A 253,894-nucleotide genomic window follows, 5' to 3' on the forward strand; every position below is an offset into this window, starting at 1 on the left:
CATTTTCCCCATTTATTATTTAAAAGACAATTGCATCTAAAAACAGAGCACCAAAGCACATAAAGCAACAATTGACAGAAATAGACAATTCCACAACAATCACTGGGGTCTTTAATACTCCACTTTTGATAGCAGAACAACTAGACAAAAGATCAACAATTACACTGAGGCTTAAGTAGCATTATAAGCCAACTATCCATAACAGAGGTCCGTGAAACACCCTCCCCATCCGCAGGAGAATGCACATTCTTCTCGACTGTACATGAGACACTCCCCAGGTTAGATCATATGTTAGAACATGAAACAAGTGCCGATGCACTTAAAAGGACTGGAGTCACACAAAGCACGTTTTCTAACTGCAAGAGAATGAAGTTACAAAACAATAACAAAAGGAAATTTAAAAAATTCACAAATACATGACAATTAACAACACATTCTTTAAAAATAAAACAATGTTTCAAAAAAGAAATCACAAGACAATTAGAAAATGCTTTGAGATGAATGGACCTAAAATAGAACACACCAAAATTTATGGATGCAGTTAAAGCAATGTTTAGTGCGCAATTTATAGCTATAAATGCCTCTAGTAAGAAAAAAGAAAGACCTCAAATCAGTAGCCCTTCTACCTTAAGAGAAGACTTCCACCTTAAAGAAGTTTTCTTTTTTGAGGAAATTAACAGACTAATCCTAAAATTCAGATGGACTTCCAAAGGACTCAAAATAGCCACAAAAATCTTACAAAAGAACAAAGTTAGGGGACACACTCTTCCTAATTTCAAATTTACAAAAAAAGACAGCAATTGAGACTGTATAGTATTAGCATAAGGACAGACGTGCAGATCAATGGTACAGGACTGAGGCTACAGAAATAAACCCACACATCTACCGCGAGTGAATTTAGACTAGGGTGCCAAGGCCATTCAATGGTAAAACAAAACAAAACAAAACAAAAAAACAGTCTTTTCAACAAATGGTATCCAGAGTTCTTAGAGAACTCACAACTAAACAATAAAAAGACAAGTAGCTCCATTTAAAAATGGGCAAAGGGTTCTTAACATAACTATCACTAAGTCTCCACTTATTTCAGCTCACAGAAATGATGCATGCTTCCTGCTGAAATAAATATCTCATTTGCTTTTTTGTAAATCTCCTAATATAAAACCTAATAAAAACAGAGAAGTTGGTATAAAACAAACTTAAAATGTGAGATATAGTTTTATGCGGTTTTTGAAAACTTCAGGAGCAAAGAAATTACAAATCTAAATTTTATAGACTTACTCTATTGTGAGTTTCCAACAAAAATAATAGTGTTCACTTTTAAATATTTTTATTAATTTTAAAATTGGATATGATAATCATTATATATATGGTTTGGTACCATAAAATGATTTGCTAAAATAATTTTATAATTGAAGAACACTAATCTTTTATAATGAAATGTTTGAGTAAACTACAAAAGCCTCAGAAAAATAAATAAAATTCTCTGAAGATGACCTTGTTCAAGGACAACTAAGAAGCCTTAAATGCAGAAACCAGCATTTGTCAAATAGGTTTGCAGAGAGAGAAATTTATTTAGGACAAAATTAAAATATATACACATTTTAAAAGCACACAAAAAAGCAACCCGCGTATACTGTGGGTGGGTATGTAAAATGGGGCAGCCTCCATGGAAAACAGTTCGGGAGTTTGTCAAAAAATTAAACATGGTTAACATATGACCCAGCAATTCTGCTCTTAGATATATACCCAAGAGATCTATGTTCAACCAAAAACATGTCCACACATGTTCGAAGTTTCCGATACCCTGGATTGGCCTCCAGAAGGAAAGGGACGCTGGAACATCGTCCATCTCACCGCTGCTCCCGCCCTCTTTTCTGCCGATGCCTCTCTCCGCTCACAGGTACAGCTTCCAGGCACTAATGAATGGATGTGGTGGGTACATACTCCACCCAGCTCACCCTTCCAAAGCCGCAGCTCAGAGGCCTGCTCTACACCCTCCCCCAGAGCGCTCTGTGGGATTAAGCCCCAGTTACTTACAACGGTAGCCTGTTTTTAAACTAAGTTTTCCACGTCACTTCACTGCTCCCTGATCTTCCTTTCCTTGAGTCACTCCCCAAATAACCTACATACACTCCAGCTCCGTCTGTGAATCTGATTCTATGGGAAGTCAAATTAAGACAACAAGTATATCATGGTAGATGAATTCACACTCTTGTCGGTCCATTTTTAGTGAAGAAAATTTGTAGGGGCTATTTGGTCTGATCTCCTGGTTTTCTTTACAACACTCAGTATTTGTCTAATGCTCCATTTAAACTTGGAGAAAATATTTATCTATCCAGCAAGATACATCAAGGTGTACGTGGGTGTATTCATTGTTGCTGGGGCTGACATAACAAAGTACCACAGACTGGGTGGTTTAAAGAACAGACATGATCTCACAGTTCTAAATGCTAGAAGTCCAAGATCGAGGTGTTGGCAGGTTGTTTTCATCTGAGGCGTCTCTCCTGGGCCTGTAGATGGTTGCTTGCCTTCTCCCTGTATCTTTAGATGGTCTTTTTGTGTATCTGTGCCCTGATCTTGTCTTCTTATCAGAGATCAGTCATATTGTATCCGGGCCCACCTTAACAGCCTCCTTTTAACTTAAGTACGGCTTTAAAGGCCCTGTTTTCAAAAACAGTCACATTCTATGATTCGGGGGTTTAGGACTTCAATTATGAATTTGAGGGTAGGGGAGATTCAACTCATAACAATGGTATCTGCGTATTGTGTTACTTTTGTCTTTGGAGGCAAAATGTCTTACGAAGAGAAGGTTAGCACAATACGGACTACAAAATACAGTAAGTCCTCATTAGTGTTGTTGCTAGGCTGTGTGACTTCAAGAGAAATGGTATATAATGAAACCAATGTCACCACAGGCTAACTGATAGAAACAAGAGTTAAGTCCCTACATATCTCGTCAACCTTATTACAAAACGACATTGAATGAAACGGTGTTACTCAAGCTCCCGTCCTTTATTTAAACCTCAACGCTCAGCCTGATAGAGCAGACCAAGGTTCCTCTCCCAAGAGAACTAAAGGAAAGAGGTATTGAAACAAAGAATGAACATACTCGAACAGGAAGAGACCTGTGAGTGTCCTGAGTAGCATGAGCAGGTTTCTGACAAATAGTCCCACCACAGCTCTCAGAGTGAGAGCTATTCTGTCCTAGTTTTGAGTCTCCCCAAGAACCACCAGCCAGCGGCTCTGGTGGTCTTCACCCCATCACCCCTGGAGATTGGATATGACAGCTTCACTTTGTATCTTAAGACTATATTACACAGCCATTCCTCCTTGACTTCGATGTGGACACTGATGGCCAGTGACTAATGCTAGAGCCTCTTCATCCTGTAGGTGGGTAGAGAGAATTATGATTGGCTCTGCACGATTGCAGTGTGATGATAGCATGATTTACGACCAGCGGTGCTGATGTGGCTTTTATTCAGTGTTATGTTATAAAACATACTGAGAAAAACACTTAGGCCACATCACAAGCTAATGTCATCTGAGCATTTTGATGATATTGCGATTCAAGACTCAGGAAAATATTTCATTATGGAGGTGGGTGGAATGTGAAGGCATGAATACTGTGATCAAATGACCCTGGCTCATTTCTGCCTAACGAATGACCTGTCAGTTACAGAAACCGTCTCCATTCACCTCTGTACCATTTTGAATGTTGCCAAAGTAAGTGCTACCTGTCCTTACCGTGGGAATTTCTGGCTCTTCTGGGCTTTCTTCCTGCCCATGTTCCACTGCTAGGAAAGCAGGCTGAAACACAGGTGGAGACTGCTGGGTCAGGAAGCCAGGCCAAATTCTTCTGCTTCCTGCTGCGCGTCTCCAGGCCACAGGGTTCTTTTCTTCTCTTCCCTTTTCTTTTTTTTTTTTTTAACAGAACTTTGTCTAGGCTCCTGATCTTTCCAGATCTGTGGCAATCTGGGTCCTGTTTTCTCTTCCCCAGATGCACTTTCAGTTGTTGCCTTTTTTCAATCAACTTCCAGATGTTGTTGCTTATTTGCTTTATTTCCAGCACACTTTATCCTTTCCTGACCTCCTGCATCATTGCCTTCAATGCCACCTTCCCTCCCCTCCTCCTCATGCAGATGAATTCCAGAGACCTGCCCCATGACTCCGAATTTAGGTGGCCCTTCCCCGCCCCAGCTGAGTGTGCCCGGGCCCTGAAAGTGAAAGGGACGACGGGTCTGCAGGAGACGTGCCTTCTGCACGCGCTCCCAGCTGATAGCCAGATGCCGCGGAGGTCCAGGCCTGTTACTGTGTAAAAATCTCTATAGAGAGGACAAATGCTCACTGAGGCCCTGGAGTACAAACCGCAGTTTGTTTTAGAACTTTAAAAAAAATAATAATCTCTTTGTGCAAATATCAAACCAGGAAGCCAGAAATGTTTTTTTAATTATCACTGAATAATATAAAAATTGTAAAGAGGAATTCCCTTCTGTAATTCTTCACGCATTTGGCACTATTTGGAAATGAGATCGTCCACATAATTTTTCAGACAACTGAAACATGTCTCAAATCATTGCAAATATTAACCCTATTAAGATAAATCTTTCTAGAATTCCTAGTATTTTAGAATGTGCTGATCATTATCTAATGTTTTCCTAATGATTCAGGGTCAAGGCTATGAATATCATCGTGCCCTAAGGTTTAGGAGATGTTAGTCCACCTTCCCTTACAGCGGGGTTTCTCAGCTCCGCACTGCTGACCCTGGCACTGCATAACCCTTGGCTGTGGGAATACGGCCCATGCATTGTAGGATGTTTAGCAGCTCCCGGGCCTTTACCCACTAGGTACCAGTAGCACCTCAGCTGTGAAACCAATAATGTCTTCAGTACAAGAATGTGTACTATCATCACATATTCTCAACACTGCTCTGGAGGCCCTAGTCAGTGCAGGCCCTAGTCAGTGCAGGCCCTAGTCAGTGCGATAGAAAAGCAAAGGGGAAAAAGTTATAAATATTGGAAAGAAGAAAAAACTGTCTTTACTTGTAGAACACATGGCCATCTATGGGGTTGGCCAAAAGTCCATTTAGTTTTTCCATAAAATAAAAGACACAGTTTTCATTTTCACCAGTAAGTTTATTGATTTGGATATTTTGAGTATGCTGGGTATCTCCCGCTATTGACTTCCAGTGGGTAGAGGCCAGGGGTGCTGCTGAACATCTTCCAATGCATAAGACAACCTCACAGCACATAGTTATTTGGCCAAAATGGCAACAGTACCAAGAAACTTCGCAAACCATTTCTGACACTTCCCATCAGTCACAGCACCTTCTTCATATACCACATGAATCTGTTTTTGCACTTCTACCTTTCTTGAAATAATAAAACATAATATGCCAAAAATGTTGCATATCTTCTTCCATCTTCAATATTAAAATGACTGCACAAAAATTCACCAATTTTGATATGATAACTGTCACAATACAATCTAACAAAATTATTGCAAATGAACTTAAAGACTACTAAGCACTACTAGAGCCATCATATGGAAAAAACTAAACAAACTTTTATGGCCAACCTTATCTAATATGGAAAGGTATCTAATATTGGAATGGAAATTAATTGTATTTCTATAACTTTTACAAAAAACAACTAGAAAATGAAATTTAAAAAAATAATTCATACAATTTTATAAAGAAATCTAATAACCAGGAAAGAATCTAACAAGAGATATATATGATGGTAAATAAAATATTAGAGAGAAATTCAGGAAGACCAAACTTAAAGAAAGACACAACGTGTTAATAGATTGAAAGAACTCCAGATTATTAAGATTTCAATTCTCCCCAAATTTATCTATGGATTCAATAAAAGCCAAAACCAAATCCCAGCAGTGATTTTTAAATTGACAAATAAATCTAAAATTTATATGGAAACTTGAAGGACTTGGAAAAACAATCTTGAAATAGAGCTAATTTGGAGGAATAATACTATCAGATTGCAAGACCTATACTAAGGCTACAGAAATTAAGATCATATGATATTGGAGCAATGGAACCAAAAAAAGAATTATATTTAAACCTACCCAAATGCAATAAAATAATTTACAAAAGAATACCAGTGAAATTCTGTAGGAAAAAGGTAATAACTTTAGCACATAATACTGGAGCAATTAGATATCTATATGAAAAAAAGTGAAACTTTATGCCTACTTCATATTATAAGCAAAAATTAATTTGAGTTTATCATAGACATAAATATAAAAGGTAAAAGGAGCTACTACCCTTTGCAACAACATGGATGGAACTGGAAATCATTATGCTGAGTGAAATAGGCCAGGTGCTGAAAGACAAATACCATATGATCTCACCTTTAACAGGAAGCTAAACAACAAAACAAACAAGTAAGCAGAAAAAAAAAACCCCAAAAAACAAAGACACTGAAATAGAGAACAAGGGGATAGTGACCAGAGGGGAGAAGGAAGGGAAGTTAAGGGGAAAAAGGGGGAGGGATTTGGAGGAACAAATAGGAAGGACACAGGGACGAGAACTAAGGGGGGGAGAGGAAATGGGAGGGAGGTGGGGAGCAAGGGGCAGGGGATGCTGGGATGGGAAAAATAGACAAAAAACTGTACTTGAAAAATAACTAAATAAAATTTTTAAAAAAAATTTAAAAAAAAAAAAGCATTAAAAAGTTTTGAATAAATATAAAAGAATATCTTCCTGACTTGGGAGCAGCCATTAAACAAGATGTAAAAGGCACTAACCATAAAAGAAAAAAAATCGTTAGATTGGATTTAGCTAACCTTAATTTATGTTCATTTAATGATACCATTAAGAGGTAAAAAGACTAGTCAGACAGTCTAGTCTGGGAAAAGAGATCTACAATACAAAAATCCAGCAAAAAACGTATATATAAAATATGCCTTTAAAAATAATTTAAGTTGAGCACAAGAAATGACCAGATGTATTATAAAACAAGACATACAAATGACCAATGAATATATGAAAAAAATACAATGCAGTCAGCAGAAAATAAAAATATCATGGAAGGGCTGTGAGGCTATGAGAATTACCCTTTCACTGTAGATAACGAAAAAAGTCGACCAAATATATGAAACAACTCCTTTCAGACACTGGACGACAGGCAGCCTTGGCCTGTGATCCCTGAGAAAAGGGAAGCCAATAAGATGAGCCCCATGAATCCTAGGTGGCAGTCTCTAGACAGCTCCAGGAAGGGGTTATACATGGCCTAGCATCCTCACAGGGGTCAGGAAGGTCAAGGTGAGTAGAATTTATGGAGCAGAATGCCAGCGATGAGGAAACTCTAAAGAGAGCTGCAAAGATCTGCAAAGGAATTCTGTGGACTGTTTGGCAGAGTACCCATCCCCACGACCATGGAAAAAAACTCCTTCAGCCTGAGAGTAGACAAGCAGTAGTCCAAAGCACACCTGGCATGGGGCTAGGAATGCCTGTAGTTCAACATTCTAAGTGGAGAGAGCTCATAACACACAGAGCATTCAGTAGAGGCCTCATATAGGTCAGGCTTCGTATAGGGGATAAACTAGCACTACAGCGAAGACAGCTCCAAACTCACCCCAGCAAGAACCAAAAGGATCAAACTGGTCTGTATGACTTAACAACAAAGCACACACTCTTTAAAGGAACGCAACAAAATCAGGAGCTGGACAACGTCAAATTCAGCATGTGGAATCCAATAGGAATGAGGCATGCAGAGATAAAAACAGAACAAGAAATGACCATTATGATAAAACTATCAGATATTGACTAGGCAAAAAGCAGGCTGGTGATTGCAAGGTCACTGTCCTTTAGAGGATCCCAAGGGTCTATCAGGCACATGACCTAACTAGTGCTGATCAGGTGATTCCTGCTTGACTGGTTTATGATTCTATTCCTGGAAAAGTTCAAACTGTAATTGAGCTAGTGACATGGGGCTTAACATAAGTGACTCCATTTTGGACCTGTGTTCTTATAGTTTTTTTAAAGATCCATGACAGATAAGAATATTACAATAAGAGTACAAACACAATGCAAAGAAAGCCCATCGTTTCATTCTGACATTAGTATAACATCAACATCACAAACAACCAGATATTAATCTGTACTATAAAAGATGAGTAGAATTTGAAACAACTGAGGTTAAGTAAAAACATGGAATTATACAAGTCATTTTTTGAAATGGCAAGAATTTCTGTGGCTGCAGAGAGTGAACAGAGTGGAGTGATTCTCTTTAGGAGACCAGATAACTGTAAACAATAGGAATCTGATAGGGGACTCAGAGTGAAAGATTTTAACTTCAGTCATAGTAACTGTAAACAATAGGAATCTGACAGGGGACTCAGAGTGAAAGATTTTAACTTCATAGTTCCTAGGCTTACGTGATTGCATGTGAAAAGCTGTTTTTCCAGGAACTGGAATGCATGACCACATAACTCCAAGAGGCCCACAAGCAATTCAGCTTTGTGCCCCAGGGCTTCTGCAAGCCAGGAGCATGGCATCTGAGCCATTGTGTTCCAGGGAGTGAACATCCATGACACAGATAAAGAATTATTGATCCACAGATAAAGACGTACTGTACCGCTTATCTGATTAACCCTTTTTCCAAATCCCTTACCTACCCTTTTCTTCTCCCTATAAAAGGGCCAGCTTGGGATGAGATGTTAAGATGTTAAGACCTTTTTTGACGGTACGTAACCCACTATTTTCTCAGATCACTGGCATCTAAATAAATCACCCATAGAGATTCAATCCTTGTCTCTACTTATTGGTTCTGGTAGTGACGGGCAGCATGGACACTAAGTTCTCTGGTTTCAAATCCACATCAGTTTTTGCTATCTTTCTATTTTTCCTCTGCTCAGAAAGAAGGATGAGAGGCACACTGCCTACGTGAAGTACTATTGGTCAGGATCTGTGCGGGAGGAAAAAGATGTGTGTGTTGTGGGGGGAATTAGGTACTGGAGGTCTAGAATGGAAATTTATACCAAAGTAAAGAGCAGACAGAACAAGCAGGGGAAGCAGAGAGATAAACCAGTAAAGCTGGAAACAGATTAGAGAAAAATCACAGGAGGCCCCGTTTAACCCTAATTTTTTGTGGTTTCTCCGATGAAGATGTGGTGTTAATGGTTTCAGAGTTAATCAGAGAGCCGTGTGTCTTAAATCTCACATATAATCCCGATGAAAAGAGACTCACTTCAGTGGTAATTCAGTGGCACAAAGGTTGGAAGGGAAAAAAGATTTGTAGAGTAATGACTATCATTGCTTTAAGGCTGCTTAAAGCACCTTAAAGCATGGTGCTTTCAGAGACCACCAGATCAGGAATTCAAACCACACCCTGGGAAGGCCGGGCTTCCTTTTGTTAAAAAGAAAAACTGAGGATCTCCGAGGTCAGTTACCCAGGCAGTGAAATGCAAAGTCCTGGCTCCCCTCTTACCACTGGAATATTTGCTGTGAGGACCCACACCCACGTGGGGCGTTGCCAGAACCCCAAGAAAGTACCGTGGCGAAGATCCTTGTCTTCCTCTGGGTACTATTTCCACAAGGTTCTGATGTCTCTTCCTTGATATTTCACAACACAGAGAAAAAGGAAACAAAAAACATGCCTGAGAAAAGGCCGAGTGTGAAGAATTTGATTTTGGCATCCTCTTTAGAAGGTTCTACCTGCTTCCTCAACCCCTGGAAGGCTTGTTGTTGAACCAACACCACAGGAAGAATACAGCTTCAGCTTCTATAAAAGACTGCACCATAAGCAAAAGCATTGACTGGATGGATAAATAACAATAACAACTGATAATTGTGAAACCCCTACCATGTGTTAGGCATGATACAAAGAATTTTACACATCAAACTTGTAAGATTCTGCCCTGGCTGGTGTGGCTCAGTGGATTGAGCACTGGCCTGCAAATCAAAACATTGCCAGTTGGATCCTCAGTCAGGGCACACACCTGGGTTGCAGCCAGGTCCCCAGTTGCAGGTGCGTGAGAGGCAACCAATTGCATGTTAAAGTTTCTCTCCGTTTCTTTCTCCCTCCCTTCTTTTCTCTCTAAATAAAATAAAGTAAAATCTTAGAAAAAAAAACTTATAAGACCCTGACAAGGATTTTACGAATGAGGTACTTTTATTAGACAGAAGTCAATCTGCTTTAAAATTTAGGCCATCAACAATCAAGAGTATCGAGAATTCAGTTTCAGATGGTAAAATTATTGTGCGTTTTCTTTCAAAGAAGATACAATCAAAAGAAATAGTACATGTAGCACATATAAAGACACTGAAAAATGCTAAGTATTTTCTGAGGACACGATTATGATTCTTTCGGTATTTCATACCTCAGCACCCTCGGCAGTCCTGGGGGCTTTCTCTTACTTCAACACGGTTTGGGTGGAGCAGCCCCTTCTTTCCAAGGACCCTCCAACCTCTTTTCCAGTCACCACCTCTGGACCCACTCCAGCCATCCTCAGCCTCCAAGACCAGCCAACACCTATTTTTGACCTTAATCCCTCACTGCCAAACAACCATGAACTCCTAAATTCGTCAGTTATTCCACCGAGGCAGCGGCTGCTTTCAACCCCGGCCACCCTGCATTCGTGGGCCTCCTGCACCTACCTCTCTTCGGGCTTCTATTTCGACCGTGATGATGGGGCTCTGCAGGGAGTGGGCCACTTCCAAGAGCTGGCCGAGGAGAAGCGTGAGGACACTAAGAGTCTCTTAAAGCTGCAAAACCAGTGCAGTGGCCACGCCCTCTTCCAGGACATGGTAAGGCCTTCCCATAATGAATAGGGTCAAACTCAGGATGCCAGGGAAGCCGCCTTGGCCTTGAAGAAGCACCTGAACCAGGCCCTTCTGGGTCCGCAGGCCCTGCGTTCTGCCCACACAGACCCTCAGCTCTGTGACTTCCTGGAGAACCATTTCCTGGGTGAGGAGGTGAAACTCATCAAGCAGATGGGAGACCAGCTGACCCTCCTATACAGTCTGGCAACCCTAGGCTGGGCGGGGCAAGTATCTCTTCAAAAGGCTCACCCTCGTGGATGGCTAGGAGCCTTTGGGGCCTGGAGACCACTGAGGGGCTCCTCTGCATTCCCCTGGTATCGGGCTTGTGCCTCTCCCTGAAACCACTAGACACCCCTTTAACCACCCTGAATTTGGACCATCCCATGGTCCCTTTTAACCATCCCACGCATTTGGACCAGATGGAATCAATCAAGCTTTTTGCAGCAAAATGATTAAATAAATATTTGAGACCAGGTCACTGTCCACTTTTTGAGCAGAGAGGCGGAGGTGTGGAGAGTCAACAATAAGATCAGAGTTGCAGCACTTCTGTCTGGAGGCCAGAAGACTTCCAGACTGGAGCTCCAAGAATAAGGAAGCATAAGCTCTGCCCTGGCTGCTGGACCCACCAGGGCAGGAAGGAAAGATACAACTGGGGCAGCTAAAATTAAAGGGAATGTTTTAAAATCCCTTTTTTAAAGGTAGGCTTTGAAAAACTTCATTTTGTGAGGTATTCATGGGGACCTGGAAAACTGCTCTTAGCATTTTAACATAAATTAAAAATCGTTTAAGCAGCCCTCTATTCAGCTCTTGCCAACTGCACATTTATTTTTCTGGTCAAGGAGGCTTTGCCGTTGTAAATGAAGGGGAAATGAAGGCATTAGAGCCTGGGCATATCAGTAAAAACGAAGACATGAATGTGGATGTTGGATTAAGATCTCTCGTAGCCTCAATTCCATTGATCTGGGCAAGGAATGGGCCCCCCAACAGGGTACCCTTGAAAACATTCTCTGAAAACGTAGGTGGCTGTGGACAATCTGGAGTTGCTGCAGGTGTTCCTTAAAAGCTCATTAGTCCTCCAGAGACCTATGAAAACGCAACAGCCCGGCCCTGACGAGAGCCCGGGGAGTGAGCTGGTCTGTTGGGAGAGCTCCGCTGGGAGGGAGGTGCTTCCACCTCACCGGTACTGAGTAGGGAGACTGGCACCGAGTTCCATTTCGGACCAGCGACATCCTGGGCGGGGGATGGGAAACGGGGAAACGAAGGATAAAACATTACCCGCTAATTCTAAACATATGTAGCTTGCACACTGGTGAGTTGAGTTTGGCAAAGAGTGAAACGAAATCTCGCTGAACTGCTTTCCTCAGTGACAGCTATATTTGTTGATTTTTCCACTGGCACCCAGCTTTTGGAGTCTCCATTTTCCTAATTCGGCAACAACAGAGGGCAGTCATCGCACAAGTCTGAATGCAGCACTTGATGTCCGCGTTTTCCTGCGGAGAAGACCATCCTCCGCGGGCCTGCAAAACATCAGTCTCACTCAGGCGTTGGGGGGAGAAATTTATATCCCCACAGTCCGGTGCGTTCAGGCACCGCGGACTGTGCCTCTCCCTTTCCTTCTTGGCTTTGTCCGTTCCCCAAAGGGCAGCGAGCAGCCGAATAGAATATGGCACAAGAGGTTTCTTCTCCACCCGTTTCCACCTAGTAATAGAACATGGCAGGGGAAAAAACATGTGAAGGTCAAGTTAACAGCTAACTCAATTAACAATGGCCCGTCTGGAGTCGAAACCAATCAGGACTCTCTGCCTTCAGAATAAGGAAGAGGAGCTAGGAAGGCTGTCACAGTGGCCTGTGTTGGAACTTGAGAATGCCGGGCACCAGGAATCCGCATGTGGGGCAGGAACGGAGAAGGCAGAGTACATCCCATCATGGCTAATGTTGCCAGAAGCTTCTTTTTCCCTGCGCATACGCTAGGACTGGCTGGGAAGTAAAGCAAACTGGTGAATATTTATTAACTCTCTCTTATGGTTCAAGTACTTCCTACAGCAAAACCTTATTCATTAAAAATGAGCAAAAGGGAGTAAGTTTCATGATTTCTCCCCATACTTCTGTTGAATCTTGCCCCAGTAGGTTGTAAGAGAGTGTACCCCACCAATTATAGCCCCACTTAAGATAAACTTTGTCTTCTCTGAAGGTATAGAGCTGAGATATTGTTCAATTTGAGCAGTCCGTGAGCTTCTTGCAGAATACATCTGTATTTATCTCGATATTTAGCACAATATCTTCAAGAGTGTTTGTGGACATAGTTCAGTTGGCATCAACGAATACTTACTGAGCATGTGCATTGTCTCAGTAGTGTCCTAGTATTACATGGGACATAAAGGTCACTAGGAAATGATCCTTATTCCCAAGGTCTTGGTATGGCAGGGGAAAATAATCAGAGATTACAAGTACTACAATAATGCCAGGTGAAGTAAGAGGAGCATGGTGAGAGAAGTACAAGACATGAAGGAATTTTAAAGGAAGGGGACAGCGTCTCTTGCTGGAGGTGTGCAGGAAGCTAACCAGAGCGTGGGGCTCCCAACAGCCCTGACACATCAGAGGAGAGGAAACAGCTCAGTGTGATGAGCACAAAATAGGAATGGTCACAGACTCCCTGATTGTCTGTTCGGCAGGGGGAACCTGGATATTAAGGCTGGAAAGATAAATTCAGGCTAGCAGCATTTGCTCAAAATACAGGTTATGAATGAATTAAACGTTTTCTACTGGTACTTGGTATCTACCCGCCGCCCTTTTATTCTATGCCCTGCTCTCACATGTCAACTTCTGGAGAGCTGAATATCATGTTTGCAGGACCCCTTTGCAACTAAGGACTTACATATGATGTGGATGCCGGCAATGAGAGGTACTCTCGTGGCATTTGGAAGGCAGAAAGGAGACAGCTTTGCACAGCAGTGCCAGCTAACAAGATTAAAAACTTCAGCGAAGCTTTCAGGAAGCTAGTTTCTGAAGTCCTGTAGGGACATCTCACTCAGAGTGAAAGATAAGGCACGGTACCTTAACCCCTGACTGCTGTGAAAAAAGGCAGTGTGTGCTGGCCTCTTTCGATTTTGGAGTCATTGTGCCCAGGTGCCACATTTGCCAGGAGCATCAATTATTTACAGCCTCAATAATGCAGCAAAACAAGCCGCTTGAAAATTCAGTGGCTGAAAACACAAGTCATTTCTTCTTTCTTGTGAATCAGTTGGGAACTGTCTGTTCTAGGACGGTCTCAGCTGGGAAGACTCAGCTCTTCTCCCCATGGCCTCTCATTCCCCAGCAGCCAAGCACAGCATCCAGGAGAGGAAGCAGAAATACACAGGCACCTTTTCTAACCTCTTCTTGAATCACCTTCTCTATTATCCCGTTGACCCAAGCGAGTCTCATGGCCAACCCCAGAGTTAGGATAGGAAGGGACCACAAAGTTATAAGTTAAAGAATACGGACAGATGTAGGCCATTGATTGGAGCCTCCAATGCAGTATTCTACCAAAGTGAGTACATTTTGAAGCTGCCAGTTTGGAGCAAGGCCCAGAGGGAGAGAAGAGCCTTCAGCTAGTTCAGACTGCAGTCAAGCTTTCTGTCATTTACATTCGGAGATGTTTAAAGTGCCTGTTGCTGATGCAGATGCTAGTGGTCCTCCGCAGCTTTAATAGAAAATCTTAAAGTTTTTGAAGCAAGCTGTACCCTCTTTGGTAAATAAGGGAGTAAGTATTTCAAGGAACAGTTTCTGGCATAGGCCCAAGCACTGACTAAGTGTGTGCTCAAGAGCAATGACCATGAGACCTGATCTGCCAATCAAAAATAGTGTCATCTGATATCAAGACCATAAAGTTGCCAAGTGGAAATGTTGGATGCAAGACTGAGTATAAGCAGATCCTGAAATTACATAAGCAAGTGGCTCCCCCAATCCTGCTACATTGCAGCAGCTCCCCAAACTAATATCTGTGGCTTCCTAAGGAGTTTCCTGTAACCAACTGACTACAGAGGGAAAAAACGTCAGGCTAGTTGACAGTTTTGCAAGATACACTGACAGCAGGCAAAACTGAGCTACTGTCTATATATAAAAGCCACAGCCAGAAGTTGCCCAATTGAAGGACGATGGAAAAAGAAATACACGATGGGCAAGACTTCAAAATGTGTATCTAGTTCTCCGCGCTGCCTGAAAGGAGAGACAGAGATGTGGCTCTAAAGTAGTTCACAGGCGACAGCTGATGGTTTGTCCAGATGGGCGTGGATGCAGACAGAACGACAGTAGGGAACTGGTTATGAGACAGTCTGGAGAAGAGACAGGCCTCTGGGTGGAGTCTCCGAAATGGCAGAGAGTGGGGAATACTTGCTGTTGAACGAATGCTCCACAGTGGACCTCACTGAGAGAAGCCCACCTAGTCAGGAGGACAAAACCTGTCCTGGGAATTTCAGCCAGCCCTTCTCCCCGGCCACCCCAGGGCTTTCATCTCGGCTCTCGGGGCCGGTGGGCATAGAAACCACCGGCCCCGAGAGCAGAGATGGAAGTGATACAAGGCTCAGCAATGTGGACTTTGACTAGGGAAGAGGCAGAAGGCGCTCCTGCTGAATGCCTGCTTGCCTCCAGGGGACCTCGGAAAACTCCAGGAAAAAAATTCTCAGAGAGATTTGAAACAATGGCATTCATCAAGTAAAACTGGCATGGTATGAATAACATAAAATTATTTTAGAAAGAATTAAAAATTTAACACGTAACTATTGATTTACATGTAGACTGCATAGGACATTGGACATAGATGAGTATCAAGTATTTTAGCAGGAAGGTTGAAATGAGAGCCTATCCTACAGCACAGTCCCTACAGCACAGAGGCACGTGTGGAAAAGGAGACCTGGAGTTCTGATAGGTGTCTCCTAGGAATTCCAGAAGAAACAGAAAATGAAAGTGATTATTTAAAAATAGAAGAGGAAAAGGACCCAAGGTAATGAATCCATAGATTTAAGAGTTTCAGAGTTAATAAAGAAAAAAATACCTAAACACATCACAGTGAAATCTGAGAGCTGCAGGCATAAAGGACAAACCCTAAACATGCCGAGTAGAATGAGGAACTGCTCACAAAGGAAGGAGACTCAGACTGGCAACTGGGTGCTGGAGGACAATGGCAGGAAATGAGGAATGAAAACAAGCACACTAAATGTAATGGCACAGCTAATGCGAACACATCATCAACCATAACATTACAGGCAGCAAGGCTTGGAGTGTGGAGACGGGAGGCAGGCAGCAGCTATATGATGACAATAGATATGCGGGAAAGAAAGGGACACAGAGAGATTTACTGTAAAGAACTAGACAGGCATACTAAAAAAGCAATGCTGAAGTGCAAATCTTAATACCAGAAAAATATAGAACATAAATAGTATTAACGAGAACCTTTATATTAATATTGGCATAAATTATGTTGATGCGCTTGGAGAGTCTACCAATGATGCCACTACAAAGGAAAACCAAAGTATCAGCTCAAGAAGCTAAAGAGAAAGTTGAGTGAGGTGGAGGGTGAAGGGAAGAGAATAATTATATAAGCTACAAAATGTAGTAATAAAGACGAAAGTAAAACCCAAAATTAAGTAGCTGATTAATCAAATGGAAAAGTTCTTTGATAAGAGTTCGTTTAAAAGAGCAATTAAGCACAGCAAAGAAAACCATCAACAAGATAGAAAGATAACCCACTGAATGAGAGAACGTATTTGCCAATGATACATCTGAAAATATCCAAAATTTAAAAAGAACTTGTAAAACTCAACACCAAAAACAAACAAAAATTAAATTTAACCATGCTCAAATATAACCATGGTAAAATAAAGAAGACTTAAACAGTCAGCATTAGAACTGGAAAAAATGTTAAAAATTTTTTAACTGTAAGCAAATCAAGTACAAATTTATACCAAATTGAAAAATTAGCTGAAATAAATTATTTTGTAGGAAAAACTGAGTTACCAAAATTGTCTCAAAAAGGAATTGAAATCCTACGAAGACCAATAACCATAAAAGAAATTTAAGAGGAAATAAAAACCCTAAAAGGGCCCGATGCCCAGAAAGTCTTCTGGGCACATTGTACTAAACCTGCAAAGAGTAGATAATTCCTGTTAAAGAACACAACAAAAAATGGAAGGTTTTCAGTTCATTCTACAAGTGTAGCACAACACTGAACCATACCCAGATAAAAAAAAATAGAGGGGGAAAATCCACACACACGCAAAATAAGAAACCCAAAGACAAAGAGAGGCAAAAATTTCAAATAATATATTAGAAAATCTAACCCAGCACTGCATTATGAGAACTGCATCATACACTAGTAGTCTTTTTCACAGAAATGCTAGGATAGTTTAACCGTAGTCTTTTAGTGTAATTCACTACACTCAGAGCTTAAAAGAATAAAAAATTATATCACTTCTACAGGACTCATGAAAAAGCATTTTCTAAAATTAGCAATTACTCCTGATAGGAAAAGTTTTTCTTACACAATTGGATAGAACACACTGCCAGAATCCTACAAGATGCTTTTGATGAATAATAAAAAAGCATCTTCGTTAAAGTACCGGGTTTCCCCACTCTCATAACTCTTCTGTAGGGCCTGCTCCACCTCAGCAAGGTGGCAAATCAGGACCTAGAAAGACGTGTGATCCAGAAAACATGTGACCCGACCTAGGAAAGAGGCAAAGGGAAGCCCCAGAATAATGGGGAACAAAGATCCAGGCTGAGACGTCAGCCTGGGGAGATCTAGAGAATGGGGAGCAGGAGGATGGGTAAATGGCTGCAGGAAGGAGAATTCCAAGGGGGAAGCACTGATAGAACTATGCTGAAGTGTATTGAAAAGAGATGGAGAGACTTCAGGCAGAGTTTTGATATGTGATAGGTACCTAGAATATTAAGCAAAGAAAAAAAGTTAATTATTAACTCTTGGGAGGGAGACTTATTTAAGCAAAATAATTGAATTATAGGACACTGTATGATTCAATCACAAATAACATATAAAAAGTCATAATAATGTAAAATGTAAACTCTGAATATTGATTGAACCGAAGTTGTGATATAACCTGTTTGGGAGAATGGGCTGATGGTTGTACATATAAGAGACTTAATTCCTTACCTCCATAATAGGAAGTCAGTAGATAATACCTAAAATTAAAAAAAAACATAGTGGCATAAGCCTCTTATTTAGAAATATAAATTCGAAAACTGGGGGAGAGACGGCCGTGGGAGGGAAAGCGGCCGAGAGGAGTGGCAGGCAGGGAGGCACGTGGCTGGGTTTCGCTATGAGTCTTGTAAAACTCATTCAGTATTTGCATACCTGCATGTATAACTTTGATAAAAATTACATTTGGATTTAAAAAGGAAAGAATGACAATACCCAGTAAGAATGTGGAGAAATGTGTATGTACTCTGATACTACAGGTGAGAGAATAAATCAGTATGAGCTTTCTAGAGAGCATGTTGGCAGTAAGTTGCAAAATTTCAAATGTTCCTATCACTTAGCCCAACCATTCCTCCTCTGGCAAATTATTTTAGGGACAACCACAGGGGCAACAAGCAAAGGTTTACCTAAGAGGATGTTCATGGCATCATTCTTTAAAATATGGGGATACTCTCACCATTCATGTACACTATTAATAAGGGGATGATTGAGTAGATTTTATACTTCCATATAAAACAATACTTGTGGGCCTTAAAAATAAGAGTATTAAGTAGTAGTCTTCAAATCACACTTTTGGAATTCGGTATTAGTTTCCCGAGGCTGTCGTAGCAAAGTACCAAAACCTGGGTGGCTTAAAACAACAGAAATTGACTGTCTCACAGTTCCGCAGGCTGGAAAGCCTAGATCGAGGTCTCCAAAGGGTTGGTTCTTTCCGCGGGTGTTGAGGGCACATCTCTCCCAGGCCTCTCTCCCAGCTTCTCCTGTTTGCTGGCACCTCTGGCTTCCCTTGGCCTGTAGGTGCATCACCCCGTTCTCCGTCTTCATCCTCGAGTGGAGCTCTCCCTGTGTGCGCATCTGTCTCTGCAGCCAAATTTTCGTCTTTTACGAGGACACCAGTCATACTGGATCAGAGCCCGCCCTAAGGACCTCATTCCGACTTGATCATGAGAAAAGTCCATTTCCAAATAAGGTTCCAGCCACGGGTACTGGGGGGTCAGAACTTCAACAACACCTTACTGGGGACACAGGTCAGCCCACAAACTCTGAGGAGGGCCACAAAAGCCGCCACAGAGAAATCGTTGTTCTTGAGCTGATGAGTTCTAGCCTTCTCTCGCCAACTTGAATTAGAAAATTTCTTTGTTCTATAAATTAGTATTCTGAGAGTTCATCTAAAGGAAGAATCCACTACTTTAAAATATTTAAAAGCTACCAAAATAAAGCTAACTATATTTATTTATGTTCCCATTATATAGCTAATTTTAAAAAGTGGTTGCGAGCACGTGGACAGGTTCTCAGTTCTGTAACAATACAACAAGCCCTATCTATATTTACATCTATGATGCTTACATTTAGTGACATCATTTTTGATATAATGTGCCCCTGAAATATTCGCAGTGCTAACAAGGCTACAGTTTTACAAGAACCCTTTATATTTGTCTTCATATTTTTCCGTAATGTCTAATTTCTTTACAATGACATACATTTATGAAAATGACTATACCTATATTTTTAATTGTATTTTTTCCATTATCATTTATCCACCCTCCACCCCATATTTTAAAGAGAAGAGGTCACTTGTGACATTTTGTAAAAACATGTTGGTAACTGATTGATGTAGTTTATCCATCTGGCTTGGCTTATGAGAGTTTCATACCAAGATCATCTGGATGACAATCGAGTTCTGTCCGAAACATTAGTTCCTGCCGTGGAAACTCCCCTGATAAACCTGAGCTCACAAACCCAAGTGTCTGTCAATGGATGAATAGAGAAACAAAATATGGTATTTACATACGACGGAATATTATTCAGCCTTTAAAAGGAAGCAAATCCTGAGTCATGCTGCAAAATGGACGAACATTGAAGACATTACGCTAAATGAAATAAGTCACTCACAAAAGTACAAATACTGCCTGATTCCACTTATACGAGGTACTCAGAACAGTCAGGTTCGTGGAGACAGACAACAGAATGGCAGGGGCCAAAGGCCGAGGAGAGGGGAGAATGAGCAGTTACTATTTAACAGGTATAGAGTTTCAGTTTGGGACGATGAAAAAAGTTCTGAAAGTGGACGGCGGTGATGGGTGCACAGTCGTATGAATGTATTCAATTCCACTGAACTGTACACGTAAAAATGGTTAAAATGGTAAATTTTATGTTATGTATATTTTACTACAATTAAAAAAATAAAAAAATCTGAACATAAAAAAATGAATCTTCAAATACCTCATGTACCTATCCGACATCCATTTTTAACTTCAAAAGCTCATGTATTTGTTATTTTTCATTAATGAATCACTATAATCATAATCATCATTTTCATCATTACTAGCATCAGACTCTTTAGGAAACCAGCTGTATACTTTACTTGAAAGATAGTTTTCCATTTCACTATACAAGCAGCATAAGTATTTTTTGGTGAAGAACACCCCAAAATAAAAAAAAAACATTGAGAAAGTCCTTCTTTGTAATACTTAGAGGGACTTACCTCAACTCAACACTCCCTCCCTTGCTTAGAGGCAACCTCTCCCCAGCGCACCCCCTCCACCTCCCACGCCAGGAAAAGATGGACCGAGATAATCAGAAAAACCACCCAAGAAAAGAAAGAGGGAGAATCAGTTACAAATTCAACAAGCCAGGGCACAAGAAAATCCGAATCTGTTCCAGTTCTCTGGTTTCCCCTCCAAGGCGCAGAACTGGAGAAGCCGGCGAGGAACCGTCCGCCGCCAGACCCGCAGCCCCTCTCCACGCGGGAGGTTACCAGCACCTGAAGAAAAACAGCCACTACCAGAAACGCTCCGCTCTGTTTTCATTCTTTGCAGTCCTTCAGGAAACTCTTGATAATGTGAAATGTTATTACTGCAAACGTTGGCCCAGGCAAGTTTACTCTAGAGTCTGACTATCACCGACTGTTCACAAAATAAAATCATTTTTAAAGGCTGCGAGGAGAGCCAAGTGCAAACCACAAGTCAGAAAACCACCAAGGCGGGCTGGCCTCGCTGCCAGAGTTTAATGCGATCTAATGGGAGGACAACAAGACGTGAGAATTTGATTTTACGACGCTCCGCGAAACATTTGGCAATACGAAGAGGCTGGGCCCAGATTCCCCGGCTTTAAGCAAATATTTGAAGTAATGTTTTACTTTCTCATCAGTTTTAATTCTATCAACCAGGGCCTAGAGTTCCAGCCTGCTCTGCTCATTTCAAAAGCACCGTCTGCTTTGGGTGGTTAGAGTCGTCTGATACTGATCCCTCTAGGAGGAAGAGGGCAGGTGGGGAAGGGGCCAGGAAAATCGGATGAAGCCATTCAGTGGCAGAGTATCAGCTGGACTGTAGTTCTCTTCTGCGCTGGTGATCGATTCCGTGGCTGGGAGGGCAGCAGGACCGCGCTTGCTGCAGCAACATTCTTTCACAAGCACAAACTTAGCCCAGGGAGAGTCCGATCTGGGCTGGATCGGGCTGCCCAGTCTAACACCAAATGGGCCTGGAACTCAAGGGCAGCTCTATTCCCCATCTCCGCTCCCCACCCTGGCCCCCACCAAACAAGGAAGAGAGAAAAGGAAATGAAATGGAATGGTAGCAACATCGAAACTGGTTCCACAAGTCAAATTAACAACTGCTAGCCCTATGGAATAAAGAGGGTCAGTCAGGAAGTCCCAAACAAGGGCCCGTGAACGAGGGGAAAATCAATGAAAGTTATATTCCATGCTGCTTTTATTTCTGTTGTCAGGACAAGGGGATGTGAAACACATCTCTTTTCCTCTTCTTATGGAATTGTGCATTCCTAACAATGAAACTGACTTACCTTGTCATTTTACAGCAGTGGCCCAATAAAGAGACGGGAAACATACAGAGCAAAGCTTCTTAAAGCGATAGTTCACTAAGTGAAATGCAACAGATCCCAGGATGCAGGAAGAAATATTAGAACTTCTATTTCTCTTGACTTTTCCTCAAAACAATAAGAAGGTTTTGCCAACCATTAAAATAAAGAATGACACTGGGCAGCATCCCTGGATGTGGACAGGGACGGTCACATCTCCCCTGTGGCCAGTGAGCCTTCCTGCGGGAAGGCTGAGGGGTCAACAACCCTGAGGGTGTGCCAGGGGCTGCCAAGGGCCAGCTAGGTGGGGCTGCCTGACCCAAGTATAACAGCTCAGCACCACGGCGTTTTCTTTTTCACTCGGGCAACAGTCTGGGGATGAGGTCAGCAGGACAGCTCCAGTCATTCAGGAACTCCTACTAATGAAGCTCGGCCGCCTTCTTTCTGCTCCTGGTCACCATGGCCGCCAGCATCTCTTTCTTAGGATAGGGCATGGGGAGGCAGAACCGGGAGTTCTTCCACGGGCCCCACCTACGAGAGGCATCATTTCAGCTCACCTTCCACGGGGCTAGAACGTAGTCCCAGAGCCACACCAGGCAGGCCAGGAAATGTGGCCTGGTTAGAGGCCCAAGGAGAGGGCAATGGACCTCGGTGAAGAGCCAGTGGCCTCCACGTCAGAGGCCCGGAGCCATGCAGTGTATGGCAGTGCGTCATGGTCTGTGGATTCCCTTACACAGGTCAACTGTGTTTGATGGGATCTAATCTCACAAAATGAATGAGTGGCTTAACAATACTCTTACCGAGGACTCACGAACTAAAGATCATACCAATTATCCAAGCACAGGTCGATAACGAAGAGAGGTGAGAGCTAAAGCTTCTTAAATTTTTACCGCTGGAAAGAAGCAAGTTTAAAATTTTTCCCAAAATTAAGTTTATTTTTAAAATGTATATGTATACCCACTTTCATAATAATGAACCTCTTTCTCTCCATACATAACCTTGACATGTATGGAGATCCAATTAGTTTGCAAGAACAATTGGTTGAAATTAGGGAAGATTAAATTGTCTTACCCAGAGTTCAACAAAATCTCTACATAATTGAAAAATAGGATAGATCACAGCAAAGAAAAAAATAAACAAGCAAAAAAAATAGGATAGCAAAATAAATGTCATGATTTAGTCAACCTAGCTGATTGGTGAGCTCTTTCCATTTGGATCTAGAGATATATATGAAGCATCTTTTTAAGATAAGATAGTCAAAAATTGAGCCAGATTTTGGGTTCACTGTATTACAAAGTTTTAAACCATAATTTAGAAAAAATAATGAAGCATTTTAAATTACACAATTCTCACTAATGAAGACAAAAGAGTTTTGAGCATCATAAAGAAAGCAAAGTAAATAAAATATATTAAAAATTTTTTCTCATCTTCCTTAAACCTACAATAATTTCTATTCTACATGTTTTATAAAGTACATAATATGTCAGTAAGTAGTATATGTATATAACATGAGTAAATTAATTTTGTTCATACATAAATATATTTAGTAATATGGATATAAAATTTAGAGAATATTCTTCTAAAAAATTCTTGGGAACCAGGTAGGAAAAAGTCTATTAATCTTTGTTTAATATGCAAATGCTCTAAATCTGTATAAAATGGAAGATAAAGAATGATTATGACAGAGGCTTTTCTTTATAGTGAAAGCAAGAAAACAAGACATATTCTCATCATCAGAAATAGTTAGGGCCCTGGCTGGGGCAGGCCAGTGGACTGAGTGCCAGCTTGCCCCGAAAGGTTGATGGTTCGAATCCCAGTCAGGGTACCTGTCTGGGTTTCAGGCCGGGGCCCCAGATGACAACTGATGCTTCTCTCCTCTCTCTCTTCCTCCCGTCCCCTGTCTCTAAAAATATGTAAACAACTGTAGTTAAATAACAATAGTGATTTAAGAAATAAAATAAAATAAATAAACAAAACCTTTTTAAAAAGAATTATTTAGATACAGTTCTTCCTTAGAGTAGAGAGATCAGCTCGCTTTCATAGGAATACTATGTAGCTCTTCTGTTCTTTGCATTCATGTTACCCATGAGAGAATTTGAGGTATATATCTGCAGTCAAGAATAGCATCTTGGTAGTAAAATAATGCAGGTTTTCCTTTATAATATTGAACATATTTCTGCTTACATTAGACTTCTCAAATCTGTTTTAGAATGTGATGGGCCATATTTTAGTAAATAAACAATTACACAAATGAACATTATATTACTCTCTTTTTATCTTAGCTTTCCCTCATGCAAACCCACCTATGTGGATGCAATTTTATCACTTTTTTTCTGCTAACTTTAAGCAAGACTTGAGCTCATTATAGAAATAAGATAGAGCAAGTCTGATATGAAAAGAGGTCAATTATACAACTCACAGTCAAAAGTTCCTTCTTACTTTCAATAGTTCCCCCTAATCAAAGGTAATAAATTAATTTTATTTTATTACATTAGCCCATTAATCACATAAAGACTTGGCTGTTAACCTTTCACCTTTCTCAATGGGCCTGAGAAAATCAATAAACTGATAAAATAAAGTAAAATCTGTCAGATTATTTTAAAAAAACATTATTCATAATAAAGAATAATGTATACTTGAGATTCAAATCAATTTCTAAAACTTTTCATTGAAATAAAAGAATTGGAAATGTTAGCTGTACCAAACAGCTGGGATTTTTTGCAATCTCTTTTTAAAAGTAAGCAAGAAAGACATTTTAATGAGCTTCCCTGTTCACCTTGATGAAATCAGAATTTTAGAGAAAGTAACCTAGCAGAACTTCAGAAATGTGAAGTTCAAGTTCAACTAATGAAGGGACAAAGACTTTAATTTTAGCTGAATGGCCCTCCCAGTTGCAGGTCAGCTTCACACTCCATTAGACCCCTCGGAACAAAAGGCTCGGACCCTCCCACTGGGAATCTTTAGCTGGAGCCCTGGGCACTATTGTTGATTTTATCCTAAAGGGCTTGGGAACACATTTTATAAACATGAAAACAGAGAGCAAATAAGTGTGAGAAACATTTGGAGAAAGAAGGTCAATGGCAAGAGCTCACACAGTGTCAGAGTCCCACCGGATTTCTTTTACAATGATGTAGGTAGATGCATTTCGGGTTGGTGTGTTCAGTCAGAGAGAGGTTTGAAAACGATATTCATTTGTCTCTTTCCTTACATGTGAGAATAATCACAGTTTCTCAGGGAAGAAGATCCTGCAGGGTGGCCAACTGCTGGGCTCTGCCTCCCATACCACCACAGGCCTGATTTTCAGCCCGAGACTCAGGGATGCTTTCTTCAGACGAATCAACACTGGCTTCATGTATGGAAAATCCTGCTCCCTCGGGTTACCAGTGTGAGTGAAACACTGGGATTCCATGGAACCCGCAAACCGTTTCTCCTCTTCTGGCTGGATTTGGCACATTGAAGCATCGAATTAAAACTACAAAGCCAGGGACCCATCTGCCACATGAATGCTATTTCGAGATATCTTCAATATTGTGTTTTCCTCTTAAATAAAAGTGAAATAATAAATCACATGATCTAATACCACAAAGAATTTGGCACATGCTAAAATATAAAAGAGAGGACATTACTTCTCGGCCTTCCAGTATATGTGAAACCCATCTTGAACTGAAACAAACAATTTGAAAATATATGATATTCACAATGGCATCTGAATGGAGCAGTTGCTTATGTGACTGTGAAAGAGGAGAAACTCCATAAAAAACCCAAAGGTTTCTCAGTTTAAGTTAAGAAATAAAATTAGTTTCCTACAAACCATACCCCTAAAGCAAAAGATGAAAACCCTCCAGCTCACGTATGCAGACCTTTCCAATTAACCATGGGAATAAGTCAGCCTATAAACGGCACTATGATCCCGTACAGAATCTCTAGTACGCAGGAGAAAGTTTTCTCAGGATCTCAGAGGGGTTCCAAGATTGCATTTTCTCATGACAGTTGACTAACTAAAACTCTACCACGAAATATAAAGCTGACAGTAGCTTAGAAATCAATTCAGTCAGTGAGCATTTGGTAACTATGAGCCAGCTGGAAAAGATACACCCGGTACCAATCTCTATCTGTTCCTTCATCTACTCTTACATATTTATGGGGGGCCTACCACCTGCTGGGTGCAGGGCTGTGAGCCAGGCAGATGGGCGGTGCTCTTCTCGTGGGCGTGCCAAGCTGTGACTGGTAATGACACCTCAGATGGACGAAAGTGCTATTAGCACTGGTGTAGAATGAGAGAACTCTTAGTTCTGACTTTCTCAAGGCCAAACTATTAACGGGGTTGCAAAGAAAAAAAATATGCTGAACTCACTTTTATTAATGTAAACATATATACATGGAGTTTGCTATAAACTGAGTGTTTCTGCCCACCCCCCAAATCCATAGGTTGAAGCCCTATCTCCCAATAAGGTGGTACAGGAGGGGGGCCTTTGGGAGGCAATCAGGACTCGGTGAGGTCCTGAGTGTGGAGCCTTTGTGAATGGGATGAGTGTCCTTACAAGACCCAGCAGAGAGCTTCCTTCCCCTTTCCGCACTGCACCATGGGATGATACGACGAGAAACCAGCCGTCTGCAGCCCCGAAGAGGGCTCTCACCAGAACCATTCTGGCACCTTGACCTGTGACTTTGGCCTCCAGAACCTTGAGAAATAAATGTCCCTTGTTTATAAGCCATGCAGTCTGTGACATTTTTGTTAACAGTAGCCTGAACTAAGGCAAAGCTGGTGTGAACTGCTTTTATTTTGCTTTGTTTTTGTTGCTGCGGCTGCTGTTGTTTTCCTTCTGTCTTCTCCCCTTGTAGATCAAGTTATGAATGGAGTAGACTTGGTGCTAACAGCCACCAAACCCAAACTCTCATTTAGAACCTTTGACACTGAGCTGATCCAGATAGACATCACTATCATCATCATCATCATCAAGAGCCCTGCATCGCCTGCCCCATGCGTCCTATTCATTCTATCCATAAAACTTGTGTTAGTATCCCCCACGAGGCACCCGGGACTTAACTTGGTTAGAGCACATACCTCAATATATATTTGGTAAATTTGGTATTTCAGAAATTGCACCCAGGCTGGCAAATGCAGATGGCCTGAAGCCGTATGGGAGTGTAATAAAACTCTAATAAAACATTTGAGCAAACTCACACATCTGTGGACAGATGGGAAGCATTATGAAATACAGGTCATTGCTACGGCAACCTCTGACCCCCTGGCTACTGCTGCTGGGCCGGCACTGAGCGTAAAGGGCCCCTGTGAGTTTTCCTTCTCTGTCAGCATTCAGAGAAATCATTCGTAATCTCTCTAAAATGAGCTATTAAAATAGACAGCCTTTGATCCACACCCATGAAAACAATGCACAAAACACTCCAGATCTTTGACCTGGGACCCAAGGCCTCACTGCTTGCATTTGTTTGGTTTTTGAAAACATAATATTTCCACGAATACACTTTGCTCCTTGCCAGAAGTGCTTCTCTCTGACAAATGCACTAGATGGGAACATTTGAGGGGGGCTCCTCAGGAGCTTCAGAGAGTGATTTCAGAAGTGATCAATCAGTGGTACAAACCGCAAAACAGAATGAGAGAGAGGTTTGGAATTTTTAAAAGGCTGTGTTCACCAGACTATGTGAATAACATGAACTTAATACTCAGAAATCCTTATTTGAAAGAGAATTTAATATATGTGTGGGTGCCAGTATGTATAAATCTCACTGAATTCCAGAGAAACATCAGAATTTCCTCTCTCCACCTAGTGACTAATCTTCAACTTGATATTCGAGAACAAGTTTCTCCCCTGGTTGGAAGAAATCTACAGTATTAAACATTTAAAGTGTTTAAGTCTAGAAGGTGGGATTTAAGGAGTAGAGGGGGTTTTACTTAGGAAGCATCTGAGGGAAAAGCTCTCACAGACAAATCAGAGGATGCGTCAGAGATGGGACATTTACACAAGCTTTTGGGCCACCTGTACCTGGACCCATCCCTATTACTTTCTTGGCCATGTGAGTCAGTTTCCTTATCTGTAAAATGAAGACAATAATAGTACCTACCTCCCAAAGTTGCTGTGAGGCTCAGATGCATTACTGTACAATATTAAGCACTTAGAACAGTGCCTACCTTGTAGTAAGTACTCAGTAAAACATAGTAATGATTACTATGACTGTATTTCAGACCAAGGTGGAAAAAAAATCCAACTAAAAATATTATTGTTCAACTCTCAGAATCCTAAGTCAAAACAGTTATGACAGTGAAAAATCAATGACCTCAAAGTGCTTAGTCAATGTGTCAGTTCTTAAAGTTTTTCATTAGAAGGTGGGTCTTTATCACACACTTATGATGACCTGTCTTAGCCTCTTTTGGCTAATCAATGCCAGCAAACAGCTAAAAAGAAAACCATCACCGAAAAGGTGCATGTCTAGACTTTGTGTAAAATCCTAAGAACATAAGCTGCAAACCGGGCCTGACTTGCAGACTCACAGGCTTGAAAGACAGTGCTTCCCCGATCAGGATGCATAGAATTTCATATCTGAAATTTGAACTCTATATTGGATTCATAGAAGAGTTATTATAAGACCTTTCTTATATGTGCACACTTGTGGAAGATATTATAAGGAACACTGATATGCCCATCTTAGAAAAAAATTAAGCCTTTTGATCACACGCAGGAATGCCATGCTCAGCAGTGTCAGAAGACCCTGGGAGTGATTCCTCGGGAGGGCCACGCTCTGTATTCTGTGTGGACGGTGTCCCCTGGGGCGGAGCTACACACAGCAGTAAACCTGGACACAATCAAATCCAGAGAATTCAGGAGCCACCATTCTGAACTTGGTGTTGATTATTCCCGAGCCCATTTCTGCTGCTGCAGTTGACAATAGGCTTCCTCAAAGGAGCTTGTTGGCATCTGCTAGTATAACTGCCCTGGGAAAAGGGCACTATACCCAGATCTATGTTTAAAGAAGTATTGGATGCTGGCTCTGAGTAAATGCTAGTCCCTGGAGTCCAGTGTAGATACTGTGGCCAGCTACTAAAAAGGGGACTTATTGGGGTTAAGTCATACATGATGTGTTCTTGAACACATCTGTGGTTATTTCTCTACTCCTGTATGCAGACTTTAAAAAATGACAGCTAAACTAACCCTCACTGTAGCTTCCTGATCTATAATAGCAGTGATGGCTATTATTTCTGATAGGAAAGCCAAGAAGAAATTTCTGGAACTCCTTTCCACAACAGCAACCCGAAGGCACCAGGACATCTCCAGGAGGGACCGCAGAGACTAGCGCCACCATCAAAGATCTGAAGGCTGCAGGAGAACGACCCTCGCCACGCCAGCCTCCTGTCCGGGCCCTGCGCCGCGTTCTGGGAGAACGACAGTGGGTTACCACAGCCTCACCGCTCAGCTCAGGCTGCTGTGACAAGGTGCCCTGGACTGGTGGTTTCACAAGGGACAGTTACTTCCAGAGACTGGAAATTCGGAGGTCAAGGTGACTACAGATTCAGTGGCTGGTGAGGGGCTTCTTCCCGGTTTATAGACAGCTGCCCTCTTGCCGCGACCTCCCCTGGGGGTGGGAGGTGGAGTGACCTCAGGTCTCTTCCTCTTCTTACAAGGGCACGACTTCCATCACGGGGCTCCACCCTCATGACTTCATTTCAACCTAGCTACCTCCCCAAAGCCCCACTTCCTAAAACCACCACACTGAGGGTTAGAGATTCAACACAGGAATTTGGGGGTTCACATGCAATCAGTCCGTAAGACAAGCTTAATTAGGGAATGGCTCTGATAAATTCCTGATTAAGTGGCTATTGGTCTAGCTCTCTCTCCCTCACCAATAAGCAGTAAATTACCATGTTGCCTCAGGCTAACTATCTGGGTCCCGGCACATTAGTCTCCCCTTCCTCAGACCATCAAGCTGGCGATCACATCGCCGACGTCATTCTGATGGGGCCTGGAGAGCAGGAGTAGCAGTTACCCCACATTTCTTCGTAAGAGATGTTTGCTAGAAGGTGGAAGATGCACCCGTAAAAATCCGAAGGCCTGACATCCTGGCATCAAGATAGATTGCAATGCAAGAAAAAGGGAATACATAACTCCCAGAATTAGATGCCCAGATAGATGGGACTTTAGTTCTCCTCCGTCAGGGTGGAGATAAGTGAGTCATTTGTTTGAATGATAGAGATGATAAGTTGAGCTCCGAATTGCTGTTGTTGTTACTGTTTGGACACCCCAGGGGGCGGGGCAGGGGGCGGGGCCTGTGCGTGTGTGGAGGAGCCACAGAGGTGCCCTGTGCTGTACTGCCCACTGAGATGCACACGTACACAGGCTGGAAGCTAAGAACCATTCCCCTTCCTCACAGGGAGGTTCTGGAAGCAATTTAGATTCTGCCAATCAGAAGAGCTCAACAAGATTTGGGAGGCAGAAGGGGGCAGAGCCTGCGTTTCCGCTGCTTCTGTGCTCCCAGCTGGCAAGCACGGTGGTGAGCGCGGGTGGCCGAGTCCTGGGCCCCGGCTGTGAGCCGTGTAGGTGTCAAGAGCCACCGCAGAATGCCTGCCTGGTGGGTGTGGGTCGTGGCAGGCTCAGCCCTGATCTGGTTCCAGCAGCCATAGCAGCCACAGCTTTCTGATCATGGCCATTCTCTGAATGTGACAGTTACCTGCTGTGACAGCTTACTGACGCTGGCGGCAGCCACATGGTTCTGGAGCCAGCAGCTTCCTGATGGTAAGGGCAGCAGGGGCTCCTTTGCTGACCCAGTTCTGTGATGGGGGAGAGGTCACTCCTGAGAGGACAACTTAGAGTGGTCCTGTTCCAGGATTCCACAGAGTGTCCACCAGAGAACTGACTCGCATTAGTATGGGGGAAAACCGACAAACCCGCACATCTGGGGCCAGAGGCGCTCTGCATGAGAGTAGAGAAAGGGTGATTCCCCAGAAGTAGGTGCTCTCATACCATGTCCGCTATACAGAACAGTAAAATAAGACACGCGGATCTTAAGGAACCGGGCCACGCCCTCCCTGGTAGTGAACTGCAGCGCTGAGGCTTGAACCCAGACAGTGTGGCCTCATGACACTCCGGTGTAACCACTACAGCCCCACAGCCTGTCATTAAACGGTCACAGAGATTTATAGTCCCTGCCACAGACAAGTACTTATGAAGGACGAAGACAAAGAGCTGTGAGAGCATGGGACCAGCGGGCATGACTTAATGTGGAGGGAGTGGGCAGCTCACTAGGAAAGGCAACCTCAGAGGAGGAATATTCAAACTGAAATTTGAAAGTTGAGTAGGGTTTAGTTCCATGAAAGCACTTTTTTCTTTTTTGACAAGGGGGTGGGGACAGTGGGAAGAACCTTCTAGGAAAATGGTAAATGCAGGAGTACAGTGGTGCCTTGGAAGAAGCAGGTGCAGCTGGAATTCAGAGGCAGAGCGTGGTGTGAGCTGAAATGGGAGCGGGGTGGGGGTGGGGCCAGGTCAGCTGGGCATGGGCACCTGGGCGAGGAATTTAGACTTGATCCTTCCCCTCCACGGGGGTTTAAGCCAGAAGCCACATAAACAATTTACAGTCTTAAAAAAAGATGTGCTGAACATATTAAAGAAGGCACGATGCTAGGATTTCATTAATAAAACAAATTAATTAAAGATGTCCGTAAATAATTGCCTTTACTAAAATTTTTCTGAGAGTGTGCACATTTACCGCCAACATTCAAATGTAGCATGGAACCAGAATGACAGTGCAAGTGCATAGACTTCGGAGAATTCACGCCAGACTCATCCCAGCTGTTCAAATCCCTCGCTGCCTGACTCAAGGCAAGTTCTGTCATTGCTATGGGTCTCAAGTCCCTCATCAGTGAAATGGGAACAATATTTACTTGTAGGCTGTTGTTAATATAATTTATCTTTCATCAGGACCCCTCTAAGACTTAGACATCTGACTGATCTTGGTGCAACTCTCCAACCTGTGACAATGAAAAGCCCTGCCCACGACTTCCTGTAACTTCCAGTGGCTCGTGGCCACAGTTGTTCCTGCGTCTACATTTCTGCACCCACCAGGCGACCTTAGCATATCATCTGGAGGGATGCCCAGTACCCTTGTAGGCTCGCCAGGTTTCCTGACTGGAAGTTGCAGAAAGTTCACAAACATACTTGAGATTTGGAAGGAAGGGCTCGTGGGAAGATCTGTGGGGAGCACTGTGGACTCCACCCCCTCGCTGGCTCTACTGTTGGTCTGCCTGCGATTTCCCCAGTCCCCTTTTCTCTCAGGTCAAGAACAACACACCTCCCTCCAGTTAGTAAGACTTCTGCCCACACCTCCATCTGCTCACTGTCTTGTCCGCTCAGTCATCACAGTACTTTTCTGGCAAAGACAGCTCTCCTTTTTTTTAGGAGGAATTCTGGAAAATGGCATTTTCTTCATATTATTACAAGAAAGAGTTCAACATCACTAAGTACAGATAGCAGCTACTATTACCAATATTATTATTCACTGGTGCAGAGGTTCTCTTTCTTGCTCTATAGAGTAACATGCCTTTTGCCCCTTATTTAGGTTTTCCCTAAAGCAAAACCATTCTTGTACCAGCCTCTCTCTGATTCGAGCCAGAGGTGGCTGCATGAGCTAGCTTGGCTGCATAAACAACAAACCTGAATTGATAATGGTTCACAAAACAAAGGTTAGGTTTTTTTCACTGACTTTTCACATGGGCTCCAGGTCGTCTGCCCTGTGTTCTGGCAGTGGGTAGGCTGGGGATATGTCTTCCCATTCTGGAACCCACGCTGAAGAAGCAGCCCCTCTGTGGGACATGCCTTTCTCGGGGAAAGAGGGCCAGAGTTAAACACACGACGGCTCTGACACCTCCTGCCCAAACAGTGCACACATACCCCATGCGCGCTCACATTTTATTGGCCAAAGAAGTCCCACGGCTGAGCTTGATGTCAGCGAGGTGGGGAAGTGGGGAGACTGAGTATGTAGGCAGACCGGCCAGACCTGAGCGACGGAACCTGGACCCTCAGCCTGGGCACACCGCCCAGGGAGCCATGCCACAGGCTCCTCAGCGAGGGGCCCCAAGTGGGCAGGACTTGGTCAGTGACTGCCCTATACATATACACATACACATTTTTGCCCCTGCTTCAAACTCAGGATCAACTGGAGAAAGTGAAATGTGCTCCGACCAATCGCGCAGCAGTCCCCACCTCCAGGCGCCCGCCTCCAGCTTCCCCAGGCCGAGGACCTCGAATCAGCATACCTGAAGGCTGCCTGCCTGCCTTTCACTACGAACCAGCTCTCCCGCTCCCTGCTGCCTTTGACTCTCTGCCAAGTGCACGTGACGGAGGCTGGCTGCCTTGCTACATGGTGCACTCTGAATGAACAGCCTCTGTTCTCATTTGGGTGGTCTGCTTATTCCACAATATACACGCCTCCTGGGGCAGCAGCGCGGGGTGGGGAGGGTCGCTGCACATCCCGCCACGGTGCATGAGGATGAATAATCTTCTCTGAGTGCAGGGGAGAATAAAAGAAGGGGGGACAATGACACAATCTGCCACAGTTCACCCCCTGGATCAGGAAGAGCTGCTTTCCTCCTCCCCACATGCAAAATTCTGTTCAACCAGGAATGTACACTTGGCGTTCCCTATTTCACCTCTGGATCTCCGTCCCCTTCTTCAGAGACATGTGGACTAAAATGCAAGCTGTGTATATAAGATATAATAATAGTAGCTCAGGAACAAGGCAACAGCAACCAACACTCTTCAGAAAGGAGCAGAATGGGAGGGGACTGCTGGTGGCAGTCACTTGTCATCGGCAGGTCTAAACGCCCCTGGGCCAGGGCATTGCAAAGCCTCCTCCTCCTCCTCCTCTCTGAAGAGGACACCTTCCTAGACTGGGCTCAGGTTCTGCCTACCTCCAGGAAGCAATGCTCTGGCCCGCTCTTCTCCAGGACTCCTGGCTGTACCCTCTGAGAGGCTCTACCTGTTTCATTTTCTTCCTCTGATACATCAGAAGAGGTCACTGGACAACCTGCCCTGCTCTGTGGCTGAGCATCGTTCAAGAAAAATGGCTCATTAAAAGGCTAAGGAAGGCTTTCTTCAGGACTGTTTGCAGTAGGTGCCCTGGCTGTGTTGGGGAGAAACTGGGCTGGACTCCAAACACATCGAGGGCAAGTGGGGGTTACAGTCGAGGAGCAGAAGGAGGGGTCTGCGGATGGAGAGTCACTGAGAGAAGGGCTTCAAGGGACAACAGATTCTCGCTGAAGGCAAGCCAGGGAGGTCAGACAGCAGGGGTGGGAGGTGAAGAATTATTCGATCGGATGTTGAAGGTGATTGGACATCAAGGGAGGGAGGCGGAGAGTGGGGAGCTGGTCTAAAAGAGTGCTCCGAAGGGTTTGTCTCGGCATCTTTATCAGTCTCTCTTTTGCCTGCAGACATTCAGGGACCCAAGGGTTTACTTTTATGACTTCAAGAGTTGTGGCCTTTTTAACTCAGGCTGGTGGCTGAACACCTGCCTCCCAGGCTTGCACACACACACACACACTCTCTCTCTCTCTCTCTCTCACACACACACACACACACACACACACACACAACCCCCGAAAAAACAAAACACAAAAAACGCTGTTGGCTTTATATCTGTTGGATTTCAGTGAGATCCGTGTGTCAATAGGCACAGCTACAACTTCTTTCAAGACCTGCCCCTCTCCCCTGACAAGCTGTTTGAGCTTTACTGGATTTTATTAGACAGATGTGCCCTTATCTCTTTTCTTTGAGCCATGCTGTCCAGCTGACAGGATTTATCTGTGGGGGAGGATTATATGTTTAGAGGTTTAAGCAAGGGGTATGTGGTAGCTACACCTCTTGATATATCTTTTCACCCCAAGATTTGTTTTTTTTAAAGATAGATTTATTTATTTATTTATTTATTTATTTATTTATTTATTTATAGAGAGAGGGGAAAAGAGGGAGAAAAAGAGAGAGAAAAACCCATTGAGGACCTGGTCCCAAACCCAGCATGTGCCCCGACTGGGAATCAAGCCAGCAGCCTTTTCATCCATGGGCCAGGGCTCAGTCCACTGAGCCACACCAGCCAAGGCAACCCAAGATTATGTTTTAATTAGCCTTTGTTGCTCAGTGCCTTTCCGAATTTTATCTTTTGCTGGTAGATAAGAGAAACAATAACATATATCAGCCCTGCAAGTTTCAACACTTCTAAATTATCTTTTTCCTCTCATCCCTGCTTGGCCAATTCTTTTCTGAGCTTATTTCTTCTTTATAGTTACTTGTCCAAGGCACCTGAAAACACGCACGGCACAATAGTGGCATTCTATGACCACATCTTAACCGAGAGCCACAAGTATATTACCTGCCTTCGAATTGTTGGGAACAGCATTAAACCAAATATTAACCCCTCCACATCAAAGATTGCCATTTCCCCCCTGTCCTTGCTCAAGGTTTCCTTGTTACGTGCTAGCCAGAAGCCGATGCCACACCTTTTAGGACTTTTGTTATGCAGCACTTCATTCTCTGGTACCTAGTCAGCTTTGCCGTGGTATCAGACCACCCCCCAAATCTCTGTGGCTGATAAAATACAGGCTTACCGAGCACCCATGTTACCTGCAGACTGCAGGTATGTTTGATTCTACTGCACGTGGCTTCTCACACTCAGACCCAGGTGCACAGAAGACAGCATTGCAGCCGTTTGATGGCATTTATCTCATTGGCTCAAATATCACTGGCCAAGCCCCATACCAACAGGACAGGGAAGACCACCCTCCGAGGGTGGGAGCTGCAGGGTAAAAACGCACAACCTTCCCACAAGGAAAGAGGAGCAAATGAATGGAGAAATAATAAAATCAACCACGTCTGTGAAGAAATAGACTTACTTGAAGAACATGTTTTTCTCTCTTAACATTGACAAAGCAAGACTATTAACACATGAATTTAAAATCCGTGATAAAAAATATAAATAAAGTCTGTGATAAAACTTTGATAAGAAGAAGAAAAAGGAAAAAGAAAAGTCTCTGTGTGTGATTTCCTTTTCCTAGTCACACTCCTTCCCTAGTCACGCTCAAAGCGGAATGTCACGTGGACTGGGAGAAAAGGCACTGCGCATTAACTCTGCTGGCCCTGCGTTCCCACGACCAAGACCAGGGAACACCTGGGTGGCAGTGAAAGGCGAGGACTCTGGTTCCGCCTTGCGGGGACGTGGGCCCCTCCTCCCTCTGAAGTTTATTAACGTGCACCCTCAAACCGAGCCAGCTCCTGGAATACCAAGCAGATAATAAGACCACATGGATCCTTCATTAACAAAAGTTCTCAAATTATAAGACTAATCTGCCTGCAGATAGGCAGCTAAACGCCCAGTTTGCCTCTAGGGTTGTCTTTTTCTGTGGCCCAACTTTGGGAGCAGAGACTCAATCCTGGGTCCCGGACAGGGCAGCTGCTAGCTTATGTCATGTGTGCCTTTCTGCCAAAGAGGAGAAAGGGTGTCCTCTCCAGGTAGACAGATTACAAAAACAACCATTAAAAAAAGAAAAGGTGCCTCTCTCTTTCATTTAGTGAATTAGTAAAAGATGGTAGCACATGGCTTAACCAAAGAAAGCACCTTTGTGGGATTAAACAGAAAAAAAAAAAAGCTCCCCAACCCCAGCTCCCAGCAAAGGGAGCCCTTCGCCCGGGCTTCAGCTCGGCGAGCGCCATGTGGCTTTGACTGCAGCCCCCACTCACCTCCTGGACCACATGCCTTTGTTCAGTGCACAGAAACACAATTATGAGTGACAGCCCTGCATTTGACATTAAGCATGGGATGCAAAAAAATCTCATGTAAAACTTGTCGAAATGAATATTTTCCCCCAATAAATTTCATTCTCAGCTTCTGCAGACTGGCGTTGAGTGGTTTAATTAAACTCCACGCTGACGTGAGCCAGTCACTTGTATTCATTCTCTATTGAGAAAGGAGCCTTAGGTAACTCGGCGGTTTGAGCACAATAAGACCTTTCTCTCCGGTGTAGGTACTATGTCATGTGTAGTGCCCTCTGATGCAGTTATTTATTCACTTCCTTAATGCGGAAACAGGCTGGTGAGCTGGGGTTTTAGGGATTTTCCTCCCTCTCTTTCTCTTTCATTGTCATTTTGCATTTTATTCTCCTTTGTGGTTCAGTCCTCCACATTCAGATCTTTACCTTTTCTCGCCAACCACCAGTAACCGTACACTTGAAAATGTTTGCCGGATTTTCTCCAGACACCTGCTACCGAGGACCACATGTAGGAGACCGGGGCAGTAATGGCCCCTCATTAGAGAGGTTTGCCATATGCCATTATAAAGAGGCCATTCTTCAACCCCTTCGCTTCACACAGCATCATACCCGGCAGTGCAAATGTACAGATTGTTTAATGTTTCACAACACTCACAAGTGGAGTTTTCACAAAAAGTGATCAACGAACTACAACTATTTGCCTTTGGGAGAAGCCAGTGTCCAAGCTCCGAGCGGCCTCCCCTGTAACGCGAGCTGTGAGTTTGCACGTCAGTGCGGCACCCACTCCAGCGACGTGTGTGTTCGACGTGCAGAAAGAGTGGCTGGTGACTTGTTTTTCTTAGAATATACTGACCCATAATAGAAGCAGTCATGAATAGTCTAGGACCACTCATCGGAAGCCACCCAGAGTACAGAGAATGCAAAATAAAAATAAATAAATCCATGTCCAGAACTCACTCAGTTCTAAGATTAAGCAGTGTCATTTGAAAATGGACTTTTTCAATAATATCTTTTTGGAAAAAAAATGGTAAGATTAAAGAAATTCATCTACTCACTTAGCAGAGGAAAATCCATGTGGCTGGTCATTTCCTTGTGACCAAATTGAGTCTGTGAGGCTTTAATAAGACGGTTATGAACGTTCTCTGCGTTGTGGTCCTCCCGAGGCTTCTGCCTGCTGCCGTCCACACACGGGCGCTCTCCAGGGCTTGCCCTTTTCCATTTTATTTGGTGTGAAGATAAATAGAAGGATCCTTTCAGTTACAAGCAACAGAGATCCCAAATCAAACTGGCCAGGATACTAAAAAAAAAAATCATTTCACATCATCAAGGGTCCAGAAGGAGGGAGGGCTGCGGGCTTGCTTATATCAGTGACCAGTGATGTTCAGTCTCAACTGCTCTGCACTTTCTTCCCAGGCCAGTTACAAGATGACTCCAGCAACTGTAGACCGCGTGGCCTGACAGGATGCAGGTAGTAAGGTTTTCTCATCTGTGGAACTGTCTTAGGAGCAGGAAAATTTGTTCCGGAGGCTTCCAAATCTCAATCCTAAACCACCTCTGGCAGAAGAAATGGGACTGGCCTTTAAATAGACCAGACTCTGTTGGAGATGGGGAGGTCATTTATCCCGGGGCACGTGGCTGCCTGGTGTTGGGGGACAGGACAGGGGATAATCTCACAAAATTGGGTTTCTGATTTTTTAAAAAAAGGAGAAACAAAATGGATGCAAAGTGAGGAACCAAAGTGACCCTCTCTGAGAGCTAAACATGCAATTAGGTTAGTAAATCTTAGCCAGAGTGTCTCTACAACTACTAAAATAGTGCGTACAAAACCCAAAGCTCTTCCTTCTTAAAAGATTAGCCAGTTCCACCCCCCCCCAACAAGATTAATATAAAAAAGAACAGAAAAAGAAAAGCCCTACATAACTTAGGGATGTGCTTACTCACTGGGCCCATTGAACCTCAAAACTAAGACATTTCTCACCATCTTTAGAGTAGAAATTTTGGCTCCTTTTGACTGCTGGACCCTCACGACAGAAGATGCCAAGTGGATTGATGGTCAGTATGAAGACTTACTGGGAAGCTAAATAAACATGGATTTTCTCAGAAGATAAGGAAAACATTTTTAGCTGTCATCTATGATTTTTTTCTGATGTTACAGCTACCAAACCACATATTTTTGGATCATGTAAGTATTCTGCAAGCTTTTTAAACAGTCTACTATCTTGCTAAACAAAATATATTCCTTGGACCAGTAGCCTCAGCATCGTCTGGGAGCCTGTTTGAAATGCAAAATCCTAGGCCCAACCCAAACTTACAGAATCTGTATTTTGACGAGATTCCTAAGAGATTCATATGCACAGCTAACATTTGAGAAACTACTAGAAGGTATATTAGGTCACTCCCTTGGCCGCTGGCACCGGCAGGATCCATACACGTAATGTGAAATCTTGCAACTACAGTATACTATAACTTGAGGAACTAGGAAACTAATATCATGGACTCAGAAAACAAAATTTGCGCCCATCTCTTACCTCTGTTCATCAATCTAAACATCATATTCCATTTAAACTCGCTGACTTTTATGTGGAGGGTGCCAGGAAAATGTCTGACCCCTTCCTCTGACCCCATTAAAACTGCCCCGACACTCGGACACGGGTGTGGCAGTTCACGGTGGGAAGACCAAAAGTCAGGACTTGCCCGGAGTCATTTCGATAAACTGGCTCCGTGGCACTGTCCGCCCCCAGGATGGAGTCAGGACAGTGTGGAGGCAGGCGCCTGGTCAGTGCCTGGCAAATACCCCCTGTCCAATTTTTTAAGTGATAATAAGGCTAAAGTTACAGGCTGAAGTCTGTTCCTGTGATTCGGCCGTTCGGACAAGCACAGTATGTTCAGGCTTATCTACCCCACATTCAGCACACTCCCCTTCTTGGCATTTTTCTCTCATTTCCTCGAAAAGCCTTTTCTGGAGAAACTTCAGATCAGAAGCCAAAGAAAATTCAGCTCAATTTGCCCTGCTCCCCATGGAGCCCCCAGTGACTGAAGGCTTTCATTCCCTGCTCCCCCACGTTACTTCTGGCCGCGCGTTAGCCGCTCGCCGCACCTCCCTGGCTTTCATGGTGGGAAAGCAGCAAATTTGCTGGGCCGGTCTGGACTAAGTGAGCAGGCTGAACTGTATTTTCCTGGGCATTTGTTTTACTGTGCTTTATTTGTTGTTGTAGCTGTTTTGTTTGAGTACAGTTTATATATCTATTGATATATCTACATATATCTATATATATCTATATCTATGGTTTTATATATATATACCATAGATATATTATATATATAGATACATTATATATATATATAACCATAGAGGTATAAAGGTATGGTCAAATCTACAAAGGTAAGATCGAGAAATACACAGTCACCCACACCTCAGCTCCCCCGACCTTGCCCTTCACATGTTCTTGGTCACCTTCTCCCTCCACACCCTGGCTCTATAATATTTCGCGTTTCTCCCACATCGGGTCTATGCCTTTCCTCTGAACTGAGGGCCCCGCCCCTGCTTCAGAGACTCTGAGGCTTCGGACCCACCCACGCCCAGGGCTACACACCCCAGCCTTCACTCCTTCCCCCATCCCCTCATACCCTGTCTCCAGTTCCAGACCCCTCCCTTCACCCCGACTCTGGATCCCTTCGGTGGCAGGATCCGTGGTGGTCCCTAAAAAGATATGGCCACGTCCTGACTGCCGTGACCGGGAATGTTACCCTATTTGGAAAAAGGGTCTTCAAAGATGTGATTAAGTTAAGGATCTCGAGATCCTTCTGGATTGTCCACGTGGGCCCTAAATTCAATAACAAGTGCCCTCGTAAGAAAAAGGCAGAGGAGGACCTAAAACAGGCAGAAGAGAAGTCACAGACACACAGAGGACACGGCAACGTGAAGGCGGTGACAAAAGAGGGGACGGGGCCTCGCGTCAAGGAGCGCCGGGAAAAGCCAGCAACCACCAGAAGAGAGAACTGTGAAAGCAGGACTGTCCCCCCACCCAGGCTCCAGAGAGAGGCAACCCCGCCAACACCTTGATTTCAGACCTCTGGCTTCCAGAACTGCGAGAGGGTACCTTTCTGGGGTTCTAAGCCACAAAGTATTTGAGAGGACATTTTTTCATTGCTTTTTAAGAGAGAGAGGAAGGGAGAGAGAGAGAAATATCAACATGAGAGAAGCATCAACTGGTTGCCCCCTACGTGCACCCAGACTGGGGATCAAGCCCACAGTGCAGATCTGTGCCCTGGCTGGCAATCGAACTCACAACCTTTCCTTTACGGGACAGCACTCCAACCAACTGAGCCACACTGGCCAGGGCCCTTTCATTTTTAAATATATTTTAAAAAACATTTAAAAACTAAAAAAAAAAAAAAAAACCCAAACACATGCTAAATATATTAACAAATGAACATGAATCCTGTTTGCTGCCTCGGGGTCACACTGGGTGTGCTGTGGTGGAGCAGAAGGACCACAGCACCCCTTCCTATTGCACCCATTTTATAGAATGGCAAATAATTTAAAACATTTTACAATAAAACAAGCAAGTGTTCTAAGTTATAGCGTAAATCTTGCATTATTGGTGAGGGTGAAGTGTTCAAGGAAAATGCAAACATTTGGACCACTCTGAGCTGAAGTGTAGACTTCCCAAGGCAGACACAGTTTCAGAAGTCATGTGAGGGAGCTGATTTATTGTAACTAATGAAACAGAACTCACCATATAGATGTTACCAGCTGGAAGGCAGGGAGTCTACATAAAAGTTGTGTATCACCTAAGCCAAGGAAACAGGGGGCTCTGGCTCACACCCAAAATGCATCCATTCCCTGGTCATTCTCTACAAAAAAGCAAGAGAGAGATTCACCACAGAGCTCTTTTAAATACCAAATCCTGTGGATTTAAAACACAGCTCACATTATCAACGTGATCCCCCAGCTGTTCATCAATGTGGACATTTTTACATCCCTCGATTTCAGATCAAGCCTAAGTCATGTTGAGAATTCTGAGACCCGAGTGTGTGCTGGGAGCTTGGACCTTGCCGGCACGCCTGCTTGCACGCTTGTTTGCACGCTGTAGTGAATTGTCGTGTGCACTGGGGAAGAAGTGGAGCCCTGAGGTTTCATAAATCCTGAGTTGAATAAAGATTAGGTAAATTTTAAAACTAGTTATCCCTGTTTGCACAGCACACACACTTTAAAAAAATTATCAAGTTCATCTACTACAGAAGCTTTTTGAAAGTTCTTTTTGCTAATGGAAGAAACTGTCAAAACAAGTTTAGCCACATGAGACCAACTGTCGACTGTGTTCCTGTCCTGTTAGAATCCAAATGGAGATGAAGCCGTGTGCGAGTGTGCGCCTGGGCTTTACTCCTTCGTCGGTTATCAGGTACGTCTTCCGGATAACTTTGCTGATTTATGGCACTTCTTGAACCACTAGTAAATGACTAAGCAGCTGCAAGAGTTAGAAAACAAAAACAACCCCAAAACAGAGGGTAGACGCTGCTGAAAAAATTTAAGTTGCTCAAAAGTCTATATCTTGGGTCTACACAAGAGGAAAGTCTGGGAACCTTTTCTTAAAAAGAAAAAGTAAACAAGAAACAGAACATGCAGCTCCGGAGCTCAACTCCTGCCTAATCTCTTTTGTGGGGTTTTCTCATTCCTGCACGTAGCTCCCAGGACCAGCACAAGCAATCCCTAAATCACATGCCTCTTCTGGGGATAATATGTAATGGGCGTAGCCTTCCTCAAGGAGACATTCAGGCCAGGGAAAAACACAGTGTGTACCTCTCGCCCCACAAATTCAAAATGTCTGGACAGATAATGGCCCCTAAAGGCCACTATGCCGGAGAAAAGAAAGGATTAGATGTCACAGGAGAACATGTGACTTGGGGAAGGTGGAAAGAGAAAAGGGACTCTCGTGGCTGCTTTGCCACCTTTTTTGCCCCTTATCGTGACCTCGCTGAGGGAGCCCAGGGACTGGCTCGTCCAGCTTCAGCTCAGGCGCCCACCCAACTGTCAAGTCCCTGCTGCAGCAACGTCAGAAACTGCTTTTGTGTCCAATGGGGCACCGGGAAGGACACCTCAGATTCCTACTGCTCATCCGTTCTGCATCTCTGGGTGACAACATCTATTGTAATCTGGCAGACGCACAAACACAATGCTGTCTTTGAAAAAGAGCATTTAAATGCCTACAACGTCAGTCCTCTGTAGGCTGCCTTACCTCCTCTTTACCTTTTTCTGCACGTTTCAAAGTAATTTCAGAACCAAAAAGAAGGAAGACAGCATTATCCCTGTAGCGCTCCGGCTTCGAGGAAAGACAAAGAAGGGAGAGAAACCTCTGTTCCCAGGCACTGGGCGTTTATAGCAGCCAGTCTGTACTTTTCTGGAAATCCCCGCCATGTGGTGCGTATTTGAAGCCGTAAGGTGCAAGTGCTGGAGAAAACCCAGCTCCTTTCTCAGTGAAATGGCCTGTTCTTCTCTGGAAAGAAAGGAGGTGTTTCTCTGAGACCACCATTACACCTGCGATGCTCTGCTGAAATTCGAACCGCCCCACCGCCGACCCCCACCCCTCACACCTGGCTAGCAAAAACACAGTAGGGCCTGGTGTGGGGGAAGGGTTAAAATGTAACCACCCTGGCTCCCGGGTGAATAGCTCTTGCAAATGTCTCTGGTTTTCTGTGTGAAAGCGAATTCAGGCCCGGCTATATGGTGGATGTATCCATTAATTGACACACGCACACACAGACACACAAAAAATGTGAAACTATTTGGCAAGGCATTTTGTTTTTAACATTAGTGAAATGCGGCCTAACAGTGTTCTCACTGTAATCCTGCCTGAAAGTGATCGCTTTTCTGTACTTTTCCTATGACAAATTTATTTTCCCTATATGCTTTTGTTGGCCAGCAGCTCTGGCATGAGTGGGCCGACAATGAGCCAGAAGATGTGAGTTCGGGGGAACCGCACGGCTCTCCAGCCCCGGCACATAGTGGGGAAGTGCGTGCCGCCGGGCGTTCAGGCAGAGCCCGTGTGTTGGCCTCGTTGGCTCACCGAAGAACACCACAGGCGTTGGAGGAAAATGACCTACCCCACCACCTGGGGGCAGAAAGCCAGCTAACAATGAGTGTGTGCGCTCGCCAATGCTAAAACAATGAAACAAGGGCCGAAGCTTCCACTGGCTTTGTTAGCTAAGCAAGGGATCACACGTTACAGCTTTGCTACGATTCACACGACTGACTGATGTCCCACGAGAGGTGAGGAAGTGCCCCTCTAATGATTTACCTTTTCTCTGTGGAGTGCAAGGGGAGACTACCAGCTCCTAGTCCGGATGAATGAGACAAGGTTGAACGAGATTATCCTAAACCATGGATTATGAAGGTATTTTAACCGCAAATTCTTCCAAGGACATGTGTGGAAGCTGCAGTGACAATCTAATTAGGGCATTAGCGTTTGAAATGGGTCTTTTAATCTAATACTCTAGCATTTCATCATAAGCAACGAACACGAGGCAAGCGGTCCATAAGAGGTGATAGTGAAGTATCTTAGCATACATGACCTGGAAAAGGGACACAAAGATCAACGGTTGAATTAACAAAAGCCTGCATGGGTACATGCGTACACACATGAGATTTTTGTTCTTGTTTGTGTGTGTGTGTGTGTTTCCTTGTGCTCTAACAACACATGAATGGCTCTGACACCTCGCATGTGACCAAGCCTGTCACCACACCAACAAGGCAATGGTTTGTAAAACTTCTCTGGACCATGATTGTCTGAGAATAGCTAAATGCTAAAAGTTCTTCCCAGAAAAACATACATGCACACCCAGTTTCACACACAATTTCAGAGAGTGCACAGGAAACCTACTGGTTGGGTGTGAATGAGTGTATAACAAATCAACCCAAATGGAACAGCCTCAATCAACACCACCCACCTGAAAGTTCTCTGGGCCCACCACTCCCGCCGGACGTGGCTGAGCAGCTCCTCTGGTTTTGTCCGGGGTCCCCTCCCTCCTGGAGGAGCCAGAAGTCAATGATGGGCGCTGCTGATGCATCCAGGTGCTGGCCCCGAGAGGCCGGGATGCCTTGGCTCATTGTCATGTGTTGACCCTCCCTGAGCAAGTGGCCCGGGTTCATTTGCCGGATGGAGACAGGAGACCAAGAGAAATGGTCAGAACCTCATAAGGCCTCACAGCTGATGTCACTGCCTCATTCTTTGGACAGAAGCGGCTCACCAGGTCAGCCCAGAGTCGAGAAGCTAGGAAATAGGCTTTACCTCTTGAGGCAAGAGGCTATAAATATACTGCAAAGGGTATTATTACAGGGAGGGATACAGAATTGGGACCAATATTTCAATCAATTTACCATCTTCATCATGATTATAGGTAAGCAATTTTCTGCAAGTAAAATGTAGGACAGGGGTTGAAAGAAAAAGCAGGAGCCATTGTTACCGTGATAGACAAGTGTCCTCAGAAATTGATAACTCTGCTTGACCTCCAGAAAGTGTCCTCAGGCCCAGAGCCAGGAGAACGCCTTCTCCTGGTGGCAAGCAAAAAGCCTTCAGAGTTTCTTGTTAATTTTTCTAAAAGACACATTAGGAAACAAAGTTGCTCAGCACGGTGGAAAGTTGTCACCTCACTGCTGAAACAGGACATCACAGATCATACACATATTTAGTGGGTCGAATGCCAGCAATATCGACGGACTAACCGAGGAAAGCGACACCGCATGTGCTAAATGTCTGTGTCCAGTTTTATGTCCAACTGTATGGGACCGTATGTCATGCTTTGGGGACACTATAGTAAATAACACTAACATATCCTGCTGAACCAGAATCCTAGAAGTCGGTATTTCCCTAGAGCAAAGGAAAACTCCAGGATGATAAGAATCCCAAATAGGAAATACAGAACACATAACATACCTTAACTGTGTGACAATTGAACTGGTGCTGGCGTGACATCATTAAAAATCAGCTGTCAGTAGGTTTGAGTATGGTCATATTTTATCGCCCTAAAAAGAAGAGCAAAAAACTAAGTGACTGTAGGAAATTGGGTAAATAACTTAAGGTAGCAAAATGTAAGTCCTGCATCAGGGCACGTTTAGCTTGCATCAAGCCTCACTTTGCCATTACCGACAGGTGTACATGTCCAGTTAGAGGGGCCTGTATGTCTAGTTAGAAGAGATCTTCTTTGCTGCTCCAAAGGTCTGACTATGGTCAAATGACCCAAGAAAGGTCATTTGAGATAATATAATTGGAATGGCTTACACATCACTGATAAACTATACACAGGGTCAATTCAATGCATTATGATTGATGGGTACGTTCCCTGATTCACTTACCACAATTCTCTCTAAGTGCACATCTTGTTTTTATCCCTTTCTTTATCTGCAAAGTATGTGGCAATAATTGCTGTCTATGTTGAGGTAGTGATTGACGTCTTGGTTTAATTTTTTTCAGATTATTCAATAAAAATCAGCAAGATTAGTCTTTGTTCTTAACATATAATAAACTGGTATGAAAATGATCCTGCTCATTTGCAAGCAGACATGAGGATTATTTATGGTCTGTGATCTGATTCTTCATTCTCTTAGAGAATAACAAGTGTAACCGAGTCCCATATATAACGAATATAAAGGGATAAAGGCAAAAGTCCTGAGGCCAGAGGAAAGAGAACGATATGCTAGAAAATAAGAAACAAGAAAAGGAAAGACCTAGAAGTAAGAAGAGCAGAGTGAGTGTGAATAAATGAGCAAGGACATCAATTTCTGTGGTACTTAAATAGTGGTTATATAGTAGCTGCCTTCTTTTTTCACTAGGTGTGACTTAATTGGCATGAAATAGCATGATGTGGTATTGAAAGATTAAGGAAATATTTGAATAAGTTAAAGCCAACTTGAAAGTAGGGTCATTGTGTGAAGCAACAGGGTTTTGTGTGTGTGTGATATTCCATTAGAAAAACTGTCTCCATTTAGAAATGTTCACTCAAAAATAGTGTGGCATTGTTTAGCTATTCCCATTACAAGTAGAATTTGGGAGAGAAACACAGCCGTGAGTGTGGACAGTAACTATATTCATATAAATCATGGGTGGTCTTCTAGTTTGTTCAGTGTCTCCTCCTCACGCTAGTTCTGATCAAAGAGGAGAACTTCCCATGTGCACTGAGACGCTCCCCTTTCCTCAATCATGCCTTCATTCCTTCCACTCCTTTCACCAGGAATAGCTTTCCCACATTTTCTTCTGAAGAATTTCGACTTCATCTTTAATCCCGAACTTGGGTGTCACTGTTTCTGAGAAGCACTCCCCGGCAGCACCCCCCACACCAACACCACTGTATATCCCTATAAGGCCATGCTTGCCACACTGTAGTACAAGTAACTGTCCCCTTGTCCTCCTCCCCGCCGCTCCCCAAATCCGTCTTCCTCCCGCTTGGAGGCCAGGTCCCTGTGGTTTTCACCACTGTGCTCTCAATGTCTGACATAGTGAGTGATCTATAATTGTTGGTCGAGTAAGCAGGTAAATGCACAATAAATGAATGAAGGAAGAATGGTAGGGAGAGATGGAAGAGGTCTGGGAGGAAAGAGACTTAACCATGCCCGGCCATCAATGTATCTGAGTCTATAAGAGAGGTGCCGCTTCTCCCCATCTGCGACTCCTAAGGAAGGCATTTAGTGACAGACCTCGGCTGTTCTCAGCAGGTCATTTTCACAACAGAACACAGGCTTGGCAGTGCTCTCCTGGGTGATTCAAGGGCGATTCCACTCAGTTGCTAGCAAGCAACCAGTGTGATTGTGTGAAGAAGCAACTTTGAAAGACAATTAATTTGCTTCTACCAAGGAGAGATGGAGTAAGAAAAGATGTGATCTCTCCTGATTCTGATAAGCCATTTTGATTGTTTCACAAAACAAAGTTAAAAACATTTTAAAAAGTAGGTTTGGGGCCACATGTATGTTAAAGAAGTGAATGACCAATAGGAGGTTACGTTCAAAGGGCATTTATCTGTGATACAACATCAATTTGGAGAAACCTTCTCAACCGTGTGTCATAGGGATACACCCTACACTTCTTACCTTTACTAACATCCAGAGTAAAGAAACTGAAAATATACAGTTGTTTGTATTCTGTTAAAAATTACTATCAGATGACTTTGATGAAATGGATAAATTTCCTATAAAAGACTATGGAAAATGAAAAGACAAAAAAGTACATATTTAGAAACCAAAATAAATAATTCATATACAGAATAAAGCACAATTGACAGGAAAAGCTTGAGTACAAAAGAAAACAACTGAGAGATAAGGGACAAGATTAGACTTGACCTTGAGCAGAATGAGTTAGCAACACAACACCCTAAACCAGCTGTGCTCAGACAGGGATGACTTTGTGGCACAGGGAATATTTGGTGACATCTGGAGATGTTTTTGACAGTCGAGAGTGGGGAGGGTGTGACTGGCAGCTAATGCATAGAAGCCAAGGATTCTGCACACAACAAAACTTCCCACAGCAGCAACCTATCTGGCCCGAATTTCCAATAGGGCTGAAGCTGAGAAACACACAAATGAGAAACTTATACAATATAGGACTACATTAAAATGAAGGATAGGACTTTCATTGAAAGTTTCCCCTCAACAACATTATGGACCAAATTCTTATTAGCATGTCCTGTCTAGGGTCTTGTTACCCTTTAGAAAGTATAGGCCATGACGGATCGGAGATGGACTCCATAACGATTGCCCACGTCTTGTTTTTCTGCTTTTGTAAGGAAACTTATGCTATTACTGTCTCCCACCTATTTAAGAGATCTGGAAATAATGCATGCCTGTCTTGAAGCTGAGTCCTGCATCTTGGCTTACCATAAAGAAAATCTAAGATTCCTGGATTAAACATGCTCACAAATACAGTGCCTAATAAACAGGCTTTAAGGGGGAAAAAAAAACCTGAATTAAGTTTATGTTGAATGTTCTGGAGAATTGAGAAGTTAGTCCTCAATTATGTGCTAAAAGAAAATCTTTAAAAGTTAAAACACATAGAAAAATATCAAATATACTGAAAATACAAATACCACAAAACTCTAAATGAATGAGCCAAAAATCTTACATTACCAACATCAAACTATCCCAAAAGCTCAACATGTTTTAATAATATGCATTTTATAGTTAGAAATGTGGTAAAAAAAATGAAGAATGAAGGATTCCAAAGCAAAATAAACAAATCTTCAAGTCACTTGAGAGTAGACAACGGTTAGAAAAGGGATAAGGTGCTGGAAATGAAGTTAGAAGTGATCATTTTAAAAAGTGGGAAATGACAAGCAAGTTTTTGTGGTGAGAAGAGTTTATTTTTTTGAAGCCACACTGAACAAAATGACACAGTGGAATCGTGTTGTGTGGTCCTGGCCCTATTTCCATTGGACAGGCACCGTGCTGACTCCACCATCTGTTTTGCAGCCAAATATGACAAAATGTGACTTTAAGCAAAAATATGTATAAAATACTGTTTATTATTTAAATTTCAAAACAAGAATTACATTCAGAATAAGAACCACACACTAGTTAAGCATTATAAAACACACCCTAAATATGTACACCTGCAAAGTGGCAAATTCAGAGAAAGCTGAAAGCTGAATTTATCATATTATTTTGTTCATTAACCTGCTGAGTAGTACAAACGCAGTAAATTCTACTTTGATAAATTATCACCCAATAACTAACAGGGCATACATTGTATTATTGTAATATGATTTGATTTGAAAATGAAAGAAAATATGAAAGGTGTTCAGACAAGTCTTTTTCTCTCCATGGCCAGTAGGTTTAACCTCTTTGTCAACAAAACCTTTTCCCAGAAATACCAACACAAAAGCAAGGGCTTCCACAGACGTTCCTTCTCTAAGCAGTAGGGATAAGCAAGACCCAATTGTGTCAAATCTTGACTAATTAGGAATTAAACACAGTTAGCATTTTCTAAATCGATGCCTTTCTTAGTTCTGAGAAAGTATCTGTTCATCTACAGAAATTGCCAGCCTTCTCTATTCCCGACAACTCCTCTTCTGGAACGCCTCAGGAAGCCAATGTGAGGTCTCCTCACTGAAATTTATAAATTAAATTCAATTAATTTTAAATTAAAATTTCTATTTTTAATCCCATGTCCCCCCTCTACTTCATTCTTACTATCTCCCCAGACTTTTCTCTCAGTTCACTAATTCTTTCTTTAGTCGTGTGTAACATAATTGAACCTGCCCATTGTAATGTGTATTTCCAATCACTATATTTTTCATTTCTAGAAGTTCTCTTCAGTTGTTTTGCAAACGTACCTTTTCTCTCTTGATAGTATCTTTTAAAAATGTTTTATTCCTTTTATGGCATGAATTATTTAATTGCTTGTAAAATATTTGTGAGTAATTCTTTTTAAAAATTTTCTCATCATTTAAATCATGGAAGAACCAAATTCCATCCATGGAAAATTTATAAATTTATAAATTTATAAGGGGGATGTGCTGATGTGGGACATGGTGTTGACTTCACTTCAAATACACACCTGTGGTGAATGGAACAGTATAATGAAACAAGATGGAATAGCTGGTCTATAAATTAAAAAAGAGAAATATGCAGGTGCTTGAAATGAAGAGGGAATCTGAGGAGTGGCATTATGGATTGTGTCCTTCCCAAAATTCATACATTGAAGTCCTAAGCCCCAGTACCTCAGAATGTGGTTTGGGAAAAGGTTGACTGCAGATGTAATTATTTAAGTTAGGATAAAGTCATACCAGAGTAGGGTGGGTCCCTAATCCAACAAGCTGTTATCTTTATAAGAAGGGGAAGTTTGGACACAGGCACACACATGCAGTCGGACACCATGTGCAGCTGAAGGCAGAGACTGGTGTGCCCCTACAGACCAAGAACACCAAAGACTGCCATCAATGCAACCAGAAGTTAGGTGAGAGGCATGGAACAGATTCTTCTTCCTGGTTCTCAGAAGGAGCCAACCCTGCTGACACCATGATCTCAGACTTCTAGCCTCCAGAACTGTGAGATGCTAAATTTGTGTTGTTTAAGCACCCAATTTGTGGTGCTTGTTTACAGCAGACCTAGAAAACTTAGAAAGGTGGTAAGTTGAAGCCAAAGATAGGGGGCTCCTAGGTAGTAAAAACCAGTGATGAGTCTAACTCTAGGAACTAGAGTTTTAAGTCTAGAAAAAGAAGGGAATTCAAGGGTAGGCCTTGTGCCCCCCACACCCTCCACCCGACTGAGCTATGTGCATAAGACCAGGGATCTAGAAGGGCTTCTTTGCAAGTAAATACAGACTAGAGAAATTCTACTTACTGAGCCAGGAAAAAAAATTTTTAAGTGTATCATGGTAGAGCCTTGGGCAAAGAAATAGTCTACATATATGAGAAAGACCTTATCTGTGAACAAAGATAATTTACTCCTTCTTTTCAAATTTAGATGCATTTTATTTTTTTTTCTTGCCTAATTGCTCTGGCTAGGACTTCCAGTATGAAGTTAAATAGAAGCAGCCAAAGCAGCCAGGCTGTGTTCCTTTCTCAGAGGGAAAGTGTTCAGCCTCTCATCATAGAGAATAAAGTTCACTGTGGGCTTTTCATACATTGTTTTCATTATGCTGAGGTAACTCTCTTCTGTTTATACTTTGTTGGGTGTTTTTATCATAAAAGGGTGTTAGATTTTGTAAAATGCTTTTTCCTGCATCTACTGAGATCATCATGTAGATGATTCCTTCATCAATAGATGATTTTTTTCCCTGCATTCTGTTAATGTAGTCTATTACATTGGTTGATTTTATGTTAAATCACTCTTACATTCCAGGAATAAATTGCACTTGGTCATATATGTATCTAATTCTTTTCATATATTATGAAATTCAGTTTACTATTTTTTTGTTGATAATTTTTACATCAGTGTTCATGACAGATACTTGCCTGCCTTTTTTTGGTTGTAGTTTTTTGGTCTGGCTTTGTCATCAAGGAAATGCTGGCCTCACAGAATAAGTTAGGAAGCTTTTCTTTCTCTTCAATGTTTTGGGAAAGTTTAAGAAGAATTGTTGTTAATTCTGCTTTAAATGGTTAGTAGAATTCACAAGAAGCTATCGGGTCCAGGGCTTTCCTGTTTTGATTACTGATTCAATTTCATTACTAGTTATAGATCTACTCAGATTTTCTCATTCTTCATGATTCAGTCTTGTAGGTTTTGTGTTTCTGAGAATTTGTCTATTTCATCTAAATTATCCAATTTGCTGGCATGCAGTCATTCAGAATACTCTGTTATAATCCTTTTCACTCCATAAAATCAGTAGTAATGTCTCCACTTTCATTTCTTAATTTAGTAATTTGAGTCTTTTCTATTATATATTCTTAGTCAATCTAGCTAAAGGTTTGTCAAATTTTTTGGTGATTTTGAAGAACCAGCCTTCAGTTTCACTGACTCTCTATTGCATTTCTATTCTCTATTTCATTTTCTTTTTTCTTCTACTAGTTTAGTATTTCTTTATTCTTCTCTTTCTAGTACCTTAAGCTATAAAGTTAAAATTGTCAATTTGAGATTTTGTTTTTGTTTTTTTTAGCTTAAGTATGTATAACCATAAATTCCCCCCTTAGCACTGTTTTTATGGTATTCCATAAGTTTTATTATGTTGTGCTTCCATTTTCATTTGTTTTTGTCTTAACTTGAGATGCCATAACAAACTCTCACAGATTGGGTGGTTTCCACAACAGAAATTTATTTTTCTCACTGTTTTGGAGACTAGAAGTCAAGGAGCAAAGTGCCAACAGAGCAGGTGTGTGGTCAGAACTCTCCCCATCGGTTACAGACTGCCACCTTCTCACTGTGTGTTCTCACGAACTCTTCTTGGGCACACTGATAGAGAGAGAGAGAGAGAGAGAGAGAGAGAGAGCACTCGCTCCACTGGTCTCTTCTCATAAGGACACAATACTATTGGATTAGGGCCCCACCCCAATTGCCCCATTAGCTTAAATTGTTTCCTTAGCAATGTCACCTCCAAATACAGAGGGAGTTAAGGCTTCAACAAATAAATGTGGGGAGGAGGACCAACACTTAGTACATAACATTTTGCCCCTGGCCTCCCAAATTCATGTCCTTCTCAGATGCAAAATACACTTATTCCACTTCAACAGCCTCCAAAACTTAACTCATCTTGGTATCAACTCCAATGTCTAAAGTCCAAATTATGATCTAACATATCATCTAAGGTAAAATTCATGTTGAGGCAAAATTCCTCTTTAGATGAAAACCCATGAAACCAGAAAAGTTATAGGCTTCCAAAATATAATAATAAGAAAGGCATAGGAGAGACATCCTCATTCTAAACATGAGCAACGGGAAAGAAGAAGGGCCAATGGGGCCCAAGCAAATCCAGGAGGTGGCCAGGCAAATTCTGTTTAATCTGAAGACCCAAGAAGAAACCTGTTTTGTGTCCTGCTATGCCACTGTGATGGCAGGCCCACCTTCCAGACACTTGGGGGCAAGGGCATCTGCGTGGTTCTCCTGCACAGGGGTCATGCCTTTGCTGCTCTGCCAGGCAAGGACCTTGAGCCCACAGCTATGCTGGGCAGATGCTGCCTGGCCAGTTGGACACTGAGACGGTAGCCCTGATAATCTCTGTCTTTTGATTGGAGAGTTTAACCCATTTCAATTTAGAGTAACTGCTGATAAGAAGATACTTCTGTTATTTTGCCATTTGCCTTATGGCATTTGCCTTCCTATAAACCCTATCACTCTGTTGGCCTAAGTCCTGCATTATGGTCTCTTATATTTTGTTAATTTCCTATAGTGAAACATTTCGATTTTCTCTAATTTCCTTTTATACATACTCTATAGCTTTTCTTCGTGGTTACTATGGGAATTACATTTAACATCCTAAAGTTATAACATGATAATCTGAATTTATACCAGCTTAACTCCAAAAACATACACAAACTCAGCTTATTTACAACTCCATCCCCAGATTTTCTTATTTCGTTACTGATGTCATGAAATTATATTTTTGTACACTGTGTGTCCAAAAACCTAATAATTGTTTGATGAATGCATTAGTCTCTTGATATTATGTAGACAACAAACTGTAGAGTTACAAACCAATGACAATAATATTAGCTTTTAGACCATCTCTTAAACCAGGTGGAAAACAAAAAGTGAAGTTACATATTATCATTACAGTAAAACTAACATTAATAACCACCCATCTATTCACCTTCACTGTTTTTATTTCTTCATGTGAGTCACGTTATTGTCTGGTGTCCTTTCGTTTCCAGGAAAGGAAGTCCCTTTAGGATTTCTTTCAGGGCAGGTCTCCTGGTAATGAACGCCATCAGACTTTGTTTATCTGGAAATATCTTAATCTGTCCCTCAGTTTTGAAGGGCATTTTTGCTGGATAATAGATTCTTCATCTCTATCTCTTTATCTCTCAATTGCTTCTGGGATTCCCACGAAGTGTAAGCTGGTCCACTCGATTATCCCACAGGTTTCCTATGCTCTGTTTCCTTTTCTCCGATCCTTTTTTTCTGTTCCTCAGACTTGATAATTTCAACTGTCCTATGTCAATGTTCGCTGAATCCTTTTTCTGTCTGTTTAAAACTACCTTTGAATCCCTCCAGCGAATTTTTCATTTCAATCATTGTACTTTTCAGTGCTAGAATTTTTTGTCTTCTTTTGGGTCTTTCTATTTTCTTATTGATATTTCCATTTTGTTCATACATTGTTTTCTTGACTTTCTGCACCTCCTCCTTTAGTTCTTTAAGAATCTTTTAGGACAGTTGTTTTAGCCTTTGCCTAGTAGATCTGGTCTCTGGTCTTTCTCAAGGGCAGTTCATTTTGTTTGTTTGTTTGTTTGTTTGTTTGTTTGTTTGTTTGTTTTGAATGGGAATTAAATTCCTGTTTCTTTATATGTCTTGAGATTTTCTTTGTTGAAAAAAGTGAATATTTGAATCTAACAACGTGTTATCTCTTGGAATCAGAATCTTCTACTTCCTCAAGGCATTACTGTTTTGTTTTGTTTTTGTTGTCATTGTTGCAGGCTCTCTTCCTGGCCGAGGATCAGCCTGAGGTTTAAACTCAAGGTCTGTGCGGACGCTTTCTGAGCCTAAGCCTTCTCCCGGTATGTGCAAGAACTTTCCAATTTCCCCTGGACATGCAGCTGCTTTTTTCTCTTCCAGCTACTTTTGAAGTTGTAGTCTTTATTGCCTGGCTCCCAAAAGAGGAAAATGAGAGCCCTGGCCAAGTAGCTCGGCTGGTTAGAGCATTGTCCTGATATGCTAAGGTTGTGGGTTCAATCCTCAGGGCACATACAAGAAATAACCAATGAATGCATATAAAGTAAGCGGAGCAACAACAAATTGATGCTTCTCTCTCTCTCTCTCTCTCTCCTCTCACCAAGAAATTTAAAAAAAATTAAGTTTGATTTTAAAAAAGAGGAAAGTGAAGAGGGAGAGGGCATAACGAAAAGAAAATGTCCGTTCATAAAACCTCCTGAAAGTCACCAGAGCTAGTCTGAAAGAGGCTTGCACCAGTGAAGAGTGCGGGTGCAACAATGGCTGGCCACCTCTGTGTCTGTGCTTCCGTGATCAGAAGCACCAGTCAGACCCAGGTCTTCAACAGAGCACAGGGTCCTTAATGCCCATCCTGGCTCCTGCCAGCTGTTCCAGAATCACGTGCACAGCTGCCTCCCTCGGCTGAGGCAGAGATGCTGAGGGAGCTGTACTGCGCTAAGAGTTGGAGTTGATTGAAATTAACGGCAGGTTAGTGGCCAACCCTTCCTCAGGAAGCTGCGTGCACACGTTCAGCAAACTCCAGAGCTCCAAAATAGTTCCAGCTGACACATTCTGCCAGCACGACTGTTGTCTAGCTGAGAAGACAGGTATCTGGTGCTTCCTTTTCCACCGTCTTCCCAGAATCATCCTTCCAATTACGTATGTTTAAGAAAGAAAGTCTGCAAAGATCATCATTGCTTTGAAAACTGAAATTTTTTTCTTTTAAAGTTGAAAACATTCACGTAACCACCTGTTTCTACTTGGGAGAAATTCTAGAGTGCGAACGCGTTTATAGGGAATACTGCTTCATGACATCATCAAGAAACCACGGTCTGACCTCACAGCATTCCCAAAACACACAAATATTATTCCTAATGATGCCAAGATTTTGTGATTCAAGATGTGGAGTGAAAGGGGAGAGAAATGAGATCTCTCAGTAAGAGAACATACACTCACGTGAAGTCTGGACTCTGAGAGAGCTGAAGTTTATGCTATATCTTGGGACATAAATGAAATGTAATTTAATCACGCCTTCCCTCCTCCTTTGCTTCTTCCTTTCCTCTCCTCCCTCCTTTCCTTCCTACTCCCTCCCCTTCCCTCCCTTCCTTCTTTCTTCCCTTCCATTCCACAAACATTTATTGTGTGCCATTATGTCCCAACACTCTTCTGGACATTAAATATACAACAGTAAACAAAAAGACAAAGTTCCTTTCTCATAGAGCTCACATTCAAACAGCCAACATAGCACAGATACAACAAACAAAGTACACACCACGTTCGAAGGTGGTAATTGCTGTGGAGGAAATACGAAACAGGGAAAGGGAATAAGGAGTGTCCGGGCAAGAAAAAGTGCTGCTATTCCTTCCTTAGTGTTTAGGAATCCCCTCCCCCTTTAGTAAATAATCTAATATATTTGAATCATAGTTAATTCGGTCAGTAGTCAAACCTTCCTTTCAATCAGTTAATATGCAATACCCAAATTAGCCCAACTTTCTCCACCTGGAGATTCTTTTGATCTTTTTTCCTTATTAAATTAAAATGTACCCAAACTCGGTGTTTGTTGCTTAGTGAGTCAGGCGGTTTGATGTACAAAGATCTGAATAAATGCCCCTCACCCCCACCCCAAGGTGTATGCAATTATTAGAGTGATTCTTTAAAGCACTTGTTAAAATGCCAAAATAGTGCCACAGAAAACACGTCAAATAAAGATTCAAGTTTTCTTTATGAAAAAAAGTGTTTAACGAGGGTTTATGGGGTTTTATAAAAACACCTTAACACCTTACAGACCTAAGGGGAAAAAGCTCTATTTGAGTATCATGAACCAATAGCAGACCACCCAATGCCGATGACGAGAAGGCCCGAACAGACCCATCCTTGGAGCCCATGTGGAGACCCTAATTTTATGGTCATTTTAATTGTATTTGGGTTATTACCTCATGCCCCAGCAAACACCTACAGTATTTAATAAAAATGAGTGCAGAACACTGTTCTAGTTAAAGTATGTATTAACCAAAATCATAAACTAAGTATGCTTCGCCATAAATTACCTGGGTGTTTAGTGTTTCTTTGCCTTTAAGGTATATTTATTTTTCTTAAAACATGGCAGGCTTCGCTATGACCCAAATCAACGTTAATCAGCTCAGCTTTTAGACACACTCTTCTATCTCTGGCTCACACAGTCACGTGCACCTCTGCCCCCGTATTACACAATGACCGGTACTGCTGATTGACACTTGAGATATTGAAAAGAATGATTCTGAAAGACACTGGGGCTGAAAAGCAGACAAGCCTTGTAGAGAAAGGAAGAGAAATCCACGTCATTTTGAACTTGTCAACACTCTAGATGTCATACTGCTACTAACATCAGAGTTAATCCAGAAACAAAAGGTTTTGGTCTTCCTCTGCAGAACAAAAGGAAAGAGCTTGAAAATAAAAACAGGACTCCATCATTCTGTATTTGTTTAGAGCCTAGAAAACAGATTCTGGATCCTTTTCCTTCAGTACTCTGCAAAAAAAGACTCATAGATGAGGACAGGATACGGAATTTAGAAGGGGTGCTCTTTACCGCCACCATGGCCTAAGTAGATGTGCCAACACAAGTCCCCACCCTTCCCAGTTTGCAGCTCCCGCTCCCTGACCTGGTCATTCCATAACCTACGACGCTCAGGTCTTCACGCTTCTCCCCCTCAGAGGGCACTTCCTCCCGCACCCCCACCACCTGGTCCCCATCCCACAGCCTGAGAGCCCCACTCTGTCTCCCACTTCTCTCAGTGTATGTTTCCACAGAACACTTATCAGTCACCGGGGGAAGTGGTAACTTCGAGGGCAGAAATCTTGCAGATACCTTTCTTCACCAAGTGATCCAAACTGACATTGCCCGCGATGAGACCCATCAACATCACACACCCGCTGACAGGATGCACTGAGAAAGCTATTATATCACTTTGGTAGTGTCCTCGCCCAAAAAAAAGGCAGAAGTCAACGTTCATGTTTCAACATGAGGAAACAATGGACACACTCAAATTTAAAGACATCCTAAAAAAAATAAGTGTCCAGAACTCTTCCAAAGCATCAAGGTCATGAGCAACAAAGGACACCCAAAGAACTGTCCCAGATTGGAGGAAACTCAAGTAGCGTGCCAATGAAATGCAGTGCAGAGTCTTGGATTGGATCCTGGGCCATCAAAAGCACTTTAGTGGGGCAAAGAGCAAAATGAGAATAAAGGCTATGGACTAGTTAATAATACTGTTTCAGTGTTAATTTCCTGGTTTTGATTAGTGCATTGCAGTTATAATGCATTAATATTTGGGGAAGCTGAGTAAAGGGCACATGGAAACGATGATTTTTGTAACTTTTTTTGAAGACTGAAATTATTTCAACCTAAAAAAGTTAAAATTAACAGGTGTAATATTGTGATATAAAAACAAATATATATTTTGGTCTTGTCCCTGTTTCCTAGCTTGTAGCTCGAAAGCCTGTGGAATTATCAGAAGTGTCTTTTTGCACGCTAGTGAGGTGACTGGTGGCTGGGAGCTCCGGAATAGCTTCAGGGTGGCGGGGACGGAGGGGTGGGGGAATGGGGGGCTGGTTTCCAGGGAAACCTCTAAACCAGGTGATTAGAGGGCTGGAACATTCAGCCTCACCCCCCGGACTTCTGGGGAGGGGGTGGAGGCTGAGTTAACCACTAATGGCCAATTATTTAATCAATTGTGCCTACATGAGAAAGCCCCCATTAAAACCCTAACCACAGAGGCTCCCAGGGCTTGCAGGTTGCTAAAAACAGAAGTGCTCAGAGGATGCCGTGCCCAGAGAGGGAGGCTCTGCACCTCTCTCCTCAGACCTTGCCCTTTGCACCTCTTCCAGCTGGCCGTTCCTGTGTTGTAACCTTCTAGAAACAAACAGGCATCTAGTAAGTTAAGCACTTTTCATGGACTCTGTGAGCCATTCCAGCAAATTGTCACACCTGAGGAGAGGGTCATGGGAATCTCTGACTTACAGCCATTCAGTCTGAAGCCGGGTACCCATCTGAACTTGCAATTAGCATCTGAAGGGAGCGGGGGGTGCAGTCTTGTGGGTCACAGCCCACAGGGGTCTGCACTAACTTTATGTACTTGATGTCATAACTGAATTACAGGACACCCAGAGGGTCTCCAGAGAGCTAGACGAAAGCCTGGTATGGAAACCCACAGATTTGGTTTCAGAAGTGTTGGTTGGGAGTAGAGGAAACAGTATTTCCTGTAATAGGTTAATGATTATGCTAAACATATAGTTCTTTATGTAAATACCATGCTATTTACTTCCAATAGAGCTGGCTATCTGTCTCATGGAATATTTCTAGAAACAATTTTTTTCACATAATATTTAAGCAGATCACTGGCAACAGGGATTTCTGAGTTACCGATGTTATCTTGTGGTCACAGCCTCAGACCTATATACAATATACTGAAATAATATTGAACATTTTCTAAGTTGAGCAGCGGAACGCTACAGGTGGGGGCTAAGAAAAATCCACATCGCAATGGTAAGACAAAAAGATTGGACGGGAGGAGGAGTGTGGCAAAGGAACAGGCCACGACTGAAGAAAGAGTGGATGAAAACGTGAACTCTGGTCGGTAGTGGGAAGGGCAGGGAGACTTGAAGAAATTCACAGTTGGAAGTTCAGGATTTGGCATTTGAAAAACAAGGAAGGAGCCACAGACACTAGTTGTCGTGGAAAACAGGAGCATCTTGATGGAAGTAAAGAAACTGGGAGGGACAGATGATGGACCCAATTTTGGCCACGCTGAACTTTAAGCAGGGAGCGAACATTTGGAGATAGGAGGTTGGGACCCAGAAAAGGGACTCAAGCTGGAAGTACACTTGTGTGTCACCAGCAAAGTGTTAATTGCTGCAGTCATTAGAATGTACGTTCTCTCTGATGGAGAAGCTGCAGCGAAGAAAATCTGAGAAACAGGGGCTGCAGAGGGGGAAAGACTACAAACCAGCTCTTGTCATACTTCTATGCCCAATTATTAGCAAAAAATGTGACCACTTCAATTTAAAAATTACAGCAGACAACTTCTGTAATGGCGCCTGCCTCTCAGTGACCCTCCAGGTCTGGGAATGGCGTGTGGCTGCGGGGGTTGGGACCAGCGGCAGTGCTACTTGACACTGACTAGGTGTGACATTTATGGTAGAGCCCCATTGAAAAGGCCCCCTGAGTTTTATTTCTAAGGTCCCTGAGGCGTAATCCCCAAAGTCTGGTTTTTAATTCCATATAACACACCAGCGTCTTTTCCAACAAAGGCCACCACTCCCACCTCTGCATTGAGGTCCTTGGAGTGAGTATCCATTGCTGTGACCGGAAGACTCCATTAACACCGCGTCACAGTCCCTGCGGGCTGCTACAACACCGCACCGGACACCGGGTGTCTCGTGAACAGCAGCAATGTGTTTCTCACGGATCTAGAGGCTGGTCAGTCTAAGACCTGGGGCCCAGCGGACGTGGTTTCTGGTGAGGACCCACTTTCCTGGTTCACAGGTGGAGGGCTCAGCCCTCATGACTTAATCATCTTCCAAAGACTTTCCTCCGAACACCACCGGGCTGGGGATCAAGTTTCCACACAGCAATTGGGGAGGGGACATAAACACCACAACCACCAACACACCTACTTAACAATCATTCCCTCAGTGCTGCTCAAACTTTGGGGTGGATATGACGCACCCTGGCATTTTGTTAAACGCAGGTTCTGCTTCATCAGGCCTGGGGTGGGGCCTGGGATCCTCCACTGCTCGCCAGTTCCCAAATGATGCCATTACAGCCGCACTTGAAGTACCAAAGGCACCGCGTGACTCTGCCCTCAAGGAGCTCAGAGTCCGGCAGGGCAGACAAGCCGTGCGCATGTGAAATGAACAACTCACAGTGTCACTGTGCACCAGAAAGTACCCCGAGGGATTTCGGCCTGAGCTCTGTTTAAAACTACTGTTTAAACGTGCAAATCACTGAATGAAACTGGACATCAGTTCTTGCATCCGTAGAACGAGAATGATGGGATGACTACCACATCCCTCTTGACTTTTAAGTGATTATGGTTAAAATTAATTGCTTATTAACGTCAACTTAGACAACCGTCCAGGATAAGTATATAATAAGAAAACAGTCATGCCTTGGCTAGTGTGGCTCAGTTGGCTGGAGCTTTGTCCGGAGGTCCCAAGGATTGCTGATTCACCTCCTTGTCAGGGCGCAGGCCTGGGTTGCGGGTTCAGTTCCCAGTCAGGGCACATGGAACTGATCGATGTTTCTCTCTCATGTCAATGTTTCTCTTCCCTTCTCTTTCTCACTCCCTTCCCCTCTCTCTAAAAATAAAGAAAGAAAACCTTTTCTTTAAAAAAGAAACAAAACTGTTATTTCTGATAGAAATATATATTTCATGATTTCAGAAAATGTACATGAAATATTGAGTGGAAGAACAGTTTAATAAACACTATACACAATATTGTCTTAATTTAAATGGATAGAGAGAAAAAAGCTTGGAATGGAAGTCCTTGAATTCATAGCTCATTCTAACTTTTTCTCTTAATTTTTCCTGTATTTTCTACCATCAACAGGTATACTTTTATAAGAAACCCCAAGTCTGTGACCCCTAGTGACCCTCCTTGTTCATCTCCGATGACCTCACCTGAGCCTTGAGGTGGCTCAGCCTGGCACTGTGAGAAGCCCCCTGCTCCTGAGTGAGCGGAATCGGGAAGCAGTCTGTCCGACGTGCCTGGAGGGGAACTGAGGCCCCTGGGAACTGGGCTGCCATTTGATCCGACTGGCCTCCTGCCCAGCTTCTGGTTTTCACCCTGGCTCCCTGTTGGATAGGAACGCGGCCCTGAACCCCAGCCAAAAAAGCTATAGGCCTCATTCCACTTAATTCCTGCCAGCCCAGGAGACAGACCCCGCTATTGGCACTACCAGCACTGCCATCCCGACTTCCCCAGCGGAGCTGGAGAGACCTCCCAGCGCTGCGGCTCAGATAACAGCTCAGATAACGGATACCCTGCAAAACCTGAGAAATGCCCCCCTCCCTGGGACTGACATGTTTGCCTGCCAAAGGCCTTTTTTTTACGAATGACTTCTCCACATTCACAAATAGACTGGAAACAGCCACATTTGCAGGTTGATGCACTGTATTGACAAAACAGCAGCAGTAGCTTCAGAGGTGAACTGTTTGCTTTGGAGTCGGGGTTAATTGCACACTTGAATACATACCTATGCTTACATTTTGGGTGAATTGTGACCGTGTAACAGTTTTGGGACTTGGTTTCCTCATCTGCAAGGTCAAAACAGCACAAACTTATAAGGAGGAAAGGGACATTGAGATGAATGCCACCACACAGGGACAAAACTGCTCTTTCCACATGGGAGAAGCCGATTAGAATCACTATTAGATCAGACACATGGCGCTATAGGTCTATCGGTCACCGGCACTGCCAGGGAGCCGCAGAGAGTGCGGAGACAAGGAGCCGGGCTCGGCGCTCGGCATCTGGAGAGGGGTGCTGCAGGCGAGGAACAGTTCCCTTGACTCTCAGTGCCATCCGATGTCCTCAACCTAACAGACGTGTCGGCCAGACAAGCAAATGCTGTCGTTTCATAACTGGAATCTCTGCTGGTGTCTGAGAGGCCAGTGATCCATGGTGCTCATTTAAAAAGAGCCAAGCCCTTCGTGCCAGGGGTCCATGTGTGAGCAAGCCGACCTTATGATTCTGAAATTCCTGAGAACTTGATGTTCTCCACTCGTGTGCAGAAATGGAACACGGGTCTTCGTCTTTATAAACAAGGCCAAATTATTATTTTTCTCCAAAAGTCATACTGACTGTGCCCAAATACTCAGGAGAGGGTTCAGCGGGGACTGGAGTGTCCTGTGCCATGAAACACGGAAGACAACTTGGGCCCGTGACGTTTCGAAGGCTGGTGTTGCCTATCACCGGGCCTTGTACCTGGAGCCATTCCTCCTAGAGCAGCATCTCCCAGAGATGCCCGAGCATTTGCACAGCTTTAGACCTCCCGCCAGTGTCTCTGATCTCCTGTGGCAATTCCCCAATCCGTAGAAGCAAGTCTTTCCCTGAGAGTGAGACCCATATGGGAAGGCAGAGCCAGGTCAGGGGGCTGAGCCCTTCTCTCTAAGCCACGCTCTCTGGAGGCACGCAGCCAGGGAGTGACCTCATCCTTTGGCCGCCCCCTCAGAAGCACCACCCGGGTGGTCTCTCCTTGTTATCCTATCTCAACCCCCTGAGGGGCTGTGTTCACTTATCTAAGGAGCTCTGCAGCATCTTTTCCCCTGGGCTATCTCCAGGAGCTCCACCCCTCTCTCTCCAGACCACTCCCTCTTCTCAGGAATGTTTCTCTTACCTATTTGCCTGTCACTGCAGCTGGCAGCTTTATTCAGGACCTAAAAACTGCTGTAATCTTGAGCAAACCGGCTGTGGAGAAGGGATTAGGATCCCTTGCGAAGCAGAGGAGGGGTGGTTTCTATGAGAACCAGACTCCCTAAAAATGCCCAATCGACAGCCTGGACCGCAAAAGCAGTGCAGCCCAGCCTTGGTGAATGTCTCCATTTTTTTTTTTTTTTAAGCAGAATGGTATCCTGATGGACCTACCCAGGTTAAGTGAGCTGCAAAATACACATTCCCATAGCTGAATGAGTTGACCTGCTGCATGGGGTTATTTCGCATTGTCTGCTCACATACTGGAGAATGTCTGTCAAATACAATGGATTCTGTTGTAGCACGGTTGACATTAAACAGTTCTGACAGTAAGTAGGCAACGGGTTCAGCAGCTTCTAAAGGAGAAACCCTGGTTGGTGTTAATACAACCGTGCATGAGCATCGAGAAGGGTGCACCCGCGTCTACTGGGCCTTGTGTGTCTTCCCGGCTATTTCACAGCTGTGTGGTTACACAGCAGTGAGCTGGGACCCAACTCAGGATGCAATCACACATGGAGTTGGAATTTACCTTGCCCTCAAGAAACTCAGAAGTATAGAACTTAACTGACGGGTTCATTCAGAAGACGTTCACTGAGAGGAGAGAGACAGGTCTTTGTCCTGGAAGAACTCAAGGTACAGGGAGGAAGGCGGTGCAAATGAAGGTGACAGCACTTTCACGAGGTTGGCTCGTCACTGTCAGCCACTATTTATTTCTAGTCTCTAGAAATAGAGACTAGAAATGTTAGTACATTTTCCTGAAAATGTACTAACACAAATAAAATTCTGTGGTGGCATTACGACACATGGTCTTTTGGGAGCACCAAAGGGTAATCCGATCAGAAAATAAAATCATCATTAAAAAAAATCACCATGAAAATCATAGTATTTTGTTTTTATTTCTGGTATATATTTTTAACTGAAATAATAAAAGTAACACATGCTCACTTACAAAGAAATTCACAATCGCATCATTTGGGGGGGCTAATTTGCATAATGGAATATTTATGAAAAGGGACAAAGTCCATTGATTCATTAGTCTATCTTGAGGTTGATAATACCTACTCTACCAGCTTGACTCCGCCCTCCCATTTTTCAATTTTTTCTGAATAAAGAGAATAAGAAGCATCAGTAGTAGATTATACCTAAACCCTGCTCCTTCTTCATTTAAATTATATCCTTATAGCTAATGGGAGGGAGGGTTCCCCAAAGAGCAGTGGCCTTTGTTTTGCTTTACTTAAGCTTTTAATCACAATAAAAGAGTTCATGGACTCCGAGTCTACAGAATACAAAGAGATCACCACATGATTCTAAAGCCGAAGCGGACTACTTCCTCCGCTGGTGGAAATGAGCACCATCATGGTTCCTTCCGAAAAGGTCTTCCACAGACAACTCTTCTCCTACATTCATGTTCGCTATTAGTTCTGTCAGTTCTACCTGCAGTCTTTCACTGAACAATGATAACCACCCTATTTCCCTCCGAATAGACAAATGAGTTATAAAATTATCTATGCTTATAGTAAGTCAATGTATCAGTCCCGGTAAGCCATTTGAAGAGTTGTTCTACAAAATTTGCAGGATATTCTTGAGTAAGATAAGATATTAAAGGTCACTGAGCGCCGGCCTGTGAATCAAGGGTCACTGGTTCGATTCTGAGTCAGGGCACATGCCTGGGTTTCGGGCCAGGTCCCTGGTAAGGGGCCTGTGAGAGGCAACCACACACTGATGTTTCTCTCTCTTTCTCCCTCCCTTTCCCCTCTCTAAAATAAATAAATGAAATCTTTCAAAAATAAATAAATAATCTTTAAAAGAAATATTGAAGGTCAATGCAAAATAACGCATATTTTTAATTTCTGACTTTTTTTAAAGAGAAAGGGCTCGTCTCAGGACTAACACCCTGAAATTCAACACCAGTTTCTCTACCTGACCTCAGTCTCTGACTTTGGCCAATTCATCTCTTTGTACCTAAATTTTCATTCACCCAAAACATCTTATCAAGCACTAGAAAATGATGAGAAGCAAATCATGACTAGGGATTGGAGAGAGTAAATATGTTTATATTTGAAAGGAAAAAACAATCTAAACCAAATCCCTTTAAGATGGCAAAGGCAATAGGAATAACTGTGTCTTCATGTCTTTGACCTATAATTTCTTCACCTCTGAAATTAAGAGTTGAGCCAATCAGTGGACTGAGTGCCGGCGTGCAAACCAAAAGGTCACCAGTTTGATTCCTGGTCAGGGCACATGCCTGGGTCATGGACCCAATTAGAGGCTCACAAGAGGCAACAGATGACTGTTTCTCTCTCTCTCTCCTTCCCCCTCTCTCTGAAAACAAATAAATAAAACCTGTAAACAATAAAATGAAGAGTTGAGTTAAAGAATTCCTTGGGCCCAAGGTGGTACTAAATTTCTATTTCCATGTTATCCTATTATCATGAGGATTATGTCCAGAAAACTAATAAATAAAATATCAGACAACAAACATACATAGTAAACATGTTGACTGCTTCCAACTTAGCTTCTTCAAATTCAAAGGAAAATCTCAGGGAGGGACTTCCGCCAAGATGGAGGCATAGGTAGAGACGCCATGCTTTCTCACACAACCAAGTTTAGAGACAACAAAATATTAGCAACAGAAAACACAGCCAGAACACAGAAAATTGAACTTTTTGGAAGTCTGATAACAACGAATTCTTCAGCCTGACAGGTAAGAGGGGCGAAGCCAGCAGCTGGCAGAGCGGGGTTGCACAGGAAAACTCGGTCAGACGGACTCAGGCGCGCGGATCCCAAGTGTAGGGTTGCAACGGGCGAACCCAGTGAGCGACCCTGTGAGCCACCAGTGGACCCAGCAAGGGCACAGGGCAGCGGGTTGACTGTAGTTGAGCATTTGTGCACAGATAGACCGGCGAGGGAGTGGGCAGTGAGATAGGACTGAGCAGGCCCCAGCGGCGGGAGGCCACAGAGGGAGCCGCTATTTCTCTGCTCTGACCCCGCCCCACATACAGCATCACAACCCAGCCACCAGGGCGGCCCCGCCCTGGTGAACACTTAAGACTCCGCTCCTCATACTTAATGGGCACAAACAGACCAAAAATGGCTCAAGAAGATCTCAAAGCCCCAGAGCCCATAACTCTAAGCGATGAAGAAATAGCCACACTTTCAGATGCACAGTTCAAAACACTGGTGATCAGGATGCTCACAGAACTGGTTGATTTTAGTCACAAATTAGAGGAATATATGAAGGCTAAACTAATTGAAATGAAGGGAATTGCAAAGGAAACCAATAGTGACAGAAAGGAAACTGGGACTCAAATCAATGGAGTGGACCAGAAGGAAGAAAGAAACAATGAAACAGAAAAGAGTGAAGAAACAAGAATTCAAAACAATGAGGAGAGGCTTAGGAACCTCCAGGACATCTTTAAATGCTCCAACATCCAAATTATAGGGGTACCAGAAGGGGGAAAGGTACAGCCACGAGTGGAAAACTTATTTGAACAAATAATTAAGGAGAATTTCCCCAATCTGGCAAAGGAAATAGACTTCCAGGAAATCCAGGAAGCTCAGAGAGTCCCAAGGAAGTTGGACCCAAGAAGGAACACACCAAGGCACATCATCATTACATTAGCCAAGATTAAAACGAAGAAGAGAATCCTAGAAGCAGCAAGAGGTAAGGGGACAGTCACCTACAAAGGAGTTCCCATCAGACTGTCAGCTGATTTCTCAAAAGAGACCTTACAGGCAAGAAGGGGCTGGAAAGAGGTATTCCAAGTCATGAAATACAAAGACCTACAACCAAGATTGCTCTAGCCAGAAAAACTTTCATTTAGAATGGAAGGACAGATAAAGTGCTTCTCAGATAAGATCAAATTCAAGGAGTTCATCATCACCAAGCCCTTATTATATGAAATGTTAAAGGGTCTTACCTGAGAAAAAGAAGATAAAAAATATGAACAGTGAAAGGACAGCAAACTCACAGTTATTAACAACCACACCTAAAACAAAAGCAAACTAAAAGGACAGCTAGATCAGGAGCGGAAACATAGAAATGAAGATCACATGGAGGGTTAGCAACAGGGGAGTGGGAGGAGGAGAAGGGGGTAGAAGGTACAGAAAACAAGTAGCATAGATGGTAGATAGAAAATAGATAGGGGGGAGGGCAAGAATAGTAGGGGAAATATAGAATCTAAAGAACTTGAGACAAGTGGTCATAAACTAAAGGGGGGAATGGTGGGGGCGGGGGGTACAGGGTGGAGGGGAATGAAGGGGGGAATAGAACAACTGTAATGGCATAATCAATAAAATTTTTTAAAAAGCAAACAAAAAAAAATCTCAAGGAGGCTTAGCTGATGCTGCAAAGTTCTCTGAAACCTCCGGTTGGACTCAGTGCCAGCGTCAGGGGCCAGTGTCATCAGGGCCACAGCCAAGCAGATGCGGAAGCAGAAGCATCATTTAGAGGAGATTGGGAAAGAATTTGCTATGTTCCCCATCCTGGTTTTACTCAAACCAATAGAAAATTTGCTTCCGGAGCAACTTGTATATTGGGTTTCATAATGAAGTACCAAAGTACATTTCTCCTGGCCATTCACAGACTTCTTGGGTGGCTAAAGGCCCTCAGCTTCCAGTTTATTTGAGGTATGTATGAATCGCTTAGCACAATGAAGTTTCTTAATGGCATGTTTACTAAAGCACTTAATCTACTGTTGGAGGTGAAGAGATCAAGTGCATCCTCGTTAAGGAGCAGTCTGGCTTGCCAGGGTGGTAGCAAGGCTGCTGCAGGCCAGGGTCCACAGACTCACCCTGTGGCTTGCTGATAACCTCGACCTGTCAAACTTATAATTCGTCACCAGGCATTCTGAATTAGAACCTGAGACATTTCATCAATACCTGTCAATCTACACCCAGCAAAGAAAGCAATACAGAGTCAAGCACAGGATTTAATTTAACGAGCTGGCCATAAACCTGTCATGGGTTGTTTTTTTCTTAGCTTCCCTCTTTCACCACTTCCCAAGCCAAGTCCTACCAAATACACAAGGTTCAACAGAATCAGTCCGAGCTGAGAAAAATCTCCATGGATGTCCCCACCACCCATCCATGTAACCTGCTGGAGAACTGGCTGGCCAATAGGGCCCCAGTTTATTTGACTGTTAAATAAAGAGATTCAACGAAATGGTTTCTAGAGCTGACATTCCATAATTCTATCTCATTTTATTCCTGGGTAATTAGTAGTATGAAGAACCCTGAGTAAAGACAAATTTCCCATTTTTGCCTCAAGGAGATTTGATTTCTTTTCTCTCTCTCTCTTTTTTTTTTTTCCAAACTACAATCTCTACAGTACGCAAAAGCTGATGGCACCTATTTTAGCTGGACTCCTTTAGGGAGGTATTTCAAGAATGAAACCTGGAATGGCTGCTATTTAAAGAAGCACTCATTTAAACAGAGAATAAAAGCTGTAATTTAGAATGGAATTGTTTTTTAATGAAATAATGCCACCTATAAGGGGTCTTTTAACCTCTCTCTGTAGGAATATTTAGCACACCAGTATCCCTGTGTTGTAAATGGCCTCACCAAAGAAGGGGACCCTGAAATGAACCACTTTTATTGTAGTTAAGGTGTTTAAAAATCAAAACAAAACAAAACAAAACCCAAATAAACAAAAAGCCTAGTTCTTCTGAAAAGAACCTGGTAATTGAAAAATCACTCCTGTGTACTACCTGTAGGAAAATGTATCAGAATAAAACTGTATTAGCTTCCCTGTTAGGCACATAATGATTAATCATAGTACTTTTAGCCACGTTATTATTACCACCATTCCCAATGCAAGCAGCAGAAAGAAGATTAAAATGTTCTCACAGGTTGGCCTAGGCAGCTGAACTGAAACAGTGCGTCGAGGCCAGATATTCATTCTGGCCTTCTCTACAAACAATGACATAAAGGATAACCCGTTCGGTCAATCGTTTCTGCATCGGGCGAACGAGAGGCAGTGCACAAGAAGTCCCGTTTTATAACAAGGATCTAATGGGGAGAGGGAGTGGGTTGAAAGAATGAATTCTTTAACCGAGCTGAGTGGCAACTTTTCATCTGAAAAGGACAGAATCGTTTAGCTAAATCATATAGAAGCAATTGAATACCTTCTCCATGAAGTGGCCCACTTTCAGGCTGCAGGAGGATTAAACTAGTTATTTCTAAGTTTCTTCAAGTCTCTTTTTTCAGTGATTCCTGGAACTTTCAAGGACGTATCCAAATGAAACACATGCCCAGTTTGAAGGCAAATCTCCTGCAGAAAAAGCCTCCTTTCACCCCAGTTCTATCTCGCCTCAGTCAGTTTATTCAAGATTCTGGCCTTTCAGGTTTCTAAGCTCAAATTTTCATTTCAACTACTCCACCTCCTAGAAATACCTAATGGACTATTAAAGAATTGGCAAAGAGTAAAAGAAATATTTCATAACCGGTATTTTTATTTTGGTTAGAAAAATTCACAGGTTATTTTAATTCACTGCTATAGTTCTTAGCCCATTTTAGAACAGCAGTCGGGGCTGGAATTTTTTTTTATTTAGCTTTTCTCTAGACTACCTGAAAATCACTGGAAAGGCATCCCCAGCTGGGCCCACAGTTAATTACTGTTCTCTGTGAAATCCATCTGTAAAGACTCTGTATAAAATATATTTTATTTCCCATTTTGCTTGTGTTCCCTGGTTATTTGGTGCCTTTGCTTGGGCTAATCTCAACCTAATTCTCATAAAAGCAAACGCGGCAGGGTTGGAGTTCATGACCTTTGGCCATCCCCGTTGCTACCTGGGGCTACTACTGCTCTGAGGGATGACGTAAGGATATGCAGAGCACCCAACTTCTAAAAGGAAGAGACCTGAGTGTGCGCAGCCCACGTCGCTCCCATTCATGAGGTGTTTAAGTCACACAATCCTGAGTTAAGAATCTCCTTCTGAAACAGGCAGAAGGGCTCTTTGAAGCTGCGCTTTGCTGCGTATTTCCCACCCAGCAGCCCTGTGTTAAGTGTTTGCTGAGATGAGGGCTCCCCTGCTCCATTCACACTGGGGCCTGCATTTCCGAGACCCAGAGCGCACACGGAAAGGGAACGCAAAGTCGGCTCACAAACTTGGCTGCCTATTGATCAGTTATTAAGTGCGCCCCGCCCCCAGAGTAACAGTTATAGTTCCGCTGGTTCTGGGGCGACACCTGCCTTATCTACCTGACAAAGTGGCGTTAAGTGACTCAAAGGGGCGATGGGCATTTATGTTCCTTTTGTAAACAATAAAAGACTTCACAAAATGTTTGAATAATTCACTTTCCCGTTACAGGTTCAGAAAATGGAATACATTTTCAAACAAAATTTTTACTAAAATGTTTCAGGAGGACCGCAGAAGGCCCCTAATAAAATTGTCTCCTGTTCTTTTTTCTCTTGGAAACAGAGGGGAAGGGGTTAGCGGTAGCAGTGGCCCAAGGACTGACCGGGCAGAGAGCGAGCTCCATGTCTGGCATCAGGGAGGGCACTGAAAATACTTGACTCTTTCTAAGAAAGTTTGGGTAAACGAGATTCACAATTTTCTGCAAGACCTAATTTCAACTTAATTACTGATTTTTTTGAAACAACAAAGCAGCAAAATACTCACGCAAGCACAGCTATTTATGGGCCACCCCAGGGCAGTTGTCCTTGGACCAGCCCCTTCCTGCATCTTTACAATGCCTTTGGACACCTGTAACATTCCAAAGGCAAAAGAAAACATCTGCTCACACCCCTGCTCATGTGCCCCTGGGTCCTATGAGCCAATGTTATTATTAATTCATTAATAATAATTATGTTATCATAGTAGGATTCAGATTAGACCACATAGAGATGGCACTGGGAAATTGGATCAGTGAAGCCTTATTTTAATTTCAATGAGATTATACTAATGCTTGTATGATTTATTCCTAATCCAGTGAAGGCCCCTTAAATGACTAAGTGGCCCAGGCCCAGAGTTACTTGAACGAGGCCGAAATAGCTAAACACAAGCCTCAGTGTGAAGTAGAAAGAGTAGTTCAAGGTGCAGTTTGGAGGCGACGCAAGTCTCTCTAGGAAAGGCCGGGGTCCCGGTGGTGAACACCCAGTACCAGGCGGTTGACGTCTTCCTCAATGCATTACAGAATCGTGGACCAGAGAGACTGCTGGAAAGAGGTCCCGCGCTCTGTACAAGGCTCGGTTTAAATTAAACCACTCCGATTTCTTTTCAAAAGTTGTAAAGTCACAAAACAGTCATGCAAGCATCTCCTCTAAGGAGCCACAGACAGAAATACGAGTTAGCACTTTTCTTGGTGTTGAATCGACCTCTCCTCCACACCAGCTCTGTCCCTCCACCCCTCCCACCACTCTTCCTTCTTTCTCTTTTCCAAAAAGCAACAGGCTCCATCTATAAAGCAACAGGAAACAACAGGGCCTGGTCAACTTTCTATATTTCTTTATCTTTGTCTCTCATCCTGTACCAACCCCCACTCTCCTACCAGTAATGACGTGGGGAGGGAAAGTTTTATTTGATTAGGTCAAAGGTGAGAATCCCAGGACAATATTGTCCTTTCAGTAGTCTTTGGTATGACAGAAAACATAAAACCCGAGGCCACATACCTATCTTATCCACACATACCATCAACAGCAGCCTCAGGCAGTTCATCCGACAAGCGTTCTGCCCTCCAAACCCTCTCGTGTCCTGAGGACCCAGCTCGCCTTGGCTGCCATCCGTTCCCTGGATTTTCCTTTCATCTGCTCCTTGTAAATAGAAATCAGCTAAATGTGGCATTTCGTAACATCTATGTGACTCTTTCTGATGCTAAAATAGTAATAAATTATTTCTATGTGGTACCCAGTACTGAATGGTGTGACAGATAAGAAGACAGACAGATATGCCCAGGCTGGTGTGGCTCAGTGGATTGAGTGCAGGCCTGGGAACCAAAGGATCGCTTCTTCAATTCCCAGTCAGGGCACATGCCTGGGTTGCAGGCCAGGTCCCCAGTAGGGGGCGCATGAGTGGCAACCACACACTGATGTTTCTCTCCCTCTTTCTCCTCCCCTTCCCCTCTCTCTAAAAATAAATCATTAAAAAAAGAACAGACGGGCGGATAAAGTTACTTCAGATTTACTTGGAAGTAAATATTCAGCATAGTTAGTTGCACTTGTTCAATTTAGTCAGAGCAAACAGTTTCATTCTGAAGAAGAGATAATGATCATTTTGGAAATATTACAGGAATTAAATGTGATGATACATAAAGAGTGATCTATCATAATGCCTGTCACAAAGAAAGCATGCAGCACGTGTTTTTAATGCGGACAAGAAGCAGGCTTTGCGAGGAGTCACGGAGGGTGCCAGGCCTGAGCGAGCACCTGAGTGAGCACCTGACAGCAGGCTCAGCCCCCGACAGGCCCACCTGTGTCTCCTCTGTCTCATCTCATCGTCAGAAGACGTGACTCAACGAGATCAGTAAGCAACAATGCTTGTAATTAACCTGGGGGGAAAAGCACTGAGAATTTGATAGCGAAAAACACACTTAAAAGGATCTTTTTAGCACAAAAGATGATTCCAGTTTAACCTGCGGTAATTCCAGGTAAGGCTGGGATTGCTCCCTAAACTGGAAACAGTACGACCACTGGATAGATTGGGGTCTGTGGCTGGACACACAGCATTGTCAGAAAGCGTGAGGGAACAGAGTCTAACACGGAAACAACTACATCTGAACAGCAGTTGGCATAACAACTTACTCCTTACCTCTCTGGGGTGGAAAATTACGTTTTCACTTGACAAATGCACACAACAATGACAAGTGCCCTGTGCAGCTTCTGTTACATGGAATTAAAAATACGGTACAACTTCATGATGGTGGTAATTCCTCCTATAGTAATTTTTACTCTAAAACGTTTCAGGTACGTTTTCAAATGTAGAGAATATAATAAATCTCTGGGTGTACGCTACTTGGTTTAAGAGATAAAACATTACAGGCCCTGACCGGGTAGCTCAGTGGGTTGGAGTTTTGTCCCAATGCGCAAAGGCTGTGGGTTTGATCCTCAGTCAGACCCAAACAGGAAGCAACCAGTGAATGCATAAATAAGAGGAACAACAAATTGATGTTTGCCTCTCTGTCTGCCTGTCTGTATCCCTCTCTTTTCCTCTCTCTAATATCAATTTAAAATACACAAATGAATGAATAAAACATTACAAATGTGATTGAATCCCCCTACCCACGATGACCTCACTTCTCAGTTCTTCTTCCTCCTGAACCCCAAGTTTATCACCACACTGAATCTCATGTTATTTACTTCCTTGGGATGCATTGTCAGAATTTCTCAGGCTAAGATAAAAGGGCTAGTTTTCTATGAATGTTTAGAATTCATTATTCCCTTAGTGCCTCTGAGCAGAATCTATGAAATGGTGAGGTCTCTTTTGCATTAAACCAAAAAAAAAAAAAAGGAAAAATATGCCATTTTAAGACCAGTCCAACTGTGAATGTAATGTCCTTAAAAAATAAATAAATAAAACCAAGGATATTCAGAAACATGGGGAGAAAAAAGTGGATCAATATGGAAACAATTCAACGTTTGAGTTTCAGCAATATGGTAGACAATGCCTAAAAACCCTCCTGCTAGATTAACCGGAAATGCTGGAGAAAATTAGACACAGTTTAAAAAAATGCACAGCTAAGTGCAGATGAAAGAAAAATATCCAAGTGCCAGGAACAGTCAAGCAACTGAAAACCGGGCTGGCAAAGGGCAGGCTGCCTGTGCTCGCCTCAGTGGCGGCGGTGAGCGGCCGTTAAGATCTAAGAGTTTGGTTTTAAAGGAATGCAAAGGGTAAGAGATGAGAACTTGGTTCTTGGAAGGTGGAGAATTACAACAAAGGTCCCAGCATAAAATTAGGAGGACTAAACTCTCAGGTGAGGTGGAAGGGAATCTGCCTACCAGCAAAAGAAGACAATAGACAATAGGGAAAGTGAGTTATTTGTGCTTGGGCTCTGGGTGGGGAAAACAAATCCCTTCATTGCCAGTGGAAGTGGGGTTCTGGTGGCACTGCAAGAAAAACATTCCAGGAGACCCCCAAGGGAGGGTGAGGTCTAGTGATAAGATTTATTTAATTTTGTGGCTCCAGATTCAAAATCATAATATAGTACCCTTGGGTTTCCAATGTCCCATCACCAGCCATTCCACCATGGAAAAAGTCCAAGCTTGTCTTCATCAAGGCCAAAACATAGGCCAGTGTCCAGAGTTTCTGTGTCGTATTAAAGCTTAGTCCTTCAGAGCCCAAGTGGTCTGCTATGGACCCCAGGCAGCTGCTAATCCCACATAGTTGCTGCAGAGAGAACTCAAGAATGAATGGGGCAGCATGTGTTAGGAGGTAAGAGAGAAGGGTTTTGTTAGCTGGCATTATGTTACCTAAGGCTTGGGACAGACCAGGCACTTTTTCAAACTAACCAATCAACTTCACAAGCTTTTGCAGCTCTGATGGGTCCAGCTCCTAACCAATCTATTTCCTACCCAGGTTAGACTGACAGGCCTCCATGGTCACCATCTTGGCTTCTGTTGCGCATGCCTCATAGAATCACCTCCCCCTGGGCCATGTAGACTTCTACTGAGCATGTCCTGATGTCTGGGTTCCCCTAGACCATCCAGCACCAAAGGGTGGGCTGCTCCCTACACAGGGTAAGGGAGAGGTGTTAACCCCTTGGTGGGGAGGTACTGTGATTCCCTGGCATGTGTGAAGGGGTAGTTTCTTGATGAAACAAACAGGCTTCTGAACATCTGATTCCCTTTGCTCTCGTCCTCTATTAATAACTAGCTACCTACCTACACCAACACCTTGAGAATTCATAATGGCCTGCACAACACAAAGGGTTGAATTTACGTCACATGTCGTTCAGGAAGCAACAGTTGAGGAACAGAAAGAACTAAGTCCTAAGCCAGGGGTCCCCATTGAGTGTACATAGAAGTAAACCCAAAACTATCTTGGAAGAACAGCCTTAACCCAGGCTGCACAGAAATTTTATAGATAAAGCCCTACTGAAGATAAGCTCATAATCCAAGATTTAAAACAGAACAGAAAACAATCTGTACTGGGTAGATTCAGCTGCCAAAAACAGCAGATGGAAACACCCAAGAAATTAACATAATACAAATGTCTGATAGAAACTACTAAAAAATTACGACCAAAAAATTATCACATATTTAACTTATTAGTCTAAAATTCTGTTTACTACAAATTCTACATGCCTTAACACACATAAAAATGAACAATGAGTAAGCAGCTGTTAAGGGAAGGATTAACAACTGCATTTGGAGGGAAGATGAAGGTAAAACCAGAAATAGGAAACACTGAATTTTTTACCACTGAACTGCTTTGGCACCATGAAATGATATAAAGTTGTGAATGCACCGAATAGTTAGCTACTATAGGGAAACAAAGCCCCATCTCAGCAATGTGTAAACTGAGGCTCTTTCCACCAAAGAGCCTGCAAAACACATTGATGAAATGCAAGCAACTGCCTAGATAAGACCTGTGGGACACTGGTCTAAACACTAACGCTAACACAATAGTTCAAATGCGGGAGACGTGGTGGTGGAGAAAAATGTTATACTCACCTTCAATATTGCCTACATTTAACTACCTGTAATGCTTTCTAAGTTAATAATCAATATAGCCACCACTGTCTCTTTACCTAATTTTTTCTTCTGAGGCCTCGTGTAATAGACAGCATGGTTTCAATACCTATTTATTATCTTGAACCCAAACCTTAAACTTTGTGCCCAGACACATGTAAGCAGAAAATTAATTCCATCTATTCTATACTTTCAGTCATTTCTTAGCATTTCCACTGTCACATTCCTGTCTGGTCCTGGGATTCTCACTGAGTCATCAAATATTTCACTGAAGCTGACCATGTACCACGTTCTGTGGTCCCAGAGGCCACAACACGAGGCTGTTCTGAGCCTTCCTTCATTGCCCCCAGCGCTTCCTGCTGCAGCCGAACCTTACTGATTTAAGCTTCCTGACACAGATCACTCACCTACCTGTTCAAAAACCCTCCAGTGGTTCCCTGAAAGACAAAGGCCAAACATCTGACCTTGGTATTAGCCCTCCAAAATCTGGCCTGAAACGATCTCGATAAAATTTCTCTCACCTCTTCTCTAGATGTTTGTTTGCCTTAGTTTGGGGGGCAGTATCTTCCAAATAAGCTGCAGAGCTCTCCCTCCCAGATGGCCAAACAGAGTGAAAAACAAAACCCAATTATCCCCTATTTGTAAAAAAACATATAAGAAATATAAGGACATGAAATGGTGGAAAATAGAAAAATAGATAAAGGCATAACATTTAAACACTAATCAAAAGAAAACTAGCACATCTTTATTAAATCAGAAAAAGTAGATGTTATGGTAAAAAAATTACTTAAGACAAGGAAGTACACTTCATCAGGGATGATTTGATTCATCAGAAAGACGTAACAATTCTAAATATGAACGTATGTACTTAATGACACAGCCACAGAATATATATAAACAGAAAAGTGACAGAATCATAAGGAAAAGTAGAAAAAATCATCAGTCATGTGTAGTGTTTGTATAAACTGGCTTATTAACTCATAGAACCACCAGACAAAAAAAATCAGTTGGATATAAAATATTGAATGACCCAATAAATAAAGCTGAACTAATTAATATATAGGGAGCTCTATGCCCAAAAGCTGCAGAATAAATGATTTTTATGAAACGTTAATAAAAATTTAGCATATGCTGGATACTAAAGCAAGTTACAACAAATTTTTTCAAATGTTCTCTGCCCACAGTGTAATTATGTTAGAAATCAACAATAAAAGGATACTTTGAAAATCTCCACCTATTTCTAAAGAAAATTAAGAAATGTCCTGAGTAACCCATGGGTGAAAGAGAAATATTCTCATAGACATTAGAAACTATTTTAACTGAATAATAGTGGATAATTATGTATCAGATCATAAAAGATCAATTAGAGCTGTGATTAGAGAGCAGTTTACAGCTTTAAGTACATATTTTAGAAAAAAGAATATGGAAAAATCACTCATCTAAGTATTCATCTTCAAAACTCAGAAAAATAAATTAAGCTCATAAAAACAATGAAGAGCAGACATTAATGAAGTAGAACAAATGTACGCAATAGAGAGAATAAATGAAGCCCAAAGCGGGTTCTTAGACAAGACCAGCAGAGCTGGCGAGTTGCTGCTGAGACCAATGAAGAGGAAAAAGAGGTGCCACGGGCAGGAGAATGGGTGTCAGGAACAAGGAGAGACCCCACAGTACGGAGCCCTTGGGCATCGTGCCGCTTACACACTGATAACACAAATAATCTTATACCAAAAGAATTGCAAGTATAGATGAAATGGATAAACTCCCTGAAAAATGCAAACTGTCAAAACTTACAGAAGAATAAGTATAAAAATCTGAGTAGTTTTCCATCTGTTTAGTATTAGAAATCAAACCTATCATTATGTCTTTACAGTGAATCTTATAAATAAGGGATTATTCTAATCTCTCACAAATTCTTCCAGAAAATATAAAAACAAAAAAACTTTCCCATTCCTCTTATGAACTCAAAATAATTCCATGGCCGAAACATGCCAAGGACAGTACCCAGAGGGACTGTCACAGGCCAGCCTCTCTCATGAGGCAAAAACCACACGGTGCATATCGACAAAAAATTCAACTAATTTTTAGCAAACCAAGGCCAATAATCTATAAAAAAGGACAATGCCTATAACCAAGTTGGATTTGTTCTAGGAATGATAGTTGATTTCACATTCAAAAATCAACCCAAATAATTCAATATGATAAAGAAGAAAATCAAATGGTTATTTCGATAGACACAAGAAAAGCATTTTCTGTACTCTACACTCATTCATGACGTACAAACAAACAAAAGCCTTGGTAAACTAGAAATGGGAAGGACTAGCATTAGTTCTGTTCCACTCAGGGGTTCAGCTCCATAAACATCACGCAAATGGTAAAATTCGGAAGGCTTCCCGTTGGGATCAGAAACAAGGCCGGCTACTCTCAACATTCAGTCCAACAACTCAGACTTCTGAGAAAATCAAAAAGAAAAAGAAAAAAAAAAAGATAAAAAAGATCCCTGACTTGGTGGTGATTGAGCACGGGCTGTGAACCAAAGGGGCACATGCCTGGGTTGAGGGCTGGGTCCCCAGTAGGGGGCGCATGAGAGGCAACCACACATTGATGTTTCCCTCTCTTTCTCCTTCCCTTCCCCTCTCTCTAAAAATAAATAAATAAAGTCTTTAAAACAAAGAAATAAAAAAGAATATACAGAAAAATTATTCTAATTAAGAGGAAAGTTAGAAAGTTTCTGGATGTAAAGTCAAGGTACAAAAATCAAATTTATTTCAATGAACCAAAACAAACTTTTTAAAAGTATCATTTGAATAGCATCAAAAATGTCACATTCTTAAGAATAAATCTACAAAAGATGTACAAGCTATATCCCTAGAACACTATAAAACATTATTGAAATCTATTAAAGACTCAAATACATGGAGCCTTCTGAAAATTAGAAGTCTCGATACTGTAAAAGGGACATCAGTTCTCAAACCAATCTATGGATTCAAAGCAACCCCAATAAAAATTCAATTTGGGGTGTGTATGTAACCTGATCAGCTGAATTTACAACATATATAGTAATGGAAAAGGCCAAAAACAGTTGAGACATTCTTCAAAAAGAACAAGCTGAGAGAACTTGATCTACCTGATATCGAAACATATTACAGACCAAGACAGTGTGGTCCAGCTGCAAGAACAGGCAACCTGAAGACAGCGGAGAGCTAAAAGCATACCACACACACCGGGTGCTTGGTGTAAAGGGAAGGCGCAGGGCAGAGCACTGAGCCCGGTGGTCCACCACAGGCGGGCAAACTGTCCGAGCAGAGGAGGGAAATGAAGTTTAAGGGCCATCGTCTAAGGGGGGGCTACAGATCAACACCCTGTGCCCCAAAGCAATGGAGCTTTGATAAGATAAGAGAATATTTTCATGATGTTCAGAATGAAAAAGATTTCTTAGCACACAAAAAACACCAAACATCATGTAAAAGATTAATAAATGGGTTTACATTAGAAAATAAGAATTTATGGTCATTAAAAAAATCCCATCTTTAAGAGCAGGTGTCCCCAACCTCTGGGCCACAGACCGGTCCTGGTCCAGGCCTGTCGGGAACCGGACCACACAGCAGGAGGCAGGCTTGACTGTAATGCAATGCACTTGAATCATCCCGAAACCACCCCCCCCACCTCAGTCCATGGAAAAATTGTCTTCCACGAAATCGGTCCCTGGTGCCAAAAAGGTTGGGGACTGCTGTTTAAGAGAATGAAAAGGCAAACCACGCTGTGGGACAGTTATAATACTTATCGCTGTTGAAGGGTTTATAACCAGAATATTTAAAGCACTTTATAAATCAATATGAAAATAAAAACAATTTTTTAAATGAACAAAAGACTACATACAACACAGCTATCCAAATTGCCAACAAAAACATGAAAAGTGGCTTGACCTTCTTAGTAAGAAAAGGAAAATTAAAACCACAATAACATAATAATGTTTCACTCATCAAAATGGCTAAAATTAAAAAGAGCATAAATACAAAAGTTTGCTAAGTGGAGCAACAGCGACTCCTAAATCCTGCTGTTGAAACATGAATGGGTACATCACATGACTTAGCATGATCTACAAAAAAAGAGCACACACACCCCCTTTGGGCAAGGTGTTTGGCTGCTACATACACGTCTAACAGAAACGCACACATATCAGAAGCCAAAAGGCAGACACCAGGACGTCTTAACAGCATTAGTTGTAATATCCTCAAACTGAAAATTCCACTCACCAGCAACACTGGAATGAAAAAATTATGGTCTGTTCCTACGATAGAACACTATAGACACAACAGTACAAAGTAACAAACTATAGCTACATGCAGTAACGTGGATACATATTACATACATCACGCTGAGTGAAAGAAAACCAACACAAAGGAAGAGATACTGTACATCTGTCTGCACATATGTACTTAATGTATGTATTAAATGAAAATGAAACACAGTTACGCCATTTAGCTTGGGGTAGGGGCTAATGGTGGAGAGGGGAAGGGGACACGAAGTTTAGATGGGACACGAAGAGGACTCCCGGGGTTCCGAGGTGTTCTGGTCTTTGGCATGTGCCTGGGTGTCCAGGATGACCTGATTCAATGAGGCGGTGTTCGGTGTACTTTGCTGGGTATGCACTATGCTTCACACACTTAAAAAGGAAAAAGGCTGACAAAATTGGCCAGTGATTACAGTACATAGGACTCAGCTGCTCATATAACTCCTGTACTGCTGAGTTACATCCTTTTAGCTTGCAAATAATAGAGAAAGACTTTCACACACCTGGCTTTTCATTAAAATAATATTTCCTATTATCATATTCACTAGCTACACATTGAGTATCTGCAAAATGGCTACTACTTATTAAAATAAGAAACTGTGCTTACACTGTACTGTTCCTTCCCATCACTAGCATATTTCATGTTTCGGTTGACATTATCTTTGGAAGGGATTATAGTCTGGATAACGCTGTGTCAAAGACTTCTTCAGCTGAAAAAGAAAGCTCCCTTGTTTTGAATCCAAAAGTAATTAGATGCAAAGCAAGCACAAATTGGACCCAAAGGAATCAAGTTCTGTTCCTACTAGTGATGATTTTGTTTAAATACACAGCAAGCCGTCTTCCAAGAACTCCAATATTTTTGTAATAGCCACTTGAGAGCCTTACTTGGAGCTGTGTCTGATTTCTGATGGCCTTGCTTACAAGTGGACTTGTCTAAGAATTCCATGTATTATCTAAACCTTTGGAATGAGAAGAAGAAACCTGGAACAATGGACCCAAATGGGGCGGACATTCCGGTGATCCCACAAGTGTCATACTCTCAGGAATGCCCTTTGGAAAGGAGGATATTTCCAGCCAACTTTCTTACCCCAGGCAACCTTCTGGTAGCCTTCTCCAGGGCCTAATCTTAGATAAAATAGAGCTTTTATCCCATAGTCTCCTTTCCAACTTAAAACGGCCGTGTGTGTTAGGCTACCCATACTGCCTCTTTGATCCTCCCAAGTTTTAATATAGCATTAAATAGAAGACTTATATAATGTTATGGGTATAAGACAACAGTTACCCTATACATAACAGGAAAAGAGTAAACTTTCACCCCATCGTACCCTCCCTGCCTTCTGTCCATCCTGTAACTTAAGGGGGCTACTTGTTACTCAGCTTTAACAGCCTGCTGCACTGCAGTCTGACCACAACCTTCTCCCTCCTCCCCATTTCTGTACACATTGCCATGCCTAACATCTGCCCATCTCATCTATTGAAACCTGCTCATTGTTAGGAAACCGGGGTGTAAATAGAGAACTTCTCCCCCACTCCTGAGGATTCCCAGTTGGGAGGAAGTGCAATTCCTTCCCTCTGAGCCTCTCTCCACCCCTTTGCTCCATCCCTAATGAGGCAAATCTCCCATTGGTAAATATAGGAAGGGTAATTGAGAACAGAGAGCCCCGTTCCATCCTTCTTCTAGGGAGCTTCCCGCCCCAATCAAGGCAACCAGCTATGACCCAAACCTCAGGGGTTCATTGTTAGAAGTCCAAATTAGCTAAGACTTAAACATGTATCTGTCAACCTGTCATTTCTCAAGAAAGACAGTGATATTTTGGCCTTCATGTTCACTATTCCTCAACTTGTCCAGAACCTAGGATACCCCCAACCTACATGAATTTCTGTCTCTTCCATAAGAACTTACCGACTACCCTGGGCACTGGGGAGATCTGTCTTTATTCAGATAATACCCATTACCTGTTTTGCTCAATACTACCTTACCTGGAGTGTGTGTGAATGTCTCTGTGTGCTCCTAGCCATCATCAGCTGGACTGTAAATTATTTCTGAAGAGGAAACATGGTTTCTACTTACTTGTATTCTACACAGAATTTAAGGTGTCTGACAGTATGTGTTGTTTGAAAAAGATGAAATCTTTTTCTCCTGGGATCTATATATATAATACAATTAACCACAGTACTGTAAACATCTTCTGTCTTTGATAGGGATGAACAATCAAGTATCCTTAATAATTTAAAAATGACCCTGTGGCCCTGGCTGGTGTAGCTCAGTGGATTGAGTGCGGGCCTATGAACTAAACAACTGCGGTTCGACTCCCAGTCAGGGCACATGCCTGGGTTGCAGGCCAGTTCCCAGCAGAGGACACATGAGAGGCAACGATATATAGATATTTCTCTCCCTCTCTCCTTCCCTTTCCCTCTAAAGATAAATAAAATCTTTTTTAAATGACCCTGTGGATTACTCCCTCCTAAGTCTTCATGAAAGGCATTGCATGCCTCCCAGCCTTATAAGTGTCATCTGCTCAATGGCATCTGCCTTTCTCCATCGGCACAATGTGGCCAGTATTGTCAGTTACACTACCTTACATTACTGGAGATGACCTAGAATAAGGACTTCTACTCAGTCGGTCAAAATAGAGAAAACGTACCCAGAGTTATCCAAACTTGGCTCCTCCAGAGGGGACAAGTTTGGAGCTAGAAATATAGTGCTTATCATGAAATCCCAAAGGGCTCAGAAGGGGCAGAAACAAGAAGTAGCTACCAGCGGCTAAGGGATTTGGAACTATTGGGTTGGCCAAACAATCCATTTAGTTTTATTTGTAAAATAAAATAAACATTTTTCATTTTCAATAATAACTTTATTGACTTCAATATTTTGAGTTACGTCGGCTCTCTCCCACTATTGGCTTCTACTGGGTGGAGGCCAGGGGTGCTGCTGAACATCTCCCATGCATAACACAGCCCCACAGCAAAGAGTTACTTGGCCAAAATGTCAACGGTACCAAGAAACTTCCCAAACCATTTTTGACACATTTGATCAGTCACAGCACCTCCTCCATACACTGCAAAAATCTCTTTTTTTTTGCATTTCAGTTGTGTTTTTACCTTTCTTGAAGTAATAAAACATAATACGCCAAAAATGTTGTGTATTTTATTCCATCTTTGATAAGGTTTTTTAAATGCACGCTGATGTGACAGCTGTCACAAGACAATCTAACAAAATTGTTTCAAAGGAAGTTAAAGACAACTGAGCACTATGAGAGCCGTTATATGGAAAAAACTAAATGAACTTTTTGGCCAGCCCAATAGAATCAGGAGTAAGAATAGGTCTAATAGAATGATTTAGAATTAGATCTAACTCATTCTAAGTATGAGAATTACTAAAATGATTCTAAAATCATTCTAAAATGATGCTCATTTCCCACTTCTGGGAATGAGCGTGTCTTAAAGAACTTAAGGGATGCTCAGTATCTATGCCAGCTGCAACATTAGAAAGTTTCATCAGGCATCTTTTTTGGTAAGATTGAAAAGTGCAAGAAACAGAGTTTTGATATTTTGCATGGACTCAAAACGAAAAACATTACAGTTAATCTGGCCCCCATTCTTTGTAACAGAATGCGCAGAAGTTAGAAATTCCTTGTTTTGTGTGGTACAATTCTACATGTTTGCTATTATAGTGAAGTGTTCGTACATACAATGTAGATAGTAAAATACAGATGCTGAAAAAGGGCTTGCTAGGTTGCCACACGGGCAGCAGTGTTCCCGATTCACCAGGGAGGAGGGGACACACAGCCATTTCACCCCCAAAGATATCTCAGGTCAAACTGCATGGACCAAAGACAAAGTAACTATAATACCAGCTATTCTTTTTTTTTTAAGATGAACAATTTTTTTTCAAGATTTTATTCATTTATCTTTAGTGGGGAAGGGAAGGAGAGAGGGAAAGAAATACCAATGTATGGTTGCCCCTCGTGCGTCCCCTGCCAGGAACTGGCCTGCAACCTAAGCATGTGCCCTGACTGGGAACTGAACCACCATCCTTTGATTCACAGGCCTGCGCTCAATCCACTGAGCCACACCAGCCAGGCTATTCTTTATTGGTATTTGCCAGGCACTGGGCTAAGTGCTTACCGCTATCACCTCCTGCTATCCTCTGAGGACATTCGTATTAGTGTCCTGCTATTAGTATTTCCAGTGTGCTGATGAGGGTGACGTGGCAGACAATGTTTATTGTCTATGTACTATCTCTTCTCCATTCTTCTCTGCATAGGGAATAATAGTGATTTGGGTTTTTGCCCTTTTTGGGGGGGCATAAAAAAGCCTTTTTGCCTTCTTTTGGGGGGCATAAAAAAGCCCCCCTTTATGCTTTATTGTAGCATAAAGACCGATGGTGCATCTGGGAGGTTCCCGCAACCGGCCTAAATAATCAGTGTGGGCCGGGCAGGTCGGGGGTTAGTTACTCTGTGTGGAAGGTGAGAGGGGTCAAAATACACCAAACCACACCAGTTAAACGACTGATGATTTCAAGAAAAAACTGACGATTTTTTTCTAACTAGCTTGGATGACTTAAAAAAAGAATGAAAGAAAACAGGATCCTGAGACAGATTCCCTAACTCTTCTATTAGTTACGGAATGCTACCTTAAAAAATAAGCACTATTTTAAACTAAAGAGTAAAATTCCTCTGCTTTGTCTTTGGTAAACACCTGAGTATGTTGCAACAACAGTTGGATGGATCACTACCATTCATTCTCCTTCTATTGAGGCTACCCTCGATTTCATTTGTCTTCATAGCCATCTGACATGTGATTCTTATAAATGTGAACCGTTGAAAACAAACAGCTGGCTGAACTCTCTGCTTCAGTCTTTTGGACACTTTGCTTCTTGGTAAGTGATCGGTATTTTGATACTGCTGTAGTAACAACAGGAAATGATCTGTTAAAATCTGGATGTCCAGCTTCAGATGAATGCCAGGGTAAAGAGGAGAGCTAGTTTCAGAATAAAGTCTATAAAAACAGTTCAGGGAGTTATTTCCAGGACCACAGGAGGAGAATTGTAATTTGTTCTCAATATTGGAAAAGTGCATGCCTAGTGGGGAGAACATCTTACAGTGATCACTGAACTGCACCAATGGAAAGCCAATGGCCACCAATGTAGTGATTAAACAACCGTAATTGCCAGTGCTAGAGTTTCTATTATACATGATGTGAAATACCATACCTGCAACGAAAATTCACTTAGAAGATTTCATAAGCAGGTAAAACTCCCCTTAAAAAGGTCCACCTGTGATTCTACTGCTTATGTTTTAAAAATGGCGAGTTGCTTCTACTTACCAGAAAGAACAAGAGAAGACAAAGGTGGTAGGATTAGCCATTAAAAACAAAAAGCCCTGGCTGGTGTGGCTCAGTGGATAGAGCACCAGCCTGTGAACCAAAGGGTCGCAGTTTCGATTCCTATTCAGGGCACATGCCTGGGTTGCAGGGCCAGGTCCCCAGTAAGGGGGCCGCATGAGAGGCAACCACACAATGATGTTCTTCTCCTTTTCTTTTTTCCTCCCTTCCCCTAAAAAAAAAAAAAAAAAAAAGGATGTTTTCAGATAAAATTGAAAAATAGATTAGTTGATAGTACTAAAAAATAATGAAATTTTTTCATATAAAATTGCTCTTGATTACAGACATCTTCTGAGATTTATAGTTGAGGGGGTCTAAATAGCCTTCAAATTTGTCCTGTTAAAATAATAAATTATTATCATAGATAATAAGTAAACGAATCCCTGAGGATTTCTTCTTCATCATTTTTCTTCTAAAGCCTTCTGGTCACCAGTGCACAGAAACAGTTGTAACTAAATGGCAGACCATCAGGCACAGAGCGCTTCTGTGTCGAGGGCTGGTAAGGAGCCTTCACAGCAAACATTTCTAGACACCATACTCTAGAACAGCAATTTTCAACCTTTTCATCTCATGGCACATAGAAACTAATTATTAAAATTCTGTGGCACACCAAAAAATACATGTTTTGCCAACCTGACAAATAAGTATAATTTTGATTCATTCACACCAGTCAGCTGTTGTTGTGTTGGCTGTTAGTCCTTTTTTTACTGGACAATCTAAGGGAAAAGAGGTCAGTGGCCCTGACTAAATAGTCAGGTATTGCATGTTTTAAACATTCTTGTGGTGCACCAGTTGAAACTCACTGCTCTAGAATGTCATAGTGGAAGTGGGAAATAGCAGAACAATGTGGGCAAAAGATTATCTTGGCGCAAAAGACGCACAAAGCAAAGTGTCCACATATAATCCCAACTACGAAGTATTATTTTCCCTGATGCTTTAACCTATTTTGCAAACTTTATCATTTTAAAAAGGTAATTGATGAAATAAACTAATAACTAAGAATTCAATAAAAAATAATAGAGGACTTCTGGTCAAGATGGAGGCCTAGGTAGATACACTTTGTCTCCTCATGCAGCCACAGAGAGAATTACAATTAGACCTCAAAACAACACCCAGAACTGTTAGAAAGTCAAACTGCATGGAAGTCCAACAACCAAGGATTTAAAGAAGCCACATTCATCCAGACGGGTAGGAGGGGTAGAGAAGGGCAGAGCTAGGCAGAGGCAAGGAGATGCACTGTGGTGCGGACAGGCAGTGGCATCGGCAGTGGAATGGGCACAGGCAGTCCTACATTCACATGTGGTAGATAAAAATCAGGAGGGGCACCTAGGGAGCAAGCAATCCCAGCCCCAGGCCAGACTGCACAGCCCAAGTTCTAGCTCAAAAATAAATCCCCTTAACTTCTGTCTATAAAAACCAGTGGGGGTTGGGGCAGTGGAGGAAACTGCCAGAATTTCAGCAGACTCTACTTAAAGGGCCAGCATGATCATAGAACTTGGGTAAACCCACCCACTCTGGGATTCAGCTGGAAGGGCACCAGTCACAGACAAGGAGTAGGTGAAGTGACTGGAAATGGGGCAAGCGCCAAGAAAACCTCCAGAAGCCAGGCAGAAGCACTGTTGCCTCTCCAACCCCTCCCCCTACACAGAGTCACAAAGCCATGAAGCGGGTTGCCCTGTCCTGGGGATCACCTAAGGGTTCTTCGCCCCACATAATTTACAGGTGCCTTTTCTACGATAGGCCATGCTACTAAGACAGGCAGTCAAAGCAACTCTACCTGCTTTGACTCAGAAACAAACACAGAAAGGCTGCCAAATTGAGAAGACAAAAAAAATAAGGCCCAAATGAAAGAACAGAACAAAACCCCAGAAAAAGAACTAAATGAAATGGAAATAATCTATCAGATGCAGAGTTCAAAACACCAGTGATCAGGACACTCAAAGAACTCACTGAGGATGACAACAAAATAATAAAAGACCCAAGAAGAAATGAAGGTTATACTAAGTGAAATAAAGAAAAACCTACAGGGAACCATCAGTGGAGGGGATAAAGCCAAGATTCAAAGCAACAATTTGGAACATAAGGGAGAAGTAAGCATTCAACCAGAACAGCAAGAAAAAAAGAATTAAAAAAAACAAGGATAGTATTAGGTGCCTCTGGGACACCTCCAAACATACCAACATCTGAATCATAGGGAATGCCAGGAGAAGAGGAAGAGCAAGAAATTGAAAACTTGCTCTTTTTCATTATTTTCTTTTTCATTATTTGAAAAAATAATGAAAGAAAACTTCCCTAATTTGGAGAAGGATATATACATACAAGTCCAGGAAGCACAGAGAGTCCCAAAACAAATTGGACCTAAAGAGGACCACCAAGACACATCATAATTAAAATGCCAAAGGTTAAAGATAAAGCAGCAAGAGAAAAGCTGAGTTAGCTACAAAGGAGTCTCCTTAAGCCTGTCAGCTGATTTCTCAAAAGAAATTTTGCAGGCAAGGAGGGACTCACAAGAAGTATTCAAAGTGAGGAAAAGCAAGGACCTGTAACCTACATTACTTTATCCAGCAAAGCTACCATTTACAGTGGAAGGGCAGATAAAGTGCTTCCCAGACAAGGTATTCATCACCACTAAGTCATTATTACATGAAATGTTAAAGGGACTTATTTAAGAAAAAAAAGATCAAAACTATGAACACTAAAATGGCAACAAATGCGTAACTATCAACAACTGAATCTAAAAAAACAAACCAAGCAAACTACCAAAACAGGAACAGAATCATAGATATGGAGATCACATGGAGGGTTACTGGCTGGGAGGGAGAAAGGGGAGAATGGGGGGAAAGGTGCAGGGATTAAGAAGTATGAATGGTAGGTACAAAACAGACAGGGGGATGAAGTAAAGGAGAGGATTCCTGAAGGGAATGGGGGTACTGGGAGGAGGGGGACAAAGGGGGAGAAACTGTGACAACTGTAATAGCATAATCAAAATATATTTTAAAAAATAAATAAAAACAATACATAAGCATACATGTTATTAAGAAGTTTAAAGGAGCGACAATTTTCTAAAACACTAGAAACATCAAATATTTGTACTTGACTCATCAAATCTTATACTCACTAAACTTACATTGTAGTGTGTATTAATCTATTCTAAATTAGTAGTCATAATGGCAAAAATAACAGCTTCTAAAATTGTTTTTCAAGATTTGTCCATGTTTTAATCATAGGAATGCTTCAAACAAGAGTAAATGTACAAAATAATCACTTGATTCTGACACACAAACCATCTGTTTCAAATTAATCGTCGTTACTTATATATAAATAGCCTAGATTCAAGGGTAGGCCTGGAAAGTGAGTAACTAGCTAATATTAAAACTACTCTTTCTTTCCAAAATTCTACCTCCTCCACGTCTTCTTCAGCTTCACCTCGAATTTCCTGAGCTGAAAGTCAAATCTCGCTTCTCCTCTATACCCCCGTTCATCGATTAGAGACTTTAGCACTCTAATTCCTGACTTGGTTGTGCAGAAGACTATTGTTTCCCACAGCAGGTTGTGAGCAACTGGTAAGCAAGGTCTGCATCAGATTTACCTTCGTTTCCTTGTTACAATACTGCTAATGCAACACCCAGTACCTGTTAGTGTTTTTTAAGCATTGTGTATATATTAGTGTTCCATAAACTGCTTTGATTTAATATTCCAGTTTTATACACTTTCTTGTGACAATACTTCCTCAGCTAATTCACTGATTTTAACAGTGCTTCATACTTAGACTACACGTGAAATTTAAACATTTACATCTTATAACTGCACAATTTAATACTCAAAGATGTATACTCATTACAAATAAGTTGGTGAATTTACTGTTGCTTTATTAACCGTTAAAATGTTTTTTAATCTTAGTTTTTGATTCTCAAATCCTATACAGTAGGAAGTAAATTTATCCACGTTGTTGCATGTATTCATTGGCTGTTCACTTTTATTGCTCAGTAGTATTCTACTATATGGATATACCACAATGTTTACATTCTCTTGTTAATCAATGTTTGGGTTGTTTCCAGTTTTGAGATACTACAAATGAAGCTGCTATAAATCTTCATGTACCAGTCTTTGGATAAACATACATTTTCTCATCTGTTGGGTAAACACCTAGGAGTGGAATGGCTGGGTCCTATAATTAGGTGCATGTTTAACTTTTAAAGAAATTATCAAACTGTTCTCCAAAATGGATGTCCATTAATTACAACTTCACCATCAGTGTGAGGTCCAGTTCCTCCATATCTTTGCTAAACCTTGCAATAGTTTTTCTTTTAATTGTAGCTATTATAGTGGCTGTGGAATACTATCTTATGGTTTTTTAAAAATCTCTATTTACTGATGGGGGGGAAGGGGAGGGAGAGAAAGAGACATTGATTTGTCGTTCCACTTATTTATGCATTCATTGGCTGCTTCTTGTATATGCCCTGACCAGGGATTAAACCTGTGACCTTGGTGTATTGGGGACAATGCTCTAATCAAGTGAGCTACCCAGCCAGGGCTCATCAAGGTTTTAATTTGCATTTCACTAACATCCAGTGAAGTTCAGCATCTTTTCAAATCATATGTCTTCCTCAATGAAATGACTGTTCAAATCTATTGATTACTTTGAATTGGGTTATTTTCTTTCTGTGGAGTTGTAAGACTCCTTTATTCTAGACGTACATCTGTACTTTTAAAAGAGAAAGGCAACTGCTTTAGATAACAATGCTTTGTTATAATATGAGGTCTATCTATACTTGAAATAATCCTTATAATAAGGGCAGGCATTATCTCCATAAGCCTCAGATACCAAGTTTTCCCATGTCTGACAGGTAGTCAGCCAGCCAAGTAGAAGGAGAAAACACACTAATTTTCTCGACATTCTTCTTAACCCCTCCTAATTTTAGGAATCTCTTAGCAATTAGTAGTAGCAGATAAGCAACTGGATCATGTAAATAATAACCAGTCTTCCTCCTTTTTTCTTTTAAGCAGATTTTTTAAAAGCAGTTAGCAAGTAGTAACATTATTAATAAATCCTTCTATATCTTTTTTAATCCTCACCTGAGGACACGGTTTCATTGATTTTAGAGAGAGAGGATGGGAGAGACAGAGAGGGAGAGAGACAGAGAGAGAAAAAACCAAACACCTGATATGATGAACTCTGATCTGCCCTGGCTGGTGTGCTTCGATCCTGGCTGGACTGAGCACTGGCCTGTGAACCAAAGGGTGGCATGTTCGATTCCCTGTCAGGGCACATGCCTGGGTTGAGGGCCAGGCCCCCCGGTGACAGGCACATGAGAAGCAACCACACATGACGTTTCTCTCCCTCTCGTTCTCTCTCCCATCCCGTCTAAATAAATAAATAAATAAAATCTTTAAAAAAAGAACAGAAACTTTGATCTGGTTGCCCCCCACACGCACCCTGACCAGGGGTCAAACCCGCCACGTTTCTGGCCTACGAGATGACACTCCAGCCAACTGAGCCGCAGGCCAAGGCTCCTTCTGCATTTTCACTAGAGTTCCCTGTCCCTTAGACTGAACCCTGTTGTTTACACGAATGCTTCCCTTATCGGACTAATAAAGCAAACCACCTAGTGCAGGGCCTGGTGTAGGCATACTGTTGTTCTAGTCTCCTTGATTTTCTCCTCCCCTGTTAATTCCCATCCAGGTGTTTTCCCTTCAATCCCCTCCTCCGCCCTTTCCCGCACCCCACATCGCACCTCTGCTGGGATTTATCTGCTGATGATCCCCAGTGAGATTCAGTCGGTTACAGTCTATTTGGTGACTCTATAAATCACCTACCAAACTTCCTCAAAGACAACAAAAGGCAGATGGTGAAACTCTGAAACTCAGAACAGCACAGACTGCTGAGTGAAAAAGTAAAACCTTTCTTTGCAGGGGTGTCCAACCTGTGGCTTATGGGCTGCAACCCAGGACGGCTGTGAATTCGGCCCAACGCAAAATCGTAAATTTACTTAAAACATTAGGAGATTTTTTTCTGATTACATGTCACAATGTAATTAATCTGTGATCCAAGACAACTCTTCTTCTTCCAGTGTGGTGCAGACCCCAAAAGGTTGGACACCCCTGTAAGTATCCATGTAAATAAGTACTCTCTGCCGGAACAAAAGCAGACACAAAATTATTTTTAAACGTTACCATTTAAGACTTCAGTCTCTCCAGTAATGCAGGAATCTCCAAGGTATCTTTCCCAAATAAGAGCCAATCTGGGGAAGCTCTGTGGCTGAATAAGCATCCTCCCCAAAAGTAACAGATATAGGAAAAAAAAGTATGCAGAACCAAATCCACTCATTTTAAACCATGGAGAGGAAACACATTTAAGCTCCTTTAATATCTTTTTACATATAAAGAATAATTTCATACATTTTAAAAATTTTCATGAGACATATTTATCCCTCAGGAACGCTTCCGTGTCAGACACAAACTTGAAGGCAACTCTTCTAGTGCAGCGTTAAGTGAGAAGAACAGCCGAGTGTGCCGGCGATCTCCGACATCGTACCCGGGTACCGGCAAGCGTAGGTTAGAAGCATCTCATGGAAGCGATTATGACCCAATTAACCATGTTCCCCAAATCAGAGTGGTTCTCATCAGACGCTGAATACTAAGCTTATTTTGACACGGCCTTTAAAAAGGCCTCATCGAAAGAGTACGTTTCCTCTGGAGGGAAAAAAGGGGAATTCTGTCGTATTAAAGGTAGTATCTATCGATGAAAAATTCAACGACTGGCTTCAAATCCATTTTTAATAACATAAAAGATGTGACCTTTATTGTATTTTAAAGAAAATAAAGATAGTATGACACAAATTTATTTCTAAAGCCACAATAAAACACTTAATACATACAAAAGTGTAAAATGACAGATGCCTTTTCAATAAAGATACCAGACACAACATTTACTGACCAGAGAAAACAGAGAAGTGTTTACTGACTCGGTCCTGACCCCAGGTCACCTTATTGAACGATACATCATGAAATCGATAGTTGTACATCGAGGAAATTTACCAATGGAGCTCTCCTCCACTGGAGTGTATATTTTAATCTGTCTCATGTGGGTGTCTCTTCCGTTTTGGTGATTGGCTAGAACAGCGATCTGTATCATGAATGTGCGAGTTGGCTTCTTATGATTATCGGTTAAGGGAACGTGAATCCAGCCACTTGGTTCCACCAATTCGAGTTGCTGCCAGGAAAAGAAAAGTCAGATTAGATTTCCACCCAATGAACGTAATGTATTACAATGAACGTATTCGAAAGCTGACTTAGTTGTGCGTGGCGTCAGACGGTGCCAGGCTGCTCAGGGTGGTCACTCTGTAAGTTGTGCAAATGTCTAACCACTGTGTCGTACACCTGACACTAGTATAATACTGTATGTCAACTGTAATTTAAAAATGGCAAAAAGTTTTAAATAAAATTAAAAAATTAAGTTGACTTAAAAACTGACCTCTTGGCTCACTGAGAGAATGACAACAGGATAGTCACTATTACCAGTTACTGGACACTCAGACCACGGTCTGTTTTCCCAGGCACTAAGCACATGACACGTGCCATCTTGATACTAGTCTCTGTGTCAGAGTCAGACACGTACAAATGTATACATCCAATCAAAGACCATGCTGATACAAGCAGGAAAAGAATCTCAGGTTTCTAAAATATTTCAAGAAACATGCCTCCAAACTCATATAACAACCAGATTCTATATAAATTACAAGGACATTAACAAAAGAAAATGAGTCATTAAATATGCATCAAACAAACCTTTCTTTCTGAACATGGTTAATAAGTGATCTATTTATCTATTCTAGATGATGATAAAAACCTAAAATCTAGATTTTAAATGTTTTTAAATAAGAAATGCTAGATAATTTTTTTAGTTTTTAATTTTATTTTAAACAAGAGCCCAAACTGTCCTTACTTAACAAGGAAAGGAAAATCGTAAGTCAAAAGGTAAACCAAAGTTTCTACACATTTTCCTAAAGTTATAAAGCAGTTTAAAAAACCACTGATTTTTACATTATCTTAATCACTGGACAAAAGCGAACCACAGACATTACAGCAAATACAGGTTTATCTTATCAACACAATCAAAGGGCAAGGAGCGTCAGAGACTCTAAACTGGGGCCCCACGAGTTACCCCAGAAAAACAACTGAACGAATGCCGCCATGTCTTCTGTTGCTCCCCCTTTTTTCTTCTTTCATTCTTTTCATAACTTCCTTTTCTTTCCTTCTTTATGCTTTCTCTCTTTCCATCTTTTCTATAAAGAAAGAGGGTAGGCAGAGATGGAGCAAGAGAACTATCACCTAAGGTAGCTGGTGTTTAAGACTAAAGGATTTCCCCCTTTTAACTATAAAATAAAATAACTGAATCTCTACCCCCACGGTGTTTTGATCAGTGAGATTTTATGAACTTCATTAGCACTAACTCAAAATGAGTACATCAGAAATGGGGTTTCTATCATTAACCTTTCACTCATTCGGGCCACAAACAGTCACTGAGTACACGCAAGCAGGCGTCATTTCTGCCTGCCCTGTGCACCAGCGGTGTCAAACTCATGTTCACGGGGGGGGCACATCAGCCTCGAGGTTGTCTTCAAAGGGCCAAGTGTACTTTCAACTCCTTAACAGTTAAGGAGCAGTTACATTTACAGTCCCAAAATGATTTCGGCCCTTTGAAGGCAACCTCGAGGCTGATGTGGCCCCAGTGACCAGTGAGTGTGACACCCCTGCTCTGGAAAAGCAGAGAAACAGCTTTCTCTAGAAGCTGGAAAAGGCCAGAAACAGTTCTCCCCAAGAAGCTCCAGGAAAGGAGGCACCTGCTGCCACCTCGGTTTTAACCCTCGGCCCCGGTTTGGACTTCTCACTTCCAGACTGTGAGACACCGAACGTGTGTTGTTTCAAGCCACTAAGCGCGAGGCAATCGGTTATAGCAGCAAGAAGAAATATTACAATAGATGTACACGGGAGTTCAGAGGAGGGAGAAAGTACTTCTGGTTGAAATGACCTTTCCTCCAGGTAAATGCACAATAATGAACAAAAAGTAAGACCAAGATTCTATATTCAGCTCCTTACTAATACACTGTTTTTGACAAATTTAACCATTCTTTCTAACAGATGCAAAGTTACTTTTAGAGTACTTATAATTTACATGCCTCAGTGCACAAAAAGCTGTAATAAGATTTTAGAACATGAATGATTTTGCCCACAATATACCCAGAATTATAAATGTAGTAAACTACTCAATAAATACAATTAATCCCCGGTTTCTGTAGGACACATCATGAAGTTTACTGACCGCAATCACTAAAAGCATGTTACAAAGCACATACAGCTGATAACGCCCCTCAGGCAGCTTCGCCGTCGACCACACTGCCCAGGGTCATAAACACCAAGTCTCGAATCTGCTTCGCTTCTATTTTGCCCAGTTTAAAATTCTCATAGTCATCTCTAAAATGTTATTAGAAACTTATTTCATAGATATAAAAACCTCAAGTACACAAAGTATGTATACATTTAATTTTTTGTAAATGGTTGATTACAAGATTAACATATTTTAAGCCAAAAAATTATTTATATTATTTTTGTATTTTAAACAGAAAATTAACAAAAGGCCAAAATTTCACCAAAATAACTTTCTTGTTTTCTCTCCCATTTCTGGTTTGGACCTCAGTAAACGAAAATTTCACCACCATTAACATACAATTTTTTGCCCTGGCCAGTATGGCTCAGTTGGTTGAAGCGAGGTCCCATTATCAAGGTGTTGCGGAGCCCAGTCCTGGTCAGGGCACACACCTGGGCTGCGGCTCCGAAGCCCAGTCCAGATGTGGGTGGGTGGGCATGTGCGACCCCGGGTCAGGATGGTACAGTCCCTGCTTGGGCACCGGTCCCCGGGCCGGACGCATGTGAGAGGCAACCAGTCAATGCTTCTCCCTCAAATTGATGTTTCTCACCCTTCCTCTCTAAAAACAATTTTAAAAAAATGTTCTTGGGTGAGGATTTTAAAAAAAGAAAGCTTTTTCTGTATTCCCCCTTGTTCTTTCTTTCTGCCATCTCCCACGTTTGGCTCCTTTCTCCATATAGTCACTCACTTGAAAAGTTTTGGGTTTTCTTTAAATTTTTCACCTGCTAGTTATCTGCATCCCATTCCAATCTTGTCAAAGTCACCAGTGACCACCCACCTTGCCCAATCAACTCCTTCTAGGAACAGTTCTTTATACAGCTTACTACTGTGTTCTGGATTTTATCTAATAACGTGCCTGACCAAGACCTATTTCTGTTTTAAATGCTAAGGCTTTTAAAGCTTTACGTAATATTGTAGCTTAAATATAATTTTGTATACAAAAGTACATAACATGGTTTACTAAAGCTAGTAAAGGTTGTAAATGACAAGAAAAATAACTGGTAATTCAGTAAAGATCGATAAATTTAAAGATTAATAAAGTGAAGACTTATTAATGCTAAGCTAATAGGACACTTGAAATTGTCCTCCATAACTGTATCCAGACCTGTGACTTCAAGTACCTCTAGTGGATATTTGTCGATGATTTAAAATTGTGTATCTCCTTCTTCATAGGCCACTTCTGAAGGGACCAGCAGGAGGAGAGCACAGATTTCTAGCTGATGCTCACCACTGCTTGCCTCTTCAGCCTCACCTTGAATGGTCTTCCACCTACTTTAGTTATATAATCTGCAACAGTGTGAAAATAAATTTATACTACGAAGGAAGCTGATTCTGAAAATACTCCAAAGATCAAGAGATGACAAAGAGATTGTGTGCAGGTATGCAAAAACAATTTTTAATTAACTGAAATTAAATGAATTGCTTGGAAAAAAGAACTACGACTCCTACGGGTCAGTTCTAAGAGGAACCTTCTCATGCCGCCTATGGCAGCTTTGTAACAAGTGACCTTAGCTCAGCCTAAACTGCACTTCCCAGGAGTCCCTTCCTCACATGTTTCTGGTGGCGGGGGGCACAAAATATTTTCAGACAAGACTGGGAGCGCAGAAGTGAAGCAGCAGCCTCGCCTGTGGACTTCGAGCTCCAGCATCAGGCGTGCAAACAGCTTCACAAATTATTTAAGCAACTCCTACTGGTGTAAGGCAAAATCCCTGTAACAAACCCCTTCTTACACGCTGCCACGCCCCCCCCCCCCCACTGCAAGGTCGCTGAGCTGGATGTCCAGAAAGGATGTTTCCAAGAAGAAAACGTGGAACCAAGGGAGTATATGTACTGCAGCACGAGATATTTTGAGTCTGTTAGAGAATTTAGGAATATATTGATAACTGATAACATTTTAGAAATTAAGGAAAAATGAGGCAACTGTTAATTACAGAAAAATAAGGTTATGTTTAAAAAGTAAATTTAAGCATAGAACATGATATAAATCAGGTATAAATAATATTTATGTGGTTATAATAATGAAACCGTACATAATGATTTCAGCAAACACCATGAAAAGCTACACTAGGCAAATGAAGAGAAGTACACTGGAGAAGAAACGAGATTTGAGAGCCAAATCTATGTTTCATAGCCAGGTATCGTTAGATCACATCTTTAAATACAGGTAGGTACAGACATGCTATGTAGAATCGTACTTATCTGTGACAGACATCTGTTCCCTGTGTTACTTGGCAGGGAATGCAAGTAAGGCCAAAGCAACTAAGGGCACTGCCCCTCAGGAGTGGGAGGGGATATCGGAGAGGGGAGAAGGGCTGTTGTTACAGGTGCTACTGCAGTCCTCCCAGACTTTTAACCTGTGCACATGTTTTACTGTAGCAAAAATATGCATGCATGATAAAAATATTTTTAAAAACTAAGGAAATCATCACAAAAAGTTAGAGCCATGGTCAACTATAAGAGGTAGGAAAAGGACCGTGATGGGGAAGGAAGAGGGTATACTCCCAATTCTGGGATGCTCATAAAGTCCCACTTTACACTAAAAAGTTGCACACACAGAAAAGCCGCATGTGTGTTTCATGGCCCATGGGGAGGAGGGGTGCTGAGCACCCAGAAGCAGCAAGCCCCCAGCCCCCAGCCGCAGAACTCCGCATGCTGGGGGCGAGGCTGTCTCCTCCAAGTCCTGGACAGTCCGGGTAAATTACGATCCGCTGTTAAATGGGCTCTAAAATATAAATAAATGTATATTTCCTTTACACTTCACACTAATTTGTTTTATCCTAGGACAAATATGAAACAGAATTTGAATGTACAATACTATGAGAAAATCTTATGCAAATTACACAAATTTAGACTTTTCATATGCATGAGTAATTCTTAAAGTATAGCAATTAAAAGGTACGCTGTCTTCCTATGACCATCAATTTTAATGGTAAATAAATTTTCAAAACGATAAGAGGTGAAGGTAGCCTGTAGGTGCACGTTACAGGTGCACACATTTGTGCACATCTGAGGAAACAGGCTGTGTGCTGGCACCGCCAGGCTACAAACCACTGAAAAATAGATGGAGGCGTCAGGAGTGTAAGATCTCAAAGAATCACTATAAAATACTTTTTCTATATGTCATTTAACCACTAAGCAAATAACTGCTTATTTTAAAAGTCCAGTTGAAGCAGGATACCCAATTACCATTTTTTAAGAAGTTCAGTAGAGCAATGAAGCCTTTAAAAAATCTTTTCACAATCAAGCTTCCTTCAGAAGAACTGTTAAGAACTAACACAAGACTTATGAGAAGCAAGTGACAAGCTCAACAGATCCAGCTGATTAAGAGACATCTAAAGATTTCTGCTGCAAGGATATCACAGTCCCATGGAGGCAATAAATAGAAAGCAGAATTCCAACTGCAATGCAATCCTAAATACATTTTAAGGAGATGTGGAGCTCTTAAGGGCTCTAGAAAGAAAAGTAATGGGAATTATTCAGAAGTGGATGGAAGAGACATCCATTAAGTAAAGCTGACTCCATTCTGGCTTTATGATTTTCCTTTTTCTATGAAATAATCACAGTTAACAATAAGTAACATGTTCGGAACAATTATTCTTTGCCACACACAGTATTAAGAGTTTTACATATACTGATTTTATCCAGGCCTATGAAGTACACTATTTTCACCTTCATTTTATACCCAAGAAATCTGAGACAAAGAGAAGCTAATTTTCCAGGGTTCACACTTAGGTGGCAGAGCAGAAACTCAAATCCCAGTAAGATGACTCCAAAGCCCATGCACTCGGATTTTATCAACTCAAAGATTTAAAGTGCCTCCAATAGATACGTGTAGCTGAAACTCCCCAATTTCATAAGATTGCACAGAGAAGTACACCAGTGGGTGCTCTTACAGCCTATAAAAACGTCACCAGTCTTCAGGGCTTGGCTCCTTTCAGCTACCATGTACTGAGCTGCCCCCACAGGTCAGGCACTTAACGCACATTCGCTGCAACCATCCCAACACCACATCTCTAAGTCACCGCTGATGAAACGGAAGTTCAGGGAGGCTCTCCGATTTGCTGAGAGCTACCTCGCCAGCGCAGGATGAAGCCTGCCAAAACTCTGAACATCACAGTAGTAAAGTGTGTCCGTCTGAGATAAAAATACGACAAGAATGTTTTCTGACTGCAGTATAAGTGAACAAAACTGGCAATTCACAAAGCTGTGATGCTGTGCGTGCTCTGAAGAGCTGCAGACCCAGGAGGGGGCTGGGAGGGAAGAAGGGGCAGTCTCACCAGCACACCCTCTGTTTGTGACCAGACACGGGCCCTAGAAGTAGAGCCCAACAGGGAATACGGAAAGTGCGCGCCACGGACCAGGCAGAGGTGAAAACCCAACACACACCTCCAGGTCTATTAAAAATTAAATGCAAACATCTCTTAACTCTCAATAACAGGTTGTCAAAACAGCTGAACTAACTACCCCCCAAACACACACACATTCTGCTCACAATATCTGTGATTTCCACTGGTCCCATAACTCATATTATAACAAATTTTGTTTACAAAAGTACAAAGAGAACACCTCATAATTTACTTTTAAGTGTTTATCCAAATCTAAAACATCTGTCTTGAATAGTTAAGGTGGAATTATATAAAATGAATATTTTGGAGTAAGAAGTAATGAATTTTATTTATCATGAATTTTTAAAGCACTAAAGTCTACTTATTACTTAGATGTTACGAAGTTAGACTTCACTGCGATGTAAATTACTATCATTTTGAGAGGAAAAATGTTAACTTGTTTCTTAACACTGCAATCAGTGACAACCGAGTAGAAACAGCATGGACATTTCTGTTCCATTCACAAGCACCGACAAGCAGCTCAGCAGGGAGGTGGCAGTGTGCCAGGCTGCCCTGTGAGCAGCTGGGCCTGGTGGCAGTCAGCAGGCGCAGGCGTCCAGGGCCTTTACATCACTAGTGTGTTAGGGAACTGATGCCTTTCCTTCCCCTTCCTGGAGGCACGTGTTCCTGGAGAAACGTGTTTGTTCAGATGGCAAATCTTTTCCACCCATAGGACGAAAGAAAGAAAGGCCAGGACTGAGCAAGAACGAACTGAGCGCGTGTGAGAGACGAGCAAGCATCTCTGCCCACTGGACCGACTGCCCAAATGGGGCGACTGGTCCCACACAGACGGTCCCTGCGTTCTAACAACCAGCAGAAACAACCATAAAACAGTCGATGGAATTATCACAAAACGCAAAAGTGCTTTTAACTGATTAGGAAACTCAGAGTAAAATTCAGAGGCAAACAAATCTAAAATTATCTCTCAATGAAAAATAGCTCAAGTGGGTAAAAACCTAGTTTCAGCAAAGATGCATATACCTTCTATGCAGAAACTTTTAAGGAAAAAAATGATGGTGAATGATTCAAATAAACTCAAAGACTGGGCATCAACTTCCATCTCACCAAATTTAAACCTGAAGTTCCCTGTTACCTGGTAACTGTTTTTTCTTTTTGATACTTTATGGGTCTGAATGAAAGGTCCACCTGCCCAAAACACGGGACTACATTTTGCAAATTTGTTCTCTGTGTTTAATGTGATAACCAGCAGCAAAACAAAACTAAAAATGAATGAAGTAACTAAGATTAAAAATTAAAAAATTATCTACAGATACATAATATACTTTGTAATACCATCCTTGATTAATTATATAGGTTCAGTTGAAAAAAACTTACTAACTCAATCTCGTCAAGAAGCCATCATCAGATTTAAGTATCTGAATTTCAAGTGAAATACAGGAATTTTATGATATTTTTATATTCACCTAAAATAGACTTTAAAGGGCAAAATCAATATTTAAATCAATTCCGCTTCATATATAGATCTCAAAAAATCTCATTATTTCCTGCCTTCAATACTTTATTATTCATTTAAAGTTGTATTCATTATTTGTTACTGCAGAAACACACAGGCCTTTCTTTCCTCTACTTCTTGATGTGCCAGTGACAATCATGTGACATACATCTACGCAGCTGCTCTTATAAACAGAAACCCTCACAAATGAAAAATATAAGGACCAGCGAATGCCGCACTGCACCGGGGAAACACAGAGTCTTTCTTCCGAGAGGAACTCCCAGTGGGAAGGCGCCGTGCGCACCGCAGACATTGATGCTCACACAGGCACACGGCAGACAACCCGGCAGGCGGCTTTCTGTGTTTTTTGGATTATGCTCTGGAGGTGCTGGCACAATGGAATTTCAGTATCATAATTGCTTATTTCTCTGTGTATCTTTAAAATAGCAGGTAAAGAAAAAAATCAACTATGAAAATAACAAAACAAAATGTTTTTAATTCTTCCTTTCAAAGGATGTAATTTATAACCATTACACAAACAGAGAAGAAGCACAAAGCGGGGGGGAATAAAGTAATGTTCCAAAGGTTCAGTTTACAAGGACCTCACACTAAGTTTTTTTTTCTCTTACTAGAAACAGTATTATTTGCTAAAAATGCACTGGCTGCCAAGAGCCATGGTCCATCTAAAGCAAAATGCTTAAGATGGAAACAGAGTGTTAATACAGAAAAAAGGGCAAGATTCAGCATACAGATGTCTGTGAAACCTACTTTAAAAAGAATAAAGTCTTCATTCTGATATCTTTTTGACTAAAAGTAACTGTAATAATAGATAAAATACTAATATACATTGCACTGTATTGAAACAAAAAGATATAATCAAGTTTCAAACTTTCTAATTAAACCTTTTTTTTTTTGGTAAGTTATTGGGAATTCAACACTAGTCTTGGTTCACATGATAGAACAATGAGAAAAGTTTCCGAATGGTTGAGCACTAACCCTGACGAGTGGGGAGAGCCAACTACAATACATTATATGGTAGCATAACCTGCCACCCACGTTGCTGAGAGAACAGCTTTCAAACACATGCACTGAGCTGTAAAACCACAAAATCCCTTATTACACATTGTCTTTCCTACTCTAGGTGAAATATACCATCAATTCTTTCCGTTATAAATCTTTTTTTATTACTATTTTTGAAGTCCACTTAACAACTTGATTGTCGTCTTATAATGTAAAAGATGCCTTTTTACAAAAAGGAAATGCAACAGGAATGTTGCAGCCCTTCCACAGCATTACAGTGAAGGCTGGTGTCTGCTGCCCAATTTCTCTAGCTTCCTTTTAGGGACCCATATCCCCCAGTGAGTTTTAAGCTAAAGTTCTTTTGCTTTTTTCCTTTAAAGACCAAACCCTGATAGTGGTTCACTAAACTTCTTAAAGCATTTGAAAACACTTGTCTTCTTTGAGAAAGACTGATCTATTGCTCTGGGCGTTCTTTAATAAAATGCATGGTTCGCATCATTACCAAAAAGGGAGAGAAAGCGAATTGTCAAAATTTGTTAGGGAGTGACAGTTCCCTCTGTCTCTTCTAACATTTCTCCCTTGCCCTGCGCTGGCACAAATCCAAATCTCAACCAACTCACCGACAAATAAACAAACAGCCATTTCGGATTCAAGGATATACTGGTGCCTTAGGCAGTATTTGTCTTATATTAAGTGAAGCAAGACTGCAGGGCGGCAACTGTGCTTCGTCCTCATTACAATGCTGTGCTGTGTCCAAGTTTGTTCTCACCTTTCAGCAAACAGCTCCCTGCAATAATATCCCAAACTATACAAAGGGGTGTGAGGCAGAGAACAAGGGAAAAAATATAGCAAACTTAAAGACACTACCTTTACAGAGATTCACTGACACTACTTTTTGGAGTGTTAAGATGTTTAAAATCTTTTCTAAAGCTACGTGTTTCTAACATTTTGCCTAATTAATTTCCCTCCAAAGGGATTTTTACATTCCCTCCCCCGACTTCGCTCATCAAGACCCACCCCCACCCACTCTGTTCTGCTAACAGTCAGGGTTCCAGGACAGTCACAGGGCCGAGCAGTTTCTCCCAGGGTTTGCATCTGTAATGTTGTTGGCAAAGAGAATTTTATTTGTGTTTCTATTATACTGACAAGGTCAGTTAGTCCTGTGAACTACTGGTCTTTCTGCCTGACAGCTTGGTGGATTATTCAAGTGGGGCTGTTCATAACCTATAACTGAATGCAGCCAATTAACCTCAGAAACATGACAAAGCTGGTGTCTAATGGGATTTCAAGTCTATCTTAACAGACCACAGTAATGTCATTTTCCCCAAATTGGTGGCATATTATTTGATAGCAATTGTGTATTTTTCTCAAATTGAATTAATTTGTAAGTTATGGTATACAAATTACATGGAGTAATTTCTATTTTATGGAAGTTTACCATAAATATGTTAAAGCTCTTAAAAACAACAATCAGCTATTACACATAGATTTGCCTATATGCTTTATAAAGCTACATAATGAATATGAGATGTAATAACTACGTATGGTGCCAATTGAGTACTGGAAACATAAGGGGAAACACTGTGTAAAGTACTTAATTGTTTAACCAATATGCTGTACACCTGAAACTAATACAAAGTAATACTGAATATAAACTGCAATTGAAAAAATCGTTAAAAAATATTTTTAAACCTATAATATGCAGTACCCTGTGTTCTCAATCAGGGTTTCCCCGGAGGTGCAGAGAGCGCTCCTACTCTCCTGAAAACGAATGTGGAAATATATGTGCACTGTGCTTCAAATATTCAAAAAATCTTTAAATTGTCAAATAATATTTATATTTTAAAAATAAGACAGTAGAGTATTTAGCCCTGGCTGGTGTGGCTCTGTGGATTGAGTCCTGGCCTGCAAACCAAAGGGTTGCTGGTTCGATTCGCAGTCAGGGCACATGCCTGGGTTGCGGGCTGGATCCCCAGCAGGGGGCATGTGAGAGGCAACCACACACTGATGTTTCTCTCTCTCTCTTTCTCCCTCCCTTCCCCTCTCTAAAAATAAATAAATAAAATCTTCTTTAAGAAGGAGACAATTTGCATTAATTGCATATTTACTGTGTGGCAGGCAATGTGAGTAATTACTTTGCATACTTTATCTCACTTACTTGTCCCAGGAATCCCGTGAAATGAGCATTACTTCCCTATTCTTGTGTGAGGAACCTGTGGTTTCAAAGGGGCGGAATGTGTCCCCCAAGTCTCTCACAGCTAACAAGGGACAAAACAGGTTTGAAATATGTGTAGTTTGCTAAATTACGGTCTTTCAACAACAGGGGGTCTAAAAAATGTGAGATAATCCCCAGTCAACTCTCGGGTCATCTTATGACAACTGGACCACGGAGTACTGCTGAACTTGAAAACCATTCTGTAAGAGAATGATACCCAATTATTTACCCAGCAGCAATTAGGAGATGAGCGAATGAGTATGTTTTGACAGCCATACAACTGCATGAACACTAAAGTTTTATTAACAGTGAGACACTGCTCCAGGTTTTTCTTGGTTCCAAGTCAAATGCACTCTCACATATATGATCTTCCACACACAGGCCTGTACGCTTATGTTACCTGCTCACACACACAAAAACACACAACACTCAGTTTCTAAGCCAAAAGTATTGTCTATCATGCCAGGCCACAAAGAAATGAAAAGCTGTCTTAATATTATAGGTATCAAAGTATACCAATTTTTTTGCAAATAAGAATTTTTTAAAGATTTTTATTTATTTATTTTTAAAGAGAGGGGAAGGAAAGGAGGGAGAGAAACATCAACATATTAGAGATACACTGACTGGCTGCCTTTCACATACCCCCTACTGGGGACCTGGCCTGCAACCCTGACTGGGAATCAAACCAGTGACCTTTCAGTCTGCAGGCTGGCACTCAACCCACTGAGACACACCCGCTAGGGCGCAAAGAAGAATTTTAAAAATAAGTCGAATAACTTCATACAGTAATCTTTTTAAATATTTGATCTAGTGAATCAACCTAACATACATTGTAGCAAAAACTGTGTTGTGATTACCTCTGTTTTTGCTTTCCAAACTTCTAACAGAAGCAATTTCTTCAACTGTCAGGACGAAGTGCTCTAAAAGCAATGTCTGTTAACAGGAGCATTTCGAAATCTCAGCGACCGCTCTGAGCTTCCCTGCTATGAGAGCCTTCAGACTGGCCAGGGTGACTCGTAGGACTTCACTCAGTGCTTGGAGGAAATGTTCGTAAAACCATTTGTGCAACTAGGATAGAGCTTTTTGAAAAAATAATGGACTGGCTAAAAGTCACTGCAGTTAAGATATGCATAAATAACATTTTTTTAAAGTTCCCACTTATATCCCCTATTCTATAAAGTTATTACTATTAATACTGTATTAGTTTAAAAGAACATATCCTGCAGAGAAAGTATTAGGACTAATCATTAGCATTCAAACCATCAATATTAAGTCAGCTTTGCTATATTTTACATTAATCACATTTTAAAAATATTGTAAGTACAAAAAATTTAAGAACGAAGCCCAAAACCAAAGGAAGTGTCCAAGTCAGTGACCTATTACATTGGTAAGTAAAAAGAGATCTAGTATTTTGATACAGTGGGTCAACATGTGATCAAGTAGATTTCATGCTATTAACTGGGTCATATCAGAAAGATTAAAATTGTCCTTCCAAAAGCCACAAATAGTATGTCATGTATACTATAGTTCAAAGGATTAAATCCATATATTTAATCCAATGCCAATGGAAATTTTATTAAAATAAAAAACAAATAACTAGAACATCCACATGGGATATATACTCTGTCTAGTTTTGGACAATTGATACTGAAATTCCAAATATCAACATCAATATGTTTAAACTGCTCCCTGCTTCTACCCAACAGTGAGAAATTGAATCCAAAGCAACTATGTACTATTAAGAAAACATGCCTTAATAAAGAGGACATATTTATCCCATACATGTTGACCATGTGAAGTCACGTGTGAGGATAAAGCAAGCAGTCCAAAACTAAAGACAAAGGAAGTATGGAAGGACATAAACTTACACTGACCGAAAAACCTACTGTGTATTGGTATATTACAGATGCTTTTACACGTCTTATCTCATTCAATTCTCACAACTACCCAAACAAGACAGACATTTTGATTCCCATTTTTTAAGTAAATAAACAGGGGCTGAGAACGAACAGAGGAACTTGCCCTGCATCACAAAATAAAGAATTGGTAGTAACAAGATTCCAACTCTGCTCTAACAGACTCCAAAACCCACAATGAAAGCAGCATGTTGCAAAGACAATCAGGAAACATGTTCCTTCCTCTGGCTCAGGTCTCATCTTCTGTCCCACTTTGAATATGATATTTAAAACTCAGAATGCAGATTATGACACAGGCTGGGTTTCTGCCCCGTAAGCCAAGGTCAGAGAACTCCTCGTTCAGGGCTGGGTCCAGTCCGACTCTAGGGGAATGGCAGCGTGCTTCAAATGGCCCCAGCTCCGGGTTAAACAGAGTTCATCGAGTCCTGAGGATTCTGTGCTGACAGTCCCGGTCCCAGTCAACAGAAACTCTTCAAATTTGAACTCCATATTTGCCTTAGACAATCCTCTTTCAACCCAAAGAAAGTCATCCTATGAAAAGTGTTTTTAAAGCCAGAGCACCTCCCAATGCCTTTCACTAATTTTCTCAGGGAGATAACAAAATTTTAAAATGAATAAAGCTAACGTTTAACTAGGTTTTACAGATTAGCTGAGAAAAATTTTGCCTTTTTATCCTTGCAGTACCTTAAATGTGCATCAGCTGCCTACATACTAAGGCAGAAGTGAAGGCAGGCAGAGATTTCTTCTCCTCCCTCAGTTGTTCTTATTCCTTAAAGTGCCTTCCTTATCATATTGTACTTAACCTGAGCTTTTCGCCTTTGGGGCCATGAAAAGAGGCAAGTTATGTCTCCATTCCTTATACCTCTTTGGTCATTATCTTTTCTAAAGCAACACCCTTATGAGATCTCTTTAGGCTTTTCTAACACCACAGAACATGTCACGATGAAGGTGCACACGACAGAAGAGGTACAGCACAGATGCTCACCGACATGGTGCACAGCTGAGTGTGGGGCTCAATGCTGAGTGTGGTTCACAGGGAAGCAGCTTGGTGGGGCAGCACTGGCTGCCTGGGGCGCGCCCTGCCTCTGTAAAGCTCTCTGCAGAAGAAACCCTGAACCCTATTTTTGCTTTTCACCTCTTTTCCTGAAAGTAAAAATCCTCTTTGGATTTCTTTTAGTTAGTGAAAACAGGTAATAATGTAGGCCTTTCATGAGAGTAAAGTGGCATGACACATACTTTCGAAAATCAAGGAATACCTGTATTTTCTTTAAAAAAAAAAACTTTACAGTTTTAGATCCAGCAAAATTGAGAGGCAGGAACAGATTTCCCACATACCTCCTGCCCCACACAAGCAAAGCCTTCTCCATTATCAACATCCCCCAGCAGACAGGAATATTTGCTACAGCTGATGACCCTACATTGATGCATCCTCGCCCGAAGTCCAGGGTTTACATAGAGTTCGCTCTTGCTGTTGTACAACTTACGGGTTTGGACAACTGTACATAATGACATGTATGCACCACTATCACACAGAGCATTTGCAATGGCCTAAAAGTCCTCTGTGCACCGCCTGTTCGTCCTTTCCAAACACCCCAACTCCGGGCAAGCCCTGATCTGAGCTGTCTTCACAGTTTTGCCATTTCCAAAATGACACACGGTTGGAATCACACAGTATGTGGCCTTTTCAGAGTGGCTTCTTTCACTTAGTGACATGCATCTAAGGTTCTTCCGTGCCTTTCCAGGACTTGACAGCCCATTTCTTTTCAGCTGTGAATGATGACGCTGTCTGGATGGACCAAATGTGTATGCCCAAAGTGTCAGCACTACAAGTATCAATCACTTTTCAATAGAATAAACCTCAAAAGTAAAGAATTTTAAGTATGCATCAAAAATCTATAGTCAATCCATCCCCTGTCACTCACCAGCCCATTGCCTAAGCTACACACTTCAATTTTTCATAGCAATGCAAAGAAATGTTTTGGTAACTTGTAATTTAATGTGCTCTTAAGGGGAAAAAATGAAGAGAGATGTACTGCACACTGACACCCCACTGCACCCCTGACTTCCAGTGTGACACTGGACAGCTCACCTCGCCCCTCTGTGCGATGGGCTTGTACAGGATTGAAAGTTGCTAACTGGTAGCCCTTGGCCAAACTAACCTGTGAACATACCATATTTTACCAACATGTTTTAAAAACTGGGAATCTCCCATTCAAATCTATGTTACTGATTTCCCTCTAAAAAGTGTAATTGGCAACAATGGACCTACATTTCCATGTGCAACAAAGGCTCACAACCACAGCAGCTGTCCCCCTCAAGAAGGCACGAGCTCACGGTGTCAGGCTACCTCTACGGTGCCTCTCAGTTCTGGCCTCACATTGAAAGTCAGCCAGTTAGCAAAGAGCTCCTCCAGCCTAAGTCCCAGATTCACTTGAATGTAAGGATCGTGGTTACACCTGACCACCACTGAGTTCGGAGAGACAACGTCAAACAGTGAGTGGTGCCGGCAGCTTGGTGACATGCATGTAGAAAGTGCTCGATAAACAAACAGCAGTGGTAACAAGAAGCACAGGTTGTGGTGAACACAGCAACTCAAACACGATTCTACGATGGTCCATCCAATCCACATCACAACTGGCCTCCTGGCTCTTCCCTTTCGAACTAACACTGGTCCCGTTAAAAAAAAAATCAACTATTTGCCTCTAATCTTTAGAGATTATGAATTCTCCATTTTCCACATATAAAATAAAAGGCTAAGATAAAATGAAAGTGCTCAGTGGATTCACTTCAGTTCAGATACACTTTAAAATTATGACCCCACTGTTCAGTAGGTGGTTTTTGGCGAGACTTGCTGCAGATCCTTCTGTTGCTACTATTGCTCTCATCAGGGCCATAAGGATTCAATCAAAAGTTTCTGTAGGAAGAAGCCCAAATAGCTCATCTAGCTCTTCTGACAGAAGCAAAAAATTAACAACAGAATGACTGTATGATCCCCAAGTCCCACTTCTGGGTGCAGACGCCAAAGGGCTGAAAGCAGGGTTTCGAAGAGGTTTTGAAGCCACGTGGGTGGCAGCACTCACTACTCACAGCAGTCAGGAGGTGGAAGCAACTCAAGTGCCCATCAACAGATGGACGGGCAAACATAATGTGGTGTATTACACATGCAATGGAAAATTACTTAGCCTTAAAAAGGAAAAAACATTCTGTCACATGCTACAACCCAAATGAGCCTTGAGGAAACTGTGCTAAGCGAAATAAACCCGTTACAAAAAACAAATACTCCGTGAGTCCGCTTACATGAGGTATCTAAAAGTAGTTAGTCACAGAAACAGAAAACAAAATAGTGTTTCCAGGGACAGAGAGGAGGGAAACATAAACAGGAGTTGCTTCACAGATCCCGATTTTCAGTTTTGCAAGATAAGAAAATTCTGGAGATCTGTTACATGGCAATGTGAATATCCTTCACACTACCGATTTTAAAAATGTTAACACGGTAAATGTTATATTATGCATTTTTAACACAATTAAAATTTTTTAAACATTTTCTGAGAGGAGCTGAACGTGCCCAGGTAATCTCTCTGAAGCAAACTAAAGCAGCGCGGGCCAGTGGCAAGCCTCTGGACTGAGAGCTGGGATGGCTGTGGACACTAACACCCACTGCTGCCCACAGAGGGCTCGGGTCTCAGCCGAGCGCCCACCCCTGCCCTGCTCAGGTGGCCACACTGGCTCAGGAGACTTTCCTTGTTGAAAGGGGTTGATATGTGCATCTCTAAACCATGTCGGTTAACCTTTTCTAAGCACGTTCCTGTCGCATTATATCCTGCCACAGGTTAAACAGCGCTTTCTTTCTGTTCTGTTTTCTTGGCCCTGGGCTGTTACTGCTCGCACACTGCCGAGGAGGAACAGTGCAGCTCTTCCACAGCTGCGGAGGAAGAGCACCTGAGACGGCGAGCTCTCAGCACACCGCTCTGGAAAGCAACCGCGCGGACTTGGAAGTTTGCTGAAAGGACGCGTCGGCAGGACGCTGCCCTGCAGTTCGAAGGAGGAGGAAACGAGAATCCCCTTCGCAATCTTCTTCCCTGGCACAAATACTGTGGTAGGAAAATGTGGAATTCCTGCTATGAAAACAAATAATCTCATCAGTCTCAAATCTATAAATTTAGAAACTATTACTTCGGAAAGTGATTAAGCTATGTGCAAGAACTGCCTTGTTCAGACCTTCACTGAACAAGGTGCCTGTGAGGGCACCTGCAACAGAGGCGTGTGGAGAGCACCCCTGCCCAGCCTCGGTGACATGTGCTCTCGACTTTCTCATCTACGGCAGTTCCTCTTGGCTTCCTTCTTTCTTTCTTGTGCATTTTATATTGCTTTTTAATTTTTTATTGAATGTATTGGGGTGACATTGGTTAATAAAATGATGCGGGTTTTAAGTGTACAGGTCTATGTCTTCTGCCTACTTACTGTATTGCGTTCACCACCCAAAGTGTAGTCTCTCTCCATCACTATTTACCCGCCCTTTTCCTAAGTCTTCCACTCCCCCACCCGTCTTACAGCTTTTTTCACTGGATAATCTTTTTGTATCCTTGAATGTTAGCATTTTCATGGTTACAGTCCTGGCACACTCCTTTACTCTTTCTTTCTTTTTTTAATAGTTATTTATTTTTAGACACAGGAGAAGGGAAGGAGAAAGCGAAGGAAACATCAGTGTGTGGCTGCCTCTACCATGTCCCGCACTGGGGACCTGGTCCACAACCCAGGCATGTGCCCTGACTGGGAATCGAACTGGGGACTCTTTGGTTTGCAGGCCTTTCTCTTGAGCTCAACTTAGTTAAACCAACAGCCTTAGTAAAATCCTCCTAATTTTCACCTGGGTATTGCCTACCTGGTCTTCACACTGCTCTACCCCAGCATTCCCCCAAGACTGAATTTTATCACTCTTTCCTCCCTAGATGTCTGACAATAAGCACAGTCTGACTTTTGCCTATATATTTTCGCTGCAACAATTATATATTTATTCCCTGTGAGAACGTAAGCTCCTTACATACAGAGGCCATATTACTCTCACGAAGAATGTGTTGAAGGCATAAATACTTCTTCTCCAGTCTTTCCTGCCACGCCCTCCCACCCGCCCAGCTTCCAGGCACACTTAATTACCCGCACTTCTGTCATTAAGCTCTGCTCTGAGGCCTCCACACCTTCGTTTAGAATACCCCCACTTTGTTCTCCACCCGAGGGGGCTTTCTAGTTGTCAGGAGGAGTCAGTAGAAAAACCTCCCACACCAGTCACAGTCCATCTGCCTCACACAGCCCCTCTGCCTACTTATCATTCACCTGTGAATACTTACCTGCGGGCCTCTTCCATCAGACCACGAGGTGCTAAGGGCACAAGGCCGACTGACTCTGCTGTATCTCCAGCACCTCGCCCAGGGCCAGGCACTGAGCAAGCCCTAAGTAACTGTTCACCAGACAAAGCAAGAATTCATCTCGTATGTGAATGCCGGACTGCATCTCTTCAAAAACCCATAGTCTAAGTTTGCGGTCCGAGAGATACAAGACTATTTCTCTCTTAAAAAATACATGATATTCTATCGTGTCAAATATTTTAATCTCAAAAGGAAATATAGCCCAAATGCATAGTTGTCCCAACTCCATTTTGGAAATAAGTATATAACTGTGAATAATTTTTTAATTGCATATGTTACTTTTAAGTGAGGGATAAGAGAGAATAACATTAGTAGTCTAAAAATTATGTGTATCACACCAAAGCATTCTATACTCATTTCAAAGATATTCTAAATTTAGTTATAAAACTGGCTTTAAAAATATTTTCTGCCCTGGCTGGTGTGGCTCAGTGGATGGAGTATCAGCCTGCGAACCAAAGGGTCACTGGTTCGGTTCCTGGCCAGGGCGCATGCCTGGGTTGCAGACCAGATACCCAGTGAGGGGCGTATGAGAGGCAACTGCACATTGATGATTCTCCCTCTTTCTCTCTTCCCTCCCCTCTCTGTAAAAATAAATAATATTTTAAAAATACACACATATACATATATATTTTTTAGCTGATTTCAACAAAAATGATTTTTTCCAAAGGCTCAATAAATGAAACATTCAATCCAATTTATCTTTGCAGATACTGCCTCAGTCATTCCACTTTACATCAAGTTGTGTAAGAAAGTAAATTTGAGTAGGTTTTAACATCATCTGATAGAGACAGAGTCTTTGTCTCCGTCTTCTTATTCTACCACACACATTAATGGAACTCGACTTACAAAAGTAAATGTTATTTTAGTAGAAGAGCTGACTTATTAACCACTTCTGTCCAAGTGCCATGTGCAGATTCCCATAGGCATGCTAGTGATTTAGTGTACAAGGAGGAGAGCTCAAGGCTCGTCGTGGACATAGAAGAAAAAATATCTTTACAGCCCTCTTAACATGGAAAACTTGTTTCAAGCCACCTTAAAAAAGTCACTTGGTAACAGCTTTATTATCCCAGGATGAAAAAAGGCTTAAAAGTCAGTTAAGTGCTCCATCTTGTGTTCCATCAATATTTTATCCTTTTGTGGCAAAAGGATAAAATTTGATGACAAATTTTGGAAGTAAAATGCTAACAAGGAACCAAAGGACAACTTTCACATATGCTGGGAGAGTGTCTGCCCGATCTTACATAAGTTCCCAAGTTGTTTTTCACAGGACCAATTGTGAGAGCTGTGGCTGTGTGTCTAATGAAACACTTTAGCTCTATATTTAAGTACAAACGTTTCTACCACAGTTTTTTTAAAAGAAAAATAGAGTCAACTCTTTGTATCTGCAAGTTCCACATCTGCAGATTCAACCAACCGTGAATGATCAAAATATTTGGGAGGAAAGGTTACACTGTTGCTAACATGCACTAAGTAGTCAGGCCTATGATGGCTGCTTCCACTGTGAACATGTACAGCACTTCCGTCTTGTCATTATTCCCTAAGCAACACAGCGTAACACTTGTTTACATAGCATTTACATTATATCAGGCAGTGTACATAATCCAGATATAATTTAAAGTGTACAGGAGGATGTGCAGAGGTTATATGCAAGTACAACCCCATTATATAAGGGCCTTGAACAGCCATGGGTTTGCATTGTTGGGGGTGGGAGTGTCTGAGGGGTGACTGTACCTAGTCAGCACACTGAAAGGAACTCAGTTTTCTTAAACTTTGGCTGGAGATGTTTTCTAAAATGTTAAAATAGTCACATTTAAGGCATAATAATATTATACCAATATTCATTGGCTCCTCGATCTTAATAACAAAAAATTTCCTTCACATATATTCTCCCTTCTGAGAGCAAAGAAAAAGAACAACATTACACTAAAATATAATGCTGAAATATAAAGATTTAAAAATTTTAAAAGCACTTGTATCTTTATTTGAAAACTTCTCTTGAGTGTCATCTCGAACACAGGAGCAAGACCTACTACACAAAAGTAACACAACTGAAATACTGTATTCTGAAACAGTAACGACAGCAAGACTCGTGTTAAATGAGTGTTAAACCTCACTTCTACTTAGAAATAGTCTCTTGCATAGAAGAAATAAATTCTAAACATATTACAAAATGTTCTTAGGTTGTTGATTTCTGATTTGCATATGACAGATAATTTTGAAAAAAAGAAAAAAGAAAGCAGAACGAGCAGCATAACTAAAGTTATCTTTGGTGTCAAAAATGTTCTATTTGGCCAAACCCAGCTGTAGTATCTTACAGCCATTAAGCAGAAAGTATAAAGCTCACTTCCACTTTAAGTCCCTTCTCATATCTAGAAGTTAACATATGCATTCTACAATAGTAAAGGAGGGGCTTCATCTCTTTGCAGAGATTTTTCAACGAAGGTAAATAAGCACGTAAGTATAAATTCATGCTTCATAACTGACATGAAGGAAAACATGAAAAAAAAATAGTCTTTGGATAAATAACATAGCCATTAGCTCCTCTCACCCTGAACTAAATTTTTTTTTAGTTACTACTCAAATCACTACTAAAATGACAGAAAATTGGTTTTTTAGAGTGTTTCAAATAAACATATCCATAATTTCTAGTAAAAAAGGAAAACCTTTTAAAACACTCCAATACACACTACACCCTCAAGTGGGCAAGCACCCATGGAAAAATATAAAAAAGTTTTGTTGGATTTTCCACTCAGTTAAATCAGTCCTGTACCTAATGAAATGATGGCTCTAAAATCTCAAAGTTCACATTATTTTAATCACTTACTATCTGAGTTAGACGAAGCAAAAAATTTTTTAAATAACAATTTCAATCTCAAAAGAGAAGTAATGTAAGAAGTAAAATCCTGATTTGCTTATTTTCCTTAAAAAATAAAGTGCTTTGAGATTCTTATTTAACTTAAAAAGAAAAAGGTAAGCAAAATAAATCACATATAAAAACATATTATTAAAAGATGAAGTATCCTTTATATCATGAGCTGCAAAGGCAGCACTAATATTTTAAAGCAAAACACAAGAATTATGGTTCCTTAGTGAGAACTGCGGCAGAAAAGCAGTATGTTCATTAAGTTTTTCAGGAAAACAACTTACATTATCACCTGGTAATATTTAGTATTACTGGTCTCATGAGGTTATGTGGTCACTATACAGAAATATAAACACACTTAGAATAAAATTAAGACACTACCTAAAAGAGCCCTTATTCTACATGGCAAATGGTTTTGCACTTAAATGATATAATAGAAGTAAAGACTAAATTAAAAGTATTCCACAACAGTCCAAATGTCATTTAAAGTTTCTCCAGTTTACAACAGAACATAAAACACAGAAATCACGTATGAAGATGTACATTTCCGAAAATGTATCAAAGAACTTCCTAGAATATACATAGGAAGCACTAGTACAGCTAAGACTGCTTCAGGTCTTGAACTTATTAACTAAGATACGAGTCTAGTAATTAAAGGACAACAGTGACATCTAGCGAACATTTCAAACACATACCACATATATCAGGAATGAAAAATTTATTTCCAATGTTTCACATATTTCAGTCTGAATGTCTGAAAACTTCCATAATAAAACATTGGGAAAAATTAAAGGCGACAATTAAAATTGAAAAAAATTAAAATATTTTAAAAATTAAAAGTGTTTTCTTAAATATCAACAATTCTACTTTTATATACAGCAGCTGACAAAAGCAGGTTTACAGTTGTGAGTACATAAAACATAGTTTATTCTTATATTATTTATTAATTGTTGCATTATTTTCCATAGAAAAGACTGTTTTCCTACTTTTGACCAGCCCTGTATTAACATTTAATCTCTAACTTAATATTAATATAACTATTCTCAAAAGAACATGAGTTACATGATAACATTCTATTTTAAAATTTAAAAACATACCCTTATTTCCTGAAGGTTGTGGAAATTATTTCCTACTCTGACTGAGATCTTGCTCGGAGTATAGCTTTCGTCAGATTTGTAGTCTGCATAAATACATAATGTCTTCACTGTTGTTTTTCTCCTAAAAGCAATAAAGTAAAAACAAAAGGACCTGTGTCATACGAAAAGATTACAGTCAAAACACCTTATCTTCTGATTTGAAAAGTAACAGTTTTCTACAACGAGTATGTAACTGAACAATTCCACGTTCTTTTAACGGCAATGACAATGAAGACCATGTAAGAACGCAGACACACGCTTCACCCACACAGACATTTGTCACCTAGGGCAATGGCCAGGAACAACACGGGAGCAAAGAAGGCCCAGTTCAGCCAAAATGGGCACCTAAGAGTGTAAACAAGCGTGATGGACTTCGGTCTTAATCACACAAAATGCAAGTGACCAAAAAACAAAAATACGTTCAACCTCTAATCATCAAAGAAACAATGTAAAACACATAGACATTAGTTTTGGTATCATATTGCAAAATAGTAAAATTACTGAAAATGCCCAAATTTGAATAGAAGAAGGTACTTTCATAGATGGTCGGTAGGTACATGGCCTTTCCCCCACAAATTCAACTTCTAAGAATGCATTAAAAGACAATAAAACTACTCAAAAACAGATACATAAAAATGTTTATTGCCCTGCAGTTAAATTATCGAAAAATTACAACCAACCTAAATATTCATCTTAGTAGGGTACCAGTTAAATAAATCATAATATATCTACTCAATAAAATACTATACAACTATTTAAAATAATGAAGCAGATATACAGTTAAGAAAAAAGTGGATTCCAACACAGTACATACAGAAGGACTGCTTTTGGGGAAAAGACAATATTTTGATGGTGTATAAACATATACATGTATAGGAAAAGACCTGCATAAAATCATATAAAAACAGTAGAAGTGACTATTTTGGTGAGATGGAACTATGGGAGGTCTTTATTTTCTTCTTTGTGATTTCTATGTTTTCTGAATTTTTACAATAAGCATATGTTATTTTGGTCATTAGGAAAAAAATCAGACAATTTTAAATATCAACCAAAAGAACCCCTAGGAAGTCCATTTAAATGTGCTTTAGCAGCTGAGTTCTGGTAGAAGGCGGCACTACCGTACCCACAATGGGCTCCCTGAACAGAAGGGGTCTGTGTCAAAAGTCAACCTATAAAAACTGCAGGGGACCTGTAGCTCTTAGTGAAGGACCAAACTTGTGCAGCGGAAGCTATTCATCCAAGAGGAATGAGGAAAGTTAAGGACTTTTCCTCAAATAATAAAGACGATGAAGATGTAAAACACTAACTACCCAGGAACTGCTGACAGGATAAATACCATTCCCAGGTTTTCAACACAGGCCGGGTATCAAACCCACGACATCCGTCTGCTTCTGCAGGGCCAGGAAGGAGCCGAGAGAGGAAGCAAAGGAAGACGGGGATATTCTGAAAGGCATACAAATAAATGATCTTTTCCCTGATGAGCCATCAGCAGGCAGTGAGAGGTCTTTCTTACTGGAGAGGGATCAAAGATTGTGAAGATTACTTTTAAGGACTTATTTTTTTAATGAAAGCAGATCTAAAGAACCAAGCTTTTTGCTCGGAATAATTTTATTTCCAAGTTATGAACTTCAGGATAACTTAGTCACTGGAACCTACAAGGTAATCAATATGAGGTTAGAAAGGCAAAGCTTAATAACAACACTAATCATTGTAAAAACAACAGTGACAGCAGCAAATAGTGAGTGAATACTCTGTGCCTGGCCCAGAAACTTATGTGTATTAATCTCATTTACTCTCAACCTTGTGATAGAGGAGTTATTATTATTTTCATTGATTTAAAAAAAACCACTAATACTCAGGTTAAGAATTTGTTAAGGTCAAAAAGTACTTCAAACACGGGTCTTATGGTAATATGTAAGTACTTGTGCTTTTTTAAATTTTAGCTACACCATGGGATGTTATCCTAAGGTCCATGTATCCCCAGAAATCATATGTAAAATGTTTGCCATACACATTGACTCATGAAATTTGCAAAGGACACTGTGACCTCACTGGAAGTTTAAAACTATTACTCTAAAAGATATCTGTAAAGCCCTTTTAAATTATTTATAAATTTATCCCATGGTGACTTTAAAATGGCAGTACATGGGGGAAGATTAAATGCATGGAGTATGAGAAATACTATCAGCTACTCAAATTGCTCAAATCATCATTATAATAACAATCACCACAAGCTAAATGCTTTCTATATGCCAGGCATCCTGCTGAACCTTCAGATAAGGTGCGGCAGGAAGGAAGAAGGGAAAGGGCCACTCTCCCATTTCGGAAGACACAAGAGCACTCCCAGCCTCTCCTCCTCTTCCCTCACCCACCACTCCCTTTGCCTTGTTCCCTCCTGTCACAAATTTAATCGGCCGCTCTACCTAGTCTAGCACTTTCATGACTGGACGGGTGTGCTCAACTCCAGGGTTCAACGTTAGCAAACACACTGGACCAGAGATACACGCCCCTTTCTCAAACATCAGCTTTGTCGGTTTTCTAAGGATGGATTTTGGTCTCCACCTGCTGACTCCTGAATAATTTCTCAACTGATGGGAAACCACTGAAATTTCCACAGAAGACCTTAGTGGCGGATACTCCGAACCGCCAGCCTAACTAACAGCCCTTTTTGCCTTTTATCTGCAAAACATCTAGACACAAGGCTACCTGCCCCAGCTTCCCTGAAAGCTAGGTATGACCAAGAGACCAAGTTATGACCAGTAAGGTTTCAACCAAATGACTGAGTGAAATAGTTTCCTTAAGAGGAAGACACGGCCTTTTTGCCTTTCCCACCTCCTCCTTCCTGCTGCCTGGGACAAAGACAAGACGATGCAACCGTGAGGATAGGATAGTGAGCTAAGATCAGTGAAGTGGGGAGAGACAGAATCCGGGTCCCCAAGACACGGTGGGGCTGCCATAGTGCTCCTGCACTGCCAGGCTCCTCTTGTAGGAAGAGGCAAAAAAAAACCAAAACAAAGCAAATTTGCACCTTGATTAAAACACTGTTTATTAGAAGCTCTGTTAGTAGGTCTAATTCCTATTTAATATGACACCAGGATGCCCACATGACAGGTGGGGAACTGAAGCTCAGATCAAAAGTTAAGCAACTGGTCCTCATTTACACATCTAGCAATGCACAGAGCCAGACTCTACAGTCTGTCCGACTACACTATACTAAGAGTAATTACAAACTCTTGGGGTACAAGATTTAAAACTAAAAAAAATAGTAGTTATAAAACTGTTTACCAACTCCTGTTAACACACTACATACCTTATTACCCAGAGACTACAATATAAATGGAACATTAAAAATCTGCAAACTCTCCTAAAACACAAAGCACACAAATAATTTTCATACATATAAATGATTACGCTCTTCTTTGTTCCTGGTTCAAGGTGGAAAACTCCCTCTCTGTGTGAGAGTTTGTTTCTAATGTTGTTCGCAGGATACTGAAGTTCAAGTTCTCACGGGAGGCTGAGACAACCAAGACTGTGTTTTAATGGAACGTGTAAGACCTTAATGCAAAAGTTTCAGCAGATATGGCTAAAAACAAAAACAAAACAAACAAAAAGTCAGGGCTGTCTCCCCATGAAGAGATCATTTTTCCAGGACTTGCCTTCCCACCATAAACACCTAGAGTAAACAGACAACACAGATGGAAAACTGTCTGCAGACACTGAACCACCTGGGTCCAAGAGAAGGGACACGAACAAGGTGGGCCACGTGAAAGACCCGACAGGACCCCACTCTCTCTGAGCGGAGGGAGGAGCTCTGCCCGCCGAGGGAAAGCTCCGGAAGCCTGCACGGAGTCCCCTGGAGACTGCGACTGAAGACATTCTGCAGCGCACACGGCAACACTGCAACAGACATGCCAAGAACAGTGACTGCTCGGGAAAGAACTACTGGGAGGCAATAATCAAGACAGTTGCCAGAGGTGACACAGAGAATCATTACGGTTCCCAACAACCAAAATGGAGAGTCCAAACATTCCTACAAACACCTCGGACGTTCACCGGAGATCGCAGAAGGATCAAGGTTTGTAAACCACAAGGCTAATCTTGTCCTCCAGAATGACCTCAGAGAGTAACCTGGGAGTCACCGGGGCTGAGGGGATCCCTAGACCCTTTCAGAGAATCAACATGATCACAACTATCTTCCTAATAATACTAAGACGTTATTTGTCTTCTTCAGACTCATTCTCTTCTGAGCACACAGTGGTGTTTCCCAGATGCTAGCTGACACAGGGTGTTATAAAGCATTTAATGAAGAAATGTGCGTTAGACTGCAACTGTCTTTGCTTACGTGAAACTCTGAAGAGGTTCACAAACAAGTAAAACAATAACACTCTTCTCACTATTTTTGTTTGTTTGGGAAGACAGCTATTTTCCACTTAAAAATGTTACTTATGCTAACATAATAGGTTAAATGCTATTTAATAAATAAATACTTAAAGATTCTTTGGCTATAGTTTTCCATATGGTGACTATAGATAGATACAAAAAATAAACAACAGACCTCCAGAGACCTCAGTGGCAGGTGAGTGGCGCGGGAACCAGAAGGTTGTAGAACGGGTCCCGGGGGGAAGGGGTCGGCAAACCACAGCTCATGGGCCAAAGCTGGCCTGCCACGTATTTCTGTAAAAAAAATGCTCCTGAAACACAGCAATACCTGCCCGCAGCTGCTTCTGCACTACAGGGGCAAAGCTGAGCAGCTGGAACAGCCTAAAACGTGGTGTGTTGGCCAAAAACACTCACTTTCTATCATAAAAAGTGGGCTCCCCCACATTAGAGTAAAGGGTGCTCTAGACTCACTGTAAGGAGGCTTACAAATCAAGCCCCCAAAAGATCAAAATGATTTTTAACTAATTTAACTGCCTGCCAGAACAAATCCTCCTAAAAACAAATCCAGCACTCAACAAGGTAAAATTTACTATATCCAACATCAAATCAAAAATTACTACAAAGAAGCAGAAAAATGTGACCCATAATACAAGGTCAATAAAGGTAGATAAAAAAAGATGATGGAATTAAAAAATAAGGACTTAAAAAAGAAAATATAAATGTCTACCTATAATTACCTACAGGTGTTTAACAAACCACCTCAAAACGTAGTGGCTTTAAAAAAAAGAGTGATTTTCTTTATGAATCTGCATTTGGGCGGGGCTCAGAAAGGAAGGCTCCACAGAGCATCAGGTGTGGCAACTTGACTCGAGATCTGAAGAGTCTGCTCCAAGATGGCTCATTAATACGGCCGGCAAGTTGGCGCTGGCTGTCAGCTGGGAGCTCAGCTAAGGCCTCAGGCTTTGGCTCATTTCTTTATGGGCTTCTCCATTTGATGTGGGTTTTCTCACAGCATGGTAGATGGATACCAAGGGAGAGAGTAACATAAAAGAGAGAACAAGGAAGAATTTGTATTGCTTTTTATGACCCAGCCTCAGAAATGACAGTACCGTAAGATCTAGACTCTATCAGGCAAGAAATCCACAAAGGCCTGATCGGTTTCCAAGAAGGGAGCGGTGGAGGGCACGTGTTGATCAGGCAGCAGCAGAGCTGCTGAAGGGCACGTGCAACAGGAACGGCACTGTGAGCACACTGAAACACAGCTGGCCATAGACCTGTTCGAAGAATTTTAAAAAACATTAAAATGAGAAGGGATGAAAGATATTTTAAAAACCAAATGGAATTTCTGGACATGAAAAAAGAAATCTGAAGTAAGAAATTCACTGATGAGATGAATAGCAGTTAAACATTGCAGACAACAGTGAACATGGTAACAGAGCCATAGAAACGCTCCAAAGACACACAGAAAACAAAAAGCTCTCTTCCCACATTAAAGTGAATAGAAATCAGTGGCCTATTAGACAATACGAAGCACACTATTGTGTAATTGGAGTCTCCACACCTAACTTCTAGGCATGGACAGTAGTAATGGCTGTACAACAGCGTGAATATACTTCATGACACTGAACCATACACTTACAAGCAACAAATGTTACACATATTTTATAATAAAAATCGCTGAACTTCACCATCTCAATAAAGAAGAGAAACCATATGATTACACAAATAGATGCAGAAATAGCACTTGAGAAAATCCGACAGTTTTTCACCAAAAAAGTGTTAAGCACACTAGGAAATGACAGGAACTTCATCAACCTGTTAACCTAATGGGTTATGTTAGTTTCTGGCCAGTAAGGACGAAGAATCAATCCTCAGCAAAAAGCTGGAGTAATCACCAAAGGCCTAAGAATGAAGGAAGGAGTAAATGATGAACGCACCCTCAGCAGGAGAACTGCAGGTGCATCACCACAGCACTAAGTGACCAGGGAAACACGTTTTCTCAACCACAGAGGCACCCGTCAGGTAGTTAGCTTTAAACACACAGCCACAAATAAACAGCACCAACGCAAGATCACCAAGATAGAACTGGCAATTAGGAATTTTCCTTCTCCACTTCCACCCTAGCAGGCCTGGAGAGTTCAGAAGTCAGTGAAGAATGTGGGAGAAGAAAAATAAAAGTAAGGTAGGAAAAGAGAAGCAAACCACATCTTCCCTCTTTCATTTGCAACATATTCAACCTTAGAGAGAACAAGAAACCCTACAAGAAACTAAATCAAGCCCAAGGCTTTCACTATTAGCCAGAACTGAATGTTTTCATTTTTAATCTACTTTTCGCTACTTGAAATGAAAAGAGAACTTTATATATTAGCCAAAAATGTCATACCTGCTCCTTACCGAGTTCTTACCCAGGCCAAGGAAAGAACCTGCCTGATTTAAAGTAGCAGTGGAGTCTAAAAGTAAACGCCGCCTTGCAGTTGTGCACTGCAGTCCACCTGGACACATCATTAACACACACTAATTATTCCTAAAATCTACAGGCTTCATTAGCTGAGAAACTGCTACAAGAAAACAGGCATTTTCTCTGTGATGGGGAGAATATCTAAGGAGTTAAATATTTTGTTTTATCTTAACAAAATATAAAGTCCAAACTGAACTTCTTTCAAGCTTACTTGTGACAGTGTTTTCCAGTACAGAAAGTCCTTTCTTTAGTACACACTGTTTTAATGAAAACACACGGAAAATCAAGTGGAAGAAAGGTGAACATTGGGCTTTACATAACGGAGACATGAAAGCTGGCTCCCCAAGAGAAAAAATGCACCAATCCTAGGTCAAACATTTTATTTTTAGTCATAAAAATCTTTAACAATGAATTTCTAGTATTTCCTTTAATTTTGTTTTTTCCATTCAGATTCAATGTGTAGCTGACTGGTAAAGCCCAATAATATCTGGTTGAGGTTAATGATTCCTAACGTAATCACAATTGTCTTCAGTTATTAAGCTTAGTACCCATTATTTTTTTAGTGACATCAGCACTTTGATTTTTTCCATTTGCTCTACTTTTAAAAATAAAGGGAAATGCAATAAACTATTCAATAATTGCAAAGTGTTTTCTTAAAAAGTTGTCTAAGTGCAAAAACTGCAGTGTGATGACGCAATGGATCCTAGTGTTCACCTGTTAACTACTACTTTTTAAGAACTTAAAACTTTACAAAATTAAAAAGTATAAAAGTTATGAACAGTCTGCGATTTGGGGAGGAGAAGAAATTTACTGTATGATTTGGTTTAAGCAATTTATACCAATACATGTGTTGGAATTTGTGTGTATACAATTTTATTAAATTTATAAAGCACTTTTCGTTCAAAGTGTTTTAAATAATACTGGCATTTATGTCTATCAATGTTCTCATTCAAGCAGAGGAAATACTGATTTTTTTTGGAATTTTTATTTATTTCCACTGTTAAACTATCTACCTTTCTCTTGAAAATAAAGCAAGCTGGTAGAACTTTTCGATATTTTCCTTAACATTTTTCTGTTCTTCATTATTTCAATAGATAATAATAATAATATATTTTTTTTCAGTACATTGCTCTTCTGTATAAAGTGTGTTTTCTGGAAAAACCCTGCTATGCTAATATAATACAATTAAATTAGGACACTCGTTACACAACTTCTAAGCTACAGCCTTTGTGGTTGCGGAGAAGAGTTACCCGAGGCTGCACAGTGCAATGGTTAAAAGGGCAGGCCCTCGGGTCAAAGTACCCATGTTCGAACTGCAGTTCTTCCACTCACTTGCTATGTGACCACGGGCAAGTCAGTTGATTTATTTAAGTCTCTGCTTCTAAAACTACAAAATAACGATTTAAAATAGCTGTAAAGGTTAAATGCAGTGAATGGGAAAGTGGGTAAGACATTTAGCAAAGTATCTGGTATTTTAAGTCTTTTAACAAGTGTATTAGCTACTGTTTTTATTTGTAGCATATACATATTTAATACCCTAAGACAGGAGTTGGCATGTCACAGCCCTGCAGCCCTGCTCTGACCCCTGCAGAGCAGGCTGACCCCTGCCCACCACCTGCTCTTGGAAGATCAAGTTTAACTGGAGCAGCTAAGTCCTGTCATTACACGTGGCCCACAGCTGCCTTCCTTCTATAACGGGACAACTGTGTAGCTGTGAGAGACCAGACAGCCCACAAGGCCTAAAACATACTATCCAGCTTTTTCATAAGAAACTTGCTGATCCGTAACTATGAAGATGAAAAGAAACAAAATTACAATGCTAGATATTCCATGCAGTAATACTTTCACCAATACATCCCCAAGAGCAAGGGATATAAAGGAAAGAATAAACAAATGGAATCTCATTAAAATAAAAAGCTTCTGCACAGATAAAGAAAGGATCAGCAAAATGAAAAGGGAACCACCCATATGGGAAAATACATTTGCAAATGATACTTCAGACAAGGGTTTGATCTCCAAAATACATAAAGAACTGGCATGACTCCACTCCAGGAGGACAAATAAACCAATTGAAAAAATGGGCAAAGGACTTGAACAGACACTTCTCCAAGGACATACAGAGGGCCCAGAGACATACAAAAGGATGCTCAGCATCACTAACCATCAGAGAGATGCAAATTCAAACCACATTTCACACCACTCAGAATGGCCATCATAAATTAATCAACAAACAAGTGCTGGCAAGGTTGTGGAGAAAAGGGAACCCTAATACACTGTTGATGGGAATGCAGACTGGTACAGCCACTGTGGAAAACAGTATGGAATTTCCTCAGTAAACTAAAGATGGAACTGCCTTTTGACCCAACAATTCCACTGCTGGGATTATACTCTAAGAACCCTATTATCAATTCAAAAGAACCCATGCCCCCCAATGTTCATAGCAGCACAATTTACAATAGCCAGGTGCTGGAAGCAACCTAAATACCCATCAGTAAGTCAATGGGTCAAAAAACTATGGTACATTTACACAATGGAATACTACACAGCAGAAAGAAAGAAGGAGTTCCTACTCTTTGCAACAGCATGGATGGAACTGGAGAGCATACTGCTAAGTGAAATAAGCCAGGTGGTGAAACACAAGTACCATATGACCTTACCTATTAGTGGAACCTAATCAACAAAACAAACACGCAAAATATAACCAAAGACACTGAAATAAAGAACAAACTCGCAGTAATAAGAGAGGCATTGGGAGGGGAATATCCAGCAAAAGAAGGGAAAGGGGTCATCAAGGAACATGGATAAAGGACCCTTGGACAAAACCGAAGGAAAGTAGGATTGAGGGTGGGGTGGGGGAAAGTTGTGAGAGGAAAATGGGGACAACTGTACTTGAACAACAATAAAGTTACAATGCTATAGAATGATTAAACAGATGGCATCAATGGAATAAGATAACCAAGTTAACTGATTTCCAACTAAGTCAATAAGTTCAGAGCAATTGACAAACATACAGCTGTTTTCCTTTCCCCACAAAAAGTAAGCATTTCAAAACTAAAAAGGTTTTAAGATGAAGTATTTTTGCCCCAATGCCAGTCACCGCAGGGGTACTTAATATAATGCATTAGTCATTGTACTGGGTCATAAGCAAAGCGTGCTTCTCTGAAATAAATCGTACTGAAAAGTATGTTTGAGAAATATCTATATAAAAGAAACTGTGAATGGTACCATAAAGAATTCATAAAGGATAAGGCAGAGTAAGCTTACAACACATTCTAGTTAACACATAAATAATGTCTGAGACTTAACAAAAGCAAAGTTAAGTGCATTTCACTATAATATCTATATTTTTTAAAGTTTATGGAAGTAAAACGGATCTCTTTGACCACTTATAACCTACACAAATGGAAAAATTCACAAATATATTACCTGGAGAACCCTACAGATTCTACCAAAAAACTACTAGAATGATAAATGAATTCAGTAAAGAGGCAGGATACGAAATAAATATTCAGAGATCAGATGCACTTTTATATGCCAATAATGAACTACATAAAGGGAAACTAAAAAAAATTCTATTTACAATTGCATCAAAAAAATTCATTATCAGAGAATAAATTAAACCAAGAATGGAAAAGACCTGCACTTGAAAAATTGTAGAACACTAAATAAAGAAACTGAAGAAGTGGAAGCATATACTGTGTTCATGGATAGGAAGAATTAACATCATTAAGCTATCCATATTACCCAAACCATGTATAGATTCAATGCAATTCCTATCAAGATACCAATGGTGTATTGCACAGAAATAGAACAAATGTTCCAAAACTTTCTGGAACCACAAAGGCCCTGAAGAGCCACAGCAATCTTGAGAAAGAAGAAAAAAGCTGGAGGAGTCATGCTACCTGGTGTTGAACTATATATACAAGGCCATGGTGTCCACAACGGCATGGTACTGGCATAAAAGCAGACACATAGATAAATGGAGCAAAACAGAGAGTTTGGAAATAAACGGACACCTTTATGGTCAATTAATATTTGCAAAGAAGGCAAGAACACACAATGGGGTAAAGATAGTCCATTCAATAACTAGGGTTAAAAATTGGACAGATATGTGCAAATAAAATGAAACTATACCACCTTCTACATCATACACAAGAATAAACTCAAATGGATTAAAGACTTCAGTGTAAAACATGAAATCATAAAAATCCTAGAAGAAAACACAGACAGTAAAATTTTGGACATCTTTCATAGCGATCTTTTGTCTGATAAATCTCCCTGGGCAAGGGAAACAAAAGAAAAAACAAACAAATCGAACTACATCAAACTCAAAAGTTTTTGCACAGCAAAGGAAACCATTAATAAAATAAAAAGACAACCCACTGAATAGGATAATATATTTGCCAATGACACATCTAACAAGGGGTTAATATCCAGAATTTATAAAGAAATTATAAAACTCAACACCCAAAAAAACCAAACGATCCACTGAAAAAATGGGCAAAGGACCTGAATAGACACTTCTCCAAAGAGGACACACAGAGGGCCAACAGACATATGAGAAGATGCTCAACATCACTAATCATCAGAGAAAAGGCAAAATTAAAAGCATAATGAGATATCCCCTCACACCTGTTAGAATGACTATCATCAATAAATCAACAAATGACAAGTGTTGAAAGGATGTGGAGAAATGGAAACACTCGTGCACTGTCGGTGGGAGTGCAGATTGGTGCAGCCGCTGTGCAAAACAGTATGGAGTTATCTCCAAAAAAAAAAAAAGTAACTGCCTTATGACCCACTGATTCCACTCCTGGGAGTGGACCCGAAGAAACCCAAAACACTAATTTGAAAAAAAACAAGCATCCCTTTGTTCACTGAAGCATTACTTACAATAGCCAAGATTTGGGGGCATCCCAACTGCACATCAGTAGATGAGTGGATAAAAAAAAGTGGTACATTTACACAATGGAATACTACACTGGTATTAAAAGGAAAGGAAGGAAGCAAGGAAGGAAGGAAGGAAGGAAAATCTTAACCTTTTTCGACAGTGAAATAAGCCAGTCAGAGAAAAACAAATACCATGATTTCACTTATATGTGAATCTCATGAACAAAATAAGCTAATGAACAAAATAAGCTAACAAACAAAATAGAAACAGACTCATAGATACAGAGAATGGACAGACAGCTGTCAGAGGGGAGGGAGTGAGGGGGACTGAGTGAAAAAGATGGAAAAAAATTAAGAAAAAAACCCCTCATAAACACAGACAACAGTATGGTGTTTGCCAGAGGTTAAGGGGGTGGTGGAAGGTAGCAGAGGGTAACGAGGAGATAAATGTGAAGGAAAGAGACTTCACTTTGGGTGATAAACACACAGTACAATACACAGATGACATACTAAAGAATTGTACACCTGAAACCTATACAATTTCATCAACCAAGGTCACCCTAGTAAATTAAATAAAAAACTTTAAAAAAATGTATTACCTGAATTGGATGTTCACTAAATGAGGCTGGGAGCCATCTGATTGCCAGTAAGTTTCTAGATTGTCATCTCGTAATTGATCCACTCCAAATCCTAAAAGCACGACAAGTGACAATAAATTCTCATGCTAAAGAAAGAGCTATACATTCAAAATATAAAATTACATATATATATGTGTGTGTGTGCATGTATATGGGCTGTCCAGAAGGTATCCAGCCATCTAATATGAAAAAAAGAGATATTTATTGAAGACACAAGAAACATTGAACATAGGGCAATGACACCTCAGTCGCCTTCAAATTAGGCACTTTGGGACCTCACACAGTTCTCCCAATCACCATAAGCTGCCCTGTCACATTTTCCTGAATCTCATCGATGGTCTGAAATCTCTTCCCGTTCAAAGGGCATTTTAGTTTTGGAAAAGCCAGAAGTCCCAGGGGACCAAATCTGGGCTGCAGGGGGTCTGAGCCACCTGGGTTATCTGATGTTCTGCCAAAAAAAAAATCTGCATAAGACGTGACGCATGAGTGGGCATGTTGTCGTGATGAAGCCTCCAATCACCAGGTGCTCATAACTGTGGCCTTCTGAATCATAATAGTTTCTATGGAGGAATGTTGGAACTTAATGCACGACTTGACGCAGATTCATTGCTCTACTGGCCCAGTCATTTTGAATTCGACAACCACACAGTACATGTACTCACTTTATGACATCTACCAACCCCACTGACTAGTACAGTGAAGTCGTCACTGTTCTCTGTCCGGCTACTTCCAGTTTTCGTTCTGACGTGTAAAGAGCCTGGAAGATGTTGCTCTCATCCCTCACAAACAATTTCTTTTTTCAACAATAAAGAAAAAAATGAACACATGAAAACCAGTAAGTCTTCTCAGGTACAACAGAGAATTGGAGGCACAGGGCAAACCACCACCCGAAAAAGTGAGGAGAGGTGAACACAAAATGTTAGCTTACGGAGAGCACAGACCAAGTCTCCGGTCAGCAGCTGGTAGGAAAACTTCAAAGAGTAGTGACTAATTGCTAATACACTAACTGCTGGAGACCGAGTGTGCACTAGCTTGAGAGAGAACTCCCAGAAGCCCAACTTTAAAAGGGCTCCACATTTTTATGAATTTTACCTCTAGGAGTTCACCAGGTTCTCTTTTGGGTGAAGATCAGAGAAAATTCTCCAGTGTTCCCTGCAGATGCAGGGAGAAAGCAATCAGTGTGGAATATACCCAGAGCACTCTGTTCTCCCTAACAAAGGCCTGACTTCAAAAACTGTTTCATCACAGCCCAAGTGACATGGGGAGTGAATACACCCAACTCCAGCCTCCTCCAGCTTTCACATAAGAGGGAGAAGAAAAGGTCAGAAACACCTGTCAAGGTCACAGGCATGAACAGAGGCCCACTAAAAGACTGAGATGTAGTCACACGATTATAGATCACTTCTGTTCCCCCCTAGCTTACCATCACATCAACAGAGCTCCTATATACCATCACCAAGTTACAAATCGAGGAACTGCAAGCTCAGACTCTACTTAAGGAATCTCTAAGGAAAGACAAAGAAATGAGATCTAAAATAGTTGAAATTTTTCACCTTAGTAAACTATTATGGAAGAACAAATTAAATACAAACTAACCAAAAGTAATAATAAAAATCAGAGCATAAATTAATGTGAGGGGAAACGGATAATTAATAGAGAGAAATCACTGAAAGCACAAACTGGTACTATGAAAAGGTTTAAAAAAACGAGAAAAGAATCCATAAAAGCCAACAAAAAAGAGAGAAGACACAAAATGCTAATATCAGAAACGAAAGAGAGGCCATCACTACTGATTCCACAGATAATAATAAGAGACTCTATTATAAACAACATTATGATCATAAATTTGACAACTTACAGAAAATGGACCAATTCCTTGAAAGAAACCACCTACAAAAACTCACACAAATAGAAACAGACCATCTGAATCGACTATAGAAATTGAATTAAAAATAATAACCTTCTAAAAAAAATCACTAGGCCTAGATAGTTTCACTTGTGACTTCCATCAAACATTTAAGGAAGAAATACTTAAAATTCTCCACAGTCTCTTGCAGAAACCAGAAGCAGAGGGAATACTTCCTGACATGTTCCACGAGGGCAGCATTACTCAAAAACTAAAACCAGACAAAGACCTACAAGAAAGGAAAATTAAAGAACAACACGTCTCATGAAAACACACGCAAAAATCCTCAAGAAAATATTAGCAAAAAGAATCCATATATAAAAAGGATTATAGGACTTCTGCCAAGATGGAGGCGTAGGTGGAAACGCTGTACCTTCTTGCACAACCAAGTTTAAAAACAACAAAGTTTTAGTAACAAAAACACAGCCAAACCACAGAAAATTGAACTATACGGAAGTCCAACAACAACAACCCTTCAGCCAGACCGGTAAGAGGGGCAGATCCAGCAGCGGAGGGGGTTGGGCAGGAAAGATCCACCCAACCTGGGCAAGCGACGCAGGCTCGCAGGCAGCTGTGGGCAGATCCCAGGTGTGGAGTAGCAGCGGGTGAACCCACTGAGGGCTGACTACAGTCACACATTCACACACAGATAAACCTGCAAAGGAGCGAGCAGTGAGACAGACTGCGCAGGCCCCAGCAGTGGGAAGCAGCAGAGGGGAACCACCATTGCCCCCCTTTGACCCCCGCCCCCACACACAGTGTCACCTGGGCGGCCCCACCTTGGTGAACACCTAGGGCTATAACAGGCACGAACAGATCAAAACATGGCTCAAGGAGAACTCAGAGCCACAGAGCCAATAACTCTAAGGGACCAAGAAATAGCGAAACTTTCAGATGCATAGTTCAAAACACTGGTGATCAGGATGCTCACAGAACTGGTTGATTCTAGTCACAAATTAGAGGAACATATAAAGGCTAAACTAATTGAAATGAAGGGAAATGCACAGGAAACCAATAGTGACGGAAAGGAAACTGGGACTCAAATCAAGGGAGTGGACCAGAAGAAAGAAAAAAAATGACCAAACAGAAAAATATGAAGAAACAAGAATTCAAAAAAATGAGGAGAGGCTTAGGAACCTCCAGGACATCTTTAAACGCTCCAACATCTGAATTATAGGGGTACCAGAAGGGGAAGAGGAACAGCCATGAGCGGAAAACTTATTTGAACAAATAATAAAGGAGAACTTCCCCAATCTGGCAAAGGAAATAGACTTCCAGGAAATCCAGGAAGCTCAGAGAGTCCCAAAGAAGTTGGACCCAAGAAGGAACACACCAAGGCACATCATCATTACATTAGCCAAGATTAAAATGAAGAGAATCCTAGAAGTAGCAAGAGAGAAGGGGACAGTCACCTACAAAGGAGTTCCCATCAGACTGTCAGCTGATTACTCAAGAGAGACCTTACAGGCAAGAAGGGGCTGGAAAGAAGTATTCCAAGTCATGAAATCCAAAGACCTACAACCAAAATTGCTCTATCCAGCAAAGCTTTAATTTAGAATGGAAGGGCAGATAAAGTGCTTCTCAGATAAGATCAAATTCAAGGAGTTCATCATCACCAAGCCCTTATTATATGAAATGTTAAAGGGACTTATCTAAGAAAAAGAAGATAAAAAAGATGAACAGTGAAAGGACAGCAAACTCACAGTTATTAACAACCACACCTAAAACAAAAGCAAACTAAGAGGACAGCTAGATCAGGAGCAGAACCATAGAAATGAAGATCCCATGGAGGATTAGCAACAGGAGAGTGGGAGAAGGAGAAGGGGGGAGAAGGTACAGAAAATAAGTAGCATAGATGGTAGGTAGAAAATAGATGGGGGGGAGGGCAAGAATAGTAGGGGAATATAGCATCTAAAGAACTTGAGACAAGCGGTCATAAACTAAAGGGGGGAATGGTGGGGGAGGGGTATACAGGGTGGAAGGGAGTGAAGGGGGGAATAGAACAACTGTAATGGCATAATCAATAAAATATTTTTTAAAAGGATTATATACTACAATCAAGTAGGATTTATTCCAGGTATGCAAAGCTGGTTGAGCATTCTAAAATCAATTAGTGTAATCTATCACATCTATTGATATGATCTTATCAATAGATGTAGAGAAAACATTTGACAAAAATCCAACACTCATTCTAGGTAAATTCTATCTGCAAACTAAGAAAAGAGGAAATGTCCTCAACTTTATATACCTACAAAAACGTAACAGCTAACATTGTGCTTAATGGTGAAAAGCTAGCTTTCCCATTAGGAGCAGGAATAAGACAAGGATGTCCCCTCTCACCCCTCCTATGCAACATATTGGAAATGGTAGCTAATACAGTAAAACAAGAAAAGGAAATAAAAAGTATAGCTTGGAAAGAAAGACACACAATAATAGAACCAAGCAATTTCACTCAGAAGTATTTACTGAAGAAAATGTCCACTCAAAAACCTGTTCATGTTTCTAGCAGCTTTATCCATAATCACCAAATATTGAAAACAACCTTATCTAAGTTAACTATTGCTGCATAACAAACTATCAGAAAACATAGCAGGTTAAAATACCAAACTTACATTTTTTCACAAATTCTATGGGATAGGAATTTTGGAGCATCTTGTTTGGGCTGTTTGGCTCGAGGACTCTCTTGAGTTTGCCATCAGGTTATCCAAAGCAGTTATCTGAAAGCTTGACTGGGGCTGCAGATCCATTCTAAGACAGTTTGCTCATGTGACCACTGACAAGAGGCCAAGTTCTTCATTGGCTACTGCCTGGAGGCCAAGGATCCTTGCCACTCCAGTCCCCACACAATGGCAGCTGGCTTCACCCAGAGTGAATGATCCAAACAAGAGTGAGGGAGAGCCACAATGTCTGTTACCGTCTAGTCTCAGAAGTCACATACCATCATTTCTGCCATATTCTATTGGTACTGTTCCAAGAGACCAGCCTGGATACAATGTGGCAGGGCTCAACAGAAGGGCATAAAAACCAAAGACAAAGATCATTTTGGAAGCTGGCTACCAGAAAGCTAAATGTCTATTAACTGGTGAACAGCTAAACAAACTGAGTTAGATCCGTACAGTGGAATAGCAATCAGCAATAAAGAAACAAAATAATGATGCATATAATAGCATGTAAAAATCACAAATGCATTAGGTTAAGTGAAAGAAGCCAGACCCAAAAAGCTGTTATAGCATGATTACATTTACATGTCATTATGGGAAAAGCAAAGAGACACAGATCAGAAGTTGTCAGGGGCTCACAGGGACAGGGAGCAGAGGCATGAGGGAATTTCTCTAGATGATGGAAAACTGTTGATTGTGATGGTGCTTCCACGACTGTGTGTTCATTAAAATTCATAGAACTATATGCCTAAAAAGGGTAAGTTTTATTATAAGTAAATTATACTTCAATAAATTACTTGTAAAAAGAGAGAGAAAGGTATTGGAAGGAAAAACACAAGAGGCCTGGTTTGAAAGATGACTACAGGAGTCTTAATGTGAAGGAAACGCAACTACTAAACCAATAACATTATAATTAAAGTTCCTAAAGCCAAAAATCTTTCTCTGAGCTCGAGTCTACAGACTGAAAATGCCCATCAAATAACACGTTAAACAGATGAGAAAAGATACACATGCATCCCGGCATATCATGGAAAAGTCTTGAATGCTAAGAATAAATAGAAAAGCTGTAAATGTTTCCAGAAAGAAAGAACATGTCATAGACAAAAAAGAGAGAGCGAGACAGGCACGGCCTTCTCACTTGCAACAAGACACAAAAGAAAGTGGTGAAATAGCACCCATAAATTTTTGAGAAAAGAACTGACACTCAAGAATTCTATCACAACCACAAGTAAAATAAACTTATTTGGGGATATGTAATCACTCAAAAAATGTATCACCCACTCAGCCCATATAGAAAAATACAATGTCAACAAGAATGCTACCCAAATAACTGAATCACAACAGAGACAGGGAAGGATAAAAAGGAGACCTTATGACACATGCAGTTAAACTCCAGTGGATGTTAGAGTCGAGCAACTGGGAGAGAGATACACTTGATCAAACCTTCACTAAATTTATACTTTAGAATTAAAATAAAGAACATAAACAAAAAAAAATTAAAGTCAACCCAGAATACAAGGAAACTGTATGGAGTTATTACAGTTTGTCTTGTTTTGTTTTACCTGGTTTGCAAGATGAGAGTGACCAAACAGCTTGTGACCCAATTTCCCGTACTGTCCCAGTCCTTTCCAACTGCTTCGGGTCAGCACCAGGAGGTGTTTTGTTTGGTGTGGTCATTTTGAAAATATTCTATGAAGGAAAAAAAAAAGAATACCCACATTATACCAGGACCTCAGTACCTTTTTACTAAAAGTAAAAATAAAAGTTTAACAGCAACATGGATCAACATACCCTTGATATTCATCATCTAATTCTCGAATGCAGTAAACATAACTCAACCACTGTCATTTTTAAAACCTTGGGAATTCAGTTTGTGTTTCTAAAATGTATCATGTACAAAGCAGCAGCAGAGTCCAGTAGACAAAGGGCACACAGCCAGGGTTTTAGCTTCAGTCTCTCCTTTAACTGGCCTAGACGTTGGGTAGGTCAAGACTTTATTTCCTTCCCTGACTTGAGCTACAATTCTATAATGCTATACAGTTCTATACTTCTATGAGTAAAAATTCTTAATTCCAAATGACATGTTTTTCCCTAGAAAACTCAGAATGAAATACTCCAGAAATATGTGAATATTAGTCTCCAGTCTAAATAATCCTTAAGTGATGCAGAGAAAAATAGCATTTCCCCACTAGTTGTCAAAAGCTCCACTGATAGGCACTCTAACCATAGAAGGCAAAGTCAGAATAATGGCTTCAAGGTCCTACTGGCCTATTCTAAACCAAAAGTTTACTGCATCTTTCACATCTTTTGTTAGTCAATCTTGTTAAGCCTATGCAAACGTGAAAAAAGAGAGTTCTTGGATAGTGACCAATATGTAAAAATGCCTCAGAAATGCGAAGTTAGAGCTACTAAACATCGCTACACTTGCTGTTATAAACTTGGACCCATAGTTCTGTATATCTCCTTGACACTTTCTATTAGATCTCATTTGTTCCCTAATTCCCATTTAGATACTCACTAAATAGTAGTAGAGCCACTGGACTGCAAAATTCTCAAGTAGCGATTTATTGAATGAATAAATGGACGACTAAATAAGTTCAATCACACCCTAAAGTACTTAGCACCTTAAAGTTATGTAAGGTCTGGGATGAGACAATTAAACCTCTGACCAGCATTACAAAGTGAACGTTGGGTCCAAAAACGTCAAAAAAAAAAAAAAAAAAGTCCATTTCTCCACTGGAGCAAAATCCGACTGCCGGACTTCGTACTGGACTCCACGAAGTGGATAAAACACGGAGTTCGTGTAAGACTGGAACCCAGAGTTGGCACAGAGTTGAGAGGAAATGAAGTCACAGAAGGAACGCCAACGCGAGCAGCGTCTGGACCAGACTCTGTCTATCCTGCTTGACATACCTGTTAAGTGCTCACATGTGCAAAGGCTAAGGCGCCTGACGCACAGGCCTTGAAGAAATAGGGAGCGGAAAAAACACTGATACCGGGGAAGAGTGCGTTGCCTACGCTAGAACCAGCCTTCACGTCGGGGAAAAGCTCATGCACTTACAGCTTGCAAACTGGCTTTGCCGCAGCTCAGGGTTTTAGGTTTCCATGCAACTCCGCGCCACTCCCACTCAGTCTCTCGACTGCCCGGCTTCCCAAAGAGGGAATTGGCGTCGCACCACAATGACGTCAGGTCTTGCCGTCGCACCGGGAGCTCCTAGTCTCATGCGCACACTACGTCCCTTTGGCGTGTGCCTGGCGGAGGCTGGGCAGCGCCATTTTGGCCGGAGGCCGTAGGAACACGTTGTGAAGCTGCGAAGTGACGGCAAAAGCTGATTTGGCCTCTGCGCTCCCCTCCGCGAAGGGGTTGTTCTCTCCAGGTAGGTAAATAGGGGGTTGGCCGTTATCTCCGATCGTCCAGGATTTAAAGATTGTAGGCATCTTCTCTGTGAACCTGTGATTAGGCCTCAGGTGACAGCGATAGGGACGGTAGCGGCGCGTGGCAGTTGGCTTGGGTGGGATGGAACAGCTGGAACCGCCGGAACGCCGGCTCGGGCGAGAGCACTGCACGTCGCGCTTCCGCTCCAGCTGATCGGGTTTGCAACCGCTGTTGCCCGCCTCCCCTATCAGAGGCTACGAGAACAGACCTAGGTGCCATCTCCACGATGCTACCTCCACCACTTCCAGTCCCCCCTTTACCCCGCTCCTACCCTAGAGTTGAACCATGTACAGAGGAAGGCACCTTCACAATTTACAGCACCCCCTCATTAACTCCATTCTTCCCCTAGCAGAGTAAGATAGATATATTTTCACATGTGCGTATTTGATTATGGGGGATAGTGGCCTTTTCTTGTGCCGTTTGGTGACTATAAAATCAGTCATCGCATCTTGACGCCATGAAGTTGAATACTCCTCATTCACTCCCATTTTTTACAGAAAGGAGGGCCAGGCCTCGCTTTACTTTTGTCATGGAGCAAAGTGGACCCGGCTGTAACTGGGGTTACCCCAGATAAACTCCCAGTTGAACGCTTTTAGCTTTTTGGTGCGCTTTTATAGCATTCAGCACTTTTCACCTTGATGACTATACCCTCTCCCTTAATTATATTTTAAACTCCGTGAGATCAGGGGTGGTGTTAACTCAAAATGCCTTTATTTTCCCTCCAGTCGTTCCTGCATTGTAGTCACGACTCTCAAAGCCCGAGTTCCACATCCCAAACCTACAGAAACCTCTCTCTCTCTCTTTTAAGTCGATAAAAATTAGAACTATCAAAGCAGTGTTTTACTTTTCTTGAACCCTCTCTTCCACAGGACAGCCAGCTAGGCATTAATGTTAATGGTGTTTGCATTGCAGTCCTCAGTACATGTGTTCCGTACACCGAAACTTCATTCCGTACCAGCTTCCTGACAGTAATGCTTTGTCAGTGTTAACCAAGGGCTGTTATAGTGTATTTGAATCAAAAAGGTTTCTTTTGTTTTAGTTAAAAACCTTGTTCTCCCCTATAAAATTTTTTTTTAGGAATAGCATGTAATATAATAGCTGGGGTTTTTCAAAAAATGAAAGCAATATTTAATGTCCCTTCTAAATGTCTTCAAGACTCTGAAATGAGGGTTATTTACCACTCCCAACTTAGGTGTTTTATAAGACTAATAATCTACAGTATAATCATAGGTTAAATATTTATTGTGATATCAAGCATCATTCATTAACAGTAATCTTTAAATGTTTTTACCTGGTATTATGATAATTTGGTCTTAGACTGCAAATGCTTTTCATATATGTCCATTTTCCCTCCCAACTGGAATAATGACAGCAAGGATCATTGTTTGAGTACCTATTTTGGACACAGTTTTTTAGATATGAAATATCTTCAAATCCCTCTCTGTTCCCAGGAATAATTTATCTGTGTTTTATGTAAATCATCTTATTAACTATCTCTGGTATATTTTTATTTTTCTATGAAAATCGTTATAATCACTCAGTTTATAAAATGGCTTGAAATATTAGGTGAAATTTTAGTAGTTTGGCTGATATAGAGTTTAAGCAATTTCCAGATAAAACATTTATCTCCTAGAGAATTCATTACACTCATTCACCAGGTAATTTGTATGGTGCCCGCTTTTATTTTAATAACTGACTAAAGAATCTTCACTTTTTAGGCAGTTGTCGCTTCCAGAACAATAGCTCTTTGGAGCAATTCAAATGTAATTTCATGTCTCCCTCTTCTTTATGAGATCAGTTTTGGTCTTAGACTAAAGACTTAAAGTGAGCCTCTTCATTAACATGACTTTGTTCATTACATAACTATTTCATCTTTTTTTGGTGATTTTTTTTCTGTATATACATTAGTGGGTAACTGTCACTAGGGAATATTGGTAACTTCAAAGGTTTCTAAAGTTGCTATAATCTATAGGAAAATTATTTACTATATTTAAATGTATATCTTTATCGACATGCTTCAGCTCCTGCTATGTGCTAGGCACTGAAAAAACAAATGGCAAAAAAATCCCTGCCCTCATGATGGAGTACATTCCAGCTGGGGAGGGAAAAATATTTGTGTGTGTGTAGAGGGAGAAAGAATATATAAAAACATATATGATAAATGTTTATATGTACTGTGTATACAATGTGAAATACCTATAAACTTTCATAATGGAAAGAGCTAAGAAGAAAAATAAAACAGGAAAGAGGTACAGAAAGGAAGTTGGATATAATTTTTTTGGTTGTAGAGAAGGAAGGCTCACTGAGAAATAAACATCAAAGACTTGAAGGAGTAAGCCATGTAACTCACTAGGGTGAATAGCATTACAGGCAGAGGGAAGAGAAAATGCCAAGACCAGGAAGCAAGAACATGTCTGGCATGTGCTAAGAACAGCAAGGAACCAATACAGTGGGCAAAATAAGCAGCTGGAGTAGTTGGTGATGAGCTCAGAATGTCAACAGAGGCTGATCAGTGCTTCATTGGTGGTTTTCAGGCTTTTATTCACAGTAGAGAAACTACTGCAGGATTTTAAAATAGAGGAGTGGCATGAATTAGCTCACATTAAGAGAACATGCAGGCTCCTATCTTGAGATAGGAACTGTCGATGTTAAGGGTTGGAACAGGAGGTAAGAGTAGAAGCAAAGAGATCTGTTGGGAAGCTGTTAGAGTAATGAAGTTAGAAGCTGTTTTGATGGAATGATATTCACTAAAGCTTGGAATGAATTCCAGAGAAAATACAAATTCGGAACAAGTGACTCTAGGCAACTCTTTCAGTTAGTCTTGCTGCCAAAGAAAGAAGATGTGAAGCACTGAGGGAAGGTGAGGTCAGATAATAGAGGGTTTGAATATGGAGGGAATGGGCCAGTGGAAAGACTAATTGATGTTGTGAAAGGCAAGAGGGAGGATTGTTGGGACATTCTTCCTCGTGGGCATCTTTCAGTGTGCACGTGGACTTGGCTCTGGAAATGGACAGTGCGGTTGCTGGTTGGCTAAGGGTTCACTTGAGATGACGGTGGTGAAGTATGGCTTGGTTTCTCTACCCATTTTCAGCTGTATGTGTGCAGGTGAAGAATTGTATGTAACCGGGATTGTAGTTAAGGGTATAAATGATTGACAGTGGAATTTTAGCTGGGCACAGATGGAAACAAAACTGCGAAGGGTTGAGAGAAAGTGGAAATGTGGTAGAGTTGAGAGATGGTGGTAGTGGGTCTGAGAAATGGGGGGCTTCAAAGAGCTGGATTGTCAAGTATGAGAATGGTGAGCTGACAAGATAAGAGTGGTGGTTAGTGAAGAGGAACTGTATTGGTGATGACAGGGTCAAGGGTTTGCCCGAAGGAAAGAGAGGCTGAGGCAGGGTGAAAGACCAGATCATTGGAGGAGAGAGGTTCGTGGACGTATTGAACCAGAAACTACGGCAGGAGTTGTCAAAGAGGGTGGAAGTCAGCCCAGGTCTGAAACCCTCAGACCCTCAGTGTTACCTGTTCTCTGTTGTAAAACCTGAGACAACACGTCAGTCTGTTTGTTGGGTCTTCTGTGTTTCTCAGCAGTATTTTGAAAGTTGCCTCACATTTGTATGTCTTAAGTTGATTCCTACATCTTTTTGTGTATGAATATTGAAAATGGTTTCTATATGTTAATTTTTTGATTGATGGTATATTTTGTTTTCCCAACCTTACTACATTATTTTATTACTTTTGCTGTTTTTTTTACTAGTTCCAGATGATCTTTTCTGAATACAGCGAAAATTTATGTCCTCCTGTCTAAGTTTTATGCCTGGTTTATTTCTCAGTTAATTTCATTGATTATGCCATAATTTAAAAAATTTTTCTTTCATAGAAGCTGGATATTCCTACCTAGAGTTATGGCAGATAAATTAACGAGGATTGCCATTGTCAACCACGACAAGTGCAAACCTAAGAAATGTCGGCAGGAGTGCAAAAAGAGTTGCCCTGTGGTTCGAATGGGTAAGCTGTCTGTGGATCTTTTAAGAATAAGAGATTTTAAAAGGAACACATTGGCTTCAGAGTTCTCTGGACTTTAGCCATTAGTTTCTTTGAAATGAAAAGAGAAGACTAGATTTTATTCTGAATTGTTTATTGCTTTATGACCATATGATTCTGTTTTTTTAATTATAGGGTAATGTAATAGTATCAACATTTTTTAAAGTTTATTGAATATAAAATCAAACCACAGTTCCAGTTACTGAGATTCTTGTTGTTCTACAAAATCCTATAATTACTTTTAAGTTATGGAGAAAGGACTATCAGTATGTTCAAGATTAAATAAATTTACAGCAGTTCAGAATTGCTCAATTGTTGGTAGTCTTTAGAACTATGTTAAAGGTAATGGTGAGGTCTGGGCTTAATTGAATCTTAAAAGACACTCTAGGTGTCAACCTCTCATGTTGTGCTGTTGAGAAATTCCATTGTTAACATCCCTGTTCTTACACAGAGTTTAATTCAATCTGTGATTCGGGTGGCTGCTTACCTTTTTAGAACTTAACTGATCTTGCTAACATATTTCATTTTTTTGTCTGGTATACATTACCATTCCAAGGCAGATTTTGTAAATTAAATATTTAGGTCAGTCAGCCTAAAAATAAGATCTGCCACAATTCTAGAGTCACCCCCCCTCTTGCCTCATAAGATATCTTTTCCTTTGCCAGGAAAATTATGCATCGAGGTTACACCCCAAAGCAAAATAGCTTGGATTTCTGAAACTCTTTGTATTGGTTGTGGTATTTGTATTAAGGTAAGTGATGCTTTATTACTAATCAAACCTGTAATCTGAAAGTTCTGGATATAGTATAATTGTTTTTAAACAGACAAATATAAAGCAATGAACCAAGAATATAAATTTAAGAATATTGTACTTATACCAGTAATATAATATTTTTGCTTTTTAAGTAAGCCAACTTTTTATTTAAGAGTAGTCCTTGCCGTACTAAATTTTGTAAAGGCATTTCAAACCAAAATTATATTTTTTCCACCCTTTTATGAGGACATTCTCCAGCAATGTCTTCCCCAGATCCTTTTGGAAATGTGAATCTCAAAAAAATGTGAGTTATATTACATACACTTTTTCAAGGCTGTGTTTAATTTTAAATTTACATCTTTTAAATAGAAGTGCTTATAGCCAAAATTTTTCAATTTAGCCTAATCTTGAAGTGCTTTTTCTGCTTGAATTTATTCCAATAGTGCAGTTTTTCAAAATACCCCAAATAGTTTTTGTTGCATTAATTGTATAGTTTGATTAGGGCTTTTGACTTAAGAATGATAACTTTCCAACTTAAATTCATGAAAAATATTTGGAGGTGGTAAATGAAGGTCTTAATTTAGGTATTTGTGGATGGTGTAGTTCAGAGAAAACCTTTACCTGAGTGTGGGCACCACCATATCACTCATTCTGCTAAGGGTTATGTGTATCTCCTATTGGTTTCTCAATCTGTAGTTAAGTATCCAGAAAGATTTTGGTACCTGAAAGCATTTTCCCTTATTTCAAAAACATAACCAAGAAACATTTACTGATGTCTCATATGACAGTGTTCTGGGTGCTGGACTGATTTTGAACAATATATTGTTAATTCTGTGAAGAAGGAACTGTTTTCTTTCTTCACTGCTATAGAAATATGAGGGTCCAAAATTTGGATGCTAATGTGATGAGTCTCTTTGGGGTGGAGGTAGTATATACCCTCTGAATATTAAGATACTCACAATGTACCTTGTATATGAATAGTATGGATATTTTTTTCCTTGTAGATTTAGAGAAGTTTAAGTTACTTATTTGCAGCCTATATATAAAATAAGCATTTTATATATGTTGATAGAATAAAAAGAATTCTATAAATGAGGGTAAGTATTAGGAGAAAATATCTCATGTAAAGAATTAATAGTTTTGGTTAGACTCTGTTAGAGGATAATAATTACTTTGTTAGAAAGCAAGAGTTTTGTTTATTTTTTTTAATTATCTATGTTCTTGTAACATAAAATGGGAAGTCTCTGAAATCTTTATATACAGTAACTTTTGAATTGGTCCTGGAGCTCATTGAACAGTTCTGCCAAGCATCTCAAGTGTGAGGTTATGCCTTTTGGGATGTACCTTTTTTTACCTGTACTTCTGATCAATTTTTCTAACCACATTACTAATCTTAAATGACCTTCCGGTTCTTGTCATTCTTGTTCCATAGACATTTTTATCTGATTGATAAGCAGCTGTTACTTAAATAAGTTTTTCTATGAGTAAGTCTTTTTTATTAATGCGAATTTACTCAGTTGGAATATGAAGCATCTTTTTCATATGGGATGCTTTAAAAATCACAGCAGAAAGACATTAATCCCTGCTCTGCCCAGATGTTACACTAGCTGTTATTGGCGCATAAATAGAAAAAAAAATGAACAGTCCTTGACCATAAAGAGCTTTACCAGGTAGATACGAGTGTGTCCAAAGACAGGAAGAAAGAAGTAGAGGGAAGGAATGTGTCATGGGCTGAATATGCAGCCAAACAGTACTCAGTAACCCTGTCTCGTCTTGCCTCTCAGCCTTGTCTTATCCAGTCATGTAAAAAATACTCCTGCAGGCTGTATAGAACTCCCAGCTCTGAGGTTTTTCAGTAAGCACTAACTGCACAGTAAATGTCTAAGGATTGTGGCAGTCTCTAAGGAAATGCAAAGTTAGTCAAGATGACTCTTGCCTTCGAGGAACTTAACTTTCAGTTTTTAAGTAAAGAAAAGTAAATGAAAAAACACTTTACATCTTTGTGCAACTCCCACATTTGGAAGATTGTTTGTAAAAAATTTTAATCTCCATTTTAGTCATGTGTGTACTTCAAAAAATTAACACAAAATTAATTCTTTACTTTTAATAACAGAAATGCCCCTTCGGGGCCTTATCAATTGTCAATTTACCAAGCAACTTGGAAAAAGAAACAACACATCGATACTGTGCCAATGCCTTCAAACTTCACAGGTATATTTTCAAGTCACCATTCCTCTTTAATTCATTTGAAAGTAAAATACCTTTGGGGTTTTCAGAGAAATGCAAAACTGGAAAAAAAAAAAGTTGTGTTATCCATGCACTGAAGAGAAATACAGTATTGTAACGTGCTGAATTCCACGTCAGTTGTCTACTCTGGCTAATAGTGGGATTACCAGGGGGGCGTTTTTTACAACAGTAACGCCCAGGTTTCAGCCCAGGTGAATTACATCGTGTCTGTGGATGAAGAGTCTGGGAAGTTACAAAAGCTCCAGATGACTCTAATATGTAGTTGGGGTTGCAAATCACTATTGTTAACAATATCCTTTATTCCCAAGTTGACTTTTAAGGAAAATTTTCTCTAATTTTATTTATATATTAATTTAATGACCTACAGAGCATATTACTCTGAACTTGGGCATATATTGTTAAATCACAGGAGTTCTTCTAGGTTTTCAGTCTGCTAAACACTAATATTTTGAATCTGGAAGTCTAGATTTAACTAATAAAAAGGTATTTCTCAACCTGCCAGCTTTAAGGGGCCCACGGCAACAGGGAGCATGAAGTGGAATGTTTCTGGTTGATGTGGCACTTCTCTCCTTATAAGTAAGTGGCAGGCCAAACCAAACCAAACCCAACCCAACCTGCAGTGTGAGGTTGCACCTGCTATGATATTTTTTACCAGAGCATTTTGTTATACATTAAAAGGGAGCCATATATGTAAAGAAGAATTGTTACTTTACAATGGACTTTGAATGAAAATTGAATAAATAAAACAGAGTAATATTGTCATAGATGCATTTCTAACAATTAACAGTTTAAATTAATCTTGGCTGGGTTTTTTTTTCCTAATTGTCAATAATGTCTGCATATATCTTTTAGCTTAATGGATGTGTGTGGATTGCAAGTGTATTAAAGTATGTCATTCTGATATTATGTAGTTTATTCAACCTAAGTCTGAATTTTATTATTTTTGTATACTTTTGACAGGTTGCCTATCCCTCGTCCAGGTGAAGTTTTGGGATTAGTTGGAACTAATGGTATTGGAAAATCAACTGCTTTAAAAATATTAGCAGGAAAGCAAAAGCCAAACCTTGGAAAGTACGATGTACGTATTACCACCTTATAAAAATGGAAGAGAGTGTACATGTGATTTTCTCCTTAAGTTATTTTCAGGATTAGCTGTGAAATTAATGCTAAGAAACTATATATAGATTAAATTTCTTTTTGAATTAAAAATCTGTTGAATCCCTTCCCAATATGCCAAGGTTGTGGGTTTGATCCCCAGCAGGGCACATACAAGAATCAATCAGTGAATGCATGAATAAGTAGAAGAATAAATTGATGTGTCTATCTCTGTGTCTAAAAATCAATTTTTTAAATTCTGTTGCTGCTTCTTAACTGGTTATTCTGAGCTTCATTGAACTGTTAGAAGTTGGCATGCCTTGACTGGGAATTGTATCTTCAATCTTAAGATTATTAGAAGCTAAAGTATTCTATTCAGACACATGTTCTATTTTGTGTAACAGTCATCCTCTTTGCAATTATGTTATTAAATTAAATTCATCCCTGACTGGTGTGGCTCAGTAGATTGAGCACTAGCCTGCCAACCAAAAGATCACCTGTTCGATTCCCAGTCGGGGCACATGCCTGGGTTGTGAATCAGGTCCTCAGTTGGGGGTACGCGAGAGGCAACTATACATTGATGTTTTTCTCCCTCCCTTTCTCTAAAAATAAAATAAAATCTTTTAAAAAGTTAAATTCAGATTATACATGTATTTCTAGGATCCACCTGATTGGCAAGAAATTTTGACTTACTTCCGTGGATCTGAATTGCAAAATTACTTTACTAAGATTCTAGAAGATGACCTAAAAGCTATCATCAAACCTCAATATGTAGACCAGATTCCCAAGGCTGCAAAGGTTAGTTGCTTTTTAGGAAGAATTTATGTTTTATAGATATCAGTGGAGGTATAAAAGATGTACCAAATTAAATTTGTCCTACTTTGTAACTTTTTAACATTGAAGGAAATATTGAGGTAACATTGAATGTAATTTTAACCTTGGAGGAGTGCAGTAATGACTGTTTCTGGTGCATCACGACAGGGGACAGTGGGGTCCATTTTGGACCGAAAGGATGAAACAAAGACACAAGCAATTGTATGTCAACAACTTGGTACGTGTTTATTTTGTGTGTGTGTTTTAATAGGCCCTAAACTTTGATCATAAAATAAACGTCTTTATATGGATTAATGAAATAAATGGGAAAATCTCTGGTAGTTGTCATCCTTACTTTTTATGTTGCACAGTTTTCAGCTGAAATATTCAAACCCAGAATGACCTGCAATATACATTTGCTTAGTGGGGGTGAAATAAAACTTACAACCTTAAACATAATGCTTCTGTGTTCTTTGTAGATTTAACCCATCTAAAAGAGCGAAATGTTGAAGATCTTTCAGGAGGAGAACTGCAGAGATTTGCTTGTGCTGTCGTTTGCATACAGAAAGCTGATATGTAGGTTACTTTACAGCTTTTATGGATCTCAATCCTTACTTGAGAGTTTTTATTTGTAACACTGCTAATAGAGCAGTGGTTTGGGGATAAATTAGTACACACAGTGTCTAAGATTCTAATTTTGAGGTAAGGTGTTGAAGCAGTTGTACACCCACTGCCAGTCTGCCGTGTTACTCCTCCAGGAGGAGAAATTAATTTATTTCGTTAAGTACTTTACAACTGTTGGGGTCCAGAGCTTTTTAATGTAAAGTTGGTTGTTTATTATTTAAACTGTATGTAAGAATATTTTTAGGGTGCAAGTTCTCCAACAATGCCAGCAAGTTTTTCCAACACCTCAGGTGGAACGTGAGGTCCCTTGGGTTCCTCTAAAGCAGGGTGGCATGCCACGGGGGCATGGGAGGGCGGGTCTCCTTCCTGCCTGCCAGTGCCGCCCTTCTCCCCCACACGTGCATGGCTCCTGGCTTCCGTGTTTCTGCTCCGGCATCCAGAGCAGGCTAGCTCTTCTCACAATGCACTCTACAATTCTGTGCATGGCCCTCCATTCCAGAAGCTATTTGCTTTCATGCACCTGACCTTAGCCATAACAGAACATTTTTCATAAGCAGGAGAGAGTTTGTAAGTTAGCCTCCTCTGGGAGTATCTCTTTACATTTGATGTGCAGTCCTTGATGTGCTTTTCATTATTTCTTTTCTACTTCTGAACAAAGCACAGAAGTATTTACCATTACAGGGTGGTAATGGTAAATACTTATTACCATTACCATTATGATAAGGGGATTTTTGTTGTTCAAATGTAGACTACATAACAGTGCTTTGAAATTTGCAAGGTAGATTTATGTCATGTTTGCCTTTCATTATATTTGTTTTCCTTTCTCACAGTTTCATGTTTGATGAGCCTTCTAGTTACCTGGACGTCAAGCAGCGTTTGAAGGCTGCCATCACCATCCGGTCTCTAATAAACCCAGATAGGTGAGCGCACACTAGGCATGTGCCTGTGTTATTTCATTCCAGGGGTTTGACAGATTCCTAAAGATTAAACACTGGAGCCATCGATGTCATATGCGTGTGCATGTTTTCCATGTTGGCTTTTTTAAAAAAGACTTTATTTAGTTTTAGAGAGAGGAGAAGGGAGGAAGAAAGAGGGAGAGAAACATCAATAGGTTGCCTCTTGGACACGCCCTGATCAGGGACTAAACCAACAGCACAGGCATGTGCCCCGACCAGGAATCGAACTGGTGACCTTTCACGTTGTGGGACCACACCCAGCCCACTGAGCCACACCATTCAGGGCTAGAACATAGGCTCTTAAAGAAAGATTCATTCACTGACATGCCTGTCTCCAAGGAACTACCAATACTCTGAAATAACAAGCAAATTCTGGGGGATATGAATGGGTTTCGGGGAAGCAGATCCTTAGGGTTTCCCAGGTCCTCAGATGGGTATGTCACTCAAACACACACAAAATGTAGAAACATAAGGATCACCAGAATAATTCCAGTTGTTAGGGTCTTAATAAGCACAGGAGAGTTCTCAGCCTCTGTTAAGTAATCACAAAACCTGTCTTACTGAGTGCTGTTATAGTTTGCAGAGTATTTAAATCCATTACCTCATTTGAGCCTCATAGTAACTTTCCAACTTAGAATCTTTAGAATATCTACGATAAACAATCTCATTTGGGCCAAATAGCTGTCGTTTTTATTGTATACACAGTCCTAGGCATTATGACAGGCTCTGTGGGGAATGCAAGCGTATACAATGTAGTCTCACCATTCAAGGACTTCACGATCTGGTGAGAAAAGAATACACAAGCGGCCCTAGCCAGGTGGCTGAATTGGTTGGAGCATCCTGATACACCAGGGTTGTTGGCACGTAAGAGAAGCAGCCAGTAAGTGCATAAATAAATGGGACAAATGGATCTTTTTCTCTCTCTGTAAAAAAATATTTTTAAGAATACACAAGCAGTCAAATCAATAGTGCTAAACCCTAGCTCCCTTTTATAACATTTTACACTTCTTTATTGTACTGAGTGCCTGCCTGCAAGTCATAAACAATCTACCTTCACACGTAATTTTTAAAAAATATATAAATAATGTCCTAAACAGCCCTGATTGGTGTAGTTCAGTGGTTGAGCACAGGCCTGTGAAGCAAAGGGTCACTGGTTTGGTTCCCAGTCAGGGCATATGCCTGGGTTGCATGCAGGCCAGTTCCCAGCAGGGGACACATGAGAAGCAACCGTACATTGATGTTTCTCTCCCACTCTTTCTCCTTCCCTTCCCCTATCTCTATAAATAAATAAATAAATAAATAAATACGTTAAAAAAATAATAATGTCCTTACCGTAATAAAAAAGAGAATGAAAGGGATAATGATTTACAACCAGGTGACATGTATCTCAATTTGGAAATAAGCAAGTTACTACAGTCCTATGTGATGAGAAGGCAAATAGCCTTAATTGTAATAGGTGTAACGTGTCAAAACACATTATATTGACAAAGTGAAGAAAATGATTGAGTTAGACGTTTTCACATATGTGCTAATCCATCTTAGGTGTAGAGTTAAAATAATCTCTCTAGCGATAAAATGATAAAAACTTCCAAGAGGTGTATCTGCACCCTAAAATTCTATGACACATTTGGTCTTCGATCGTTTACAAAGATTTTGGAAATCATATCCTTGGATAAACAACAAGAAATGGAATGGATTGGAGAAAGGAAAAATAAATCCAAGAGATTCTCTAGAATTTGACCTCTAAAAACATCTTCATTAAGAATAAAAACTAAAAGGTAAACAAATTAATTGTAGGGTAAACAAATAATTGATTGATTAATTTTCATAGTATAGATTTCTCATTATGCTGCAGATTTCTGTTTCCCAAACTCTCAAAAAAACAGTGAGTGACTCTCCTTAGTCTTTTTGTACATTTTGGACGCACAAGCTTCATCTGAAAATAGGGAAAGCAGGAAGTTTGACCTGTTTTTGTTTTTTCTTTTGAAAGTAAATTACAAGCCATTAGATAGATGATGCCATACTGCCCTATATTGGGTCTTGACGCTTTTAATGGTAAAAAGTAGAGAATTATTCTAGATAATGGAAAATTGCCAGCAGAGACACAGGGCAGGAGGAGTACTGACTCACCACTACATTTACTCTTCATATTAAATTTTCCCACCCCTTTTTTCATTCTTAGTTTTACTACCTAACACCTAGATTACTGTGGTTGCTTCCTTGAATAAGTCTATGGTTCTTCTTCCCAGATTAATCTTCCTGAAATGTTTTTTCATATCATTTTTTTTATTCTAGAACTATATACATTAGCCTCTAGCTGTAATTTGCAATTTTTATTTTAATTGAAATTTAAAATTCGTTTAGTGCTCTCCCTCTGGGGAGCAGCCCTCACCATTTCTTTGTTTCTTCTTCCCCCACTTCTTTCCTCACAGGCACGTGTCTCCTAAACTTTAAGGCACAGGTGGCAAATGCAAGGTTCAAGGGCCGAATCCGGCCCTCCACCTTGTTTCTACCCAGCAGCAGCACCAAGCTCATGCTTAACTGTTAAGGAGTAGTTAACATTCATACAGCCGTGAAGTTACATTCGGCCCTTTGAAGGCAACTGCAAGGCTGATGTGACCCCCCAGTGAAAATGAGTTTGACACCCAGTGAGTGTGACACCCAGATGAGTTTGACTGCTCTCAGACACTGGGCAGCCAGCTGGCAGTTTGTCGGGGGCTCATCCCCTAAACCTGTCTGTGAAGCTCCCTTTTCTCTGACTCGGGTGAGCTAAAGCTGCCCAGCCTAGGCTCTCCTGTGGCTGCTTCCATGCTGAGCCCTACCTTGTTTCACTGTCCCCAGCTTTAGTAAATATCCTCATAGTCGCTTGGGGAAAAAAAATTCGTTTCTTTAATCATACTAATCACATTCTAAGTGCTGCTCCATATTCCATGTAGTTACTTGGTACCATATGGGACAACACAGAGATAGAACATTTCCATAGTCAGGGAAAGTTCTACTGGACAGTGCTGTGTAAGAACCTACCATTTTCCCCATTGCCAGCTAACGTGAGTCAGAATTCCTCATCTTGTCACACAACAGCCAAATTGAATAACTGTTTGGTACATAGCCCAGGACTGAAGATCATAGAGATGCACATTGCCGTCTGTCTTCAAGGTGTTTGGGGGCAAGGTGCAGAGCACTCGGAAAGTCCAAGTATTGGATCAGTGACAGAGGTTCAGAATTGAGGGGAAAGTCATTTGACCGTTAGGAAGCGTGGTCCTACAGAAGTTAGGGCTTGAGGTGGTAGGGAGGATTCTCCAGGTAAGGACGTGGGCAGGAGACTTTTTAGGAAATAGAATACCCTGAGACACATAATGGAAAAGTGGATTGTTTAGGAAGTAATGAAAGATCCATTTTTCAGTGTGTCCTATATGTAAATGAAGTAAAAATAGTAGCTTGAGTTTTGGAAGGTCTTTAAAGAAAGTCTAAGGATGTGACTTGTTTCATTGGGAACTGAGAGCCACACTGAAAATTCCTGACTGAAGGGCTCCGTGCACCCCCCGCTGCAGCTAGCGTAGGCCAGGTGGGATGGCTGAACGGGTAAGCTGAAGGGCGTAGTCAAACAGTGTACGCTACATCTGATTTAAATCTCTTTGTTTCTACTTTGTACAATTCATTTAAAATATGTTTATTAGCAAAACACATTTTTTATATCCAGAAACCATTTCACGTTAACTTTTCTTTTAGTTGAGGGCACCAGTTTGGAATATGAGCATTGATAGAATATTATTAAAAGAAAATATTTCATGGCTTTTGTTTAATATGCTCTTTATGCACACTTTAAAAAAATCTATTTTCCTGAATTTACACTGTAGTAAAGTTATATAGCCATTACAGTTAAATATAATTTTAATTATTTCATGTACATTGTTACATTTTAAATTTGTATTAATTTTCAGATATATCATTGTGGTGGAGCATGATCTAAGTGTCTTAGATTATCTCTCTGACTTCATCTGCTGTTTATATGGCGTGCCAAGTGCCTACGGTGTTGTCACTATGCCTTTTAGTGTAAGAGAAGGTAACTTGCGAAATTTTCACAATGCTGTGTTCCCTTTTACTCTAATGCTTAGAAAATATGTTGTTGATATTAAGTCACTGTGTTGCTCTAATATTTATCTAAAACTCTGGTCTCGTGGAATTTAATCACTCAATGGAATATGTATGGTACATATGGTTATATTTATCACTTGTTATATACAACCTATTTCTTTGTAGAAGTTTCTGCTTGGGTAGGTAGAAATGCTTTTTCAGTTTTACTGTTTATTTGCTATGTTTTGCTATATTGCAAGTTTCTTTTAGATTTTGGCTTCTGTAGAATCATTGTATTATTTATCATCTTCAACTTCATCTGTGACAGGCCATTTCCAGTAGTAAAACTCTTAAATTCACTTACTGCTTATCTTGTTTCAAATTTATCTATTATCTATCCTAGGTTACAGAACTAAGACTGCCTAAAAGTCTAATAAGATAGCTTAGTGAGTATATGTTACGATTTAGTAAGTGACAGAGTTTGGTAAAACGGCTTAGTGAGTGTGTCTTTTCTGTATTCCTTCTACTGTCGGGAGAGGGACCCTCTAGCCTCCCTTTTCCCAGCCCTTCCCTGCCTCCGCCAGTCAGGCCACTAAGTGGCTCCTGACCTGGCATCAGTGCCCTCTCCACCTGCAGCCTTTTTTCATTTAATTACTTTACGTTTCTTCTCTTTGGCTGTGCCTTAAGCTGACAATCTAGAATACATGAAAGGATGATTTAGTTCATATCTTGAAAAAAATACCATATTCTATAAACAATGGTTTTTGAGATACCGGCGACACTGTTGGAAAATGAAATTTACATTGCATTATATGTTTTACATAAAAAGACAGCAGTAGCTTTTATAAAAGTATGTAATATTTTAGTTTAAGATTTGGGAGAGGATTTGCTGTCACTTCTTGTGTTTGGAGATAAATAGATGCATATATTAAGGAAAAATTTGTGAGATTGCTCAGTTTTCTTTACAGTAGTCGTGAGTGCCTTCTCTGTGCCACACAATAGTAATAGTGCCAGAATCGCATTGGTAATCATGTGGTACCTGGCACCCACTCTTCGCCTTTTCAGTAATAAACACCATGTGTAAAGGCTCTGCCATCAAGGAGATATAGTTCCTGGTGAGGTTTCGAATGTGCCTTATCTGTTAGAACAATTCAGGTAACAAACCACTTAATCTTTTCGCTTTCCTTTAACATGCTGAAATTAGTGTAGGATATAGAAAAGCTCTCTTTGAATGGTAAAGGCAGTAAGACAAGCATTGCAGCAGCAATGTAGAGGCTGACTTATTAATGTTTTGTTCCAAGTTCCTTGTTTCTCTTGAGTCTTCATTTCCTTACCTGGTAAATTATGCACTTGAACTAAACGGTCACTAAGGTTCCTTCAAGTTTATGTTTTTACTTTATTTTTGGTTTTAATTTTTTAACCACATTTATAGTTTTTAAATAGTTTAAGTTTTTTTTAAATGCTGCTTTTGGCAGAATAAATGTATCCATTCATTTGTTCTGTCAGCAAATATTTGTTGAGTGCCTGTGATTGAGGTGGAGCATACGGGCCCTGATGTGGTTGCCGGGTCCAGAGACACAGACCACATTCTCAGGCTTCCTTTCAGGACCTTCCAGAACTGCAGCTACTGTCTTTCTCTCACTTCTCACTTATAGGAAACACTGAAAAATAGATCTTTTCCTTGTTTCCCAAATAATCCACTTTTTTCATTTCTGTGTGTCTGCCATTATGAATCTTACCAACATGAGTATGCAGAGATTCTCATGTATAATATGTTAGCTTATTTTCAGTTTTAAAAACCTCTTTGGATAATGGGGTTTAACTTTGGATAATGGGGATAATTCATTATTATAAATTTCTTACAAACCTGCAAAAATAATTGGGGGGAAATGCAGTAAATTCTAACTTCAGTGTATGTTTATAGATTATGAGTATTCGTGTGAAAATGAATACTCATAATCTAAAATTATTTCCCAAACTATTTTATATCATTATATGTCTAATCCATGAAAATATTCCACTTTGATAGTCATTTGTAGAGAAAAATGGCAACTTTTGACTTAAAAACCAGTAGAAATGGCATCATATGCTTTTGCACTAAACCTGACGGGGGAAATCTTCTACAAATCACGTCGTAATGAAAGGATGTGCTTTGTGTGTGTGTACTAGGCACATACATATGCATGAGTTCTTTAAACTTTCATTAGGCATGTAAAACACGATGTTGTCACTGCATGTTGTAAACCCACAGAAACTTAAATCTGCTTAGAATGCTCCCGAGAGAGCCCAGGGTTTGAGCTTTTATGTAATAATAGTTTCTTGCTGTAGAAAAAAATGTAGTCTTTAACTGATCTTTACTAATCTATTGTTAATAAATTTTCAATAGGCATAAACATTTTTTTGGATGGCTACGTCCCAACAGAAAACTTGAGATTCAGAGATGCGTCACTTGTTTTCAAAGTGGCTGAGACAGCAAATGAAGAAGAAGTTAAAAAGATGTGCATGTACAAATACCCTGGGATGAGGAAGAAGATGGGAGAGTTTGAGCTGGGGATTATAGCTGGAGAGTTTACAGATTCCGAAATCATGGTGATGTTGGGGGAAAACGGTCAGTTTTTCTGATTTTGTGGTAGTTGAGCATCTGTTCTATTTATCTAGTACCTTAGTTTTAACTACTCTGTGAAAAAGTTGGACCCAGTTACAGGTCCGAGAGCTGGCCTGAACCCATACATTTCTCACTGTATTCAGTAGTTCATATTTTGTGACATTGTATGATTTAGTCTGTCCTTCAATCAAGTTCGTATTTCTTTGTTTCATAACCTTCAGTAAAAATAAGGCTTTTTAAAGTCTTTTTTTTTTCTGTGTATAAAATGACAGTGCATTTATTCATATATGATACTGAGAAGGAGGAAAGAATATTAGTAGTTCAGAAGCAATTATGTTTAAAATTTTCTTGCACTATTTCTTTTGGAGCTTTTCTTCCTTTAAATTCAAACTAGTCTACCTCTGCAAATAGTTATATCACCAGCATTTTTATGAGGTTGCCATCATAAATATGAGATGAATTTGAGTACCAAATGCCTGGTATTACTTTCATGATACTAAAAAATGTTTGAATTGTATACTTACAGCTTACAAAGGTGCAGAAGAAAACTTTTTTATGAGGATTGTTGCAATATATCAGCCTTTAGTTAATGGAGGGGTTTTGAGCTGGGTTGCAGTTAACTCAACTATTTCATGTAAATGGACTTTTAGTGATGGTATCAATCATATTCTATCTTAAATTGTGTGCATTGACATTTTAGCTAAATATGTCTTTTAAAAAGTAGTATGAGCCTTATTTTTGTCATTTATTAAAATGGTCATTATAAGCTTTAACTAGTTTATATTCCTCCTGATTACTTTAGAATGATGTTGATAGGTTAATCATCTCAATTACACCCCAGTAGTATGTGGTGATTTACTCTAAACTGTAAAGCAGCTTTCAGGTTGACTTGTTTTATGTTGTGTTGCCAGGTACTGGTAAAACGACATTTATCAGAATGCTCGCTGGGAGACTTAAACCTGATGAAGGAGGTACTGTTGTAGTTTTGAGTTACTGTACTCTGTTCCACGTATAGTGAACATTAAAGATCTGGGCATTGTCTGTGTCTTATTTATTTGTATTATTTTTCAGGAGAAGTACCGGTTTTAAATGTCAGTTATAAGCCACAGAAAATCAGTCCCAAGTCAACTGTGAGTTATTCTGTTACTTGGTTATTAAAGTTTATATGTATATACGTATATACCTATAACTTGAATCTTTTACTATTTCAAAATTCTTCTCCAATTAGTTTCTGTCCAGTTTTATCAGTAAGCGGCTAAAGAAGGTGTTATGCCCTGGCTGGTGTGGCTCAGTGGGTTGAGGGCTGGCCTGAGAACTGAAAGGTCGCAGGTTTGGTTCCCTGTCAGGGCACATGCCTGGGTTGGGGCCAGGTCCCCAGTTGGGCGTGTGTGAGAAGCAACTGACTTAGTTTCTCTCCCTCAATTCCTCCTTTTTCCTCTGAAAATAAACAAAATCTTAAGACAGAAAAAGGAAGGTATTAAGAAGGCATTCATTTCCACTACTGGAAAAATGCTTTTCAAACCTGATAGGTATATTTGTCCAAAATGAACCTTTGAAATATGTGCTTTGGGCTGTTTAAAAAAAAAAAAATCAAGAAAGTAAAAGGGGGCTCAGTTGGTTGGAGCATTGTCCCGTACACCAGAAGGCTGCAGGTCTGATCCCTGCTCAGGGCACACACCTAGATTGCAAGTTCAGTCTTTGGTTGCCAGGGTACATGCAGAAGGCAACCAGTCAATGTTTCTCCCTCAAATCTGTATTTCTTTCTCCCCACTCCCCCTCTCTAAGCAATGAAAAAAAATATCCCGGGGTGAGGTTGAAAAAAAAGAAACAGATGGCCACCCACAGGAGGGGATGCCTCATATAATGAGGTACTCATCTCTAGAATATATAAAGATTTCTTACAACTCCATTTAAAAACGGGCAAAGAGCCCTGGCTGGTGTAGCTTAGTGGATTGAGTTCAGGCCTGCGAACCAAACAATTGTGATTGAATTCCCAGTCAGGGCACAGGCCTGGGTTGCAGGCCAGTTCCTAGCAGGGGATGCACGAGAGGCAACCTACATTGATGCTTCTCTCCCTCTCTCCTTCCCTTCCTCTCTAAAGATAAATAAAATCTTGATAGATAGATAGATAGATAGATAGATAGATAGATAGATAGATAGATAGATAAAAACGGGCAAAGGCCCTGGCTTTTGTAGCTCAGTGGATTGAGGGTGGACTACAAACCAAAGAGTTGCTGGGTTTTGTTTTTGTTTTTTTTAATACTATTTATTTTTTAGAGGGGAAGGGAGGGAAAAAGAGAGGGCGAGAAACATCCATGTGCAAGACAAACACTGATTGGCTGCCCCTCCTACACGCCCCGACCTGGGACCAAACCTGCAACCCAGGCATGTGCCCTGATGGGGAATCGAACTTGTGGCCCTTCACTTTGGGGGACAATACCCAACCCACTGAGCCACATGGGCCAGGGCAGGGTTGCTGGTTTGATTCCCAGTCAGGGCACAGGCCTGGGTTGCAGACCAGGTCCCCAGTACGGGGTGCATGAGTGGCAACCACACACTGATGTTTCTCTTCCTCTCAGCTTCTCTTCCCCTCTCTCTGAAAATGAATAAATAAAATTTTTAAAAATAAGTAAATAAATAAGAATTTTAAAATGGGCAAAGGATTTGAATAGACATTTTTCCAAAGATGATACACAAATGTTCAGTAAGCACATTAAACGATGCTCAGCGTCCTTAGTCATTAGAGAAATGCAAATCTAAGCCACAGTGAGATCACCACCTCAGACACACTGGGATGACTTCACTCAAAATGAACAGTAACTATTGGTGAGATGTAGACGTATAGAACCTCATACATCGCTGGTGTGTAAGTGGTGCAGCCACTTGGAAGAACACTTCCTCAAACAGGTAAACATAGTTACTTAAGAATCAGCATTTCTATTACTAGATAGTACCCAAGAGAAATGAAGACTATCTCAACACAGAAACTTGCACACAAATGCATTATTCGTTAATAGCCAAAATGTGGAAAACAACCCAAATGTCAGTCAACCGATGAATGGACAAACACTGTGTATACATAAAGCTGAATATTATTCAGCCATAAAAATAAATACTGATACATGTTACAATACGGATGAACCTTGAAAACATGAAGTTAATCTTTGGTTTCTGCCAGTGTTGTAACAAACTTACCCACTACTGTACCTATTATACTCAGCACCTCAATATTCAGGTCTATTGGAGATGGCTGTACTTACAATAAAAATTTTATCATTGATACTTTCTTTTAATTTTTACTGGCTTTTAGAGAGGAAGGGAGAGAGAAAGAGAAACATCGATTTGTTGTTCCACTGACAACTGAACCCACAGCCCTGGAGTGTGGAGACAGTGTTCTGACTATCTGAGCTACCTGGCCAGGGCATCATTGATACTTTCTGTAAGCTTAGTTTTTAGGTTCTCAAACTCAGACCTCTCCTGGAATAACAATCAGTAGGCATCTTAAGAGTCATCCCTATCAGTTTGTGTTCTCTTACTAATGACATGATACTCACACTGAACCTTGAGAATTGTTACTACTCTGAAATCACTTCTACCCTGAAACATTCATTTACTACTTTCAATTGTCCAAATTATTGCCTTTTTTACCTGTTGGACATGATGGATTTTTAATTAAATTTTCAGAATATGCCACAGATAAAAGATAAGCATAAAAACACTGTTAGTATTTGTTGGTGGCAAATTGATATACTTTTGCTCTGGAACTTAACTTTGTTATGATTTATAACTAGATTAGTTCAGTACTGAAATAAAATTTCAGTATTTTCCCATTAAAAACAGGGAAGTGTTCGACAGTTACTACATGAAAAGATACGAGATGCTTATACTCATCCACAGTTTGTGACTGATGTGATGAAGCCTCTGCAAATTGAAAACATCATTGATCAAGAGGTATTCTAATATTTTTGTGACTTTATTTTAAACTGGATGTCTCTATAGGATTTGCTAAACAGCTTCTCCAAATAGGTGCAGACGTTATCTGGTGGCGAACTGCAGCGAGTAGCTTTAGCTCTTTGTTTGGGCAAACCTGCTGACGTCTATTTAATTGATGAACCGTCTGCATATTTGGATTCTGAGCAAAGATTGATGGCAGCCCGAGTTGTCAAACGGTAATGGCCTGCTCACAAGAGGGTTACTTTTGATTTTGTGTACCGGCATACAGCTGTGCTTAAAATAGCATTTGAATACTTGATGATATGAAGCTACAAAAATTTCAAAATTGTGTGTTTTAGTTTCATACTCCACGCCAAGAAGACAGCCTTTGTGGTAGAGCATGACTTCATCATGGCCACCTACCTAGCAGATCGAGTCATTGTTTTCGACGGTGTGCCATCTAAAAACACAGTAGCAAACAGGTAAGACCACTTTCTGAAATATTCAACCTAACTATAGCTTCTAACAATTAGAAAGTTACTTACAGTTTTCCATAAGCTTATAAACACTACTCAATACCATTTTAAGACAGAAAGAGATAGCTAGAAATTCTAGAAATTATTCTGCAACTTCTGAGCTTATTTGTGTGGAATCCGGGATGGGACATGGTAGACTAGTTTTCAGGCTACAGTGTAGACCTCCCAGCCCAGGGTGATGAGCATACGGAGTTCTGGGTCCCCCACCTTTTCTTTTAAATTAACGTTGTCGGCATGATTAGGATTTCCAAAACACATTAGGACTATAGATTAAAAATTAGATGTCATATACGACAGATAACCACATAGGTTACAGTAGTAGACCCACTGTCTGGTGCTGGTCACAGCGCAGCTAGGAGTGACTCCACCTTCCCCCCTTTTCCTCTCATCTTTTTTGTTACTGGCTTGATTGAGAGCAGTTCTAATGTAGAGAAGCCTAGTGTTCAAATCAGTTTATGAAAAAACCTCTTAAACTTTTAGTGCTAAAACTTTATATTGGGTTGAACTATATGAAATTACTATGTTCAACAACTTCTGACCTATACAGTAATTTTATGTGATTCTAACATAATGTTTTTTGGTATTAGGGAGGAATGGAGTTGCTATTGGAGTAATTCATTGATGAAATATAACTATTGAACCTCCCAGAATTCATTTTAAATGTATATATCAATAACTAAAAATTATGTATTTGAGAGTTAGGGGAATTTCTTAGGCCATAAAAGCTTATTTATTGAAATAATGATCCTCCCTTTGTATTTATAAAGTGCTTAAAATGTTCCATGTGTATGATGTGATTTAGCATGATGTAAGATGAGTAAGGCATAGAAACTTTAAAAGTTCTTACTAAAAACCATTATACATACTCCCTCCAGTGCCTAACTTCTAATGTAAATATTACCTTTCCTGTTAAATTCTTCTCCCCTAAAAATGTCAAATTTGAAATTCTGTATTTTTAATTAATGACCTTTTGTTGTTCTAAAGTAATACTTTCTTCTTAAGTGTTTCCTCCTGTTGCAGACAGATCAGAAACACGTTAAACTGTGTGTTTTGCACAAAAATATTATAGCCAAACTAGTCCACATAAAGACATTTCTGAACATAGAGTTTATAGTCTGTTGCAATTATATTACTGCCCAGATGATTTATGATTGGGGAATTAAAGGGAATGGGGATTCTTAATACTCTTTCCCAAAAAGTAGTTAAATTTAAGGGGTAAATTTAATCACGGCTGATCCTTATTTTTATTCTAGTCCTCAAACCCTTTTGGCTGGCATGAATAAATTTTTATCTCAACTTGAAATTACGTTCAGAAGAGATCCAAACAACTATAGGCCGAGAATAAACAAACTCAATTCCATTAAGGTATGTAGAAAAAGTATCTCAAATCATAGGTAACTCCTCGATGTAAGTAATTGAAAGGTCTGTTTCAGATTGGAAGGCTGTCTCATTAAAATCTGGATTTTAATCTGGTGGCTTAGTTAGGCCTGGCAGGCGGCCACTGCGATGGAGCTGCCATCACTGCCTGAACAGTGAGTGGCAGAGGCGTTCATGTTGTCTGAGTTGTACACTGTTATGCCACCTTGTTATTGCCACTTACTTTTCAGAAAGATTACACTAATTCGCCATTGAAATAAGTTTTTATGAATACCTTAATCAATTTCTCGTATTTTTGTGTTCATGTACAAGAGCAACATGATTAAAATGTGTATTTTGAGAGTCTAAACAGGCTCCTTCAATGAGCATAAAGCTCTGAACAATAAAAATACATTTTGTCAGTTTTTCTTTGTGGTATATGAAAGTAATTGTGTGCCCTACATGAGATGTAGCCTGTGAAATATTGGTTGTATTTATCTATCTCTTGGTCGCTCAAAGTGAAAGAACTCTGAAGAACTACGTTTTTATACCCCTGCAGCACCTCCTGAAAGTGCTGCTTACACGCGACGGTCCTCTGGCCATTGTGGCCGTAATTACTGCTTTAGAAGTGTGTTTACAGCACACTGGATGGCGTTTCGTCGGTTTTACTAATCTCTACTCCCTTATCTTTGTGACTAAAACTCGAGTTCTGGACAGCAGAGACAAAATCACTGTGCATGTCACGTGCCCCCAAGCACCTAACGTGACTTCCGGATGCCTGTAGCCTGCCATGTTATCTTGTCACTGGCCTGGATAATGAAATGACAGGTTCTGACTTAAGTGATGAAGAGTTTTCTCATTTTTGGAAAACATGAAGCAGAAAAGAGGGTCTAAATTCTAGAACACATGCAGTTTAATTTCCCTAAGAATTTCTTGTGAAGTGTTATGAATACTTTCTACTTTTTTGTTAGTGCAGAAGTTCATGGTTCAGTTCTCTGTGCCCACTCCTCTCAGTCATAGGTAAACAGGTGGCTGGATCATTACTGGCCACTCAGTAAACAGTACTGGGGGAAAATTCTTACATGTTTTGTGTAATAGACCATTGTCCAACTGACAGTATGGACCATTTGTACCAGGAGCTTCAAGTTAAAATGATGAAAATGGAATTGAATAGCTTTCCTAGAAATAGTATGTTACATAGCAGCATTTTACATGGGTAAGGCATTTTATAGAAAAGGGGCGTTGCTTGAAGGGAACCGAGAGAAGTGTCCCGACAGTTGAGGGAGGCAGCCGAGATGGCAGTGCCACCTTCTTGTGGGCAGAGGGCTGTGCAGAAGCAGACAGCACAGCAGATATCTGTGTGACTGCCGCTGGGTGACACCGAGTCTGCCCCTGCGTGGAGGAGAGCTGTGTTGACTCTTGTTGCTTCTCTTTTTTATTTTTTAGGATGTTGAACAAAAGAAGAGTGGAAACTACTTCTTCTTGGATGATTAGACTGAATCTGGGAACACGGATAAGCCATTTATTGAAAAAAACATTTATTGGGGTTTTTGTCATATAAAACTTTAATCAGGTTTTATGCCCCGCATACTCTGGAGCCTAAAGTACAATTTACTTAATGTAACATAAGCCAGTTGTGTTGTAAACTGTAGTCTGAACACACACATGCCACTTTTCTGTTGTTGATAACGCCCTTTTTGTGCGTAACATTCTAAAATGAAGACATTTCAAACTATACTAATTACCTCCAAATTTTCATGATGTGGGAAGATTTTCAATAGAATGTATTATATATTCATGTACTGAGTGCTGACCATGTTGCCTGCTTTTGAAAATCTTGACAAAGGTTTCTGTACTACTTACATGGTTTGCCAAGTATGCCAGGAAAATGAACTGCCCTGACTTCAAAAGCCAGTCGAAGACTCCACTGATGAAATTTGATAAATAAACATTAGGATTATATTTGTTGTTTGTTTTCAGTCTTGTGTTTAGACTTTCAAAGGAAGAAAATCTTCCACAAAATGTCACTGTCAGAAAATGGCTGTTACCAACCGAACCATTGTTTACAGTTTTTGGTGCTTTTGAAATATCTTTATCAAAAATCATTTCAATACCTCCCTGTCCTCATGAAGAAAATACCCTATCTTTATTCAGATTTACTTTTAGCATTCCATAGGATACTATATTCTATAGCTATGCTCAAGGTAATAGTTCTTGAAACATACATTTATATAATTACTGATCATTTTAAAAGACACTTTCAAAGTACAGGCTTAAAATCTTTAGAGTTGGTACCTAAGCATTTACTATTTTTAAGTTTCCACAGGTTTCTGATACATAGCCAAGGACTATGAGCCACTTACCTAAAAGCAACATTAGTGCTGATAAATCAAGTCCCCCTATACTCATTTCTGAGTTTGGATATAGAGGACATTATTGGAATCTATTTGACCTCTGAGCAGTGGGAACCTGCAGTGTGAAGCCACCTTCAGTTCCTCTGGAGTTGGAGTGGCAAGAGGGTGAAATCAGAAATTATTGAACAGACTGTTAGAGCTGCTTGAAACAAAAGCTGTAATACACAAACTGGAAATTAAGGTTTAACTGCGCCTACTTGGCCTTTCAAAAATTAATATAATCTATTCACGTGAAAAATTCAAATGTATGGAAATCTATGGAATAAACTTAGCTCTCCCTCACACATCACCATCCCAAAGGTTCCCAGTGTTTGCATCTCATGCTTTTTCCCTGTGCACTAAGTGTGAATATGTAAAGAGTTTGTATTGTATATAAATGGGATTATACTAAAATACACAGTGCCTACTTTTAAGGATAAGTTAAATTTGTGAATTATTTCAAATGTATTAATAAAATAAGCCAAGAGCTATTATTACTGATTCCGTATTGTCCTAAAAGAAATACTTGTGATAGATTAACAGCAGTTCTTTCTCCTTAATGCTTATGACAGAATATGTATTGTAATATTTTCCATGTAAGTGAAATTTATATGGGTTTAGATGTTAAAATTTTACATAGCAGTTGAAAAGGTCTTACAATTGCTAACACAAGTTTTTGTATCAGTATTACCAGCTCAACACACCATCAGGGCAGATGTTAGCAATTAAAAAGAATGAGACTGCTTAGTATGTCCTGATTAGAACTAAGCAAAAAAGCATGGTGCAACAGTTTGTAATACACCATTCATATAAAAATAATACAGAAGGATACTCAAGCTTACTGCTTTGGGGAAGAGTAACTTCATTAAAGAACAGGAAAGGAGACATTCATACATACAGCCATTACCATTTGAACTTTTTATTTACCAGCTGTTCAGAAATCATGTTTTTAGCATCTTTAAGTCCAGTGCTGTATCTTTCTTGCTTATAATTCAGTGTTATAGTTTGGTGTCTAGCAAGTACTTTGCCTACATGTAGTATTGAAAGAATGAATCTACTTAAACCACAGAAAGTAGGATGGTAGGCTAACTACTAGGTTCTATAATTTTGTTAATTTTCATTAACATTTAGATACATGTGTGTCAGACTTAACCCAGTGTCTGGTATATATTACGAGTACCCAGTGGTTCAGATGAGAAATAGTTGTGTTGGAGAGTCAGGGCTACGTGAAGGAGGTAGCTGCCAGAAAAAATAGCACCTACATTGATAAGTGATGAAATAACCCATGTAATGCAGAATACATGGTGTCTGGTCCAAGGCAGCGTGGAGAGATGGGTGGTTAAAGGCTGAATCCAGACAAACTGCAGTGGACTCCCAGTGCCTTTAAGATGCACATAAGAGGTTTTTACCCACTCAAAGCAGGGACTGAAGAGAAAGCAAAACCAATCAGGGCAGCAGCTAGAATTCTCAAGATAGCAGTTTTCTCTCTTCCATTCTTTTATCATTTAGAAACATTTAGAGCCTATCCACTTCATGTGTGCACTACTATGTATTTTGTCTGCTGTCTTGCTCTTGGATTGTTTCCTTCCTTGCATAATGTTGATTTCTTCCTTGCATAATGTTGGCACTTCCCAGTGCCAATGTTCAGTGAGGATTTACCTGTGAAAACGTTTAGTGTGCCAAACACACCTCCTTCCCAACCTTGTACTACGAGCACCTCCTTCCTTAGCAACCTGATAAGAGTAGGCAGTATGCCCAGCCCCAGATGGCTCGGATCATGACCATCCTCTTATTTTCCTAGTGTTTGCTGCAGCTAGGCATGGCCATGACACAGTCCCAGCCATGAAGTTGAAAGTAGCAGCCTCTTGGGGGTACTTCTGGAAGCCCTCTTGCTTTAATAAAAGTTGTATCCGGTACAGATTCATGTGGATGTGTTGTAACCATGAGGTAGTAAGAGAAATGCCAAGAATGCCCCAAGGATGCTAGTCCTAACATGACCCAACAGCTACTTCCCTGGTGGTATCTTATGACAGGGAAATAAATACCGATTTGTTTAAGCTACTGTCAAGCTGGTTTTATGTTAACATGACCTTAGCTCCTTGACTGGGGTCTGCCCAAAGGCTTGCTTTCAGCTTGTTTCTACAAGGTGATGCAAATGTATTCCCAGCTTGGAACCACTTTTCACCTCAGCATGGGGATTTCTCAACCTCAAACCTGAACAAGCATAACATTCATTCTTAGTGGGTTTTTCTTTTAAGAATCTGGAACCCAGGCAAGGAGAGACTGTCTATAGAAAATTTTTGCTATTGTCATTATTTCCATTTTTACTGGAGTGCTCCTGGCTTTAAAGTAAATTTGTTTCAGCTCCCCACCTTGCGTGTGCCCAAGTCTATCTCCATATACACAACTCTGCTAATGAGGCTGCCAGCCATGTCCAGCCAATATTCCCTTCTCGTAGAGCACGGCCTTAGTGTGGCTTCTGGTCTGCATTTTTGGCCCCCGACCTGTGAACATACTTATAAATCAGAGGACTAAAATGTTTTCATTAACTCTGAAGTTAGAAAGTAACTTGCAGAAAGCATGCAACAAGTTACACTGTAACAGGAATATTCCCTAGATAAGTAGGTATATAGCATTACTTTGTTTTCTACTCCATCTGAAGGTGGTTAGTCAAAAAATTAGCTTACTGCACAGAATTTTTTTAAATAACTTACCAATTGTTTCATTACACTATTGAAAGCCATTAAGCCGCCTTAACCGCACTGTTCATTTTTTTATTTACCCCATTAATCCTTACAAGATCATTTTGTGTGAAAAATGAAATGTAATCACAAGAATGTTAGGTATTTTAAATAGTTAACTTTTAAGCTCTAATGAATTCCTAGCTAGATCAAACCAAAAAAAAAAAAATCTTAACATTTTTATCAATGTCTATGGCTTCACTATTCTGAGTGCAAATTCACTTTTGGAAGAGTTTTTTTTATAAATTTAGTGTTTCTGAAGAGAAGATGTATTTACTTACTTCTTTTGTAATTTATGTATTCTCATACTATTCCCTAGACATGGACCTAAAAGTCAGAGTTAAGTGGAAATGTAAAATATTAAAAGTGAAAAGCAGGCCCTTTTAATAACATTAAACTTCCAGAGAAACCCTGGACAGGACCTTCTGTGGGTCACTGGTCACTTGGTCTCACTTTGCCCCCATCCATCTCAGGTGACCAGTTCTGCTGGCTCCGGCCAACACCAGGGAGGACAGCCTTCTTGCTTTCCTCCCCGTATTTGGCTTCTCTACTGACTCACTGGCAAAAGACATTGGCACTCACATGGCTAACGGATAAATGCTTCTTTCCCCTTCCTTCCCCACCCCAGTCCTCTAAGGTTCTCGCCTTCACTGGCCACCTCAAGCAGTCTAAAAACTTCAAAAACTAGAACCAACTTCTTCATCCTTCCCAGCTTACCTCTCCCGTTCCTAGATCACCTTTCTATCAAACACTGATCCTGAGTGAAGCCTTTGTTTCAGGCTGTGCCTTCTGGCAAAACCATTCTCAGACAAAGTACATGTTAGTAAGTAGGTTAATCAAGTCCTGACTAGCCAAACTCTTAAGTGACTTGATTCAATGAAAGAATTACAACCTTAAAAAACTTTAGATCTACTTTATTTAAAAAAACAAACAAACAAAAAAAACCTCTTTCAAATGATTTACTTTATCTTTCTTCAGAACACAAATATTGAGCACTAACTTTAAAAAAGTAAAGTAAATGTAATCTATAAATCAGTCCCAGATATTCTATATTCCCATTTTAGTGCTGAAAAACAGGCAGAGCAAACTAGCTGTAAAGCCTCTCAGCAAGGTTCAGATCCAAATTCTACCACTAATTAGCTGCATGACAAAGTAAATTACATGGCCTATCTCATTATTACTAAATATATAAAGCAGGGAAAAGAATAGTACCTACCCTATAGTTTATAAATCCGATGTGGTTTTTAGTTGGACATACTAGAATTATCTTCTGACTGGATAAAAACCATGGAAACCATCTCTTATTTTTAGAAGTTTACTAAATTCCTCTTAAGATTACATGCTATATTAGTCGATTAACCCTGGAATCAAAGAATCACAAGCAGAATCAACAGACAAAATTTAATATATGCACACAGTTTTATATATAATGCAGCATCACACCATGTAGGGCATTTACTCTTATACATTCAGATATGTTTGAAACACTTGTTAAGGCTACAAAACAGAACATAGAAAAATAAACAGGAATATATTCAACACTTACAAAAAGTGATATGATAAAGATATAAAGTACTATTTCCTTTCAACACTTCAAAAGATATATATACTTTTTTTTACAAGTAACATCACGAATGATCACATCTTCACATGCTTTTAAGTATTATTTGTACTCAGTGTAAGGCTATTATCATTTTTCATACTTATATTTTTTCTAGCTCTGTAACAATGCAATTTTAATCCATTCAAGTAAACTCAACCCCCAAGCTGCTGTTTCCCAGCATTAAGTCATGCACCCACCCCTTGTCTAGATTTTCTAAAATTTATTTCAGGGGGAGAAAATCCCAATTAGTGGGAGAGTAAAAGGCTGACAATAATAGCAAAATCTTAGTTCTTTGAAACTGACATGCTGGAACTAAGCCATTATTATTAAACAAAAATAATAGCATTTAGATATTAAATAAGCAAAATATAGTAAACAGAAATAGTGTAGCCAAATATGCATTCTCTTCAGCTACACTAAAATGGACCTTGCTTAGTACCCACAAGTGAAAGACTATGGTTCCCTCATCTAAAACTAAAGGTAAAATAAATGAGACATAAATAAATATTGCTAGTTTCTAGGATGGCTGAATGTTTTCTAAACCAGAAGTGGTTAGAAAGGAACTTTATTGCACCAAGTCAATTGTAAGCAAGTTTGCAGTTCACAGGCATTTCAGTTCAACCTTGAGTCACAAAGGAAACACAATGCAAGAATATACAGAGTCGGCATCAACTAAGCTGTCTCCGCACTGTGGTTGGGGAAAGCCTACTCCTTGCCAGACCAAGGCAGGCTCTGAGCTCAGGTCAGCATGAAAGTGAAGACAGCGCTTCCCAGGAAAGAGGACGAGGACTACACACATGCCAACATCCTGCTGCCAGTGAGTACACGGAGCAAGGCGTGAAAATTTATCTGAGAGGAAATGAACTTGAGGAAGAGAGAGATGCACAATACTAAAAGGGACAAAAATCAAGTTCAGCAGTAGCCAAAAGAAGTGGGCTTTGGTCATTCTAAACATTTGTTCTTTAAAATGTATGTGATCCTAAAACAGCGAAGTTCCATAATTTCCAACTCAAAATACAAATGATTCTCATTTCTAAGCATTTATTTTTCTCTTATATAGAAACATTATATCATGTTAACATACCATATGACTTAGTTAAAATGAAGGACAAAAGCTTGCTTGGCCCTAGTTCGACCTCAGCATAAGGCAAAATCTTCTAAACTAACACATTTAAAACAAACCTAAAGAAAAAACAAAACTGACCTTCATGCAAAGACTCCTAATTTTTAAACTAATTATCCAAAGTCAGACTCCTTTTATCCCAGAGGTCACTGAGTGAAGTACCTTCTATAAAGTTCTTTTTCAGCACTGTTCCCACCACGTCCTGGAGGTAAACCATGGGAAACAGGAAGCAAATCAGTGTGGCCTTCAGGAACCAGAGGATTCTGTTTCTCAGCTGAGGTAAGACAGTGACAGTGAAGAAACGAACAGTATTCTTTCCTATCCAATTTTTCAACATTTCCAGAAACAACTGAGAAGATTAAATCCCAGTCAATAAAACAAAATACACTGGAAAGAGCGATTTCTTTTAGACTCCTGAGTTTAAACTTACATTAAACTTTTAAATCTGGTCATAATATCTAAAGGTGATTTTCATAAAAAATTATGGCGAGCTAATCTTACAATAAAAAAGCATGAGCTGAAAGTGAAGGACCTACTAATCTCATTCCATAGCTACTGATATTAATGAAGACAAAAATGGCTTAAGCAGCACCTTCCCCAAATGTTCGAGTTCAGAAGGTGACGGCCAATTCCTTCCCATGGGTTCTTTCTCAAGCATTTCTTTTCCACACAACCATCTCAGTCTTTAAAGTTTTTACCTAGCACCATCGTAAAATATTTCTTTCAAAGTGCTCTCTAAAATCCTAGGTTACAAAACATCTACACGCTAATCACTACACTCAAATCAGCAGTTACACAGACATTAGGTAATTAAAACAACACAGAGGTAAAATAACCATTATTACAGTACAGAGGAGATTCACTGAGCCTAGATGGCATCCCAAACATTCCTATGAGTTATCAGAGAACCCAGAAAACTTATCTGTTTCAGTTTGTCAAATTCAAGTGAATTGTATTTGCTTTTTAAAGTAATTTGTTTTAAAAAAATCTATTTTGCTTAGAATATAATACATGGCATGCAAAGAGAAATTACTACTTATTTGCATAGCACTCAAACTTCCTGATCAAGAGAACATAAAAAAGGGCATTTTCACATTAGTATATACAAATGAGAAATACAAGCTACAGTTATTTATACAGTGTAACACAGATGAATGAATACTGTGTTAATTCAGAGTCACATCTCCAAATGCGAACAGAGTGCAACATGCAAAGGGAACTTCTAGTGAAATACTGCAAAGACTGAAGGAAGCAGGATCAGAGACATGTTGCCCAAAGGGTAACAAGCTATAAAATGCAAAGCAAAATCGCTTTCTAGCAGCATCCTCTAGAAAAGAACTAGAAGTCACAATCATCCTTTTTTGTATAATAGTTCCAGCTGTGACAAATTGAACATGCAAATGTAAAGTGATACCCATAACCAATGGTGCAAAGAGAAAACAAAACACAGTAACTCTATAGAAACTTGTCAGCTAAAAATTTTTAACATTTCTTTCACAAAATATTTAAATCTGTCAGTGCATTAGTGTTAAAGTGGCATTAAAAAACGTCTGCAGTTTTAACAGATGCAGATTATTTTCAAAATGCATAGCATCTACATTTCTTTCGAGTAGGCACCATATATACACCAGTGCTGAGAATTCTTGATGGAAACAGCCATTTCATTACATTTCCTATTACTTCTTCAATTGATCTGTTCTTGTATGCGATCTCAAGTTCAACAAATACCCAAATTCAAAAATATACCCTATTAATATTAAAAGAACTATATACAACATTTCTAAGACACAGGTTAATCATCTGCCTTATGTGTAATAGTAAAGAGAAGACATTATTCAAGTCTGACAGATATTGAGATGAAAGGCCTTTGGGTTGGAAGCATTTCAAAAGACAACAGTGTTTTAGCCTAAGAATTGTCTGAGCCCAGTTTATGACTAAGGCATTGCATAATAAAATATACATTTCTATTTGGTGCAATGTTATGTTTTGGAATCTATCATGTGTCAAATGGTATATTTTCTTGTCACTTTAGTAAACACTATATAAACACACATTTCTAACATTTGAAATTAAACTTATAAGGAAAAAACCAAACACTAAATCTATATTTATATTAAGCTGTTTATAAAAAATACTTTAACAAACTTATTTTCTACTTTTTATGGGGACAGTCACCAAATAAAGAGATTTTGAACAAAGAAAAATGGCAATGCCGGGAATTCACCTGCCCCTTTAAACAGACAGCCAAAAATCTCTTGTCCAGGATAGGAGTCGAGGGTGAAGGGGGGAGGACATAGTTCCGGTTTGGGTTTTTATTTTAACGTTTTCTTTTAAAGCCTTTAGAAACATTCCACCTAAGAAAAGGTTTCTGCTCTAACATGCTGCAGAGACAGACAGACATCAGGAGTGTTGTCCTCGATGGCCATCTCCCATCCCTGACCGCCTCCTATCCCCCCTAAAGGGCCGTCCTCTGCCATTTCGATGGTACTGATAGCCTTCATCTCGGCTTCTGCTGGGCTGCCCTTTCCAGGACTCCTCGCCTCTTGCGTGTTGATATCCTCCCCTACCAGAATAGCCCCAATCGCTTTTAAACTTCCTGCCTCCATACGTCTGATTATAGAACTGCTTGGATCTACCACTTCTCAAAATATTAGAAACCTCATTCTCATCTTCTGAACTCTCTTCTTTTGGTCTCTGCAGTCTGCCATCCACAGAGTTGGCCCCACTGACCACATCAGCAGCAGTCTTAGGATCTTTCACCTTTTCTGGTTTTTCTTTCAGACTTGGAATGGTCCTTTTAGGCTCATTAGGTTCAGCAGGCACAGCTTCTCTCTCTCTGTTTAGATTCTGAGTGGGAAGATGAGCCTTTCCCTCTGCGGCAGCAGGGAGGGAAACCAAAGGCGGCTCTGCCTTAGGTGTCTGAGACGACTGCTCTGCCCGGCCTTCATGCTCACTCACACTTGTTTCAGGTAGAGGGTGCTGTGTGTCTTCACACCTGGCCTCCTGAAACTCATCTACGGTTGGAACTGAACCACACTGTTTAGACAGATCCAGATTCTCCAGGGGTAGATCCAATTCTGCTTTCTCATCAGAAGGCAGAACAATATTCTGCCTCATTACTGGATTTTCTATGAATCCTTGAAAAGGGTACCCATACCAAACATGAGGAAAGAAAGGAGGTGCAATGGGAACTGGGCCTAAGAATGGATTAGGTCCAAAGGACGGCTGTGGGAACATATTCTTGCCACTCAGTGACTCTTCATATTCCGCATGAAGAAGCTGCCCAGAGTTTTCAGATTCAAGATCAGCCTGGTAAGACAACTGTCCATGACTTTCAGACACCTGAGATGGAGGGATAACCATAGGTGAAGAAAATGTCGGTGGTCCAATCTCTGCCTGTGGCATTTGCCCATTAACACTGGCCTCAGCTGGCATAGGAAAGTGTGCATCGGTGCAGGTACAATCACTTTCATTCTGAGCAGAAGGAGCCTCTTGGAACCAAGGATTTTGAGGATACACAGGGACAGGGACCTTTGGGTACATCCTGCAGGCTGCCAGGTATGCCTGGTGCAGAGGATACAGGTAAGAATGTGGGGCCCACATAGGACAACTATATGCCTAAAAAGAGAAAAAAAAAGTTATAATAAACAAAAAGGGGGTTAAAAAAGTTTAGAGTAGACACAAAGTAAGTTTCTTATGCCTGCAAAGACCATATAATCTGCACTCAAAATATTGTATCACTGTGAGACTCAATATGAAAAGGCATTACAAAATTAAGTCACTGCTCTAAAACTCCATTCCTTGTCCTATCCTGAAACCAATCCAAAGTCCTGTATAGATGTTGACAGACAACATAATAAACCCACTCAGAGATTATCACAACCGTTAATTTCATCCTTTGGATATAACTTCATGGAAATAATTGTGAGGGATACAGACAGATCTCAAAAACCACCACAAGCAACCACTTGTGCCTCCAGCTTGCAGTATCTCAATCACTGGCTCTTAAGCTTGACCTGCATTTTTGGCTCTACCACTAGCTCTTTGTGTGACCCCATCCAAGCCAACTCATTAACTGGTCTGTTCCTGGCCTACCAGGAAAATGCTGGTATAGGAGTAGATGACCCCCAAGGTTAGGACCCCACAGTTCCAGGAGACCGCAGAACATTGCACAAAGATAAAAGCCTCCTAATCAGACAAGGGTAATACTGAAAATGAAGTAGGCCAAATCCTTTCCCTATGAAGGATCTGGAATATACCAAAATACACACATAAACTTACCAGCTAACTGACCAATTTAGCTAAAAGCCAATCGTAACTAGGTAAATATAAAATTAGGCAATGAAATACAGTAGATGGTGAAATTAACTAAGCCTCCTTTTATGAACTAGTCAGTGGCCTACAGCAGGGCACTTCACTTCACATTTTAACAGTCTAGGACCTACAAAAACTAACCCAAGACAGGAAAGAGCACAGCAATGAATGACAAGGACACAGAATGGGCCAGCTTCTCTAAGACAAGCTACTTTTTCAGCTGACCACTTCCCAGAGGATACCATTGCTCCACTAGTGACCACCCCACCTTCCACAGGAGTACTTTCCACATGATATTCATTTGATCCTTTCAACAACTGAGGCAGGTGGAAGAATGCTATCCCCATTTCATAAATGGAAAAAGTGAGGCTCAGATACATGAAATGAGTCATCCAAGCTACACAAATTAAAAAGTGTTGGAGCAGAACTTCAAACCCGGTCGGCTCACCTAACCCCCCACGAAGGGCATTTCCACCAGGCTGCCCAGGGACAGGACTACCTCCTGAATACACTCACAGGGCTCAATCCATGACCTTAATTAAGGAAGAGCAAGCAAAAAACTGGAGACTCAACCACCACCAAAAATAAACATACTACATAGTTCTGAAAATGCTAGTGCTTAAAACAGTGAAATTTAGTGAACCTTAGGTTATTTATTGGTAGAATAATAGTAACAATTTAAAACTGTTAACTTACTAAAAATAACTTTAAAATAAGAAACATAAATACCTTTACACCAAGATTAAAGAAGAATCGAAGAATGTTCTTATCTGAAAACAAATAATAATCACTCACTAAAGTTATACAAACATATTTTTCATTATTTTCAAATAATATGTAATTCTAAAGACAATTTTACCTACTGGAATTGTTTTCTCTAGTCTGTGATATAAAACATAGATCAAAAATCATAATATATTCAAAACCAGGATCTATTTCTATAGGGTAATTCCAGGTTCAAAAGGCTTTTGTCTAAGTCCCAAAATACCTTAAATTGAGATTTTTTTAAAAATCTGATTTAAATTAAATTTGTGTGAAAGAAACTCAGGTGCTCCCTGTATTTCTTTTTCAGCTTCTCTGTACAGATGAGAATATTATGAAATTAAAATGTTGGGGGTTAAGAGTAAAATCAACATAAACCTAACTCTTTAATAAGAATACCAGGACACGTCAGCTAAGGTATTTATTTAACACTAAGGCAGTTACCACAGACTCAAACATCAAGCTATGACTAATAAAATTATCAACAAAATTCAGGTAAAGTGCATACATATCATGCAGATAGTTATTGTATTACTTTACCTACAAACAGGAAATTCCTTTAAAGAAAAGGGGACAAATACAGCAGCAAAAAAGAAGAAAATCTTACATTTTACAACAGCAATGGATGGACCTTGAGAACCTTATGTTAATTGAATTAAGCCAGTCAGTGAAAGAAAAATGCCACATGATCTCATATGTGGAATCTGATGAACACAATAAAGTAACAAACAAGACAGTAACAGCAAGCTTAGATACACAGAACAGACTGACAGCTGCCAGAAAGGAGGGTTGGGGGACTGGCTGAAAGACTGTGAAGGGGTTAACCAAAGATGATTTATGCACAAAGATGATTGGCCTGCAGGGATGGGAGGGGGCTGGGGACAATAGTGGGAACAACTGTAACAGCTTAAACAATAATATAAATAAATGGAAGGAAAGGAAGGAGGGAGTGAAAAAAGACAATTTAAAAATTTTAAAAATATGTGTACTATGACAGCTATCCTGCATTGTATTCATTCCTTGTAAATTTTTCATGAAGCAGTATGAGTAGTTATGAGAAAACTCAGTAAATGTTTAGTTATCCGGTTATTAACATTATTAAGATTTCATTCAAAATGGATTTAGGCTGTTTTTGAAAAAATATGAGGGGCAGGTTAGGGCACAACCACTAAACATATAAAAACATAATCTAATCAAACACAAGGTGAAAAAGAGAGTAACTAATGGCCAAACCTCTGCTGTCCTTCCCCAGTAAGTCCTTTGGCTAACTTGGCGACATGCCCTCTGGCCTCTACTTACGTTTTCTCAGTGAATCTCTATCAGTACTTGATAACGAAAATCAATTTGAACGTGGAGAAGATTCTCACCTTTAGGCAGGTCCTCCCCGGTGTGACACAGTGAATAAGGTGGTGCAATGGCTCGATCTCCCTTTTCATTACAAGGAAACCCAGGATAGAGTGGGTCCTGGTAAAGGCTCAGTGTCTGAGGCAAAGGCATCAAGGGCTGGTTAACTGCCTGTATTGACACAGGAACTGGAGAGGGTGTTAAATGAGCTTGGGACACAGCGGAATCAGGTCCAGTGGTCAGAGTCTGTGTCACCGATAAAACAGGGATTTGAGCAGGGACACCTACAAGAAAATGGGGAAGGAATAAAAAATTATAAAATGGTGAAAACCATTTCTACAAAAATAAGTTTACATTAAGATAAAAAGTAAAGAATCATGTACAAATGATATAGCCATTAGAAAGCTGTATACTTAAGCAATATAAAGAAATTGTTTGTATTAATCAAGGACCCTCTCTGGACACCCAAGAGAAAAGGAGGCCAGGAAACAACCTTGGCATCAATGTCATCTAACAGCAGCTCTCATTAACAGAGCCTGGCAAAGGGTTGCGGGGGGGGGGGGGGGGGGGATGTCACAAGAAGCTGGTTCATGGGGAATGTAAACTGTGGTGTCAGTGCTGAGCAACCAGAACCACCAAAGCAACCAGTGGAGATAACCAGCTCAAACATCTGGCTCCTGGGATGTTGAGGGCACCTCTGAAAGGAAGAGCAAATGAACGGGGCCCTCCCACACGGAGCAAAGCAGAGGATCACAAAAAGCTCTATGAGGCTCTACACATCTAACCCAACTCTGAGGTCAAGCTCTCACTCAAGAATTTGAAGTCTCTGACTTGGAAGGCTTGTGTTGGATGGTTCACAGGATTTCTAAAATTCTTATCTAACCTGTTGGTCCAAAAGATGTAGGTTCACTTGGCCAGGCTGGCACAGTGGCTGGTAAAGAAGGCACTGCAGGAGTTAGATGCACCTCTGGAGAAACCAGAAGGGGAGATGGACTTGACAAAGACACATGTTCTGCTGGCTTCTTCAAGAAAAGGGCATGGAAAAAAAGTTCATTTTAACCAAATAAAGCATGAAGTGCCTACCTGTTATACAACTGCAATTTCTATATAAATGGTCTTTCTGGTTTTAGAAAGAAAAAACACAATTGCTAAAAATTTCATACAAATTTGATCCTAACCGGGGAATGCCTTCCAAAAGTCACAGAAGTCACTGGTAAAGTAAGAAACAACCTCAAAAGAGAACTGAGCCCAATGCTAAATATAAAAGGCAACAAAGCAAAAATCACTGAACTCACCATGAATTCATCAGTTCTACTCAGAGGAACTCCTCACACAATGATCTCACAAAACTACATGCTTTCTAAGTGGCATAAAGGATACTAATGGAAAGTCAAGGACTAAGCCCTTTCTCCACTCTTGTTAAATCAAGAACCAAAATGTCTGCTGGAACTCAGGTGCCTTCATCATTAAATTTGTAAGTTGGTAGATGGAGTTGGTCCAAAGGTTGTGGGGTATCATTAAGCTGGTTAAACTGATGAAATTTGTAAGCTGGTAGTATTGCTCTTTAAATGTATATTTTTTCTAATCTCTTCATTACCGTCTAATCATTATATTCCCTACCTTCTAAGAAATAATTGTTAAGGATGAAAACTCAAAAGTTTTGAAATAAGGTAGGAATTATTAATTTCCCTTCAAAAATCTAACTATCAAGCCATGCGCCACCAGAGGTAACTAACACAAGGCACCAAATAAAAACATTAAAAAATCAATGCAGAAGAACAACTTCTATGTTCAAAAAAAAAAAGGGTGAAGATAGAAATTATACCCCATAAAATCAGAATATTCTAAACAGAATTATAAAAATCATAGCTGTACCCAAATCATGATGCTAAAATATACCCTCCCATTTCCTATGCAGATGTTTTGTTTTGAAATGATCACGTACAGAGCTAAGACACCCAGACAGAGACCAGAGTCCTCCAGATCAGATGCGACAATGCACTTACTTGTTCTGCAGGAGGTGGGCATTCCAATTTCTTTGACTTTGATGGTGATGAAATTCTTGTACATTTATCATCACTAATATTCTGTGGAAGAAAAAAAAAGGCATAATTTTTTATTCCAAAGACTCATGTTCTAGGATCATGTTGCCTTTATTAGTTTGCCCTATCTGTGCCTGACTGAACCATATCAACTGGTTTTTTCCCCCAATTACATCTGGTTGGTCTTCAACAGATAGGTAACTCTGTCTGCACATCTTTATCCTATCAAACTACTAGGGCATTTTTATTGGGGACATGTTGCGAAGAGCACACTCTTCCTTTAAAAATCTTGATCTGCTACAGAGTACTGGAAAGCAAAAGCTACTTTTTACTTTCAGACAGGTCCTGGAGGAAATGCTTACAATTTGTGAGTGAACTCTTCTTAGACACTACGATCATTTCCCCCTTTTCCTCTACTTTTCTACTTCCCCAACAGTTATAAAATGATGAAGTCACCATCTTCTCCCTCTGCTTCTGCCTGCTGTATTATCACAGTGTTGAGGAAAAAGAAAAGATGCAATTAGTATTTCTAATATCTACCTCCGATGTGCTTGACCCAGGCTTCTTATCCAGGTGAGTATGTGCATGGCTCAAGTCTGTAATAGATTCAGATAAAAAAGACAGCCATCAGCCACTAGTCAGATTTGAAGTCAGAAAAAGAAAATGTGCATAAAGACAGAAAAGCCAAAAGCACTATTTGAATCATGTTTAGTCAGTGAAAATTAGTTTGCAGAATAACACTGAATGAGCTTTAGCTTGCATCAGTTTCTTCGCAACAGTGAGATAGATATGTGACATTAAATTGCTTCATGCTTTTAAAAGAGTTCTTTTCCCAATGGAAACCAGACACAGATCTCTAGCATCTGCTTTCAAATGATGAAGTAACGTACCTTTATCTTTTCGTTCTTCAGTATCCATTCTCCGCCGGCTTCCTTTTCTATCACTCGCGTGTGATGACTTCCTCTGGACACATGGGTTGCTACTCTGAGAAGATGACTGACTGACTGATGAGCTCTTCAAATGAACAAAACCCAATACCTTGTGTTTAAGACCCATAAACACACTCTTCATACACCTAAGTCTCAAAATTCATAGCCCTGTATCTTTCTACTTCTAGAACTTCAAAAAATAGGACCTACGGTTGACATTTAATTCTATGCTCTACAGTTATAGGCTTATTAACTACTAGAAGCAATCAGACCTTTGGCTGCAGGGCAATTTCAGGAAGCCACCCAGACCAAAATTTCACCTTGCAATTTACACTTACATTCTTTGCACAGAGAACAGCACCCTTCACACTAACCTCCAAAAACAGCCACTGCAGAGCCACAGTCCTTTGTGGGGGAAACACCAATGTGCAAATTTGCAGATACAGTGCCCTAGGGTCGTTATCACTGAAATGCTACTGACTGTCAACTGCTCATGTTAGCTCTGCATGAGATCCAACTTTCTCAATGGTGTGAGAAAGGGACTGGGATAAGTTGAATTTTTAAGCTAAATTAACACTGAAGGTCATCCTCTCCTAGTGTGGCACTCTCTGAGCAAATGGTGCCCAGAGCTGAGAAGAGGCTCTCAGCCCCACAGCATGAGTTTTCTAGAAGGCAAGACATGATTCAGATTGTCTACTTAAAAGCGATGAGTATGACCCTGGCCAGGTGGCTCAGTTGGTTGGAGCACTGTCCCATACACTGAAACACTGTGTGTTCAATCCCTGGTCAGGCCACGACCAGGAGGCAACCAATCAGTGTTTCTTTCTTGTGTCAGTGTTTCTCACTTTCCTTTCCTCTCTCTCTAAAATCAGTTATAAAACATATCATCAAGTGAAAATTTAAAAATATACATATAATTAAAATTTTTAATATAAATAAAAATGATGAATGACCCCATTTTAATAATAAAAAAATTACAAAATCTCCATATTACAGTAGCTGTACTTTTCCATTCACTAACTGAAAAAGGACAAAAAGCTCTGAGTACTAGTTTAAATGATTTCCATTTTTACTTTCTAAATACTATAATAATATCACATATTATATAAAGATAAATATATTCAATATACAGACCATGGCCAATTCACATATGGATCTGGGTACTTCTTCCATTAATTCCTAAGCTCCAACCCCCTGCGCTAGACTGAATATTATTCCAGAGTTCTTTTCAGCTGAGCACCTGACATCTCTTAAAGGATTCCACAGAGGAGAGTGGACAGAGAATGGAGTGTGAGAGGCATCATTTAATGCTGGGCACTGGTTGTTTATTAGGGAGCCTCCTATAACATTTCGTTTTCTTGAAAAAAATGTTACACTGTTGAGAAAAAGGGTCCACCCACCATTCTGGATCCCAGGTCATCTGGCAGCACTCACCAACACTCAAAAGACCACAGAAGCAGGGATCCCAACGCCCCAAACCGAATCACATTCCCCCAGCCCGCCAACACACCTCCTCAACAACACTGACTTCACTCTACATGAAACTGTATTCCCTTCTGACTCGCTCAAAAGAGTTAAGACACGTAAAGGTAAAGACCACTTCTTCCATCAGAGCAGCACCTGCCACAGCCCAGTGTCTGACACAGAGAAAGAGCAAAGACACCGATGACATGTACCACCTCTTCCAACTCCTCCAACAGCAAACACCCTGAACGACAGCTCTCACTGTATATACTAGGTCATCAAGTGCTGGTTTGTTCAATAATGAACACTGAAAAGACTTTCCTGATTTTATAGATGCATAATGCTAACTAAATATACACATATCTTGTTACTTTGGCTAGCAATATAAACATGTTTTAATTCAAAATACTAACCTAGAAGTGAGCTAACCAATTTAGCTGCCTCAGCTCTGATACCAACTAGTATCTTTAGAACTCACATTCCTCATGAAAAAAGTGAAAAGGAGGGGAAATTTCATGATCTCTAAAGCACCCTTCAGTTTAAAAATTAGTAATCTACCCTTAGAAACTATGATTTAATATAGAAACTGTAGCTGACACTTGGACAACATGGGGATTAGCGATGCCAACCCTCCCACACAATCACAAATCTGCATGTAATTTTTAAACCCCCCCAAAACTAGTCATAGGTGTCCCTCTGTATCCACAGGGAATTCATTCTGGGACCTCAAAACAGATTACAAAATCCATGACTGCTCAAGTTCCTTATAGAAAGTGATGTAAAAGAATGCATATAGTCAGCCCTCTGAATCCACAGATTCTATGGCGCTTGAATCTGCATATGCAAAATCCGAGAATTCAAAAGCCTGACTATATTTATTGGAAAAAAATCTGCACATAAGTAGCCCATACAATCCAAACCAGTTGTTCCAGGGGCAACTGTATATTAAAAGAAGATTCCTAACCAATAACTTTTTAAATCTTTTTATACATACGGAAAGGGCTGGGAAAGCATGTTCATCTCGGTTTTGAATCTCATAAAGTAATCGAGATTCTTCTATAGCTTGCTTCTCTCTGCGCTCTTCTGGGGAGAGGCCAAAATAGTTAGATTCTCGACTGGCATGATCAAAGTCCTCAGCTCTCTCACGATCAGATTTTCTGTCAAATAAAACATTCTTATCATAAGAAAGAAGACAAATACATTGAATACATACAACAAAATAACCTGTTTTGTCAATACAGATATTTGATTAACTGCACCAGGACATTATAGAACTTTTGGCAACCTGATTAGTAAATGTTTAGCAAATGGAATCTCCTGTAGCATCATGCACACTACCTTACAGAGTCCAGACAAACTTACAATGGGCAGGGGGAAGTGATACAGAAATAACTGAGGCTTTTTTTCCCTCCCTTCCATCAGAGCAGAGATGTAAGTACTGCATATATTTCTTTATTCTATATCCTAATACTTTCATAAGAATTCACTTGGAAAAGAAAGGAGTTATCAGTTTAGGTCTGAAAAGCATTCTAATTTTCTGTTCTAAGTAAAAGGTAATGCTCAAAGGAGGCACCAGGACCCTCAAGCTTTTTGGCAACATGCAAGAGAGATGGAAAGCTAAAATGAAAATTAAAATGTGCCAGACTGGACACCAATCACACAGATAAGACTACTGTCATCCCAATATAGTAATTCTGGTCAGAGAAGGATGACAAAAATTCATAAATAGGGTTAAAAAGCCTATAGCATAACCCTGATGTTTTTTATATGACTTGTAACTGTTATAGGCAATGTGAATACTATTTCTACCATGTCTAACAATTTCACAACAGTGGGTAATGAAGTCGCCCTAAAGGAAAAATATGTTGTCACAGTATGACGAGATATAATCTTCCTGAAAAGAGTGAGAATGACACCATGATTTTTTTTCCTCCAGAGAGAGGGGAACAGAGGGAGAAAAGAGAGGTAAAGAAACATCATTGTGTGGTTGCCTCATGCACGCCCTCAATTGAGGACCTGGCCTGAAACCCAGGCATAATGCCTTGCCTGGAATCGAACTACAGACCTTTTGGTTCACAGGCCAGCGCTCAGTCAACTGAGCCACAACAGCCAGACTTTTTTTTTTAGTATCTGAAATAACAAATACCAAACCTTTATATCCTCAGATAGTCCCACTTAACATCACACTCTAATCCCAACAGGGCAGCTTCCCACCCCAATGTATTAGGAAAAAAGCAGGCAAGCAAAATGAACCCTTACTCTCCTAGGCCAGGCCTTCTCAAACCCCTGTGGTGGAAGACAACAAAAAAGATTCAGCCAAAGCCAGGAGTCTCTGGAAAGCTAACACAACCTTAGACCATATTCATCCTATCGCCCAAAACCATCTGTCTATCTCACTCACACCACAAGAGAACCAAATCCTGCCTGTTTGCACCTAGCTAGCTGGAAGACAAGAGATGCAGCAATGACATTACCATCATTTTCAGCATTCCCATAATGAAACCGTGCATGGCCTTCTTGCTTGGTTTTTATTGTGTTTGTTTTCTTTTTCCCAAAAAGGGAGACAATATCAATAAGAAATGAAAAGTGAGAAGTCATGAAAGTCTCATGTCCAACATTATAGTTCTTTTAGTCTATAACTAGATTTCAAAACTGATGTGTTAAATATTAGAAAGATAAACTCCAAAGAGCTTAAATCCAGTGGCCTGTTAACTATAAAATTCTGAACTTCGACTTAATTTTTTAAAAATCTTACTCTAAGTATCTGATTATCAGCAGTCTCTTAAGTTTTTAATATATTAGTACCACCCACTCATACAAACAGTGGAGAAGACATACTAACTGCAAATACAAGTAGGTTCCTATATAATCAGTCCCGATGTCAAAAATTCTCTAAAGCTTCACGTCTATGTACTTACTACCCACTGCCTTCTGCCACCAAGTGTTTTCACAGACCAAGTAATACACAGCTAACACACAAAAAGGAAAATGACCCCAGCCCTCGCTGGTGTAGCTCGCTGGTGGATTGAGCGTAGGCCTGCAAACCAAACACCCAAGTTCGATTCCCAGTCAGGGCGCATGCCTGAGCTGCAGGCCAGTTTCCAGCAGGGGACACATGAGAGGCAACCATATGTTGATATTTCTCTCCCTCCCTCTCTCCTTCCCCTGCCCTCTAAAGATAAATAAATAAAATCTTTTTTAAAAATGACCCCAACACAACAGAGACACTTTACATCTGTCTGATCATCCCACCAACTCCTAGGAGACTGACTACAACAGCAAAAACACACTGAATATAAATTCAGTTTGTGGGGAAAAAAAGCATATTTAAATTAGCCACTTAGTAGTTTACATGTACTTTCTTTTTTAATCAGTAAGTCACTGAGGAGTACCCTTTTGTTTTAGAGGGAAAATACTTCTTTTCTAGTCTACTTTTCAAAAAATTCATTTCTGTCCATGACCTTCATATGTTTACTTTACATTTTTAGGTTTCCACAAAGTTAAAATTCAAAGTAAGTCAGACCTCTAAGGTACTTTGCCTGCACTGAATAAGATGCCACCAGATCCTAGTGGAATCTGGTCAACATCCAAGGAGACTTCAGCCATAAGTGGTTGATGAATGGCACAAACTCTATTGGAAAAGGTCACCCACCATAGGCCTTGAATGCCCCTGAACCCCAAAGACCGTGGACAACAGCAGAAGCAGGAGAGGAACATGGAACAGATTCTGCCCTAGAACCTTCAGAGAGAGCATGGCCATACTGACAACTTCATTTCAGACTTCTAGCTTCCAGAACTTTAACAGAGTAAGTTTTTGTTGTTTTAGGCCACCCAGACCATGGTACCTTGCTACAACTACAGGAAACTAACACAGAATTGGTAACATAGAGCCTAAGAACCTACAAGTGTCTTCAAGATGTTATGTTACAAAGTGTTAAGTACATGACAAATGTTATGTTAAGAAAGAGAAAATGGTCAAATGCAAAAATAAAGGAACTAAAGACCAGAGCTTGGCAAGCACATAAGCTGATGGTACAGTTGTTCAGACAGTTGGAGAGAGGAAAGATACTGGTCATGGTAACCCTGGAGGACTCCAGCACCCACAGTAGACACGACCAAGTTTGCATGAAAAGGACGACAGCTTAGACTTAAGATACACTCCCTCAAATGAAGCTCCTACAAAGGGCTATAAACTACTCTATGGAAGGGCGAACGAGGGGAAAAAATTAAAAATCCATAGCATAGGAAATTATGACCCTGAAGTGCATTTATATCTGGATATTCGGTCAAAATGCTGATATTCATGATCACATAAACCTAAAACTTGTAGCTCCATTCAGTACTAGACACATTAATACAGGCAATATAAATTTAGAACAAAGTAAACGAACCATTTTGCTAATTTAAGTTCCTAGATAAAAGAAAACACCCTTGGCCTTCCCAGAAGTTAGAAATGCAATTTAATATTCAGTATTTAACATACTGTATTACAAGCTACCAGAAAACTATTAAGTCCCAGCATATGGTTTGGCTAGGATAAGATCTCCCAAATCAATTGGAAAAAAAAAACACACTCAAAAATAAAGATGACTACCCTACAAAGTTACTTTGATTTGTTTAAACAGAACTATGAAGAACTGAAATCCTTACATAGTATTTTACCAATGCTTTTAATATTATTACTCTGTAACTAAAAGCACGTAATATGACAAATGAAGAAATGCTCTTCCCTTAACATCTAGTCTCTTGCCTTCAGGAAGGTTACCTTATGGTCTGCGAGGGTGTCCTGCTAAGATTTTTGTGCTCACTGGAGGGTTTCTGAGACTGGGACCCTGCAGAGTGACTAGAAGACACGTGCGGTCTTAGTCCTGAAGGGTGCTGGAGTCGAGGAGGTAGTGCTGACGGAGCTTTTACTGGCTTGCTTGAATTCTTTGGCCCTCTGTAATCTGTATCTGTGACAAGAAGCCAAAAACACCCCATAATTTTCCTATGAACAACAACCTAATGTACCATCAACCCCCCCAAAAAAGAATAACTAGATGTACTCCTACCAGAATGGAAATTTTGTCCAGAAGGGGGAGGTTTTTTCATCTTCTTCCCTGACATTGTGTTCCAGCTTTCTGAAGGAGGTGGTTTGAGGTTCTTCGGCGAGTGTCTTCAAAAAAAAGGGAAAAGACTTATAATCACACTTAAGTATGCAACATAACAATTTTATTTGCAAATTATGTAAGAATTTACAGTTTTAATTCTTATATTAAAAACAAATTAAATTATAAAGTCATTTAGCAACCCAGATATAATTCTAATCAAACAAGGTAACATAAACCAAAACCACATTTTCAAACCTAAAAAACTCAAAGATTAAAAGGCCTTAAATCACAATCCAAGCATAAGATTAAGGGAATGATTGCTATGTTAGATGTGACAATGGTACTGTAGTTCAGGTGGGGGGGAAAGGAGGGGTCCTTACTGTGCTAGAGACTCACAAAAGCACCTAAATGGCCATGTGAAGTAGTATAATGTCTGGAATTTTTTGAAATATTCCATTTCCATGTTTAAAAAGGACTAGGGAGAACAGATTAGAAAAGATTACCAGGTGTGGTCAACTGCTGCTGAATCAGGGTGATGGTATATTGGGGTTCCCTGCACTAAGCTCCTTGTGTATGACTGAAACTTTCCACAGTTAAGTTTAGGTGTGACTTACTACCTTTATCTCTAATAAAGGCAGCAGCAACTGAAATAAAAGGTCCTGTAAACTGACACTGTACGTCAACCATAAAAGTTTACTCCATCTGACATTTACTTAAACCTAACTATACGCAATGTAGTCCTGAGTGATACTAGAAAGGCATACGGTCCCTGTTCTCCAAAGCTCCCACTTTACAGTTAACAATTTCCCAAACTGCCCTTGTAAAGAATGGCATATTTTAAACCGTAACCAAGGTTTTTTTTAAAATTTAAAATATGTCATCATGTGAAACACTGAATGTGAATTCAAACTATTTTTCAAAAGATCTAAACAAAAAAAATTTTTTTTAATTTTTAAAAAAGCCCTGCCTGGTGTAGCTCAGTGGATTGAGCAAGGACCTGTGAACCAAAGGATCACAGTTCAATTCCCAGTCAGGGCACACATCTGGGTTGCAGGCCAGTTCCTAACAGGGGCCAGTTCCCAGCAGGGGACCCACGACAAGCAACCATACATTGATATTTCTCTCCCTCTCTCCTTCCCTTCCCTGTCTTAAAAAAAAAAGATCTAAAATATATTTTCTACACATAGGCAACACCTTTAATTGAACTGCAGATACACAAAGCTGTTTAGAAGTGCTCATGATTATATTAGGCTAAGTGGAAAAGACAGTAAATAGTAAATGCCTTCTTTGAAGAGCAGTACATACTTCTTTCCAACTTCTTCAACCAAAAGTGGTCCGTTCTCAGAGTGAACCCCTTGAAGGTCGGCATTAGAAAACTTCCCATTGTGATCCAACCTAGCCTGTTGAATAATTCCAGAAAGATCAGTCATCTGCTTCCTTGCATTAATGATCAGTTTTTAAATTTTGTTTCCAATGAAAAGAATAAAATGTATACCATTAAACACAAAACTCACTTCAAAAGGGTATACAAATATACCCATCTCTGTATTATGTACCTCTACCTAAAATACTCCTGTTTACCCTTCCAAAATTGTTCTAAATTATTTTTCTAAATAGCTCAAGGAGGAGCACAATCTATTAAGGCTCCAAACAAGAGAGGCATCTTTTCCTGGTCCTGAACTCAAAGGACTCCAGAACTGGCATTTCTTACCCACAGTTTGACCTTGGGCAAGTTACTTCTCATACTTCAGCCTCATCATATGCAAAATAAGGCTAATAATAATACCAAAGTCATAGGATGCATGGAAATGGAATGAGGTAGACACATGTGTTCCTCATATATATGATATATAAGGAACACGACAGTAACTATTATAATTACAATCATCTCAGTCATCCAGTATTTAAAATGTTTGACTATGTATGACCTTGCTTCTCCCTAAAAAGAGAACCATTATCTGTACTCTAACATACAACTGGCATTTTCCAAGAGCAGTTGTGAGTTGTGAGTAAGCCCTGGGGTTTCTTTCTATAATCAAACAATATGCACTGAACAGGGCCCCTGCCTGACTGCACTAGGAGCACTAGGAGCACCAGCAGCCACAGGAGCACCAGGAGCACCACCAGCAGCAGCAGCAGCAGTTCCAGTGCCCCATGCAGCAGGGCTCTTGAGTACTCTCCTACTTTTATTAGTAGATAAAAGTCCCCAAATTAAGGTGTCATTCATCAATCATGATAGGACACTTTGCTTGCCTCTCTTTAAGAGTTTAACAATAGAAAAGACTTTTCTGAAGTTGGTTTTTATCAAGTGTTTAACTTACATGCTTGAGTAAACAAGTCATCTGTGAGTCCTAGCAGTTTTCATAGTAAAATTTTGATTAAATTTTATCCAAGTGAAAGTCAAATAGAATTAGAAACAAAATACTCTAAACAGGAAAAAATTAAAACAAGTATCTGCTTTACCAGATACTTTATCAACAGCATCTACTTTACCAAAAGCAAATGCAACCTCAAAGGAAATACACGTGATTTGAAATAACAATAACACAGCTTCCTTAGTGAGGCAGCAAAAGATAAGCAATCTTATCTTCTTTATCAAGGGGATGGAGAAGGAGGGAAGCTCTAAGCCCTGGTTTTATCTTTTCTTTTGTTCCCTTCCAAATAGTCCAATGATCCCACAGTTCTGTTCTATAATTACAGCAAGTTTCTGACAATCTGGTAAGGAAGAACCTAAATGAACTATATCCTCTTCTTCCTCTCTTTTCACATACCTCAGAATCAGAACACTATTCAAAGTTCTCAACAGAACAGATACAATCCTAGTCAATCAGACAGTTCTCATAAACTACTTTGTCACAAAGGAAATGAATGGTTCCCCCATAAAAAGAAATATTTGTCAATGTCTATTTTAAGGTAGTTTTTAAAAGGCAATGCTGATGAAAACCACTTTGATGAAAATTATCTTCCAACTAATTTTTGTGTATGTGCAATGTTTTTACTTTAGAAATAGCATTTTTATCATTAACAAAGAACAGAAAAGGGCCTTTGGAAATTACCTTTTCCAGAGTTTCTCTACCTAGCCTGGGCATTTTGGGCATTTGGACCAGATAATTCTCTGTCATATGTGTCTGGGAGAGTGGGCTTCCTATATACTAAAGGACATTCGGCAGTATCCCTGGCCTCCATCCACTGAGATGTGAGAAGTACCTTCTCAGTTGTGAAACAAAAAGTATCTGTAGATATTGCTGAGCACAGAGTAAGGAGGTGCAAGTCAAGATCTAATACAACTTTCTCTTTTATTAATCAGCTACTTAAATCCAGAACAGTAGCTTACTCAAAGAGTAAAACTCCTCTTACTGTCCACTTTCCTTTCTCAATCCAACAAAAACACATTATGTACCTCTCAATTTTCCAGGATGACTTTTATAAACAAAGTAAAAATTGATCTCTAATGTCAAGTTTGAGCAAATCATAAATTATTTGCCAACTGTAATGAAAATATCTAGAAATCTAAAATATTACTGTTATTTCTTTGTAGCAAGTAATATCAAAGATTATTTTTTAAAGATCATCTGATGGGATGCCATGGTTGTAGATATATACAATTTTAAAATGTATTCGCATGAGTCAAAACACTAAATCAAAACACTAAATATTTAAAATAATCTATTAAAATGTATACCTGAAAAAAACATATTCTGAAATCCCAAATTAACAACATATTCAAGCTTGATCTGTCCTCAGTTCCTATTACGATAAACAATATTTCAAGTAAAATCTGTCCTTCTGTACGATCACTTACTTGGCATTTATCTCCCACTTCATACTGCAAGCCAGCAGCAATGGAATAGTCACGTTTCTGTTGAGCTGTAAACAATATTTGTATAAAATCAAGTTGATTCATTTTCAAGTGCCACAAAGTAAATTTATGAAAAACGTAGACTTTTAAACTCACCCTGTTTAGACTTCAGCCAAATTTCATACTCCACATTTCTATAAACTGCTGGATTGAGTGACTTAAGAACCTTTCTAGACAAAGGAAGGCTTGGAGAGTTCCCACTGTTTTTCGGATGCTAAACAAAGTCAGGAAGTCCAATCAACACAAACATGCTTGTAAAACATTTTTTTGAAGTATGTATAATAAATAAAATCAAAAAAAGCTCCAACAATTAAAATATTGCTGAAAAATTTCTTACAAGTAGGTACTCACGACTCTATTGAAAATGTACCAGAAAAAAATAAACTTTTAAATTAAAAAAAAGTACCAGAAAAGAGAGAAAAAAATTAAGACTACTATTAAATAAGCTGTTATATCAAAGAACAAGTTAAAACTGTTAGAAAAAAAATACCTGATCACTTGACGAAGCTTTAAATCCATTCATATCATTAGTAGTAATTTTACTCCTACAAAGGAAAAAATATAACCATAATTAAGAGTACAAAATTAACTTATTCAACATGCAATTAATTTATTCTAACATCACATAGAAATGTCAAAAGTCAAGAGTTATATACCAAAGTCAAGCTATAGGTATATTCGAATAAGCCCATACAAGTTCAGTCAAGTGTATGAGTGTGCAAGTGTGTGTGTGTGTGTGTGTGTGTGTGTGTGTGTGTGTGTGACAGAAGTCAATGACTTTGATCAGTAATTCTTACTGGCTCAATCATCAAGAAAACAGAAACAAACTTTAATTTGGGTGGATAGAGTAAGAGTTTATAGAACACTCAACGTAGAAAATTTCAATGCATTAATGAGGACCCACTACTCAAAATATTCTACTACAACAAGATGTACAATCTCGTGAGAATAGATACAAACTATAATCAACTAGTACGCTAAATGCTAGTAAGTGCTCCTGGGGGAGGAGGGGTAAAAACAAATGGTAGTGTTGAGTCATGGACTCAAATAATAAAAAGTGGGATGATGAAAGAACTGAGGTCTTTTTAAATAAAGAATTAAAGGTAATGAGACTGCAAACCATATGGTTATTTAGTGTTTCAGGCAGAGGGGACAGTCAACAAGTGCAAAGACCCTCGGGTAGCCAAGAGGTAGCAAGGTTGGAACAGAGTGATGGCAAGTAAAGTGGGAGGTGAGTTGAGAAACCACCTGTACTCTTCTGTCCTACACTCCTTAATAAATCAATCTCTAGTCTTCAGGACAATCTTCAAGTCTATACCCTTAAGTGCAGCAATCTTTAAGACACCCCAAGTCTAGAGGCACAAGAATATAATGAAATCCTTGGTCTTTCCTCTTTATTACCACACCATGCCTACCTATCATACCATGAATATGCAACATTCTTCCCTAACTGAAGCCTTGTCTTCCCTAAGCCAGATGACACAAGAAATCTTAATGATGCAAAAAGTTAACCAGAAAGGCTCCCATGTTCCAAGGGCTATAATAGTACAGTATAAAAAGAAAGCCAGGATTACAATGAGCACACTGCCCCTGGTTAATTTTCTCCCATGCTCAATGACATGCCTTAATCAGGTGCTGGAGAAAACCATGGGAAATTTCTACCTGTGCAAAGTTAGTCTATTCCAGCACTAAACAATGGCAGACTCAGATTCCAACCCAATTCATTTCTTTCTTACAAAGGAATGGTAGTCAATAAAATTTTCAATCAGGGTCAGAAAAATTTAATTCAATAAATGCCTGAAATTACAGATTTTTTAAAAAGTAATATTTAATAAAGAATTAAATATCTTAAGGCTTAATTTCATGTCTTTATTTTCACATATGTAACACCAAGTAAGATATTTTCCTACTTGAGAGACAATAGCACTAATATAGTTTTAGCTTTGCTGGAAATGGAAAAGAATTGGTTCTTGTACAACTTAATATTGTTGATAAAAACTAATACATGTTGGACACTGTATCTAGGAACTAAGCTAGCACTTTACACATGATCTCAATTAATTTTTTTTTAAAGATTTTATTTATTTATCTTTAGAGGGGAAGGGAAGGAGAGAGGGAGAGAAATATCAATGTATGGTTGCCTCTCGTGCATCCCCCGCTAGGAACTGGCCTGCAACCCAGGCACGTATGTGCCCTGACTGGGAATCGAACCTCGATCCTTTGGTTCGCAGGCTCGTGCTCAATCCACTGAGCTACACCAGCCAGGGCTCAATTAATTCTCATAAATTCTGCCCTTTGAGGAAATACTAACATATCCTCATTTCATAAGACGTACAATTGAGGCTTCTTAGTGGATTTAAGTAACTTGCCCCAAATCTACTTAGTTGGCAGGAAGCCAGGACTGAAACCAGGTTTTGATGTCTACATCCCAAGCTTTTAACTGCTACCCTCTACATCCTGTGTGGCAAAGAAAAATAAGCCTCAGAGACTTGAAGTTAATAAAAGGTGCAGAGGCATTACATGCTACACTCCAACTTGGAATTTTTTATTACCTATTGTAAAGAGAAAAGAAGATGGCATTGTCTAAGAAAGAAAACAATAAAAGAAAGTCAAGGAAATCAAAATGGCCATTCTTTTCAGTAGTGGGTATATAAACAATTGATAAGTTAACCTTAAAATTTTATAATGCTACACATATGAACACACCTAATCTATTCCACATATACACATCCAGATTACATAGAAATAGATGCTCATTAACCAAAAACATCAGCTTTCAAAAGAAACAGTTCCTTAATTTCTATTAAGGAACTGTTAGTGGCAGTAAAATTAGTGGCAGTGAAAAAGACACTTTTACTGCAAATTGCTGTATTTTAACACCACCATAATTCTTCAGTATCAGGCAACTCCATGCAGAAACATTTACTGAACTATTTCTCTGTATGGCACTATAAAGATATTTTAGAATTTAGATTCATTCTTACTTGGAACTGTCATCCTCTGAATCTGATATTTCACTGTTTTCACCAGCTACTTCAGCAGTATCAAGTCCCATCAAGATTTTACTAACATCTGTTTTAAATACCTTCTCATACAACAATTCATAAAGAAGAGCTGAAATGAACAAGAGAAAGATGTTATGTCACATCAACTAATTTTAAGTTCTAACACAATACTCAGTTATCTATTGCCCAGGCTTCTAAAATCCTAACTAGACTCCTGCAACATCTATGGTCAACAGCACAATTTAATAATAAAAAAAAAGCTACCTACATAAACAGCAACCAGAATTCTGTGCAGTTAAGTATGAAATCATTACATAACTGTCATTTTAAGAACAACAACACAAAAAAGTTATCACAACTGTGAAACAAGTATGATGATCAGAAAAGCTAAATATGTAAAATGAGCAATTACTACACTCCATGCGTTGTGTTAAGTCTTTACATTATCTTCATATTTAACTCCAATGGAGTAGTATAATTATTCTAATTGTACAGATGAAAAAATTGAGAATTATAGATGCCATATAACATGCCCAACCTTAAGAGACTTGGATGGAAAACACTAAGAAACACCAAGATTGGAGAAAAGAGGGTAACTTTTCATAAGGGACTAAAAAGAAACATAAAATGTACTCTCAGTAGCCAATAAAGAAGCATATTTAGATAACTTTTTTGCTTAAAAAAAATCCAGAAACATGGAAATATGTATGACCAAATATTCAAAAACACTTACACATGGAGTTTAAGACTCTCCTTTGGTTTTACTACAGTGATCATTATGAAAACAAGTGCACTCACAACTCATCAACAATGAGTTCCCAAAGAGACCTCCATTCCACAAACCCCCTTTCTTCCAACCTGGTTCTATCACCCAACCCACAGGCACTGAGAAGTCCAGGAAAGGAGGCTCCATGAGCATCCTTCCCAAAGCTGGCATGTTCAGATTTTGACTAAGTGGGAAAAAAAGACAGCTCAGGATACAGACAGCTAGACCTTCATACCTCAAAGCAGATCAATCAATTAAAAAATTTGCATTATATATTATCTTTATTAATCACTAACTTAAGAACAAAGAAAAGGTTGTTACCTGCCCAGCACTTCTGCTTTATATGAGTGATGGGCACTTTCTCAGAACAGATAAAGAAAGAATAGAGCAGTAATTCTCAATTGGAAAGGGAGGGGGGATCATATCCTCCCAGGAAATACATGACAAAATCTGGTGACATTTTTTGGTTGTCACAATGGGAGAGCAATCTACATAGCAGATGCTAAGGATACTACCAAACACCCTACAATGTACGGAACAGCCCCCACAACAAAGAATTATCTGGCCCAAAATGTTAAGAAACCCTACTCTAGAACTAAATATTATTACAATCAAATGTTTCATTTGCTCAGTCATGTAGATTTTTCAAGCTATATACTACCAGCTTTAAAAACACATAAAAATCCTTATTACTGAACTTTACTGAAATAAATTTGTTTTCACAAGTCAAACTCTATTAGCTCTTTTTTCCCATGGAAATAAAAGTTTAATATTTTTGGTAACCTAGGGTTCTTAGAAATACCATTTTATACAACAAAATAGAGTATGTTTGCTCTGACTTGTGTGCATTAAGACCGTATCTTACGAATATAGTTTCCTATAAAAACACAAGAATGATACTTACACTGACACATAGCAGAGCTCTCTTTATAATTTATGGGATAGACAATATCATAATGATTTCCATTTGAAAAACACAGTAATACCTGAAAGGGAAAAATAAAATACCTTTCAGCCTTTCATATATGACATTTACATTGCAACTTATCTACAATCTCGCTCAATTACTAGTAAATAATTTCCAAACAGAAAGTGACTATTTAAGAAGCAACCTAAAGCTCCAATGTAATCAACTATGGTACATCCTTTTGCTAAAATGTTACACGGCCATTAAATCAAATAGGTCTTAATGACTTGGGGAAATGCTTATGGGATAACAACAACAAAAAATACATATTACAAAAACACCACAATTTCCAGCTACTTAAAGGAACAAGAATTAAGAGACTGTAAGAAAATATTCCGAAACTTTATTAATGCTTACCTCTAAGAGGCAGAATCAAAAGTAAAAATTTTCTGCTTCTTTATAGTTAAGTACAGTTAACCCCTGAACAATGTGTGGATTAGTGGCACCAATTCTTTGTAGCCAAAAATCTTAAAATAACTTTTGAATCCCCCAAGCTTAACAACAGTCCTCCCTAGGTGTCCATGGGGAATTGGTTCCAGGACACAGCCACCCCTCCCACCCCACACCAATGGTCAAGTCTCTCATATCAACTGGTAGAAAACATTGCACACAGTCAACCCTATGCATCTTCAGATTCCCAACTTCCCACCGCCAATCAAAAATACTGTTTTCAGTCTGAAGTTGGTTGAATCCACAAATGTGATACCCTAGTTCACAGGAACTGGGCTGTTCGAACTCATGTTGTTCAAAGGTCAATTCTATTTCTAAATAGTCAATTACTTATACAAACAGAAATGTGTACTAATTTTACTTAGAATAAGTCATATTCCAAAAACAGGTACTGGGAAAGGCCAGATCCAAAGCCAAGCACCTTGGAAACCCTTAAGTCCTTACAAAGGTAGTATTGCACTCAATTCTCCTTCTCCTCACCGCCCTTAGCATGGTGACAAGACACTTCAAGTCAGCCTGAATGACTCTACCTAATTAAAACAAAGTTTGTTTTCTTTTTAATGAAATCAGGTTTTTTTTCTTTCTAGACTTTACATAATTTTTCAGTTGTTTCTGCTCTGAACAGATAATAATAATACCTTGGCCAGCAAATTATCTTTATGTGAATTACATCATGATTACAAGTACTTCTGAATGCAATGGCAGAACATACTTGCACATGTTATTTTACTACTCAATGTTTATATTTTTATAGAGATATTTTAAATTTTTCTGATTTTTAGCGATAAAGGGAAGAGACAGACAGACAAATCAATTTGTTGTTCCACTTATTCATGCATTCATTGGTTGATTCTTGTATATGATCTGACCAGGGATAGAACCTGTAACCTTGAACCCAACTGGTGAGGCTCAGTGGATTGAGTGCAAGCCTGAGAACCAAAGGGTCGCTAGATCGATTCCCAGTCAGGGCACATGCCTGGGTTGTGGGCCAGGTCCCCAGTATGGGGTACACAAGAGGCAACCACACACTGATGTTTCTCTTTCTCCTTCCCCCTCTCTAAAAATAAATAAAATCTTTAAAAAAAAAAAAAAAAAAAAAGAATCTGTAATCCTAGCATATTGGGATGACATTGAACCAACTGAACTACCTAGCCAGGGCCTAACTAATGTTTATATTGACACAAAACAGTAATAGTCTTGTTAATCCTATACACTAGTATCTCAATTTTTTTCTCTCTAGAGAAATGTTATAATAGGGTTCAACACAGTGATTGGTGGGGAGAAATCAATTAAATTCTAAATATGATGTCTTAATGATTAACAGGACTGGACTATATCAACTCAGTATCTAACCTTCATGTACAAGTATTTCCAAAAATCACTTTTAATTTATAGTTTAAGGAGGTCAAGTTGGCAACAAACTGGTTCTTTTACTTATATCTCTTAGAAACACTGAAAAAAATTCTTACCTTTTCAGGAAAATTATTTTCAGTTACTTGTGAAGGAGAAACATTTGGTTCCCGATAAATGACAAAATCTTTCCTGAAAATAACATTAAGAAATTACTTCTGATGGAATATATTTCATGAATAGATTTACCATTCGTTCATCAAGAGCCTTGTGAATGCCAAGTAATAGTATAGGCACTGAAGTTACAGCATAAACAGAAGACAGTAATGGAATAAATAACTAAGTTATAGAATACCTATATAAAAGTATTTTTTCAAAAAAAAACCTTCAAATAGAACTTGCATTTGTGTGACGAGATAATTCTAAAAGGAGGCCTCAAAAATCACAGAAATTGTCAAGAGGAAATTCATAAAAAACATTTTGAAAAGAAAATACAAAGCATTCAGCTGTTCCTCTGCTAAGCAACACTAGTAAAATTGGTAATATGGTGCTTTGCTCTGTTCTAGTGGCCATTCAGTGCTATCAGCCTTGAGAAAGTAGGAAATCATTTCTCTGTAAGTTTGATAAATGATAGTTTACAGGCCTGGAAAACTGTACTCCATTCCAAAAATATTTTGAGAATTAAAAATTTCTAAACATAAGCCCTGGCTGGTATAGCTCAGTGGACTGAGCACTGGCCTGTGAACCAAAGGATCGCGATTCAATTCCCAGTCAGGGCACAGGCCTGGGTTGTAGGCCAGTTCCCAGCAGGGGACTCAGGAGAGGCAACCACACATTGATATTTCTCTTTCTCTCTCTCCCTCTCTCTCTCTCTCCTTCCCTCCCCCTCTAAAGATAAATTTAAAAAAATAAAAATAAACATTTCCAAACGTTGACATATCTAAATGTCAAAATCTAATTCATATAACAAAAAACTTAGAAAAGATGCTTCACAACCAAAACATAAAATTACTTTAACAATTTTAGTATAATGCAATATACTAATTTTTCTACTAACTTCTTGTTTAATTACATATATAATTTTGTTATGACAATGTTTACCTGTACATAAGAGAAAGGGCACTTATTTCCACCTGCCCAACCCATTCCTGTATCAAAAGAAAAAGAAAAGCACATAAGTGTCTCATACTTTTTACAATATACCTGTAACCAGCGATTTCCACCAGTGGCACAGCAGGCACACTGCTGGGCCACTAGAATTTTTTAAAACATGCAGTACCTATTTAGCCAGGAACACTGACCTCTTCTCCCTTAGATCGGGGTGTCAAACTCATTTTCACCGGGGGCCACATCAGCCTCATGGTTGCCTTCAAAGGGCCGAACTTAATTTTAGGACTGTATAAATGTAACTGCTCCCTAACAGTTAAGCGAGAGCTTGGCACTGCTGCCCAGGAGAAACATGGTGCCAGCGGATGAAACAAGGAGGAGGGCAGGATTCTGCCTGCAGGCCTTGTGTTTGCCACCTGTGCCTTCCACTGTCAGATTAAAAAAATGACAACAGCCAACAGAACAGTAGCTATCCAGTGTGAGTCAAAATTGTACCATTTTTTGTCAGACCTGCAAGAAATAGATTTTTTGGTGTGTATGTGTCTCATTATCTTCATATGTATCTACACAACATACCTAATTGGCCAGAAAGCTCACTATTAGTAGTATTATATGTATTACAAAAACATTTCTATAAATCAGGCTATAGTATAAACTAAAAAGCGGCCCAAATCTCTGTTGCAAAAATCCTTAGTACCAGGGTAGAATGTCAAGTCCTACTGGTGTAGCATGGCCAGAAGTGGTAGTATCCCTAAGTTGAGAATTTGTTGAATGCAGGGGCTCTATTCTCCAATCTAGCACCCAGGACAGAGATGAGATGTTGAATAGAAGCAGAATGTACGAATCAGAAAGGTTAAAAATGATAATAAAAAAAAAAAGAACAGGTCTCTTATCTTCAAGGTGACTGAAGGTACAAAAAGAGCACTTTCCCAGCAATCACTGTGAAATGAGGCAGATTCTACTATATAATCCTAAATGAGTATTTAATTTAAGCCTTTTAGAAGGAAATGGTCAGCATTACAACAATTTTAAAGTAGCCCTGGCTGGTGGTGTAGCTCAGTGGATTGAGCGTGGGCTTCGAACCACAGGGTCACGGTTTGATTCCCAGTCAGGGCACATGCCTGGGTTGTGGACAAGGTCCCCAGTGGGGGCCATGTGAGAGGCAACCACACATTGATGTTTCTCTCCCTCTCTTTCTCCTTCCCTTCCCCTCTCTCTAAAAAAATAAATAAATAAGTAAAATATTTTTTAAAAAATTTAAAGTATATCCATATACTCTGACACAGCAATTCAACTTCTATAAATCTACACAAATGTTTCATATGTCCACAAACAGATAAATGAGGATGTTCACTGTAGCTATTTGTAATACTTAAAAAAAACTTTTTTAAAGCCTTAAGATTCCACTAACAGATGAAGAATAATTAAATAACTTATACGTTTCATCCATATGTATGGAATGTGCAACCATTAAGAAGAATGAAGTACACCCATATGAACTAAGGGAGAAAAAAATCAGACTAGTATAAAAGTAAATTAAGAGTAAAATAATCCTATTGTACAAAACAAACAAAATGTATGTATAATACATATGTGTACATCCCTAGAAAGAGGACTGGAAAAATACATCCTAAAATGACAGTGGAGACAGAAAATTGTAGATAAGGGAAAATGAAGGATTTTCACTCTTCATTCTATATTAAATCTTTTTACCATAATGTATTCTAGCTCTGGCTGTGGCTCAGTGGATTGAGCGCTGGCCTGAGAACCAAGGTGTCACCAGTTCGATTCCCAGTCAAGGCACACTCACGGGCTGTGGGCCAGGTCCCCAGTGTAGGGCGTGTAAGAGGCAAGCACACATTGATGTTTCTCTGTCCCTTTCTCCCTCCCTTCCCCTCTCTAAAAATAAATAAAATCTCTGAAAGAATGTATTCTATACTACTTGTAAAATTAGTAAAGACTTAATTTAATACCAACAGTCACTAAAAATAATGAGCCACATATGGTAAATGAATGTGGCACTTTTGGGGGGGGGCATTTGAGATAAGAAAAAGATGTTCAACAATGATCTCAGACAAGAGAAATCTTTCTTCTCTTTCATAGTTTTTAAAAGTTGGCTCTGATTTTCAAAATGAAATAGGTAGCCCATATTATAGATTTCCTAAAACAGGCCTCTGCCTAACAATTGTGGCTTCTCATGAACTGCTACAAGCGACACCCCCCTGTTGTAAATGAACTCTCTCACTGAAACCAGTCTGCTTAGATCACAAACTCTTATGTACAATGTGTACATCACCTTATAAAATAGAAAATTACTCCACTGGTGTCAACAAAAATCTCTCAAATAATGTACCACTTTATAAGTGGTACATTTAACCTTCAGAATAAATTCTGCTGTAGCCTGGTTAATAATGGCTATCACAATATCTTCTTGTCTTCTCTAACCAGTCAAAATTTTTATATTATTAAAAAAATATGTTGTATTATTGTCTTTTACTTTAAGGTTATAATTTTAGTTACTCAGTACTTTTTATGATGTTTGATATACTTCTTTTTGGTTTTTTAAAATATTTTATTTATTTATTTTTAGAGGGGAAAGGGAAGGAGAAAGAGTGGGAGAGAAACAAATGTGTGGTTGCCTCTCATGTGTCCCCCACTGGGGACCTGGCCTGCAACCCAGGCATGTGGCCTCCTGACTGGGAATCGAACCAGCTACCCTTTGCTTCACAGGCCCGCACTCAATCCATTGAGCTATACCAGCCAGGGCTGATATACTTCTTTATTGCAGGTAAGACTAAAGCATTTCTGTAAAATATGTTTTAACTAATGAACTACAGTCTATCAAAAACACATTATTTATATGTTTTTAGTCATCAAAAGCAAATTTCTATTCCTCAAAAGAAAATGAGACATGATACAAATTGAAAGAAAATATTTATCAACACAGAAACTTACATCTAGTTTCTGTACTGAATTAGTTTATAACAAACTCTTATAATCCAGTAAGATCAACAATACAACAAAAAATGAGCAAAAGCCATGAACAGACATTTTATCAATGGAGATATGTGGATGGCAAATAAACACATGAAAAGGAGCAACTTCATAAGAAAAATGCAAGTTAAAATTGCACTGCACAACCACTAATGCTTAAGCTACAATTTAAAAGGCCGACAATACTTAATGTTGATGAAGATGTAGAGCAATCAGAACTGTCATATATTGCTAATGAAAAAGACAAATGGCACAACCACTTTAGAAAATAGTTGGGCAGTTTCTAATTCAGATTAACATATATTTACCATAGGGCCCACCAATTCCATACTAGGGGGAAAAACCCATCCACATAAACACTTACAAGCAAATGTTCTTAGCAGATTTAATTATAACAACCCAAAACTGGGGAGAACCCGAAGAGCCATCAACTGGTAAATGGATATACAAATTGTGGTATATAAATATAATGAATAACTACTCAGCAATAAAAGGGAACTATTGTGAACACATGCTAATACACACAACAACATGGATGAATCTCAAGGTGCTTCCTTTATGCTAGGTGAAGGAAAACAGACACATAAGGCTATAAACTACAGGGCCAGCATAAGTAATGCCTGCTTGAGTTGTGGTTGGTAGGGTAATAATATGGGTGTAATAATTTATAGTTTTAATTTGAACATTTCACCTAAAATGTCACGGTGTGCTTGTATATGATAGTTATGTTACAAAATTACATGTTTATGATTTTGTAATAATAAAGGAGCATTATTTCTGTCCAAACCTGTACATTATTTCATTTCTATGAGTTTAGTCAATTCCAAACTTAGAAGTGAGATCAGTGGTTGCCAAGGAGGTAGGAGAAGAAAATAAGTGCAAAAGGGCATCAGGAACTTTTTGGAGTGATGGAAATGTTTGTGCTGATGGCTACACAATGCTTACACTTGTCAAATCTCATCAAATTACACACTTGAAACTGGTGAATTTTATTGTATGTCAACTTTACCTCATTAAAACTGACAAAAAAATATATTCTTGCAAAAAATTGGAGAAATTTTCAAAATGCCCCCCTGGTATTTTAAGTAAAAAGATAATGATGCACCCTGGCTGCCGTAGCTCAGTGGACTGAGTGTGGGCCTGTGAACCAGAGTATCGTGGTTCGATTCCCAGTCAGGGCACATGCCTGGGTTGCAGGCCAGTTCCGAGCAGGGGACGCATGAGAGGCAACCATACACTGATATTTCTCTCCTACTCTTTCTCCTTCCATTCCCCTCTCTCAAAAAATGAATAAATAAAATAATTTTTAAAAAAAGATAATGATGCTTTCTCTGAAAACTGGATGAAGCAATGGAGTTTACCCATCAACTGTGTTTTTCATTTCATACACCCCGTATATGGAGGAGAAAGAGAGACAAATTCAGACATAAATATGTGCTGCTAATAACAAAGAACAAATAACTACTGAGAAGTATCTAAAGCACCTGAAGAAGTCTGATCAGACTGCATGGGGGGTGTCCTAAGAATTAAAAACCTGGCCACCAGAACCCTGGAAAGGAGGCACCTGCCCCATGCTCAAAGCAACTTCCCTTCCTTCCTCTCCCACATTCCCAAAGCAGCCTCAACTCAGTTCTCACTACCTCGATTCTCTCCTGCACCCTTCTCTCCGTTATGCCTATCCTTTTCCAGACCCTGACAGCCCAACAGCCTGAATTGCTGTACAAAGATTACTGTAAAATAACACTGTCGGACTTTTTCCAGAGTAAAAAAAAAAATTTGTCATGCCCTTTATTTTTTATAAAGGGAGTAAAAATCACCAGTACTACATACGTGATTTGCTTACAAACTCTTATTTAGGTTTCAATTGTCTTAAATCAAGTGAAAGAGTTTTGATGTCTGTTTACCTTCTTTCTCCATGGTTTCTGGCATCCAAGGTCATGACAGACACTAAAATATAATTCATTGTGTGATTTGAGGTTCTACAAATCTGACTGCAGTATCTACCAAAGGGGCATATCAATTAAAAAAAAAAAAAATCACTGCCCTGGCTGGTGTAGCTCAGTGGATTGAGCTTGGGCTGTGAAGCAAAGGGACACCAGTTCAATTCCTGGTCAGGGCACATACCTAAGTTGCAGGCCAGTTCCCAGCAGGGGACACATGAGAGGCAACCACACACTGATGTTTCTTTCCCTCTCTCTCCCTCCCTTCCCCTCTCTAAAAGTAAATAAATTTTTTTTTAAATTTCCAGAAAAAAGGAAAATCATCATTAACATTACTACCTAGAGATGAAAACTTTGAACATTCTGGTGTTTATTTTTCCCCATCTATTACATGTAACACAATATGGATTTAGCATTTATTCAGTACACTCAAACTGATCATCAATTAGGCACCCCAAATTGAAAGGTAGTAACATAGGAAATCCAAAAGCAATAAAATATACAATCCTTGCCTTCAATGAGGCTCACAAACTAGGAGGAAAAATACAAACTTTAGGAAAATGAGTTTGTGACCATGGCATGTCGACAAAACTCAGTACTGAGATCGCTAAAATAAGTATATGGTCTGGAGTACATTCAGAGAAAAGGCCTTCAGAGGGCAGTCACCTCCCAGACTGGAGCAATATTACACTTATTCCTTATTCCTTTTATGCTGCACTAACATGCCCTTATAACAAAGATAACAAAGATGAAGACACCAGGACACTGTCCTTACACAACATCCAACCAGTGCATAGCACAAAGCTCCAACTGTCTTACAATTAAATGCTGCATAAAATGTGCCCCTAAGAAATGTTTATAAGGAAACAGGGTAACTCACCATAACCCTTCCACACTGTAATATTAAAAATAGATGTATTAAAATATTACTACATACCTGTGGATTTTCCAAACGTTTTAAGTACTCTTCAAATGACCCTTCAATAAACTGAAAAGAAAAACAAAATCTATTAGGAATACATCAAAACCGTTAACCTCTCCACTGTGAATTACTAAGTTCCTATGTAAACCTTAGATACATCAGTACATAAAAAATATATATACAAATAACCCAATTATGAAAAGATACACAAATCATTAAGTATCATGAACATACAAAAGGATTTAAGAAGATTCCTGGACAGGATAGGATGTGGGCAGGCACAGGTCAACACGGCATGTGGAAACATGAGAACACCGTTTGGGCAGACGGGAGTGACCTGGTCATCAGGAACAGGGAAACTTCATGGGGAGAGCAGACTGAGTGAGAACTCAGACTGGACACCTGTTAATAAAGAGCCTCAAAAGCACAAGAAAGACTTTCAGAGGAGGAAGAGGAGGCAATTCAAGGTCACAGCAGGTGATATTATGAACAGAGAAATTATGTAATAAAAGCAACACTTTAAGGTAATCTTAATTACTAACTGATTACTTATCAAGTAGTAATCTTGATTACTAATGTATAGAAGAGAATAAACAAAGGCAGATACATTAGCTAAGAAATATTAGTTTACTAATTTAATATAGATATGAATATTCATTGTTCAAGTCAATTATACTAAAAACATGAGAATGCTAAAGATGTTTTGAAGAATCAACAAGATTTTTCTAATACAGCCTGCTTTGCTATCACCTCAACATAAAAATAAGTTTGAATAAGCTATGTGATAACATTTATTTTTCTCATTATGATTAAACTAATTGAGAAAGCTCTAAAACACCATCTGAAACACCAAATTCAATTTTATTTAAATTACAGTCCCAATCAATTTAGCAAAGCAATACACTCAAAAAACATTAAAAGTATTCTACTCAGTCTATAAAAATCTTTTAAATGAATTTTTTTAAGGACTGGGATTTGCTACTTCCCTACTTAATTCCCTACTTCAGCCAAAGCTCACCTTTAATATGCAAGAGTCCTGCCCAAGCCACCTCTCTATCCTCCACAGCTCAGTATCTTATCTGTCATAGAAGCTTTCTAAATGTCTGAATGAGTATCACGAAATGATGTAAAAACTATCACATGAATACAATTAGATTTAAATTCACTAAAGCAAGTCTTTGTTAAGAGGTGGATTTTCATGACCTGCATTAGGAGCCATCCTATAAAATCCCTACTAGACCAATTCTAAAGGGTGAACTGTAAATGCAAGTCAAGACACCATTATATATTTAAAATGACAAATTACCGCTTCAAATTTCTCTCTGTTCTCTCGAAGATAGTGAATACAGGCCATTCTGACTTCAACATGACGAGACTGAGAATGTAAAACCTAGAAAGAAAAAGCAACACACTATTGAGCATTTTGTTAACAAAAGATTTAAGTCGCAGCCTAGTACCTTCTTTCACACCCAAAATAACCTTACAAACAATAGACACATCATGTGTCTTTCTATAATTTCTACATCTGTCTTCATTCCCACCTCTTCCTCTAACCACAAAGAGGACATGACATATACAAACAGCAGCACTTCTTAAGCCAGGTGTCCTTCCATAGATAGCTTATTATCATTTTTTCTTTAGGTCACTGAAACCATGCCTTTGAGAAAATCTGTAAACTTAAGACACTTTCCTCTCTTGGCCAGCCCAATGCTCTAATTTTGCTCTTCACATAACAGCTACACAGTGCTTCGCTTGCTCATCCTATGCATTTTGAATTACTTGCCTTATGTAGAAATTTAAGTCCATGGTGGTTTTAGAAAAATTAAGGCACTCTTAAATCCTTAGTTGGTGGGCTTACATGACTCCTGAAAGAACGTCCACATGAGCAGTGTACACAAGATGCAACATGCTGCTGTGGACTGTCATCCCAATAGCCTAAAACTTGCTCTTATGCCCAAAATATTAAATAAGCCACACTACAAAGATGAACCGTATGCTCTCACTTTGTAGCCTCTGTTCTTTGTTTAATTATCTAATTCAACAAAAGAATAACTTCATTGGCCCTTTTTATCTTACCAAATTTTCAAAGCTTTGATTTCAAACAATTATCAAATGCTTAAGAACCCTTTGGCTAGCCTCCAGTACTTGGCCTTTCATGCTTAAAAAAAGATTTAAATTATTTTTTATTGCTAGTTGTCTCAAATAAAGGTCTTCCTGGTATCCTATTAGGTCAAAGTGGAGGGGGGATGACCCCTGACATTTAAAATAACTACTACTCAAACTACTATGAGGGCCACTTGAAAATTTATATTATAAAGTAATTTTATGAGTTACAGGTCCAAATATATCTAATGAGGGATTGATATCCAAAATATATAAATTCATAAAATGTAATAAACAATCCAATCAAAAATTGGGCAGAGGACATGAAAAGACATTTCTCCAAAGAAGACACACAAATGGCCAACAGACAGACATCAAAAGATGCTCAACATCACTAATCATAAGGGAAATGCAAAGCAAAACCACAATGGCATACCACCTTATGCCAGTCAGAATGGCCATTATCAAAAAGTCAACAGCCTTGACCAGTGCAGTTCAGTTGGCTGGTTGTCCTCTTGTAAATCGAAAGGTCACAGGGTTCGATTCCTGGTCCAGGCACATGCCTCGGTTGCAGGATCGATGGGGGTATGTGCAAGAGTCAACCGTTCAATATTTCTCTCTCACACTGACATTTCTCTCCCTCTCTCTCTCCTTCCCTTCCGCTCTCTCTTAAATCCTCACATGAAGATTAAAAAAAAAAAAGATGAACAAAGTTGGTGAGGGTATGTTGGTGAGAATGTGCAGAAAAGGGAACCCTTGTGTACTGTCAGGGGGAATGCTGACTGTTAGTGGTGCAGCCACTGTGGAAAACAGTAAGGAAATTCCTCAAAAAACTAAAAATACAATTACTATACAACCCAGAACTTCCACTTCTGGGAACTTGTCCAAAGAAAACAAAAACACTAATTCAAAAAGATATACACACCCCCATATTCACTGCAGTACTATTTACAATAGCCAAGATATAGAAGCAACCTAGATGCCCATAGATAAATGGAGTGAAGATGTCGCGTGTATATGCAATGCAATATTATGCAGCAACTAAAAAGAATGGAATCTTGCCACACACAACAACACAACTGGGCCTACAGAGAATTATGCTAAGGAAAATAAGTCAGACAGACAAACACCATATAGTTCCACTTATATGTGGAATAAAAACTAACAAACGAAAACAAAATAAACTCACAGAAACAGAGACCAAAGGATGGTTAGCAGAGGGGAGGGAGATGGGGGACTAAATGAAAGGGTGAAGGGGTACAGTCAGTAATATTGTGGTAAGTTTACATGGTGACAGATGATTACTAGAATTAGTGGGGTGATCAATGAATATTGACCAATGTATACCTGTAAGGTATACAAACACTGAATCACTTTCTCGTACACCTGAAACTAATACATCTCACATAATACTGTATACCAACTATACTTTAAAAAGTAGTTAACAGCTCCAGTTGAGAGATACTCCCTTACATTCACAATGAGCAGGAAAAGCAAGGCTCAGCTGCACACTGCACAGGTCTCTCTGGATAACAACCAAGGCTCATTTACATCCACAGAACCAGATCACAACTGCCTGCGCAGCTAGTAGGTCCCTTTACATTGAAATATATTGAAGATGCACGGTCTGAGGTGAGGTTAGCAATGACTGTTTTCAGTACACAGCTGATTTTCAGCGTAACTATTAAAGAGCATCCTTACATATCACAACCTTCCAGCGCTGGAAGAACTGTCCATATATAAAAATAATAACACAAGTTTTTTGCCAATTTAACAAATGACAGTTAACGATACTTCACAGAAGCTACGTTAGACAGCATTATACATCAAGGTATTATTAGTTTGAGTAAAGTGAATGTCATTTGATAGGGCTTCCAAATAGTGAGCAAAGTGAAGCTAGTCTTAATGTGATTTACCTAGCAACAGGTGGCAGACATAAGTGAATGGTTTCTTTTGCATCAAAAACAATTGCAGGCAATCTGTTTTTTCTCCTTATAAACAAAGAATCTGAACCTGTCACTAAGAAGCAAAACTCTCTCAGCACCTTCTATAAAGTGTTGGGTGCTGGTGGTTTACTAACTTAAGCACTGCAAGAGAAGCACCATTATTTGACAAATGTTTAAAAAGTATATTATACAAGTTCAAGGACACTCAGGAAGAATTCATACGACAAACATCTTTGCAAATTATTACATACATGAAAATAAGCTAAAAATAACAAACTTTCCCATATTCACTCAGGACAAGATGGTGATCGACGCAGGAAAAGGCTGAGACACACTGCTTAGCAAGTCCTCTAAGAGCACCCTATTTTTAGCTCCATGGCCACAACACTCATTCAGGTCAGGCCTCCTGCAGGCCCAAGTCCCAAGTGTAAAAAGGAAAGAGCCTATCTAAATCATGTAATTTGGAGGGAAAAACTACTCCTAGTTCAAATCTCTACACCACTTCCTCCAAAGACTGTCATTTAGATTACATACTCTGACTCTTTCTTACAAACAAATTATTTTGTTGGTACTGAAGAAAATGTTGGCAAAAAATTAAATTCTTTGCACATATTTTAAAAAGGCAGCCTGAGGTTGGTGTTACTTCCCTTGTCCCTACCCCCACACACATACTTTGCCTTTGGCCATGAAGACTGCATACTTAGCCCATGTCTACTGAAGAACTAACCTTTCCCAAAAAATTCCTGGTATTAAGCTTCCTAAGTATACTACAAGTCAGAGTGACGTAAATAAAAGAGATAATCCCCTTTGCCTAACCTAACACATTTTATTTTATCTCGTAATGGGATTTATCTACAGTTAGCAATGAATTCTTAGTACAATTAGCTCATGCCCTTTTCTACTTAAAAACAGAGATTCTACTTCAATAATAGAAAAGCTTCTGCATAATCAAGTTCACCAATTATCTATGGCATGGAACACTGAAATGAGACACACCTTTCTGCTTCAAAATAAACCATCTCTGGATAATCCAACTCCAGATAAGCACTATATTTCCCATTTTTCTATTGGTTTCTACCTTCTTCCTGACTTAACTCTTGCTAGAGCTAACAGTATACATAATTCACTTCCACCTTTCCCCTCTGCCTCTGGAGTTGCTGAGGAGTTCAGGGAGGCTGAGGAAGACGAAGAGGAAGGACAGATGGAGATGTGGAAACAGCACAGACAGGACAGACTGTTTACCTGCCACTAGTGAAGACTGGGGTGGGTGGGTGTGAACATGTCCCACAGCAACACTGGAACACCCTACATTTCTTAAAATGAGAGAATGCTAATGAACTGAAAAAGGCAGGGCTTGCTTTGGGAAGCTTTCAGAATGTTTGAATGGCAATGCCTGCAACATAATGCAAAGGTGTGTACCAGTTTAATCAAATTTCTTCTTGTTAAAAAAAACTGCTTGCTACTGATGTGAAAAGAGAGCTTATGGAAAATAAACAGCTGGTCTATGACTGAAAAAATTAGAACAGACAGGTCATTAGATAATAAAACATTTATTCACAAACAGAAATTTAGGAAGCTATTTAACATTTGAAAAGGTGAGGAAAAACAGAAATATAAAAACTCCAAGGTGGGGATGAGTGACTCTTAAGCCAAAGGAGAACAAACTGAAAAGGTATGAACTACACACCAGGGAAGTAACATGAAACTTTTATCCATTTTAGCAGCTATTTTTAATATAGGATAGATTTTGGTGACTGCATGCCTACACAGTGTTATATATAACACGGAATAAGCTCTTATTAATTTTTAAAAAACAAACAGCTTCCTAATCAGCTGCGTTAAAATGTGATTCTGACCATTAACAGGAAAATTCACTCAAGAAGGGCCTAAGGAAACCCTAGTTTTATCCTTCCTACTACCAACGCCAGACTTTTTTTTAAGAAGTGAATTATTACTAATATAACTACACTGCCTTGCAAAGCAAAATAAAATGCGGAATTTACTCTGCAGTTCTTAAAAACATTCTATATTTGTAAAAGGCTGGTTTTCCCTAACTGCACATTTCCCCCTCGATTCAAGTGGACAACGGCGGACTTGACTAACCCACATTCCAAAGTCCAGCAGGAGAAAAAATAAGGTTCTATGAGTCAAGTCTGGTGCACCACCTCCCTCTAGTAAACACTTGCTTTACTGGCGTGAACGCTTTGCTTATAAAACGAAGAGAAGGTGAATGCGGAACAGAATGGAAAAATATCATTTCTCCAATTCCCCAGCAATCAATCAAACAGTGCACGCCCTCGGCAGGCCTCACACGTTGTCCTCAACTCATTACCCTCACCAGGAGGGACGACACCCAATTAATTTACGGGTTTTTAAGTTTCGATTTACAGCTTCCAAACCCAGGGCAGTGTCCCATTCCGGCGTTACAATGGGCGGCTGTGACGACAGCGGGGCCACGCGCCGCCCGGGACGTGGGCTGCCCAGGCAGCTGCCGGCCACCCATTTCCCACCCAGCCCCACCGCCCGGTCCTCCATCCCCCACCCCATTACCTGCTCTGCCACGGCCCGGAACAAGCACGACCCGTCCTTGGCGACCAATTTCCGATACAACCCCAGTTTCCGCAGATAAGCGTCCATGGGAGTCGCGTCCTCGCGGGGCCCTGCGCGGCCCTGGTCCCCGCCGTCTGGGGCGCCGACGGCCGCCTCCATGTTGCCGGTCCCGCTGCAGGCCAGGCGCGGCGCGGGCTAGCCCCACATGGCCGCGCCGCCGGCTACTCTACGCCCCGGCCTAGGGCGGGCGGCGGTTCTGACCCGGGCTCTGCGGGCGGCAGGAGGCGACGGCGGCCCGAAGCAGCGGTCCGCGCTCTCTGCGCGCATAGGGGAGCCCTACCTAATGCATGGCTACGCGCACGCGGCCACCCTCCGAGGGACCGCGCGCCCAAGAGAACCTGGGCCCGGTGGCGGGGGGGGGGGGGGGGGGGATAAAAACGCAGGAGTGAGAAGTCAATTCTCGGCGACCACACAGCCCCGCTGAAGACCCGGGCCAGGGGTCGCCTTTCCCACAAGTTTCCTCTTCCCGACTGCAGCGAAGCGAGGAAACCCCGCCCCCTGAGCGCGAGGCCGACTCTGGTGATGCGAGGCCTGCGTGTTCCGCGCTCGCTACACCAAGGAGCGGAGGAAACCGAATGAAAAAGACGCGGCCTTTCGTCTCCCCACCTCGCAGGAGGGCGCCGGAGGGGCGGGGAGAGGGTGGGGAGTCTGGCTTGAAAGCAGCACCCTCGCAGCCCAGAATTTGTGGTCGATTTTGGCCCGACAGCGGAGAGGATGCCGGGAAATGTAGTTTTGCTTGCGGCAGGAAGTCGGCAGGCGACCGGCGGGAACGCGCGTCCGGCCTACCAGGGGCAGGCGCTCTGGAGACGAGCGGACTACAAATCCCTACAGCGCGGGCGCCGCCTAAGCCGACTTCGCGCTTCCCGGGCTCCGCGTCTTCGAACAGGCCGAAGGTGCCCGCGAACCAACGCGCGGCGACTTACGCGCGCCGCGCCGCTCCCCGGGCCGCCCACTACGCCGCGGGGGCGCGGGATGTGCGCGCGCCCTGCGTGAGTAGAGTTGCCTGGGACACGGCGGCGGGCTGGGTCGACCCTTTGTGTATTCCCGAACAGAGGGCGCACCTGTCTGCTCCCCTCCCCCGCTTCCCTGGCCTCTTCTCTTGGCGTTTCCATGGAGGTGGCTTTAACGGCTTAAGCAGAAAATAGAGCTAATTGGCGAAGGCTGCAGAAACTGGCACGGTGCTGGCCAACACAGACTGTCCATAAATCAGCCGTGAACTGCTGACTCCTATTAGAAGTACAGCTCACGCTCCATGGCAAGATGATGGCTATGCCACAGGCAGTTTTGTTCACCCTGCCACTCTAGCTCTGCAGACCGGCACAAAGAGACATCACTGGCCAGAGAATGTTGTAATGTTTTTTCTTTAAAAAATTTAATGTTGCAGTCGCTTGGTAATATGCTGGACTTGCCGTGGCTTCCAGCAGTGCTTGAGGCTTCCAGCTCAACTTCCCACCCTCTGAAGCTGAATATGTTGAGAACCCAACATGTTTTTGTGACTCCATAGTTTTATTTTGTGAAAATGCAACAGCAGCTGATTTCCTAATTAAGTACATGGCCCAGTCTTGATGCTAAGGTGGAGTTGGGGGAGAAGGAAAAAGTGGGGTGTCGTGCGATTTAGACATGTAATCAAAGAAATCTGAATGGGGATAAGGTAGGTCAGAGGGTAAGAGTCCCACCAAATTACTGAAAACTTTATAAATTAGTTTTGACCACTTTCGGTGCAAGCAATTGGTGACCTGTGTATTCACCTTGGAGATTCTCAATTGTATTTCTTAATGTTTAAAGATTCTATTTCCAATTGTGCTGTTTTTAGAGACCACAAAAGTTATTGTTAAATAAATCAATTTTATTTAAATAAATTTAAATAAATCTAAATAAATTTTCTTGTCCCAATATTAAATTTTGTACATGTTGCAGAGAAATAAACGTTATGGAATCACATAGGAAAAGCTAGTTTCAAGTGAAACCTGTTGCTTTCCTTCAAAAATATTTACATTGTATACTCTTCTCATTCCACTCAAAAAGAATTGCTGAGAAAAGAATTACAGATATTCGCCACTACTTACAACAGGATTTGCCTTTTTGTTGTTTTTAAGCATGGCTTGCCTTTTAAACCCACAGAAAAATTTAAAGTAATATCTAAACTGTAGAGCTTAAATATTGAATTCCTCAAATGTGTAGATCCTATAGTGTTCATTTTATAAGCAAGATTTTCTGATATGATAAGAAAACCATCCCTTTCCTAACATTATTTTAATATTTCTTCAATAAAAATTTATGAAGCTAATCTCATTCAGTGTGTATTTATGGGAAACACACTGTATATGTCCTGTGAATATTGCAAAGCTGAGTATCTTGAGGATATATGAGAAACATTTCCAGGGGCTTCACCTTTGAAAATTTATGAACCTTTATCTTATAATTGAAAAATTCATAAAAAATTGCTTTAATTTTTTGAAGTCATTCTAATAAAAAGGTTACTTTTATATGCATAATAACTTCATTTTGGATGGCTGATAATGTTTCAGACATTTTCTATTTTAAGGCTTATTTATCTTTGAATCTTATTTAAATATGCTTCCATATTTTTTATAAAGTAATATCACCATCTTCTGAAGGCCCCAAATATGTTTAAATATTTCAACAGAAAGGAAACCAAATGCATCCTTAATTCTACAATGTCTTTATTTTCCATTACAAAAATTTAATTCACTGACAATAGTATAATCAAAATAAGATGGACATAATTATTTCAATAAGTATTCTAGTAAAGAACCTGACATTAAAATCTACTTTTAATATTTTTAAACGAATTGTTAAATACTAAGGAAATAGGGGCCTTTATCAGATCTTATCAAAATTCTACGTTATCTTGTAAAAAGGTGGTTTGTTATTAAAATAACACATTTCCATTTTTTTTCTACACTTGATATCTTGGCAAAATTACTTACTGTCCTCGCCTGCTGAATGAGTGCAGAACAGCCTCACTCTAAACTGGCTGCTTCTGCTTCCAAAATTAGAAGTAAAACACCTGTTGTATCTGACCGGGGCCTGTTTAAGGAAATCCTTTAGGTATTTTGAGACCTAATCCAAGACAGACCCTCTGTGTGCCAAATCCCCAAATATAGCTTGTTATTCAGGCAAACTTAAAGGATCCTATACCTTTAAACTGGACCAAAACTGATAGAAGCTCACTGACTTTCAAGAAACTACATCTGAAATGAAAATGTTCACTTTGAGGAAGCCATTTCTGACCAGCAAAAGTGAAGAACTCCTTAAACAGAGAAATTGTAAGCAAATAAAAATGGAAAGACTCAATGCTCTTGAGAATCTAATGAAATTAATCAAAGTCATCTTATGCGAATGGGTCAACTAACTTTGTTTCTTCTTGTCCATAATACCTCAAGCCTGTTCGCTCGGACAAACTAGAACTATAATCATACAGGATGGAATTAATCTTTATTCTGTTTTTTCCATTACCTAGAATATTTTTGTTTAAAAAAATGATAGGGCCCTGGCTGGTGTGGCTCAGTGGATTGAGTACCATCCTGCAAACCAAAGGGTCACTGGTTTGATTCCCAGTCAGAGCACATTCCTGGGTTGTGGGCCAGGTCCCCAGTAGGAGGTGCTCAAGAGGCAACCACACACTGATGCTTCCCTCTCTTTCTCCCTCTCTTCCCCTCTCTAACTGTAAATAAATCTTTAAAAAAATGAGGTAGGTTTTCTGGAGCCTTCCCCACTTCACGTAAAAGCTTAGATAATGTGGTAGTCAGCTAGCTACCTAGTACTCACATTCTTCTATAATTGCCCCCACCTAGGTTGTTCTGCAAGATCAGGAGAATAGAGTAGGGCAAAAGCGATCGCTTCCGAGATAAAGATATAGAAGACACTTTTGACACTTTGGTTGCTCTCTCACACTCCCTCTGTCCTGGGTAGTGACTCCGGTGGAAGCTAGTGGGTATAGGTCCTAAGCAGAATTTCAGAGATTCCCTTGGTAGGGAACTAGAGTCTTCTGCCCACAGCCCCATGAGAGCTTGGAAGCTCCTCCGACTCAGTCAAACTCTCAGACAGCCGCAGCCCTGGCTGTACCTTGCCTGCAACCTCACGACAAACCTGGAGCCAGAACCATCCAGCTAAGCTCAGATTCTGAATTCTGAGATTCTGAGATTTTTGACCTCAGAAACTGTGTGAGATAGGAAATGGTCGTTACATTATGCACCTTGCACCTAAATTTTGGAATAATTTATTATACAGCAGCCACTAATTAGTACAGATATAATACTCGGCTTTCTCTTTACTAGAGAAAAAAATATTTTTTAAAGATTTTATTTATTTATCTTTAGAGGGGTAGGGAAGGAGAGAAGGAGAGAAATATCAGTGTATGGTTGCCTCTTGTGCGTCCCCTGCTGGGAACTGGCCTGCAACCCAGGCATGTGCCCTGACTGGGAATCGAACCTCAATCCTCTGGTTTGCAGGCCCATGCTCAATCCACTGAGCTACACCAGCCAGGGCAGAAAACATATATTTTTAATATATTTTCAATATATTTACTAGGCATAAAATATAGTTCAAGAATTTATTAAAATAATCAGTAATGTAATATCCTTAGTGGTTTTTATTAGTTCTCTAGTAAACTCACCAGTAAGTGGAACTTGTTAATATAAAATCCTTTTCAAAAATGGAATATTTTAAGAATGTCTGAATTTTATTGCTTTCTATAAAAATTCAAGTAATCGAAGCCCATGACACTAAATTGACTTTTGCATAGCTTCGCTATTGATGCTAGAACTGAGACTTCGCACATTACTTTTCCCAGACTCCTTTGCCATCTGGCTACTGAATACCGCCACTAGGAAGCACTAAAGTGAGCTTAGGTAGGAGGAAGAGAGAAGAGACAACTCCCCTGAGTTGTGCTGTTCCTGACCCTGTTGGTCTAGCTTTCAGCACCCCCAGCTTCACCTCCCCCTCAGAGGTAAGGCAGGCAGCATGCCCTTGTAGGCACTGACCCCCAGCTCCAAAGGACAGAAGTCCCATTGTTTTCCTTTTTGTTTCCCCAGACCTCGATGTAGCTATTATTTCTGCTGTTGGCTCTGGGTTATCCCAGTGCTCCACTCGTGTTTTCTCAGTCCCGCAGCTCTTGAATCACCAAGTCTCTACATGAAATCTCCCTGGTTAAAATACCTGATGTCCTCGTTCCTCCCTGCCTCTCTCCCTCCCTCCTTGTCTATTTCTTTCATTCTTTCTTTTCTTTTTGTTCTATGTTTACCCCTGGCTGGACTCTGGTTAATACTATACTTTGCCCTGCTAGCTGTAACATGCAGGAATATTTACCTCTTCCTTTATAAAGATACAGAAAGACTGAATCTACTTAAGATTCATTTGCTGTAGTTCACATTTCAACTCTACATCTGTTCCTGGAGAGAAGCTTGAAAAGATTGGTAGTGTTGTATTGATTACTTGCAATCAGAAGATGTTTCAGCGGCTCTATTTGTGATGTCAAAACAGAAAAGAAAGCAAAATACTTGTTACATCAGTCACGGTTTGCTTCTCTGATATGGCAAATACTGATTTGAGTTATCACACAATAGACAAGAGTTTTGCTTTTTTTCTTTTTCTTTGAACTGAAATTACAAGTCATCTAGAACTAAAAGACTAATTTTATACCAATAAAGAAACAGAAAGGATGGAAGTCTTCACTAAAAAACAACAGAAAGCTAGATTCATTGAATCAGGCATCACTTAATGTTGAAATTTGAATTTAAAGTCAACACTGGGAAAGGAGATTCTGGGGAAGCTTAAGCCCTCAGAAACCTTTTGTTTGAAATACCTTCCTGTGGTTTAGCTCACATGCAAAAGACAGTTAATCTGCAGATGGGCACACATTCACAAATGAGCGGTTCAGTGTTGCAAATAAACACATTCACAGCCAATCAAGTCCTTTCTTCAAATGGGCAGATTTTCACATATGGATCCCCAAGTGACAGGAACACGCATACCTTTGTGCTGTTTCTGAAGGATACCTTAGAGGGACTTTTTTTCCTTTTTCCGGTAACCAGTAACACTAAGAATTGTATATGTGTTCACTTCTGTGAGATTTTCCGGTAGCTCAGTTGAATTCTTTTTTTCTGATTACTGAAATGAAAAAGAAAGTCAGATAAGTAGATGCATTTTACTCCTTGGAAAACACTGTTTATTACCATCTTAATTCTTAATAGCAAAAAAGAAATTCAAATACATGTAAGTCATCAAGAGCCACACCAGAAAATAGCAAAATTCTCTACTTAGAGGCATGAAAATTAAATGCAAAACCACAGTTTCCTGGCTTCCACTCTGCCCTCTTCCATGTTGTTTCAGTTTAAAAAAAAAAGAGTTTCCTTCTAGAGGAAGCTAGAGGGCAAAATTGAAAAGAATCTCAGAGAGCAGAAAAATATACCCCTAAATACACACTGAGAAAATGCCTAAACTGAACAATCCCCAGGCACAGCAAGTAGTATGTGTGCCACTGTTTGCCCATGAGGATTTTTCTTATCTCTTTCCCAATTAAAACATGGAGTGGGCAGAATGTTCCAATCCAGAGCTTTTGCTGTTGTAACCTAGGAATAATAATTTGAGGTTTCTAAATAGGTAAGTGTCACCGTGGAGACAAAAAGAAATCTCTCTGCGATATGCCTCCGCCTAGAGGTTAACTCTGAAAAAAGAACGGGCTCAGAGTATATGCAGTAACTGCCTGGAGAATGGACTTTTAAACATCCAGCTACAATATATTGTTGGCTGGTCTAGGAAATGGTGTGATCTCTATGGGGACCCATTTGCAAATAAGTATCAAAATTACAATTACACATACTCCTGAACCCAGCAGGTCCTCTGCTGGAATTCGTCCTTCAGACATACAGAATGTACCCTGATTTGTATAGCATATACATATATGCTAAAAATGCATAGATAAGGTTATTTGTTGGAACATTGCTTGTAATATCAAAAGCCTGGAAACAACCTTAATTTCTATTAATAGGGCCATGGTGAAAAAGTATGGAAAACTATACAGCCACATTGATATTGGAATGATAGAAATATACTTAAAGCAAAATAGCAAGTACAGTCACAAGCAAATTGTATAGCATGCTACTATTTATGTAAAAGGAAGGGATCATATTTATTTGTCTGTGCAGAACATATCTTGTACGGATTCACTAGAAGTGTTGCGCATGCCTGCCTCATAAGGAGTAGAGCTGGGTAACTGGGGTACAGGGATGAAAAGGAGTTCTTTCATTGTATATTTTTAGTAGCTTTTGAATTTTGAACCATGTAAATGTACTATTTGAAGAAATGAATAAAAGTAAAGCAAAATTTAAAAAAATGTATACAGGTGAATAAGCTGTTCACTGACTGGCAAAGTTTTGCTGGCTCTACCCACATTTAGAGATGTCTTATCATCTCTTTCATCTTAATACCAAAAGACTGTCTAACGTGGAAGAAGTTTGTTCTGAATAATGTGCCAAAATAGCAATAGCAGCCCTGGCTGGTGTAGCTCAGTGGACTGAGCGCGGGCCTGCGAACCAAAGGATCGCCGTTCAATCCCCAGTCTGGGCACATGCCTGGGTTGCAGGCCAGTTCCCAGCAGAAGACACAGGAGAGGCAGCCACACACTGATATTCTTTCCCTCTCTCCTTCCCTTCCTCTCTAAAGATAAATAAATAATAATTAGAAAAAATAGCAATAGCTAGGTGAACATATGTTATGTGCCAGGCAATAAATATATTCAGCTCTTCACATATGTTCTGCTTTTTAATTATCACAGCTCCATGAGACAGCTACTATTCTTATCTTCACTGACACAGGAGGGCACTCATGTAACTAATACAGCTGGGATCCACACCCCCATTTCACTGCCTCAAAAACCTGTGTTCAGTCGCTCTGACATACTGTCGGCCTTTTCTTCTTTCCATATACTTAAATTCTTCAAAGACCTTTGGCTGTACATCAGCTTGCTAAAATGGGATAAGTGGAAAACAATGTTTAGGCATTATTTGGCAACTGGTTATCTCATTTGATCAGGAAAAAAAAAGTTGTTTCAGAATAGAAGCCAAATACATTGTCTGCATTCTTGCATGCCAATGCGGTGTAATCTTAAAGCCATCTGGTCAAAATCATAAATCATTAAATATAATTTGTGATTGAATAGGAACATTTGACAAGAGTAGAATTAACCATCAACCCCCACCCCACCCTCCTAAATAAATAAATAAGCACATAACCACTCTTCCTTCCTGGCTTGGTATCAAGAGTCAGATGTGAAAACATTAGTTAGCTTTGGGCCTTGTGCAAATTTAAAATTTCTTAGGTTCACTGAACTTGAGTCTTGTGCAGATCAAGTTTCACTTAGCCTTGGCAGTATTCAACCTTGGTCTTCAAAGGATAAAGATATTTTAAAAGCATCATAGGCCTTCAAATGTTTTATACCAAACAATGCTGATTACTTAACTATAAACAAATCAGTAACATCTGGATTATTTGCAACTTCACATGCAATTTTACAAAGAAAAAGTGCCTGGAAGGATATATTTAGGGCTTGTTAAATATGAAATTTGAGCAATAGACTTCTTTGGATAGATTTGTGAAATTTCATCCAACAAAAGATTATCTACATACATTGTGTAAATCAAGAGACTAAAACTTAAAAGGTGATTTCTTTGCCACATCAGGAGAAAAATACTCAACCTTTTTCATGTAAATAATAACACCATTATATATTGAAGGGCTTTATTATTTACAAAAGGACAAAGTTTTTATATTTTATAAAATTAATAATAACTGACTTAAAAGAGATGATTGTGCTAAAATTTCAAGTATTTACATGATCTTAATATCTGTTATTTTTAAAACTACTATCTACTTCCAAAAGAGTTTGAGGTCGTTTATAATGACGTCCATATATGTTTCCATCTGAGTCCAGTCAGGAAAACAGAAACCACTCAAATTTCTTTGGAATACGGGATATTAATTCAGAAAATTAAGTGGTCACCAACCAGTGATGGAAAAGCTGAGAAACCAGCCCTGACCAGAGTGGCTCAGTTGGCTGGGCATCATCCGACAAATCAAGGGGTCACTGGTTTGATTCCCACTCAGGCCACATGCCTGAGTTGCAGGTTCCGTCCCCAGTGAGGGGCATACACAGAAATCGATGGGTGTCTTTCATCTCTCACATCAATGTTTCTTTCCCTTTCTATCTCCTTTCCCCTCTTTCTAAAAATAAATAAATAAATAAAGTCTTTAAAAAGAAAAGCTGAGAAGCCAGGCAGAGGACACTGAGGCAACCCAGATATCAGCAACAGAGCATCAACCACCACCCCAGGGCAGAAGGAAAACTAAAGGAGGTGTACTTACCAAAGTCCAGCAAATGGCCTAAAATGGGGGACACTCAGCTTACCACTGAGCTGAGACAGAATGGGCTGCGTGGCAGGAACCCAAACCAAGAACTTGACGTGAAAACTTCTGAGGGTCTGTGCTAGGCAGAGTTAGAAATAATTTACCATCTCCCCTTCTCCAGTCCCCTAATCTCCTGCCAGTGCCTTTCATTGGCTGAACCTACCTTGAAGCCAGGGGCAGAAGGAAATGAATGGGAGATGTAGTAACCCTCTGACTGAGAGTAGAGCATCCGAAGAGCAGAGAATGGATTTGACCTTGTTGCTACTCAGCATCCATTCTTAGCCTTAGACCAACAGAAGAGCAACTGCGTGACTCTGCCCGGTGTGAAGCAACTATCCATTCTGCAAACAAAGAGACTGACATCTTCTCAGCAAGGGGAGACCTCAGCTCTATCAGCCATTTTATCAAGGTCCTCCCTGATGTGGCACCTCAAGGTCCCGGTGACTGTGAACTCCATTGTAAAATGAAGCACTACCAATTCTCATGCAACATAGTGGGGAAGAGTAAGGTCCCGGGGGTGGGGGGGATCTGAAATAAGAGGGGGGAAAATCTGCTGTATATCTGTATGCACAAATACATAAGTAGATAAATAGGTAGGTAGGTAGATAGATTGATGTAATATAGATACTGTGTGTGTTTTTTCCAAAAAAGGGGGGGGCATAGTTGTTACAACTCTTATTTCTATAACTAGTACAAGACCAACGCTGATATTTTATTACTTCCCTCACCTCCCGTTCCATAATTCTCTTGTTCTCATCCAGCGCCTTCATAGTTGGGATTCTTTACCTGATTGGGTGACTAACGACCTTTATTCAATGGGACCTGAGCCCATAATTGTCTAGCCTTTATTGTGCTGCATTATGTTAGGATGCAGCTGTTTCCTCCTAAATCAGACTTTGCAGTTCTGCCCCCGGGGCATGCTGGCATCTAACTATAGTTAAGGGTCTAGAAGCAATGAGAGATGAAAGATAAAAAAGACTGGTAGCCGAGCCATGCAGAGTGGCTCTTTCTCTCTCTAGCAAACACGGGGCTATCCTGTCATCAGAAGAGGCTTGAAGATCAAGGACCTTGGTCCTCTTTAGCCTTTTCTCCACCCCTGAGCTGCAGCCACAGATGCTGACCTTGCTGTTTATTTCAGATTGGATAATGTGTGCCTCTCAGGCTCTTTCCACAAGTGGCCTCCTCTGACTGCTTTGAGTATGCCTTATCTGTACTCTGGGGCTCACGCTAGGTCATTCCTTGTCACCTCTAGTGTCACCTATAGTGATGAGCCTCACTGCCCCAATGGTTGTGACAGAGGGAAATATGAAGAATAGAGGCCAAACTTGGGGATCAGAATTGTTGGGGGTGTCATTAACAGGTGAGGGTTAAGTTGTATAAAACAGATCCCCTTGCAGGATGGTCTTCCAGAAAAAGAAAGCTTTGTGCAAAGTTCCGTGGAAACAGAATACAGCTCAAGGCATGAAGGCGCTGGCCAATGAGGAGCGTTAGACCAGGTTTTTCTCTCCCGATCACACCAGAGAATGCATCAATCACTCCAGCGTAACCATCAGCGCTCACCCAGCCGAGGAATGTTAAGGTGCTGAGTCATGCCGCCAGCTCACAGCATCATGTAGCTTCAAGGCTTGGACTCCACGCCCCAGTTCACGTCAGGAAATGAGTCCTTGCTGAGCTGGTAGGATGGAGCTAGAACCAAATGTCTGCCCGGCCATATCGCTCTTGTGTCCCGGGCTCTCATCATTCCTGGTAGTAGGGTGGAGAGGCTGGTACTTCCCTAATAACGCAATATAAAAGTCTCAAATTCCAAAGGCTGGGGTCCCTCTCCGGCAAGCTGATTCAGCCAGAAGTCTCGGTCTACCCCGCAGGGTAGGGACCATGGGAAGATGTGTGCTCCTGAGGTTTTGCTTCAGCAACAGTTTGTGTGGGCTGCATGGTCATTGTTCTTGTCTGCTCAATGCTTCAGGCCACTATTTTGATTTACATATTGTTTGGTGAGAGTTATTGCTCAAGTATTTTTCTCAGGTTAAATATAGGGGTGATATATTCTCTGAATCTGGTTATAACTTTCTTCCCCTGTTGGCCAGTTATTTTTTTAATCTATGTAAAATGTCCTAGAGTTTCAGTTCTTTTTCTAATAGTATATAGATATTATTCTACTGATTTCTAGCTTCTGATATTACAGATTTGAAGTCTTTCTTCCTTTGTAGATAAAAATTCTTTTCAGACTGGAAGCTTTTATTTATTCAAAATCCTTGGAGTTTCAAGTTTACCGGAATATGCCTAGGAATGTGTCTTTTCTTATTAAAACCATCTGGAATTCAGTGAGCCCTTTCGGTCCGCATGTCTTTCTTCAGCTCAAGGAAACACTCTTCTGCTATGTTTAATAATTGACTTTTTTTTCTATTATTTCTTTTTATTCCCCTGTGGAATTCCTGTTATTCATATGTTGGGTCTTCTGGACCGATCTTTCAAATTTCTTCTCAGTCCCTAATGATTTCCATGTCTTTGTATTTTTGTTCCATGCTTTGAGATTTTTTTCACTTGATCTTCAGGCCCGTAATCTGAGTCTCAACTCTAAACATCTTCTTTTCGTATTAATATGCTGAATTCCTAGTTCATTTGCACTGTTCATAAAAGTCCTTCAGAGTTCTCATTGTAATTTTAATTCTCTTTCAGCAGCCCTCGCAGCCCTCTTTTCGTGAGGACTTTGTTCGGAGGATTCTGTTTCATCATCCTCTGCACCTTCCTCCCAGGGCTCTCTCTATTTTTGAGAACCACACTTTCCATAGGAACTGTGGATTTTATTTATTTATTTATCTTTAGAGGGGAAGGGAAGGAGAGAGGAAGGGAAACATCAATGTATGGTTGCCTCTCGTGCATCGCCTGCTGGGAACTGGCCTGAAACCCAGGCATGTGCCCCGACTGGGAATCGAACTGTGATCCTCTGGTTCGCAGGCCCATGCTCAATCCACTGAACTACACCAGTCAGGGCCTGACTGTGGATTTTAGATGCTAGCATTGGTACTCCATACCACGGGTCCTTAGGCTGTTGTCTGCCTCAGAAAGGACAGAAACCTGCAGCAACTCCCTCCCAACCAGGCAGCGTCTTCATCATTTGCCCCACTTCTTCACCCCTTCCCAGCCCTCCTAACTTTGCTGTGCCTTCCCGTTCTGGGTGGGACTTTCTGCCGGAGGACTCCACCCTGGTCTCAGCCATGTGACTTGATTTGACCAATAGGATGTTTTCAAGCAGAGGCCTGGAAAAGTGTGCAGCTATTTCTTTTCCACTTGCTGTGTGATTCCTTCGCTTTCACCATGGACTGTCTCTAGGCTGACCTGAAGAAAGGTGGGGCTTATGGAGCCGAGGCGTGTCATCCAGGCGACTGTCCACATGGCCTACCATCTCATTTCAGGGTGTACATAAGGGCTGAAAACATCAGCTAATGTATATCATGCTATCAAGACATCTTCCATCTGTAAAAAAATTAAAACCACAAATATATATTTATGTCTCCAGGCTTCACAGGCACTTTTGTGGGACAACAGCCAAAGCCCGTGTCATGGTCTGCAAGGAAGTTCTGTATGTGCTTCCTCTGCCTCTCTGATCTCTGAAAGTCTCTGAAGTTATTCCTGCTCACCCTTCTCCAGGAACACGGGCCTCCTTGTGTTTTTCCCCCAACGCAGGCACTCTCTCACCTCTGGGCCTTTGCATGTGTCTGGAATGCCCTTCATCTTTTACCCAGACATCCCAATCCATGGCTTGCTCCCTCAGGTCCTTTATATCTCCTCCGAGGTCACCTTCCCTTATCACCCTGCTCACTCCCACCCCAAACTCTCTATTCTCTTTTTCTGTTTTATTTTTCTCCATCGCACCTATCATGATCTAACATGGTCTACATTTTACCTATTTATTTAGCTTGTTTTGTCTCTTTCTCACTAGATCATAAGTTCTGGGAGGGCAGGGATTTTTGTTTTGTTCACTGCTGTATCGCCAATACTTAGTCTACTAAAACGATTAAAGCAATCACTATTTTAAAACATTATCTTTAGCACAGAGCCAAAAAATGTTTATTTTTATTGGAACAAAACAAGCATTCCATCCATCTAAAAGTTGTATTGTGCCATTTAAGTTCCAGCAAAGTTTAATGGTAGCCAAAGACAGATGGTGGTTTCATAACAGATACAACTTAATCTATTAAGGGCCTATTATAATTCCGGTTGTAGTGGATTCTCCTAGTGGCAACTTTGTAAAAACTTGAATGTCCAAATAATTTTTTTCTGTGGAATAAAGGACTAGTTCTATCTCAACAAAAGCCTTAAACATTCACAATGGCTTTCTTGTTAAGTTAAACGGAATATGGCTTTTGCTATTAATATAATGCGACATGAGTTATTCTGAGGCTTTGCTTAAATAATAACAACTTTATAATGTATTTCAAATAGAAAATTAATTCCACTCTTATTTTGACTGTGTGTATATACATTTTTTCCAATTAACAGAGAGGAATTCTTAGAATGTTTGTAAAATACACTAACAAAAATCAATAAGAATCCTTTCTTCTCCACTTAATTCTGCATGTCATTAAGTATTCTTCATAAACATAGTTATAATTGCAACACACTAATCTACATATGTCCTTTATACTTTATTTATCTATTCCCGTTACAGGGTTTGTAAGCTGTTTTCTACTTTTCTCTATTATAAGTAAGGCTTTCATGATCATCCTTGTACATCATTCTTTGAACATATCTCTGTTATGTATATTTTGGATGGAGTCCTCAATATAGAAGTAATAAATCAAAGGATATAAACATATGAGAATTTCTTGCTGCATATTTTCACATTATTTTCCAAGAATATGACATCCCTTTCTTTTTCCATCAGCAGTGTGTTAATGCATCTCATTCCTCTCACACTAGGATTGAATGTTTTTATTGTGGTAAATTTACATGACCTAAAATTTACCATTTTAAAGTCTAGAGCTCCGGGGCATTAAGTATATTCACATGGCTGTGCACCGATCACCACCAGGCATTTCCAAAACTTGCTCCCCTTCCAAACTGCAACCCTCTACCCCTTAAACACTAACTCCCTCTCTCCAGGTTGAACGTGGGTCAGAATCTCCTTCCTTTTTGAAAGCAGAGTAACATTCCATCGCAGGTGTACACCTCGTTTTGTTTCATATTTTGTTTACCCATTCATCTGTCAACAGACACTCGGGTTGCTTCTACGTTTTGTCTAGTCAGCATTAAATTTTAAAGAATTTTCCCTGTGTAGCCCTGACTATTGTAGCTCAGTGGATTGAGCATGGGCCTGTGAAGCAAAAGGTTGCCAGTTCGATTCCTAGTCAGGACACATGCCTGGGTTGTAAACCAGGTCCCCAGTAGGAGACACATGAGAAGCAACCACACACTGATGTTTCTCTTCCACTCTTTCTCCTTTCCTTCCCCTCTCTCTAAAACTAACTAAATAAAATATTTTAAGAAACGAAGAATTTTCTCTGTGTAGTTTTAACTATATTTATTTGATATAATGCCAAACATACAGAAACAAACATACACACACTCACACTTTTCCCTCTTCAGTAGTTATTTGTACTTTAATTTTGCTTTATGTGGGATTTTAATTTTGCTTATGAAGCTTTTGGGACAAAATCTTCATTAACTTTAACAGGTATTATATGGAATTAAGGGTGAACAGAGTTTGCCACCTCAAAGTGTGCATTTTTGAGATATTCATTATTTTAAGCTGATTGTTGTCAAGAAGGAAAAGAAAAGACTAGAAAGAAAACTTTGACCTTCCCCCTAAAAGCCTAAAAGACTTTTAACACAGAAGACCTGCTGCAGAAGGAGGCTGTCTTCACAGATAAGCAGAGTTTAATGTGAACCAGGTGTGACAGACAGGGTGGAGCTTCTCAAGGCCCATGGCTCAAAGTTCTCTCTCTACCCCCTTGTTTCAAGATGGTTCAACAAACATTTGTTTTCTAAACATAAGCTTTCATCTCCCTGTGAACTGCCTTACTTCCATTTGAAGCCCCAGGCTCCCTGCTCCGCTCTCTTTAGTCCAGAGGGACAGGCATACCTCGTTTCGCCTTGCTCTTTGGACTTTCCATGTTTATGTGAAATTCTTCTGCAATTTTCTCCTGTTAATCTGCTGTATGTCATTTGAATATTATTAGACAAGCCAGAAGAATTTAGGAGGGTAGAAGGAAAATTATTTTTTCCCTCCCCAACAGAATCAATACAGGATTTGTTGTTCTTAGCTTAATAGTATTAAGTTAATAATTAATACAATTGGCTTGCTATTAATGATATTAAGCTAAGAACATCTCATTTATGTTCATTTCCAGAGTGAAAAGTTTTAAATCATGTATTTATTTTGCAATTTGCCACAGCTTCCTTTAGATGGCATTAGATCCTTAAGTATGTGTTGCAGAGATTCATGGGTGTTCATAGGTAGCCTTTGACAGCTTGATGGATTTCCAATCTGATCCAAATGTTATTTGGGACATAGAATGCCGGGTGAATCAGCAACATAGAAGCTGGACATCCTAAGCCCCCTTTCAGTCTGCAGGCTCCAGCCGGATTACACTCTCACCTCCTACTTTTTTCTACAAGTAAATCATTTCCTAGGTTGTTGCTTGGATTAAATAGCTTTAGAACAAAATTTTTACAATGTTTTTAAATTCAATGTGAGGTCCTATGCAAAACAGATTATCGTCTCCTACAAATGGTAAAAGTTTACATGGAAAGGAGTTCTTTTATGTATGTAAGGAATCCCTTCCATTCGTTTTTCTGAATCAGCACTTCAGATATCAAGATCTACAGTTCTGCTTGGCATCACGGATGCCCGAATATCCAGCAGTGAAGGGCATAGGGAGTTGCCAATGTCATTATTCAGACATTTGGATTTTGCTGTGAAGCAATAATATTTCTATTTTCATTTTTTTGCTACTGCATTCAGAGTTCACTTTACCGGTAGTTTGCATTTGTTTTTTAAGTTCTCACACTGCTTTAAAAGATGCTCTTCTCTTAGGAAGAGGAAACCTGACTCCAGCCCACCTCACTTCACTTTGTTGTCTTGAATCTGACTAGGGCTGGGGAGGTCAAAGGGTTTGTCAGGGGCTCAGCACTCAGTCTGGGTGATTTCGGGGCTAAAGCCTGAATCAGCTGGCTGTAGGATCTTTGTTCTGAGTAGCCACTAGAGCACATTGTCTTCCAAATGAAACCAAAGTATCACTGAAAGCCAGAAGGGAATTCTTCAACTCACATGATTGTGCAAAGACCTCTTTTAAGGCAAGGGGGTGGTTAGGCAGAGCGGGTGGCGCTATGAGAATAACCTTTTTCATGAACTAGTGACTTGGACCATGTCTACCTTTTGAACCATTAGCATTTTCTTTAGTAAATTATTGCTGAAAACACTCCCCCTGTTGGTAAAGATTAATGACCTGTATTACCATATGCCATAGTACTTTGAACCCTTGTAAAGGAAAAAATGCTCCTAACATATCTAGGGTGGAGCACTGACAAATCTGGAAAACCCATTAGGTACCAGGTGCTAATATTCACAATGCCTCAGAATAACTTCACAGTGAGTACAATTATCTCCATTTTATTGGCACAGAACTGGAAGTTCAAAGAGATGTAAGAGAAAAACTTGCTTAAGTTGGCACAACTAGTAAACGACAGAATGAAGATCATGGTCCATTTTCATTGAATGTATGGAGGAAATAGGAACAATGTATTTGTGTGAAACCTATTTGGTCACTTAGCCCAAACTGACATCTTTCGAATCTTTGCAAAATCCTACACCTTCTCTCTCTTTAACAATCTCAGATTACAACCACTAAACTTCAGATGTGTTAAAGAGAAAGTCACAGACCCCAAATGGCATCACTTATACTAAAAGCGATTTAGCACCAAACTGAGATTTCACCAAGATCTAACTCTGCAACGTCAACTTCTCCCAGAAATGTGATCTTGGCCAACCGGCCTGGAAATTCTCGTCCAGCACCAGCTAGGTTAATCTGTCAACCCGGGTCTCCACCCCCGCCCCCCCACCCAGCCCCAAAGAAAGAAGAGGCAATCTGCATGATAAAAACCCTCGCCATTTCCCCCGCCCCCCCAAGACGTCCCGGTCTAAAAGTAATCCTTCCTTTCCTTTTGTCAGTAGCTTCCTAGCCCACCCTTCTTTGCATAAAACACTTTCACGCCGCCCAGCCTCTCTGAGTGCCCTTCTAGCTGTCAGATAGGGGCCGTCTGCTTCGTGAATCCCTTAACACAGAAGGGGACTCGTTTCAAATGGACGCAGCTGAGTTTTGTCCAACAGGTGTACTTCGCAGTGCTTCTTCCTACAGTTGTACCTTCATCTTAATTGGCAGCATTCTGTAACGTTTCCACGGACGTGGTGATTAGCCTCCGCGGGGACTGCAGAAATGTGGGGCTGACCGAGAAAAAGGACGACGGAGAAAAGCGGGAACACAGGCGCTTTGTTGGATGGCACTTCGAGGTTGCGCGGGAGCGGAAGCCCCTCACAGCGGGAGACCACCCGGAGGCTGCCGGTGGAGGGCCACCGTCCAGAGGGGGAGGGAAGCTAGCGGACTCCCAGGGGAGAGTCGAAAGGGAAGCAGCTCAGAGAGTCCCCTGGTAGCCTCGGCTTGGAGGCTTACCTCCCCGCAAGGCCCTGTCTTATCAATGGGCAAAGCAGTTGGGTGAGGTTTTGGTGGTATGCACAGCAGGCAGATACAACGTGGCTAAAATTTTGATTGTTCAGGCTATTTTAAAAATAACTGGATGTATACAAATTTGAGTTTGGCACCACGGGGCTTTTGAGATAGTGAGTCGCAGCCTGCAGTGAAAAACAAACAACCCAGGGGCCAATACACAAGAGGTCATCTTTGACTCATTTATGTAAGTCTGTCTCAAAGCACCAGAAGTACTTAATTGTTCTGGGAACAGAGAACAGCTTCTTTTGATTATAGACAGTATTCGCTTCAACCAAACTCGTAGTTTCTGAGTTCAATGATATTACTCTGTCTGTCTTTATTTACCTCTGTTAATGGAGAATGGCACCAGATGTTAGACCTCGGTCCTTGAGTTCTGGCTAAGGAAGAATTCAGAGTGAAGACTGAAATACAAGTGCAAGTTTATTTAGAACATCACAGAGGTAGAAGAAGGGAGCTGTTGAAGAAGGGAGCCAGCTGGGCTGCATGGAAACAAGTTAAAGAAACAAGTTACAGAGACAGAAGAAGGGCAGCTGGAGCCTGGAGGAAAGAAAGGCAGAGACAAAGTACCTGAGGGAGGGAGGGGGGAGGCACAGGTGTGCTAGAGAGAGAGACAGAGAGAGAGGGACAGGGGAAGGGAACAAGTTCACTGGGTCCTTCTTAAGGAGTTTTATCTGTTCTCTAAAGGTGAGGATCTCAATGGAATATTCATCAGCTTTCCGGGTGTGTTCCTTTCAGGGTGGTGGTCTCTACTGACTGGTTGGTGCTAGTGTAAGGGGGTTGTCATTAATCACCACCTCTGATCTTGATGTTCGTCTGGTTTTGCTGCTCGTCTAGGCCGGGAGCTGAAACACAACAGAGGACTAGATGTTATCTGTAGTTTGACCAAAACTCTGTCTTTGTGCTCAACAGACCCGAGGCTTTTTTCCTAAGATCACTTGCTGCAGTCCTTCCTAAGCCCTCACTGCCCTGAGGGCTTAATGCTTAAGGAAGCGGTCATGCAAGGGCTCGTACGCAAGGGCTCACTGGAGTTCAGTGAGACTGTACTCCAGCCACACGGTTCTCTTCTAAGGGGGTCTAAACTGCAGGACCAGTACCATGCTAGGGGATGAAAGGTCCCCCTGGGGGTGAGATCCTACCCTACAATTGTCTCTTGCTAGACACCCAGGACTCTCTGCTCTGGGTGACCTTCCGTACCTGGCTTATGCTGTCACTCTGCTCAAGTCTGTCTACCTGAATGCTGCGTCACGTGTGTACAGCACAGACTATTTATGGCAAAGAAGTGTAAGTACCACTACCTTCAAATAGAATTTATCTCTAAGAATCTTACTACAATCTCTTATGATTAATTTCTTATTATCATATATTTTGGTATCTCTTTGTAATGTATTCAAATATCTGCCTCCAGCTAGAGCCAGCTAAGGGTTTTTGTTTAATTATTTCTTATCCATTTGGGTACAAACTTTATTACATTGATGAAAAGTCCAATGAAACCCTAAGTTCTCTTCCACCTATATATTATCTTTCGTTTGGGAGAGTAATTCTGATTTTTTAAAAATATTTTATTTATTTACCTTTAGAGGAGAAGGGAAGGAGAGAGGGAGAGAAATATCAATGTATGGTTGCCTTTTGTGAGTCTGCTGCCGGGAACTGGCCTGCAACCCAGGCTTGTGCCCTGACTGGGAATCGAACCGCAGTCCCTTAGTTCACAGGTCCGCGCTCAATCCACTGAGCTGCACCAGCCAGGGCAGAGAAATTCTGATTTTGATGTCAGATGTTACTAGATTCATTGCAACTCAAATATTTAGGACTGGTTTATAAGCAGACTGCCGGCCCTCTCCTGTCCTGCCTCCTGGCCTGGACTTCGCTGATAGCCCTGGTCAGTCTCTGGGGCTCAGGCTCCTTCAGGCACCAGCCTCTGTGCCCCCAAATTCCAGGGGCTTCTGTAACAATTCTGGGTCACACTGCATTGAGATCTTGTTGTGGTCTTGGGTCTATACAGCTGCCATGCTCTGTCTTCCCAGGCATGCTGTGGAGGAAATCTTCTCTCAGATGAAGCTCTTGGTGGATGCTAGCTGGACCAAAGTGTTGGACCAGCTCACCTGTCTCCAAGGTGATCTGACTTCTCTCCTTGAATATATGGGCCTTTGCCCCACTGGCCTCCCCTGTAAAGCCTTGTCTGCCTCTCCAAGATTACCTGCAACATCCCATCTGTCTTGCTAGTGCCAATATAGCAGATTATGCACTGGTCTAGAAGAATCTGCCTAGAGAACACGAGAAAGCAAACTAATGTTTGTTGAGTACTTCTACATAGTAGGTACGTTATATAAATCATCACATTTACTCTCCATGAAAATCCTAACTGTAGATATCATTTTGTCCCTTTTTATTACCGAGTAAATTACAGCTAGGAGACTTTACCTCCGATCAAAGCAATGACTCAGATTTGTTTGACCGAGATATGGACATCAAAATTATGAACATTTAAAGTATATGTTGATAAGTGTTTCTTTTTCCAAATAATTTAAGATAAAAGTAGAATTAACCCCATTGGAGATGGAGAAATATCTGAGAAGAACAACAAAACTTATGAAATAGCTGACTTTCCATTAACAGTGTCGAGTTTTCCCAGTTTCAAGTCAGGGGTTACCTTGGAGAAACTTTATAGATCTATCACACCAGTGAAATATGCAGAAAACAAAAAAGAGAGGATGATTTATTCACTTTTTTTGTTGAACTAGGTAATTTTTTTATTGTTGGTGAGCATTTTGATGAGTACAACTGACCCTCACTGTGCCCTTTACATAAAATCATGCATGTGTGTTCACTGAGAACCACAAGTCGCAAAGTTATGTATCATGTGTTGTCTTCATTTTCAAGCTGCCTTATTGAGCTATGATTGACGTGTGATAAACTGCATATTTAAGGTGTACGCTTTGATATGTTTTGACACATCTCCACACCTGTGAGCACATCAGCACGTCAAAAGTGTGAAAATATGCCTCATCCTCCAGAGTGCCTTGGACACTCTGACCACCCTTCTCTGGTCTTTTGTTCCCACCCAGTCTTTCTGTCACTGCAGATTAATACACATTTTCTAGAGTTTTAAGGAAATGGAAACATTTAGCATATATCCTTTTGGTCTGGCTTCTTTCACTGAGCATGTTATTCATCCATGTTGTTGAATGTATCAAGAATTTATTTCGGCTAATTTAAAAAATTTGGTTGTTTATTTTCTTACTGTTGAGTTTTAAGAGGTTTTTTTTTTGTATATTCTGGATAACATTCCTTCTTTTAAATTTTTATTTATTGATTACCTTTAGAGATAGAGGAAGCGGGAGAGAGAGAAACATCAATTCGCTGTTCCACTTATTGATGCATTCATTCATTGGTGGCCGGGGGTGGAACCAGATACCTTGGCGTATCAGGATGACACTGTAACTAACTAAGCAATACAGCCAGGGCTGGATAACATTCGTTTGTTGGGTGTCTTTTGCAAACAGTTTTTACGTCCTGTGGCTTGTCTTCTCATTCTCTTGATGTTGTCTTTTTTAGAGCAGAAGTTTTTAATTTTCATTAAGTCCCGCTAATTGATTGTTCCTTTCATGGATCAGGTTTTGGGTGGTGTCAGGTCTTTGGTGATGTATCTCACTTTACTTTTTACCCCTTTGAAAAACATCCTCTTGACTGGGTAAAGTAAAAGAGGAGAGGCAGCCTGTATTTACTGGGGTCCTAACAGAAAACACAGTCAAAAGGCCACTGAAAAGATGATAATGAAGAGACCGTGTACTGAGATGTGGTCAAGGTTGAGGGAAGTAAAAGATGATGGCCTAGCAGGAAACAGTGGCCAGCGCTAGGCCTAAAGGGGCGATGGGAAGGGTCAGCTAACTAGAAGCTGAAAGAGAGGTGTTGTGGGATAGGAGTGGGCTGCAGAGGAGCCAACTCGAGCCCTAAAGCAGGAGAGTCGTGGTGTATTTCACACAGGTCAGTCGCCAGACGTTCAGAGAAAAGCCTGAGGGACAGAGAGGTGAATCTGGAGAGACATATGGAGACTATCCCCATGCAAATTTGCGGCAAAATCCTATTCCATACGTTCAACCCTTAAACTGCCTACTTCTCAGCTGCAAAGTCATAAAAGATGGTTTTAGTCTAGAGACTGGTGACTCCTAATTCCTCTTGGGTCACAGGCTCCAAAAAGTGCATGGAAGCACCCACACAGATTCGTATACAATGTTTTTCCTACTTAGAGACAGAGAAGCTTTTATTAAACAAGTAATTGGATCTTTCTCACTTAATATTCTTGCAAAAAAATTATAGCCAATACCTGAAAGATTTATAAATACATCCAGATTGTATATTTAAAGTAAATATTTTTTAATACAAAATTTCAAAAGTACACAGCTTATATATATATATATATATATATATACATATATATATGTATATATATATATATATATATATATACTTTGATAAGAATTTTAACCTTTGGAATGGTCACTTGTCATATTTGGCATTCTACGAATGTGAACTCCAACTCTGATGGCAGTATGTTTTGAAATCCCTGGTCACATGAATACATCTTTCAGATAAAATCAAAAGCCTCATTGCTTGCTATTCCAGGTGAGGGTTGGCTCGACTCAGAATGTTACGCTTCTCAAACATGTTGTGAGTCAGATTCCATTTGCATCAGGTCTTTGTCCTCCAGTCACTGAGGTCATCCTGGTCAAGGTCTGCTCCACTGATACTATCTATATGCCATTTTGAGCAGAAGTAACATGCAGAGCTCTGCTGTGTTTCCCAGTTCTAGAAGAATCTCGGCTCTAGAGTCTAGCTGGCAGGAAAAGCGTGCCCCAGACCCATAGTTTCCACAGCTGTCTACCTCCAGCCTTCACTTCCAGAGAGGCAGCTTCATCCAAAGAGCAGGCACTTTGCCAGCAACCCCCTAACAGTGAGCACACGGGGGCCTTTGAGCTCAGAGAGTGCACTCCACATTTAGACTGTGCGAGCTCGGCTCCGCCCTTACTGCTGACCATGGGAATTTAAGCAAGTGACTTGCCTCTAGGTGCCTAGATGTCCACATCAGTGGATAATGATAGTACCTACTTGAAGACTGCTGTGAGAATTAGCTTACTTCCGACAAAGCCTTATAATAAGGGCAGCCACATTTTGTTATTCAAGTGGACACATATATCTAGAAGGCTGTGGAAAAATTGTATCCTGCTATTTATTCTTTTGTTCATTTGTGTATTTCTAAATATTTATTGGGAACGCTATGTACCCAGCACTACACTAGGTGCTAGAGATAAAATGATCCAATGAATTGAGTTAGTGCCTGACCTCATTCAGCCCATAATCTAGTGGAGAAAACAGATATTAATCAAATAATCACAACCACAAGTACAAAATTTCTGTGGAGGAAAGATACATGGTTCTGTAAGAGGCAACAAAGGAGGGATGTGACCTTAAAGAAGTGGGTTTTTTTTAAAACAGATTTTATTTCTTTATTTTCAGAGAGAGGGGAAGAGAGGGAGAGAAACATGGATCAGTTGCCTCCCACCCCCCCGCAGTGGGAACCTGGGCCCTGCATTTCAGGCATGTGCCCTGACATGGAATCGAACCCATCACCTTTCAGTTCACAGGCTGGTACCCAACCCACTAAGCTACAGCAGGCAGGGCAAAAGGGAGTATTTTTTAATCTGAGATCTTAAATCTGAGAAAGAATTATCTACCTGGAATTCAGTTAAGTGCTACTGGCCTTCCCTCTGAGACAACCAAAGAATTTCTGCCTGGCAGAGGAGAATTTCACTCTGCTTTCCTAACAACTCGAAAAGACAGAACTTCAAGGCTTTGACACTCGCAGAACAGGTGGATGACTTTCGTGCTATAAACAGATTTCTTTGGGGTTTGCCTCTGACTCTCCGGCAGGACAACCTGCTGTGAAAGGCCACTTAAAGGGATCCGGAGCTCCTTCACAAAGGCAAAAAACCTCGTGCTATGGCCAAGCGTCACTGGCCTTCCAGCCACGCCCAGTACTAATGTTTGAGGTGAAGTTTTGTTTGACAAGTAAAGCTTTTACAATTTCAAAAACCACATCAGTCCTTTGAACTTTCCAAAAGGCCCCCCAAAATAGGCATCCTCATTGGATGCTGTCCTTGTGCACAGGACATGGGAACCAGGACTTGGCTCCATGGAAAGTCAGTACTTTTCAAGAGAAATGGCAGTTCCTCCACAGTCTGCTTTCCTGGATGGTGTAGCTCAGTGGATTGAGCACAGGCCTGTGAAGCAAAGGGTCGCTGGTTCGATTCCCAGTCAGGGCATATGCCTGGGCTGCAGGCCAGGTCCCCAGTAGGGGACACATGAGAGGCAACCACATGTTGATGTTTCTCTCCTACTCTTTCTCCTTCCCATCTGTCCCCTCTCTCTAAAAACAAATAAATGAAATATTAAAAAAAACACAATGGGATAGATTTTAGTGCTTCTGGAATGGAGAACACGTGACAGGGACATTGTTTTAGTTCTAAAACTTTCCGCCAGGGCGTAAAGCAACTTAACCATTCCCCGGACCTACTGCTTCACTGGTTGGTGTCTTGGTAACGGAGCCGTTTTGCAGACACTGTTTGTGTTGCTGCAGATCCAGTTCGGGTCAAGTTTTCACGCCTTCTAACCGAGCCCGTTACTTAGGGAAAGGAAGCGGACCTTGCAGTGTATTCTCAGGGTGTCAGGGGCCCCTTGAGCTTGGCTGACTTCCACCCGCAGAGGGAAGGGATCTTGTCACTCGAGGCACCTTCTGACTTTGTGTGCCATTACATTCAGTGACACAAATAAAACCCCAGGATTTGTGTATATTCCTTTTTTTGTGTGGTATTTCCTGGAGTATCAGGGTATAGATAGATAAATGTTCATAATTATAATGACATATTACATTTTCAATGAAAACTGTGCTTTAATAAATAGACAAGCTGTACAAAAAAATTTTCTCCCCTAACCGTAATTTTCAATATTGGGGAAGACATAGAAGAAAAAATATTTTTCCCCGGGATTCTGGATCCTGTGAAAGTCAACCATGGGTGCTCCGGGTCATAAATTTCAGGCTAATAATCCCACCTATCAAGTCTTTAATTTTACAGTACTAATATCTTTCTCTCCAATTTCAGTTTTGCCTTTACTTTTTCTATTGAGTTGAACTGTCTGAGGGGAGACAGAAACTAATTAGAATAACTCGGCATAGCGATTTCTAAACAGGAGCAAGGGACCACTGATGGCCCATGGACCTCACTGCTCTTCCCGGCCTCCCCGCCCCAAGGTCACCGGTCCTCTGGCCATCGCCTGTCCCCAGACTTCTTCTTAACCCCAATGTTTCTCTGAAATCTGGACAGCGTCTCAAGAGTTTTCATCGTCAGGCTGACCATCTGCACCTTTCAGAGAATAGAATCTTCTCCTAGAAAGGTTTCCTGACTGACGTAGGGTCTGTGAACTCGCAGGGGACTCACAAGTGTCCTTTAAGTGGGTCTGGAACCCAAACCCATATTAATTGACCCTTTTGGGGTTTCATGTTCCATGGTCCTTTTCTTGCTATGCCTTTCCCCCCCATCTTTGCTCTTGTTTTTCCAGAAGGCTTGTTACTTCAGCCTGTCATTCGTGTTCACTTTGGTTTTTTTTTCTTTATTGTACATCTTCATCCACTTAAGTTTTTCAATTGCAACCTCCTATTTATCCTAAGCCTGGCCTGGAATGGAAAGCCCTTCACCTCGTCCCTCCAGCAGGGGTCACCCTAGTTCCTTCTCAGAGAGCCTTACAGGCAAATACCCACGATCAAGTTTGAGAAGCCTCCTTTTGATCTTGGTGTAGTTCCAGTTCCCCGGCGACCTTGCAAATACTGAAGGCTCAGCCTTCGTACTGCAGTTGTCTCCATCCTTATCTGGTACTGGGAAGCACTTCAGGTTCTTTTTAAAAAAAAATTATTTATTTAAATTGTTCAAGTACAGTTTTCTGTCTTTCACTTCCATCCCAGCCCACCCCCCTCAAGTACTTTTTAAAGACAGTAATTTAAAAATTCTATTTGTTTATGCTATAATTCCCCCAGGAAAGACAAACTCAAAAACCATGCCTTGTACATTTCAGAGCAAAGTAAACCGTACTTAGATACAAAACATACCGTAAAGAAAAATTCTTGCACTTTTTTTCTTTTGTCTTCAGCTTATACTTGCTCCTATACATTGGAGATTTAGATGTGTATGTATTTGAGGCACTTAGAATCTAGATGATACAATCTAAATAAATTTAAATTAGGAGATATGCTTATTGTTTGTTATTCAAGCATTCCTTTAAAATTCTTATGCCATTTTTTAAATTTTTAAAAAATCTTTTATTTATTTAGGGTTTTTTTTTGTAAATATATTTTTAAAAGATTTTATTTATCTTTAGAGGGGAAGGAAAGGAGAGAGGGAGAGAAATATCAATGTGTGGTTGCCTCTCTTGTGTCCCCTGCTGGGAACTGGCCTGCAACCCAGGCATGTGCCCTGACTAGGAATCGAACCACGATTGTGTGGTTCACAGGCCCGTGCTCAATCCACTGAGCTACACCAGCCAGGGCTCTTATGCCATTTTTAATATATTGAGTTTATTGTTCTTTAAATCATACTAAAAAAAAACCTAGGAAAATAGCTACATGTTAGCTTGTTATGAAAACATAGCAGTGTTAAATTAAGTGTTTGTTAGAATTAATCTCAGGGAGCAGCTTGATTTAAACAAAGATATCACACCAACAATCCTACCTTTCATTCCTGCATCATTAAATTAGATCATTTCCACAGCATCCAACATGTTATGATTGTTCTTATCTTAAAACTAAGAAACATGCCCTGGCTGGTGTGGCTCAGTGAATTGAGTGCCAGCCTGTGAACCAAAGGTTTGCTGGTTCAATTCTTAGGCACGTGACTGGGTTATGGGCCAGGTTCTCAGTTGAGGGCATACAAGAGGCAACCACACACTTACGTTTCTCTCCTTCTCTTTCTCCCTCCCTCCCCCTCTCTCTAAAAATAAATAAACAAATTTTAAAGCAAACAAAATCTCTTGAGTCTACTTTTCCAGCTACCACCCCAACTCTTTGCTCTTCTCTGAAACAAAACTACTTTAAAAAGTTGCCTATACTTTCTGCCTTCTCTTCTCATCTGCTCTTATTCCCATTCAGTCCAGGCTTTTCCCCAGTACTCCTCTGAATTTGCTTTTGTACAGTTCACCAGGACCTCCATGCTGTTAAATCCAATGGTCAATGCTGAGTTTTCATCTCACTTGACCTGTGAACAGCATCCGACAATGAATACCACTTCCTGCTTCACACACGTTCTTCCCTTGCTTCTTGGACACCACATTGGCCTGGTTCTCCTATTACCTCGTTGGTCCGTCACTGACGAGCTCCTTTTCTGGATCCCCCTCCTGTTCCTACTGATATTCAAGTTCCATGGGCTCTGGTGTGGTTCTCTTTTGTTCTGGACCTCTGCTCATTTCCTAGATAATCTTATCCAGTTCCATGGTTTTAAATAACATCTGCCCCCTAATGAATTAAGTCCCAAACACATCAAAGTTCATTCTCTCACATACAAGGAGTCAGAAGAAGCCGGTGCACCACTGGTCCACCAGATCCGCAAAGTCATACAGACTCAGGCTCTTTCTGATTTTCTGGTCCATTGTTCCAGCAGGTGGCTTACACTCTCAGGTTCAACCATGATCTGAAATGGCTGATTTGGCTCTGGGCATCGTCTGCACATTCCAGGAAGAAGGAAAGGAGAAAGGGACCTCTCTCAGTGGATCAGCTTTTTCAATGGAGCCTTTTGGAAGCACCCCTTGCTCTCACTCCCCAACCCTCCACACACACACATTTGTTCAACGGTTAGACTCAGTCACGTGTTTCTATCTCATTGAGATGGAGGTTAGTAGTTGTAGCTTTTATTTCAGGCAGCGGTATGTTCAGCTAAGACTGAAGTTCTGTACTAAGGAGCCAGAGGAGAAAGAATATTTGATAAGCACCTATTAACCTCTTCCATAACATCAATGTATTGAAGGGTCCCATTTTCACATTCCCAGCCCTGAAGTCTTCCCTGAGTTTCAAAGCTTTTTACTCATTGTGTCTGCTTGGATGCAGACTTGGCAACTCAAACTGAACATAAGCAAAGCAGTCTCTTTATAATGCAGTCTCCCGCAAGATGCCTGATCAGAGTGAGTGGAGGAAAGAATGAGGAATGAGAAACAGGAGGCTGTGAACAGGAAGGACTCTTTCAAGGAGTTTGGGAATAAAGGGGAGCAGGGGGGGTAGGCAGGGAATGGAAAGTAGCTGGAGGAGAAGGTAAAGTTGAAGAAGAGTTTTGCAGTTTTTAAACACAAAATGAGTGATATCACAGCTTATGTGTCTGATGATGGGAATGATCCAGGAGAAGAAAGCAGTGATTCCAGAAGAGGGGAAGCAGCGGCAGAGCCAGAGTGCTCAGGAAGGTGAGGGCACATGGAACGCAGTGCACAGATGAGAAGACTGGCTTTTTTTTTCGAGCAAGAGTTCAAGTTTATTTCTTTTAGTCATTAAAAAAATTGTTGATGCTCTTACAGTTGTCCCAGTGTTTCCCCGTCTGGCCCCTCCCTCCAGCTCACCCCCATTCCCACGGTCCCCCACGTCGATGTTCATGTCCCTGGGTCATGCATACATGTTCTTCACCACCTGTCAACCAGTCCCACCTCCCCCCACCCCTCTGAAAAGATTGGCTTTTGACACGACAGAGGACAGAGGACATGGGTAGAACTTCTAGGCAAGATGGCTCACTGAGCTCCAGGTTGGATAACCCACTGCTCCAAACTCAGAACAATACTAGATTAATCGTAAAGGGAGAAAACAATAAAGGTAAAATCAGGTTCAAAAACAAGACAAACATCTTTTAGATGGAAATAGAACAAAAAAATGTCCATGTGCATAGGTTGAAGCCACAAAGTTTATGGAAAATTCAGAAAGCATAGAGTGCTGGCCAGGATTTCGGCTCCGGAGGAGTAGAAGACTCTAAAATTATTTCATGAGAAATTGGATCCAACCTTACAGTCTGAAAATTCTTCCTTTCTCAGGAGTGAGACTGAAGAGATAGTAAAACTCCAGGTCACTTTTACTTAGAGACATGGCTTTCAGGAACCTGTGGATCTAGGGAGATGGGGAGACCTAGATACAGTCTTGCAATGAAAAATTGAGCCTAGCTGCCTAATTGTTCTGTAACCGAATCTGAAGAATCCAAACAATTACCTTAGGGCAGGAATTCCAAGCTGCTATTATAAGACTTGGCCTCTGCTGACAGAGAGGGGTGAGCTCATGGTTGAAGGCATGGGGAGAGATAGAAAAATGTTAAAGGCTTCCAAATGCTTCAATATGACCCCGTAGATCCAAATTCTAAAACCCATGAGGATGGGTTTAATGCTTAGAAAGAAAGCCAACAGAATCAGTGAATTGAAGGTAGATGAAATCAGTTTTTTCTCTGGCAAGTTTGGTAAGATTTTAATATAAATATGATGGAGGTGATCAAAGAGATAAAGACATAACTCCTACTAAAAAGAACAAGAAATTATGAAATAAAAATAAGCAAGAAAACCCCACAAGAGATAATAAAAAATGTGTACATAAAAATAGTCACCGGAGAGGAACTTGTATTAAATTTGAATTCTAACACAGTTGAAGGGAGAATTAGTGATTTGCAAGACCCTAAGACTAGCCCAGAACATGGCCAGGAGAGAAAATGTGTGTGGACATGGTGCACAGTGTATTTGGTGGTGGATCAGGCAGGTCTCTGTGCTCCTCTGTGCTCAGTAAAATTCATCAGCTGACATGGAGGAGGTGTGGAATGTTTGAGGAGAAAGTATAAGGTGTTTAGAGAGTAGGGAAGTAAATGAATAAAATACAGGCCCCGGGTGGTGTGGCTCAGTGGATTAAGTGCTGGCCTGCGAACCAAGAGGTCACTGGTTCCATTCCCAGTCAGGGCACATGCCTGGGTTGCAGGCCAGATCTCCAGCTGGGGGCGTGAGACAGACAATCACACATTGATGTTTCTCTTTTTTTCTCCTTTCCCCTCTCTCTAAAAATAAATAAATAAAATCTTAAAAAAATATACATTCTTTAAAAAATAAAATATGGAAGGGTTGCCAGGAAGGGCTGGTGGCCCACTTTGATCTAGCTGCAATTTAGATCCCATAAAAGTCTTGTCTGTAGGGACGAATCCTGGTCAAAGTGCAACAAAGTCGTTGAGTGGAAAGACAAACATCAGGCCAGGGACACGTTCAACTCGCTGGGAGTTTTACTTTGACAGTTGAATAAAAAAGTAGATTCTGTCTACAAAATGCCAGATTTTCAAATGACAAAGTCAAGAGGAAAGAGGAAATGGATAACTTCTGAGGAAAAAAGAACAGAGAGAGAGAAAAAAAGAAAGTAGTGGAGATATGTTACAGTTGCAGGTACAGGGAGAAGCAGCTACTCAGAAAGTAGAAAGGGTCATTGTGAAGGCAGACCAACTTAGTTCTTGGGAGTGAGGGGTCAAATTAACCACTTCCAGTTCACCAACCCTCAAAAGTTAGTTTTGGGCATATTTTATAAAATTTTCCTCAAAATTAATTAAAAGTTTATAATTTAGTCTTTTAAGAGAAGTGTCTATCTGAGAAAGCCTACTCTTGAAATCTCATTTCTATTTTTCTTTTTCTTGAATGTACTGGGCTGGCCCCAATTAACAAAATGATACAGGTTTCAGGTGCACAGTTAAAAGCTCAATTATTGATTATGACAGTTATTAGAGGAATGAGGAAGTTTCCTCTTGTCTTCATTTAGACAATAATAGATGCCATAGGAATCTGGCTACGTTCTACCTACATGAAACCTGGGGAGCTACAGATGTGCATTCAGTGAGCCAACACATATTTGTTGCCGAAGTACATATGTACATCATCATTCTAACTGCAAGGAAATGTCATAGCACGTCAATTCCATCACCTGGAATCCATTCCAAGTTTAATGACTCCATACCATCTTGAACTGGGATTGAGCAAGCTATTTAAATTCTTGAGTCTCAGTTTTCTGTGAAATACAGATGATGATAACACTACCCTCCCCCATCAGGTTCTTGTGAGCATTAAAAGATAAAAAAGTATTTCAAGTGTTTAGACCAGTGTCTTGCAAGTGCTCACGAAATGGTAGCTGTCATTATTATCTACTAATTAAAATTCCAAGGATCGGATTATACTGTCCTAGATAGTGATACTAAAGATAAATATTTGAGAGTGAGCACTGCACATTTTATTATGTATGCAATGTACCCAGCATTGTCTTACTAGATGCTTTGTGGATAGTCAGTAAATAATATTGACCACTATTATTAATAATAATAGTACTCTGGGTTTAATGGTACTTCACAGGTCTCGAAACGCAGGCATAAATATTGCCCACATTGACCCTCACTGCACCTGGAGAAATAGATGTTGGACAAAGGTTATCTTCTCAGTCAGTCTAACAAATAGAAGTAGAAAAAAGCTAAATGACTAGACCAAAATCACATGGCTTGTAAATCGAAGAGCCAAAACTAGAATAAATGTATTTGTTACTTATGGCTGTTAATAAGCATCAGAAAGATTGATGGCAGTCATTAATGAAATTGCTGGTTAGCTTAACAATCGTGCTAATCATTTCTTTGTTTTTATATAGAAAATATTTTATTTTACTTATTGGCGATTAATATATCTAAGGATACCCACAAACCACAAAGTAATTTCCTAGTTCATATGCTATATGAAATATAATTTTTCTTGTACATTTACAGTGAAGCCATTACTTTTTAAAATATTTTATTTATTTATTTTTAGACAGAGGGAAAGGGAGGGAGAAAGAGAGGGAGAGAAATATCAAGGTGTGGTTGTCTCTCTTGTACCCCCTACTGGGACCTGGTCTGCAACCCAGGCAAGTGCCCTGACTGGGAATTTAACTGACAACTCTCTGATCCACAGGCCAGCACTCAGTACACTGAGCCACACCAGCCAGGGCTCCATTACTTCTTTTTATTCAAGAGTTTAAAATTCTGCTCTTTCCCTGCCACAGTGGATCTGTGCGGAGGCGGAGGCTTGGGTGCGTTCAAGATTCGCCTCCACCCATAACCCACTGCCATGGCTGAGGAAGGCATTGCTGCTGGAGGTGTGATGAACATAAATACAGCTTTACAAGAGGTGCTGAAGGCGGCCCTCATTCACAATGGCCTAGCGTGCAGAATTCTCGAGGCTGCCAAAGCCTTAGACACGCGCTAGGCCCGCCTTTGTGTGCTTGCATCCAACTGTGATGAGCCCATGTATGTCAAGTTGGTGGAGGCCCTTTGTGCTGAATGCCAGGTCAACCTAATTAAGGATGACAATAAGAAACTAGGAGAATGGGTAGGCCTCTGTAAGATCGACAGAGAGGGAAAGCCCCGTAAAGTCGTTGGTTGCAGTTGTGTGGTGGTTAAGGACTATGGCAAAGAGTCTCAGAAAAAGGATGTCATCGAGGAGTGCTTCAAGTGCAAGAAATGAACAAGTAAACTTGGCTTTTTCTAAAAAAAAAAAAGAGTTTAAAACTCCCACTTCCAGTAGTCCCCTTCCAGTTACACTTGGCCAATGAAAATGTAACTCTTGCTCTTGCTTCATGTCTTTCCAGTCATTGTCTTCCTCTTTCTCTTTCCCTCTCCTATTTTACATTGCAGATCGGTGGACTCTGTGGTGTTTGTTATTGTTGCCCTATGGTGCCATGTGAAAACAAATTGTTAGGTTTTGCGTCAGTACTTTTTATTAAAGGTGGGAAGTTGCTGGCACTTTCTAGGAAGCTGTATTAATCACTTGCCTAGAGTTTGGTGTCACTATGATCTGACCTTGTCAGTCTTTCTTCCTACTCTTTTAAGAAAGAAGGTCCTTTCTTGCTTGAGAAGATGGACGAGGCCTTTAATGTATTGGTGGGAAAATGTGCGGAGCTTGGACCTGTGGGAAACTAGAATGGGTGAATGGTTCTACGTAAAGAAGGGAGGACAGGAATGTCTCTTCTGGAACAGGAGAGACAGGAAGAAAATTGTGGGGACAGCAGGTGCCATGTGACTGTGGTGTGCCGGGCTGTGTGGGAGTGAGCTCTCTTAGCTGCTCCTGGAGAACACCTGCTGCAAAGAGCTATGTTTTTCTTCAAGGCTCTTGCACTTGAATTTGTAAGCTTTTTGAATGTGTTGCTCTGCATCCTAAGATCAGAGCAATGCTATATTTGGATCATACAATTATACACACAAAACTTACTAAGTTATATTTAATTAAATATACATTTGGACATGGCTCTGTACTAGATGCTTCTATAAGAAAAGAAATTTGCATCTTGGTGATAATACCAAATGTTGGGAAGCTACATACTAGGGGAATCCATTTAAAGACGTGCCTTAATAGAGTATAAATTATTTTATTTTTCTAGACACACACAAAAAACTTTATTAGTAGTCTTTAAAACTAGATGGAATTTGTCTTTCTCTGACTTAGTTCACTTAGAGCTGGAATCTAAAGAGCAATATAGACAAACAAACAAGACAGAAACTGACTCTTACAGAGAACGGACCGCTGGTTGCCAGAGGAAAGTGGTGTTGGAGGACTAGGTAAAAAAGATGAAGGGATGGAGAGTACAGACTGGTAGTCACAGAACAGGGACGGGGGTGTTCAGGACCGCACAGGGAATATAGTGAGTAACACCGTGATAACTGTGTGTGGTGCCGGGTGGGTGCTGGAAACATCAGGGGAGCACTTTGTAAAGTATGTGGTTGTCTAGCCACTGTCTTGTATGCCTGAAACTAATACAAAGTGCACTGAATGTAAACTGAAACAGAAAAAAATTAAAACAAACAAACAAAAACTTCCAAGTTCATAAAAAAAAAAACAAATGAAAAGAAATTAGGTGGAAAGGCCCTTCCTAGAGGAATAAACTTCTCTGGAAAAAACAACTAGTCTTAGTATTGGTATCTAATATCAAAGCCCAGTACAGACTCTGAGCTTTGATTTATAAATTTATTCAGAAAGGCTCTTAATTTTTCTGGAAATGAGATGGCAGCACTGGTCCAGCAATTTTCCTGAATGGTCTATGTGGCTGGCTTCACTGCCCTCTTTGCTAGGAAAATTTGGCCCGTAGTTCTCTCGAGTTAGCAAAATCAGTGAAATTGAGCATAAACTATCATTTTTCCCAGTTAACCAGTATTATTGTCAAGTGGGTGACTCTCTGCTGATTGGCTCCACCACAGGTTTATGATTTCTAGCCTCCCCTGGGCCTTCAGGGCCATTAGGCAATCATTCCTGTGGCAGAGACCACGGATGTGCCTTCCAGAACAATCCCCAACCCTCCTCTCCCTTATCTTCATCTACCACTTGAGCTAGAAAACAAAACTCCCTACTTCCCAGCCTCCATTGTGGCTAAGAGGTGGCCACATAGCATAGTTCTGGTTAATGAAGTAAAAATGTTCCCTTTGCCAATAGTAAAGCAATAGCTCTCTCGGCAAACATTTTTCCCTTTAGACCATTATTTGCCCATTTTCCTTTTTCCTGCCTTGAACTTGGATAGAAGCCTGGACATGTACCAGACATCATTTGACCATGAGGTAATAATCATGGGAATCCAAGTTCCAAAGGGCATCATTAAGCTACTATACCAACCTTTGATGGCCAACCCATTGTTGCTTCATTGAGTAACATAAACAACCCCCTGTCCATTTAGTCTGCATTAGGCTTCTGTTGTTTGGTTACACTTTGGACTGAAACACTCCTTACTCTCACGTCTCCTCCCTTTCCTAGCAGTGGTAGATCTGCAGTTCTGGATGGCCTCTTCAACCAGCCCACAAAAGCTCCAGTTTCTGTCCTAGAATCTATGTGAGTTATGGAAAGCCATTCTATTCCTTTGTCCGAGGGTGAAACATGGGATCTTACCTAAGCCAAGTGGTGCCTTCCATATTCTAGCCATAACGTTTGGTTTATAATTGAGTCTATAACCCAAGAGAATCCAATCAAAGTGAGTCTCACGACTTACCCCATGAATTCTGGAACATAGTCTCTCTCCTTAGTCACTGTGGTGTGCAGCTGTAACACCCGGAAATTCTTCAGCCCTTTTTGCTACCATGTGGCAAGGCACCCGAAGTACAGAGTTGTCACAATGAGGAGGACAGGTCTCACACCCTCAGAGAGCCAGCCTCCTGTCTGATGGCACCTGTCTGATACTCCTACTTACTGTTTAATCATTTCAAGTGAACTGAAGCCTTGCTAATATAGTGCTCTTGTGCAGCTACTCTGAGAGTTAGAGTAACTCTTAGTAGAAAACCTCTCATGTGGGATATCTTTTGTTTACTCCTCCCGATCTAAGCTACCCCTTTGTTCTCTATCCTGTGCCTCATGAGGCTGAACGAACCACAATAATAGGCATTGTTGCCTCTGACTTCCAGATGGATTTGGTCAATGGGAAGCACCAGCAGGTGATCAGAGGAAAGGAAGGACTGGAGTAAAATCAAGGTATTTACTTCCCTGGACCCTTCCTTGCAGCAGTCACTGCAGGCTGGTTGTGTCCCTTGGTCAAAGTCCAGAGCTCCCGTCAAGCAATCTCTCTGTACAGACTTTCTCTCCATGCGCTAATGAGCAAGTGCTCCTCTTGCCCTTCAGTCCTACGCACGGTAATGGTTCCTCACTGCTGCAAACTAGAGAACTGCGCTGGATCTTGTGCCTTCTCGACACTGTGAGCATCTTTTTGCAGACATGCCCTTCATTAAAAATCTCCTCAAATTATCCAGATGGACCACCTCATCCGGTTCCTGCTGAGGCCCTAACCAGTAGACCTCTTCCTCTGCTTTACCAGGGAAGAAAAGGTCACACTTCTCCATACCTCCAGCCACCACTCCGAGTGCCCACACATTCTTCAAACATCATTTGAGACCTGCTCTGTGTTTCTGAGATGGCTAGGGGATGCGGAACAAGTCTGTGCCTCTCTTCCTTTTCATAAGGATGGGAATAATGGTGCCTCCCCTGCACATCTGTCAGGAATATTGTAAGACAAATAATACACATGTGAAAATACTTAGGAAAGCTGGGTACTAGGTGTACATGAAGCACCGTTATTATCGGTACTACTATAGAGTCACAACCCAGGTTATGACTGTAGCCCGATGAAAGATGTTAAATTCTCTCTCTCTCTGAGTTTACATGCTACTATCTAAACACATGTGTGTATTTTGGTGACAACTGCAAATACCTCTAATTACTGGCCATGTACTTCAATCAACCGTCATTTCGGTACAAATCATACTTGCCCTTCACTTCCTCTCCTCCACGGGTGGTTATGTGGTGGGAAGAGCATGAGCTCTGGAGCCCTCCAGATTTAGCCTAGCCTCCGGATTTAGCTTCCAGTTTTGCTCTGTCACGTACCAGTTCTCGGGTGCCAGTGAAATCACGTAGGCTCTCTTAGTGTTTGTCAGTGAAGCGCTGATAACTGGAAGGATGGATGAGATGCGGTGCCTGCACGGGCTGCACTTGTGCCCCCTCTTTTTCCTTACCTGGCTGCAGGAAGAGATCCTGTAACGTTGCAGCATGTGGCTTCCCAGACCCAGAACCAGCAGGCTGTGGCTTCGCTCGTGTGTTAGGGACAAAAAGTTAGAATGCCAAAAGATGGACTCCAAGATGACTGTGGCAAAAGGGCTGGGAAATGACAGCATGCTCAGGTCAGGGAGGGGACACTGTCTTTGACTGAAGCTTACTGGAAACTACACAGCTGTGGGTGGGACTAACCGGCCATAGAAACCCTTCCCAGAAGTTATCTGGGGGATGTGAGGGCATTTTACTGATGAGATTTAGATGCTGAGATGCCAGCCTGAAGTGTAATTAATGTCTAACCAGTTGTACACATGGAAATTGTAATATTTGTTGAATGTCAACTGAAGTGTTGATATTGGCATGAGAAATATAGTATTTACAGAACATCTGCATTGGGCCTGGCAGCCTAGATTCACAATCACATTGGAGCTTCATATTAACCCTGCACAATGGACATTAAAATCCTTGTGTGGCTGATGGAGAAATTAACATTCCAAAGGCACACAGCATGTAAGCAGATCTGGACCACTTCTCCAACTCACAGGAAGCTGAAGTGAATAGTGTGTATTGTGGGTGTGAATCGAAGGTCACAGTTTCAGGTGCACAAAAAATAGGTCAATTTTTGCTCTCATGTAACTCAGCTAAATACGCATCTGCACCTGAGTCACCATTCCATCGGGATGGCAGAAACTTAATCTCTGCCAGTTGGGATTCCTACCTTTTCCCTTACACGAGGTTATAGCTGAGTTCTGATGTTATAAGATGTACATAAATTTATGCAGTTATATGGATTATATGGTTCCAAAGCAATGGTGGGGGTGGTAGTGCTGGTCTTCCCTGGGTGGGGGGGTCGAGGCTAAATCTATTCGTCCAAAACTGGTCCATGCGAGTTGTCACAGAGACATTTTTGTTCCCATCTGTGCAACACTTCAAATCTAGCCAGTTCTCCTCAACTATTTCTTTGTGTCCCTCAGGTGTGTGAGGCACCTTCTGTTGCCGCCCCACCAAACCTGCTTGCAGGTTAGACATTGTTCTGCCTGCACAGAGTGCAGGGACGTTTTTTCTCTGGGGTTAGTCTATCTCCCCAGAATTCCACCCAGGTGCTGGGGCACAGCTCTCGGTCACTGTCAGGTTCCATTCCCCTGTCTGGAGGTTTGGGCCCTGGCTCACTTCCCAGTGCTCAGTCTGCAGAGCAAGGCAGAGGTTCCCTTTCTCAGGGTCACACTGGTATCATATTCTCATCACTTTCATTCTTGTCTTTTACCAGATGTAGAGGATCATTTTTTAGTTGGTAGGGAAGGTGGACCGGGAAGGCCTGCTCTTACTGCTCTCAAATGTTGTCATGGTGCTTTAAAAAATAATTCTAAGGAGCTAGCTTTTGAAACACAAAGCCAATTTTTCCATGTTCCCCACTGTTTTGTACTACCAACTATCTTCTCTGAGCTAATGAATCCTAATGGTTCAGCTGCCTTAATAGAGAGAAGAAAATACCAGGAAACAAATAAAAACGCTCTCAAAACTATTATCATGTCTGTATATAAATTGTTTGTTATTTGTTTAAAAATAGTAAAAAATATAACTGCAAGGTAGACAGGAGCCAGCTCTCACTCTGCCCTTCCTCTGCGGGCTGGGACATATGCTCTCCATGGACAAGATACCTGGGAAGCCAAATGGTCATTAGAAACTTGCTCTCAGAGCAGGTAGAGAGAAGGAAAGGGTGCTGCCTCACTGTGATGCTCTGAAATGCCTTCTTCCATTGCTCAGGGCTAAGATCAGAGGCCAAGACTTACCCTGATCCTGGGAGCTGGCCTCTCAAGGGGGCTACATTCTTGACTCCATAATGGCCATCTTTCTTTCAGTTTTCCCATCATTCTCTCCTTGGCTCTCATGTTGGCCAGCAGGATCCCTCCAGGTGAGGCACAGTGGAGCTGTTTAGCCTTCATTTTCAGAAAGTTGTGCACCTAGTCCAGTCTGCTTCTGAGACTGCACCCCAGGTAGCTTGGCTGAGCTGGACTGTGCCCCAGACCAGAGCCACGCATTGCTGGGCAACCTCACGCATTCCTGTTTTATTTTGAAATGAAAATAGATATATATGGTTAGAACACACGCACATATTTAGCAGAACAGTCCACTCTTCACCCTTGACCTTGCCCTTCAACCCAGCGCTTCCAATCCTGTTTCTCAGAGGCACTCATCCTTACAGTTTCTTGTGCCTCCTCCCAAAGACATTTATCTCACACACATACCACAGACTGTAATATATTCTGTCCATTGTTCTGTGACTGCTTGTTTACTTTACAATCTATCTCTCCATTATGTTTTGAGTGCCTCACTCCCCGTCCTTGCGATCAAACCATTCCATCATTTCTACGCATCTAATTGTTGCTCCTAACCGTCTCTCTAGCCCTCTATTCATCATTGCCTGCATCTTTAGAGGAAGTTACCTTCTTCCCCATTTGAAGTCAGCATTGTCTGAGGACAAACCACTCTAGCACTATTAGAAAAATACCATTAACAAACCGCTTGAAAGAGCTACCAGCACACTCTACAGCACCGTAAGCTTGTGAACTCCTTGTGAAGCATTTCCTTAGGACAAGCAGAGAATATGGCACTAAAACCTTTTGAAAAGATAAACTTCTGTGTTTGCTCCATGATTTTATTTCTGTACCTGTGCTCTATGACTATATAGTACAGCACACTACAGTAATGTCTTTTAATGTGCTATGACTATAAACTAGACTGGCCTAAGACCTAGAAATGGATGCTTAAGTGGCATATCTTTTGTATTTAAATTGTTTTTACTCTAGTAGTACGAATTTTTTGTGAACTTATATAGTAGAATGAAAGCTTTTTTTAAAAAAAAAAGACATTTAAAAATATCTTGGGGCTGCACTTTAAGGCCTAGCAAGACAGAGATCTAATCGTCTGAAAGGAACCTTCTAATTTTCTGAATTTCTCATGCCGGAGACGCAGTGGGAGGAGAGCGATCCTTGGGGAGGGTAGTCTGGCGTGTTGCCACGTCTCTTCGCTGGCCCAGAGAGCCTGCTGTGTGGGCACTCAGCCTCTCTCTCTGGGAGCTGGTGAAAAGGCCACGCTCGAAGGACTTTGTGCTGCTTCTAAAAACCCATGCAGTCTGTGCTTGAGAAGGTCTTATTCTTGAGAGCTTTATGTTTAAGATTTGATTTTATTGCTACTTCCTCCATGTCCTGTCCAAAGTTCCATGTTACTCTTAATTTAGTCTTCAGAGTCAGACAGACCTGAATTCGGATACCAGTTCTGCCACTTACAACTGTATAAACTTGGACATGCTGTTCACCCTTCCTGAGCCTTGGTTTTAACATCCGCGGTGATGGGAACAATGATATCAACCTCACAGGGATTTTGTGGACATAAAATGAGATAATGTACACACAATATTTGGTAATTATTTATTCAGTAAATATTTATTCAGAACATATTACGTGTCAGAAATTTAGTTCAGCAGGAAGCTGAACCTTAAAGCATGAAAAAAGAACTTGTCAGTGAAGGCAGATAGAAGGGCCCTGGGAGCAGGGAGAAGAGTCTCCTTCAAACGGAAAGAACAGTGTGGGTGGAATTACAGGGGAAGAGCGTGTGTGCTGTGATCTGGGAATGGGAAGGGAGCTGGGATGACTGGGCCAAAAAAAAAATGCAAAACAAGGAATGGCCAGGGATGGAGCTGGAGGTCATATAGGGATTTATATTGCTCAGGCTAATTTTATATTAAAAGCAATGGCTCACCATTATAATGCCTATTCTTCTAATGTAGAAAGTGGCCCAGTGAAGATAAACACTTTTCTAGTGCCAAACAGCCATTGAGTGGCAGAGCACTGAAGGGTTTTCAGTAAAAAGTGACAGGATCAGATTTTGTTTTAGAAATATGCAAATTAAAACCACAATGAGATACCACTTTACACCGGTCAGAATGACCATCATAAATAAAGCAACAAACAATAAATGTTGGAGAGGTTGTGGGGAAAAGGAGACCCTAGTTCACTGTTGGTGGGATTGCAGACTGGTACAACCATGATGGAAAACACTATGGAATTTTCTAAGAAAACTAAAAATATATATACCTTTTGACCCAGCAATTCCACTGTTAGGAGTACATCCTAAGAACCCTGAAACATCAATCCAAAAGAACCTATGCACCCCAATGTTCACAGCAGCACAATTTACAATAGCCGAGAGCTGGAAGCAACCTAGGTGCCCATCAGTAAATGAATGGATCCATAAACTATGGTACATTTACACAATGGAATTCTATGCAGTAGAGAGAAAGAAGGAGCTACTACCCTTTGCAACAACATGGATGGAACTGGACAGCATTATGCTGAGTGAAATAAGCCAGGTGGTAAAAGACAAATACCATATGATCTCACCTTTAACAGGAAGCTAAACAACAAAACAAACAAGCAAGCAGAATATAACCAAAGACACTGAAATACAGAACAGGCAGACAGTGACCAGAGGGGAGAGGGGAGGGAATTTCAGGGGAAGAGGGGAAGGATTCACAGGAACAAGTATAAAGGACACATGGACAAAAACTAAGGGGGGTAGAAATGGGAGGGAGGTGGGGAGGGCTGGGTGGGTGGGCTGAGATGGGAGTAAAAGACAGAAAACTGTACTTGAACAATGATTAAATAAGAAAAATGCTTTAAAAAAGTTAAAAAAAAAGAAATATCATGAAGGCCACAGAAGGAAGCATACGTGTGGGAGGGAAGCAGAGGTGGAGAGCAAAGCTGAGAGGCAAGTGGGTTGTTGACTCGACTTGTGTGAAAGGGAACGGGATGAGACACCCAGGAATTGGGGCAGAGAAGAGTCAGAAGTGTCCCTCCCTCCCGTGGAGTCAGGCAATCCTGGATCCTTCCCTGGTGACATACTTCAGTGTCTCGGGCTTTAGGGACATGACGTGTGGACTGACAGACTAAAAGCTGGGGCAGGGGTGGAAATGACAAGGTGAGGAGAGGGGAAAGCAAAGCCGTAGATAACCTACTGCAGGTCGAGCAGAAGGTGGAAAAGGAGGGAACGACAAAGTCAAATACCAAAGGCACAAACAACCGTCCTCACCCAACAGGCAGGAGGGTGTGCTGTTTTCAAGGTGTCTGTGTGTTTGTTTATCCTAACGTCATGGAAAAGGGAAGTCTACTCTCCGGGCCACAGTGGAGGCTGAGAGAGGCTATTTAGTCTGGCTCCTCCAAACCGATGACTTGGAGGTCATATTATTGTGTGTATTTGATCTTGACCTGTTACTTCATTGCTCTCCATTTTCTTTCTTTTTTTTATATATTGAATTTTTATTTTTATAGATGTGCATATAATAATTTTAAAAGTCTACCTACAAGTCTTATTTTTAATGTTAAAATTTATTTAGTATATTTCTTTCATAGTAAACATTATACTTAAGGGTAAAAATTTTTAAGTATATTTTATTGATTATATTATTATAGTTGTCCCATTTTCTTCTCCCCATTATTCCCTCTCTGTCTTGCACCCCCACCCTCCAGCATTACCTCCCTTAGTTCATCTCCATGGGTTGTACATAGTTCTTTGGCTTCTCTATTTCCTATACTATTCTTAACCTCACCCTGTCTATTTTATGCCTATCAATTATATTTCTTATTCCTTGTACCTTTTGCCCCCCATTGTCCCTCTCACACACACTGATAACCCTCCATGTGATCTCCCTTTCTTTGATTCTGCTCCTGTTCTAGTTGTTTGCTTAGTAGTTGTTTTAGTTTTTTAGGTTCAGTTGTTGATAGTTGTGTGTTTGTTGTCATCTTATTATTCATAGTTTTTGATCTTCTTCTATTTCTTAGATAAATCCCTTTAATATTTCATATAACAAGGGCTTGGTGATGATGAGCTCCTATAACTTGACCTTATCAAGGAAGCACTTTATCTGCCCTTTCATTCTAAAGGATAGCTTTGCTGGACAGAGTCATCTTGGATGGAGGTCCTTGCCTTTCATAATTTTGAATACTTCTTTCCAGCCCCTTCATTTCTTTTCAGAAATCAGCTGATAGTCTTATAGGCACTCCTTTATAGGTAACTCTGTCCTTTCCTCTTGCTGCTTTTAAGATTCTCTTTTTATCCTTAATCTTGGGTAACTTAATTATGATGTACCTTGGTGTGTTCCTCCTTGGGTCCAATTTCTTTGGGACTCTCTGAGCTTCCTGGACTTCCTGGAAGTCTATTTCTTTTGCCAGATTGGGGAAATTTTCCTCATTATTTGTTCAAATAAGTTTTCAATTTCTTGTTCTTCCTCTTCTCCTTCTGGCTGCCATATGATTTGGATGTTGGAGCACTTAAAGTTGTCCCAGATGTTCCTAAGCCTCCTCCTCAGTTTTTAGAATTCTTGTTTCTTGATTCTCTTCCATTTGAATGTTTTTTCTTTCTTTTGTTCCAAATCATTGATCTGAGTCCCAGTTTTCTTCTCTTCACTGTTGGTTCCCTGTACATGTTGCTATATTTCACTTTGGGTAGCCTTCATGTCTTCCTTCATTTGTGACTGAGCTCAATCAATTCTGTAAGCATCCTGATTACCAATGTCTTGAACTCTGATAAGACAGTTGTCTATCTTCCCATTGATTAGCTCTTTTTCTGGAGTTTTGATTTTCCTTTGATTTGGGCCATATCTCTTTGTCTCTGCACACCTGTTATGTCATAAGGGGGCAGAGCCTTAGGTATTCACCAGGGCGGGGCAACCCTTTTTGCTGCGTTGTAGTGTTGTATGCAGGGGAGGGGCCAGAGAGGGAACAATGCTGCTTGCTCACTCTGCTGTATCCGCCACTGTAACAAACTCTCCTGTGAGACTGGGAGTGTGTCCCACCTTTGTGACCCACAGTATTTTATAGCTAGAGGTTTTGAGTCTTTACTTTCCCAGTCAGCCAGTCCCACCTTGTCTGCCCTGGTCCTCCAGCTGACACCTTGCCATAGGTCCTCTCCACCTGCCTGGCTGCCCATCTATAACCCTCCTACTTGTCTGGGTGAATGTTTCTTTAACTCCTTGGTTGTTGGACTTCCATGCAATTTGATATTCTGGCAGTTCTGGTTATTTATTGGTTTTAGATGGGTTGTTATCCTTCTTTTGGTTATGTAAGGAAGCAAAGCATTTCTACCTACACCCTTATCTTGCCAGAACTCCTACTTATCTCTCCATTTTCTTATTTCCACAATAAGGTGAACATGGCAAAGCCTACTGATTGCTCGTGTGTGCCAGGTGGCTTGTATGCCTGTTCTCATTTATTCTCCAGCATCCCTGTGAGGAAGATATTATTTCCATGTTTCAGGTTAGAAAACTGCAAAGTATTTAGAGAGATGAGATGGTTTTAATACTTACATTTATGCCCAAAGAAGTTCTTTAATTATGTTAAGGTTGGAAAAGACACTTCTAAACAAAATTAAAGCCCACAAGCTTTTTAGAAAAATGATTACAGGTGACTTTAAAATGTAAAAATTCTGAATGTAAACAGTTAAAAGGCAAGTGACAGGCTGAGAGAAAATATCTGCCCCATATATACCAATATATACCAATATATATGCCATATATATCAATATACAGGATGTACAAAGAACACTCACAAATCAATATGAAAAATTGCACATGACCCAAGAGGGAAAACATGGGCAAAAAATATAGACAGGCAATTCACATGAATGGAGCTGTAAATGGTCAAGAAACATGAGAAGATACTCGACATCTTTAGTGGTCAGGGAAATTTTTTTTAAAGATTTTATTTATTTATTTATCTTTAGAGGGGAAAGAGAGAGGGAGAGAAACATCAATGAATGGTTGCCTTTCGTGCATCCCCTGCTGGGAACTGGCCTGCAGGGAACTGGTCTGCAACCTGGGAATATGCCCTGACTGGGAATTGAACCGCAATCCTCTGGTTCACAGGCCTGTGCTCAATCCACTGAGCTACACCAATCAGGGCAATTTTTTTTTATTTTTAAAGATTTTATGTATTTCTTTTTTGAGAGAGGGAGGGAAAGAGGGAGGGAGAGAAACATTGATGTGAGAGAGACAGATTAATCAGTTGCCCCTTGCTCACCCCCAACTGGGGCTCTGCATGTGCTCTGACTAGGAATTGAAACTGCGACCTTTCAGTTTGCAGGCTGGCACTCAATTCACTGAGCTACACCAGCCAGTGCAAAAATCTTACTTTTAATGTTAAAAAGTTGAAATGTTTTAAATTTAGATAATCACATTTTTAATGTCCAAGAACTGTAATTAATTCTTTTTCACAGTAGCCTATCTGTTTAAAGGGGTACAATATTCTCTTAATTTCTGTTATGATAAAAATCATATGCTTTTAAAATTGTCTCATTTCCTGTATTAACTATTTTGTCAGAGGTTAAGCTAATAAAATGAAACAACATAACAAAATGAAACAATGTGGTTTCATTCCAGTGTTTGGCAGTTCGCAATGATCTGTTTATGTTTGTAGAAAAGATCTGCACTGGCCGATATGTATTTGAATAGTGTTGTCTGCGGCAGTGACTATGGGTCCCTATGACAGGAGCCAGCTATGATGATTACATGGAGGGCCAGGGGAACCTAGTGTGGCCAAACGGGCTCTTTATTTTCAGTGTGGCTGGGTCGCTTGCCTTCTGTGTGTGTGGTCGGGGGTTGGGGGTCAGGGGTCACCACCATACTGTTGTCTGTGTCTATGAGCTTATTTTCCTTGTTTGTTCATTTATTGCTTTCAGTCTTATAACCCGCATATGAGGGAAATCATATGGTTCTTAACTTTCTCTGTCTAATTTATTTTGCTTAACGTGATGCTCTCAAGATCCATCAATATTGTTGCAAATGACTATTTCATCTTTTCTCAAGGCTGAGTATTATTCCATTGTTTATATCAACAATTTTCAACTGGTGTGCTGCAAAAAATTTTTTAAAAGATTTTATTTATTTATCTTTAAAGGGGGAGGGAAGGAGAGAGGGAGAGACATGTCAATGTATGGTTGCCTCTTGTGCGTCCCCTGCTGGGAACTGGCCTGCAACCCAGGCATGTGCCCGGACTGGGAATTGAACCTGCAAAAAAGTTTAAAACACACAGTACTTGACTATTTAGTCAGCAGCACTGACCTCTTTTCCCTGAGACTGTCCAATATAAAAATGATGACATCCAATACAACAATTACTGTCCATTGAGAATGAATAAAAATCATACCTATTTTTTGTCAGATTGGCAAAAAAACCTTTTTTTGGTGTGCCACAGAATTTTAGTCATTAATTTATGTGTGCACAAATTGAAAAAGGTTGAAAATTGCTGGTATATATGTATCACATCTTCTCCGTCAAATCATCCATCAAGAGACACTTTGGTTGTTTCCACCGTGAATAATGCCGCCATGAACATAGCGGTGCACGTATCTTTGTGAATAAATATTTCCAAGTCTTTCAGGTACCCAGAAGGGGGTTGCTGGGTCAGATGGTGACTCTATTCTTAATTTTTTGAGGAGCCTCCTTACCATTTTCCACAGTGGCTATACCAGCAGAAATGCTCACTTCTTGCCTCAGCAATAATTATCCTTTATTTAAATCTCTAACTTCACAGGGAAAAGTCATTACAGAAACTGTTAATAAAATACAAAACACTAATTTGATCTTTCCTATGGAATTTAGAGTAGCAAGTATTTATATTGCTTTTTAAAACTATAATTGGTAATTACTTTACTACCTCGATCTTACCTGGAGCCTCAGCGTTAGGATGAGAACTGTTATTCCTCATGCGACCTTGTTAGAAGGAGGCACTAAAGGCTGGATCGTAGTGGGGCCAGAGAAGCGATGCCTCTTGTCACAGCTGTTAAGTCTGAGTTTTAGAAAGACATTCTCCAGCATGAAGACACTTGAATAAGTGATCTGAGTTTCAAGTTAAAATTAACATAACAGTCATTTAATGATACCTCACTTACTTTGTGAAGAACCCTCAAGGAGAAATGTAAAATTTCAGAAAATCACCCTAGCTGGTGTAGCTCAGTAGACTGAGCTTGGGCTGTGAACCAAAGGATTGCCAGTTCGATTCCCAGTCAGGGCACATGCCTGGGTTGCAGGCCAGGTCCCCAGTGCGGGTCATGTGAGAGGCAACCACATACTGATGTTTCTCTTCCTCTCTTTCCCCCTTTCCCCCTCCCTTCCCCTCTCTCTAAATAAATAAATAGAATATTTTTAAAAATCCAGAAGATGTATTTGAAATGCATTAGAAGCATGGATTTGGTTATGGATCAAATTCTACCTCCAGCATGCACGGCAATGTTCACCAAAAAACTAAAATTATAGTCATTGGTCATAATTTGCTATGAGTTAACTGCTGTTTAGCTATTACCAACACTTCAGTGGAAAAATGTGTTATTTGAGAGGAGCAATCAGAGGAACGTATTAGCTCCTATTTCTCTAACTCTCTATGCTCTGTCCCTGAGGAAAATTATATTCCCAGGAAACGGTATACA

The 253,894-nt window shown here is 40.5% G+C and overlaps 3 protein-coding genes and 1 pseudogene across 5 annotated transcripts; 2 read left to right on the top strand and 2 right to left on the bottom strand.

The window, feature by feature from the left end:
- Window positions 1-91,929: 91,929 nt before the first annotated feature.
- Window positions 91,930-135,534, bottom strand: ANAPC10 (anaphase promoting complex subunit 10). Of its 3 annotated transcripts, none has more exons than XM_037162364.2 (5): window positions 135,271-135,362; window positions 133,920-134,046; window positions 127,753-127,843; window positions 115,387-115,507; window positions 91,935-92,800 (listed from the first exon to the last, which is right to left on the bottom strand). In XM_037162364.2, exons 2-5 carry the CDS (start codon window positions 134,032-134,034, stop codon window positions 92,570-92,572), a joined length of 558 nt encoding a protein of 185 aa, XP_037018259.1. In that variant the 5' UTR covers window positions 134,035-134,046; window positions 135,271-135,362; the 3' UTR covers window positions 91,935-92,569. The 3 variants fall into 3 exon arrangements, with proteins under 3 accessions (XP_037018260.1, XP_037018259.1, XP_037018261.1); XM_037162366.2 differs by lacking the exon at window positions 135,271-135,362 and adding an exon at window positions 135,419-135,534 and having other exon boundaries at window positions 91,936-92,800; XM_037162365.2 differs by lacking the exons at window positions 127,753-127,843; window positions 133,920-134,046; window positions 135,271-135,362 and adding an exon at window positions 122,189-122,673 and having other exon boundaries at window positions 91,930-92,800.
- A 38-nt stretch (window positions 135,535-135,572) lies between these two features.
- ABCE1 (ATP binding cassette subfamily E member 1) lies at window positions 135,573-160,789 on the top strand. Its single transcript, XM_037162363.2, has 18 exons — window positions 135,573-135,734; window positions 139,671-139,798; window positions 140,500-140,585; window positions 142,702-142,799; window positions 143,796-143,913; window positions 144,591-144,728; window positions 144,912-144,981; window positions 145,223-145,319; window positions 146,198-146,287; window positions 150,265-150,386; window positions 152,784-153,005; window positions 153,914-153,973; window positions 154,074-154,132; window positions 156,843-156,953; window positions 157,029-157,171; window positions 157,295-157,417; window positions 158,725-158,836; window positions 160,274-160,789. Exons 2-18 carry the CDS (start codon window positions 139,696-139,698, stop codon window positions 160,319-160,321), a joined length of 1,800 nt encoding a protein of 599 aa, XP_037018258.1. The 5' UTR covers window positions 135,573-135,734; window positions 139,671-139,695; the 3' UTR covers window positions 160,322-160,789.
- A 4,559-nt stretch (window positions 160,790-165,348) lies between these two features.
- On the bottom strand, window positions 165,349-207,215 carry OTUD4 (OTU deubiquitinase 4). Its single transcript, XM_037162362.2, has 21 exons — window positions 206,592-207,215; window positions 201,299-201,382; window positions 200,008-200,058; window positions 194,131-194,177; window positions 193,149-193,221; window positions 191,167-191,248; window positions 189,476-189,605; window positions 186,982-187,036; window positions 186,588-186,705; window positions 186,435-186,499; window positions 183,938-184,032; window positions 182,594-182,697; window positions 182,308-182,494; window positions 178,537-178,699; window positions 176,040-176,163; window positions 175,690-175,745; window positions 175,114-175,194; window positions 173,991-174,129; window positions 173,131-173,391; window positions 171,731-171,771; window positions 165,349-170,305 (listed from the first exon to the last, which is right to left on the bottom strand). Exons 1-21 carry the CDS (start codon window positions 206,748-206,750, stop codon window positions 169,088-169,090), a joined length of 3,333 nt encoding a protein of 1,110 aa, XP_037018257.2. The 5' UTR covers window positions 206,751-207,215; the 3' UTR covers window positions 165,349-169,087.
- Window positions 207,216-238,969: 31,754 nt separating this feature from the next.
- LOC119061730 (40S ribosomal protein S12-like) lies at window positions 238,970-239,374 on the top strand (annotated as a pseudogene).
- Window positions 239,375-253,894: the final 14,520 nt, after the last annotated feature.

The sequence above is a fragment of the Artibeus jamaicensis genome, unplaced genomic scaffold (assembly GCF_021234435.1).
Source record: "Artibeus jamaicensis isolate MK-2021 breed Jamaican fruit bat unplaced genomic scaffold, CSHL_Jam_final scaffold_537, whole genome shotgun sequence".
Classification (NCBI taxonomy): Eukaryota; Metazoa; Chordata; class Mammalia; order Chiroptera; family Phyllostomidae; genus Artibeus; species Artibeus jamaicensis.

What these genes read in the sequence shown, in the direction of transcription:
- ANAPC10 (XM_037162364.2), bottom strand. Translation starts at nt 134,034, where the DNA reads ATGACCACACCAAACAAAACACCTCCTGGTGCTGACCCGAAGCAGTTG. An exon ending in ACTCTCATCTTGCAAACCAG is followed by an intron (nt 127,844 to 133,919) that starts GTAAAACAAAAC and finishes TCGTGCTTTTAG; the next exon opens with GATTTGGAGTGGATCAATTA. An exon ending in TTAGTGAACATCCAATTCAG is followed by an intron (nt 115,508 to 127,752) that starts GTAATACATTTT and finishes TATTGCTTTTAG; the next exon opens with GAGAAAAACAACAGTGAAGA.
- ABCE1 (XM_037162363.2), top strand. Translation starts at nt 139,696, where the DNA reads ATGGCAGATAAATTAACGAGGATTGCCATTGTCAACCACGACAAGTGC. An exon ending in AATTGTATGTCAACAACTTG is followed by an intron (nt 144,982 to 145,222) that starts GTACGTGTTTAT and finishes TGTTCTTTGTAG; the next exon opens with ATTTAACCCATCTAAAAGAG. An exon ending in AAATCAGTCCCAAGTCAACT is followed by an intron (nt 154,133 to 156,842) that starts GTGAGTTATTCT and finishes CATTAAAAACAG; the next exon opens with GGAAGTGTTCGACAGTTACT.
- OTUD4 (XM_037162362.2), bottom strand. Translation starts at nt 206,750, where the DNA reads ATGGAGGCGGCCGTCGGCGCCCCAGACGGCGGGGACCAGGGCCGCGCA. An exon ending in AAGCTTCGTCAAGTGATCAG is followed by an intron (nt 186,706 to 186,981) that starts GTATTTTTTTTC and finishes GACTTTGTTTAG; the next exon opens with CATCCGAAAAACAGTGGGAA. An exon ending in GCCCACCTCCTGCAGAACAA is followed by an intron (nt 174,130 to 175,113) that starts GTAAGTGCATTG and finishes CTTTTCTTGAAG; the next exon opens with AAGCCAGCAGAACATGTGTC.